At 54.3% G+C, this 228,871-nt stretch overlaps 3 protein-coding genes, 2 long non-coding RNA genes and 1 other non-coding gene across 7 annotated transcripts; all 6 read left to right on the forward strand.

The window, feature by feature from the left end:
• The first annotated feature begins 6,971 nt into the window (after nt 1-6,971).
• IER5 (immediate early response 5) lies at nt 6,972-7,923 on the forward strand. The gene is given in 4 exon segments (XM_039556529.1): nt 6,972-7,156; nt 7,159-7,296; nt 7,299-7,445; nt 7,448-7,923. Coding segments are annotated over 4 exon segments (705 nt in total). The 5' UTR covers nt 6,972-7,122; the 3' UTR covers nt 7,834-7,923.
• A 27,777-nt stretch (nt 7,924-35,700) lies between these two features.
• On the forward strand, nt 35,701-165,200 carry CACNA1E (calcium voltage-gated channel subunit alpha1 E). Its single transcript, XM_039555753.1, is given in 51 exon segments — nt 35,701-35,768; nt 59,189-59,627; nt 75,851-76,117; nt 84,559-84,664; nt 85,068-85,207; nt 95,491-95,594; nt 96,323-96,475; nt 96,583-96,764; nt 110,645-110,748; nt 121,969-122,084; nt 123,035-123,088; nt 123,434-123,559; nt 123,821-124,030; nt 125,352-125,464; nt 125,708-125,820; nt 125,954-126,085; nt 126,421-126,493; nt 126,887-127,004; nt 127,308-127,375; nt 128,570-128,667; nt 131,758-131,814; nt 132,730-133,320; nt 133,430-133,704; nt 134,303-134,462; nt 134,990-135,119; nt 135,630-135,689; nt 135,982-136,088; nt 139,922-139,933; nt 141,307-141,403; nt 142,519-142,679; nt 143,076-143,213; nt 143,729-143,930; nt 144,128-144,292; nt 144,789-144,899; nt 145,841-145,924; nt 146,007-146,132; nt 146,280-146,345; nt 148,059-148,150; nt 148,290-148,455; nt 148,607-148,734; nt 155,151-155,247; nt 156,938-157,043; nt 158,448-158,555; nt 159,049-159,149; nt 159,420-159,526; nt 160,131-160,239; nt 161,703-161,831; nt 163,288-163,468; nt 163,559-163,749; nt 164,662-164,875; nt 164,878-165,200. Coding segments are annotated over 50 exon segments (7,284 nt in total). The 5' UTR covers nt 35,701-35,768; nt 59,189-59,214.
• Nucleotides 165,201-201,390: 36,190 nt separating this feature from the next.
• LOC104693571 lies at nt 201,391-202,935 on the forward strand. Of its 2 annotated transcripts, none has more exons than XR_002047024.3 (3): nt 201,391-201,723; nt 202,574-202,681; nt 202,812-202,935. It is a non-coding gene; the product is annotated as an uncharacterized LOC104693571 (transcript). The 2 variants fall into 2 exon arrangements; XR_005602547.1 differs by lacking the exon at nt 201,391-201,723 and adding an exon at nt 202,343-202,400.
• Nucleotides 202,936-203,622: 687 nt separating this feature from the next.
• LOC109143179 (zinc finger protein 226-like) lies at nt 203,623-205,490 on the forward strand. The gene is made up of 2 exons (XM_019290001.3): nt 203,623-204,957; nt 205,174-205,490. The coding sequence occupies exon 1, from the start codon at nt 203,722-203,724 to the stop codon at nt 204,886-204,888; it is 1,167 nt and encodes a 388-aa protein (XP_019145546.1). The 5' UTR covers nt 203,623-203,721; the 3' UTR covers nt 204,889-204,957; nt 205,174-205,490.
• An 18,653-nt stretch (nt 205,491-224,143) lies between these two features.
• LOC120410379 lies at nt 224,144-225,586 on the forward strand. Its single transcript, XR_005602494.1, has 3 exons — nt 224,144-224,295; nt 224,768-224,845; nt 225,214-225,586. It is a non-coding gene; the product is annotated as an uncharacterized LOC120410379 (long non-coding RNA).
• Nucleotides 225,587-225,692: 106 nt separating this feature from the next.
• Nucleotides 225,693-227,468, forward strand: LOC109951024. Its single transcript, XR_002273552.2, has 2 exons — nt 225,693-225,731; nt 225,974-227,468. It is a non-coding gene; the product is annotated as an uncharacterized LOC109951024 (long non-coding RNA).
• Nucleotides 227,469-228,871: the final 1,403 nt, after the last annotated feature.

Here is a 228,871-nt window from a genome sequence, read left to right on the forward strand (position 1 = left end):
CAGCTGCAGAACTGGTCAGGAAAGATCTGATGAAACATTTCTGCACTGTGAAAAGTGCCAGCTCATCAGAATCCCAGCTGTCTGCAGGAAAGAGCTGGGCTCCCTGGAACTTTTATCGGGAAAATCTTCGTGGCGTGTGTGTACATGCACGGGGTGGGGGGGGTGTGATCCCGTACTAGCCTGCTGCAAAGAAGGTGCATTTGGTGTGGAAGAGGTGGCTTTTCCTCTCGGGCAAAAGCTGGATTGGTTTGACTTTGGGTTTGTAGAAGCAGAGGGGACTTCCCCCCTCCCCACCCCTGAAAAGGTTTTACAGCTAAAGGAAGAAGCCATAAAGGGTTTCGGATGCTTTGGTGGTTTTCCTCCTCATTTTCGTTTTTAGTGATAGTTGAAAATTTTCAGTCGTGGTTTTAACAGGATTAAGAGAGGGATGACGATACAAAACACTGGTCTGTAGTTAAATATTCAGTGTTCTGGTGGGCAGCAAGGATTTACATCAAATCCTGAAGTTTTCATCAAATCCTACCTACTCGCGGCCTCTCTGTGTTTCCTGAACCTCATTTTTACAAATCCGTGGGGACTTCCCTGAGAGGCACAGAGGGGACAGACCTGAGGCTCAGCCTGTGACACGGTGACCTACAGCCACCAAAGCTCCAGAGCGTTAAAAGAACAAAAGATGCTGGGAGGTGACTGCTCCTTGCTGAGAAGGCAGCTTGGGTCCTGGGTGCTGAAGCTGATGGAGCGGGTCCTGGATCAGCTGGAGCTGATGGAGTGGGTTTCCTTGGCCTTGCAGTTTTCTGGGGAGGGGTGAAGCCTGACCCAAGTTTTTCCTGTGGTGGAGGCTGTCCCTTGTGGGCTCTCATTGTCTAACAAGAGCTGGTTCCATGGCACTGCCCTACTCTCAGGTACAGACTCGTGGCACAGACTGCGATCCCTGACTGGGCATGCGGACAAACATGGAAAAAATGCCATCAAATATGGCATAAACGAGCAAATGCAAGGTGGTAATTCATAGGAAGATGCAGGGTGATTATTGAGAATGAGGGTTGTTCTGAAGAGAATTAGTTTTCCTCTTTGCAGTGCATGGGCAGTCATTTAATGAAGATGAAAACAGGAAATGAAATTGAGGAAAGGCAGCATTGCTTTCTGCAGGATGAATCCTTGGGATTGCCTGCCATGGGATGCCAGGGATGCTGAGAACTTACATGGATTCAAAAATAGGTTGTTAAATTGCAGAAGCAGTGAGGTGCTGGACTGCTGGAGTCCTTGTTATGGGTGAAATTAGAAGGAACTTTCCCCAGGCAGCCTTTCCCTATAAACTTCCTCGTTATCCCTGTGTTCATGGATAACCTCCAGGCTCCAGGCTGTCCACAAACCATGAGAAGGACAAGGTGGTCAAAGGAAGGCCCTTTCAAGAGGGAAGGGGCACAGATCAGCAGGAGCAGAGACAGTCAACGCCTGCTGGCGTGTTTTATTTCGCAGTTTTCCTTGGTGGGAGGAGGGATTTGACACGGAGAGGATCTGCTCTGCCCTTGCAGAGGATCTGCTCTGCCCTTGCTGCTCTCAGCGGTGGCTGCTGCTCGGTGCTGTGATTTTCTGGCAAGTCCCAAGGTCGCCGGTCCCCCCGGGGGACCTCGAAGGAAGCAGGGAGCGGAGCAGGCAGCTCCATGGCTCTGGAGCATCACTGTGCCACCTCCCCATCCCGCCCAAGCGGGCAGCAGCCGCTCTGAGGACACATCTGCACGCTGGGACGTGCACGGGGCTGCCGCTGTCATTTGCCCGATGGCTGCAAGGAAGGTGACATTGAGATACAGGGAGAGGGGGAAAAAATAATTAGGCTGAGACTCCTTTGGGCAGATGAAGTACCCTGCGGATTGCCGAGCGGTGGCTGCGGCTGGCTCCGTGCGGAATTGCTGTGCTTAATTGGAGGTGTTTAGCCCCAGTCGCCGAGGCTGCCGCCTTCTTCAGCTCAGAGTTCGCTGGGGAACAAATCTCTCCAGCGCAAAACATGGGCTTTGCTAGGCTGCATCCCAGGGCTGTCCTGCTTCTTTATCCCCTGGACACAAGGCAGGCTTTGGAAGTGGCACAGGATCCATTGCAGGCATATCAGAGAGGGAAAAAACCATACAGGAAGGTGGACTACAATAGAAGGGTTGTCTGATAGGAAACCCCAGACAAATAAATGCATTTTTTTCCCCAGGAAACCCAAACCAGGACCATAAACCTCTGAAAGATGTGAGGTCACGTTTTTCCAAGGGAAACAGCTGCCTGAAGAAGCTGATAGCTGGGAGTGGGAATTTTTCCCCCCTCTTTGTGTTTGGAGAGGCTGCTGGAGGAGTAGCAGGATATCTGATGGGCAGAGGGACAGGTCACAGTTCTCCAGGGAAAGAGAGGGAAGTCCCAAGCCAGAGTGAGGGAAGGGAATTTTTAAATCATTTGTGTAGGGGCAGAAGGGGGAATCCCAGACCACTGGTGAAAAAAAAAAAAGAAAAAAAGATGTGTAGGAGAGAGTCCTGCCTGCTTGGGACATCAGCACTATAATCTCTGCTGTGGGAAGGGGGTTTTAACCCTGGAAACCCCCTTTGCTTTCTAGTACATGGCAGTGCTGCAGGCTCACACCTCACTGTGGTTTTGGGGCGGGTGTCGCAGCGCTCTCAGAAGCCGAGGGAGCTGCTTCCTCACCTTCGGGTTTAGGTCTGTATTGATTTGTTTGTATTTGTTTCGCTTGTATTTGGCTTTCATTCATAAGCGATTAGTGTTTGGCTCTCTTGGCTGTGTTTTGGGACGTTTCTCAGCTCTTCTGACCTTATCTCCATCAAGGATAAACCAGAGCAGTTGGGAACCCTGGGGGATTAGTTACCAATATCCGATTGTGGCAGGTCCAGACTGCGTCCATGTGAACAGTTGATTTTTCTGGAAAAAAAACCCAACCCCAGACAACCTCCCTGCTCTTCCTCCTGAGCTCTGCCTGGGTGCCTCACAATTTAGATGTTTATTCCCATCCAGAAATTAACTCAAGCTGTGGACAGATTCCCATTTGGAAATGTTCCTCCCTGTCCTGTTGCGTCAGCAATCACTGGGGACGCGCCTGAATCTCCCTGGGGCTTTGGCTGTCCTGAAGCTCTGTTTTTGCTCCAGGCAGCTGTTGGTGCGAAGGCTTTTGCCTCAGCACCACTGGTGGTGAGGGACTTTGGATTGATTTGTTCTCATCCTCCTCCAAGGAAGGGTCTAACTCATGGACCCTGGTCCGAACTGAAGAGCGAGGGGTCCGTGCGCTGCAGTGGCACTAGGACAGCCAGCATGTGCTTTGAGGAGACCCTAATTTCACCGTCCATCCTAGCCGGAGGGTTTTCCACTCCTTACTGCATCTGGCTTCCTTCTCCCTGGGGCCTGGGCCGCACATTTGGTGACAGCGAGGGGCTGGCGGGTGGCTGGGGAGGGGGACAGGCGCCGCTGTCGGAACAGGATCTCGCTAACCACATCCTCATCCCGCGGCCGCAGGTCGGGGTGGCCGTGCTGGGCGCCAGATGGCCGTGCCGGGACGGGGCGCAGCCGGGCCCGGGGGCTGCAGGCAGCCGGCGCACAGCCCCAGCATCCCCCGGCCAAGATGGCCAACCGCACGAATCCCCAGCAAGCTTCCCGGCGCCGACCTCCTCTGCTCGGCGGCGAGGGCGAATTTAAACGCCTCCCAAAAAGCCGGTGGTGTGCGCAGCCCTCTCCAATTATTAGTTTGTACCACAAGCTGCTTCCTCCCTCGAGCTGCTTTCATGTCGCATTGTTTTCCTTTCCAGGTGGGGCCGTGGGCTCCCCGCTGCCCAGCCCCGGGCTGCCTCCTCGCCGCCGTGCCGGCCGCGCCGCCGCCTGCAGCTCTGCTGGCGGAGAGGCCACCTTTGTCTGTCTGTCTCCTGCTGCCTGCCTGCCAGCCTGACCGCCCTCCTCCTCCTCCTCCTGCCGGAGCTATTTCGGGAAACGGCAGCTGAGCCGGAGGATTGTTAATTGTTCGTCAAACCCCTTCCAACCCGGCTGGATCACATGAGGAGATTAGAGAGTCCGGTCACACCCTTTCCCTCCGCCTCCTTCTCCCGTATCCCCCGCTGACCCGCAGGGGTGCGGGGCAGTGTCCCCGCCGCGGGCAGATGGAAGGACGGGGGGTGCGTCCGCCTCTCCGGGATGCAGCTCCCAGCGAGGCTCCCACGCCAGCGCCCGGATGGGGAACCACGGGGATGCCGAGCCGCGGAGGGCGGGAGATGGCCCCGCTCCGAGGGCGGCCCCAGCGGGGTTCACCGCCAGCGGGCCCGCTCCGGGGGCAGGCAGGAGGAGCCCGGGCAGCAGGAGGCCCCGGGCGCAGGCACAAGGCAGGCAGACAAAGCCACCCCAGGCGCTGACGCTCAGAAAGCATGCCATGTGACTCGGCCTCAAGTTAATAAAGCGATGACACTGCAGCCCGGGAGGGAACGGCGAGGGTGCCGACCAAAAATACTGCCCTGGCCTTGCAACCGGCTGCATGCCCTCTGCCTGCGGCTGGCTAGCCCCGTCCTCCTCCGGCCGGGCCTCTCCCGGGGTCCCTCCGAGGGAAAGCGAACCATCACCCCATCTCCTTGCGAAGGGCACGCGGAGCAGGCAGGGGCAGGGCAGATGTCGAGGCAGGGCTTTGGTGCCCCGGGAATGACGCGCTGATGGTTGTGCCTGACACCAGGCATGGCGTTGGTGGGTGAAACCCGCGGCACTGGGTACAAGCCTGACGTTCTGCACCTCTGCTCCTCCCTGCCGGTGCTCTGTCTGAGCACTCAGAGGGATGCGGGACTGCTCAGTACCCATCCCCGTCCTGGCCAGGGCAGGGGGAGGCTGCTGGCCCACCTGTTCCTAGGCAGGGTAGCAGCCAAAACGCAGTGACTGGAGAGAAATGGTGCCTCGTGCCATCAGGGTGAGGTGGTGAGCGGCAGAACAGGTCAGTCCGCTCGGATCCAGGTATCTTCACCCAGCAGGGCTCCCACGCCGTGCCTCCTCCACCTGTGCTGGGCTTTTTCCAGCCGGTCTGATGACTTTGCACTGCTGCTTTTCGTCCCTGAGCTGGGATATGCCCAGCTGAGATGTATCCAATCTTTCTGTCCCAGGTTACCTCTGCTGAAGACACAGGTGCTCTGATCCTGCAAACAGCAGTCCCGGCGCTGGTGATGCATTTCCCAGGCCACGGCCGATGCTGTGCCGCCGAGGGGACACTGGTGGTGGGCAGATGTGCTGGCTGCGGGTGAGGAGCCGTGACTGCAGTCCCAGGCACGCGAGCCCAGACCTGCCCTGGCTGGTTAGACTGACCCGAGGGCTTAGGACAGGGTGTTGCTGGCCCTCCGAGGTGCGGGGAGCAGGTTTGGCGGGTCTGGAAACCCTCGGTTCCCACCGCTGGAGCTCGCGTCCCTCCGGCCTCCCACGCCGGGTGTGGAGGGGACAGCCCCGCTCCCTGCGGCCAGGAGAGGCTCTCCCTGGTCTGGGCTAAGCTGGGCTTTTGCCTGTGGGACTCCTTGCCTGTGGGGAAAGCTGGGCCGGGCTGTTTTGGCTGGTGTTTGGGCTGTGTGGCTGAGCGTGCTCTGGTCTGGTCACTTCAGATGGAGCATGGCAGGTTTGGCGGAGGACGGGTGGGCATTCTGAGATGCCAACACCCAGGCTGACATGCCATTGTGTCCAACACCCAGAGAGTGGCATTTGAGGTTTTCCATCTGTGTTTAACCAGGAGGAAAACATATATTTGTCCTGAGTGTGGTTGGTTTTTGTTTTGTTTGTTTTTTGAAGAAAGGCTCTTGCTATGTCAACTATATGTTGGTGTGGCTTCATCTTCACCTGTTTTTTGTTACCTCTGTGACCAGCCACCCCTTTGTCCTTCCAGAAAGCCAGGACATGGTGACAGGTCCTGCCAATAAAACATCATAGGCTGTGGCTTTCTTTTGGGGGAGTCCGTGGATTAATCCCTTGGGAAAAAAGGGATGGAAGCAAGTTATGTGTCAGCTGGGGGGTGGAAACTGATACTCTGGGGCAGCACGTTGAACTTCCTTAATTTTAGGCCCTTTCACTTCTTTTCTGCTTGCAGATGGTGGCTAGTCCTCAGTGGAAGGAGGAAGGATCGCACTCCAATCTCTGAAATGCCCTCCAAGCTCTCCTGGAGGCTTCCCCAGTGCCTGGAGCTGTGTCTGGGGGTAACTGCGCTGTCCCCTGTGGCCCCCAGCCACCTGACTGCTCCTGCTACCAGCCTTCACAGCTACAGCCAAGTGAGGTTTCGGTCCCCAAACAAAGTGCTCCAGTTTGCCATGGTCCCTGTCACCCTTGGAGATGCTGGTGGCCTGTCGCCCTCCCCTGTAGCCCTTCCCACCCCTATTTATCCTCCCTTGTATCCCTTCCCAACCCTGTTGTGGATTTTCCTCTCTGCCACGGGCTTTCTGTGAGCTTCACTGCCGGACCCGTGGAGCAGAATTCCGCCTGGCAGCTGGGTAGGCATGGCTTTCTGCTCCACGTCAGGGCAGATTTTCCTTGAAAGACTCAAAGGCACACGTCCCCCTCCAGCCAACACCAGCACCAGCTCCTTCTCCAGCACGGTAAGGTACCAGAGACGGGCTGAAACTGCAGGAAACATTCCTAGCCTGACAAAACGGGGGCTGCGCTTGGTTTGATTTGTTTCATTCGGGGATTTTTTCCCCCCCCCAGGAACGTTTCCATGTCTTTGGCCAAACCTCCCGGCGCTGTCCGCCGCTCCGCTCGGGCCCGCGGGGGAGCAGCGAGCCGGTGGTGCCTCCGCCCCGCGGTGGGCCCCACCCCGCGCGGCGCGCTGGCGTTGCCGCTTTAAGAGCCCTCTCCGCGGGGCGAGCTTTCGAACGCGCTGCCCTGCGCTGCCATTGGCCGGCGCGCGCGCGCGGGGGCCAGCCGGCGGTTGGAGCGGCCGGCGGGCGCCCTGATTGGCCGAGGCGGGGGCGGTATAAAAGGCGGGCGGGCGCGTGGGCTCGCTCAGTCTGCGGCGCGAAGGGGCGGCGTGCGGAGCGGGGCTGTGGTGCGGGTCCCCTCGGCCAGCGCGGATTTTTTTTTTTTTTTAATTTTTTTTTTTTTTTTTGCCTTTCTTCCCCCCTTCGCCCACCGGTTTTCCCCATGGAGTTCAAGCTGGAAGCGCATCGCATCGTCAGCATTCACTGGGCAAGATCTACAGCGCGCGGGGCCAGCGCGGCGGCCTGAAGCTGCACAAGAACCTCCTGGTGTCGCTGGTGCTGCGCAGCGCCCGGCAGGTCTACCTGAGCGAGCCGGGCTGCCCGCCCGAGCCGCCCCCGCGGCCGCCGGCCACCCCGAGGAGGAGCCGCCGCCCCGCACCGCCGCCTGGGCGGCCGAGGAGCCGCCGCCGCCGCCCCCGCAGGACGAGGCGGGCACGGACTGCCAGGGCCCCCGGCCGCGGCGCTGTTGCTGCGGCGAGGAGAACCGCGGGGCTGCGCCGGGGCCCCCCCGCCGCCGCACTGCCCCCGCAAGCGGAGCGCCGGAGAGCGCGGCCAGGCGGGCTCCCCGGTGAAGAAGCCCCGCCGCGAGGAAGAGGAGCCGCCGCCGCCACCACCGCCGCCACCGTCGCCGCCGGGCGAGCAGGAGGACATGGAGACGGGCAACGTGGCCAGCCTCATCAGCATCTTCGGCTCCAGCTTCTCGGGACTGCTCAGCAAGGAGCCCAAGAGCCGGCGGCGGCCGCCCATGGACGGCGGCGAGGCGGCGTCGGGCACAGCGCCCGCCGAGGCGGCGGCCGAGCCGGGACAGATCTGCTGCGACGAGCCGGTGCTGCGGACCCTCAACCCCTGGAGCACGGCCATCGTGGCCTTCTGATGGCCCGGCCGCAGAGACTGGCTCCCCGCCACGGGCCGGGGGGCCCGGAGGTGACACCCGCCCCGCGCCGCGGCACGGGAGGGACCGCGGGGCAGCAGCGGCAGCACTTCCCCGTTCCCCGCCGGGTCCCGGCTGCCGGCACCCGCCCTGGGAGCGCCCCCGGCCCTGCCCTCCCGGAATTCCCCTTCCCGGCAGAGCCGCCGCCCTCCCCGGCGCCCGGGGGAGGCTCCTCGGCTGCCGCCGACCCGAGGGGCGCTCCCGGCGGGTGATATTTTAAGCTTGGAAAGTATTAAGTTTATTAAATAAAGTCTCTATTTTGGAAAGGTTTAGGTCAGAACTATTACATGGTGCTTTTTAAAAGTGTTTATTGAGAGGAACGAAGTTTACAGACGCTCTGACGGAAAGTCCTTGAGCCTGTTTGTTAGGCTTGGTAACTCCCGGTCTTTGTTGTATAAAGGCTTGGGGCTCCCGTAGGGAATTTTGTACAGTGTTCTCCTTCAGTGATGTATCATGTTTTGTATAAAATGTAATTCTACGTGTACAACACGTATTAAATATTTTCAACTGTATGAGCCTAGTTCCTGTTTGTGCCCCGCTGGCTCGAGGGGGAGGAGGGCAGGCAGTAACCGGGGTGTGGTTCTGCATGTCTGTGGCTGGATCCACCCAGCCTCGCCAGAGGCTTGGGTGGTTGGAGTCCAGCTCTTCTGGGAGCTGGGGAAGAAAGGGAACTTATGTCAGGGTGCCTGGAGTCCTTCCCAGGATCTTCCAGGTGCTCCCACTGCTCTTCTGGCTACAGCCTGCCTCTTCCCGGGGCTGGAGCTGCCGTGGCATTTTGAGGTCTTGCTCTGAAAGTACCTAATGTGCAAAGTCACTGTCTGTGGGTGGAAAGCGGTTGCTAAATCCCCGAGGAGCAGCTGGGTGCAGTCTGACCGGGCCTGTGGCACAGCCGGCCCGAGCACTGGCCTCCAGTGTTGCCTGCTTGGAGCTCTGGGCTGGGGCTGTGTGAGTGGATTCTACCCAGTAGAACACAGCTACTGCTCTGCAAGAAGTGCTTTTCAGTGCCTCCTCTTTGCTGTTACTTGCAGAATAGTTCAAATGATAAATATCAGGAGGGTTTTTTTTTTTTTTTCTCTTCCATTATCAGTAAAACTATAACTGGGTTAAAGTTCCTGCTTTAGGGGTGGGGAGGAAAGTTTGGCCTCGGCTTCACAGTGACTGGAGTGCCCCAAGGCGTTGTAATTAGACTGAATTGTGGGGGAATTTTTTTTTTTTTCCCTTGCTTCTTGCTAGAAGATTCACTAGAGGCTTCTCTGCTCCTAATTAATGAACTTTTCAACTGAGAATTGCATCTCTGGCAAGTCGAAGGTGTTTGTGTGCTGTGAAATGCAGCCTGGAATATCTGGCTGAACCTTGGGAGCCTGTTTAGGGTAGGAGATGAGAAGTGACCAGCACTAGGGTCTCTGCTCCCTGCTTTCTCTATGCTGGAATAGGTGTGTGGGGAGCGGTGCTGCCCCAAACAGAGGGCAAATGGGGTTTTTACACCTTGTTTCTGTGAGAACTGGAGGTGTTGGGCTGGGTCATCCCAAAGGGATGGGGGGAAGGGGAGAGATTAGGAGAAGCTGCCTGGCCTGGGGTGGCTGTGAGGCAGCTCTACTACTTTGTGTACAATTTAACAGCTCCCTATGCTTAGGTAAAAGCAAAAGTCCTACCTTCTTAGTTTTCTAGGTAATTGCACCTAATGGTGACACACAGTTTCAGTCTGGTAGATGACACAAGGAAAAGGGGTGTGATGAGACGTTTCCTTTCACTTGCTGTCCTTTGGGAGGTGATGGGAAGGCACTGTCCCTGCTTCACTTGTACAGGTGCTCTCCAGGAGAACCCCCCACTCTCACTCCCCTCACAAGGGAGACGAGGTCACCTCAGGATCTCTCCAGTAAGAGGAGAACAGGAGAAGGAGGATGGCTACGGAGGACTATGCCCCCAGCTCTCCTGCTCCCTCAAGAAGCACTTTGCTCTGAGGGTCAGAAGCCAGGCTCGAGGATGGAAACAGCCTCCTCCTCCCACACCAGCACAGCTTCCCTCCCAGGGCCGGGGGGAGCAAGTTTGTCCTGCTCCTTGTCCACCAACAGTCTCCGTGGAAGTGGATGGTTTTGCCCAGCTTCCAAATCCTGAAATGGGATGGGGGCACTCCTGATCTTGGCATTCCCAAAGGTTTTCTGGGCATCCAACCCCTGGAAGATCACCTGGTCCTACTGGTTCGTGTGGCCCTGGTGTCCCTACACAGACAAGACCCAACCTCCCTCTGGCACAGAACACCCAGCAGCGCTCGTATCTTCTGTCTTCCAGAGGAGAGTTGTGCAACAGCTTAATTGCTGCTGGCCTCTGCAAACAGGACAGAGGCTGCCCACAGATGCCCGCACAGCTCCCTCGGGCTCGTGTGACCTCCCGTGGAGCTACCTGAGGTGAGCCAGTTCTCCCTTCCCGGCTCACGGCCACGGAGCCGTGTCCCCGAAAGACCCGGCCCAGCTCCATCTGCTGTGCCGACGCACACCTCGCCTGCTCCCGTGGCTGTGTTTTCGTGACGTGTGGGGTTTGCTCCCTGGGATGTGCGTGTCCCCGGGGAGCCTCTGGCTGCTGTGGCTGAGGGGGACGGAAAAAAATGACGGAGATGGGATGGCTGCTGGTGAGCTCTGGTTAAAGTTTCCTGCTCTGGTGAGGGGTCTGGACCAGACCAGCCTCAAATCTAAAAAGATCCTTAATAATGACACTGTGTTACTTTTGGAACCAATTTTTCTGCTCTGATTTAATTTTTACTCACCCAGTACCTTTTTTTTTTTTTTTTTCTCCATTCCTATAATCAATTTTACCTGAGCTGGGTCTATTTTCCTTAACTCATCTGTTCTGTTGTGTTGCTTCAACCCTTGGACTTTTTCTTCTACTTGCAGTGCTACAGAGATGAGGGTGAGAGATGGGACAGCTGAGCAAGGACAGGGAAAGAGCTCGAGCTGAGGCTAATGACCCAAACTCACCGCCCAGGCAAACGCCGAAGGAGGGAAGAGAAGTGCATAAATAAGCCAGATAAAAATAAAAACTTCCATCACTTGGGAGAGAGGGTGACTCCTATGGAAAGTGCCTCACCGGGTCGAGGAGGATATGACTTAATGGGAAGATGGCAGGATCCTACCCTTCCTAGAATAGTAACGAGCTGCTGGAAGCACTGTCCTCGGCTGCTGCCCTTCCCCCAGTTCGGGTCAGGTCCCGTGGGAGAGGAGAAGTGCTGGGAAAATCCTTTAGCACAGCCAGAGGGTGGGATAGATGCTGGCAGAGGGAGCGTGGCAGCTGGGCTGCCAGGGTGATGCTTGGAAAGGAGGGCGGGCAGCAGGCTTTCACTTTTCTCCTGCTGTAATCATCCAGGAGCAATCCCTGGTTGCAGCTCCGGGCGGGTGAGCTGCGGCTCTCCTCAGGGACACCTTCTGGGGAGAGGAAATGGCTTAAAACCGGCTCTCGCCAATAAGGGAGTGTCAACGGTGTGAATCGTCCCGGCCTTCAAAGGTGTCTGGCCCGGGCCAGGTGCCAGCAGGAGCTGGGGGAAGCCCTCGGGGCTGGGAGCCGACGGGCAGCCACGGGTTCGCAGGAGGCTCCGCGTTTCACTCCGGCCGCTCTCGTTCCCTCCTGGCCTGATGCAACCCAGCATCACCCGCCCATCCCCTCCTCTCCTGGGGCAGGGGAAGGGGAGGAAAGTTCTGCACACTCACTGCGGCAGCATCCTGTGTCAGCGCTCAGGAATCCGGCAAGCTGCTGGGAGGAAGGCGGGAGGCAGGCCAGCAGCGGGGGCTGTGCCTGCCGGGGCCTCTCCCTGCCTGGGGAGCCCAGGCACACGGGAGCATCCCTGGGGGCTGCTCCTCCTGGGGCCTCTCTCTGCCCAGGGAGCTCGGGGGCACCAGAGCAGCCCTGGCGGGAAGCTTCGCCAAAGGCTGAACCCCAGGACCCCCTTTTTTTGGGAAGGAGGGATGCGAGGGTACTTTGGCACAGCACTGCGCATTTAAATGACAGTTCCAAAGGCTGACGAGAGGCACGCCTGGATCCCCCGTGCCGCTGCGGGGCTTGCATCTGTCTCCAATGTACTGTGCTTGCCGGCGATGCTCTGCCAATATATATTTAGGGTGGGCGTGGGGACCCCCCCTCCACGATCCCCGGCGGGCTGGGGGGTTCTGGCAGGGGGGCAGGGAGAGGCTCCGTGTTTTCCTGGGCAGGGTGGTCCAGCCCAGGGGGAGGGGGAAGACGGTGGAGCTTGCTGGCAGGGCTAAGGCTCATGGAAATCTCCAGGGCTTCTTCCAAGGAGGATCCTTTGAGATGTTGGGAGTGGGGCAGAGAGAGGAGTTGGCACCACACGGGGATGGCTGGAGTGGGGAGAAGCTGGCTGGAAGGTGCCCAGGGCTGCCTTGGCAAGGAGGGGTCCCCAATGGAAGGGAGCTATTCCAGGCCAGCGCGGTTCCCGGAGGCAGGGTCAGGGCCAGGCAAGCACCGGGATGAGCGACAAACACAAACAACTCCCTTCTCCCGGTCTTCTGGTTGTGATTTCTGCTCCTGACATGCAAAGCCTGAGGGGCCCCCCTCCCCTCCCTCCTTCTCCCCAGCTGGGCGAGGGCTGGCCTGGCAGCCTAATGAAATGCAGAGCTGCTTGGGAGAAGCGGGGGGGCGGGGGGGGGGAAAGGCTCTGTTTGAGGTTTTGTGCCTCTGGTTTCCTCTGGCCCGCTCTCCCAGCGGGGTGATTTATTGGTGATGGAGCCTGGGGAGAGGGGGAGGGAAGGGCTTAGAGCTGCAGGCAAATAGTCATCGTTTATTTCCCAAGCACTCACGCGAGGCAAAGGGGGAAAGGGGGGGAGAGGGAGGTGAACTGCCTGGGAAGGGGCTGAGGAGCATCATTTACTGGAGCTGAGCTCTCCCGACTTTCTCCCAGTTGCTCTGAGGTGATGCTTGAGCGCTTTGCACACCGAAGGACTGTCTTTGAGGTGGATGCCCTCCCCCTCTATCCCAATTTTCCCACTTTCCCTCCTTCCTGGCTTCTGTGCCGGCCGGGCAGTGGGGTGCTGAGAGCTGCCTGCGGGCATCTGGGCTGGCTCTTGTGGCCCAGCGCCCACTCCTCCGTGCAGCCGAGGGGGACAGCTCATGCTTTTTCTCTTTGCTGCAGCCGCAGCCAAGGAGGCCAGCCAGACCTTTCTCCACCAGCAGCGGTACTGGTTGTCACTGACCTGGTTCTGGGCACCTGTGTGCCTACAAAGGCACTGACGTGCTGTGACCTGCCTGGCTGCCGATGGATTTGCTGCCTGCAGCTACCCCGGCTCAGACCAGCCTTACGCTTAAGCCAGACTTTAGGCTCTGCCGCGTTGCTGCAGCACTGCCAGCAGCGGGTGTCCCTGTGCTGCGGGATGCTCCGGTGTGCTGCTGTGCTGCACGGTGACCTCCTGCACGGGAGAAGCAGCCAGGGCTGTCTGTTTTCATGCTCGCTGCTCTGGTTGGGAACGAATGTGGTTTCCTAGGGGGAAGGTTTCCTCCTCCTCCTCCTCCTTCTCCTCTTCGCCTCTGCTGACAGCGTCTGACCTCAGCTGTCGTCCCTGGTGGTGCAGGGGATTAATCTGAGCCTCGGGACAGGTTGAGGCATGTCCAAGGCGGAGGAGAGCTTCATGCGTACAGACACAGAGGAAGGAACAAAAACAATTCCCAGGGAAATATTTTCCTGCTGCTTTTCCTGGCAGTGAGCAGAGCGGGAGGAAAAGACCTTGCTTTAAATTGCTTGCAGGAGAACTCCAGCCCGGGATCCGCTTTCCCTTGGCCTCCCGCACCCCGTGAAGCTCAGCCCCCACCCCAGACACGCAGGAGGGATGGCACAAGGGGTGCTCAGCCCCCCGAGGAGCCGCTCAGCATCCCGGGCTCTGCTCAGACAAGGATTCCCCCGATTCCCGCTGCCTGCCAAGCTCCGGCTGCACGGAGCCAACCCGGAGCATTTGGAAAGCGAGGGGAAGGAACCTCCCCACCCCGGAGTTGCGGCAGGGTCCGCTGGTGGACTCTGCCCTTTGCCTGCTCCGGTCTCGGCCGCCCTCCTCCTCCTCCTCCTCGTGTGCTGTTTGCTTTGGCAAGCCCCGGCCTCCACCCTGCCAGCGGAGCCCTGCGGTCCCGGCTCAGGCGGAGCGGGGGAAGCCAGAGGCGCGAGGAATGGAGAACGGGGAGGGAAATGGAGAAGCAGACGGCTGGCTGGGCGGATGGGACACGCCGGCCCTGCTGGGAAGGGCAGGAAGGACACGGCTCGCTCGGAAATCTGGAGGGTGGGCTGGGAGAGGCAGGAAAGGGCAGAGAGAGCAGGAAGCAGGGAGCATGGCCAGAGCGGGATGCAGAGGTGGGAGCCCCAGTGCTGCCCCAAGCTCGGTCTGTGGGAGTCCTGTGGGTGTCTGCTCCCCTCAGCCCCGGGCTGGGGGATCTGGCGGACGTGGTGCCCTGCTCCCTTCCTGGAGCAAGCAGGGGATGCTGGCAGTGTGGCACAGCAGCAGCCGGTCCCCCCAGACGCTGTCCCAAGTGGAGCCGGGGTCCCAGCTGGAGCGTGGCTGGAGCGCCGCTAGGAAAAACAGAGAGGAAGTGACTGTTGCAGCGGTGTCCCCCTCAGTTCCTCGGATTTCTTCCCGCTGACCTGGGCATCGAGCAGTGCAGGCAGGTGGGCTTTGCCAGCACACATGGCCCTCCATCCCCACTGCTTCCATCCACCACGGGTGGTGGCAGGGTGTGCTGGTGGAAGTGCCAAGCTGGGAGCCAGGGCAGGATGCGGGTTTGCCCCAAGGCACGGTGCTGAGGGTGCCGAGTATCCCTGCCTTGCCTCGACTGGGTGAAAGGAGGCTGTGGGAGCAGTGCAGTGCTCCATCTCCATGGCAAACAAATCAGGCAGGAGAAACTGATGTGATTTTTTGCCCAGAAGTGGGCCAGGGCAGCGTTTTACAGGAGTCAGAGTGCAACAGTGACAAGCATCTACAGTCCTGTGGGCACCTTGTGAGGGGCAGTGGGATACCCTCACCTCTCTGGGGTGAGAGAGGAACCCCTGCAGCCTAAACTTGCCCCCAACCCAGGGCTGAGTGGATGGAAAGCCCCCAGGGCAGGGGTGTGGGGAGAGCAGAGCTGGCCACTGCCCGTTTGCAGCCCTGTGTGCTCTAGTGGGAATATTTGACCCCGTGAGCCCTTGACACGGCGGGGAGGCTGGGAGGAGTCACATCCGGAGGAAGGCACCTCCCATGGGAAGGCAGGAGGGACAGAAGGACAGACAGGGGACAGAACCGGGACTTTTCTTCCTGTTCTTTGGAGCAGGTTGCCCAGAGAAGCTGTGACTGCCCCATCCCTGGAAGTGTCCAAGGCCAGGTTGGATGGGGCTTGGAGCAACCTGAGGTAGAGGAGGGTGTCTCTTCCCATGGCAGGAGGATTGGATCTTTTAAGGTCTCTTCCAGCCCAAACCATTCTATGATTCCCTCCTCTGTGATGTGGCATGGCTGGCCAGGGAGAGTTGCAAAACCCCCTCTGGTGTTTTCCAGCAGGGATTTACCCTGTGCCATGCTTGCCTTCCCAGCTCTGGCACCCAGCAAGGGCCGTGGCAGCACCCATCACCCCTCAGCCTGTGCCACTTCCTTCATTGCTGTGTCTCTGCCCTGTGGCCTTGCTGTTAATGGAAAGCAAATGTCAGCAGGGTGTAAACGCTGGATGGAGGGAGCTGGGTATAAACCCCACTGGATATTCATGACATTGTTCTCCCATCCCTCCTCGGAGCGTGGCTCTGTCCTTAGAGGATAGCACTGGTGTGACCATTGCAGTTTGTGTTTCTCCCAGCCTTGTCCTTGTTGTGCTTTTCCAGGGCGAATCGGTGCATTTTGTGATAAAGGGCCAATTTGCAGGGAGGTGGCTGGGGTGACACATGCCTCCCACATGACCTTGTCTCCCTTTGGCCCTGGCAGTGCTCCCTGCGCTGGGCTCACTGAAATTCCCTTCCTGGAAACAGCAAAGGAGCGAGCGTTTGCCTTCAGCTCAGGAGAGTGTGACGTGATGTCCCTGGTCAGTGGCCAGGTGGGGAGGGACCAGCCACGCTGGGCTCCGACCAGTGCCACAGGGCTGGCTGTTGCTGGGAGAGCACCAGGAGACACTTCCCGGGGTGGGTCATATCCAGGCAGGAGGGAGGGCTGTTAAAAATAAACCGGCTGACAAGTGGCAGGAGGAAGAAGCCACCTCTCGTGTCCCCACAGGCCTCCCTGGGGAAGGGAGAGCGGCTGTAGGGCAGCGTGTGCTGCGCGGTGAGCCGAGCGCGGCGCCGGGCTCTGAGCCCAACCCTGCCATGCTGGCAAGGTCAGTCCCCTCCCAGGCCACCCCGGCGCCTCGCTGCCCGGCCACAGCGTGCTCCTTCCCTCTCGGCTCTCAGCGGAAGCCCGGCAATCCCGGTTTTGTGGCCGTGGCAGTCTCTGGAGCCGCAGAGCTCTCGGGGCAGAGCTGGCAGAGTCTCCTCCGGGTGTGGAGAAGCTCCGGAGCGCCGGGGGCAGTGCGGGCTCGGCCGAGTGCTCAGCCGTGGCTCGCTCCGGCGCTCTTTGCCGAGCACAGCCCGGAGGGAAGCAGCCGCTTGGCAGAAGCAGCCGGCGCATCCCCCCGTGGCTCCTGCCCGCCCGGCCACGCGTCACTTCGCGTTAGATCAGCAGTGGAGGGGGCTGGAGTGACCTTGAGAGATGCCGTGTGGCTCCGGCCCTCCGGCCAGCCTGCAGATCGCCTGGCAAGGGATGAGCCAGGCTTTGCCCTCATGGAACTCCACCGCCATGAGATTAAGTGGCTGCCCTGCCCCAGACCTCACTGTTTCGGGGATTCGTTTGAGGTTCAGGTATCTGGGAGCTCTTCATCCGAGGCAGCGCTGCCCAAACCCAGCTGCATGTGTTCAGATGAGGGGTTGGTGTCTGTAAGGACACGCTCAGGGCTGGCCGGGCCAGGTGCAACGTGCCGCTGTCATTTCCCGGAGCCGGTGGCCTGCGACTTGTCCCTACAAGTACCTGCACCGTGATTCACGCCTCCTGCTCGGGACCAGCATGAGCGAGCACGGAAATCAGGGTGAATTCCTTTGGCCGTGCCAGGGGCAGAAGACTCATCATCCTCTCTCTTGCTCCTCCTCTGCCCTGTGCGTTCCCACGGTGGCAGCCAGTGGTGCTTATCTCCGTGGTAACCAGGGCACTGCCCATCCATCATCAGATGTGCTTCAAAACGCCCGGCTCTGGTGGGAGGGATTGCGGGTGACAGCCTGGTGCCTCTCCAAATCCAGCGGGCAGCTTGCTGTGCAAGTGAGTGCCGAAGGCTGTGTCCGTGCTTCGGGGCTGGGTTTAGTGCCAGTGTCCGCTGGGAAAGCTGGGCTCAGCTGTGGCCACGCTGGGATGCAGCTCACCCAGGAAAGAGAGGCTTCAGTAATGAAACAGTGTCAATACCGTCGCTATCATATGAATGTCACCTTTGGGTGTAATCCTTGGTGGCTGTGTCCTGCTGGTGCCTGCTAAGCCCTGGCTGAGATGTGGGGAAAGCTCAGGACCCGATTGGAAGCAGGTTGTAAAAGGAGCTCCTCTCATTTCCTTTCCTTGTGCAGCAAAGCCCTCTCGTGGAAGTCGGCAGTAGCTTGCCAGGGAAAATCTGGCTGCTGCAATGTGCTGCCTCCTCCCGGGAGACGCAGTCTGCTCCCTGGGACTCTGTGCCCTGGGGTCCCTGGGCCCCAGCCTCAGAGGAGGTGGGACAGACCTAAACATACCATCACAGCCCTGAAGTGCCCGTCTGCACGTCAGCGTTGTGTGACTGCTTCTCATCCCATGGGGATGCCCAGGTTTTCCCAGGGCACTGCTGAACCTGCTCTCCTGGCTGTGTTTGGACATGCTTGGCACCTTGCACTTGTAAGGACACCACAAGACACCCCCGGCCTGCAGCACCTGGCAGAGGACTCTGTGGTGCTGGGGTGGTACAGTGTGTGGTTGTTCCGGAGCTGGTGCTGCCTGGATCTGCTCCAGACCCCGCGCACATCCCCAGAGCCTTGGCAGGGAGAATTCCCTGGGTCCAACAGTGGAGGGTGTCAGCTTCTTGTGGGGTGGCCTGACATGAGAGAGGCTCAGAGATGAAGCCAAGCCAAGGTACAGCATGAACACCAGCACCCCCCAGCCCTGCTAGGGCAGATGTGCTGGCTGGGAGAGGGGAACACACCAGGGTTGGTCCCTGCTCCGCAGCAGCTTCCCTGCCTTCCTACAGGAGGCAATGGTGGTTCTTTCTGGAGGTGCAAGGCTCCTGAAGAGGGTAGACATGGACAGGGTGGTGGGTGGCTTTGTGTTACCCCTCAGGCCCTGGCAGGGTCCTTGTCCTGTCCCCTGAGTCTCCAAGGTGACACGTTATTTACTGCGGTGCATCTTGGCTCACCCGGGAGCATCGCAGGCATCAGCGGCTCCTGTCCCCTGGGCAGCCACAGCAGGTGGGAGCAGTGGCTCATCTCTGTTGGACTGAAGAGCCAAACAGGCTGCCTGCATTGGGGAACAAGGTTTCCTTGCTGTTGTAAAGTATTTGAACCTTGATAGTGTGCCCCAGCCGAACCATTTTTAGTTATTTTTACCAGAGCCCTCAGAGTGGGACCAGGCTGGAATTACCCTCACCGGCTTCACCTGGCCTTTCCACCTTCAGCTGCAGCACATCAGCCCCAAGAGGGTTCTTAAGCTCCAGTCTGAAGGCTCGAGGGGAGAGGTGGGACGGGTTTATGTTTGCTCTCTGTCCTCTGCTGGCCTGTTGTTTGGATTTTCTGGACTAACTTGGCTGCTGATTGCTGGATGGGTTTTGTTGCTGTCGTCATCTTTACACTGCTTGCCTGGATCAGGAGCCCCACCTGTTAGAGCCCTCAGGAATTCAGCAAGGACTGAAAGGTAAAATGTGCTAAATTAGAAAAGAATTGGGAAAGAAGAAGCTGAAAAACTAAATACCAAGACAGCAAGGAATAGATAAAAAAGGACTGTGCTGCACTAGATTAAAATCAATCATATTATCAGAAAAGTGTGTGTGGAGCTCATGGATGAAATAGAGAAACCAATCAAGCAATGTGAGTTCTCATGCACAGTAGTTGCAAAATGTATACGTACTGTATTATGTAAAAGTTGTAAAACGTGTGAGTAGAATGTATAAGTGGGTAGAATGTATAAGTTACTAAAGTGTATAAGTACTGTGTTATGTAGCAGTTGTAAAAAGTATAAGTAAGCAAGTGAAATGTGTAAGTAGGTAGAATGTACAAGTAAGGTGTTATGTCAAAGTTGTGAGATGTGTGAACACAGGGGGGTTTTAAACAATAAGATGCTTCTGTGTGATCAGATTGATTCGTTGATCAGAAGGCACGAGTTCCCACACCTTGCAAGCAGGGCACTCGAGCTTGTGAAGGATCAGCGATGCTGAGTGATGGGTCATTGCTCTCCTCACCTGCAGAGCCGGTCCCAGCTGGCCTCACCTGGGCATCCCACCCATGCCCTGTACCAAAGGCTGTGTTTAAGCTCAGCCAAGGGCTCTCAGCTCCCAGTTTGGCTCTTTGGGGGAGGTTGGACTGTTCTATCCTGCTTTTCTGAGGCTCCCCTTTGGCCCTGCCTAGTGCTTGAAGGCGGGGGGTGTGGATCAGACTGGAGCAGCATCTCCCCTCCTTGCTCTCCTGCAGCACCCAGGCAAGGGGGTATTTCCCCCCGGGAACCCTTTTGGTGCTGCTGACAGTAGCTGGGTATTTTCCCACCCCAGTCCTGGCTCTGCTGTGGTGGTGGGTGAGCGGTGCCCTTGAGTTTTGGGGGCACTGATACCTCACGACCACTAAACCAAATCAAGCCCCCAGGAGCTGCTCAAGCACTTGGTTCCCTTTGTCCTGGCTGAGTTTAATTCCCTCTGTTGGATATGTTTAAGTAATTTTCTTGCACTTTTAGTGGTACAAAAATTGTTATGCTGGCTGCACTTTTTAATTCTCAATTTAAATTGTAGAATTGCCACCTCCTTGCCTGGGGGCTGATGGCAGGCTGTGTAAATATTTAGTGTTTCTGCTCCCCTGACATCAGCCTCTTGGTTTTCCCAGCCCACCTTCTCTGCTGTTGCCAGCAGGGGCTTGTTCCTCGGGCTCTGGGGGCTGACTTACACCCTGCTGGAGGCGATGGGGACAGCATTGCTGCTGCATCCGGGCGGGTATTTCTGCGCTCGTGTGTGTGATGTGCAAGGCAATCCGCAGCCTTGTTGTCACTGAGTGAGAACAGGTGATTTTTGCAGACGGGTTGCTTGGTAAAGATCTCAGTGGCCTGGTGAAGCTGCTTTCCTGGCGGAACGTGGAGAGGGAAGCAGGGCTGGGTGTGGACCCGTTTCCCTCGGAGCATCCGGGGTGCCCGGCACAGGCGGCACGCCCAGAGCCGGGGGTGCCGTGTGCCTCGGAGCTTCCCCCTCGCCCTGCGGAGCTGGGATGTGTATCCTCCGTGGCCAAGCCGGCAGATGGGGCTCCTGCCCGCGGCGCGCTGCTCCGGAGGAGGCTGGAGAGCCGGGCATCCCCGGGCAGGCAGGGCTGGCGGTGACCCAGGGATGCTTGTTGACCCCAGTCCTTCCTGAAGGGTTTTTGCTCCATTGCACAGGCTTTTTTTTTTTTTTTTTCTTTTGCCTCCTCGTTGTCTCGCAAGAGCTGAACTCAGCATTTCCTCGAAGCTTTCCTTGCTGTGCTGGGCCTGGTCACATGCATGGTCACTTGGGGTGAAGGGATCCTCGACCTCGGCTCAACTTCACCCCCCATCACCTGGCCCAAACCCACCTCAGCTGATCCTGACCCTGCACTGGGGGGACCTGGGGTACCCTTTCCCCCTGGAGGGGTCCTTGTGGTGGAGTTGTACCAGAAGTGTAGGATTTTTGCTGCGAGCTGTCAGGTCTCGGTGTTGTTGGCCCTTTTTCCTGGGCTGGGGGCTGAGCTCAGGTCAGGACTGTGTTGGAGTAGAGGGCCTGCTCTGCTGGCACCAGAGCGTGGATTTGCTGTCCCTTTGGCACCTTCTCCTTTTTGAAAATAAGTGGTCTGCAGCCATGCCCTTGTGATGGGCCAGAGCAAGGTTTAGGTCAGGAGGACCCTGTGGATGAGTGCTCGTGTCCCATGGTGTCCCCTCTGCTCCTGCTGTGCCCGAGCACCCCACAGCCCTGTGGGATGTCCCACCTGCAGCAGCTGCCTGGCTTCTTCCCTGCTCTGAATGTCCCCAAAACCATCTCCTGGTGCTGTGCTCCCTTTGCCATCCAGGAGCTTGGGCGGTCCAGGGCCCCCCTGTTCCTCTCCCCCTTGGAACTCTGGCACTCTCCCACCCCTGGCCAGGTGTCCTGTGAGCATCTGGATGCAGCGTTCACTTTAATTGTTCAGCAGCATCTTTGATCAATAAATCACCCTCTGCCACCTCCGAAGTAATAAAATAAAAACCTCCTGGGTGCAGAATGAGTTGGTGGAAATGAATGATTTTCTCATTGCCTGGCTGGAGCTGTAAACCAGCCTCTCCCAGGCGCTGTCACTCCTGGCTGCTCGCTCTCACCCTGCTTTACATGTCCTTGGGGAGAGCTCTGCTCCAAGGGACTTGAGGAATGGCCCGGAGCGTTTGGCCCAGGAGGCAGCTGGGAGATGCCTGTCAGCATTGGTGGCTGCTGTGCTGCCTGGAAACTGCTGCTGCACTCCTGGCAGGGGATCAGAAGTGCTCCAGGCCCCATCCTGCCTCTTTCTGGCAGGCAGAGGAGGTTGGGGTCAGGTCTCCTTGACAGATCCTCTCCTCCCTGGGCCGTGATGCTGGAGATTCCTGCTGCCCTGTCCCTGCTGGGTGCTTTCTGAGGTGAGGGAGGAGGAGGTCTGAGGCTGTTCTCTGTAAAATCACCAGTGACTCAGAGAGGGGGGTGGAAGCGATGTGATTTTGGATTTTATGTGAAGTCTGAGGGGCTTCAGCTAGAAGCAGCAGGATCCAGATTCATGGAGCTGTGTGGAGCAGTGGTGATGCTTGCTGTGGGGAGCTGTGGATGCTTAAAAACCAAACTAATTCTGAGCTCAGGTGGTGAAAAAGTCTGGAAAGAGAAGACTACAGAGGGCTGTGAGATAAAAGTGAGCTTGTCTGTGCTCTGCCACCACGTTTGCAGGCTCTGAGAGCTGGGAGGGTCACGAGAGGTGATGGCATTGGCCCATGTGGGGCTGAGGAAGCTGGGGCCTGGTGGATTCTGCAAGGAGAAGCAACTCATTGTTCTCATTAGGTGGGTTAAAGGCCTCTGGTGATGGCATAGGATATTATTAGGCAAACTGGGGAAGTTTGTGCCTTTGTGGAGCACAGGGGAGGGGATGCAGAGGGCGATGGGCTTGGGAGGCAGTGGGTCACTGCCCCATCCCTTTTTCCCCTGAACAATTCTCCTCACTGGCAGCAATTGCAGTGGACTTGAGCAGTCACTTTTCTCGGCTGCTGGGTGGAGTGAACTTCCCTCCAGAAATATCTGTGAAGATCTGCTTTCCTCACCCCTGGCAGTGCTCAGGGTCTGAGCTGGGGAGGGCAGCTTGTGGAGCTGCTCAGGGATGCTGAGAGGGGCAGGTTTGGGGTTTGGCCAATGATCCCCTTGCATATAAAGGGGACTGAGAAGGGCTGAATGGATTCACTGACCCCCAGACGTGGGCCTTGAGGGAAGGGGACCTGTGCAATCCATCTCCCTGCCCTCATGCTCCTGTTTGCCCCTGGAGATGGCCAGTGCACTGCTGCATGGCTGGCTACGTGCCTTTATCCAGGAAAGGCAAACCCCTTCCTTACCCCAGCCCTCTCCAAAGTCAGCATAACCTTCCCTGGCTGGGAGGGTCGCATCTCCTTCATTTCTCTCTGATCTGACTAAAGAGCCAAGTCCTGGGCAAGGACACCTGAGTCCCCAGGCAGCAGCTGGCTGGAGGGACACCCCTGTGGGAAGCCAGCAGGGAACACCAGCCTGGGGGACATTTTATCCCATCCCCAGCCAGCACAGATGCTCTTTGCTGTGTGTGTTGCTTGCTCTGTGTGCAGCTCCCTCGAGTCCTGCTCTCAATTAGCCGTGTGGTGATGAATCCCGCAGGTTAATTGCATTTGTACCTGAAGGAAAAACCCAAACACCAAAGAGATGATCTGTCTGTTGCTCTAAACTCCTTGTGCTTTGGGATGAACTCAGGGCTATTTCTGCTGGCGTTTGCTGCAACGGAGACAGCAGAACCACTCTGAGCTCCCACCTCTTGTCCCAGCGCTGCTCTCTCCCAAATCCCTGCCCTTTTCAGTCTTGCCATGGCTGGGATCTCTGCAGACACCCCTTGGCCTCATGTCCTGGTCTGTTCCTCCCTGTCTCCCATGGAGCTGGAATTCTTGTTGTAAACTCCCTGCAGCTTGGGGAAGTGTTTCCAACACAGAAGCCTTGCTGTACGTCTTGTGGGGTCTCCCAGGGACTTGTTAAATCCTCCTTTTATGATTAAATCTGCTTTTGTTGCTGTGATGGAACTATTCTGCTGTTACTTGGACCTTTCTTAGAGGTGCAGGTGATGCCTGCTCTGACAGGATCCCCTGGAGCCATGGTGGGGCTCCCCTCTTTGTAGCTGAGAAGTTGGGAATTTTTTCCATAGCTGTTTATGGATCAGGGCAGGAACTGTTGTGCTTGGCAGCTGAGGTGCTGGAAGCCTTCAGACTGCCTTGTGGTGGAGACAGGAGGATCTGGGGAAGCACACGTTGAGGGGAGGTGGATGAAAATTCCGACCGCACCAATTTAGTCTTCCTTCAGCTGACAAAACAGTTTCCCCCACTAGAAAATTGCAGCACTTCAGCTGTCTCAGATGGCAAATGGAAGGTGATTATTCAGCATGGAAATTCAGAGCGGCGCTCTAGAGCGCTCCCAGGGTTGAATCCCTTGTGCTCCCAGGTGCACTGAGGTGACCTGAGAGAGCACTGCCCGGAGCTGCGTTTCTCCCGGCAGGACCATCGGTGTGAGCGAGGTTGGGCTGGAGCCTTGTGCCCGTTCTCTGCCTGAGTGTTGCTGAGACAGGGACTTGCAGCTCCATTTGCCATCACAGACGCTTGGTGCCCTCCTAGGCTTGCACCGAAGCCCCCCAGACATGTCACAAATGTGTCCCCAAGGCAGCCGCTGACGCTGACATGAGGAGGGGTCTGTCTCTCCTGGGCTCCTGCAGCTCCAGAGTGGCCTTGGTTCCCTGATAGCCCAACAGGCCTCTGCAACCCTGGTGCTCCACGGTCCCACCAGAGCCTGGCTTAGGGCTTTTGGAAGCTCTGCTTTGCTCTGCATCCTTTCCCTTGGCAGCAGAGCGAGCAGGGACAGCCCAGGAGTCCCAAAGTGGGAGGAAAAGCTGGTGCCAAAGCCTTCCCCTGCTGTGCTGCTTCCCCAGTCTGTGGGCAGAGGCTGTTAATGGGGACTCTGGGTGGTGACGGCTGCCTCCACCTGCCTGTCGGCTGCAGCAAGATGTCCTGTCGCTGTCTGTGCCTGCCAGGCATTCGGCTGTTTCGGGGTGTCCCTCTTGGCTCGTTTCTCAGGCAGCCTCTCCTTGCAGGGAGTAATTAGCTCGGAGCTGGAGCAGCCGATGCTGCAGCTGAGATAAAGGGGAGGGGACCGTGGTGCTGCCGTGCCCCATCGGGGTGGGGGGGAGCAGCCCCCCAGGGCTGCCTGAGCTCATCCTCTCTGCTGGTCCTAATTACAGGCTGGGCTGGCAGGAGACCCTTCCTGGCAGGATTGCTGCCAGGGTGGGGGAGATGGCAGGAGAGCCACAGCGTTCTCTGCAAACGAGCCTCCTCAGGGCTCTGGAGCTGTGCTTTGCTGTGCCAGCGACGCCCTGGTGCCAGGCTGGGGCTGAGCTGCTGGGGAGAAATGGCCTTTTCTTGGGGGAAATGGCCTTTTTTGGGGGCTTTTTCCCAAAGGAGTGGGCTGTCTGGTACCCTTGAAGGCTCGTGGCAGCTGTGCCCAGCCTCATCCAGGGAGAGCCGTAAGGTGCTGCGAGGTCTTGGGGTGCTTGTGCACCCATCCTTGAGGAAGGTGGGGCTGAAGGCTGCACAGAGAGCATGGGCTGTGTATGGGAGCTGGAGAGAGCCCCAGGCTGCACCAGGAGAGGCAGGGGAGGTTTGTGTGGGAGCTCTGGCTCCTGCTAAAGCCACCCAAGGGCTCTGCTTTGCCCTGTGATGGAGAAATGGCCTTGGGAGCACTGGCACAGCTCTGTGGTTGTCAGCTGAAAATGATGAGGCTCAAAGCACCCCCCTCAGTGTTCACTGCAGAGAGGGGGGGCAGGAAATGGATGTTCTCACTGGGCCTCAGCTGAGGGGACAACAGAAACAACAGGAGCAGGAAGAGCCATGAGAGGAAGTGATTCATATGTTTAATTCACCCTCCAGTTCCTATTATCCCATTTTATTAGTGCTCTATGCAGCATTTGGAGGCCTCAGCTGAGATCAGTGTCCCACATGTGCTTAGCCTGGAGTGGGAGGTGCAGTGAGGAGGGCCAGGAGCATCCTTCCCCTGCAGGAAAACCAAATTATGGGGTGGGGGAATAGCTCTGCTGCCTGAGCAGGGCTGCACTGAGCTCTCCTCCTGATTCCTCCCAAGAAATGGGCAGTGAGGAGGGGAGATGATTCCTTGGGGGACACACAAACTGCTTTGCACAAATCACTCTCCATCCCTGGATATTTCTACGGCGTATGGGGCCATCCTTGGCTCTTTCCATCACATCTGTTGGGCCTGTGACAAACCCCTGGGTCATCTGCAGCCTGAAACCTCCTGGGTCTGTGTTTCAGAGCTCCAGCAGTTGTAGCCAAGGTCCCCCTGGGCTGGCAGCAGGAGGGCAGCTGCACCCCAGCTGTGCAGTGGGAGGCTTCAGAGCAAGAGGAATGAGGGATCTGCTCTCCATGATCCCCGTGCTGGGCACTGGGGAAGGGGCTGGGACTCAAAAGAGCACCTGGAGGCAGTGCCTTGAGCAGCAAACACTTCTTTAGCCATCTGCTGCCTGTGCTGAACATGTTTGGCACTGAGCAGAGCTGGCCAGAGGTGAAAGAAATTTGTCTCCTGCAGGCAGCAAGGGATGTGCTTCTGTGGCAGCAGGCTGGAGGTGGGTTGTGCCGGGCTTAGGGCAGGCAGAAACCCCCCTCAGTGCAGCTGGAGCCCTCGGGTGGCCTCCATGGGGCAGCTCTAATGCTTTTGGGGGTCAGCAGGCAGCTTTACTGTAGGGGGGTGTGCTTATAATGAAATGGAAGAGATCCTTCTTGTGCAAAACTTGTATTGCATAGTCATAACATAGCCTGGCTTGGAAGGGACCCACAAGGATCATTGAGCCCAACTCCTGGCCCTGCACAGGACACTCCCCAGATTCACACCCTGTGCCTGAGAGTGTCACACAGTATAGTCTACTCGGCAAGACACCGCAAAAAGAGGCTTTTTTTAATGTAGGAAATAGCATTCTTGTCATGTAGGGAGCTGCCTCCTAGATCCCCTGGGTTGCTGTGTCCCTCTGTGAGGCTGCAACTGGCCAGCAACATTCCCAAAGGCTGCACTGTCAGAAGAGCAGAGCTCATTACAGGCTCTGACATGCTCCTGGGGGCAGGTAGGAGAAAGCTGGACATGACAGAGTGGTGGCTTTGTCTCCAGTCTGTGGAGTGACAAAGGATGATGTCCCTGGTGGCAGCGAGCCCTGCTGTCCCTGGGCAGAGGGATTTAGTGCTCTTGGATCCACCCTGGCAAAGAGCCAGAGAGGAGAAGCTGGTCCAGGCTCCTGGAGACCAAGGGGGAGCAAGTTCACGCTGGCCCTGGAGTGGTTTGAGGGGGAACCACCCCCACCAAACCTTAATGGGATCCAGCAGGCCATGACATCCTGTCCTGCTTGCTTAGCAGATGTGCTTGTCTGATTAGCACCAGCATCCTAAAGAAGGGCCTAATTTGCAGCTTTCTGGGCTGGGACTGAGTGGATGATGTGCCCGAATGCCTCGTGCCAGCCTGTGCTGCTGGTGCCCTGTGCTGTGGGTGCTCCTCTAGCCAGGGCTCCTGAGCAGTTTCCCAGCAACAATTCCCTCAGCTCCTGGCTGCCTTCAGCTGGAACTGCCCAAATGTGAGCTCCCAGGGAAGGCAAGGGGGGAGAGACAGGCAGTGGAGCCAGACAAGTGGAGCTGGACCTGCCAAAATCCTGGGCTGAAAAGCTGCATCTTCTCCCTGCCTTCCCCAGAGCGAAGTACCAGCTCTTCCTTTGGAGCACCGTCTCCACAGGAGGAGGTGCAGGCAGCCCCGGGCATCCCCCAGGTGCCATCCCGAGGGGAGCAGGGAGAAGCTCTCTGAAGCCCTGCCCGAGTGAGGTGGGTTGGGGTGAGCCCAACAGGTGCTGCAGCTCAGGAGGCTGCAGAAGGAAGGGAGGTGAGAGCAGAGAGACTCAGCTGCAGCTCATGAGAGCAATTTCTCTTATTCCATTGCTCAATCCAGGTCTGCATTTCCAGATTTTAAAAATAGTGCAGCAGCTTCTGTTCCCCATCAGCTGGGTAACAGGCTGTGCTCAAAGCTGGTACACGTAGGCCTTGTTTCTGTGTTTCCCCTGCCTTCCCCTGCCTTCTTCTCATCTCCATTTTTCTTTTTTTTGGGACCACAGGTTCTCCTTGGCGCAGTCAGCTTCATCACTCCAGGTTTGTCCTATAGGAATTCACAGCTGGGCTGCCTCAACAAGACAGCCCAGGATCCTGCTGGCCTCTGGGAAGAGCTTGGAGCCTGGACTGGTACGTGGCCTTAAGCCGAGGAAAGCTGTGGTGCCTTTCTGTGTGCTGCAGACTCGTGTTTTCCCTCTGTGGTTAGCAGCCTCCTCTGGGTTTTCCTGGATTACCTGGATCCAAATTTCCTCAAAGACCCCTTGAAACCTTGTTTTTCCTGGCAGACACACTGGGAGAGCTGTATAAAAGCTGAGAAGAGCTGGCTCAGAGCTCCCAGCTTTCATAAATACCGCTGCTGATAGCTGCTTCTGCCAGGCTTTAACACCCATTGTCAGTGGCTCCAGCGAGCAGAGGGATCAGAGCGGGGCAGGATGGCTTAGGGTGGGAGCTGGGTTAAGGTGAGCAGCTTGGGGGCTGCATGGAAGCTCTGGGAGCACAGCTATGGCTGCAGGCAGCCCTGGGAGTGGCTGCTGCAGATCCTCATCCTGCTCCAGCCCTTCTCCCTGAGCAGTGCTGCATGCCCAGGGGAGGGGAGGCATTCGGGATTTGTCTTTCTGGGGCCTGTGTCTGGTTGCCTAAAGCTGGGGTCTGTGGGGTTCAAATAGGAATTTCTCTCTGGGCCAGAGTGGGAATCACAGAACAGTTTGGGTTGGGAGGGACCTCAAAGACCATCTGGTTCCACCCCACTGTCGTGGGCAGGGACACCTTCCACTAGACCAGGTTGCTCCAAAGCCTCTCCAGCGTGGCCTGGAACCCTTCCAGGGATGGGATAAAGCATTCCATATAGTGGAGACTTTGCAGGACACCTGTCTGAAGAGGGAGTGCCTCACTCCAAGGATGTGACAAATGCTGACTGCCCTGCCAGGAGTGCCATGGGGAGAGGAAAAGGCCTGTTTGGTGTGGAGGATAGACTGCAATTGAGGGAAAAGCTGCACCAGGAGGAGAGAGGTGCCAGAAAGAAGCTCTTCAGCACTGGAAGTTTCCCTCGCACACATCTGAGTGCCTCCTGCAGTGAGACTCCCTCCCTGCCTGCTGGCAAGAGGCTCCTGTTTGGCTCTGTTTAGAAATTATTTCACTAATATTGTTGTTTATCATGAGCTGGAACTGTGCCTCGGAGCCTGAGCAGCCCTGGGGATGCTGGCTGCCTTGCTGGTGTGTGGCTCCCTGTTCCCTGGGCAGGACCATCCCCCATGGGAACAGTGCTGGGGCTCCCTGGGGACACTCATCACCGTCTCACAGCTCTGCTCAGGGGGTCTTTAGCTCTTTGCTGTGTCCATATAAAGCTGGGGTGGGCTGGCAGATGATGGCTGGACCTGCTGGTGGCCGTGCAGTGAGCCCCTCTGTGGTGTTAAGGTCATTTTGCAGCCCTCTGGCTTCAATTCCATGGGTCAGATCCCACCGGGGGAGCCACTGCCTCTTTGTAAATCCATCGGCTAAAGGCTTGGGGAATAAAATCCAGCTTGTTTCTGGAGAGCAAAGTGGATGGAAAGGATGGATTCCTTTGGACTCGATGATCTTGTGGGTATTTTCCAACCTAAATGATTCTATTCGGTGATGTTTTGTGCTAAATCCCTCTTGATCAAAGCAAGTGAATTAGGCTCGAGCTGCCAAGCCCCAGGACATCCCAAATGGGTGGGTTGGGCACAGCCCATGAGAATTCCTGGGGCTGCTGATCTTCAGGTGGGTGGATGTGTTTGGAGCAGGGATATCAGGTGGCTTTGAGCTTCGTGGGGTTCCCAGCTCTGGGAGCTGGGGTGAGGATAAGGCAGTGCCTGACTCCTGCTTCTGCCCAGGCCAGGGCTGGAAAAGACTGGGAGATGAAGGCGGGTTGGGCACCTGCAGCTCTTGCTGCCCTGCTCTTGGCTGGCAGGGGCCTCAGCAGGCCCTGTTCGTCCTCGGGCACCCTACAAACTTAGTGTGGAAAAGGCAAAACTGTTCGAAGTTGACTTTTTCTGAGTCTATAAGAGATCACGACAAACTGGCTGCCTGCTGCAGATGCTGAGCCCCCCTTCATCTGGTGAAGGTAAATGTTTTATGAGGGCAGGGCATACAACTGGTAACACCATAAATATAATGCATAAAAGCGATGATTCAGGAGCTGTGCTTGACTTGAGTAGGAATGAAATCAGGAGAACTTGTACTGAAAAATAAATGTTTTCTGGTCCATTTCAGGGTTACTGTAAGTGGAGGAACATTACAAGATGTTTGTTTCTGGAAGCATTTGGGACTCAGCCCTAAGCTGTGCTCGTTAAAAATATTTTTAATAATTCACTAATATTTTAATAATGTGATAAACAACAAAGCTGCTGCTGAGGTCTGCAGCTGGTGGAGGAGCTGAACAGGACAGGAGACCAAAATGCTGCTGTTGGGTGTGTGAGAACCTGGACCACTCTGTTGCTGTACTTAGGTGGGAAAGAGTGGCTGGAGAGGAGTAGGGGCTTTGGAAAATCCGTCTAATCCTGGCTTAAACCCACCTGGATGAGCCCTGGGGTTGGGGAGGAGCTGCCAGCAGGTGCCAAGGGACTTTCCAATGTACTTGTTAAGAATACACACATTTTAAAGCTCCTGTTTTTATTTGTTCTCTTGGGATGACACCGTGTCCTGCCCTGCAGTCAGGGGGATGCTGAGAAGTTGTCTTGGAGCAGATTCAAGGAATGTGATTGAAGGTTTGGTGGGAGAAGTGCCATGCAGCCGATGCACCTGGGATATTTGGGCTGTCACGGGGAGGAGCTGACTGGATCTGTGTCTCGGGTTGCCACCAGAGTTTTAAGGTGAGGTTTTGCCCATCCTGCCCAAGCATGAGGAGCTTTTTGGGGGAGCTGGAAAGATGACATCAGGATGATGGAGCTGGAGGCAGTGCTGCCCTCTCGGGGACTCTGCCCTGCTGTGCCTCTCTCCAAACCCTCCGGACCAGACCTGGATGAGGAGCAGGGTGGCCCTGGGGAGGTGCCTCGGCTGGGGTGTTGCTGTGGGAGCAGGGGAGGAGGAAACTGGGCAGTACAGCGGGAGCAGCTTTGCCCTGGCCCAGCGATGACACCCCGGGGCACTTGTTTGGGTTGGCTTTTCTGTGTGTGTGGATACCAGAGAGCTCTGCCAAAGAGGTTATTGCAGGGAGCTAATTGACTTTCCATCATCTCCTTGGGTCCTCTGGCGAGCAAAATGACTAAAACGCAGCCGCAGGCTTCCCAGTAAACAATGAGCAGTTGGTTTCACATGGCTCCCTGTCAAAAATCCCAAACTGGAAAGGCAGGAAAACAAACAATCAGATCAGAAAGAAATGGGTTTTTGGCACCGGTTCCCTCTGTGTTGACTGGGCTGTGAGACAGACCCTGAGAAATGGCTCAGATTTGAGTCAAACAGCTCAGGCACGGATGGGGAGGGTGGGGAAGGGGATAAAAATGTCTCTGCTGAAATCCAGGCACCTGCAGTCGCAGAGGAGCAGGGGAAGAGCGCAGGTCCCTGTGTGCTTTCCACATGGCAGAGACATTTTAAACACAGGAGGCCGGGTAGTGAAGCAGAACGAGTGCCAGGAAAATACATGCTCCAGCTGAAAGATGGGATCTGGGAAGTGGAGAGCAGCGCTTGTTTCATAACTGGAATGTAAACAAAGGGTCTGGGGTGGAGCAGCAGGCAGGGCAAAGGCATCTCCTCCCTGCTCAGGTTCCAGTGACAGGCTGGAGCTGCCTCCTGCTTGGTCATAACCCAGCTGACAACATTTGGCCAGAGCATCCAGAGGGAAGTTTGCTGATATTTTTTCCTGCAGTCTGCAATAGGTGACGGGTAGATGAGATTTTTAGGAGTTTTTTCAGACAAATTTAGTGCTTCTTGATCATCCCATTCAGGATTGAGCTGGGCAAAAGTGTGGTCCCGAAAGAGAAAGATCTATGTTTTTGCCTGCCTCCCACAGTACTCTGGGATTTTTCTTTTGCAACCTCATCTCATAAATTTATTACTGAAAATTTTGGTTGGGTTTGTTTTTTTTTTTTCCAGGGAGGATTATCTGGTTTTGGAAAAGTTCCTACTTCAGGAAAGTTTAGTCTCACTTTACATAAACATCCTGAGATTTAGGACGATTTTTTTCTCCTCTGGCCTCGTTGGTGTTGATATTATTGCGAGACAGTTAATATTATTAAAGATATTTTGAGTTCCATGCGTTCTCCTGCTGTTAAACAGAAGTGCATCGTTTGGCACAGGCAGGTGCTTGGGAACAAACCCCAGTGAGAGCACTTGGCATTTACTGGAAGGTGCTTTTTTCCACCCCAAGGCAGAATTCTGAGTATTTGCCAGCTGTGGAAGGCACACAGCACCGCTTGCCCAATTTCTCTCCCCTATGGCAACTGCAGCTTCCTCTCTCCAGGACAGCAGGATGTGTTCCCCATGGAAGTCCATGGCTTTCTGGTGGGTATCTCCAGCTCTCACCACCTGATGGGACCAGCAGACAATCTGGCAGTTGGGTTGAAGGTTTTGCTGAATACATGGGGCTTCTTTGTTTCTAAAGATGCTTTCAGCTGGCCCTGGGCTTCATCTCTCATCTCTTTAGCTCTGTTTAAAATACCCACAGGCTTATTTGGTAGAAAAACACACAGATCAGCTCAAAAGAGACACAAGGAGCTGAACTTTCTGACCCAGACTGGTCAATTTTACAGGTACTGATGGCCCCAGAGGGGGTAAGGAGCTGGACCCCACCTCTAGTTCCTCCTGGGAAGTGGAGGGTGGGTGATGCCATCCTGCTGCAGCTTCCCTGGGAGGGGAGGTGGTCCCTGAACACTGTTCCCTGATGTGCTGTGGGTCCTAAGCACAGGACAGAGAGATTTGGGTGCTCCCCTCCCCCAGGAGGGCAGGTTGAGATGCTGTGGTACCTGTAACATCATGGGCATTGCAGAATGGGGAGGCATCACCCCCAAAAAAGCTGTTGGTCCACTCACGCTTAGCAGAAAGCAGTGCAAGGTTAGCTTGAAGCAGGCACTAAGTGCTGAAATGCCCGGGAAAGAGCATGCCTTGCACGGGGGTCCCTTCCCAGTCTCAAGCAGGGAGCTGCTTCCTCCAGCCCACCTCACTGGTGTTTGTCTCGCCTGCTCTCAAGCCCCAGCCGCTTCCCTGCTGTCTGTCCCACAGCTTAAATAATCTTTGCCCCTGAGGTGTTTTTTCTCGAGTCTAATCTACAATTTACAGCCTTGTCCTGTTCCCTGTGGGGATGCAGAACAATTTATTCCCACACCCTTTGCAGCAACTCTTTTTGTAATTGGAGACTGCTACCAAGTCTCTTCTGCCTTCTGATTTCCAGGCTAGACAAATCCAGCTCTTCTAGGCAATTTTTTTCCTCAACAAGTTGTGTTTTGCTGGCCTCTGACTGCTCTCCTTGCTGCCCTCTAAACTGCTGCCCTTAATCTGCACCTGAAGTGTTTGTGGCTGTACGTGTAGGAAGGAGGAGGAGGAAAACTAGTTAGGGCTTTGTGCTGCGTGGAAGGAAAGCGGGATTAAAAGCTTGGAGGTCCTTGAGGTCACTCTCAGCAGTGCTGCTGTATGAGGATGAGAGGTCAGCCAGCAGGCAGAGAACACGGATCGGGTCCAAGGGCTTTGGACAGCAGGCTCAGGTGTCTGCAGGTGCTCCTGCACAGCTCGGGGCTGCGCAAAGCTGGATGCCCCTGGATGTAAAAACGCCCGTGTCTGCCTGCCTAGGCTTTGCAGCTCTGCATTATTTGCCTCTTTTCTGACCTGCACCTTGGGCTCTCACCCTGCAGGGCTGAGGGAAGCTCCTGCAGCTCACCGGGAATGCCGGCAGCCGCTCCCCCGAGACGACAGCGGCTCAGCACTGGGATGTCGGTGCTGCTCCTGATGCTGTCGCTCCGTATTTCATTCCTGTCTAGATCTGGGTGGTGGGAGGAGATGCTCAGCTTTGTCTCGGTGCCGATCAGGAATGTCTTTTCTTTCGGGATGAGGAAGCTGATCTGCGTTCGTGCCCAATCATCCAAGGAGCCGGCAAAATTATTAATGTAACAAGTTATTGGGGAGAACCTCGCTTCTCCTCCCCCTCATGCTGCACGGAGCCGGGAGCAGCCTTGCTGGGAAGGCAGAGGGGGCCGAGTGGGGTTCTAGGGATGGGGGACAGGGAGACGGATGCTGAACTCCCCAGAGTTCAGTTACCCCCCAGCTCCCACCGTGAGCAGGTAACCATGGAGACGTCTGAATCCAAGGCATCCCTGGTCCCCAAGGAGCAGCACATGTGTATTTAAATCGACCTACCCTGGGCTCGTCACGGGGGAAGTGGTCTTGGAGTGTTCCATCTGGCTCCCACCTGGATAAGTCCCAGTTGCAGAGAGGCCATGGAAAGCAGGACTTGGGAGCACCACACATGCAGGGCTGTGCGAGAGACGGTGTCAAAGCCGCTGCTCTGGGGAGCTGGAGGGATGCCCTCTAACAGGGAATGTTCTCATCCCTATCAGTGCCAGCTTGTGGGAAGGCGGGAGAGTGAGTGGGAGAATTACGGACAGGAGTGGACCCTGTGGCAGCGTTTGTACCCTTCTGTACATGCCTGAATGGCCTTGCCTGGGCTGGATTTTGGTGTCTGCAGTGTCCTGGGAGTTGTTTGAGGGATTTCTATCCATCCCAAAGAGAATGGGAATACGCAGGTTTTCTTCTGTGCCTCCTCCCCGAGGTGCTGGCAGGAGCACGAATGAATGAAGGGAGTGTTGGATGAGATATTTAAATGAAGTGCTCGTCTCCGGGACTTTCTTCATTCAGATTTAGGGATGAAGGTTTTAGAGAGACAGCACCCGGGCGGGTGGCACAGGTGGGCGTCCCTGTAACAGGGTGGCTGGGGGAGTAGCTCTGCTGCTTGCCCAGCCCCAGAGATGCCAGCAAGGCACGGCAGAGCCACGCAGGATCCTGGCAAAGCACACGGGACAGAAGCGGTGCCCCGGCCCTGGGGGATGTGCCAGGGCAGGGGCTGTGTGCCACGGAGCAGCACATTGTAAGGGTCAGGGGCAGCTTCGGCGCAGACTTTGTGTCCGGCCCCGGAAGCTTAAAAGTCCAGGGTGCTGCTGGATGCTGCCCAGCCTCACAGGTTTCCCGGGATACTCTGCAGGGCGGTGAAAGGAGAAAGCCCAGGGAAAGGGACATTGTGGCGTGGGCCACCCAAAGGAGCCCGCGGCCGAGGCTGCAGTGGGTGCTCCCCCAGAGAAGCCAGCAGTGACAAGATTTTGGGGGCTTCTGTGCCAACCAGCCGGGCTCGTGCTGAGCTGTGCCGTGCCAGGGCTCGTCCCTGCCCGTGCTGAGGGGGAATATAAGAAGTGTCTGTGTGCTGCCTTGGAGCAGCAGCCCTAGGCAGCATCAGCGGCGGTGCTGCGGGGCTCCTTGAGCGACATGCAGAGCGCCTGTGTCACCTGCAGCCCTTCCACCCTGCACCTCCGGGTCCAGCTGTCCGGGGCTGCTGCCTGGGAAAGCAAAACGGAGCCCTAGCAGGAGCAGTGGAGCTGCACCGCTGCAAACTGGGCTGCAAACGGGGTTGAAGAGGGAGACTGGAATGCACCCCCTTCCCACCGGCAGCTCTCGCATGCCGTGGGAGCACTGTCTGGCTGATCAGGAGCCGGGGGATGTGCATCCGTGTCCCTTGTCGCCACAGATGCCCTTGCTCTGGCTGGTTGTTACGGTCACCGTGCCCTGGTGTGCGCAGAGAGGAGGAGACCCGGGTCGGGAGCGAGGGACTGGGGAGCACCGGCACGGGCTGGGGGGGCACTGGGGCGGTCCTTGCCAGGTTTGTGGGGACTGGTGCTGGGCAGTGGCTGACCCCGGGGTGGCCTGGGTGGGCGGAGAGGAGGCCGCGTGCCCCGTCCTTGCCCCGGGGCTCAGCCAGGGGCTGTGTGCCCGGACAGTTGCCGCCGTGTTTTGTCTCGGTTCCTTCCCTCCTTTGTTATCGCCCGTCTGCCCCCTCTGGTTTATGTGCGAGTTCCCTTCCTCCGATTGTCAGAAATTTCTTTTTCACTGTGTGGGCAGGAGACAGATTTTAACTGTCTCTATTTTCTCCCCCCTCTCCCTCTTTTTTTAAAATTTCGTTTTATCCCCCCTCCCCCTTTCCTTCCTTCCCTGCTCCTCTCGTCTCTCCCTCCCCTCTTCCTCTCCCCTCCCTCCTTTTTTTCCCTCCCTTCCCCACGGCTCTTTTCCTCCCTTTTCCATTACAAATCATGTCTCTGGAATAACCGTCGGCCGGATCCATGCTTCTGTCTCCAGGTAAGCGATGCCCAGCGGGCTGGTGGCCCTGGGCCAGCTCCCGCTCGCTCTCCCAAAGTCCGCGGGGACATCGTGTGTCCCTTCCCCCCCCCCGCCCCGCTCGCTGCTACCTGTTGGGGACGGCCGGGAGACGCCAGTTGGGGCTGTCTCCATCCTCCTCCTCCTCCTCTCTCTGAGCGATTCCCGGTGGACACCTCCTCCCCTCCCTTCTGTCTCTGCCGCTCTCCGGGATGCGCGGGGCTCCGGGGATGGAGCGCGGGGGAAGGAGCCGGCGGCAGCCAGCGGCCACAGGTGGGTTGTGCCTGGGGAGCTCGGGGGGCTGCAGCAGCGCTTTGGGACGGCACCCCAAGTTTGAAGCCCCGCTCCCGGTTTTTCCGATTCCCGAGGTTTCTGGGGTGTGGGGATCGGCTCTCGCAAAGTTTGTATTAAGGGAGCCTCGGCTCTCTGCTGAAGGTGGTTTGGGGGGCTGGGGGTCCCGGGGGACCCGCCACCCTCGGAAGGATCGTGTGTAAGTGGGGCCATTCTGGGGGCTGCCCACCCTCACACCCCAGTGCGTGAGTGGGTGAAGCCGGATTGAGGTGTCACCCCCCTCTCTTTCCCTGCCTTGAGCGCCCTGGGGAACCCTGGCTGGATGCAGGGCGGCACTGGGCTCGTTCAGCCCCAGTCCACCTGCCCTGCCAGCCCAAGGCTTCCCAAATGTGCGGGATCTCTTTCCTCCTCTCCTCTTCCTGCCCTCGGCAGCCAGTGCTCTGTCTCGTGCTGTCTCCCTGCACCCCGTCCCCGCTTTCCGTGGGTCCAGGTCCTGCTCCCGAGTGCCTGGGTGTTGCTGGTGACAGTGGTGAATGAGTGGGGTCCTAAATCAGGGTTTGTTTGCCTCGTTGTTCCAGCTCTCCCAGCTGCTCTTGCGTTGCAGAGCGTGTGTTTTGGTGCTCGTGGCTCCTGCTGGCTCCTCGCGCGGCTGGAGCGGGGCCAGGGACAACTCTTCCCCCACGATCCTGGACTGACAAGCGCTACCTGGACCCTGCACCACGCTGTGTCCGCCACGGGCCGCATCCCCCCGCACCCCCGGGGTGGTCTCACCCTGCTCTCTGGGCTTGGTCCGCGCTGCAGATGGGGCGGTCTGGGCTCGGGATGCCGTGGGATGCGGTGACACTCTCGGCTGGTCCCGATCCACGGCTGGGCTGATTTGGCAGAGGAGGCAGAGCATCACGGAAGGCACTGTCAGCGGGATGAGCCATGCACTCGCAGCCTCGGCTGCTGCTGCCGGCAGCTTTGGCAAGGCTGGGGCACATCCAGCACCCGCTGAGTGACTGGAGAGACCGAGTGCCATCAAAACGAGAGGGGTTTGGAGGGCTTTCCTTCAGCTCTGCCTCCCCAAAGCATTTATGCAGCACGGCAGGTCTCTGCGCCGGTGGGCTGAGCTCCCCTGGATGTGGGGACTGCAGACAGGGACTACAGGACTGGGAGGTGGAGGAGGTGGTGGTGGCATCAGGCCCTGGCATTGCGCTCCCCTCTGGTCTCTGCTGCTGCCTGGCTCAGTTTCTTTGCTCCTCAGCGGTCCTGGAGTACCTGGAAAGTTTGTTCACTGTAGTTTGGGATGCATTTGCATCCCTTGAGCACCTGGGGGTTTCCTCCTCCTCTGCTGCCACACAGGGCAGTGCAAACCTTTTGCCGGTGGGAGGCTGAGTGAGAGCACGGCCCAGCCCCGGTGCACCTTGGCACCTCTTTTGGGCAGGTGACAGGTTGGTGGCGAGGCAGAGTCTCCCTCTGGCTCATCCACGCTGCTGAAGGCACTAGTGGGGACCTGAGCATGTGTGTGAGATCTCTGGCAGGCAGTTGTGCCTCTGACCCCATGCAGACAGCACTGTCCCGTTGGCCGTGTGAGGCTGCAGCCCCCCGTGCCCCATCCCCGGCGTGGCTGAGTCAATGCACCCACCCACTGCATCCAGTGTGTGACTCACAGGCTTTTCATGTACTGGTGTGAATCACTCACAGCCACATCGATGACTTTAGTGACAGCTGAAAAGAGAAATCAGTCCCCCCAGCACTCCTCCAGCACCTCTGTTGCTGCCAGATGGGTTCCTTGCTCCCAGTGACCCAAGAAAACTTCTGCGAGTGGAGCTCTGGTGATGGCAGCCGGAGTTTCTACTCCTTCCTGCATCCCGTGGTTGAATGGATCCATGGGTGCCACCGAGGATGCTCGTGGCTGGAATGGATGGGTGGACACTAGGGTGATGCAGGCAGGGGGGTGGATCTTCTGCCTCGGTGCTGAGGAGGCTCTGCTTGCTCTGTTGGGGTGAGTCTGGTGCTGTTCTGGGCCACTTCCCTCGGGGCAGGGTGTGTTCTGGGCCGGTTCTCCCAAGGCTGTTCCACTTCCCACCTCTGTCTCTCCGGGCACCACATGTGGCGATGAGGAGCCCAGTGCAGGGACCCCGCTCCTGCCTCTCCGCAGCCCCTGGGGTGCAGCAGGGCTGCCTGAGCCCCAGCGGGAGCAGCTGGTGATGAGCAAGAGCTGTCAGGAAAAGAGCCAGATCCCCCCCATGGCTTCGGCTGCTCCTCTCCGCGGTGCTGCTGGCTGGCAGATGGTGGCGGCCAGCAGCTCGGCTGGTGGCTGGGATGCTCTTTGCTGCCCTGCCAGAGCCCGGGGCTGTGTCTCCGCTGGCTCCCCTGGGGCCGGAGGTGCCGGTTTGCGCACAGGGAAGAGGGGCTCGGTAATTAACCTCCCCGGGGATCGCTGTCTGTCACCTTCCTGCCTCTGCCGGAGGCAGCCCAGAGAGGAGCCTGGGGACACTGCCTTCTCCTGCCTCCCCGGGCAGGGGTCCCAGGCCATCCTGCATCCCTCCCCAGCCTTGCTGGAGGTTAGCGGAGCATCCCTGTGTCCGCACTCAGGCAGTGTGTTCGGGAGGAGATGATAAATAAATCCTGTGCCTTGCAGCTCCACGGAGCTCCAGGGAAGGCACAACCAAGGAGCAGAGGGGATCAGACAGGCTTCCCAGGTGCCTTCCAGGTCCCAACCTGCCCCTCGTCCATCTCCCGCGTCTTTTCCATGCTGCTTTGCTTTATCCCTGCCTGTTGCTCTTGCAAAAGCTCTTCCTGCCCTTCCCTCCCCGGTGCCGGCTCCCCACCAGCATGTCCCCTCCTTCCTTCCTGCTCCCTGCGGCTGAAATGAAGTGCTGGAGTATTTCAGGGATGTCAAAACATACCATTAGTCACGGGCGTGAGGCCTCGTGCCCAGGGAGAGGCTGCTGAGCTCTCTGTCAGGCTGAGAAATGATCAGGGCAGGCGGGAGCCCAGGGGCTTGGGGGGCAAAGGCTTTGGGCTTTCTCCCTTTCTGATACCTCTGGCATCATCCTGACTTTGCTCTGAGCAGCAGGCTGGGTCAGATGTTCCCTGGCATCAGTTGCTCCACAATTCCCCTGTGGTGCTGGGATATGGCACCTGCAGAATGAGGGGCTAGGTCCCCCCCTGCTTTTCTGGGGAAGAGATTCTCCCCAAAAAATCCCATGTCAAGGCGACCCTCCAGTTGTGCCCAGCTGTGTTACTTATTGGCTCAGAAGGGTTGTTTTTCTTCTCTTCGGCAGAGATGTGTTGTCTTTAGGGTTTTTCATGCTGGGATACGTGCTCCCTGCTTCAGAGGCCGCCTTTTGTGGATTTAGATCCAATATTGGCTTTTCCAGGCACTTGTTTAAACAAAGCAGCACGGGCACCGAAACATCTGCTCCCTGTGGAGGCACCGAGCCCTGCTGCTGCCCAGTTTGCCGTCCACAGGCATCTGTGCTTCCCAGCCTGGTTCAGGATTATTGTTCTATTTCTTTAGTGCCAAAACACTCGATTTCCTTTCATTTCACATGCAGATAATGGGCGATCCTGCTAAAAACACCCCTAGCTCCTGGTGCGCAGCGCCTGCCCCCCGGCATCGGCGAGATGCTGGAGACGTCTGAGCCTGATCTCTGCCGGAAAGGCAGCAGAAAGCTCAAAGCTGTCAGGGGGAAGGGGCTGAGCTGCATCTGCTCCCGTGATTCTCCAAGGACTGCTGCCTATAAATAAGCACAAACCAGCTGGAAAGGTGCCTCAAAGCACAGAGGTGTGGGCAGAGCTGAGCCTCACCCCTGCCAGCACATCCCTGGAGAGAGCCCATTAAGCTGTGGCTAATATTTTTGTGAAGTTTTCTGCTTCAGCAAAGAGCATTTGCATTCTCCGTGCCTTGTTTTTCCAAGCTGCAGGCGGAAGGTGGGCTTTAACCCCTTGTTACCCTGGCTCCGTCTGCTTCGTGCCCTCCCACAGGAACCAGCGCAAGCACTTTCAGCAAATGGGTCTGTGCTGGGTGCCCTGCTTGGCGTTGAGGCACCGCGTGTGGTTTTTAGAGGTGAGTGCTGGCGGGTGGAGGGCTCTGTGTGAGCTGGCACTGCCAGCAAAGAGCCCTGGAGAGTGTAGGCAGCGATCCTGCTCCCAAAAATCCAGGCAGGGTGCCTGTGCTTCCCTGCCTGCTCTGGGTTTCCATGGGGCTCGTGAGGCGATGGGAGCACATGGTCAGTGCTCCAGAGAGAAATTCCATCTCTGGTCTGCACTCGGGGCATGGATCAAATCCTGGAACTGGGTGGGAAAGATGCAAACCTCCCCACTCCTGCCCTCCAGCATCTGTTCTCCAAAGCCGTGGTGTGCTCACTGAGGCTTCCCAAGCAGGGCTGGGAAATCATACCCAGTTTAAAATTAATTAAACCAGGTCCTTCAAGGAAAAGAGCACCTCCTGTGCATGTTCCCATGTTCTGGATGAGCCCCACCATGGGTCAGGGTGGTACCTCCATGTTGGTTTCGAGATGAGTTTTAACTGAAACCTCATGTGCTGACTGTGCCTGAGAAAATCAGGCTGTAACTAATGGGAGTCACTCAAGATGGTGGCTAATTACTGTGATTAACTGAGCAGCACTTTGGGCCACTCTTCCTCCTGCTCTGCCTCTCATCCTGGCCCCTGGGGAGTGGCTGCAGCAGCCAGGGAAGGATCACACTGCTTATCTGGGGGATTGGGAGGTGGTGCACAGCCCCCAGCTGTGGGGTCATCTGGCTATCTCTGAGCCTCTGCTTTCCCTAAAAATAGGAGTTTTTCTCTCTGGAAGCAGCTGCTGAGGGGAGTATTGTTGCTGTGGGCATGGCTGGAGCTGGGACCCTTCTTGCGGTGTGATACAGGGTGAGAAACTCCATCTTAAAATCTTACAAGTGAGAGCTGCGGCATATGGGACACGTTGGGAAACAGGGGCCAGCCCTTGGGTTTTCCCCACCCTGTTTTCCTCTGAGCGATTTTTCCCTGCGATGGGGTCCCTCCTTCAGTTCTGCCCCATTCAACGATGGCTTTGGATGCTTGATCATGGCTTACTAAGCAACCTTTAAAAAGCCTTGTTTACAAAACCTGTCCCTGATGCGAAGTGAGTCTGGTTCCGTGGGCTGCGCTCGCCGGCTCCACGCGAAATGTGTCACTTGCACCGAGCGTTATTTTTAGAGCTGAGGTTTGCAGAATGTAAAGGCTGGGCAGGTTTTTCCAGGGTGCCAGATTCCTGGGAGGAGGAAGAAGGGACCGGGTTGATCTCTTGCTCTGTGGCAGTGCGTGGTGGCGGCCGCTTCACCAGTGTCCTCTGGTGCAATGGTGCTCACGTGGCTTTTCCACATCTACGTGGGCATTTGTGGATCCTTTATGTGCCTCTCTACTTTTCCTCTTCTTTGGTCCTCCTTGCTCAGTGTTCAGTGGCATTCCTGCCTCCCCATCCCATCTTTGGTGGCTGGTGCTGCCCTGGAGGCTGCTCTAGGTCTGGGGTCTCTCCACCAGGGCTGGCTGCAGTGCAGCCCTGCCTGTCCTTCCAGCCCTTTTCCTTGCCTGGGAGCAGCTGGACTGTGTCCAGGGTGGGTTGGGATGGACGGGCAGCAGGAATGGGCTGGATGCCAGTTGGTTTGGAGCTGGATGGGCACAGTAACCCTGTGGGAAGCTGGTCCAGGCAGGAGAGCTTTGCTTTGTCAATGTCCACCTTCACACCTGCCTGTGCAGCTCCTCCCTCTCCTTCCAGCCTGCTTCTGGTCCAGGCTGGAAAGCCACCACTCTTGCACTCTGTGCACCAGGAGAGCTGTTGCCTGCTCTCCTGTAAATGCTCTCCTGCTCCCTCTCTCTGGGCGCTGAGCTCTGGGAGAGGCTGCTTCCCCTTCCAGCCTGACTTGTCCATCGCCTCTGTAGATCCTGGGGCACCAAAAGCGCTGCGGGGTCTTGGAGCACTTTGCAGTGTCACAGGGGGTGAGGAATGCCCTCAAATGCCTTTGGGTGATGCTGAGCAAGGAGAGGAGGAAATCAGCTCCTCAGGGTAAAGTGTGGTGATCCAGGGAATCCACAGACATCCCACGTGTTGGACCAGGGTGTGGTCTGGTGACCACAGACAGGGATGTCCCCAGCCTTGGAAGCAGCAGCTTGGTTGAAGTTGAAATGTTTCTGTAGGGTGACGCTGGTTTGCACCAGGCAAAATCATGAGAACCAGTAAAAAGGCTGAGAAGAGGGTAGAAGCTTTTAAAATGTCCAGATTTGATGGTGTGTGCCAGAACAGGAAGTTGAAGGTTTGGAGGCTTTAGGTTTGAAAGCCATCTTTTAAATCTGGTCCTGTTTTTCTTGTGGTGGATGTGATATAAAAAGCAAAATTGAAATGAAGTGTGTCTGCTGTGTTGGACTAGACGGTTTCCACCAGACAAAATGACTTTTTTTCTTTCTTCTCCTCCCTTCTTGGCACTTTTTACCCCCAGCAACTCCTGGAGCTGACATTCTTTGCTCAGCAGATCTCTCCTGCCCTGTGGCCGGCTACCACCCGCACCCTGGGCAGACAGCACCTGTGTGTGTTATTAAGATCATGCAGGGAGAATTTCTCACTCTGTTGCAGGATTTTACCCTTCTGCCACTGAGCTATGGGCCAGGCTCTTGAGCTGGACCTTTGGAGTGGCATTTCGCTTCTCCCAGCATTGTGTGGCCAGCTTACAGCTGGCCAGGCATGCTGCAGTGTGCCCTGCCTGCTTCCTGTGCCAGTGCCTGCTTCCAGCCAGCTGCCAAAACTCACTCGGTCGCTGCCATGTCTCACTCGACTCACTTGTGACTGTCGTGACTTTGTTTTAGTCACTTTGTCTGTTGTGCTCATGCAGGGAGCTGTTAGTGTTGCTCAGAGGGTTTATTAGCCTTGAAGCCGTCGCCTATTTCCTACTTGTTATTCCAGGTATTTAATTGTCTCTTTGCTCCCTGAGAGCTGGAGCTTGTTTTCCCTGAGTCCCTCAGAAGGAAGGTGGTTTTTCAGCTTCTGCCTCGGAGATGGAGAGGGCTTTGGTGTGCCTGGGGCTGTGGCTGTGGTGTGGACCAGGCTCTGACCTGGCGCTATCCCTTGCTGGGATTTTTGGATGACTGGAGCTCGCCCAGAGCAGAAGGTGTAATCTGAATTAATGTTTTAATTACGCTGGTCTCTTCCCCAAAGCCTGTTCTCTTTGTCTTGAATTCATGAAGCTCTTGCATGCGCTCTCGCGCTTTCCCTGCTCCCCTCACCATGCAGCTCGTCCTGAGATGCTCTCCCCGGCAGGACCAGGAATTGCTGCCGGGGCTGAGGAGCTGCTCGTGAAGAGCAGGAGGGGGGAACTCGGGCTCCATCCCACTGGCTCTCCTCCCGCAACCTCTCTGCCCCAAACAGGCAAGTTTCCAGGCCCAGACTTCCCGAAGAGGTGTTGGGTAACAAGGTGGGAGCTCCCATGCGTGGATCTCCAAGGCAGTTTCTCCCAGGGGTGCAGGGGATGGGGATGGGGTCCAGGGGAGGTCGTGATGCTTTCCCCTCAGCATCCTGAAGGCTCCTCCTACCACGGGGGGACAGGGACAGGAAGGGGGCTCTGGGATTCTGGTGTTTCTCCGTGCCTGGGAGAGGGGAAAGGAGGGGCGTGCACCTGTATGTGTGACACTCCAGCCCTGTCACCCTCAGGGGACCGTCCCACCCGCAGTGCCAGCGGAGGAGAGCTGCTGCGAGGTGATGAGAAGAGAAGCTGGAGCTGCTCTGATGGCTTAAATATGTATTTTACTAATAAAGGCTTACGCTGTGAATGGAGTGCCAGCAGCAGGGGCAGAGTCAAAGTGAGGATTTAAAATCAGGTTGGGTAGATAGGAAAGACAGCTTACGGTGTTTTCATCTCCCTCTCTTGTTCATCAGTTCCCTTAATAATTCAGGTGGGGGGGGTTTAATATTAAACAGACCAGACTTGGCAAATAAGGGGAATGTGGCTCCTGGAGCTACAGAGTACGTACTGAGGCTTGACAGTTCTTCTTTCCAGGTGATATTGGATTCTTGCTATTAAACACAAGTACCCTACACCAGGAATTGATCACCCTGTCTTGCAGCACATTATTATTATCGTCGCTTTATGGGATTGCACTGAGAAATGTCTCCATCTGCTCAGGTGATGCTGCTTTGCTGTGATGGGCTAACTCACACTGGCACGTTGGGGTGGGAATAACCTCCCCATCCCCTGCCTCGACTTTAGGGGCTTCTCTGGAGCTGGACTGGGTGGCTGTGGCTGCAGAAAGAGGTGCTGCCTGTGTGATTCTGGTGCCTTGGTGCAGGTCGTCAAATCGCCCGGGCTGCCGGTGGCTGTTGCTGTCCCTCACTGTGAGGAGAAGACAAATCACCTCCCTTGGGCTACGCGTGGTTCCCAGCACAATATATAAAAGCTGTCTTGGAGTGTTGAATGTGTTTCCAAAGGACTGGAGGGTGTGGGTGACTTGAAAAGGTCTCCTCGTGTCTTGGTTGCATTAAATGTCTTTGGGTTTTTATCCCTTTTCTCCCCTTGTTTTGGGGCGGATCTGTAGTTTGGTAGATTCAAAGGTTGAACGCTGAAGGCTTTGGGCTGCTCCTGCTGTTTCCTTCAGCAAAGGTATGTAAACATTGCACTGGGATATAGAAACGTGTGAGGTTTTTAGTCTGTCGTCTAAAGAAATGAGCTGAAAAACACTCGCTCTTGTATTAGCTCTTAGCTTCTTGTATTAACTTTTTCAGATCAGTTTTCTGAAACTGGGGACAAGGAGGGAGGACTGGGAGTGACTTCTGGTCCAGCCCTATTTTGGCTGTGCAATGTTTTACTCTGGTGGCCTCTCATGCTTGGTGGAGCTGAGGATGCTGTTGCCTCTATCTCATCTTCTGTTGCCTCTATCTCATCTTCTGAATGCCAAATAACTGCATTTTTCATCTCTTCTCCAAACTCACGTTTTTCCACACCATGCTTCTTTTCTGGACCCTTCAGTAAATCAGCAGCTTGCTTGGTGTGTGTTTTCCTGAAGCTTCAGTGGCTGGGGCTGCTTTGGGAATTGTCAGGCACTGCTGCTCCTCTGGTTCTGAGACAGGATTGCATCTCCATGGCACGGTGCCTTGGGTTGGGCCAGCCCTTCCCTGGAGCGAGCTGAATTTTCCCTGATTTTCTGCCTGCAGACCCCAGGGTTTTCATAAATAACCAAAGCATCATTAGGTTTGCAGGGTCCCTCGGCCACGCTGCGGTGGATTGGGATGGCACCGTGGCTTTAGCTCCGTGCTGGGACCTGGGGGCTGAGCTGGGGCCGGAGCATCCCCGTCCTGGGGCCGGGCTTGTTTGGGGGCTGCAGACGGGAAGGAGCAGGGGCGGCACCACCGCAGCCCTCCCCGGCCTGGGATGGAGTATGCTGGCAAAACGCAGGGAGAAATCCCGCAGGGAAGGGGAAGAAGAGCTTTGTCCAGCCAGAACTCCGCGGCTCTGCTGCCCACCCGCGCCTGCCTGTGCTGCGGGGGGCTGTGGCCCTCCCCGGTGCGGGATGGGCTATTGGTCACCCTGGGGCCAGGGGGACGGTGCCGGGGGAGCCGTAGGTTAGAGCCCGTTTTTAACAAGCCAGAGGGGATCCATCCATCCAGCCTGGCGTGCTGGGTGGCACAGGGTCCCAGGAAACCACGAGGGGCGGGTGGGCACACCAGCAGCTCCCCCTCCTGCTCCCTGGGAGTGTGGTGGGAGAGAAGGGCTCGCTGCCCGAGGCTTTCCTGGATGGGCCAGAGCTGGCCCTGGGGATGCTGAGCAGCTCCGTGCAGGTTTGCTGGGGGGCCGAGCCTCTTGTTCCCTGCTGTGCCCCGTGTGAGCAGGCACTCGGCACAGGAGATGTCCGAGAGCTGTGCGTCAGCCTGGTGGGATTCAGTGGTCCCTGGAGGAAGCCCAGCAACGAGGGTGAAATCAGGCCACTTCTGCTGGGTTTAAGGTGAACCCTCATCCCTGCCACTCCTCATTAAGTCCCATCAGGTGACAGCCTGGTGGCTGCACGCTTCCTGCTCTCCCGAGGCAGTGTGGGGCCAGCCTGTGTTTCCATGCCCTGCTTTGGACCTGGGGGTGAAAGAGCAGGTTTTACTTCTCAAATAATGAGCTGCTGCAGTGGATGCTGAATTGGATGGCAGCAGTGACAGACCGTGGTTACTGTTGTCCTTTTGTCCACAATATGTTGTTATGGAAGTGGGTTTTCCCCCTTCTCTTCCTTTCGACTTAATTTGGCATTTGCAGCACAGGGGAGTTTCTGGGAGGCTGCTTCTACTACAGGTTTTTTTTTCCCCTAGCTACAGTGGCTTTAGAAATTTATCACTGCTCTGATTTAGGGCTTTTTTTTCTTCTATTATTATTTTTTTTCCTCCTGGCATATGGAAGTAGCAAGCTTGGAAAAAATGCAATCCGTTAGCCATTTCAAGCAGGCTCTACGTACATGGGGCTCCACGTCTCGCAGCAGGCTGAGATTTTTAGAAACACTCAGTACTGGCCTCGTGTTACAGCTCCTGTGGGATGTGGAAAGCACCCAAACCTCTTTTAGAGATGCATTGCTTGGTGTGTAGCATCCTCAGTCAAGGCTGTGTGGTGGGGTCTGTGCTGTGGTGCTTTGGTTTGCAGGTGGGGTGGGAAAGCCTGGAGGCAAAGGGATCTTGACCCAGAGGTGTTGGCTCAGCTCCTGGCAGTTTGCTGGGACTCTGTGGGACACCCTTGACTCTTGGAAGTGAGGTCAATACCTGGGCTTGCTCTTGGATCCCCACCAGGCTATGGGGTGGTTCAGCACCCTGGTTGGAGATCCAACGTGGCTGGAAAGAGCCTTAAATCACCGTGGATTATTCTTGCTTCCAAACAGCTTCTCCAGAAGGGTACCTTGGGTGCCAAGGCTTTGTTGAGTCTTGTGCCTCCCGGCACTGCAGGGCTGCTGACAGCTTGGGAAGCTCTTTGCAGGCAGCTCGACACTTTCCTTCGGCACTCGCTGGTGCTAACAAGCTTTGCTGCTGAGCTTCTGGGGCCAGGTTTCTTCTGCAAAATAAACCTGAGCGTGGTAGAAATGAGCCAAGATGCAGCCTGTGTGTGCAAGGCTGGGGATCCATCCCGAGGGGCTGCGGGGCGTGCCTGGGAGCGGGCGATACGTGAGGGATCTGCTCTGGTCTGTATTGGGCTGGCCCATGCGTAGCAGCGGCTTTAGCTGGAAGGCATCAGTGCTCTGGCTCAGGGGTGTTTTTGGAGGACATGGGGCAGATTTATGTCTTAGGGTCCAACTGGTGCTTCCCCAACAAAGCATGGGAAGAGCAAAGTTCTGGACACAAGGCCTGCTTCCTCCCTGTTGGCATGTTAGAGCTGTTCACTCACAGGAAAAAGGACCAGGACAGACCTGCTTTCCTGAACCCACGGCTGCCCCATCCCTGGAAGTGTTCAAGGCCAGGCTGGACAGGGCTTAGAGCAACCTGGTGTCCCTGCCCATGGCACAGGGGCTGGAACAAGATCATCTTTAAGGTTCCTCCCTTCGTTCAGGCTGATGATTCCATGGGCCCCGGTGCAGTGATGAGCTGAGCATTGCCTGGGGAAGGTGACAGGGCTGTGTGGCTCTGGGGCAGAGCCTGTGAGCAGCTCTTGCAGCTGGGGAGGCAAAAAACTCGGCCCTGGCAGCCACTGCTTTAGGGGAAGCCTTGGTTTCACTGGAGGAGCCTGGTCCTGGCTGCAGGGCTGACCCTGTGGACCCTGTGCCCAGTGCTGAGATGTGGGATCCCATCTGGGGCATGCACAGGCTTTGAGCACCCCAGGTTTTCAGCATGGGACTGTTAACAAATTGCTGGCCCTGTTTTTAGGGACTGTCCAGCCCATTTCAGGCAGAGGGGAGGGTGTAGAACCCAGAACACAAGAGCGTAGTATTCCCAAACAGTGATTCTGTGCTGGAGTTCTAACACACCCCAGGCAGACCGACAGGCCCTGGAGGGAGACTGGAGCCCTCCCAAGGGGTTCAGCTGGCAGCCGACACACAAACAAGGTTTGAAGCAAGAAAATGACCTGGTTTAAACCTGAGATGTTGTATGGGAGTCATGTATCCGTGCCAGTCTGGGAAGGGTGGATGTGTCAGCGTGGTACCCTTCTGGAAGGGATGGGTTTTGGTTGCTGCCACTCTGAGCTGTGCAGGTGGGGGCTGGGGGCCGTGAAGGATGATTGCTTGGTTCTCCCCGTGCTGCTGGTGCTCCGAATCCTGCCGGCAGACGGTGGATGGCTGGCATGGGGAAATCAGTGGCGTGAAGCTATTTAGGAAGGAGTGAGTGGGCAAGAGGAGAGCGAGGGGGAGTGACGCTGCCAGAAATAGCACTGCCTGCTGCTGAGGGGCTGGGAGCCAATGGGCTCTGCTGGTGTCCAGTGTGGGGGTGGTGGTGAGCACAGGGCTGTGCTGGTCAAGTGGGCAGTGTGGGATGGCTGTGCCAGACAACTGGGCAGTGCCAGCTGGCCGAACCCTGCCGGAGGAGAACCCTCCTGGTGTGTGCAGGCTGGGTGACATACGCCATCAGTCTCACACTGCCAGGCCTCTGCCATCCCGGAGATGTCTCAAACTTCCAGATGGCAGTTCCCAGGTGTAAAAAGAGCTGAGTGTGTGTAGCCTGTGGAGGAGCCTCGGCTGGAGGAGCCTCTCCTTCCTGGAGACGGAGAGGGATGGTTGGGGGGGGCCACCAGCAAGCAGTCACCACAGTGTGAGGGCTGATGTTTGCAAATACGGTGAAGTCCAAGCTCCCAGGGCACGTGCTGCTGCAAAAGGACCAATTCTGTGATGGAGTTAGGAACTAATTGAGCTGTGGGGCATCACTTCAGCAGGGAGACGGAGCTGATGCGTGGAGCAGTCAGCTTGGGTCAGAGCAAAGCTCCTTCTAGCTCCCTGCCTGGGCTGGCTGCTCAGCCAGGACTGTGGAGAATGCTGCGCTGGGCTGATGCACGTCTTACATAAGGAGTGGTGTAAGAAAAGGGATGTACATTGCTTTTTTCCTGCAGGATCTTTCCAGGCTCCAGCCATCAGCAGCATGAGCTTGGAGGTTGGGGCTAGGCTGTTATTCTTGGCTGTGCCTGCCCTCCTCTGCTCCGTGAATTAGTCTCATCCTTAATTTGAGCTCATTTGCACCACGCTTAAGGGTCCCACAAAGCAGCTCTCTGTCAGGAAGGTTGCTGTGGCACAAATTATTCTGAGAAACGTGCTCCAGAGGGATGGAACAGCAGAGATGAAATAATGCCACGAAGAGGAGAAGGAGGGAAGGCAAGCACGGCTCAATGCCAGCGGTTGTAGTGAGTGAATAAAAGAAGGGAAAGCGGAGCTGGATGAGCTCCTGTTGAAAGAAGAAACACTGAGAGGAGGAGAGGGAGCCCGATGATAAGACAGTGGCTCTGGTCCAAAGGGAGGTGCTGGAACTGCTGGCTGGAAGGAAGCAAGGCAGATGGTGGGCGATCGGCACTGCTGTGCCTGTGGCACGGAGTGGGAATTGGCATCAGAGCTGGGGGCAAAGCTGTGTCACTGGAGGGAGAAGAGACCACTGATGGTGGCTGGGGTCCAGCTGGGTGTATCCAAAAGAGCAGTGCCTGCAATGCCAGGTGGCTTCCAGAAGCACAACCCCTTCACTTGGCACCTTGGCAAAGCATTGAGGCTCATGTCCAGGCTGCCTTAGCCCACGGCCCTCTGCAGGGTCCAGCCTTTGGCAGCCAGCCTTTCCTGAGGGATTTGGTGGTCTCCCTTGAGCAGGAGAGGGGCCCCTGGCACTTCCTGGGAGTGTGTGCATTGAGTAGGAGGTGAGAACTGGGTGCTTGCTGGGTCAGGTTATTAGTCCTCGTGGAAGAAGCAGGACTGCTGAAATGTTCTTTTTAGCTCCACAATAACATTTATTTGTTTTTCTCCCATCTCCCAAAGTGTGGGAGAAACTGGGCTCAGAGGATGAGCTCTGGGGGTGTGCAGCAGCTTGGAGCGGCTGAGGATGGCAGGAACAGGGAAGGATGGGGAATGGGAGGAAAGGAAGGGGCTGGTCCAGGCTGTTGTCCCTAAGCAGCAGTGTGTCCTGGGACATGCTTTCCTGAGCAGCAGGGAAGCTGGTTGCTTGCTGAAGGGTCCTCAGGGTCTCATTTGTGTATGTGTGATGTTGCCAGGCAAGAAATTGCTTTTTATTGTCCATTTGTCCCATCGCTAGAGCCAGGATAAGGCAAATCCACTCGGTTCTCTGTGGTGTGTGAGGTGAACAGGGCCTGGGTGAAGGAACAAATGAAAACCTGGTTTTCCTCCTCAAAGGTGGAATCAGGAGGGTTTTGCTCTGGTTACCAGGGATTTAGGGCTCTGCTCTGTCCTTATGCTTGTGGCTGTAGCTGCTGGTGAGGACCCTGCAGTGGAGGATGCATACATAGCACATGCTCTGCATGGAATTCTGGAATGGTTTGGGTTGGAAGGGACCTTAAAGATCATCTTGGTCCAGTCTCCCCTGCCAAAGGGAGACCCCTTCCATGAGGCCAGGCTGCTCAGAGTGGCTTCAAACACTTCCAGGGATGGGGCATTCACAACTTCTCTGGGCAACCTGCGCCTCACCACCGTCACAGGGAGGAATTTCTTCCCCCCCAGGATGGCAGGACAGACTTCTATCCCCTTCCCTTCTTCGCCGCGCAATTTGTGCGAGGGATTGTCTTCGTTTTTGCACAAACAATGAGACCTTTTCAGCGATTCTTTGTGCATAGTGGGAGCAGAAGTCAAAGACAAATAAAGCCTGCTGTTGCTCACCTTTGCAGCATCCCTTTGTTTTCCCCTCTCAGGGCTGCTGTGAGTCCTTTTGCCGGGAATCTGCTGTTTCCAGGATGGCATAATTACCTGTGCGGGTCTATTAGGCACTGACACACATTGAGGTGCGTGAGTCACCTCAGTCAAGGCACCGCTGGAAGTGAGAGCTTGCTCTCCCTGGCTTTGCCAGGTTAAACATCGGTTTCGTGGCCGCGGGATGCTGCCCCCTGTGATGCTGCAATCCGAGCTGGGTGTCCTTCCTGCCCCATCCCAGCTCCTGGCTAAGGCAGGTGTTTTTGGACAAGCCATAAGCTGGAGCATGAACCCAGAGCTGGGATGAGTGCTGGCGATGCCCAGGATGCGGCGAGTGCCACTCAGGGTGGGGATAGCCCTCTGGGGAGCCCAGAGTGAGCAGCTCCCAGGTCTCACAGTCACCTCTCCTGTGAGAAGTGCCTGAGAGCGCTGGGGTTGTTCAGCCTGGAGAAGGAAAGGCTCTGGGGAGACCTTAGAGCCCCTTCCAGTGCTAAAAGAGGCTTCAAGAGGTTTGGAGAGGGACTTTTAAGAAGAGCACAGAGTGGCAGGACAAGTGGGAATGGCTTCACATTGACAGAGGGCAGGGTTAGATGGGATATTTGGAAAAAATTCTTCCCATGGCAGGGTAGTTCGAACTAGAGGGGCTTTAAGGTCCGTTCCAAACCAAATCATTCTGTGATCCTGGGACCACGTGTGTTCAGCCTTGGCACGAGCGAACAAACGATTCCCAGGGCAGGGTACAGGAGAACTGAGGGCTTCATGCATGGTTCCCTATTTTTCCTTCTGTATCTACATCAAATCCTCTTTACATCTGTGGTTTCAAGCTGACCTGGGTTCCTGATGTCCCTCAGCAGCAGCAGTGCCCTGCTCTCAGCCCCTTCCTCCATGCTGCCTCCTTCCAGGTGCTCTGGAACAAGGAGCCAGGGTTCGCTGCCTTCTGCCAGCAGTTCTTCCCAGAGGCTGCTCTATTTATTTTTAAAGCATTTTCTTGCTCTGTTGCACAGCAACTTCCAACACACCCTGGCTCATGCAGGCAGCTCCTGCTCCTCTTCGTACTTTGGCACTTCTTCAGCTGCTTTAGGGCTCAGGGAGATGGGGACTGATGCTGAACTCGGATGTCACGTGGGTTCACTTGTCCCATTTGAAATGTGCCAGCTCAGGCTGACTTACCAGGCTTGGCAGCACTGCTTCCCATATTCCCATTCCTTGGGTGTGGGAGCAGCCGAGGTGTGATGTGCAGAGTCAGTGCTGCTGCTGTGCACTAAAAAAAATATAGATTCAGGCTGTCCTCAGGGTGGTGGGGCTCTGTCCATGGCTACCTGCATACACTGGCTCTCAGATGCAGGGAATGGTGGGCTGGGATGTGGAGAGACTGCTCTCCCTGTGCCTGTGGCTGCTCAAGGGGACAGTTTGAGGCCCATGAGCTCAGGGCTGTTTCCATGCCTCTGCTTTGCCTTGTCTGTGTGCCCTGTGCTGGGGGATGACCGGAAGCCCTGGACGGCCTTTCCAAGGAGAATCCCCTCATGATGGGAGTACAGGGAGAAGGGCAGTGTAGTTCTGGAGGGATGACAGCCTGTACTCTTAAGCAGGAGTGGAGATAATTCCTGGAGGGTAGCCTGGAAATTATCTTAAGGAGTCCTGGCTGTGCCCTTCTTTGGAAAGCAAACTCCTGAGGGCGCGCTCTCTGGCTGCGCTCAGCGCTGCCGGGCTCCGGGCGCTGCCGGCGCGCGGATCACGCTGGCTTTCCCATCCTAGGCTATTCCTATTGCCAAGCCTGGTCCCTGCTGTTTGCAGAGCTGCTCCCACTGGAGCAATACCTCTCCCCTGCTGGGTGGAAGAGCTCATATGAGGAAGGGGAACGCTGAGCTGTGCTAGGCATCGTCCCTTGTTCCCAGTTCCTGCCCGCGGTGGATGGTACACACCCCTTCAGGTCTGTGTCTGCCTTTGCTCTGCTCTCCTGGGGATTTGGGATGCTGATGTGGAGCTGGAATTGGGGTGGCAGGTCGTAGATGAGATGGATGTGTGATGAGGGCTGTCTTGCCTGGAGCTGCAGAGACCTGCCTGCCCTGCAGGCAGGGCTGCAGGGAGAGGGGGTGAGATGAGACTGTCTCAAAGGCGGTGCTGGGAGAAGTTTGGGCATTGGGTTGTTTGTCAGGACGGGTGTTCCCAGTGACTGTGCCTGGTTCTGCCCCTGTGTCAGGCCAGACAGCCCTGTCTCTCACTGCCACCCCAGCAGGGATGTGCCTGCCCATGCTCTGAAGGCATCCTTGGCGCTGGGGTTCGCTGCCAGCAGCAGCCCTGAGGTCCTGCTCCCCGGCAGTCTCCGGCTCTGTGTGCTGGAGAAGTGCTGAGCTCTTTGACGTACATTTATATAAATAGTAGTGGTGTTGTTTAACAGTTGCTCTTAAAGGAGAGATGAGATAATTCCATGTTTTGATATTCCTAAAGCTGATGCCCCTGGGAGTGGTGCTCTGTAGGAGGGCTCCTGTATCTGGGGCTGTGCTACCCGAGGTGAGCCCCTGTACCCTCAGGGGGCTCGCTGGCCTCGGAGACACCTCCTGCCTGGGATGGGGCCTGAGCAGCAGCCTAGCTCCATCCAGGCTCCACTCAGCTTTTCCTGGGAAGCAGAAGCGGTGCTGAGCCCTGAGGAGGGGCCTCTGCTGCCGGAGCGTCACTCCAGCTGTGACAACCCTGGTGTGGCAGAACAAAAGCTGTTTCCCAGACAAGAGGTTGTCTGATGTCTGCTGCTGAAGCTTCTCCCAGCCTGAAGCAGCTCCTGGGTGCTCCAAGCTTGGCTCTTTCCTCTGTCCAATCTTTGCAGGTGTTCCAGTGGTCTTTGTTGTGTTGTTTTGCTGCCGCAATGGCCCAGAAAACACTGTGTAATATACGAGTGGGTGATGAGAGAGGAATGTTTTCTGAGCCAAGTGGCCGGTCTTTGATTGCACCGTGTCTCTCTGTCCTCAGCACACTGGCACATGGGATGCTGCCTTCCCGACCCTCCCATTTTGGTACATTTGGCCTGACTCTTTCACCCACACCTTTTGCTGTGTGTGGGACTGTCTGTGCAAGGAGCCTTTGCCTGTAAACATCTTCCCTCCTTCCTTCCCTCCTTCCTTCCCTCCCTCCCTCCCTCCCACCCACCTTAAGTCCCTCTGTTACCGGTGTACAAAGCTCCCAAGCCTGGAATGCAGCCCTGGCTCTCGCTGGGTCCCAGGGATGCTGGGAGTGGCTCTTCCCAGCAGAGCCACTGCAAATCTGCCAGTGCTGGGGGCTATTGGAGGGGGGTTTAATCCAACAAACTTTTCCCCAGTATCAAATGACTCGACTAAAAATAACCCCCTGGCCAGCTGGCTCTCACAGCCACGACGCTGCACAGCCCCAGCACCCGGTGCAAGACGGGCTGGAGCACCCAGGGGGGCCCAGTGCTGACCCAGGCAGGGCTCACCCACCACAGCATCCATGTCACTGCGAGGGGAGGTGCACGTGGCAGGAGAGGAAAAGGCCACGAGGATGAATCAGTCGCTCTCGCAGCCCATCTGTCTCTGTTTGGAAGGGCCCCACGCTGAAATCCTTGTGAGCGCTCGGAGGTTCAGTGCTCTGCTTTTCCACGCAGCGTGAGCTCCCGGCTTGTCCTTGGAGCAGGGACTGGTAATTAGCAGCTCAGGGCAAGCGTGGCTCGGTGGAGAGAGGCTCTTGATTGTCCTGGAAACCAAGTGGCCCCCGTGGCCTGGGGAGAAGCAGGTCAGTGAGTCAGAGAGAAGGGGAGGCAGGGGCCAGATTCGGAGCATCCCTGTGCTTCGGGAGGGATGGAACTGGGCCAAGATACCTCAGCCTGTGAGCTCGCAGGGAGAGCAGCCAAGCCGGGGGGAGACATCTCCTGTGGGCTGGTGAAGTGGAGAATCCTTGCCTGACTTGGGGTGTCCCCAAGGTGCTTGGGAGCAGCATCCTAGATGCTCTCATATAGATTTATACTATATATATATATATAGTATCATACATGTTTTTCATATGTATGTATTTAACAGCTTCTTGGTCTGATGCTGCTGTCAAAATCGCCCCCCCAATCCCCAAGGAAGGCTGCTGGGGTGCTGAACCACGCTTGGAGGGCTCCAGCTGCTTTGTTGGCCATGGACTACACCACAGCCAGAGTTTGTCCATCCTGCCCTGTCCGGGAAGGGATCTCTGCCGCCCTGCTCTCCTGGGGCTTGCGGCAGTGCTGGAGCTCAGCATTGTGGTGCTGAGCCCTCGGGCTGCCTGGGGCTCAGCCCTGTGGAAGCACAGTATTAAACCTCTTGCTTTAACTCCAGGGGTTTTGGTAAAGGTTGTTCAGATAATGGAAGCAAAGAGCTCACCCAGCGCCTCAGGTGCTGAGCGTAGTTATTATGGTAATACATCGTGAGTTGGCTAAAGGCTTGATTGCTGCCATTGTAACACAAACACACTCACAGAAAACCCCTAAAAGGAATTTCCTCTTCGCAGGGCAGCGCTGCTGCTGGGAACCTGCTCCTCCCTGCAGCTCCTTATTAGTTAATCAGCTGCCAGAGGTGAAAAAATGAAGCATGGTGTGAGATCTCAGGGTCTCCTGCCTGCTGGGGCTGCGCTCCTCGGCTGTGGCACGTGGCTGGGGTTGAGACAACAGGGTTGGTTCCCTTGAGGATGCTGTAGAGAGGATCTGTGTGTATTTCTTCTTCCATCACTTGTGCTCCGGTGCCTGAAAAGCCACTTCTCGGTGGTTTGTGGGGTGGGTGTGCTGCCCTGGCTGTGTTCTCGGTGGTCTGTGGGGTGGGATGCTGCCTTTGGATGCTTGTGTCCCATTTCAGCCCACACTGATGCACAGACCAAGGGGGCAGAGCTGCTTGCTGTTCTGCTCCTGTCTGGCTGTGGCAATTCCATGTGGGAGGGGATGGATGGATGGAAGGAAGGAAGGAAGGATGCAGTCTCTCTGAGATCCCCATTAGATGATGTGTCCTCCAGTTGTGCCAACACAGCTTGGTGATCCGTGTCCTCAGCTGTGCCCTGGGCTGAGCAGGGACCATCGTGCTGCTCCCAGCCACTGTGCAGGTGAAAGCACAAGTGCCAGTGTTTTTGCAGCTGAATATCCCCTCTCTAATTCAGTTTGGCCACTCTCAGTGCCCAGTGGCCATGGTTTTATCCCAATGGTTTCTCCACAGCAGGAGCAAACAGTGAATTTCCTGACTTTTATTGCTTTTGGAATGGAGTTTGGCAGGTGAGAGCTGCTAGAGGCTTCATTTTAATGCATTGAAAGCCTGCTTTGTGTCACAGTGCAGTGGTTCCTTGGGTCTCCTGTATGAAATACAGACCAGTGTGCCATTGCTGGGTAGTGACATCCCTGTTCCTGTGGCAGGGACGGCAGGGGCTGTCCCACGTCCCTGCTGCATCCCAGTCACACCACCAGCGATATGGACAGTGAGTATCAGCCAGGATCACCTGTGGGAAGCCATGTGTGGGTCATACAGGTGGGCATGCTGCTTTCCTTTGCTGTTTTTAACTCCCAATTGTTATTAGTGGAGGTGTGAAGTCACCTTCTGCCCAGCTGCTAACAGGGAGCTGTGTGGCAACCTGGGTTTATTCCCAAGAAAAGGCTGATTTGCAGCTGGAAGGGCTCAGAGGCACTGAAACCTGAAGGGAGCCTGCAAGAAAGATCTAGAGAAACTATTTATGAGTGCCTGGAGTGACAGGACAAAGGGGAGCGGCTTCACGCTGACAGAGTAGGCTTTGGTTAGATATTAGGAAAGAATTCTGCCCTGTGAGGGTGGGGAGGTCCTGGCACAGCTTGCCCAGAGAAGCTGCCCTACCCCTGGAAGTGTCCGAGACCAGGTTGAACAGGGCTTGGAGCAACCTGGGACAGGGGAAGGTGTCCTTGCCATGGCAGGGGAGTTGGAACGAGATGAACTTCAAGGTTTTTCCAGCCCAGGCCATTTTGTGACACACACACACACAAGTTCTGTGTTATTGGGAAAATCCAGGCTGGAGGTAGGGCTGCTGGCTGGCTCCACGGTCCCAGCCCTGGCCATACCTCTTCCCAGCAGAGCCCAAGCTCTTGGTTCCCACCAACAGAGGCAGGGCTGGCATTTAAACAGCAGAAGCCAAATTACATGAGCCAATGTGGTGTTTTTCCCATTAATTCAGATTTTGGGTAAAAATAAAGCATTTGTTTTCAGTGTGAGGAGGGGTCCAAAGGCCAGAGGAGGGGCAGGTGGCCTGGTGCCAGATGCTTGGTACCTGGCATGTGGCATCCCTCGAGCACCCTCGTTAGTGTGAAACCTCGCCAGCTTTCCTTAACAAAATGTTCTGGCATCCTCCCTTCTCTCCTTGTCACTTCTCCAGAGGGAACGTGGCTTGTTCTGCTGGCAGCGTGAGCCCTGTTTGCTTGGGCGGAGGCAGAGCTAATTATTTCTATTTATTTCCTCAAACTTTCTCAGTGTTTCGTTTGAGGGCTCCGGCTGAGCTTTTCCACTTGCCTCCGAGCCTGGGGGCCACCAGCGTCCCTGGAGTGGGAGATGCTCTGGGAGGCACCAGCAGAGCCAGTGTCTGTGTGGATGCTGGACCTGCCCTTGGGGTTTATCCTCATTTGCTCTTGGCTAATTGTCCTCAGGCATGGCTGAAACCTGGAGTGTTCACGCTTGGTGTGCCTGAAATCCTCCTGTCCTTGCCAAGGAAATGACTAGGAAAGGGGCTAATGGGTGTTTAAAAAACATAAAGACCAAAACAAACGGAAGCCAAACAAGACCTAACCAAACGAAAAACCAAACCAAAACAAAAAGCTCACCAACCACAGGAAGGAAAAACCAAAACAAAAAAAGCCCCCCAAACCCAAGGAAACCTGGAGTTAAACTTGAAGAGGGGAGGGCTGAAAACCAGTAGAGCAATATGAAAAGGAAAAGCAGAAATTGGGGAAAATGAGGTATGATGAAGGTCTTCAGAACTGACTTGAAAAAGTAATTAATGCTCCTAAAAAAAGTCGCATGGGTAAGCAAAGTAGTGGAGTGAAGGATCTGTTTATAGCTTTCAGTGGGAGCAGCCACGCTCGTCTGATCAATGTGCTAATTAATTTGCTGAGGCTCTTGCTGTCAGTTGCCTTTTTCTTTCCGGAGATCTTGCCAAGGGCTGAGTATCCCTTGGGCTGGGCTGGTTTCAGTCTGAGGGTGACTTTGGGTGCCTTCTATTTACTGGGCAGCACCACGGGCCTGAAGGGGATGGGATGCTCCCCTGGGCCCTCCATCCGTTCCCCTTGTGAGGAATGTCAGGTTTATTTTGACTGGCATAGAGGCCATGCTCCATGTCATCCCCTCAGTTACTGTTAATTCTTTCCCCTATATTTAATTTATTTTTGCTCCTGGTGGGGTGTTCCCCAGCCTTTATCCCAACCTCCCTTGCCACCTCCCTGTGTGTTCAGGAGGTGTCTCCAAATGATGCCTTGGGAAGGGGTTAAGATGATGATGTGCTCAGTTTGCTGCATGACTGGGGCATTTAAACCTTCCTTTTCCTTGCTGGGTTGCTTTCTGCTGCATCAGGGAGGTAGTTAGGAAGGGGGTGGTTGCCTTAAGCTTTCTCTCACCCCCTTTTTCACCTTCATCATGGGCAAACACTGGAAGGGGAATTTCTGGGGCTGATAAAGCAAAGTCTTTCCTGCAGCAATAACAGGCTGAACAGAGCTTTTCCAACATGAAAACAAAGCACTTCACCATGGCAAGGCTTTGTAGCCTCGGACACGAGTTTCTCCTGTCTGTGGGGCATCACTGACTTTGCTTGGCTGAGGAGCAGTGCTTGGTGTGGTGTTCCTGGCAGTGTTCCCGTGCCTTTGGCTCCTGTGGGTAGCTCCCGACTCAGACCCACGCTGGTATTTCCCCATCCAGCCTCCTGAAGTGCTGCCTGTCTCTGGGGCTGCCTGGCTGTCACCCCGTGAGTATGGGGCTGGAGGGGGATCTGGATGCTCCAGCCAGGGCTGCCCCACAGAGAAAAACCAACCAAATGGAAAGAGCCTGGGGTGGTTTGGTCCAGGTGTCCCAAATCTCCTCTTTTCTGATCTCCTTGTGCTGTGCTGCTCCAGGGAGGGCTGGCTACGGGGTCAGGGAGCTGCAGGTTCAGCTTCCCAAACTGGGAAGGAGGAGGAAGGCAGGAGGTGCTACCCCTTGCCCTAACCTTGGGGATCCAGTGATGTGTGTCCCAGTGTGAGAGGGTCCAGCCCAACAAACTGAGGAGAAACAGGACTTTTGGTTGATGTGGGAGGAAGGGAGGGGATCACGGGGCAAACAGAGCAAACCCCTGAGCCTCCCTCTGTCTTGTTCCCCTCCAGAGTGATGAGCCACCCCAGCAGCAGCGATGCTGGGATTCGGGACGTGCTCCATGGGCGCCCCGGCACCAGGCAGGGGGGCTGAGCTGGACACTGCCTCGTCCCGCTGTGTCCTGGCCCTGCCCGAGGAGGAGACGTGGCACCAGCACCGGCTGGCCCTGATGCAGAACACCCAGTCCTGCAACCTGCTGGAGCCCGAGAGCCTGGCCCAGGCCCTGGTGTCCCGCGCCACCTCCTTCGACGCCCTCTACGATTCCCGCTCCCGGGATGCCGACGCGGACACCGGCAGCGCCGTGGACCTGGGGCTGGGCCAGCTGGTGCCCGTGAGCCCGGACGTGATCAAGCGCCGGCGGGGAGGGCTCATCGAGCAGAGGGACATTATCAAGGCACACGAGGCACACAAGATGCAGAGCACGCCCCAGGCGCGGAGGAAGGAGTGGGAGTAAGTACCGGAGAGCCCCCAGCCCAGGTGGGCAGCTGGGGGGAGCGGGAGCCTGCCCTGTCCTCTGCGGGGCTGGTGGGGGCACTGGGGGTGTCACAGTGGTGACATGACCCCTGTGGAGCAGCCAGCACCAGCTGTGCTCCGTCTCCTGGCACTGTGGGGTTGGGCTGCTTGGCTCTGAGCTGGAGCGGGGCATCCCACGGGAATGGTGTGTCCCCAGACTGTGGGTGGTAGAGGGAAGCGTCGTGGAGAGGAAAGTTGGAAGCTGTCTGTTTTGAAAGCCCTCAAGGCAACTTCCTTTGGCTGTATCTTGGTATTTAGATGCATCTGGGGCTGTTGCCTTTCTGCTTTTGCTGTGGCTTGACCCCACTGAGAGGGGATTATCTGTCAATGCAGTGGTTGAGGCCATTTTTTGCGGGACTTGGCAGTGCTAAGTTAACAGTTGGACTTGATGATTTTAGAGGTCTTTTCCAACCTCTAAATTCTATGATTTTTATTTAATTCTAAAAAGTATCCTCCTGAATCAGAGCAGGCTGGGACATTAACAAACCTGAGAAAACAGAAGTGCTTGGCAGAGCTAGAACCCACCAGTTTTATTTTTCGTCTCCCTTTAATTAACTTTTTCTAATCGTTTGCCTCGGTGCTGTGAGAAAAGCCCAGCTCCAGGTCCTGGGTTATTCTCTCATCCCACACTCACTGTGTGACAGGGCTGCAGCCGCGTGCTTCAGTCCCACATTTAAATGACAAGCTTCCCCTCCCCACGTCTGCTCAGCAGGATTGCCTGGGATAAGCTGCTGCGGCACATCCTACTCCAGTGTCACTGGTCTGGAGCAGTTCCCTGCCTCCAGAACTGGATTTGGGGAATAATGTTTAATAAAACACCCAAAGGAGATGGGAGCCCCCGTATTAATTAGATCTGGCACGTTGCTTTGGCAAGATCTAGGTCAGTGCTCCACTCACGTGAGGCTGGTAGGGTTTCTTTGGGATGGCTTCCATGATAAAACTGCTTGTGATAATGCTGAGGCTGCTCCTGCTTTTTTTGGAGAGCAGCCTGACACTGAGGGGGGCTCTCCCTGGTCCTCTTGGCTCTGTGCTCATCTCCTTGTGCCTGGGGAACCTCCTGGCCGGTGACTCAGGCAGCTTTGCAGGGAAAATAAATTGCCATATGGGCTCGGCAGGCGATCGGTGCCTTGTTATCTTTTGCAGCCCGCTGGGGACGCCAGATGAATAAGTCATGGCAGGGCAGGAAGCAGAGGGGTGGCCTCGTTAATTGTCGGCTGGCAGAGCGCAGCCCTCGAAGGCTGCCCGCTAATTAAGGGCCTGCACCTCCACGGCTCTGCTTGGTGGCAGGGACATGGAGCTGGAGCCCTTCCTGCTCCTGGGGGCGGGTTGTGCCCCTCTGGCTGCCCTCAGTTGCTCCATCCAGCAGTGACTCAAACACAAAACCCAATATTTCTGTCTTTAACACAGTGGGAATGCTCAGGCAGCAATGTCGGGTGCTGCCATCCCCATGTGGTTTAATAGGATGTTTCCCCAGGCTGGTAGGGTCCTGTCTTTGCACTTCCCATCTCCTGGGTGCTTGGGTTTGTCATTTCATCCTGCTTTATGATGGTTTTCTAGGAAGCCTCTGATGTTGGGGAAACAATGGGCTCTGGCCCTTGGGCTTTACAGACCTCATGTCTCACTGAGGACCAGAGAGCCCCACTCCCTGTCCCTGCCAGGCCCCTTCCTGGGAGGTTGGTGAGCACCCAGGGGTTTGATCTGTTCCTTTCCCAGACTTACGTGCCCTGATACCCCATCAGCCTGCAAAAACCACACACCAGAGGTTCCTGCTTTAACATCAGACTCAAACGTCAGGAGGAGAGGGACTTTTGACAAGGGCATGCAGTACCAGGCTGAGGGAGGCAGAATGGCTTTAAACTGAAAGTGAGTGGGGTTAAAGTTAAACATTCTTCCCTGTGAGGGTGGGCAGGCCCTGGCACAGGCTCACCAGAGAAGCTGTGGCTGCCCCATCCCTGGAAGTGTCCAAGGCCGGGCTGGATGGGGCTTGGAACAACTTGGGGTAGTGGAAGGTGTCCCTGCCCATGGCAGGGAAGCTGGAACAAGATGAGCTTTAAGGTCCCTTCCAATCCAAACCATTCTATCCTTCTGGGACAAACTATCAATGTTCTCCCCAAAAGCTTTGCTGAAGCCCAGGTAGATGTGCAAAGCCAGTAACCCCAGTACCATGGATATTCTCTGGGAATAGACAGATACCCTGCCAGGGAGAAAAAGCAAATTAATTTCCTTACATGTAATTTTGTTAGCAATAATGCAATTTTCCTGTGATTTAATTTTCAGAAGGGCCCATCTCACGTGCCTTGAATCACCCTGGGGGCTTTCACCTGGGCAGTCTAGCTCTGGTTAGCAGTGAGGGAGGGTATTTTCCCATAGCTCCAGCATGGTGGTGGATGGGATGTGGGAAATACGGAAAATGTCTGAGTAGCTGCAGGAGCTCCCCTCGTGCTCCTGTCTGCCAGCTGTGGCCAGGTGGTGGGCACAGGGAGAGATGCTGCTTGTGCCTCTCATCTGCTGCATGAGACCTCTGCTCCCCTGGACCAGCTCTTGCTTTGCAGATGTGGCATTCCTGGTGTGTAGCCTGACATTGTTTGGCTGCTCTCGATCTGGATTGCTCTGGGGGTAGTGAAGAAAGGCTTTTTGTTTGTGCTCACCAGTCTTGGCAGGTCTGACCCTCACTAAACCTCCCCCTCTGCTGCCTTTTGCCAGTGAAACAATCCCATAAGTAGAACGAGAATAGGAAGGGTAAAATGCTCTTTTCCCTGGTTTTTTGGTAGTTTTTTTTTTCCCAAGACGAAACTGAGGCAGAGAACAGAAAACATGAAGTGCCTGTGGGGCAGTGGCTCTATGGGAGGATTATCTTTATGGTGAGAAATGAATGTACCAGCCCACCTTGTTCTTGACTGAGGGGCTTTGGCCCAGGGCAGACACCAAACCCTGCTTTCCAGAGTCCCAGCCAGATTCCCTGCCCTCCATCCCCGTGTTCACACTCTGGGCTCAGGGATGGAGGGATATGGAGAGATCTGCTGTGCTTCAAGGCTGAATCACTGCTGTCTTTGCTCTGGATGCCTGGCAGCATCCTTTGGATAATGTCAAGCTTAGAGACAGCTCAAAAGAAAAGCTCCTCGTCAAAATAAGCAAACGGGGAACCTCCTGTGGCTTCTCCAGGATGAGCAGCTGCTTCCTTAGCTGATGGTAAGGACAGGCAGAGCCACACAGGGAGCACATCCCAGAAAAGCTTCAGGCTGAATTTGTAGCACACAGGACCCAACCCTGCTTTGCATGGCTGAAATCCACGTGTGCACGGGAATTTGTTAAGCTTAGCTTGTGCAATTTGGGGAATGCAAGCTGTACCCTCGTTCTGGAGCGATACTTACAGCCAGGATGCATGGAAAAGCCTGATTCCAGGCGGGTGTTGGGCAGGGAATGGAGGAGACAGGAGGGAAAGCAGCAGTCGTGGCACAGTGTGAAGGTGGGATGCTGCAATTCAGCCTCTGAGCATCTGAGTGACCGGCGGAGGGTCTCAGTGTCCCGTGGGAAGCGATGCACTCTGCCCACAGCACAGCGACCCCGAAGGATAAGGCAATTAAAAGTGACGTCCTGTCTTGGAGCATCCTGATTCCCGTCTCTGGTGCTGTGAATCTGAGAGGTGGCCCTTTGCCGGGAGCCCGCGGCCCCGGGGAGCTCTGGGGCCGGCTCGGGCCCTGCAGCGCAGCCCGCGGGAGCCTCTGGGGCTGGAGCGTTCCCGCAGCTCTGCCTCCGCAGTTCCATGGGAAGCGGGGAGAGAACAGAACAGGCTGCAAACGTGCGGGGTGCTGCTCACAGATCTCGGTGGCTTTTTACGACTTGGCAGCCTCTGGCTGGTTATGTGCACGCTCTGCATCCCAGATTACAAATGAAGCTGAATTTTTTTTCCTTAAATCCCTTTTTTTTTTTTTGCCTTTGCCAGTGCTGAATGAGACAAAGGGCCCCTTTGGTGTGTGCTGGGCTGCCAGCTCTGTCGCTGCCTCCAGCATAATCCCCAGCACCATCTGGGTCTGACTGGCTGCAGTGATGGAGAGGCCAGGAGCACACGTGGGGTGTGGCACTGCCTCTTGCCTGGGCTGAAGCTGCTCGGGCAGCTGGACCAGCGCCCACCACCCTGCCCCTCTTTGGCTCTGCGGGGAAGGGACCAGCCCCAGGGTGGCTCTGAATCACCGTCACTGGTGCTGGCAGCTCTGTGGCACGGTCTTGGGAGAGGTGCTGGATGCAGTGGGTGCAGCTGCTGTGCTCTGAGCAGCAGCCCTGCTCCCCCTGAGGGTGCTCCGTGGGGGCTGCTTGGTGCTGTCTGGCTGTGCTGAGAGGCTGGAGAACGGCTCTTGGCACCTCTGCAGTGCCACTTGCTGTCAGAGGCAGCTTAGCCCTCTCCTTCTCCACCGTGGGCTCCTCTTCAGACATCTGTTGCCATGAGTCCAAACGTCCCAGGGTTTTGGGAGGGCTGGGAAATAGGGTTGGGGCATCTCAGGCAGCTGGCTGGAGCCCTGAGGGCTCTGCAGGTGAAAGCCCTGAGATCTCGGTGGCAGGTGATGCTGGGAATTATGTACCTGGGAGGATCCTTCCTGTAGATCCACCCATGTTTCCAAGTCTTCTATAATGTCCTGCAAAGCGATTAACTTCTCTGAGCCTAATGAGTGTCTCTTTGTTAACGTGGCTCTCCCTGCTTATGTTTTACTCTGCATGAGGAGCAATGCAGGTGGTGAAAAGGACTGTGGATGTGCTAAATGTGGCCATGGGGACACTGAAATATGGCTTTTGCCCAGAGCAGCAGAGAAACACCTCTCCCTGAGGTATCTGCCCTGCACCTCCCTGTGCTCTCCCTGCTTCCCTTTAGTGCAGATCAAGGCTTGCATCCTGGGGAGGAGTTTGTTTTTTGACCTGGGATGAACTTGAGTGCCACTGGATACTCTGGCAATGGTGTGGAAATAGCAGCATCCTTCACTGAATTTCCTCAGAGTCTGGGATTCTGGCACACCCTGCAGGAATTCCCTGAGTTAATTGCGGTGAGTGTTAATTCCCGAGGGCTGCCAGAGGGGTGGGCACTCGGGGACAGTCGGAGCCTTCCTGCGTGGCTGAGCCGGTGCAGACTCAGAGGTGCTTCCAGTGCTCCCTGGGAGCTGAGCATGGGAGGACAAGGTGGGTGCCAGCAGATGCCTCCGCTTGGGAGCTGCTGCCTTGTGTTTTGCCACTGCATCCTTGCAGCTCCTGCTTCCCTCACCACAATCTCAGGTGCTGGGAAGCTTTGTTAGCATGTCTTGGAGCAATGTTCAAACCATGGTCCACACTTTCCAGAAGCCAGCCTTTGGAAGGAGCTTCCCCCTTAGCCTGAGGCTGGCCATGGCTCAGAAACACAGAATCACCGGGAGGGAGTGAAGTGGCCAAGAACCTCAAGCAGGGTCACCTAGAGCAGGCTCCAGAGTCCTCTGAGTTTCTCCCAGTAGCTTGTCCAGGTGGGTTTTGAGTGTCTCCAGATATGGAAAGCCCACAACCTTTCTGGGCACCTTGTCCCAAATGTTTAGCTCCCCTCACAGTGAAAAAGTTAATTCCTATGTACAGGCAGAGTTTGTTCTATTGCAGTTTGTGCCTGTTGCCTCTAGTCCAGCCTCTGGGTGCTACAGAGAGGAGCCTGGCTCTGCCTCTTCCCCCACTGTCAGGTACTCTGTGCATTGATCAGATCCTCACTGAGCCTCTTCCAGCCAGGCCGAGCAGCCCCAGCTCTTCCAGCTCCTGTCCTTTAGTCACCTTGGCTGGAGTTGCTCCAGCAAGCCCTTGTCTCCTGTCCTGTGGGGCACAGCACTTTGGATATGTCACCAGGGCTACATGAAGGGGACAGGCCACCTCCTGGACCCACTGGCTTTGCCTAACACACCCCAGGGGGCTGCTGACCCACTGTTTTTCAGAGCACAGTGCTGTCTCAGGGCCAGCTTGGTGGCCACCAGGTCCCTCGGGGCTCTCCCTGCCCAGCCCCTTCCCAGCCAGCATGGACAGGGTCATTCTTCCCCAGGTGCCGGGCTTGGTGTTTCCCGTGAAGCTGAGCTCCATGCTGCTCCTCTGCTGCTCCTTCAGGCTGCTGAAGTCCCTCTGGATGGCAGCACAGCCCTCTGCTTCAGCAGTCTCTGGCTTTTAGCATCTCCCTGCGCTGGCGAGCACGTGGTGCAGCCTGCAGGCACTGAAACTTCTGATACTCCCTGCTCATTTGCACCCCCGTCCTTTCCCTCCCCTGGAATAATTCAACCTCTTCCCCTCTCCCAGGCAGCCCCCAGCTGTCCCTGTGTGATTCAGATGGGGGGCTGCGTGCTGGCTGGGAGGTGTTTGTGGCAGAGGTGCTTTCCAGCCTCTCCAGTTTGCAGGGTTAATGTGATTTACCACAGTCAGTTTCTAAGGTGCAGTACCTGCCTTGCCCCTTGCACACTGTATTTCAGGGATGACAGCGTAGTAAGTCAATTCAGGGACCTCAGGAGGTATCTAGTTTGATCAGACAATCACTTATTTTTAATTTAACTCAACGTTTTGCATTTTAAAATATAGAGGACGTCTCCCTGCGCACTCCCAAAAGGGCATTTTCTCTGAGGGTGGTGAGGCCCTGGCACAGAGAAGCTGTGGATGTCCCATCCCTGAAGGTGTCCAAAGCCAGGCTGGATGGGGCATGGAGCAGCCTGGTCTGGTGGAAGGTATCCCTGCCCACGGCCGGGGGTTGGAACGAGATGATTTTTAAGGTTCCTTGCAACACAAACCATTCCATGATTCTGTAAAACTTCAGGGAAGTCCCTGAAGTTGTACTAAAGCAGCTTTCAAAATGGGACTCATGGTTTCCTAGAGAAGCCTTTGGAATATTGAGATCTTTCCTAGAAAAGCAGAGGGCAGAGGTGCTCTGCTTGTCTCCGCTTACCTTTCGTGTGCTCAGTGGGAAAGGTGGCTCCCATCCTTCAGCCCAGGGTTGTGGGTGCGTGGGTCACCCCAAACATATCTCTGTTCCTGTTGCTTGGCTGGTTTTGGGCTGGTGCTGCACACTCCAGCATGGCTCTTGCTTTTAACTGGGGAAAACGTTGTGGTGCTTATCCCAGCCGTCGGGAGGGAGATCAGCGGGACATTGTCCTTCTCAAAACACACCTGAAAAAGCTGGTGTTGTCTCATCTTTCCTGGATGATGCCAACCAGCTTGTTTGATGGGAAGCAGCTTTCCTGCAAGCTTGGAACATGCCACTGTGGTGGATGATGCTGTGATGAAACCTGCGTCATCTCCATGAGCTCTGCTGCAAATCCCAACTCCTTTATTTGTCATCAGAGGAGCTTCACAGGAGTCACTTCCCCCCAGCTTGTGAGGCAGCACCTGATATGCTGTAACTGCCTTTCCCGTGGATTTTCTCAGGCAGAATTAAGCCTAAAAATTCTTCAATGAACCTTTTCCCATTGAGGAATCTCGGAAGCCGTGCTCAGCCTTGGATGCTGAGGGTGTTTGCCTTCACGGAGGCTGCTGAGCTGATGCCTGCCTGTCGCTGCAGCAAGGAGGACGTTTTTTCACACCTCCCAGCACTGAGTAGCTCTCGGAGAGAGGTTTTGCTCTTTGGCCTTTTCTCTTTCACAGGTTTGGAAGAGGGAAGCAGCATCTCCTTCCTGGCTGCCTGCCAGGGATGGGGCTTCTCTGGCTGTCTTGAGCATCAGCTGCTCAGTGCAAGTTCAGACCTGCTGGAAAAATTTTTCAACAGCTCCGTCTTCTCCTGGCACTTGTCCTGACAATGTCGCTTTGTCAAAGCCACCCTGTTTGCTAGCAGGGTGGCTTTGGAGAAAGCTGAGCCTTTGAGTTTGGCTTCATTAGGTTGGAGATGGAGTTGGTGGATTTCTGGTCCAGGTTTCTTTTTGTTGGGGAGGGTATTTGCAGCCGGAAGGAAGGAAGGAAGGAAGGAGGTTCCTCTGTCATCCCACCCCCTGACAGTGGGTGTTTTGCTGTGTTTATCCAACTTGAGCCTTGCTGGGTGGGCAGAGGATCAGAGAAAGCACTGGATAGTCCTCAGGCATGGACCTGCCTCTTGGAGGGGTGAAGAGGAGATCTAAAGGAGGAGAAAATCTCCTGCTGGCTTTGGCAGGAGCTAACACTGCTGAGCCAGATGGGTCATGAGGATGCTGGGGGATTTCTTTTGCTTTGAGTAGTGCAGCGGTTGCAAAAATGCTTTTAGAAATTCCTCTCCAACCCTTTGACAGCCTAGAAATAAGTTTTTTCCTGTTGGCTGTCTATGGATGGCTCTGGGGATGTCTTTTCTGGGCTTGTTCCCACACACATGTGAAGTTTGGCAGCTTGGTGCCTGGCTCTTGCAGGGCTCTGGTGACAAGAAGGGGAATATCCCCCTGGGGCTCTGCTCCATCCCTTCCTCCTCTCCTTGGTCTCCCTTCATCCATGCTGCTCAGTCCCAATGTTTTGGGCAGGGTCATTCTCATATGTTTTTCCCCCATTGGATCTTCTCAAGCGGACCTCTCTGGAAGTGCCTTGCCCAAAGCTGTACCGGTCTGAGACGGAGGAGGATGGAGAGGTGTGATCTCGCCTCCTGCCAGCTCGCTTAGTGCGAGGCTGGGATGCTCCACAGCTTTTGGTTGATGGGAGAGGTTGTGTAGAGGGATTTGGGGGTTGGAAGCGGGGATGGAAACTCACTTTAATGTGATGGCAGAGTCGAGGAGGGTGGATAGCTGTTCCCTGAGAGGTGGGATTGCTGCACGCCTGCCCAGAGCAGCCAGGATGTGACTGCAAATGCTAATTGGAGACTGGCTCGAAAAGCTAAATAAGGCAGCAGAGCACTCCAGGCAATTTATTAATGGGTGATTATTCCAGGGCCCTTCAGTTGAGCCACAAAGCCTCCTGGCCTGAGGCAGAGTCAGCCCGAGGAGAGGAGCGCTGTGTTGCCAGGAACACTTGGAGTGGGTGTTTAGGTAGGAGAGGGGAGAGCAGGAAGTGTCAGGCTGGGGGAAGCGTCCCTGCAGCCAGCACCGGGGCAAAGCAATACCGTCCCTTTTCTCGGTGGTTTGGGAGTGATGGGGTCTCACCTGCCTCTGCTTGAGGTGTCAGCAACCCCCCCTGTGCTGGTTTGGGAGCTGTAATGCACCCACAAAGGTGGCTCCTGGTTTTGGTGGAGTATTTTTGGGCAGTACAAAGTCCTGAGCAGCCGGTGCAGGTGGGTCAGTGCCAGCTCTGAGCTTCACAGTGACAGAGTGGGACTGAGCACCGAAATCAACTCCTGTGAGTTTTGTGGGGCTGGATGCACATCCCTACTGTGTCCCCAGAAGTGCCCAGGACTGGAGGTTCCTTTGCTGTCCTTTAAGCTTCTCCCAGCCTGCCTTCATTCCAAGGCCAGGTTGGACTGGGCTCTGAGCGACCCGGTCTAGTTGAAGGTGCCCCTGCTCATGGCAGGGGAATTGGACTAGATGGCCTTAAAGTCCCTCCCAACCCAATCCATTCTGTGATTCCACAATTTGGTTGCTAAATCCACCTTTAATTCAAGATTCAACAACGTTCTGCTTCATCAGTAGCTCTGATGCATGAGCTATTCCAGTCCCACAGCAATGCAGTGTGGTCCCACACCCAACTTGAAGGGTCTGTGGTGTCTTTGGGTACTTTTGGTATTTTCAAGAGCCATGTGAGGAGTTTAGTTTCAGCCACCTGAGCAGGACCTGGTGCTAGGCTGCGCTCTGTGCTGGCAGAACACTTGGGCAATCATAAGAAGCAGATCGTACACAGCTCCTGATCCCTGTTCTCACATCCCACCCGACTTGTGGAGACACCATTAATGTGTCTTCCCTTTGCTTGCACAGAAAGATGTCACTGCAGATCACTGTGGAGCATCTGCATGTTGGGGAGGAGGGAAAGGGATGGATGCTCCCTAAACAGCTGTGGCTAATCAGCCCTGGCTTTCCACCCCTCGGGCAGCTGGAGGCTGGTGGGCCCTGATGGGTTGTGATGGGATGACATTGTGGGTTTGGGAACGTTGACTGGGACCTGCTACACTCATGTTTGTGTGGCATTTTGCTTCAGGTTTTTGTTGTGTTGTGTTTTGCTTGGCAGCTGAGAACTGCCAGGCATTTTAAGAAGTGGGACCAGAGATGCTCTGGGCTGGATTGTTTTAAGCAGACACTTGTAGAGAGGTTAGGAAAAAGAATCCCTAGGGTGGGAATGCACAGTGTGCTGCAGCTGGGGTCTTGGAAGGGGCTGCAGAGGGAAGGCTGGGGAAGAGCTGTTCTGGCACTGCTTCTTCTCTATCTCCATCACCTGCAAAAGCTTGTCTGGGTGGAGATGCAACCACCAAAGTCTCCTTTCCCAGAGGATTATTCCCTTATCCCAGCAAAAGAGAGCTTTACAATATTGTTTCCTATTGATTTTGAAGATGCCAAGGCTGGCTATTGGACTCATGGGCCTTGGCAATTAAAGCAGCAGTGGCTGTGAATGCGGGGATGTTTCATGGCACTGTGCAGCTAATTCCACTGCCAGCCTCACACATCCAAGTCCTCCTGCCCCAGCTGCTGTGTGGCACCTGGAGTGGCTGCTGCAGCCCGAGGGCCGGAGGAGGGTGGGGCAGTGACTTAAATCTGGAGGCAGAATTTACAGCCTGGTGTGAGATTTTCTGTCTCTCACTTCTCTTCCAGCCCTCTGATCCTTCAGTGGATAATCCCAGTGCTGACCTTGTGAATTCCACCTCTGGGTTGGTGTTTGGGAACATGTCCTGGCGGTTGTGAGGATGATGGTGCCCATCTCTGTCAGTGCTGGGGAAGGCACGTCCCGGAGAGGTTGTTGGGAAAAAGTGGGAGCAGACGGCACAGAGGAAACACTTGCCCTGCTCTGGGTGAGAGCTGCCTTGCTGTGAGGTGGTGCCGAGCCTCTGCAGGGCTTTGCTGGCACAAGAAATGCCATCAGGGCTGTCCTGGCCGCTGTCACAGCTGCCAACATCTGCACAGATGAGCATCAGGCAGAGGCTGGTGTGGTGCCCCTCTCCAGAGATGCCATCCTGGAGCTGCTCAGGCCTTGTCCACCCGCGTCCCCAGGTGAGCAGTTCCAGCCCAGGGATTCTGTCTCGCTGCTGCTGCAGACGTGCTCGGCTCAGCAGGACTTTTCCTTTGCAAGTGGGGAGAACATCCTCCTTCTAATCCAGCAGGTAATGAAACTGTTCCTGGAAGAAACCTTGCATTCCTGCATGGTTATAAACACACTTCTGACTCACAGCTACTCAGTCCCAATTTGAAATTTGGCCAGAGCACCACCGTAGATGATTTTCATTTGATGCTTTTATTTTATTATTTTTTTCATCTCAGCATAGCTTATTTAAGAAATAAATCAGGATGCCAAAAGCCACTTTCTAAGATGAGTGCAGTCCATCACAGCTCCTGGGAATATCAGTCATGGAGGGAGAGCCTGTCCTCCCTCTCCAAACCCTGGCTGTGCTGCATTAGAGTCATAGAATGGTTTGGGTTTGAAGGCACCTCAAAGATCTTCTGCTCCAAGCCCCCTTCCACAGGCAGGGACACCTTCCACTACACCACGTTGCTCCAAACCCCGTCCAACCCGGCCTTGAACATTTCCAGGGATGGGGCAGCCACAGCTTCTCTGGGCACCCTGTGCCGGTGTCTCCCACCCTCACAGTCAAGAATTTCTTCCTAATATCCCATTTCATCCTGCCCTCTGTCAGCTTGAAACCATTTCCCTTTGTCCTGTCACTCCATGCCCTCGCCCAAAGTCCCTCTCCAGCTCTTTTGAGCCCCTTTAGGCACTGGAAGGGGCTCTAAATTCTCCCTGCAACCTTCTCCTCTCCAGGCTGAACACCCCCAGCTCTCAGCCTCTCCTCAGGGACTTGTTCCCTGCCTGGCGCTCTCTCCAAGCTGAGGAGCAGCCTCTGGCTTTCTGAGCAGCCCGGGGCTTGGCAGAGGATGCTTTTAGCACTGTTTCCTGGCTGGTTTTGGTGCCCGTAGCCAGCAATGCACAGATAGGAGATTTCGGGGTGCCCGGGCTGAGCCGGAGGCTGCGCGAAGGGATGCGGGAACTGCGCGGGGGGGTTGCGCCTGATCCAAGCATCCCGCTGGAAGGGGCCAGCCGGGGGGAGCCCAGCCGAGGCCCGGGCTGCTGCCTGAGGCTGGGGGGCGCAGGGAGGGGACAGCTGCCGCTAGATGGCAATGCCGGAGCGGCGGCAGCGGCCCCGCGGCGGGGGGGAGGCTGGGGGGATGTGACACAGGGGCTCGGCATCACCCGGGAGGGGACAGCCCCGTGTCTCCCGTGATGTCCTGCCGTGCAGGGCTGGCGGCGTGGCGGGGAGACGTGGGGGAAAAGCAAGGAGGGGACTTGAATGGCAATACTGGTGTGAGAATCATGGAACTGTGGAATCGTTTAGGTTGGAAAAGGTCTCTAAGCTCATCGAGTCCATTAACCCAGCACTGCCAAGGCCACCACCCAGCCACGTCCCCACGTGCCACATCTACACATCTTTCTAATCCCTCCAGGGATGGTGACTCCACCACTTCCCTGGGCTGCCTGTGCCAGGGCTTGACAAGAGGCTTTTGGAGAAGGCACCTTTCCCAATATTCAGCCTGAACATCCCCTGGTGTGACTTGAAGCTGTTTCCTCTTGTCCTGTCACTTGATGCCTAACAGAAGAGACCAATCCTCACCTTGCTACAGCCTCCTTTCAGGAGCAATAATGTCTCCCCTGGGCCTCCTTTTCTCCAGGCTGAACCCCCCCCCCCCCCCCAGCTCCCTCAGCTGCTCCTCTTCAGAGTTGTGCTCGAGACCGGAGGAGTGTTAGCCTATCTCCGCAAAACCAAGTGCATCCTGAGCGCCTTCCTGTCCTGGCACCCGCTGTTCCCTGTCTTCTCGCGTTTCCTCCATTCACAAAAACCCAAACAGCCCCACAGAGCTGGCTCTGAATCCCTGTGCCATGTTGAATCATGTAGGCATCAGCCACACTTCTCCCTGACTCACAGATCCCAGAGTGCTGGGTGAGGGTCAAGATGAGAACGGCAATAAACATCCTGGGAAACAGAGCCTGCATCTCTTGGCATAGCCAGAGACTTTTTTTTTTTTTTGGCTCTCAATCTTCTCTTAAGGAGCTGCTTTCTCATAAATATCCCATCCTTTAGCACCGTCTGAGCAGGAGCAAGGCTCCCAGCGGGGTCATCCTGCACTCTGCTCTGCATCAATGAACACAGAGTACAGGCGAGAGCAAACTCCGGGTTCAGGGGACAGCCCAGTGCCCCAGCAGAAGTGTCCAGGTAAGGGGTGCATCCCTGCTTTGAGGGAACGGAGGAGGAAGGCTGCCTTCCTCCCCCTCAGCCGCTTGCTCTGAGCCAGGCAGGGGATGCAGGGGCAGTGCAGGGTCCATCCTTCCCCATCCTCCTTAGGCTCTGGGTACCACACCGAGCCTGAACATTTCGGCTGGGTGGGGCCTTGCTGTGCAGGCAAGGATGGGAGAGGGCTGGGGGGAGCAGAAGCAGGAGCTCTGCAAGGCTGAGGATCTGCTCCTGGCAATCGGCCCAGCCTCGGGCTTAATTAACAGTGGCTTAAAGGGCTGAAAGGTGGGAAGAGAGGCATCGTTGCTGCTGCTTCGTTGGCGGTGGGGAGGAGGAGGAGGTGGGGTGAGCCACAAATAATAATTGATTTGTTTAGGGCAGTGTCTTGCCTGGGCTGAATCGAAGGGACTGTAATTAGTCGGTAGCTGCTGTGGCCACCTCCTTGCCTGTTGTTAGTGGAATGAAAACCCGGGGTCACTCTGGCTGGCTGGCAGCCTGTCTTGGGAGGGATCTGTGCACCCCTGCTTGACTCTGTGCTGCAGGGTGGTAGCAAGGCAGCCCAGGACTTGTTGAAAACTCCCCAGGTAACCCACTCTGGTTATAAAGATAATTGGAAGGAGGGAGTTGAGAAGGGATGCAGCAGCTGGATGTCGTGGAGAGCTGGTGGGTTCTCAGTGCCTGGCTGAGGTTGGGGCAATGATCCCACAACCCTTTTTGCAAACACTCCTCTGTTATCTTGCTGAGGAGGACCTGGTCCTTCCTCTTCATCACCTAGCCAGCCCAAGGGCTCCTGGCAATGCACCCATGAGAGCCTGGGCCAAAAAATGAGCCCTGTGGCCCTTCAGCCACTGTAGTGCCTGTGGAGTGGGGAAGTCCCTGGTCAGGTGTTGCCAGGCTGGACCGAGGGAGAAGCCCTGGCCCAAGTAAGTTAATGATTTATGTTATTAAGAGCTTGTGGGGTTTTTTGTTTCTTTTTTTTTTTTTTTAAGTGCCTCAAGCATTCCTGGCTGCCCCACAGCCAGGTGTGAGGGACAGGGCAGCGGCCACTGTGTTTGCAGAGCAGGTTGTGGGTGGGGTGGACAAGGGAAGAGCACGACAGGGATACAGGGTGACTTGTGCTGCTGGCTGGAGCTGTGGGTGGTCTGCTTGTGGGAAAGGCAGGTAGCAAATGCCACAGGCCCTGGGGAGCTCCATGGCCTCGGGGTCCAGTGGGAGGAGTAGGGGACCCTGTGTGTGAACAGCTCACAGGGTGTGCTGTGTCCTGCCCTGCCGGGTGGCTACAGAGGGCTTGGGGACACCTTTGGGGGTCTGGGCGTACCCTGTGTGTGCCAGGAGGGCAGGGTGGGTTCCCCAAAGGTGGGTGGGTGGGCAGGAAGCCCCCTCACTGGGTGACCTTGGCACACGCATGGCTGTAGCATCAGCAGTGTCCCCAGTCCCCTGCCCTTAGTGGGGTGTCTGGGGGGGAGCAGGGTCAGAGACACCCCCACATGGAAGCTGCTGCAGAGGCACATCCAGCCCGGTTGTTTACACCTCTTGGATGAGCTGCTGTTTCTTCCGGACAACGCTGTGTGTCAAAAGGAAGATACTGAGGTGTGGAGGCTCATCTGTATGCGAGGGAGCAGGAGGGCTCTCCCGGGCACCCGCTGGCATCGGGCGGCTCCGGGGGGGAGCCGGGAGCCTCGAAGTGTCCCAGGGACGGGGGGAGGATGATGCACGTGGCCAGAGAGAGGTGCTCGGTGCGGACTGAGGTGGGGTGGGGGGGATGCAGGGAGGGGAGCCCCCCCCTTGCTCCCCAATTTAGCCACTCACCTAGGAGCACCCGTGTGCTGGAAAGCCCTCTGCAGCCAGGGCGGGGGGGGTGTGTGTGCTTCTGGCAGGGTGGGGGCTCCCCCATTGCCTTTGTTCCCTTCAGACCCACCCCTCGCCTCTGATTTTCCTTTGCGGCAGCTCCCGTGCTTGCCAAAAGAACGCACTGGATGGAGAGAGGGAGCGAGCCGGGCGTGTTGTGCGTGTGTGCGCGCTTGTGTGCGCCTGTGTTGCCACTGACTTCATTAAAGCGAGCTGTCCCCGAGCTGCAGAGGCGCGGCAGCCTTTAATTTTGTGGCCCGGCTCCTGCGGGAAGCCGACGTCGCCTTGCGTGCTCCTGCCCTGGAAGCGAAGGGCTGGGCATCCCTGCCGCCGCAGGTGCCTGCCCGGGGGCTCAGCCCTCCGCCCCCGCCCGCTGCCCCAGCGAGCCGGCAGATGGGCGGCCAGGCTCCCGCAGGATGCTGAAGATGGAGTCGGGAGGAAGGAGTTGGACACTTGGCTCCAACTAGGCTGGACCACGCTGCAACCTGTTCCCCTGGCCGCGGCGGCTGCGCTGGGTGCTGTTCCGAATCGTGTCTTCGTTTGCGAGGGGGTAGCTGGAAGGACCTGGATCCCTGCCCTTCCCGTGCCCGTTCCCTGCTCGCCCTGCGGCGGGGGGGTTAAAAGGGGCTGGTTTGGGCTTGCAGGCAGAGCGGTGGGGAGAATGTGGCTGGGTTTAACCCCTTGCTTCGTGCGGGAAGGTGCTTAGGGACCGAGCGGCTGCGGCCTCCGCGGAGCACGGAGGAGAGCTCGCTGCCCGCCCGGGTGGCCGTTCTGGGGGCTGGAGGCTCGGCTGCCCCCCATGCCGTGCCCGAGGCGCTGAGCCGGTGCCGCAGGTTGCCTCCTCTCCTCCACGCGGGTCCCTGCTCCCCCGGAGGGATGGAGGAGAGACGGAGCTGAGCATCACCCGGAGAGGAGGAGGGGGCTGTGGTTGGGACTGCGCCCCGCAACCCCCTCCCTCTTCTCTCCCACCCCCCGCCCCCCCCGCCGCCTCGGTGCTGCTGCTTTGGCTCACCTGTGTGTTTTCTTCCAGGATGGCTCGCTTTGGGGAGGCAGTGGCCGGCAGGCTGGGCTCCGGAGATGGGGGCTCCGACCAGAACCGGAGCCGGCAAGGAGCTCCTGCCCCTGCGGGAGGGAGCCCTGGAGCCTTCAAGCAAACCAAAGCGCAGAGAGCCCGGACTATGGCTCTGTACAACCCCATCCCTGTCCGGCAGAACTGCTTCACCGTCAACAGATCGCTCTTCCTCTTTGGGGAAGAGAACATAGTCAGGAAATATGCCAAGAAGCTCATCGACTGGCCATATCCTTTCTGCACCCCCTGCGAGCCCCCCCTTTTGCTGCCCGGATTTGCCTCGGTGGCCGCCCAGGACACGTGCGTGCGGCACTATCGGGCAGGTAAGGCGTGCGGAGAGGGGTGCCCCGGCCCCTGGGGATGCTCTCCTCGCCCTGTTGCTGCCTCTCCTTCTGTCCTCGGCTCCCTGCCTGCTCCTGACAGGAACCGAGCTCTTTCTCCCCCCGGGGATCCCCCTAGCCCCTCCTGAGGCTTGGATTTATTAGCCCCCCATGGTGGCGAGGAGGGAAGCTCTGATCCCAGATGAACCCTGCATGCTTTGGGATGCTCTGTGTGTGTGCCTGGGGAGGTGGGGGGGTAGTGGCCTTTTCTCCATGCCTCGATGTCTTGTGGAGTTTTGTCACCCCACCCCACCCGGAGCCACCTGGGAGCCCATGAATCTCCAGTCCCTGCTGGGTGGTGCCTCTGTCCCTCCTGTGTGTACCCTCTTTGCTGCAGATTGCTCCTGGCAGGGGCACAGCCATCCTCGCCCTGCAGCCCCCGGTCCCCCATGGTGGCTCTGGGAACTGGCTGCCCCCTCCCTGCGGCAGAGGGAAGGATGTTGGAAACCTCCGGTTGTGCCCCGTGGCCCTCTTTGGGGAGCTGTGATTTTATCCCAGGGACCCCTCTCCTAGGGCGGGGTGGAGGGTGTAGATCTCCCCTTCTCCTTCCCCTGTTCCTCCATCCTTTCATGCCTCCCCACACACCTCTCTCTGCTCCCACCCTCCCTGTGGGTGCCCCTGGGCGCCTTGGCTGCTGCCCAGCGCCACAGCTCTCAGCCCCACACCAACCTGGGCTCGATGCCTGCTGCCCCCCGAGACACCCCCTGGGCTTTGCCCCCATGGAGGATCTGAGCCTGAGAACTTCAGTGTGGCCACGCTTTGGCTGTAGGAGCCTCCCTGTGCCGTGTTCTGCAGCAGTGATTCCATGCAGCTCCCGCTGCTGCCGCTTTATCTCCCTGCAACTTGTTGGTTGAGTTCCCGGCCCCTCTGGCGGACACGGGAGAGCTTTCCCTGGTGCCAGGCAGCAATGCCGTGGTTTGGTGCAACAGGTACCTCGGGGAAAGCCTCTGATGAGGCCCGGGGATGCAGGACAGGTCACCCACCCTGCAGAGCATCGCAGGCGAATTGTCCCTTTGCGGCTCCAACGCGTCAGGTGAAGCCTCTGCCAAGCAGGAACTGGTCCTGCCTGGGGAGCTGCGACATCTCCAGGCCTGAGGAGGTGACCTGGGCACGAAGGGCCAGCTCGGAGGGGCTGAATTCCCCATGGCATCCCTGAATCTGCCGCTCCTGGCAGCACCCACCGGGCGGGTGGCTGCAGGAGCGCTGGTGCGGTGGCGAGCTCGGGGACGTGGCGGCTCAGCACGGAGCCCTGCAGGGCAGCAGCCAGGCCAGCCGCCTGCTTTTCCAGAATATGCCAAATTATTCATGTGCTTTTCCAGCGCGGTGTGGGAGGGCCCTTGCCCCTCCGGCTTTTGTTGGGAGCCAGAAGGATCTGGGGTGCTGCCGCTGGCCCGGCACTCCCGGCGTGGGCTGGGGTCCCGTGCCGGTGTGATGTCTCATCTCCAGGCAGCCGCCGTCTCCTAGAGACTGGAGCTCCACCACCACACGAGCAAAACTCCCCAGCATTATTCTCCCCTGGAATTTGCAATGCATGAGGGAGATGGGCTCATTTTGTATTTTTTTTCCAGAAGTAAGTGACATATTCCCATGTGAGTGCTGGGAACAGGCGTGCTCCAGGCGCGGGAGCTGAGTGTTCCTGCCTATCCCCCGCCTGGCTGCCATCTCTTTCCAAGAAAAACTCATCCACCCTGGATGTTCCTCTGCACCACTGGAGTTTTGAGGGCTTGGGAACGGGCAAGGCCTTTTGGGGATGTGTTTGGTTAGGTTGGCCGGGCGAGTTGTTTCCATCCTTGTAGCTGTAGCGTGGCACAGGCAGCCTTTTGGTAGGGCCAGGAAGAACATGTGAGTACCTCAGCTGCCTGGCCTGGAGCCCATGGCATTGTTCCTGGGCGAGGGTACTTTGGGGAGGAGAGCATTGGATCTTGGCCATGGTCAGTAGGAGCTGCTGGCCTTGGGAGAGCAATGGGCCAGTCCTGGTGCTGTGGGTCAGGGTGGGCACAGCACCAAGGAAAGCTAAGGGGTTTGGAGAGGAGCACAGGGAGGAGTGAAGGCTCTTCTTCATCCAGCTCTAGTTGACTAGGTAATAGGGCTAAAAATATCTGGTGATTCAGGCCTGGATATCTGCTGGGTAACTGTGTAATTATAACCAGCAGCCTCTGCAGTTTGGCTTCCCAGTGTAAATAGGGATGATGCATGGAGGAGAAGGAGGAGAAATACGAGCAACTGGGACTGGGATGCAGCTCCCTGGGAGGCAAGTCTTTGCCGAGTTCCTCACTGGAAAGCCCAGTGCGTTGCCTTCACTGGAGCTGCTCTTTTAAAGCTGGTCCTGCCTAAACTCTGGGGCAGCTGTTTTGGCTGTAGGAACATCTCCTTCTCTTCTCCTTGAGAAACGCAGCCTTGTCCTCCTGCCTGCTCTCCTTCTGCTGATGGCCAGGCCTTTCACCCTGATTTCATTTGTTTGGCTGCCTGGAAGGCTCCAATTCAGTTAGTACATGAGATGGGCTGCAGCTCATCTATATCTGCTCCGTTCCTCATTCGCTTAATCACATTTGACCTGGATAAGATCCCTCTCCCGCCCCAGGAAGGCCAGATGACATTGTGTGGCTCTGGCTGTGTCCCCAAGGACAGCATCTGGCTGCAGGCTGTCCATTGCACCTACCCCTAGTGCGGCAGGGAAAGGAGATGGCCATCAGGACCTTGCTGCTCCCTGCAGTGAGGGATTTCATCTATCTCGGCCCCTTTGAGGACCAAGTTTTGTGTTGGGCTGGCCTAGAGCAGCTGGAGTGCCCTCAGAGCCCCAGGGCACATCCCCATCCCAACAGTCAGGGGGATTTTGCTCCATGGGAAGCACACCTGTGAGTGCCTGAATTGTTTGTTTGATGACTCTCCCTGTGATCTGATGCTGCCCCTCGGGGACCCTGCTGATGTCACAGCCCACCTGGCCAAGCATCTCCTGCACCTTGGCTTTTCCCCAGCCACAATTCCGGCAGGTCTTGCCTTCCCAAGGGAAGAGCCTAAGCCATGTCATGCCATCCTTGGGCAGCTCCATCCTTGCACTCCCCAAGAAGATTTTTTCCCCCCCACCCCTCCCAGGCTGTTTTCTGTGCCCTCCATTCATCAGATTTTAGAAGGTTTTTTTTTTGGGAGGGGCGAGTAGGTGTAATGGCAGGTCCATCTTTTTGACAGCCGGGAAGAGCGAGGCTGCCTGTCAGATGGTGAATTTAAACAGAGGCAGCTGTTGTCATGGTGATGCCAAGTTGCATCCTGTTGCTGTGGCAACCAAAGTTAAAAAACTGATGTTAAGGCAGGAAAATCACATGATGTGGTCCTTTTTTGTTTAAAAAAAAGAAAAAAAAAAGGAGGAGGAGAGGAGAGAGATTTGATTTCCAGGGTGAGGTGGGGGAGAAGGAGACGCTTCTCCATGGAGCTGTTTGCACGTGGCAGGCAGGCATCCCACATCCTGCATCCCGCATCCCTACGGGAGCGGCAGCAGTGTGGGCAGCTCTGCCCCGTTGGACTCCTGGCTGTCACTGCCTTTGGTTTAACCCCTGATGGAAACCCAACCACTGCATTGTGGAGCGGAAGCAGCAACAGCTGTGACTGCAGAGAGTGAGCGTGGTCTCCTGTGTCCGTGCAGTGGGATTTGAGGCAGGCTGGGTGCTCCTTGACAGCTGTGCAGGGACACAAGCACAACCCAAGCCTGTGCTCACACTCCTGAGCCTCTCTGTGGCAGACACACGGCAGCTGGCTCATGTTCAAAGCCTAGTGGGAGGATCTGGGGTCTGGTCATCACTTTCTGTCCACCCCCCTCCCAGCATGGATGGGCTGGGAGTGCTGGGTGGCAGGACACAGGGACAGAGACAGCCAAGAGGGGCCACAGCTCTATGGATAGTCTTATCAGCGGGGGAAAATCCCTTGTGTCCTCAGGGACAAGCCAGGGAGGTACTGTGGGGACGGGGAATCCCAGAGTTGAATTAGGGCCATCACAGGCTTTGCTCTACTTGGCACTTTCGTTTTTTCTTGGAAACCAAAAACCTCACTTGCCCAGAGAGGTTGTGGACTCCCTGGAATTGTTCAAGGTCTGGTGGGATGGGGCTCTGAGCAACCTGGTCTAGTGGAAGGTGTCCCTGCCCATGGCGGGGGTATGGAACCGGATGACCTTTAATGTCCCTTCCAACCCAAACCATTCCATGATTCTGTGAAAACAGCCTTGGAGAGAAGGTGCTCTCTTTCCTGCTGCAGTGTGGAGCTGAGAGGAGGAAGATTGCAGCATTCTAAGTGGGTATGTTGAAGATGTGGATGTTTCTTCCTGTCATGCCATGTCTGTGCAGGACAGGCAGCAGTGCTGCGATGGGACCAGAAAGATGAAGTCCACAGGTGTAGGAACTGAGGCATTTTCTCATTGACACCTGAGGAGAGCAGGGAAAGCCCCTCAGAGTAACAGGTCCCCAGGGAAGTGTGGGGAGAGGTGGGAAATGGAGACATGACTTTCTAGGAGGTGTTGGAATTGGGCTGGATGATGCAGGCATGGACAGGGGTTAAGTTGTCCCTGCTCTTTTGGTGGCACTGGAAGGTAGGATTCCCCAAGGCCCACGTGGCCTCACTCCTGTGGCTCCTCTGCTCTTTCCCCCTCTGCCTGCCCAGGAGTGGGGAGAAGGTACCGGGAAGTGGTGGAATGGAGGGGAGCTCTCCATAGCTCCCGTCCTTGCCTGCATCCAGGGAGGGATTTATCTCGTGTCCAGCCTCCTGGGGAGATTGTGTCAATGTCCTATCAGCACCGTAAATCCATCTGCAGGGACTGGAGCTGGGAACACTCTCTGCCTTAGCAAGATGGGTGTTCTGGGTGGGCTGGTTTGGGCTTCTGGCTGGGGAGGAAGGTGAAGAGGAAGGTCACAGCTGGAAGCGGGGATCTGCCGGTGGCCAAACCCCTCCCTGACAGACCTGCCAAGGAGCTCCAGCTCCAGGCATGGGGTTAGCCCACAGTGCCTGCTCCAGGTGGTCTTGGGGGATGCCCCCATGGTCTGGGGTCGCTGTCCCCACCTCAAAGGCACCGTGAGGCAAGCGTGGAGCTGCAGGTGTGGCGTGCACGGGGATCGGCTGAGTTGCTAAGGAAACAAGTCAACAGTGCAGGGGAGAGAGCATTGGGTAAAGGAGATAAATCAATAAGAAAACCTATTTTTATCGGCTCCCTAATGATCCTCCAGGAGAAGCCAGACGGAGGAGGAGGAGAAGGCTGGAGGGAGATGGGCTCTTATTACTGGGCTTGGAGGGGGGCGAGGGCTACTCTGCGTTTTGGGTGGCTGAAAGGTTGTGTAATTATTCATCTGATGTGGGAGAAAACAAAGCACTGATAGAGGATTGTCCAGTGGACTCCAGCCCTGACTGGGAGGATGCTTGCTTGGCAGAAGAGTGGGGATAAAATTATCCCTGAGTTCAGCCAGGTGTTTCTGCTGTCCCTTGGGAGGTTCTTTTCCTCTTGGTCCCTCAAAACCTGGCACAGCTGGAGCTATGGGGGCTGGTTTCCACGGGATTGATGTCTCACACAGCTCTGGATGTGATAACCCGGGCTCAGCTCCGCGGGAAACCGGGCCAGTGGGGTTTGGAGAGTCACTTTTGGCAGTGACCTCATGCTTAGGTCAGTGCTTTGGGGAGCGATTGCCCTTTTAGACTCGGCCAGGCTGGACGGGGCTCTGAGCACCCCAGTCTAGTGGGAGGCATCCCTGTCCATGACAGGTTGGAATGAGATGGTCTTTAAGGTCCCTTCTAACTCAAACCACGCCTTGATTCCATGATATCTGTTCACCCCCACGCCTTGCACTTGCTGGAGGTGGAGCGGGAATGTGTCCTGTGCAGGGGTGTGGCAGATGTGCATTGTCCTTGTGCTTTGAACCAGAGGCTGGAGCCAGCAAGGAAAGAGAGAGGCAAGGTGTTCTGAGCTCCCCAGGCACTTCTGAGCAGGGCTCCCACGCTGCTGTGCTTGGAGCAGTTGGTTTTTCCCCACCTGGGTGTCTCTCCCACGGGAACAGTGGCTGTGGCAGGGAGCAGTGCGGGATGCTGGGCAGACAGACGGACTCTCCGCGCCGTTCCCACACTTCTCATCTAGGCAAATGTGCCTGGTGCCTGGGGAGCTGCTGCCCCGCCCCACTAACACGCTGTTTGTCTCCTAAGCCGGTGCTAATTGCTCGCAGACTTTCAGGAAAATGGTACCAAAAGGTCCCAAATAGGCTGGTGGCGCAGGGCCAAGCGCCGCGGTCGGCTGGAGCGTGCGGCCGCAGGTCGGTAGCAGGGAGGGGACGTGGCCTTTGCCGGAGCCATGCAGTGAAATACTCACTTGTGCTAAGCCTCAGAGGAGAACTTTTGGAGTCTGGCCCCCCTCCCCAAGCGCAGGGAGCTGCTCCTGCTCCGTGCCTGGCTGGCAGCGAGGTCCGAGCCGGCAGCAGGGAGCTCTGCAGCCTTTCCCTTTGGGTTTGCCTCTAATTTAGCGACCATTAATTTCGCTGAGTGGCCTTTTAAATGCCTTGGCCGAATCTTTCCTGGCTCTTCTTTCCACCAGGCTAAATACATCCCAGCTCCCTCAGGCTCTCCTTGGCTGCCTCTCCTGGCCATCTCTCTGGGGACCTGCTTCCATGCCCATCCCTGCTCCTACCTTGCCAGTCTGCCACAGCATCACTGCTGCCAGGGTCACTTCATGCTTTCCCATTTCCCATGCTCACAGCTGGCACTGGGGTGTCTTCTCTTGCCTATGGGCTCAGGGCCACTGGTTGAAAGCATTTCACTGCAGTTGGTGGCCAAAAGACAAAATCACCCCTGATGGGACGGGCGTTGGACACCTCCTTGCCTGAAACGTCAGCCTGAGGGTGTTGGGTCTGGAGAAGCCTGGTGTGGTGGGGAAAGGGCTTAGCCGACTTGGAATGGTGGGAGTGGGGATGATTCCTTTATGGGCAAATCCATCCCAGGTGGGATCACATCCCCCTTCCACAGACACTAGCTTTGGGAAAGTGGCAGTCCTCTCCCAGGGTGGCTGCTGGTGCCAGTGGTGGCACTAATAGAGCTGTTTTGGCACGGAGCAAGCGGAAGCAGGGGTGTGCTGCCTGCTGCTGTATCGCTCCACATTTTGTTATTGAGGACAACAGGGCTTTTATTGTGAAGAATTGGGAAAGATGGATGGGAAGTTGGAAAGATATGGCCATCCTGTCATTTGGAAGTGCTTTGTTTTCAGAGCTCGGCAGTGGGCCAGGCAGGAGAGAGCTCCGTGTCCCTGCCTCAATCCCATGAATCAAAAGGCAGGAGGGAGCTGAGTTTGGGGTGCTTTCCTGGGCGTCAACCTGCCCTTCCCTTTCTCAGGTCCTCAGACACCAGTATCTGCTGCCACTTGTCCTGGCTCAGGGTTGCTTCCAGGGAAGGGTGTGTAAGACCTAGACGTGGCTGTAGGATTTAGGATGCTCATAAGGGTGCGGCCAGATCCTGTTGATGAGGTGCTGCTGCCCCTTGGGGTCTTGCTGAGGTGTGGCTGAGCTGGGATATCTCCACGGGGAGCTTCCACCCTGCCTGAACTGAAGCTCAGACCCAGGTGCCATCAGTGTCTTGAGCTGCGAGTGCTCAGTCACGTGCTCTGCAGCTCCCAGTGCCACCTGGGCTCATCCTGCTGCCCATGGGGTGCTTGGCAAGGCCACAGGGCAGACTGACCCAGGTCAGACCCCTAGGACCTGCGAGGGATGACCCATCCTCCTCAGGCTGTGCAGATGCTCCCTCCCCTGGGGATGTTTTAGGACAGGGGCTGCTGTGATGTCTCCCCTTTGTGAGCCCCATCTCTTGCTGCTTTGTGATGGAAAGGAGAAGGAAAGCAGGAGCATGTAAGCCCTGCCCAGAAGTGTACCATGCCAGGGAGAAGCCTCCCTGATAGTGCCAAGGACCATGCCAAACCTTCTTCCAGGCAAAGCCCAGCCTGGTTGTCCCACCTTGGACCTTGTGTCCACCTTCTGGGCTCCCTGCGCAAGTAGCATCTCTCTCCCATGGGAGTTCTCATCCCAACAAAGACTGCAGGCTGATGTCCCATGAAGTCGGGAAGGAGGTGATGAGGCCCCAGATGGTCTCCAGAGAGGAAGGTCTTGGGGGCTGTCACCCCTCTCATTTCCAAACACCACCAAGGTGGGAGCAGCGGGAGGTGGAAGGCAGGCTGTGTGGGCAGGTTCCCGTGTGGGCAGCAGGGGCTGAGCAGGTGAAATGAAGGGTGGGATGGAGGGCTGGGGGTGCCACCCACCTCTTCTCTGCTCCTTAACTCGCCTCCACTCCCTTCGAGTACATGATCCTGGCAACCATCATTGCCAACTGCATCGTGCTGGCCCTGGAGCAGCACCTGCCCGAGGATGACAAGACGCCCATGTCACGGAGATTAGTGAGTACCCCGTGTCCATCCCTCTCTGCCCTGCACTGGTGGGCTGGGGGGTGAGCAGCCACCCAATCCTACCAGGCAATTTCTCCTGATTTTGGGGTGGCCAGATAGGAGGTTTCCTCTGGGACTAGCTTCTCCAGCCTTCCTGGGGCTGCTGTAACATTTCTTCTCTATGGAAAGGGTTCAGGAAGGTTTAGGCCCCTTAAAAAGGGGTAGGGAAGGACTGGGCAAACCTTCTTTTTATTCCCAAGGTTGCTGCTGGCTGAGAAAGGGCTGGGAAAGTCCCAAAAGAGATGATGGTTCTGGGGAAGGTGGGATGGGACGTGAGTTGGGTCGATGTGAAATGTTTGGTGCTGTGTTTGCTCAGTCTCCCCCTCTCACTGGGTCACTGATTTCACTCTGGCAGGAGAAGACGGAGCCCTACTTCATTGGGATTTTCTGCTTCGAGGCTGGGATTAAGATCGTGGCCCTAGGGTTCGTTTTCCACAAGGGCTCGTACCTGCGCAATGGCTGGAACGTCATGGACTTCATTGTGGTCCTCAGCGGGTGAGTCGGGTGCTGTGGGGCCGGTGGTGGAGTTGGTTGGGCTTGAGGACCTGTCCTGGCAAGGACACGAGCTCCAGGACACGGGAAAAGACCCTGGTTTGCTGTTGTCAGTGGTGTTTCTTCATCCTGATGAGGGAGGGGAGGATGGTTCCCTGTGCTGGAGATGCTGTGTTGGCTTTGCTGTGGTCACTGATGGTGGGACAAGGCTCCCTACAGGAGCAGTCGGGCTGGCTCTGAGGCCACCATGTCTAGCTTTTCTCACTTGGTGGCCTGTCAGCCACCTGAATACAAGGCAAAGTGAGGACAAGGTGGTGGCATGACCTGATAAGTGACTGGATGTGATCTGGGAGAGATTCTGGTCAAACCCTACATGGGGAGGGGGAAAATCTCTTCTCTTGCCTTCCCAAGCACTTTGCAGGCTTGCCTTGCTGCTGGGGGTTGGGAAATGAAGTCTGGCTGGGGTCACATTCCCAGGCGATGCTGCTCATCATCCCAGCATGCAGCAGTGATGCTGGGGGTGGTAGCACACAGAGCTTCACGGGTGCTGCTTGTGTCACTGGTGGTGTCACCTGCCAGGGACGTGGCCCAGATTTGAGTCCTGCTTGCTGGGCTGTCCTGGTGACACAGAAACAAGCAGGGACATTTAGGCTTGTGTTAGCCAACACTGGCAGTCAGCTCGAGCAGAAGCCCCCCGGGGCGACTCTCTGGGCCCCTCTGTGTGGAGGGCAGATGGGGCCTGGATTGTGGCTATTTCTTTTTGCCTGGTGATGGAAATGGGATGTTCAGAGGAGCTGGTTTGATGTGTACAAACAGAAGGTGCCTGTGGGTCTGAGTGCTCCATGAGAGCTTTGCTGGGTGCAGAGCAGCAGCAGGGCTGGCTGGGAAACTGAGGCAGGATGCCTGCGGTCTCTACAGAGCTTCCTGCTGCACAGGCCTGACTCTTGGCTTGCAGGGTGGTGGCACCACGTGGGATGTGACACCTGTTTGGGTATTTGGAGGAGGAAGGGGAACGTTGAGCCTGCTTCTGATGGGGTGTGGTGATGGGTGCTGCTTGGCCGTGGTGGAGAGGTGCAGGCTGGGACTGTGCCTGAGAGGAGGCTTGAGGAGAACGTGGTCTGGTACATTTTGACTCCCTTGGTCCAATGGGGACCCGGATGGCCTCACTGGGGAGTGGGACCATGTCAGCTGGGAATGGAGGGTGTGCTGGCGGTGGGTGATGCTTCTGGTGGGCAGCAAACAGGCGGCCTGTGGGAGGTGCAGCCCTCGCACGGCAGGCTGCTGCTCTCCCACATCTGCAAAGTGACTCATGGGGAGGTTTCTGTGGCTCCTGGGCGGGGCAAAGGTGCTCACATCCCTGGGGACAGGTGCTCACATTCCTGGGGACAGCATAGGACACACATTGGTAGCAACAAGAGGGGCTCTTGGCCTCACGGGGCAGCTGCAGTGCTGGGCCCAGTGTGCGGGAAGGGCTGGGAAATGCCCATCACCTGCATCCCAACCCAGGCATCCTCTGGGGCGTGGGTCAGGGGGAAGCACTGGGCTGTGAGGAGGGGCTTCACCAGGGACCTCTTGCTGCCCTCCCCACGGCGCCGGGCGAGCGGCTGTACCCGAGCCGGTGCTGAGTCAGCGCTCGGCAATTACTCACTCGCAGAAGCCTCGCCAGCTCCTCTCGGTGCCGGGCTGAGCCGGGCCCCGTGCCAGGGAATCAATTGTCCATGAAGGGCTGCGAGCACCGCGCTGGCCACCCTGGCAGGAGGTACCCACGCTCCCCCAGGACTGCCGGTCACGGGGCACAGCCCTCCAGCGTCTGCTTGCCCACCGTCGTCCCCCTGGTGTCCTGATGTTTGCTCCAGCAGAGTGGAACCCTCCCCAGGGAATGCCCCTTCACTGGCTGGCTTTGCCCCAGCAGTGCCTGCTGGCAAGGCCTCACCGACCTGTTGGGGCAAATTCTATTGTGTGGTGGGTGGAGGAGGCAACCCACGGATTTTCACCCTGGCCTGGTTTTGGGGTCAATGGACCAGGTCATGGGCTTCTCTGTGCTGTTCAGCTCTTGCTTTTGCCCTGGGGTGCTGCCAAATCTGCTGCTCCCTGGTGCCATGGTTGCGCTTCCCATGCAAGAAACTCTTGCCTGTTTAATCTGCTGAATTATTGGCAAATTCCTGCAGCAAATAATCCTTGGCTGGCAAATGACTTGCAAACAGCTTGTGGGAGAAGGTTTGCACTTGGCGGCTCGCTCTGTGTCGGTTGCATAAGGCGGGCGGTGGAGCCCGCACGGGGGATGTGTGCGGGCGACTGGCGGCTTTGGGATCGCCTCTGCGGACTCAAACTTTCTGCTTGATGAATATAGAAGTGTCTGGATGGAGATCTGTGAGATTTGATGGTCGTGGGGATCTCGTTGTGGCTTATAAAGAGGCTGTGGCTGTGTTGGAGGGGATGTTGTGGGCATCAGAAGAGTAGGGTAACACTTGCCTCAGGGTGTGCTCAGTGGGTTTGGGATGCTGATGCATCCCATGATGGGCCAGAGAAAACATCCATGTGAGCAGGACCCACCCCAGGATCCATCCCTGAGGGACTCAGCATCATATTTGCTGGCCCTTGTCCCTCCAGTTGTGACACAGGGTATTACTATTCCTTTCTGGACTTACTTTTGCCGTGTATCTGATGGGAGAGGTCCTTAGTGCGGGTGGCATCAAGGTCACAGACACCACACTGGGATTTCCATGAGCAGTGGGATTTTCTGCACCCTCTCCCTGCAGTAAATAACCCTAATGAGGGGCTTCTCCCATGAGCAGCCTCCTGGGACCCTGTGCAGGAGTGGATGGCACTGACTAGGGTTCAACTGGTGTTTGCTTCTTGTGTCAATAAATCAATTTTTTTTTTCATCTCAGTGGAAATCAACGCCCACCTAAAACTCCCTGATGCTAAAGCTTCCACTGGGGAACTAATAGTCACATTTGTAAACCTGCTCTTTTTGTAACCTGTGGTTTCCAAATCATCATTGCTGCCTGAAAAAACAGCCTGTTCTCCCCCAGCTAAAAATAATTTTATCTGAAAGTGTGCATAAAATACCTTTACTCGTTGTGAGGCAGAACCAGTGAGGAGAACATCTGCATTTCCCCTGGGGTTTGGGGACACTCCCCTTGTCTCAGAGCTAGCTGGGTGCTGAAGCTGGACTTGTGACCTGCTTAATGCAGTGTGACCTGGACCAAAAAAGGGGACAATGGGGTCAGAAATGGTCAGAAATGACAGTGGAAGGTTGGAGACCTTTTAATTGGTGGTCCTGAGAAAGTGAGGCTGAAAGAGTTTCAGCCACCAGCAACTGGAGCATGAGCTCCCTGCTCCCTGGGTGCCATTAGGAATAGAGAACAAGGACCCTACAGCTGCCTGCTTTGTCCTACACCATATTTGATGGAAGAAGAAGGGTTAAACTCCCTCTGCAAATATCCAGGTGGGTGTGTGCTTTACACACTCCGGTGCCTGAGCATCATCAAAGCACCGTTGGCTTTTTTTACAGCAGTAATACAATAACACGTGAGAGGTGAAGGGGTGGGGGAATACTGCTAACAATGGGGAAGAAATCCAAACGGGAATCAAAAGGCCCTTGTGAAGCTGTGCTGCTCAGGAGCTGGGGAAGCAGCCGCTGTAAAAGCTGGATAAATACGCCGGGGTCACTAAAAGGAAGCGCTGCCGTCAGGGTTTTTGGGAGGGTTTAATAAGAGCTGCTACACCTGGGTGTCTTTTGTGAAGCCCTTGGGCACGGTGGTTTTCATTAAAGGGTTTTGTGGGGTGGAGCGTGGCCAAGGGAAAGCAGGAATGAGGGATTGCTGGCGCTGCCTGCCATGCCCTTAGCAAACCCACAGCCAGTGCCGGAGCAGGACAGCCTGGCTCTCCAAGTCCTGCCCCAAAATCCAGCGTCCTCTCCCTACAAAGCCGAGCAGCAGCTGTGAGCCTGGTCTCTGTCTGACCTCCCAGGGAAATCCTGTGCAGACTTGTGCCCTGGTTTCCTGCTGTGGCTGGTGGGAAGCAGGATGGAATAGTTCCGAGGAAGATGTTTCCTGCTGTGCTGTGGGGTTGCAGGATGAGCCCAGGGATGAGGAGGGCAGGCTGGCTTTTTTGCGTGTCTTGGTGCTGCCTGGATTTTGGGATGACTGTCCAGGAAAGCTGCCTTTTCACGGTTCCCCCTGAGCTCCCCCATGGGAGAGGCAGGGATGTTTTGCCCTCAGGTATTTACTGCACCTTGTACAACCCCAGTTCTGTGTGTTCAGGTGCTCCTTTTAGTCTTGGAGTTCCAGAGATGGGAGGGGGATCCTTGAACAGGCACTGGCAGCAGCTCCATGTGGGAATATTGACATGCTGCATGCCCTGGTGGTTTGGGGTGCTGGCCCCACGGGTGCCTGGCACACCACACCAGTATGAGAGCACACCTGGGCTGGGAACAGGCTCTTCCCATGGCGCCCACACCTTCGTTTCCCTGACCCAGGAAGTACAGCGCACCTCCAAGCAGGGAAGCTTGGGGGAATGGGTAAGAGGCTTGGAGAACAAGTGCTAAATCAGAGCACAAGTGAAGCACCCTGACATGGTTATCCTGCTGGAGCCAGAGCCACTGCAAGGAGTGCTGTCCTGCAGGGATAAACCAGCAAAGAGACAACCCCAGGTCCAAAAGCCCAGCAGTACTTTGATCACACCAGACAAGACGTTTTCCCCGCTCTTTCCTTCTTTTCCTTTCATGAATCTTGGCAGTCTCCAACCTGATGCCTGCCCCCTCTCCCATCCCTTTCCCAGCTCTTTCCTTTCAGGACAATTAGTAAAATGTTTGGTCTTTCGTTTGGATGAATAATTAATTTCCCAGCTCGGTGAATGATTCATGTGCCATATGCCACAGCCCTGGGATGTGCCCGACACCGGCACCTCGTACAAAGGGCACCACCGCTTGCCTGGCTCGGCGAGGGGACGGGGTGGTGATGAGGGAAAAGGCTTCCTGCTGCTGGAGATGGGAGTGGGGATCCTGGGCATGCAGAACTCTGGCTGTGGCTTTGGGGGAGACAGGCATCCCGCCTCCTCCCAGCGCAGGATCCGGCCCGCGTGTCGCTCACGCGATTCCTGCTCCATCCTTCCCAGCTCCTCTTCCCTGCCGGTTGGTTTCCTGAAGCCGCAGAGTGAGTCAGTCCCTCCCACGTGGCTGCTGGTCCCGGGGGCACTGCCTCCCCTGCCAGGCACCCCTCGATCCCCTGTGGTCCCCAGGGGCTCCTGCTGCACCCCAACACTCCTGCAGAGCTCCTGCTCTGGGGTGAGGCACTCGCTGTCCTGTGGGGGTGAAGCCTTGGGCTTCTTTGCACTGTCACGTACCTTGCTCTGGGAGAGGGGTTGGGGGGTATAAGCCTGGCCTGAGGGAAGAGACAGTGGGTTATTTCCTCCTGATCCTCGTGTGAGAAGGTGGGATCACACAGGTGGGTGCTCTGGGATCTCACACCCCTCCTTTGGCATGAGTTCAGGCCGGCCCTGCTGTGGCGCGCCCTTGCCTGTGCTCCATGTCTCTTGTGGGGCCAGCTCTCCTGTCAGTGACTTTAGGTTCCCACCAGGTCCTGTGTGGGCAAATTCAGTTTTACCAGCATCATCTCCCCCTGCCAAACCCTGTATCTGCTGAGAGGCAGCGTGGGGACTGGGCAGGAGGGAGACGTGGAGTTTGGCCAACCCACAGGGTCTGGAAGAGGGGATACTCCCTCATGCACCAAACCCCAGGGTCTCCTCTGGGAAGAGGTGGCCTTGAGGGATTATGTCACCCTCCAGATCAAAGGCTGGTAAAGGCAGATGTTGTCCTTCAGCCTCATCACACCACGCGGGGAGTCACTTGTGCCCATCCAGGGCTCTCCAAGCTGCTGGGAAGGGTGGGAGCAGGAGCTTTGCAGCAGCTCAATCCACCTGGGTCACAGCCCCGAAACCTAGAAAGAGCAGGCGAAGGTGATGGAGGCTTTGACATTACTCTGAACTGTGCCAAGGGCAGGACTTGGCCCTGGTGTCCCTGTCCCCTGGGCTCCCTAAGGCTGTGCTCTGCTGTGGCATCAGAGTGGGTGACCTGATCCCACTGGCCCTGCCTTGAGCCAGGTTTGGACCCAAGAGCCTTTAATACATCCTGCTACACATGATGCTGTCTGCAGAGAGGGCAAGGATGGATTCACCCCACTGATTCACCCCCAGAACACAGCAGGAACGAGGTGAGTTCATCAGGTACCTCACTTTCTGTGAGCCATTTGACCAGTGTATTAATTATGAAGTAGTCTCCCTCGTAGAGTCAGGTGGCAGTGCAAGCCTCCAGGGGCCTTTCCACTTAATTATAAATATTAATTTGTGTGCCAGCCAGCACCCTGCCTGCCCCAGATTTTGGGCTGAGATTAGTCTGTCTCAGCCTATGCCTCTCTCCACCCAGCACACCCTTTGCTGGGACAGTTTGTCTGTGTGAGCTTCAGCAGTGCTCCCCGAGGGGAATGCTTGAGGGGGGCTCAGTTTGGGGTTGGGGGGTGAATCGAGGGTCGGTCTGATCCCTTGGGGTTCAGCCTTTTCTTGGGGTCTCTGGTGTGAAGCTGTTGGCAGTGTGGCCTGAGCTGTGTGTGCTGTCCCTTACGGCTGAGGGCTGCTGGCGGGATGTGACGCGATGGGATGATGAGGATGGGATGGGATGATGGGGATGGGAGCCCAGCAAAGCACAGTCCCTGGGACAGGCAGAGGAGGCACGATGGGTGCTGTAGAGTGGGATAGTGCCCGAATTCAGGGCTGACTTTGTGTGGGCAGGGTCATTGAGCATCACTCGTGCTTTGTTCTGCACGGTCCTAAAGAGCAGGGAATTCTTTAAAATGCGATTATTCTTGGGGCTTTTTTCCTTCTTTTGACCCCTGGGTGAAGAGATCTAAAGGTGCAGGTCTTCAGCTGGAGGCAAGGGCATGTGCTCTGCTCAGCTGCTGTGAGCCGGAGCGGTGCCGGGGGCTGAGCCTGGCTCTGCCGAGCCCCAAAGCCCACAGGTGTGGTGGCCCCAGGGGGAGCTCGCCCTCCTCCCCAGAGCCTCCAAATAAATAAAACAAAATAATCATCGTGGTTGCAAACACAAAACATTGGATCATTATTTTTTCCTGTCCTGAAAGAGTGTTTTTGTCTGCTGGTGATTGCTCACTATTCAATTATACTTCAGTGGATTAGCATATATTTCCCATCCTGCCTCCTCTCTCATTTGCATCCTTCCAAAAGCTCCTCTCTGCTCTTTTCTCCACCTGAAGTCTCTCTTCTCCCTTTCCTCTGAAGTAAAACTAACCCCTTTGCCTGGGTGACCTATAAAAACGCCTTCACTTTTTTTTTCCCTTCTTTTTTTCCTTTAGTACATATGATGAAAAGCATGAGATCATTGGGATTTTTATAGCCTAAATCTGGCAGCTTTTTTCAAATAACTTGGATGGTGAGATGTAATTTTAGTTTGGGTCCTTGCCTAAAAATAAAGAATAATTATTAGCACATCAGACGTGGATATTGTAAGTGATCGAAAAGGGTTTAAATTGTTCTACAGATACTGGAGCTGCTGCCCTGTGGCAGCACAAAGGTCTGCCACAGCCTGAGCCCCATCTCAGGAGCTGTGAGAAACCTTAATTCAGAAACTGGGAGTTATGGGTGATGTGATTTAAAAAAAAAAAAAAAATTAATAAAAGGCATAATTAGAGGGTTAATAAGCAATTTACAGGTGAGCTATGCTGAAGTCCGAAGCAGCAAGGTTTGCTTGGAGCATTGGATTTATAATTAGTAGTGATGTGACCGTGTTGTCTGTGCCTTCCAGCAAGCCTGGTTATCCAGGAGAGGGGATGTCTGTAACTTCCAGCCACAGAAGGGCTTGGGAGAAGCAGCCAGCAGCCGGGCTGGTGTGCCTGGAAGCTTGGTTAGCTTTTCCCAGCCACTTTATTAGGTCTAAGGGTGGTCCGGGGCTGCTCAGACCCTGCCCCAAGGCTCTGGGCTGGATGGGTTTGCCGGGAGCAGCTCCCGCAGTGTGTGGTCCCAGCGCCTCTGCCCTCGCCGGGAGCCACGGCTGTGCCTGCGGAAGGATGTGCAGGCACCCACAGCAGTGGGTCAGCTTTTGTCATCGCTCGGGTGACAGGTCTGAGTGCAACCGCCTCGGTCTGGTGATCTGTCCTCCTCCCCAAAGAGCTCGTGATGTCCCCTGTCCCCCAGCGAGGACAAGGAGCATGTCACCTTGCCACAGAGGACTCCCATTCTTAGCAGCTAATTTGGAGCGCGGGGACGGAGTGCCCTGAAATCGCCCGAGCCTTGCCTGGAGGCTCAGCGCGGCGGCTCCGGAGCCCTTCAAACAAATCTGGGTTAGCCGAGGACTTTGCAGCCGGGGCGCTCCCGGGCGCTGCTCCTGGCCCGGGGACGGGCGCTGTGGTGAGGCTGCGAGAGGCGGCGGCTCCGCCTCCGTCGCTCCATCCGTGCGGGACCGCGGCTCGCACTGGTCCGTGGTGACAGGAGAGAGCTGCCCATCCCGGTCCTGCTCGGCTGCCAGGAGCCTTCCAGCTGGGCTGGCTTTGGCAAGCCCTCGGGAGAAGGGCCGGAGCCTGCATCCTGCCTGGGAGCATCCCCGACCTCCCGGAGGTGCTCGGTCCTGGCTGGAGTGGCCCTCCAGGGGCTGGGACATGAGGAGCAAAAGCTAAAGGAGGGTCTCGGGGTTTCCAGCATGACGCTGGCACAGTGTGTCCCCATGGTGGCATTTTGTGGAGCGCTGGGGTACCCTGCTCTCGCTGGCAGGGTGTGTGAAAGGGCTGGAAGTGACGAGGCTCTTCTCCCTCCCTCGTGCCGCCGAGTGGATGTGCTTTATCACACTTATTGATTTTGATCTTACAACCAATTTAACAGCACAGCTCTCCCCAGCCTCTGGGTGCTCCTGACTTAATTAAGACCCTTTTCCACTCTCCTGTCTGCCCAGTGGGCAGCAGGGGCTGGGCACAGGCTGGGGCATGGAGACTGTGTGGAAAGGGCTCAGGGGAAAGGGAAAGTGCCAGCAAGGGTGAAAGATCCCTGTAAATATCAGGGATAAGCTGTGTGATACATAGGGAGTGGTGGGCGATGCATCCCCACTGCTGCTGGGGCCAGGCTCTGGGGCATCAGGCTCATTCCCTGCTCTGGGGCAGGGAGGAAGAGGAGACTGGGAAAAGGAGTTGAAACAACCCGGTTTGCAGATGTGAGAGCGTTTCTGCTGCCAGGGTATCCTAGGAAACCCAGCCGCCTTTCTGGAGGGACAGGTTGGTACCTGCTGTACCTCAGGGAGAGGGTGAGAGAAAGAGTGCTAATTGCTCAGCGCACCAGAGAGCTGCTCTGGCCTGTAATTAGATGAATTAGTGGAACAATGACCCAATTTCCCTCGGTTTTTGGATTGCTGCAAACAACCCTGAGGTTGCTGCCTCCCTCTGTCCCGTTCTCCTCCCCATCCCCTCCTCTCCCACCCCCTGCTGCTCTACTGCAACGTCCCTGCTCCTCACCCAGCACCTGGGGACCAAGCCTGGATGGGAGAGGGTTCTGCCATCCCTGAGGTGCAGCATCCCTGTTCCCAGAGCAGGTGCAGGGGCCCCGAGTGTTTGCACTGCTGGACTCGGTGTGCACCAGCTCCCTTCTGCCCCAATTTGTTTTCCAGAGACGGGCTTGAAAAAAATCTTTGTGTTTTAAAAGAAAACCTCTGGAGTCCTTCCTGTGCCTGCCGGTTGTCTTCCAAGGTCATCAAACTTTCATTACTATAGATTTTGGAATGTGTGTGAGGTTCTCGGCTCCTTCTCAGCAATCCCAGAGGTGGGACTCTGAGGAAGTTCCATGTATGGAAAAAACCAGGGCAGCTGATGTCTGGAGGTGCTGCCACAGGAGCATGGAGGGGAGTGACTCCCATCTCTGAGGCGCTGCTTCTGGTCCATGTGCCACCTTCCTGGAAGGGAAGTATATCCTGTGCAGCCGGAGGTGTTGAGACCCCAGGTGGAATCCATGGGTGATGTGGGGCTGTCCCCAGCCATCCTGGTGTGTGGGGGGTACTGATGGGGGGCTGCTGAGGCTGGGGGCCCCTGGGTGGCTTTGTGTGATCATGGTGGCCCATGAACTTGGGTGCCAGCATCAAACGAGGCTCACTGACCTTTAGGAGGAGCTGAATCTCTGTACCTGCCCAGGGACACGGTTTTCCTCGTGGCTTCCCCCAGCCTGGCGTGAGAACATGGCACTGAGGAGGCCAAGGGCTTTCCCCGGGATAACTCTGCTCTGTCCCTGTGTGCCCGCAGCATCCTCGCCACGGCCGGGACACACTTCAACACCCACGTGGACCTGCGGACACTGCGGGCCGTGCGCGTGCTCAGGCCTCTGAAGCTCGTCTCGGGCATTCCCAGTAAGTTGGATGCCCCTGATTTTCCTCCCAGGGTGTCCACATTCATCCTTGATGTCCTTGGAATGACAGGGGTCCTTGTGTCACCTTATCCCACCTCTCTGTGTAGTGGGAACTCCAGGGTGGCAGCACTTGGTGTCCCCGGGTGGCACTGCCCCCTGCCCAGCCTGCTCTGTGCTTGGCAGAGCCCGCTGGCAGCTCCCCTTCCCTGGCCAGAAGGAGGTGGGTGGATCCTTTCAGGACTGGGGTTTATTCAGGGGAGATTTCTTGCTTTTTTTTTTCTCTTTTTGTTGCAAGATTTCATCTGTTGGCACGGGGATAAATAAGGAAACTAAGCTGTGGTGGCACCGGTCCTCCTGTCCCTCCTGCCCTGGGCACCGGCAGTGCTGGATCCATGCCCTGGGGGCAACGAGGGGGATAGAGCTGCACAAGCCATGTCCCACCGAGTCCAGGTGGGGCAAGCATAGGCAGGACATTAGAGTGGGCACCAGAAACAACCTCTTCTGGAGCCTTGCTCTGTAGCTTGGCTTTCCCTCCCCTGGGATGGTGCTTTTCTCCAGGATCCTCCTGCCCAAAGAGACCCTCCCAGCTGTGCTGGCCTCTTTTATCTCTCTGATGACTGTCCATCCCCTCTGCTCCCTGTCTTCCTCTTGCCAGAGGTGGGATGGGTGTGTCCCTGGTGGGGGGTTTGCATTGCTGTTCTGAGCTGTGCCCTTTCTTTCCCCTCCCAGGCTTGCAGATTGTCCTGAAATCCATCATGAAGGCCATGGTGCCTCTCCTCCAGATCGGTCTGCTGCTCTTTTTTGCCATCCTCATGTTTGCCATCATCGGCCTGGAGTTCTACAGCGGGAAGCTGCACCGAGCCTGCTACACAAACAATTCAGGTGGGGATAAGGGCTCGGCACCCTCTTCACATCCCAAGAGTGGAAAAAAGCTGGGATGAGCTGTGCCTTACCTCTGCCTCCTTTGGCTCTCTGCTGTGTGCTCGTAGGTGAACTAGAGGAGCTGGACCCTCCCCATCCCTGCGGGGTGCAGGGTTGCCCCCCGGGCTATGAGTGCCGGGAGTGGATCGGTCCCAACGACGGGATCACGCAGTTCGACAACATCCTCTTTGCTGTGCTGACCGTCTTCCAGTGCATCACCATGGAAGGGTGGACCACAGTCCTGTACAATGTGAGTGGTGCTGCTCTGGGGGCTCTCTGGGCAGCGGGGGGTGGGCAGCTGGAGACTGTTTCTGTGTGCTGGAAGCTCAGAAGATCCGGAGTTTCCTTCATGATGGGAATGGGGCTAGTCTTTCCCATTTGAGCAGAAGATGGGGGACAGAGGGGTGTGTTCTGTGCCTCCAGGCAAAGGGAGCTCTGAAGGCCCGGTCCCCATCTCTGACTGGGTTGTGCAGCTTGTTGCAGAGAGCAAAACCTCGTGGGCCTGTCCTGCAGTGATCCTCCTGTTTCAAGGCTGTCCCTGGGGAGGCATCCTTCCTTGCCTGCTGCTCCTGCGCTCCCCAGGGCAGCTCTGTGAGAGTGGACATGTTTTTTGGGCTTTGCAGACCAGGCAGAGGATGTCTGGTGGCCTGGGAAAGCCTCAGAGCTGGGCTCAGACCCCTTCTCTGGGGCAGGGACAGCATCTTGGTGTCTGACGCAGAGCTGGGACCTTTGTGCTGAGGAAGCAGGGAGTGGCTGGGCTGAGTTCCTGTGGTTGGCAGCTGCTGATGGCCAAGCTCTTGGTGTGCCCAGAGAGCAACTTGGGGGCAAATGTGGAAGCATGGAAAAAAGCTCCAGGCAGTCTCAGAGTGCAATCTCGCTGTGGGCGACTGGCCGTATAAGCATGTTTGAGTTTGTGGGCTAGAAGCAACCGTGCCTGTTCTGTTCCCAGCCTAATTTCAGCATCAATTTTGGCGTCATTGCACCGGGAATGTTTTTATACCCTGGTTCCCATAACGCCCAGAGATTTGCAGAGTGGCACTGCTCTGCGGGAGGCAAACTGGGGGCATATGGTGGGGAAACTGCTTTGGGAGGGACTCTGCCATCGGGGGAAAGGCTGCTTTTAAACCCCAGGCCAGCGTCAGGCTATCAGCATTGGGGCCCCCTTTCTTGCTCAGTCTGTCACACTCCGGGTGTGCAGGGTGGTCCCTCCGGGGCTGCAGGGTGGCGTGGGGGGCACAGAGGGAAACCTAGTCTGGAGTGGAAAGTGGACAGTTCATTGCAAAGGCTTGACCTTTCCATGAGGATTTGGTTTTCCTCTTCCTGAAGGAGATGGCAGTGTCAGGATCCTGCTGCATCAGTGAGGGAATTAGGCAGGATTGAACCACCTGAGTGTTCAGATCGAAAAGCTTCAATGTTGTGTCTGTTCTGGTGTGTCAATGTGATTAGGGACTTGACCACAGCACCTATTGCCCAGGTACAATTGAGTATATCAGGAAGGCAATTTTCCAGTGCCCTGGGCAGCTGCTCCCACTGTCGTATGCAGCCTGTGCATGCCTGTGGCTGGTGCCAGCCCCCTGCCCTGAGCCTTGTTCTTGTGTTAATGACTGTCCCCTGCAAAACCTGCTTCCATCGGCACTCCCGGTGTCTGCCCCTTCCCAGCCTTTGGTGCCTGCAGCAATTAGCAGCAGCACGCCCTGTGCTGGAGCCCCGCTGGTGGGGTGTGAGGGGATGGGGAACAGACAGACAATTTATGGTCTGATGGACCTCAGGGGTTTGTTTGAGTAGGTCTGGTCTCCTGCTGCTTGGGGTGTCCTTGCTGGGAAGGCTGGAGATGATCCCTTCTGGGTCTGGGATTTGCTGATTCATCACCTGGGTCCTACTGGATAGGAGGTGCTGCTGGGAGCTCTGAAAACTGTGCCTACTCTACAGGAACCCTTATTTGCTACCCTAGCTGCTAAACTGGGGCCTCTCTGGGACCCCTGTGGGGGTTTGGGATCCAAATCATCATCTCAGCACCATTAGCAAAGCTGGGCAGATGTGCTCTGTCACCAATGTCACTGTCATGCTCTGTCACCATGTTCCCCAATGGCCAGGACCACAAATAAGATGCTTCCCTTCCCCGCTCCTCTGCAAAGAACCAGCTGTTACTGACCAGTTATGGAAAGGAGCAGGGACCTTCCTTGGCTTTTAATTGAATTAGGATCTGGGGCCTTGGTATCATGAAGCGCTGCTGATTCACCTCAGGGGGTGGCAAGAGCTGGTGATCCTGGCACTGCTGGGCTGCACGTCCCGTCCTCCCCAGGGACACAGGCTGCCTCTCAGGGGGCCTCATGGTGCAAAGGTTGTGGGTGCTCGGTCCTTTTGCTACTTGGAGAAAGAAAAACTGATTTCTGCCCTTTTTTTAATAAAAATGTGACGGATGCAGTCCCTGGGGGATGCAGGAGGAGGGCTGGAAAACCACAGGGATGCTCTGCCATCACCTTCATCACTTGGAGCAGCAAGCCAGAGCAGGCTCCTGCTGCTAACCAGCGTGGACCTTGCCCAGCCCATGCTCCAGGTTTGGGGGGCTCAGCAGGGGACTCTGCTTTCCCACTGGGATAAAGCAATGGGAGGCTGCGTCCTTGCGGATTAACGCTGCAGGGAAGAGGGAGATGGCAGGAAAACCACTTTAGCAATCTCTCAAAGAAATTGCTTACTACAGAATTCCCCTGTGTGACTGTATCATGATTTTAAGATCTGTTTTTCCACCGTTCTACCAGGTCTAGGAGTGTGGCTCCTGGAATTTGCAGGCAGTACTGCAACAAGCTAATTTCCACATGGATTATTTCATCTATGTGCTTGCTTTTTGCTTTCTTTGTATCAGCTTTGCCTTCATGAAGTAGAAATCACAGTATGGGCTGAAATAAAAGAATTGTGGGGTGTTATGGCTTTTCCAGCTCCTGTCCCTGGGAGCCTGGGGGACTTTGATTTCTTTTGAAGGGGAGTTTGACTTTGAGACTGCCTCTGTGGTCCGAAACAGGGGCTAAGAAGTATTTTGGTTTTCTTCTTATCCTGGAGCAGGCACCCCTTCCCTGGGCTGGCTCCAGACCAAGCCTGATTTCTGTAGGAACCAGAGGGAAGTACAGTGCAGGCAAAGAGACTCACTGTCCTACTTCTCCGCCTCTGCAGCCCCTGCTGGCATGGGGCAGGGGCTGGGATGCAGTTTGTCATTAAACAGCGATGCTGGGGCTTGGGGGGATGGCAGGGCTGGGGAGGGGCTGCCCGGGAACAGCACAGGCACTCGGTGATGCTGGCGGCTTCAGATGCTCAGCCCGGCTCCCAAGTTGCCAGGAAGCAAACAGGCAAGGAGTTTGAAATCGATATTTCCTCCAGAACGCCAGCTCGGGAGGCTCTATTTATTCACCGCAGTTGTTTATTTGTGTTCCCGTTTGGAACTGCTCAGCTGCTGTGCTTGCAGGTAGCGAGGAGGAGGCTGGCTTGCCAGGATCTGGCACTCCCCTCTTCCCCCCATGCCGCCGGGAGCTGAGGTGGGAAGAAAGACACCCGTGGCAAGGATGTGCTGGGGGCAAGTGGGCTCTGTAAGGAGGTGCAGGCAGGGCATCCAGGGCCGTCTGCTCCTCCTAGAGCAGGTCTGGAGCACAGCTCGGAGGAGGAGCAGCTGAGGGAGCTGGGAGGGCTCAGCCTGGAGTAGAGGAAGCGCAGGGGGGACCTTCTCACTCTCTACAACTCCCTGACAGGAGGGGACAGCCAGGTGGGGATTGGTCTCTTCTCCCAGGCAACAGGGTGAGAAGAATCGTCCTCAAGTTGCACCAGGGGAGGTTCAGATTGGATATTAGGAAAAACTTCTTCTCCAGAAGGGTTGTCAAGCCCTGGCACAGGCTGCCCAGGGAGGTGGTGGAGTCACCATTGCTGGAGGGGTTTAAAAGGTGTGCAGATGTAGCACGTGGGGACATGGCTGGGTGGTGGCCTTGGCAGTGCTGGGTTAATGGATGGGCTCAATGACTTTAGAGGGCTTTCCCAACCTGGACAATGTTCTGATTCCTGCTGGCATTGCTCACAGGGTCTGAGCCTGCTGCCTGTTCCCCTGCATGGGTCTGGCTGTCAGGTTGGACTCCTCATCCTCTCCTGGCACAAGGCATTGTGACCATTGGGAAGCAGGAAGGCAAAACAGTACAGGGAGCCTTAGGAGATGCCAGGGCTGAGTGCTGAGAGCCCTCAGCAGCAGGAGGGGAGCATCTGCTGGGGGGAAGAACATCAAGCTCTTGGCGGCTTCCAAAATCCCCTCCCAAAATGCGGTGGTTGTGGGCAGAGCTGTGTCCATGGCCTTGGGGGAGGTGGGTCTGGGTCTTTCAGCCCCAGGCAAAGCTGAGCAGCTGCAGCAGAGAGCCAGGAGGCTGCAGGGGCGCGGGTTGGGTGCCAAGTGCAAGCTGTGTGTGCGGGGACGCTGCAGGAGTGGCTGGAAAACAGGAGCTGCTGCAAGGATGGGGGTTTGCAGCATGTGTGACTCAACCCCCACGTGCTTCCAGCATGCTGGGGGTGCTGGGACCAGGAGGGGAGGACGTCTCCTCAGTGTTTAGGATCTCCTCTACACATGGGGTGCAAAAGTGTTCTGATGAATCTCACTACGTGCAGAAGTCATTTCATGCTGCTGGGTGCAGGGCTAGGATTGCACAAGTTGGCTTGGACTGGTTCTGTCTGTGAAGCACCAAACTTGAGATCACAGGATCACAGAATGGTTGGACTGGAAGGGGCCTTTTAAAGACCATCCAGTCCAACCCCTCTGCCATGGGTGGGGACACTTTCCACTAGTCCAGGTTTCTCAGAACCCCATCCAACCTGGCCTGGAACACTTTCAGAGATGGGGCATCCAGCACCTCTCTGGGAAACCTGTGCCTGTGTGTGACCACCCTCCTTGTAAAAAAATTCTTCCTTATATCTAATTTAAATCAACCCTCTTTCAGATTAAAACCAATACCCTTTGTCCTGTGACAACAGGCCCTGCTAAAATGTTTGTCCTCATCTTCCTTATGAGCCCTGTTAAAGTACTGAAGATGTTCTGCTGGAGCCTGGCTTTGAAATGCGGTGACATATCCATCCTTTTTGGAACGGGGACTGCTCAGGCAGGCCTGATTTGGGGTGCTGGGAAAGGCAGGTGTGTTATATCACTGGTCATGCTGGAGGACATGGATCAGAGATGTGAGCAGGGCTGGGCTGTTCTGCTTCCTGCCCCATCCCCATTTGCCCCAGTCGACCTTGGAGGGGGTCAGAGGAGGAATCTGTTGCAAAACAGTTGTTTTTCCATGTGTGTGTATGCAAAATTGCTCATTGCATGTTGGCATCAGTTCCTGGGGTTTCACAGCCATCTCCTGGGATGCTCAGCACTCAGCTGCCCTCCCCAAAGCACCTCTGTGTGAACAGTGTGAGTGAGACCTGAGCATCGTGCAGCTCTGCGTGGATTCCTCCTCAACCTTTTGGAGAGTGAGGACAGTGCCTGGCTTTCCGTAGAGCAGCCAGGAGGCAGCAAAATTAATGACTTGAGCAGAGAGGGTTTTCCTCTTTTTGGGGGTTTGCTCAGACCTGAGATGAGCTGGGAAACCTCCCTGAGCCCCAGTACCTCCAGGAGCTGCTGCAGCTCCTCTGGACACTGGTGCCTGTCTCCTGGGGTCCCAGGGCAAGAGCTGCAGCAGTGCCAGCCAGGCACCAAGGGTGGTGGGACCTCTGCAGTGAGGCTCGTGGTGCAAAGATCCCCAAACCAGCCCTGACGCCGCAGTGATGGGCAGAGCACCGGAGGAGCTCAGTACAGCAGGAAGCTGGGAGTGTGATGGACAATGGTGGCTCCCAGCAAGGAGCTGGGAAGAGGAGAAAGAGGAGGAGGAGGGAGAGAGGCTGGAGAGTGGGGGAGGTGGGAGGGATGGCAAAAGAGGGAAACCACCTGGCTTTTTAGCCCTCTGTGCTCTGGGATGGCGCCAGGCTCTCCAGCCAGAACGCTTGCAAAGGGAACAGGAGTCCCTTCTTATGTGTTTTAAATTAAAACACAGCACACACAAAATATCCTGGCGGGGAGGTATGAAAATTTAATCAGCACCCAGAGCTCTGAGCAGCTCGGCAGCGAGCACAGACCGTAATGCCTCTGCAGCTATTCCTGGCGGCTCCCGGCCGTGCGGGCACAGCGGGATGGGCTCAGGCTGGGGAATGGGGGCTGCCAAAGAGTCCCCAGCACTTGTGACGCCGCAGGACAGGGCCCTTTCCTACTGCTTCCTCCAAAACGCTGCATGTTTTAAACATGGTTAAGAGCATGTTAGAGCATGTTCAGAAAGACTTCAGATTCCACCTCGAAGGTTCAAACCTTTCTGAACTCAAAAAATGAGCTGTTTTTCCCCAAATGGCTCCAGTTGGTGCCTGTGCTGCCAGGCATGGGTGCTGGAGCCTGGCCCCACCAGGCACGTGTGTGGCAGCCAGCCTGCTCTCCCCTCTCCTCCCTTTGGAAAAACGGCTCTTTCTCCGCACTCAGCAAAGCCAGACCCTCACCAGCTTGCCAAATGTTCCTGCCTTTTTTTTTTCCTTCCCCTTTTTCCCTCTGTGTGTGTGTGTGTGTGTATGTGATGAAATGACACAGCAGGAAACAAACTGTGTCTGCTGGATCCCAGCTTTCAGGCATGTTCTATCAAAAGCTCCCTGCCCACACCCTCCTCCCTGCCCGCGCGGGAAAGTCTCACTCCAAGACGGTCTGCTGGAAGCACTGGAGGAGCTGGGGGGCTGCTGGAGGTACCAGTGCGCCAGCATTGATGCTCTGGCATTGCCCAACAGCTCCAGGCTCAAGGGTGGGAGGTGGCAGGGGGTCTCAGTGCTGCCTTGCTCATCTTTGTTAAGCCCAGGACCCATTAGTGGATTTGGTGCTGGAAATCGCGTTGATGAGGTGTTGGAAAGCTGTTTCCATGCCTCTTGGTGAATGTGCTCCTGTGCTCCAGGGTTGGGCTGGGGAGCTGTTGGGGTCCATGAGTGAGCTTGTGCAGGGGTCTGTTGCCCCAGAGCAGCACAGCTGAAGCCAGGGATATTCCTTTCCTCTAAGAACGTCATACAACGATGAAAATCATATTTAGGAACAACATATCATGGGGTCGGAGCTGCCTCTCTGAGCTTGCAGCATGCCCAAAACAAGGCTGGAAATAACCAAGCCCCACGAGAAAACAGCCCCAAGGCTGATCCTGTGGAAGCCATGCCCTGCTGCTGCACCCAGGGTCTGGGTCCTGCTGGAGAGGCAGCGGCGCTGGCACGTGGGTCTGCACTGGAAAGAGCTGTGAAGCTTTGCAAATGCTCCATCAAGAAAAGTTCATCTTGCTGCAGAGTGGTTAGGGGGGTGCTGGGGAAGGCATAGGAGGGGTCGGGCAGGGGGAAGGTGAAGGTTTGGGAGCAAAAGTGGAGGGATCACAGTGAGGGATGACTGTGGGGAGAGGCAGAGCAGGAGGCACACATGGGGACTGGGTTTGTTCATCAATGCTGGGGCATCTGGGTGCAATTTCTTGGTGGGTTGGAGGAGAAGAGAACCAAATTTGGTCTCAGTGCCTATTTCAAATATTTTGAAAACGCTTGATTTTTAGTAATGCTTCTAGCAACACATTTTTTGCATTCCATTCAGGAAACAGGAAAATGAAATGCTTTGTGTCCTTTTCCTGTTTCGCCACTCCCTCCCTGCACACACTCAGATGGAAGCGTGTGCTGAGCTTTGTGTCCCCCTCTGGCATTATTCCTGCCTGTCCCTGGCACCCCAGAGCATGCCAGGGCCAGTGAAGGGCAGTGCTGAAGGAAGGGAATGGGGCAGGAGGTGCCCACCCTGCCTGGAGACCCTGACACTTGGCCATGGCAGGATATGTCCCACCCCGGGCCAGTCCTGGCCTTGCAGAGGAAATGTACCAATTTCCTCATTAACCTGATTTGGGAAAGCAAAGCATTTCCATTCAGATCTTGTCCAGTGCCGGGGTCTCTGATGGATCCCAGGCAGGGAGTGAAGCATGGCCCTGCATGCAGGAGATTCAATTACTGCCATTAAAGGGAACAAGGAGATCTGTTACTGCACTGGGGAGAGCAGCAGCGGGTGTCAGGGTCTGGAGGGAACTGCTTAGGCCAGGGAATCTGCTGTAAGGCATTTTTAAAATTAATTTTCTCCCCCTTTTTTGGGGGGTGTGAAACTGTGACTGCTGACCTGTGCATGATTCTCAGCTGGTTGCAGCTGTGGTTTGCAGGGAGGAGCAGGTCAGGGGCTGTGGAGGTCTTGCTGGGGGGACACCATCAGCCATGGCAGAGGCACAGTGGGTGTCACCACCAGGCAAAGACCATCGGAACTTGCTGAGCCAAGGATTTGGAGCACAAATCATGGATGCTGTGGTGGTTTTGCACCCACTGTCCTGCTCTGCAAGCACCTGAGAAGTGCTGGGGAAGGCAAGCACCGCTCCCAGGGCAAAGGCCCTTGAGATCCTGGCTTCTCCCATCATCTGCAAACCTTGTCAGTAGGACTGCAGCCAGTGGGGGCTGACAGATCCCTCCTGGCCAGCCACAGGGTTTGGGACAGCTGGGTCATCCCATCCCTGCCCTGCAATGCAGGCAGAACTGTGGATTCCCACGGAAGCTCCCCGTGGGGCAGGAGATCCTGGCAGAGGACAGTGATGAGAACAGGATGGTGCCATCCATGCTGCTGGAAGTCCCATGGATTTTCCCCACCCTCCCCACAGCAGCTGTATCCCCTGAGCACCCCACCAGTCCATGCAGGAATGAACGTGTGTTAGCCCAGTGTAATTATGAGCCGTTTCAGTCCATATTCAAACAGAAACCACAGAAGCTCTTTCCTGGTGCAGGTGGAATTTGAGAGGGGACCTGACTGTGTGCAGGGCATCAGTGTGTGCTGCTGATGTTGGCCAAGCTGGATGTGGAGGTATCCAGGACACATCTGCTGGGAAGGGGCAGAAAGCTCCCCTGCTTTACAGGGAAAACCCCAAGCGGGAGCCCAGCCCTGTTATGAGACCCTGGAGAATCAGTGAGGGTGGGTCTTGATAGGACAAGGGAGAATGGCTTTAAACTGAAAGAGAGTAGGTTTAGACCAGATATTAGGAAAAAATTCTTCCCTGTGAGGGTGGGGAGGCCCTGGCACAGGCTCACCAGAGAAGCTGTGGCTGCCCCATCCCTGGAAGTGTTCAAGGCCAGCCTGGATGGGGCTTGGAACAACTTGGGGTAGTGGAAGGTGTCCCTGAACATGGCAGGGGGCTGGAACCAGATGACCTTTAATGTCCCTTCCAATCCAAACCATTCTAGGAATCTCTGTGTGAATGAAATCCGGTGGCCCCCACATCCTGCTGCTCCATGAAGTCCCCAGTTCTCCACCCCAAGCTGGTGAGCAACGAGTGGCCATTAAGGCCCCCTGCACAGACTGAACCTGCTTTCTGTTTATTTTTAGCTAGGAGAGACTGAGTTTAAGGGGTTTATTGAGGTTTTCCCCCCTCCCTTCCCCTCTAGCAAAGAAATCCTGAAGGTTCCCATGCGCCGCAGCCTGAGGGAGGGGACGTGTGGGCTGCACACTTGAGCTGTGCATTCAACTTGAGGATATATTTAGATTTCTTTAGATTTCTGGCCCCCCAAATGAGACCTCCTTTTGCAGCTTCCTGCGCCTTTTCCTGCCCTTTGGGGGGAAAAATAAACCAAGAAAAAACCAAACAAACACCGCAAGAGCTGCCTAAAGAATAACCTTGTGCTTGGGGGTTGAGAAGCAGGAGCTGGTGGGGGCTCTTTCTCTGGGTGAGGGCCTGTCATGCCGGCCCCATTCCCTCAGGAGGGCCCTGCTCCCACGCCCTGGTGGTGTCATTTATAGGCTCAGAGGGCTTTCCTGGCAGCAGGATGGGTTGTGCCAAGATGTCGGTCTGGTGGTTCTTGGTCTGGTGGCCACGGAAGAGTCTGGGGAGTTGTGATGGAGGCTGGTGGGGTGCATAATGAGAAGGAAGTCTCTCAAAGGGAAGGGAAGGGAAGAAGCAGCAAAGATTGGGCATCAAGAAGCTCCTCCATTTCCCAAAGGAATATAAAAAGCCCTTCCTAGAGGGCTGGGGTGAGTGATGGGGCCTGGTCAGCTGTGCAGGGAGCAAGGCAGGAACCAGGAATGTCTTCATTAAAGGAGTTAGTGTTGGTGTAATTCAGGGATTAAAATTCTTGTGTCCACTCTGAATTCTGCAAACAACAATCTCCTGGTACCTTCCACAAAGGGGAAAAAACCTGTGCGAAGGCACAGTGGACCAAGATGATGAACTATTGTCTGCAGAGGGATATCAAGAACAAATGATGCCCCTAAGGAATGGGAAAAGAGGCTGCTCAGTTAAGACAACTACATCTTGGTGCCAAAAGAGTTGGAAAGTGCTATGAGGGCCATAGCAAAGTTCTGTTGACTCAGCCCTCCCGGAGGAGCAGTGAGCAGTTCCTCATCTCTGCAGATGGAAGCAAGGCCCAGTGAGATGACATCTGGAGAGATTTGGGCATGGATGGATATTTCAGCCCTGCTTTTGGCCGACACAAAGCAACAAAAGCCTTGATACCAGGAACGAGGACATGGCCAACGTGGAAGCCCAATGCTGAGACCACGGCACCCACCAGCCCGGGTGCTTGGGATGGCTTCCCCCCGTGCTCGGAGGGAGCTGGCACATGAAATGGCAGGTCTGGTAACAAGTATTTTTAACAGCTCCATCGAGTTGGGGGAGGCACCATCTGACTGGAGAATAGCGAATGCGATGCCTATATTTAAAAGCGGGGGGAGGAGGGGAGGAAAAGTAAGGCAGGCAGGAATAGGACTGTGAGGCTGACCTCGATCGCCTGCCATTTCGGAACAGATTTGGGAGGCAAGAGAGGAAAATGAATCATGGGTTTGCCAAAGGTAGGTCACGCCGGGCTAACCTGGCATCGCAGGCCTGGAAACGTCGTAGAGCTGCTCCTTGTAGTAAAGGCTTTGCTGTGGGAAAGTGGCAATGGAGAGGGGAAGAGGGGAAGGCAATGAGGAGTTCTGTGAGGCTGGCAGGGAAGCGAGCAGTCCTGGGATGGTGCTGGGGGGACACAGGGATGTCATCGACTCGTGGAGTCCTTTAGGGATGAGTCAGGGGCTTTCCTGCTTCCAGCATCCACTGGGTTCCTGGAGCTGGAGGGACAGAGGCTGCCATCCCGGGCTGGGAGGCATTTGAGGGACGGAGGAAGAGATGTGGGATGCAGTGAGAAATGGAAAGCCAAGCGCTCCTGAGGAGCAGCAAAGATCTGTCCTTGGAGCTCAGGTCTTGTTGACTGGGAAGCAGAGGTGTGGAAGAGGAGACGGTGAACGAGGTGACTGCAGGGCAGGGGTGTCACGAAGGAGGAGGGAGGATGCTGGGATGCCGGTGATGTGGTAAAGTCTCTGTGGCATCATGCAGGGATGGAATGTGACCCATCAAATTGCTCATTCAGGTCTCCTGTGTCCAGGGAGACTGAACTGAGCCTGGATGGGAGCAGGGAAGGGGCTACTGGATAAAATAGGGCAGGAGAGCCAGTCGGGCAAGAGAGAATTGGAAGAACCCTGTTTTGGCCAGCAAAGCAGAGGCTGGGGATGGCTGTGATTGCTGTCTAGAAATACATCAGGATGGGAAACAGGAAGGAAAAGAGCTATTTCAGCCAGAGGCCAACGCTGGCGAAAGAATGGAGTGGTATAGAAAATGACCGCAAATAAATTTAGGCTGGAAGTTACAGCAGCCATTGGAGCACCTGCTTGAGGAGGCTTCCAGTGGGGATAGTGAGTTTTTGGCAGTCTGAGTAGCTGAGGAGGTACCAGATGATGGTCTGGAGCCACTACATCCTGACTGGGCATCACCAGTTCCTGGGTTTGTAGGGAGCATTGGGATGTCCCCTGAGAAATTTCATGTTGGGGCTGGGGGCTGCCAGCAAAGCTGGCACCAGCCAGGAGGACCCGTGTGGCTGCTGGTGGCCATGCTGTTCCTGGGGCTGCTGCTGTCAGCCTGGGTGCTTGGGACCCTCCCTGAGTCCTTGAGTATGTGGGTCCATGGCCACAGCTCCCCATCTCCTCCTCTCCCCCAGAAGTGCCCCTCCTGCAGCTGCTGGGTGCTAGTGGTGCTGGATATGTGACCTCCCAAACCCCCTTAAAGATCTCTCTAATGCCCTTTGCCTCCACCTCCAGGGGAGCTGGGCACTCAAATGCACGTAGAGGTTGGGATCAGTCAGCCTATGCCATCGGAGCCCTGCTGAGCCCCTGCGTCATCTTTCCCTGCTGCAGGTCCCCAGTGACACCAATTTCACCGTGCCTGCAAAATGGAGAGGGAAGAGGTGGTCTGGGCACAGATAACCCTGGGGAAACTGCCCTCTGCTCCATCATCTCGTGCCCATTTCCCCTCCCTCTCCTGCTGAGGTGGCTAAAGAAGGGGTGGTGATGGACCAGTTCTGGGGGAAGATGTCCTTTTCTCCTGTAGGAAAGCAGCTCGTCTGTTTGGCATTCCCTGTGACAGGGACCTCGGGGAAAGCCTGTGTTTTTTTGGGCAGGAGCCAGTTCCAAAGGCAAACAATCCTGACATGGGTGGCAGGTACCCAGTAGCATCTTGGCAGGGAGCTGAAGCCCAGCCAAGTTCGGGCTGAGGGTTGCACGATGCTTTGAAGACTGATGCCATGGGAAATGGTGCTGGCAGAGCAGAGCAGTGGCCTGGGTGTCTCTGGAGGGTTGTGGTGAACATTGGCTCTCTGGGATTCCCATGCATCCTCCCTTCCTCCCTGCACTTCCTTCTCCCGTGGCCCTAAAAAAAGGGGCTGGAGGTGAATTGGGGCTCTTGAAAGAGCAGGATCTTGAGAAGAGGTGTGTGGTTTCCCCAGTGCCAAAGGAGGAGGGCAGTGAGTCCTTCCAGATGCTTTCCCAACCTCAGCGCCCTTATGGCTGCTGTGCGCCAGCTGCTCCTTGTCTCTGAGATCTCTGCCCACATCCCCTGTCCCAGTGCTGTGGTCAATGCCTGTGCTGGGGTGTGCTGATGTCACCCTTCCTGCCTCGGGCTCCGTGTCAGGGTGATGGGGACACCCAGCTGAAGTTCCCACAGGAGGAGGACTCCAGCAGGGGACTTTCTTTCCTCCTCGGAATTGCACTTCTCCCGTTGCAGAGCCTCATCTCAGCTCCTGCACTGGCCGACCAGGAGACGTGGTGCCAATGACTCAGATGAAGATGAGGGCTTAATTAGCACAGAGAGAGGGGGGAAGAGAGAGAAAAGAGAAAGAGTCTTTCATTGCAAGAAGATTGATACCACCTCCCCCAGACAGTCACGTTCTGCCGCATCACCCTCAGCCCGGCGTCATGCGCACTGTGCCTGACACCAGAGGACAAATGGGGCCTGGGAGACGGCTGAAAGGGACAGAGGGGCACTGCTTTATTAAAACCCCTAGTGAATTAATGTCTGGAGGTATTAAGCAGGGCTCATCATGAGCCTTTGCAGCTGTCGGGCTGTGCCCTGCACTCAGAGCTCCCGTCTGATCTCAGCTCCTTGGCTTTGGGGGATGTACCTGGGGTGGGAGGGTGTCTGCAAGGTATTAGTGATGGTGCCAGCAGCAAAATGCCTGCTCGGAGGTTTCGCAGCATGCATGGAGGGAAAAACATTGGCTGCCTCTTCTTCAGATGCCTCTTTCCCTGGTCTTAAGGCACCTTGTAAATCTGTGCTCAGTGGGCCCTGCTGCCGTGGGGCTGCTTTGCTCCATCCCAGTGGATGTGCAGGGAAGCACTGAATCAAACGGCTGGGGAAAACATGCTCAGGGTGGCCCCTCGCCCTCAGCACCTCCGTTTCGGGCTGCAGGACCCTGCACCTCCAGCTATACCCGTGCTTTACAGTCTCTGCGGGGGTGGTTGGAGGAGATGGAGGCGAGCAGTCCTGCCTGAGGAGAGCTGCAGACTGGTGCAGGGTGCTGAGGGGTGCCAGGGCTCTTCTGGTGGGGAGCTCCCCTGCAGGGTGTCCACTATGACTTGGCAGGCATGGCCACGTCACCCTGAGGAGCCTGGTGTGGTCAGCCTGGAGCACTGAAGTTAACACACCCTTCCTCTGCCCCATTGCTGGTGTTGAAGGTAATGTCACACATGGTTTTTTCTTTCCCCTGCAGACCAATGATGCCTTAGGAGCCACCTGGAACTGGCTGTACTTCATCCCCCTCATCATCATTGGATCCTTCTTTGTCCTCAACCTTGTCCTGGGAGTGCTGTCAGGGTAAGCAATGTGGTCGCTCCCTCCGAGCCGTGCCGGTCACACATTTCTGAGACCCAAGGCTGGCCCCAGCATTGCTGTGTCCCTCCATCTCCTCCATGCCTGCCCCACAGCAAGGGATTGCTCCCTGCCTATGCTTGGCTCTTTCTCTCCCTGGGGAGCTGGGAAAGGGACAGCCTTGAAGATATTTATTATTCCTGTTATTTCACCTAGCTGAAGATCTTGTGGTTTTGGTCACCTGGGAGAAATGGTCATTGGGGATCTTCTGGCTGCTTGGGGAAGAGGGGAGAGACATGGGGGAATCTATGAAAATGTGTTTGAGTGCAGGCTGGTTTTGGTGGGCTGTGCGTGGTTTGGGATGGGTTTGTGGAGTGATACAGAGCACCTCTGTGCTGTGACCAGGAGGATGTGCCCAGCCCTGGGGGGGTGCAAACTGGTGAGGATAGGGATGCTTGGGGTGCACGTGGATAAGCCCAGAACATAAGGAGGTAGGGACAATGCAACTGTCCCTGTTCTGCAGTTCCCAAGGGAAAGGCAGTTTTAATCCAAGCCATTGAGCTGGGTTTGGAGACAAAAAGTCTTCTTGTCTCCATGACAATGAACTGTGGTTGCATAGCACATCCTCAACTGCTGGCAGGGGCTGAAGAATGGGGAGAGCATGCCCTCTCCTGCACTGGGGGAAGATGTGGGCTCCTCTGCTCTGCCTGGAGCAGGTTATTTTTTAGCTAATTACCCATCATGACAAAATGCAAAAGTCATTGTAACACCAGTTTGGCCAGATGGAAAGCCCTTAGATGCAAGGGTTAGGGTGGAGAATGGCCCTGGTCATCTCTGTCCCTGTCCTGGGTGTCCCTGGGAATTCAAGTGTGATGGTGGTGGTTTCAGGCGTTTCTAGAGTGGCAGGTTGGGCTTCTTCAGGGTCTGTTGTTGGGCTGAATTTTCCCAGCTCTCATTCTGGGGTCTGACTGAGTCCAGGGGCTCTGGGGACAGGCTGCAGGAAGGGCCTCACATTGCCCTGCAGAGAGGGAATTCTTATGGGGGATGAAGATGTCCAAGCAGTGTTGGGTGGAATTTGTATTTCTTATGCCACATCCAGCTTGGGTATTTGGGCAAAGTCCAGCTGGGTCTTGGTGCCAAGCAGGAGCTTTCCTACAAAAGCCTAAGGAAGGAAAGTTAGGAGACTAAAGCTTGGGACTCAGCAGCTGGGAAAGCCCCTTATTGCAACGTTAAATCGTGCCAGTGTGGTGTGCTGTGTGGATACCAAGGCTTTTGGTGCCGGGGCGATGCTGAAAGCAGCTCGGAGACACAAGCCAGACACTGGCCAGAGGACCACAGCAGGGCTGGTGGAATAGCTGGCCATGCCCCAGTCCAGCTTGGTGCTTCTCTGCACCAGGACTGCCCGAGACAGCTGTTTCCATGCCCGCTGAATTGGATGCAGTTGTCTAGGACTCTTCCCAGGCACCGGCTGGCATTTCAACTGTTTGTTTATTGCTAATGGGGTTTGTATTGGGGAAGGATGCAAGTGGGTGGGTGGCCTAATTGGCAATGGAGATGATCTCGTGGTGTGCCAGATATCCAGGGTAAAGCAGGACTGCTCAGCTCCCCAGAGGGCTGGGCGAGGTGAGCGCAGGTGGCGAGCTGGGCTCTGCCACTCTGTGACAAGGCCACTGTGCATGTCCTCCTGCCTGGACACAGCCACATCCTCTGTGGCTCAGCACCTTGGTGGGATGAATCATCCAAAGCTGCTGCTGGAGCCGTGGAGGGGTAGGACCTAAGGCAGGAGAAGGTTCTTCTGCACACAAATGATGTGTGGCCTTGAGTGCAGCAAGAAGGGCCTCGTTCCTTGCTCTGTTTGCTGAGCTCTTCTTGTTTTTAGCTCTTGCTGCTATCCTCTTGTGCTGGAAGAGAATACTTGGCTCTGCTGGGGGATGGGAGGTGTGACCTTTCCATTGTCCAGCTCTGAGCTGGATGAACAGGCAGGGCCCAGCTGGATACCCCAACATGTCCCACGGCTGTGCTGAACTGAGAAGAGATGGTCACTTTGGGAATGAGCTCCATGGAAACACCTCCACTGGAATGAATTCTTTCCCTGGCAGTTACACCACTGCTTTGGGGGAAGACAGGCCATGCTCAGCTGAAATCACAGCCACTGCGTTAACATGGGGTGCAGCAGGGAGCCCTGGGAGCCTCCTTGCAGAAACCTGGCCCCACGTTGCTTGCAAACTGCACCATCTGCACTGGCAGATAACAAGGTCCACTTGGGATTTCCAGCATTCTCCTCAAGGTTCACTCTCAGGAGCTGCTGCTGAGCTGCCTCTGCCCTCGCCTCCCTTTGGGGAAGCAGCCGAACACCCGGGGTGGGTCCCGAATGTGAAGAGGCTGCAGGAGGACATTTGTGTGTTTCATTTGCCACCAGCAGAAGTTTGCCGGAGCCCAGATTTAGCAATCTTCTGGTTGCGATGAGCATCTCTCCCAACAGTCAGTTCCCCAACTGTTAAGCTGAGGCATGACCTCTGTGATGTAAACAGCCTGGATCCATCTGCTCCTTGAGCACAAAGTATGTGGGAGAGGAAAAGAAATTGTTTTCATCATAACGAGGCTCCTCAGTTTTTCTCCCTAAATACGAACAGGCACACATGCACTGGAATCGCATGCGACTCTATTAAGAGGAGATGGAGCTGCTCCAGGCAGGGGCTTGGAGAGCCAGTTCTGCTGTGGCTTTGGCATTTATTACTGTGTCTATTAACTTTCCCCCTCTATGGGTGCAATTATGGATCAATTAATTCTGACTGAAAGCAGGAAAAGATAAAAAAAATTGGCCCTGTTCCTCTTTGGGAGCAGGTACAGAGCCCAAGGAGATGTGACTGCTCAGCTTGTAAAGCTACACGAGCTGCTGAGATAATCCTGGCAGAAGAGAGTCAGTGGGAGCGAGTGAGGATGGAGCATCCACTGAAACACTGTTTTCTACCTAAGGCTGCCTCGTGGCCCGAGAAATTGCATGTGCTGGAGATTTGCAAAGATCTGCTCTCCCTTTTTCTGTGAAACTGTTGAGTTTTGGGGATTTTTCCTCAGCTGTTTCTCACACAAAACAATTTGAATATGTGTGTTTGGGGCTTGTCTCCAGAGCAGCAGAGGCCCAACGAGATCTGCGCTGCCCCATCCCTGCTTCCGGCGTCATGTGCCAGTGGCAGTAGTGCCACCCCAGGAGTGACCACAGCCACTAGGACTGGTCCTGTCCCAGTGACTGCAGAGGCCCTGCCTGCTTTGCCCCTCCTGCTGAGAAGATGGCTTGTGTCTTGTTTGTCACTGGGAGCAAGAAGATGAAAGAGTGAAGATTAAAAAATAAGCTGTGCTTGGAGGTGTAGCACTAAGGACTCATGCAGAGCTTCCTGAGGACTCATACAGAGCTTCCAGTACCAAACAGGCTGCATTTTGACTCTTTCCCACCTCCCTTTCCACAGCCTCTGCAGAAAAAAATTTGGTTTGCAATCACCCTCCTCCATTCATTGCAGCATCATCCTCCTGTTGAGGGCTGGGAGACTCCATTCCCATATTCAGCCTTGTGCATCCAGCCCCTTTCCAGGCTGGCAGAGCTGTTATAATCACTGGTATTTCTGGTCTGCAGCAATAGCTGAGTGGGTGCAGAGTGGCAGGGGATGCTGCCTGACCTGGGAAGACTGGGCCCTCGGGCCAGCCAAGGAGAAGACCTCTAGAAGCTAATGGCAGAGCAAGAAGTCAAACACAATGGCAAGAAAAATGAAATCCATCTGCCTTGTACCAAACAAGAGAGCCATTTAAATCCTCCTAATTGCTTCCACTCATCCTGGTGATGTTAAGTCTTTTCTCCCTTTAAGTCTTTTCTGCCCCCCACCCCCAGCTCTTACACTAAGCCTTTGAAAGAAACGACTAATGTTATAATTAAAGGATCAATTTGGCAAGATCTCTTTGTCTTAAGATCTTTCTTTCAGGTTGGGTTAGCACTGCGTTCCCAGTCTCCGGAGTGTTTTCTTCAGTTCCTTCAGGAGCCTTCTGTACCATCTTCTGAAATCTTTTCACTTCAGTTAATTTGAATTTTTTTCCCCATCCAATTTGGATGCATAACAAACGATGAATAAAATTAAGTTTTATAGCAATTAATAATAAGGGTGTTAAGGGAACAAGTGTACATTTTCAATGGAGAGAGGGTTTTTTTTGCTAGCGCCACACAAAAACCTGGACCCCACGCGGCTGAGTGGGATCTGGTGCTTTGAAGCCAAAAACACTGGGAAGAGGATTAATGTCTCAAAGATTCATGGGAGGGGAAGTGGGGGACACATCGCAATGCAGGAGGGTTTGTGGGGAGACCATGAGTTCACAGCAAGATATCAACAAACAAAATTCTTTGCGGTAAGAATGGCCAGTCGTTGGACCAGGCTGCCCTGGGAAGTAGTGGAATCACCATCCCTGGAAGTGTTCAAAAAACAGGTGGATATGGTTTTTAGGGACACTGTTTAGTGGTGAACATGGTGCTGTTGTGTTAATAGTTGGATTTGAGGATCTTAGAGGGCTTTTCCAACCTGAATGAGTCTGTGATTCTACGCCCAAAAAATACGGAGTTGGAAGCATGAAAGCTTGGAAGCATCACGTTGGCTTTTTCCTGGAATGGTTGTAGGATCTCAAGGCGTGGCTCGGATGAGATGTGAAATGTCTGCACTTGTGTTGTGCTTGGGAACTCAGTAGTTGAAATCGCTCTTGAATGGAGGTGTGGGTGTCACAAGGAGGGGGCCGTGACGCCCCTCCCTCCCAGGTCCCCCAGCACCACCACGGGACGCATGAGAAACGTCCACGCTCTCTGTCACTGCCGTGGTGTTTGAACACAGGCCAGGCAAAGGAGCCTTGGGGACCTTCATCTCTATTCAGCAGGCAGGTGGGCATCCATATTCAACGAGTGCCTCTCTGCCATGCTCTGCTGGGCCACCTTTCTGCCGAAGGCTCCAAGCCCTGTGCAAACAGGCTGCCTGACAAGAGGCGTGCGTGGCTGCTGTGCTGGATCCTCTGCTGTTACAGGGAATAATGACTCCTCTTACAGATAGCTGGGTGAGAAGACAAAAAAAACCACAACAAAAAGATGACTCGCTGACTTTCCCCTTTGATTTCTCCTGGAAAATTATTTGCCAGCGTGTCTCCGCTGCTTCAAAATTCCTCTTATTCCTGCCTCTTTGCAAACCTGCTCCATGGACTGCCTGTGGTCTGCGGGTTGTGGGTGAAATCCTCTCGACAAAGCACTCAGCAGATAGCGCTTGCTTACGGATTGCTTTTGGAGTTGTTTGTTCCAGATTGTTGTAATTTCTGTCCTCCTGGCTGATGGCAGCAGTCGTGTGGCCGTGCCTGCAGTGATTTGAGCCGGTGGATGGCTTTGGAGATGCCCAGTTCCTCCTGGTGCAGGGCACTGCTGTTGGGTGATGCTGCAGGACTCCTGTGGTGTTACCAGCTCTCTGAGCACCATAGGTTGCTGTTTGTTTGTGTGGCAGTGGCACATTGAGCAGTTGCATTGCGGGTTTCACATTTGATGGGCTGGTTCTGAGTTCGTTGTATCCATGTGTAGAAGGCGTCAGTTGGAGTGCTGGAAGCTCCTGGGAAGTTAATGTGATGAAAGGTTGAAAATTGGTGTGGGGTTTTTTTTCCATACTACATCTCACCTGCAGTACTGACCACACACCTTTCATCTGCAGATTGCTGTCATCACATGCAAAAGGAGACTATAAAGATGTTCTCTGCTTACAGAGGGTAGAAACTGGAGCATAGGAGGGAAGGGGAGGAGTGACATTTTCCCAGCACTGCATGAGCCAGTGGGAGTGATTGTGAACAAAGCCCGGGGCTCTTGAAGCAGTGAAGCTGCGCTGCTCATGCCAGCCCTGCCTGATAAGATTGAAACACAGTCTCGAGCTCCCATCTCTGCTCCTCGCTGGGGCTGCCAGACCCTCTGCCACCCTTCTGCAGCTTCCTTGCAGCGTGGGCTGAGTGTGCTGTTGCTGCCTTTGGTGCAGCATTGCAGACAAACAGAGTTCTCTGGGCAGTGGGAACAGCAATGCAAACCTTGGTGGTGTCATCCTTGGGAAAATGATGAATTTGAGAGTCTACAGCTGGAATGTTTGTGGCTCCCTTCTCTGCTGGTGATGCCCTTGTTGATGCGGCCCAGCACCCTGTTGGCTTTCTTTGCTGCAGCAGCACACTGCTCGCTCATACTGAACTTGTCCCTGGGACCTGCAGGTTCCTTTCCACACAGCTGCTCTCCAGCTGGGTAGATCCCAGCCTGTGCTGCCCTCCTGGATTTTGTTTTCCCATGTCCAAGACCTTGCAGCTGAATCAGAGAATGGCCTGGGTTGGAAGGGACCTTGTAAAGATCGTCTCATTCCAACCCTCCTGCTGTGGACAGGGACACTTTCCACTAGACCAGGTTGTTCCAAGCCCCATCCAGCCTGGAACACTTCCAGGGATGGGGCAGCCACAGCTTCTCTTCATAAGGTTCTCTTAGTCCACTCTTCCAGACTGTCCAGGTCTTCCTGCAGGATTGTTCTCCCTTCTGAAGTGTCCACTTCCTCACCCAGTTTGGTATCATCAGCACACTTGGCCTTGGAGAAATCCAGGTGGACAACCACAGGTTTTCTGCAAGGTAGAAGGTACCTGTCAGCATCTGCGCCTCCTTAACTGGGACAGTGATGTAATGGGTAATCTCAGGGCTGGTATCTCCCAGCTCCTTCCCGTTTTACCGTTCCATGTCACCAACAGCTTGTCAGCTTTTCCTTCCCCAGCTCGTGTGACTGCCAGCACTCTATAAATGTGCTCTCTTTAGCAGCGTCAGCTGTGCGCTCCCACTGCAGGTTTGTCACACCGCGGTGACACAGAACTCCCGCCCAAGTACACAGGGATGATCAAAGATAATGGAGAGGGAATACAAGAAACAGGGTGTTTCTGTCTGCCTTTCTTTTTGTATCCTTTCTTTTCACCACCTAGTGCTTCAGAGAAGACTTTCTTGAGACAAAACAGCTTTGTTAAGGAATCATAGAATGGTTTGGGTTGGAAGGAATATCAAAAGGCCATCTGCTATAACCTCCTGCAATGAGCAGGGACATCTTCAACTAGACCAGGTTGCTCAGAGCCCCATCCAGCCTGGCCTTGAATCTTCTCTGACTTTGGCAGTTCAAGTGAACTCAAATCAAGCAATTAGCCTTGCTGAAAAACTTGTTGTCTCCTTCAAAGCAGGCCTGTGAAGGACACCTTCTCCCTGCAGAGGTTTTTGTACCTTTTGGACACTCTCGTCCTGCCTCTGCCATGAGTTCAGTGCAATAATCCCAGTCTGCAGTGCCAGTTCTGCCTGTCACCGTCTGTTTAAGTTGAAGCTCCAGGTTACAGACTGCGCAGTCAGTTCAACACTCTCACTTCAGTTCCTTTACACCTCTTGGGTAAATACCATCTGATCCCCCTGGTTTGCAACTGTCTCAGCTGTGTTTGCCACACCGTCTGTTGTCAGTTCTGCCCCATAACCTTCTCTGACACCATCCTGGAGTCTCTGAGGCAGTTTTTCCTCAGATTGTGGTGCTCAAACCTGACGTGGAGCCATGAGCCAAGACCTGAGGAGAGCAGTAGTGTTACCTGATGCCTTACAGATGGTCTCTCTTGTTATGCATTCCATTATATTTGGGTTTTTTCCTAGCAGAGTGGTGCTGCTGCCTCATCCTCAGTGTGTAATCCAGTATTTCTCTGATTTCCATCCTATCCTTTCTGCTCCCTCAAGTTGTTTTAAGACCAATTTGATAACTGGTTTGCTGGAAGCATCTTTAATAGGGGCAAAAGGTGATGAATTGATGGGTTTGAGGACAGATGGTTTGTTGTTTCACAGCATGGAGGCCACAACATTGATGTGACCAGCAGTATATACCTGCTTTGAACTCAAAAAGTAGAAAAATGGATTGCAGTATCTGTGATACTCTTTTTTCTTAACTTGTTTTTGGTTCTTGGTTTTCTTGTAGTTGGTTGGTTAGGGATTTTTCCTGTTTTCTTGTGTCTTGGTTGTTTTTTTTAAAGGGGACCCATTTTCAAGCTGGGTGCTTGCACGAGTGGTTCTCCCATTGAAACCAGACCTGGGCTTTCCAGTCCTTAGGGCAGATAACGTTGGAACAAAACCATTGCTTCCCTGGTGTGAGGGTGGCTGTGGGAGCCTGGAGAGGAATGTGGCTGAGCATTGTGGTATCCCCAAGGGTCTCCTGCCAGGAGCAGAGATGCTCTCAGGCCACATGAGGGAAATGCCAAGGCTCCAAGGAGGAGAATTTGCAGGCAGAGGAGGAGTGAAGCATCTGTGCTCCCATTGCCCCAGCAGGCAAGGCAGGGGGTGTGGAGGAATGGTGCCCTTGGGAGCAGGAGGACAGATTGGTCCCCAAACCCCACCAGGGCCTTCAGCAATTGCCTCTAGAGCTCTCTGAGTGTCTTTGGCTTCATGAGGCTGGGCAGAGAGGGGCTGCAATGACACAAGGAGCATCGTGGAGCTCAGCTGTGGGGGACGGATATTTTTGAGCTGGAGCCATCAGGATTTGGGGCCAGAAGACCCAGGTGGACAAGCAGAGGTGTTGCTGGTGGAGACTGTGCAATCTGTTGGGGTTCTCTGAGCCCCCTCACAGGGACCCCATGGGACAGCACTGCCCCAGGCTCTTTGCAGGGCAGAATTGGGCCATCCCTGGCGATGCGACCCCGAGAGAGCAGGAGCAGAGCCCTTCAGTGGCAGGCAGGCACCCTCTCTCTGGGCGATGCGGGGCTGCCCTGCCTGTGACTTGGAGCCTTCCCAAGTGCCTGTCAGTCACCATGGCTGGCCCTGTTCTCACTCACACACAGTATTATCTCTACCCGCTGCTGCAAATTGGCTCTGAGCAATCCTTGATCTGTCAGCATCGCCTACCCACTCTCAGATGTCACCAGCCCCCGCTGCTGCCCTGCTCGGGAACGTGTCTCTCTGAAATGTAATAATTCATTAAGTTGAAATTAACTTTTTTTTTCCCCTCCCCTTTCTGCCACCCCTTCCTCCTTCTAATGGACAAAAGCAATTAAGCTCCATTAGGGATCAAGTGAGTGGGAAGTGACTCCGTTGGAGATGCTGCCGCAGCTGCACAGACCCTGTCCCTGAGTGCGTGTGGCACCAGCCTCCTGTAAATTAGTGCTCCATGAGCAAAAGGGCTGGTTAGGGGAAAAGCGTTTCTTGACAAGCTCCTTTTCCAATGCCCCCATTCCCTTCTGCAGGAAAAGGAGGCTTGGGGCTCAGCTGGTCCTTCTAGATGGCTTCCACTGTGGGCACATGATGATGGTTTCTCTTGCCATGCAGCAAAAGGAGACACCAGCACAGGAGCTGCAGGACAGAGGAATGGGCAAGCAGGAAGCAGCAGAGAGTGGCCAGGTTCCCAGCTGATATAAATCAGGGGGAGCTTCCCAAGTGCTCCCAGTTGCACTCAAGCTGAGAGAGTTGGGGTTGTTCAGCCTGGAGTGGAGAATGCTCTGGAGAGACCTTAAAGCCCCTTCCAGGGCTTAAAGGGGCTTCAAGAAAGCTGGTAGAGGGGCTTTGGACATGGCCATGTAGTGATAAGACAAGGGGGAGTGGCTTCCCACTGACAGAGAGCAGCGTTAGATTAGATACTAGGGAGAAATTCTTCCCTGTGAGGGTGGGGAGGCCCTGGCAGAGGTTGCCCAGAGCAGCTGTGGCTGCCCCATGTCTGGAAGTGTCCAAGGCCAGGTTGGACAGGACTCTCGGCAGCCTCGTCTTGTGGAAGGTTTCCCTGCCCATGGCAAGGTACGAGGTGGTCTTTAAAGTTCCTTCCAACCCAAATTGTTCTAGGATTTGGTATCTGTGGGGTCTGGGAAAAGTGCTGCCGAGGCTGCCATGGAGTTATGGCCCGTGGGGCAGAACTGGGAGGACCAGAGGGCCAAACCAGAGGAGGACAGGCAACTTCCCTTCCAACTCTAACTCCAAACAGCATCTCCTCATTCCTCGACATCCCAAATTTGCAAATGAAGTGCAGTGAGGGTACAGCCAAAATGCTCCTGCCTTTCCTCCAGCTAGAGCAAGGAGGGATATCGGCATAGCATGCCCAAAACTGAGAGTGCATTTCACTGTTGGCTGGGGAGGTCCCTCCTTCTCCCCCACCTCCTCCCACCCTCCTTCCCTTCACTTAGGCTGCTTTTCTCTTCCTTGCCTTTTGTTTTCCCCCCCTTCCCTGCCCCGGGAAGAAAGTCTCATTTCAGTCTGAAAGCCACTGCTGGAGGGGGAGTCATTTGATGCTTAATGCCAGAGCGACAGGAAACTTCACCTTCCTGGGGTGGAATTAAAAACGCTTGAATTGTCTGGGGATCTTAAACAAGAGATGCAGGGAACATTCCGGGCTTTCCACACAAACACACGCACACGCACACACACACACACACACACACATGCAAAAGCCCACACAGCATCAGGGTGTAATAGCTCAGCTGGGGTAATGCACTTGAATGCTCTCTGCAGCAGACAGACCAGCTTTTTCAGGTCTTTGGAATAGTTTTTATTTTTTGAGGCCTGAGATTGCTGCTGGTCTCTGGGGAGAGAGATGCTCCTCTCACAGAGAGAACAGTGCCATTTGCTATTTGTAATCACACTTCCCTTGGAGCATCCTGGGACCGGGATGGGGCTGAGGGCATGGGCTGAGACTCAGGGGTGGGACAGGGAGTGGTCATCATGCCTGGACAGCTCTTATGAGACACTGAGATCCAGAGGAGGACAGGGATGTCTCAAGTCCTGGGAAAATACTCCAAGGAGAGGCTGGAAAGGAGAAGGATCAACAGGAGAAAAGGAAGGCAAGGGACAGGACCTTCTGTCCTCCATCCCCTCACTGCCTCTTCACAGTGCCTGGTTCTTATTCCCTGAAGGGACACACAGAAGCTAAGCTGGCTCTGGATTTGGGAATCACTGAGAGCATCCTCCCTGAGTGGTAGCAGCTCCCAGCTGGAGCATGCAGGACTGAGCAATCAAGCAGGGGGTTTGCTTACATCCATCCATTCCCCCTTTTCTCCTCCCTGATCATTCACCCATCCCCAGGCCATGCTTTGGCTGGGGATGGCCGTGCATGTCCCCAACAACCACTTTGGTCCCTGCTTTCTGTGCCATGGTTCCCCAGCCCCCTGGGCACCCTGCTGCCCCTCAGCCCTGCTCTCACCTCTCCCCTTCCCCAGGGAGTTTGCCAAAGAGCGAGAGCGCGTGGAGAACCGCCGAGCCTTCATGAAGCTGCGGCGCCAGCAGCAGATCGAGCGGGAGCTCAACGGCTACCGGGCATGGATAGACAAAGCGGGTAAAGGATGGTGGCCAGGGGGACATCCGGGGGGACAGTGGGCACCACAGACCGCTGGTCGTGCGGGGTGGTGGGGATAGAAAGGAATCCCTGAGCCCCAAAGTGTCCCCAGGGTGCTCACGTGGTGATGTTGAGCGCACGGGTGAGCTTGGTGTGATGGTCCCACCAGGCTGCCAGCAGGACATCACCAACCTCTGGTGAATCCTCATGTTCTGTGGCATGAAATTGTCACATTCTGTGCACGAGACACATTACATCTCCCGGGAGGCTGTGAGCAACATGGCTGGCAGCTGTGCTCTGCCATGCTTTCCTTTCTCCTGGTGTTTGCTGGAGTCCCCTGCAGTGGTGGGCAGTGGGAAAGAAGAGCAGTGAACAGGGGTTTTCCAGTCAAATCTCCTCCTGGAGCCATCTGGAGGGGATGCACTTACTGGTTCCTACGTCGAGACTCCTGGACCAGGGCTGGGGGTGGTGGAGGTTCCTCCTGACACGAGGCATGACAGCCCGTGGGTGTTGGTTCCCAAACTGCCACAGCCCATGTCCTTGCTTGCTCCTCATAGGAATCAGGTCAGTGCAGTCAGCTCTGGGAAGGGAAGATTTACACTTTCATCCAGTGCTCAGACTTGTAAAAGATGGATGTCTTGAAATGAGTCCTGAGCACCAGACCTCAGCTTCAGCCCTGGGCTGGGTTGTTTGAGCCCCAGACCTGCCTGCAATTTTCAACTTCTTTAATGAGCTTAGTGATGGCAGGGGGAGAAGGGCTGATTACAAGTAGTTTTTCTTTCTGATGCAATGTTTGGTAGCTGCCACTTGTCACCCTCCAGAATTTGCTTTTGAGCCCTTAACCAGTACTTGGTAAGAGTTTGCAATCTAGAGCCAGCCTCTGGGCTGGGGAAAGTTCTTAGGTACAAGGCAGTGACATCTCCTGATGCTGAACTGTGTGTTTTGCGTAGAGGAAGTCATGCTGGCTGAAGAGAACAAAAACTCGGGGACCTCAGCCTTAGACGGTAAGACCAGCAATGCCCTTAAAATCTACCTGCCCTTCCTTCTGCCTGCCTGGAGCTGGAGGCTCACACCCTCCAGCTGTGATGGGAGGTTTGGGGAGGCCCCAGTGGGGTCTGCAGCCCAAGAGAGGGGTGAGGGGAGGTGGATTGGCACCATAGCCCCTGAGAGAGCGTGGAGGCTGGGAGGTGTCAGATCCCATGAGAGGGATAGCTCTGGACTAGGATCACCGAGGTCTCTCTGTCCTGCTAATAGACATGAGTACTGATCACCAGGTCCTGACCAACGAGCTGGCTACTGGCAAAGTTGGGCCACTGAGACTCCAACGCCTATTCCTCTTGCTTTCCCAGTCCTCAGGCGAGCCACCATCAAGCGGAACCGGACGGATGCCATGTCGAGTGACGAGCACTGCGTCGACATCTCCTCCGTGGGCGAGCGGAGGCTGGCGCAGAGAAGACGTCTTAATCCAACCTTGGGTCAGTGCAGTCTGCAGCTTGCTTCCCCCAAACCTCTGCCAGCTGATTGGGTTCCCAGAGTCACACCCATCACATGGAGAGTGTCACAGACCAGCCATCTCTGCTAGTTAACAGCAAACCTCCTGCTGCCCCCTGTGCCACATAAAAACTCTCTGGACAAGTTGTGCCCCATAAGAGCAATGTCCATGAGCCAACTGTCCTGTCTCATGTTGCAGGAGAGGCTGGAGCATCCAACTCCTTGTTCCCCTTCTTCTCCTTCAGGTAACCCCTCGAGTCACTCTGGCCTCAAAGGCGCCAGGGTGGACGGTGCCTCCTACTTACGGCACAAGGAGCGGCTCCTGCGCATCTCCGTTCGCCACATGGTGAAATCCCAGGTCTTCTACTGGATCGTACTGAGCCTGGTGGCTCTCAACACTGCCTGTGTGGCCATCGTCCATCACAACCAGCCAGCCTGGCTCACCCACTTCCTCTGTGAGTCCCTGGGCTTGGTGTAGGTGGGAGAGCTCTGCCTGGGCAGGAAAATCTTTTTATCTCCAGTGGCTGGAGGTTGCAGCACACCCTCACTTCTTGCCTCAAGGCACATAGGGATGAGACCTACCACAGTCATGCTGGTGTGGAGCTGAGTGGGGAATAACCTCAGCTCCATTCACTGTTGATAACAAACGACCATGCACAGATATTTAATTCAGCTTTGCCCTTGGCCCCATGGCCACTGAGGGCTGTCTCAGCCTTGTGAGCAAACATGGAGGAGTTGTGCTGGCTTCATGTCCTTCAGGTCTGATGTGTTTGACAGGAGAGAGAAACAAACTGCCAGTCTCAGCAGAGTTTATCCCAAAATTGTGAACAGTGGTGATGGAAAGCTTGCTGGAGAACCACTTTTGAATGCGCACAAGCCATTGCTGGAAAGGTGTGAATCTGCAGAGATGGGACTGGTCATGGCCGAACACCCTGGTTAATATCTTTGTGCAGAGCATGGTGAGGGAATCCCAGGTTTGAAACCAGTTACTGGAGCCTCCCTGAGCCCACCATGGGCCAGGGCACAAGGTCAGGTCTCAGAAGCACTGCAGCCATGTCCTCTGCAGCGTGGGCTACTGCAGAGTAGCGTGGTCAGCCCCATGTGTCACTCCTGAGCTGCTGCAGTGGGGGCAGTGCTGCTTTCTCAGACTTGTTATTCTTCCTCACCTGGAAAATGTCCCTGTCAAGCCCTGGCTCTACCCAAATCTGCAATAGTAGGCTCAGGCCTGCCAGGCTCCCAGCACGCTGCAGTGTGGCACGGCAGCTGGTTGTGGTGAGAAGCGTCTTCTGGGAAAGGTGAAGAGCCAGGCTCTTGCCTGCTAAATGTTCATGACATAGCTGGAAAAGCTTTTTACCGGCTCTTGGCTGTTCAGCTCTGTTTCCCTGGCTGGGTTCCAGCCATGCAATGATTTTAATCCAGGTTGATAATATTCCTCTACAGTGTCATGTGGCTGATGCCTTTGCAGGCTCCTCAGCCACTGTGGTTTAATGCTGAAGAGCTGTTCTGCTCCGTGCTGGCCGTGCCTGGACCTCTCAATCCCTTGGGACTCTGGTGCATCTACCCTGAATGATTGACTCATGGGCTTGATGCTCTGTTACATACAGTTTAGCTCCTCACAGATAAAATTGCCTCATCCCAAACCCTGAGAGCTTGGGGATGCAGCACGGTCCTTGACTTGTCCCATCTCTGTGGTGTTCTGTATGGTCAAGTGGTGGATGCATGCAGGATGCTCCACACAGCTCGGTGTCCCAAGCCTGCTTGGGTTTTGTCTTTCAGACTATGCAGAGTTCCTGTTTCTTGGGCTCTTCCTTCTGGAGATGTCCTTAAAGATGTACGGGATGGGGCCACGCCTTTACTTCCATTCTTCCTTCAACTGCTTCGACTGTGGGGTGAGCGGCCCCAGGGATGCTCTGGGTGTGGAGGGAGGTGTTTGGCAGGGGTCTGTAATGCAAGGCACTGAGAGGGAGAAGAAGATGGCCCTCACAGTGGGCAGGGAGCACTTTCTGCCGGGACAGCCTGAGACACCAGGTCCTGGACTGGGTGGTGGGTGCCTAATCCTCAGGGAGGTTAAGATTTCCTGCAACAGTCCATCCTGAGCCTGTCTTTGACTTGTGGCTGTGTCTGCTTCTCAGGTCACAGTGGGAAGCATCTTCGAAGTGGTTTGGGCTATATTCAGACCAGGAACCTCTTTTGGAATCAGTGTCCTACGAGCTCTTCGTCTCCTGCGCATATTTAAAATAACCAAGTGCGTACCCACTGTCAGTGCTTGTCATCCTCTGTCTCGGGCTGTGGCTGCAGCCCAGATCCAGTTGCTCCTGCTCTCCTGATGATGGTGTCAGCATCACTGCCAGTACTCAAGCAATATCTCTGTTTTCTAGGTACTGGGCATCCCTGAGGAACTTGGTGGTCTCGCTGATGAGCTCCATGAAATCTATTATCAGTCTGCTCTTCCTCCTTTTCCTCTTCATTGTAGTCTTTGCCCTGCTGGGAATGCAGCTGTTTGGAGGCAGGTAGGTCATTTCAAGGCTGAGGAACAGGAATTTCTTGGTGTTAAAGCCAAGTGATGACACTCTCTTTAGGGGCCCAGCAAGACTGTAGCCTTCCCCCTCAGTCTCCTCCCAGTGGTACTTCTCCCAGACAAAAATCCTGGCTTGAAGGCTGCCTTTGGGCTGTGTGGGTCCTTCTAGCCAGGAGACCTTCTTGTTTCTGGCACCAAATGCTCGGGAGACCTTTTTTGGAGTGGGGAAAGGTCCTCCTAAACACAAGAGAACCGATAGCACAGCAGTCAGGGGTTTGGTGACCTTGGTATTTCATCCCATTTATGTTCACCCGGTTCCCCTTCCAGGTTTAACTTCATGGATGGGACTCCATCGGCCAACTTTGACACCTTCCCTGCAGCCATCATGACAGTGTTTCAGGTAGGACCTGGGCTGCCGGGAGACACAAACAAAGGGACTTGAGACCCCCTGCTTACTCCCCCATGGCTGGGAGGGGTTCTTTGCACCAAACAATTTCCTCTCTGTCAGCTGTAAGGTATAACTTGCTTCCTCCCTCTCTTGCACAACAAAGTGGATGGAAAGAGATGGAAACTCTTCCACCTCTGTTACAGAAGATGAAGAGTTTCAAAACTCTTCTGAGGAGGCTTTAAACCCTCATCAGTGTCCAGTGGGATCTCCCTCAGGTGCTGCAGCTGCAGAGTTGGGTTATCCACTGCACAGGGTCTCCATACTTGGTTCCTGTGTGTTGGTGGTGCAGATGTCCAGGGGATGGGAAGGTGCAGGTGACAGAGCTGCTGCCTTGTCTTCCTGCAGATCCTGACAGGCGAGGACTGGAACGAGGTGATGTACAACGGCATCCGCTCCCAGGGAGGCGTGCGCTCAGGGATGTGGTCCTCCATCTACTTCATCGTCCTCACCTTGTTTGGAAACTGTATCCACTGGGCTGCTGTGCTTTTAGTGGTGACAACCCCATCTCCTCACCTTGTCTGGGGGCATCCCCCTCCCCATTTGCTGCTCCTTCTTCCCCTCCCAACTGAGGGAGACCCACCACACACGTGTGGCAGCGCTGGGTATCCCAAAGGCAGAGAAGGAGCTGAGGGCTGTTTCTGTGGGATGGGAGAGGAGTTTGTGCCTTTGCCTGAGCTGGCGAGGAGCTGTCAAGGCCACCCTCCCCTGGGAGCTGCAGATACACATGTCCTTAACACACGGCTTGTGCATCCTTAGCTGCTCTCAGATACTCTGCTGAACGTCTTCTTGGCCATTGCTGTGGACAACCTGGCCAATGCTCAAGAGCTCACCAAGGTATGTTCCTGCTGCTCCTTTTCCTTCTCTCATGGAGAGAGCGGGGAAAAAGCCATTTAGGCTTTGATTTAGGAAAATACTTAAACCTGCTGGTCTTTCCAGGAACGCCCACGCTTCAAGCATGACTTTAACTATTTCTCCATTTAAACTCCCCGGTCCTGTTTGCCACCAGTCAGATCGAGATAACCCTCATCTGTTGGATGGGATCTCATGTGGGGACTGTTATCTGCCCGAGCACGCTGGAGATGTGGAGTGGGAAGCATTTCCCAGTGGTGTCAATATTTATTCCCCATCTGCCTACAGGGCAGAGGATGTGATTTAGGATGCAATCTAGGCTGGTGCTTAGCCGCTTTTAAGACCATGCTGGGAAATATTCGGGGAATGCTAAATTGTTGGGGCACCATCTGGATAATGGTGAGTAGGAGAGAGCTGCAAGGGTTGTTGCCACTCTTTGGAGCAGAGCAGTGATCCTGTGGTGCCCAGATTTTTGTAGAGCCCATGCTATTACTCGTGTCGCTGGGGCTCATTGGGAGGCTTCCACGCTGGTGTAAATGGGACCCAAAATGGGGCATGGTGCTGGTTTGCCTGAGGGGTGTGTGCAGGGGTCCCTGTCCTCCCTCGGTGGGTGCAGATGGCCCTTCCAGGGGCTGCCGGCTGCCGCTGGGTGTGAGGGATGGGAGAGCCCCACGGGTACCAGCAGCATCAATTAAGAGAGCGCTGAGTTTTTGAAAAGGCTGAATGCTCACTAATGACTCCTAATGACATTCTTTGCTCTGGAGACACAACTGTACTCATTAAAGCAATCCGGTCTCCGCCGGGGTCATTCATGGATGCCTTACCTCCCACTCCGTTGGGGGGATGCCTGTCTAGCCCCTGTGGTTGTGAGGAAGGGAGGGCTGAGCTGGTCTGCACTGCCTGGGGTTGTTCCACCATGCTCAGCCCAGCTCTCACCTGGAGTGGGCTGGGTTCATTTATTTAAGCAGCACTGACGCCTTTGGGAAGATCTGGTGTAGTGGGGAACTTGCATCCCCGTGGCACAAGGGAAACAAAGTGTCTCTGGAAGTACAGGTCCTCCTCTATCCCTCAAGTCTCGGCATCAAGGGTGGCCCTGTACATCCCTCACTGCTCCCGACGGCTGCGCTTTCCCTTGGAACCCCGGCATCCCACTGAGCAATGCCCATCTTTTCTCCGCAGGATGAGCAGGAGGAAGAGGAGGCCTTTAACCAGAAGCACGCCCTTCAGAAAGCCAAAGAAGTCAGCCCCATGTCTGCCCCAAACATGCCTGCTATCGAGTGAGTGACTCCCCAACACCACCCCGGTGACCCCCCGAGCCCAGCCAGGCTTAGAAGGGCACAGAGCTGCAGCAGAGCCTGGCATGGCTGGCTGGGAGGGCTGCCACAAGAAAAAGGGGTCCCCACATGGGATGACTCCCTCTCTGGGCATCTTCCTGAAGGTGCATGGAGGTCTAGGAGTGTGCTTCCCACGAGCAGCAGTGCTTTTAGGGAGGTGACAGCTTGGGGAACAGGTCACCAGGGAAGTCCTGAAATTGCCAACCTTTAGACCAAGCTGCAGTCTCAGTGCTTGGGCATGGCAAAAATATGATAAAAGAGGCTTTCTGCCCCAAATATAGAGCTCAAGCACTCAGGGCTGATGGTAGGAGGCTGGGGGGAGGAAGGTATTTCAAGTTATTCTTGAGGAGGGGTGATATTTGTTCCTGGGGAGTGTTTCTTCATGGCAGAGCTGCAGGAGAGCAGCCAGGGCTGGGTGAGAAGGGAGCAGCGGTGTCACAAATCCCCCTCAGGCTCCTTCCTTGGGAACGAATGCAGTTAGGAAAGATGGAGCAGTTTTGTGAAACCATGTTTGCTTGTACAAAAATTTGATTTGGGCGAGAAAAAAAAGCCCCAAACCACATAAAGCTCCAGCATGGTGTTAAGAAGCCTCATCTCTGCATTTCAGCAGGAGAAAATTCTGTTTTTCCCTTCCTATATGCCTTTTTTCTCTTTATTTTGAGGTGTCATATGGTCTAAATCACATAAAACTTTCAAAGTCAACATTGGAACGAGGCGTTTTGATTTGTTTCCCAAAACAGTACATTTCAGTACAGCTGAAGGGATTTTTTTTTTCCCTCTTCTTTTTTTTTTTTTTTTTTTTTTTAATAGAATCCCTTCCCAGGGAATTTTAGGTTTTGTTATGCTTTGAAACCCAGCCAAGCTCGTATACGGCAGAACCTCTTGCAGATTTGCTGAGAGAAACTGCTGTCTTCAGGCGAGTGTTTATCTGGGGGGGTCAGAGGCAGCGTTGGGAACAGCCCCCTCCCTGGTTTGGCAGTGGTGGGATGCTGTGGTCCCGCATCCTGCATGGTTTTAGGGGCAGCAGGAATGGGGGGGTGCTTGTAAGCCCTGCCTGATGCCCCAGCAGCCGCAGATTTCGCCCTGGTTTGGGGGTGATGGGATGTTCATAATAAATCCGTGTGTGGCCAAGTATTAGGGGAGTTTAGGGGAGAGGTGGTGGAGTCTGTATGTTGGCTCTGTTTCTGGATACCAGTGGGAATGTGTTGGATAAAGCGAGGGAATAGAGAGCTTTAGGCTGCAGAAGAGGCTGAGGAATGGGCAGATAGGAGAGAGGAAGGGGGGAGATGGAATATATTAGGGCAGTAAAGGATTTGCCCACACTGCACATCCCTGATAGAGCTTTGCAGTCATTGTCAGACAGAGCTGGGTGGGAAAACAGATCTTTTTAACCTCTCCTTGTTGTTCTGGTGGCATTGAAAGGGGAGGTATTGATATTCACAGGGCTTTTTTCCAGCTCCTCCCACTCACATCCCCCAGGATGGATTGGGGTCAGGGCCAGGCAGTGCGATGCCATGGGTTAGGCTTGATGGTTTTGTCAGCCTCAGGTGTGCTTTTGGTGGTGCTGTGCTTGTGCCAGCAGCTGGGGAGGGACAGTGGGGACAACACAGTGGTGGACAAGGCAGAGCAGAGCTGGCACAGAAGGGCTGCTGGGAGCTCAGAGCCGGGCTCTGCCTTTGGATGTGCACGGACGCAGATGGCTCCATTTCCGTGCGGGTACCTGGTGCAGGCATCTTCGGGCAGGCGTTCCTGCCTGCGGAGAGGCCCGGCGGTGTGGGGATGGATGGGTGCTCCCACGTGGCCAGGCTGGCAGGGGTGGCCACGGTGCCCGTCGGAGCACTGTGCTCGGAGCTGGGCGCAGATGGTCGGGGCTGCTCGGCGTGGGGGCGGCCGGATGGGCGCGTGCGGGCGCTGTCGCGCGTTGGTGCTGAATGCGCTGCGTGGATGCATCTGGAGGCTCCGCCACTTGTTGTGGGAATGTTGTGGGTGCCTGCAGCTCCATCCCTGCCTCGAGCATGGCACTGGGCCCACCCCATGCATGGGGCTCCATGGAGACCATAATCACCGGCGTGACTGGAGCACCTCTCCTGTGAGCTCAGGCTGGGAGGATTGAGGTTGTTCAGCCTGGAGACCTTAGAGCACCTTCCAGTACCTCAAGGGCTACGAGAGAGCTGAAGAGAGACTTCTAAAAAGGTGGTTTTCTGACAAGTGATAGGACAAGGGGGAATGTCTTCAAACTGTTAGGAAGTGGTCACAACGCCAAGCCTGCGAGAGCTTGAGAAGCATTTGGACAATGCTCTCAGGCACATGGTGGGATTCTTGGGGTAGTCCTGTGCAGGGCCAGGAGCTGGATTCAATGATCCTTGTGGGTCCCTTCAAACTCAGAATGTTCTTTGTTTCTGTGATTGCATAGTCTCAGGGCAGCTTTCTTGCAGCTGTGTGTATCTGAATCTTTTCTATGCGGATACAGAGGATAAAGCCTGGAATCTCCCCCACTGCTAATATGTGCGAAGGAGTGTGCCAGCCCTGTTAACTTGCTCTGTGTGGGGGCTGCTCAGGTGACAGGAGCTCTGTGGCATCGCAACCTGGGCTTGTGCCTCGTGTTTGCTGGGGAACTTCACGTTCCCCTCTGTGCTCCCAGGGCAGCATCAATCCACGGTGATGGCTCTGAGCAGCTCGAGGCTGGCCTGATGCATGGCTTCCTCTTTCCAATTGCTGCGTTTTTCTTGGGAGAAGTGAATTTGGAGCAGTTTGAGACAGCTGTTAAATATCCAAGGATGTCTCGGAGCTTCTGAAGGACTGGAGCCTGCACTGCTCTCCTGGTGCACAGTGTGGGGAAGGCTCCCAGGGAACGGAGTGTCAGCGTGAGTGTGGGCAGCCTGTGACCAGTGTGCCGGGGGGGGCTCACTGGGAATGTGCAGGGCCAGGATGAGGCTGCTGCCCTGACCGGCTGCCCAGGGAGGGGGAACAGCTCTCTGCGCTGCCCACAGGAGTGGAAGGAGGGGATTGAACCCGTTTGTTTTTCCTTCCCAGAAGAGACAGGCGGAGGAGACACCACATGTCGATGTGGGAGCCACGCAGCAGCCACCTGTATGTGGGCGGCGGGGGCGCGTGTCCGTCTGTGGCTCCTGTGCTGTCTGTGCGTCCGCGGGGCCGGGGCACACCCCGCTCCCCTCCGGCCTCCCCGGCAGGGGATGGGAGTGGGAACTGTGTGTGTGTGTGTGTGTGCTGTATCCGTGTGCCCCCGTGCTCCCCGTCCGTGTGTGCGCGGCTCGGTGTGTGCCGATCCCCCGCGCGTGGTGCCGTGCTGCCGGCGCCTGTCGCTCCCCATGGGTGTGCGGTGGGGGTGTGAGCAGTGCCCGTGCCCGTGTGTGCTCCTGGGTGTTTCCCTGTGCCGCGGGGGTGTCGGGAAGGGCACGTCTGTCTTCTCCTGGGTGTTGTTTTACGACACTGCAAAGGTTTCGTGGCATAGCCCAGCTCTCCACATAGAGAAGCCCAGTGCAGCTCCTTCCCCCCAGACAGTCAAAACTGCTGCTCCTAAAGCCTCAGGGCAGGCTTTCTACCCGGGATGTGCTGGGAGAGAGGCAAGGAGAGGTCTCTGGATGCAGCAAGAGGGCTTGGCCCATATTTAAGGTGTCCCCAGGCAATCACACAAAAGGAAGGTGGTCCCTGCCTGTCTGGGATAGGGCAAGCCAGGATGCTTGGCTTGTCTTCTTCTCCCAGAAGCTGGACATGCTGCCTGAAAGCTTCAGGGCAGCAGTGAGGCTACCGGGGCTGGTCATCCATCAGCCTGATGACTTCTGAAAGGGCACAAGCACAGCCTCAGCCCCGTTTCCAGCCCCTGCCAGCACCAGAGGGAGACCGATGGAGTCTCAGCACAGCCTGTAACCCTGGCGGTGGCACTTCCTTCTCCCTGGGATTCCCAAATTAAATCCAGGGTGGGTGCTCCACCGGGGGATGGTGTGGACAGCCAGGATGGTGACCCCTCGCTGTCCCCCGTTGCAGGCGGGAGCGGCGCCGGCGGCACCACATGTCAGTGTGGGAGCAGCGCACAAGCCAGCTGCGCCGGCACATGCAGATGTCCAGCCAGGAGGGCATCAACAAGGATGAGCCGCCCCTCATCAATCCCCACGCCAGCATCTTCCGCAGGAAGAAACCTGGGGATGGCGTCACCCTGGAGAAATGCACCGAGGAGCAGGGGAAGGGTGAGCGGCCGCTGGCCGAGGGACCTGAGCAGCCAGTCCCAGGGGCCAACCCCAGCGGTGGTGAGGACAGGACATCGCCCCGGGCCAAGCGGGACAAGGACATGTGGCAGCAGAAATCTTGCCACGGGAACTGTGAGCCAGGAGAACAGGATGGGGCAGGAGGCAGCATCGAGGACAGGGCCAGGATGAGGCAGAGCCAGCGGCGCAGCCGGCACCGCAGAGCCCGCATGGAGGGCAAGGACATCTTGGGGAGCCGCTCGGCCAGCCAGGAGATGGGGCTGGAGGAGGCCAGCACCGTGGAGGGGGCACAGGACGGGGACCGGCGTGGGGACGTGGCTGCAGCAGAGGCGCTGATTCCGGGGGAGCCAGAGGCGAGCGGGGAGTCCATCAGGTTGGTACCTGCAGAGAGCATCTTGCCCTTCCCACAGCTCCTCATATTCTCTTCTTCTCATATCCCTGTATCTTCTCACACCTCTTTTTCTCCCCCGTCTCTCCTGCAGGACAAACGGGGTCCCTGCTGGCGATGCCGATCTGATTGGGAGCGCCAAGAAGGGGAGCCCCCCACACGCCGGAACTGAGCTCTCCCAGGGGAAGACGGGCAACCTGATGGAGCAGGACTGCAGCAGCCCAGACACCAGTGAGCAGGCGCTGCTGGAGCCCAGCCGCACCGTGAGCCTCAGCGAGCCCGACCTCTCCTCCATCACCCCCAACACCGAGAAGGCCACTGAGAGCACGGCCATCATGATCGATGTCCACGACTCCGCTGTGGTACAGAGTGAGGACCTGTCTCTCTTTCCTGAGCCCCTCTCCCAGCCCTTGGGGACTCTGCAGGGATGGAAAGCTGCTTGCACGGCTTTTCCTATCCACATCCATCAGCTGGGGGGGATCTCCTTGCTGCTCCTTGCAGCACCTCCCTCCAGCAACCCAGTTTTGCAGGGGAGCCCAAATGCTGATGTGCCAGCATCCCCTGGGGCCCATGTCCCTTTCTCACCTCTTTCCATCCACCCCTTCATCTGATGCCTCATTTCCCCTTCCTCTCTGCCTGGGCAAAACTCTTGTATTTCCTGTTCTTCCTGGCACATCTGTAGCCTCCGGCAGCTCGCTGTCACTCAAACCCCTTAGCAGCATCCTCGCTGTCAAGGTGAGCTGCTTTAAACAGTGTTAGTAATTAACCAGCAAGGTGAAAACTGGCCTTGTTAAACCCATTTCACCTGCTCCATCCCAGCAGCTCGTGTGTTTTCTTCCTGCCTAGTCCCTCTCCCTGTAACAGCACAGGGATTCAGAGCAGGAAGGAGAGGGTTGCCCGGGTGGCAGGGACACCCCAGGGTGTTGTCTGGGTGCAAGGCCAGGCAAAGGCTCTCGCTTTCCTGCAGTTAGCAACAAGACAGATGGTGAAGCCAGCCCCTTAAAGGAGGCTGAGACCAAAGAGGATGAGGAGGAAATGGAGAAGAAGAAGCAGAAGAAGGAAAAGAGCAAAACGGGCAAAGCGATGGTGCCGCACAGCTCCATGTTCATCTTCAGCACCACCAACCCGTGAGATGTTTTTTCAGACTGGGGCTGGGGAGGGCTGCAAGGGGAAGGACCCCAGATGTCACCAAAGACAGGGAATTCCTGTGGGAAGGGAGCTGAATACCTCCCAAACAGTCTTGATAAGCAGCCACAGTGTTCCCCAAGCCCCACATTGCTCTCTCTCTGTGGCAGCCATGCTCATGGCTCTCTCTCCCAGCTGCTGATTGCTAAGCTGGGATTTTTATTCATTGATTGTTATATTTACCTGCAGTTTTCTGCACCACTGTAGCTCTTCCCCAGCTCCAGCAGCCTGGAAGAGTAAGCACCCCAGTTTCTCAAGGACTCTCTCCCTGCCTGGCTGTGGGGCTGAGATGGCTGAGAAGAGGGATCAACAAGTCCAAATACCCCTTGGGCTCCCTTCTTTTGCTCCTCAGACTTTGCTGCCCATCTTCTTACCCTGGAAGGCAGCAATATGGGGTGGGCTTTGCATGTGGGCTGTGGCTGGGGCCTGCCAAGGGCTCACAGGTGGGATGTGGGCTTTGTCCCTGCAGGGTGAGGAGGGCCTGCCACTACATCGTGAACCTGCGCTACTTCGAGATGTGCATCCTCCTGGTGATCGCCGCCAGCAGCATCGCCCTCGCCGCCGAGGATCCCGTCCTCACCAACTCCGACCGCAACAAAGTGATTGCAACCCCCTCCTGCTCCCCCCACCAGTGCAGGCAGAGCTCCTGTAGGATTTTAGCTCCCCGTGCTGGGGTGCTGGTCAGGGCAGCCAGTGGCGGCACTTGCACCACACCATGGAATCTGACTTTTTCCCCATCACCTTCCTTTATAAACGATGGGAATCACTCTCAGCTTCCCACATGTGAGGTTTAGAGCCTGGGGAGGGACCAGGATGCCTGGTCAGCTGTAAAGTGGCTTGAACTTTATGCTGGTATGGACATTGGTATGGGGTACATGCTCCTGGCTAGCATCATCATTTCCAAGCCATTTGCATGGGGAATGATTCCCTCCTGCCTGCACAGGCTGGGTTTAGGGCTGTCATGAACTCTTAGGGACCAGGCTGAGTTTGGGACAAGCAAACCAACCCCGTGTCTGCCCCTGAGCCAGGCAAGCTGCAGCATCTGGGTGTCTGGGTGGGTAGGGTTTGCTCAGCAGCAGCTGCAGAGCACCTGTGCCCTTTCTTTGCAGGTCCTGAGGTATTTTGATTACGTCTTCACTGGCGTCTTCACCTTTGAGATGGTGATCAAGGTAAGAGCCCTGACAGGCTGCAGCATCCCTGCAGCCAGTGGGAAATAGCTCGGTTTTGCAGTTCTGGTCCTAAATTTAGGTGGTGGAGACCTTAAAGTCTGGTTCTCAGCAGTGGTGGTCTGGAGTGCTCAGCGCCTCCTTTATCAGCCTCAAGGCTTCCACAAAATATGAAGTCCTACACCCAGGACACCGGGAAGAGTCTGCAGTGTCCCTGTCCCCCAGCTTGTCCCTTCCACTTGATGTCTGAGCTACTCATTCCCTGCCTGTTTTTCTCTCTGTCACTCCCCTCCAGATGATTGATCAGGGCTTGATCCTGCAGGATGGCTCCTACTTCCGGGACCTCTGGAACATCCTGGATTTCATTGTGGTGGTGGGAGCACTGGTGGCTTTTGCCTTGGCGTAAGTGGCCATTGTCCTTGTCAGCTCCCTGCCTTCCCTTGGCTGGGGTGGGAGAAGGATGCAGCCATGTGTCATGGCTACTAGACTCTGATTTCATTTTGTATTTTATTTCTCTGCACCCTTCTGCTCTGCTTCTGGGATGGCTCCTGGCAGTGGTGTGTGCCTGCTCTACAGATGTATTTCTCCTTGTTTGTCAGAAGCTGGTGAGCAAGCAGGCAGGGAGCAAGGCAAGGCAAGCTGGAGATGCTAGGAGGAAGTTGGTGGTGAAAGTGGATTTGAAACAGAGCAGAAGGGGCTGTTAGAGAGAGGGAAAATGGCCTAAGGGTGTCAGAGCTGGAGTTATACACCTGCTATGAATCTTGGGGTGCACAGAGACAGCAAAAGCAGCAGCCTGCCAGGTGGAGCTGCTCTCTGAACATGTTTGTGCTGGAAATGGTACCCCTGGCTGGTAACTTTTCCTCTGGTCTGAGGGGGACATTGCTCTGGAGCCCTGCAGGAATGGCGGTGAGGCCAGTGGGGTTTGTGCCAGCGTCTTCTGTGGCATCACGGAGAGGGCTGTGTGCTTGCCCTGTAGTGTCCCCACTGAGCATTGCTTTGAGATTGGGCTCTGGTACAGAGCTTGTGGCACCTGTGGGTACTGGGATGTCCATGGTGCCCATGCCACGGAGGGCAGGAGCACCCAGGAATGAGTTTCCTGCTGCTCTGTTGTCCCCTGTGCTGCTGGCTGGGGCAGGTGGTGCAGTGAGCACAGGGAGGGATGTGTGGTGCCAAGGTGATGCTTGCAGGAAAGGGGCATCCCCTGGTCCCCAGGTCCCTGTACCTCATTGGTGCCCAAGGAAGGAGATGAGGAGAGAGGAGAGGCTCAGGCTTCTTTGTCACGCTGTTGTTCTCTCTTTGTGCCTCTGACACTGGCAGCAGTGGCTGGTGAAAGGGGAGGGCCTGGCAGCCACGCAGACAGGAGCCTTGGCCTTGTCCACAGCTCAGGTACCATGCGGGGCTCTCGGGGTGGCTGGGTCCGAGCCCCGAGGTCGCTCAATGGATTACAGCCCGTTATCCATCCCTCCCATCTCACCCTGGACTGGGCAGCAGCTCCTTCTCCTGGTTCTCACCCACTTGTACGCCCCCTGGCTCATTGCTTGTTCCTTCCTCACCCTCCTACCCCATTCCTCACCCGGTGCTTTCAGCCCCTGCTCGCTCCTCAGGAAGAGCATGGGAGAATTCAGTTCACTCAGCACAGGGATGAAGCAGCCCCTGGGCAGGGCAGGGGGCTGACCGCAGACCCTGGCATGGGGAAGGGGCATGGGGCAGATTTGCTGGCTGGGGACAATGCTCTGAGCCTCTGGAAGGCCACACAGGCCACCATGAGGGTGGATCGAGCATCTCCAGGGCCTGGCTGATCCCTCCTCTGCCAGGGCAGCCCCTCAGAGTGTGTCTGCAGGGCGCAAGGGCATCAGCAGCCTGAAGATGCACTGAGTGGTTTGAAGAGGAGGACAAGGGAGCCTTTTCCTTCCAAGGCAACTTCCATCAAGAATTTTGATGGCTGAAGGAGCACAGGTTGTTGGCTCAGCCTGCTCCTGGGTGAACGGATGTCCTCACCAATGTACAGTAATCGTTTACTGTCCCCTTGCCCTCACCCCACGAGGGTGGCAAAATTCCTGTGGTGGCCCCTGGAGATGGCAGGGCCCAGCATCGAGCATGTGGGGAAGCTGCCTGGCACCTTCCAGCCCTGCTTGCCACCTGCCTGCCTTCACCCATCCTCCCGAGGGAAGGACGTTCCCTCTGGGCATGGGACAGCTGAATTCTCGAAAGTGAGCACCCCCATCAGCCGTGGCACCGAAGCCCTTCCCGTGGAGAAGGCCTTGGCGTCTCCACACACGTTTACAGCAAGCATTGGTGTCTCCTCCTCTGTCTTGTAGCCATAGCTGGGTAGATACTGAGCTGCTTGTGCCATGGACGGGGAGCTCTTTATAATGTAAACCTGCAGGATTGTCCGTCTGCCCCACCTCCAGCGTGGCTCCTGCTGGAGGAGATGATCTCATGCCTTCAGGAGTGAAAGGAACAAAGGCACCACGGCGATTTCCGATGGGTTCATACATTATAAAGCATTTATCAGAACACCTGCCTCTCCCCTCAGCAGCGCAGCACCGCCACAGCCGCGGGAGCTGCAGGATGTTTGCCAGCTCTCCATGTCCCAGCCTGCCACTCTCCCTCCCACCCTCCCTCCTGGTCTCCAGGGGAAAACTCTGGTGGTGATGTTTCAATCTGTCTCCTTTTCTTCTCCCTCTGTGAGCTCTTTGACGTGGGGCAAGGGCAGGGGGAGTGTCCTCCTTCTCCTTCTCCTCTCCTCCATGGTGCTGGGTGGGAAGAGCAACGCCCATGGAGCAGTGGCAGTGATTACCTGGATGAGAGCAGCTGGTGATTGAGTCCAGAACATCCCAGCAGGAGTGTTGGGATGTGCCATGCAGGTTTCCCGTCCCTTTTGCCTCCCCTCTGCGCGCTGGTTTTCCCACAGGGGTCCTGGGTGGCTCTGGGCACAGCAGGAGGTCTTCGAGCTGGTTCAGTAGTGCCACCATCACCCCCTGGCTGTCTGTGCCATGTCCAAATCACTGATAATGAAGTGTCCACCCACAAAGGCATCTCTCTGTGTGCCATTGTGGCTTGTCCACTGCTCCCTCAGAGCCCACACATCCTGAGAGAGAGGCTATCTCCATTAACCATAGCTCTCCACATGGAAAGCTAATACATCAATCTGTACACAGCCTAAATAAAAAGCTGTAAATCTCCAAAGAGTTCAAATTAAATTAGCTGAAACAACCAGAACCACAACTAAAGACCCTGCTCTCCTTTGCATCCCTCCAAGGAGGCATTTCACAGCAGTTTTGCAGCGCTGCCCAGAGGCGGTGAAAAGGTTGCTGGAGAGGTTGAGGGGTCAGTGTGGAGCCCTTGCCCTTGATGTGCAAGGGCAGATTACCCAGCAGAGGTGTCTCTTTCCTTGCAGCATCTCCTTGTGCCCATTGGCACCAGGATCTGGAAGCAAGAAGGACACATATGTACTGCAAAATAACCTGGTGTGAGGCAGGTCAGGACAGAGGTCCCACCACAGAAGTGCTGCAAAGTTAAATTGTCACCTTTTCAGCACACCTCCCACATGTTGGACCTACACACAGCCAGGGGCTGGGATTAGTTTCATGTGTTCTAGGAAATGTTTTACTTGTAGGCTTTGCCCCCAGTGCTGAGCACTCTGTGTGCGCGTGGCAGGGGCTTGGCTGAAACAGGGACAGGGGCTTGGTTACAACCAGGGACCTTGGAACCCACCTTGGCTTGTCCAAGTGAGTGTCCTGCTGGCTTGCAGGAGATCCTGCACTGCAGCTCAGGCTGTTAATCAGCAGAGTTCTCAATAGAGGTGATTTAGCAGAATTTGGATGGGAACTATTGTGGCTTTGCAGGTAGATTCCCCTGGAGGCTCCTGCCTTTGGCTCATGGTCCCCCCACCACTTCTGGCCGAGGAGGACCATGTGCCTTCCTGCTGCTGCCCACTGTCCTACCCCATGCAGGTTCCTCTTGCAGCAGAGCTTTCACTGTGTGCCCCCCCCCACCCAAAACCTCCAGCAGGGAGGGCAGGAGGGGCTTCTGGATGAGTACCTCCCTGGAGATGTGCCCCATCCTGAAGGGCACAACGTGGTCTACTCATCGTGCCTTTCACCCAAGGTCTGGGGTGGTGGACAGCTGCTGCAGGGTCCCCATGCAGCTCCCATGACGCCTTTCTTACCTTCCTCCTCTCTTTCTTTTTCTGCTGGTGCTGCTTGGTGGCTGCTGGGCTGGATCGCCGACAGGAATGCTTTGGGGTAACTATGGCACTCGAGATATTGCGGGATGCTGTTCCTTGGGAATGCAGGGGGATGGGTGCAGGTGGATGTCAGTCTGTCCGACACCTGAGCTGACCCTTAGCTGCATTTTCAGGGACTGCAGCACGCTGCTCTGCAGGCACTCCTGAGTGAGATCCTGAAGAGATCCCCCCTCAGCAGATGTCAGCCACTGCAGTTGGGGTGTGCTTGGTAACAACTTGCACCAGCTGAGTGCTGCCCTCAAACCCTCACTCCCATCCCTCAGTCAGATGTCCCAGCCCCTTATCCAGGCCCTGATGCTCAGCAAAGGAGGAGCAAAGTGAGTCCTAGGTCTGTTTGAACAGTTGCTTCCCATGCATGTGAGGGCTGTGCTCCCAGGGAGGACTATTAATGAGTGGTCTTGTTTACATCTCATAATGATTAAGCCCATTATTGTACTCCCTGTTGCATTAACCCTCGCCAAGGAGCTGTGTAATTGGGAGCATCTTTTGTTGCAAGTAATTTCCTTGACATTTTTCAAGGGTGCCTGGTGGATCCAAGCTGTGCCACCTTCACCAGGACCTCGCTGCTCCACCCTGAGATCCAGTCTTTAGCTAAAAGACAAGAAAAATCACCCCTGGTATTGTGGTTGGGGAATAATCATCATTTTTGAGAAATGAGGGTCACGAGGGGGCTTTTCTAAAGAATTCTACTGGTAAGCTCTGCCTCCCTCAGCTGACTTGGGGTGAAGGCAAGAGTAGGCCTTGAGACTGTAGCGACTCTTCCAAGGGTCCAATCCGTCTGCCTTGGGCAGGGACCAAGACTCCCACTAGACCCAATTGTTCAGGGCCCCACCCAACTTTCCCTGGAACACTTCCAGGGGTGGGACACACATAATTTCCCTGGCAAGGTAGACCCCATTGAGTGCACCTCCCTCATTTTATTATGAACTTCTTGCAACTGATAGGAAAAAATTTGCAGTGGTGGCGACCCTGTACAAGCCCCATTTGCAAAGAGCATGTGCCTGAAGGAGGGAAGCAAACCTCCTTGTGCTGCCTTTGCCCTGCAAACCTCCTGGCACTGCCTGCCCCAGGCCTGGCATTGCTTCCCACAGCCAGGGGTTTGTTAAGGTCACTGGAAGGTTGCTGATCCCGGGAAAGAGAGGATTGCCTTGTTTTCCATCTCTGCCGGCTGTCAGCGCACGTGTTGGAGGAGCCGCGTTTAGGTGGGCTGAGTGCTCAGCGATCGCACGTTTGTGCCCCTCCTGTTCCCGTCTTCACACGTGCTGGAGGGGTGTTGTCAGCAGTTTAATGCCTCAGGGCACCCCCAGGTCTACAGGGTTATTGTCTCTCTGTTCCATTTTTGGGTGCGTGTGCCTCCCTCCAACGTGGCAGGACCAACAAGGGCCGGGATATCAAGACCATCAAGTCTCTCCGTGTGCTGCGGGTATTGAGGCCCCTGAAAACCATCAAGAGACTGCCCAAGCTGAAGGTAATGAGCTCCATCTCCTGCCTTACATCCTCTTCTCCTGCATGGACTGCTGGGAGCAGGGGTCACACACAGTGATTTATTTGTGAGCGATCAACAAGTTGTTTTCAAAGCTTTTTGTATGTTTTAGGAGCCCAGTCTGCAACCACAACACCTTTCAGGCTGCTTCGTGTCTGGAGGTGCGATGAGTTATTAAAAGCAAGCCTGGACCACTGCAAGGTGTCCAGAAGTAGTTCCTCTGCAGGGAAAGTGGGGCTTGAGTGGACAAAATGGAGCAAAGCCCAGATGTGCTCCTGAAAAATAGGGCTGCCCTAGTTTTGGATAGCTCAAGTCTCTTTCCAAAGTCTGCGATCTTTCCCACTAGAGCAGCTTGCCAACAACTCAGGGTGTCGTGTGCTGTGCTGTCATGGTGTTGCACTGGAGAGGGATTTCCCATCTCAATAATGGGATTATTTCTGCATCACAGGTAGGATTATCAATTTCCCTACCTTAGCTGATAGGGTACAGAGCCAAAAAAAGAGTATGAGACACATTAAGTCCTTTTTTCTTACTTGTAAGTGGTTTGGCTGATTGATGAGAGCCAGGGTGGCAGCCCAGAAATGGGGTTTGACCCCAGCTTTTCTTCCTGATCAGTGGATGGAGTCAGTCCATGTCAGTTCATTTCTGGAAGTGCCTGTCTTCACCATGAAACAGGGATAAGGACAATCCCCACTCAAAGTGCTGTGAGAACCAGGTCTGAGAGCACTAAGGGACGTGCTGCTGTGGCAGGCAGAGGTATTTGCTCTGCCTTGTTATTTGGGGTGATGCAAAATGATGAAGTGTTTACTAATTAGTCTTGAGTGTTGCTAATTGCATCATTAGGATGGTCCCCTGTCTGCTTCCCTGGTTGCAGAGAACACTGAGGCTACAAATATCCATCCCTGGTGCTGTCTCCGGGGCTGCATGGTGCCTACATGTGTGCTGTGGGTACTCTGGGCATTAACCTCATTCACAAAACAGCTTTTGGCGTGGGAGAAGGCCCAGCTCTTTCCCTCTTTTCCCACCAAGTATCCTGGTCGTGGTCCTGCCCTTTGCCAGGGCTGTGGGTTCCCCGGGGTGAGCTCTGCCGTCAATTTCAGGCCGTTTTTGACTGCGTTGTGACATCTCTCAAGAACGTCTTCAACATCCTCATTGTCTACAAGCTCTTCATGTTCATCTTTGCTGTCATCGCCGTGCAGCTCTTCAAGGGGAAGTTCTTCTACTGCACTGACAGCTCGAAGGACACGCAGAAGGACTGCATGTAGGTGCCCCATGCAGTGGGTCTGGTGCTGCTGACCCCTCTGGCAGGGGCAGGGTGCTGGGTCATGTCTGCTGTGGCTCCCCATTAAGTCCTTGGCCATGACTTACTCATGGGGTGGATGGCATGGGCTGAGCCCAGTCCCCAGTGCTGTGTCCCATCCTTCTATGGGGTGCAGAGGCCCTCAATTCGCTCCTGTTCTTTCCTCTTTCTCTCTTCTGTTTTACTTTCCCCTTCTCTCTCCCCTTCCTCATGGCTGTTACCCAATTTCTCCCCATTTCTCCCTGCGGGAGGAAGGGTGACCCCTGCACAAATCCACACTACCCCCAGGGTTCAAACCCACCATCCCATACTCTGGCAACCCAAAACCCAAGGTCGCTCTCCCTCCCAACCTTGCAGAGGGAACTACGTGGACCACGAGAAGAACAAGATGGAGGTGAAATGCCGGGAGTGGAAGCGGCACGAGTTTCACTATGACAATATCATCTGGGCTCTGCTCACCCTGTTCACAGTGTCCACTGGCGAGGGGTGGCCCCAGTGAGTATTCTGCTCAGTCTGTCCCCTTGAATAGGGATGGTCACATTCCTGTTGGGGTGGTCAGGTTACACCCAGTGGGACTGAGAGAGGAGCTGCTGAGCAGGGGGTGGAGAAGAATAACAAATTATACCAGCACAACAGAGCCTTTAGCCCCACTATGAGGCTGGGGCTGTGGCTGGGGTTAGCTTCTTCCTTAAGGAGCGAATGATGGATAATCCCTTTTCTGCGTGGCCCAGCGATATATTTTAGGTCAATATTAGGGATAACAGTAGGACTAGACCTCTAAATTAGGCAATATTTTTCTCTGTGTGCAGAGCACAGGAAAATCCATTTTTCATCAGGGACACAGCAAAGCACCGTAAAACAAGCTGTAGCCATTTAAAAGGGTCATCCTTGAAAACAGATTAGGACAGAGCTTTACCTTGTCATTACACAAGCATGGACAGACAGAGCTGGGTCCCATTGGAAGTGATGGACATATCCCTGGTTGCTTTTCTTCACCTCTCTGCCCACAGGGTGCTGCAGCACTCGGTGGATGTGACAGAGGAGGACCGTGGGCCCAGCCGCAGCAACCGCATGGAGATGTCCATTTTCTATGTCGTCTACTTTGTGGTCTTCCCTTTCTTCTTCGTCAACATTTTTGTGGCTCTCATCATCATCACATTCCAAGAGCAAGGAGACAAAATGATGGAGGAGTGCAGTCTGGAGAAGAACGAGGTATGGTCTGGGGAGGGGGAATGAGGACATTTCCATGGGGTTTTTAGCAATTTGGGAGCTTGGAACTCCCTTGATATTGAAAAGGTGAGAAACCCATGAGCCAGCTCCCTTCCCAGATCATGGAGGAAAGAAGCACAGCAGCCAGCACCTCCCAGGTGTCCATGGGCCGGGGTCTGATGGGCGTTGTTTCGTTGCAGAGGGCCTGTATTGACTTTGCCATCAGCGCCAAGCCCCTGACGCGGTACATGCCCCAGAACAGACACACCTTCCAGTACCGCGTGTGGCACTTCGTGGTGTCCCCGTCCTTCGAGTACACCATCATGGCCATGATAGCGCTCAACACCGTGGTGCTCATGATGAAGGTGAGCTGGTGGTCAGAGTGAGTCTGTCCCCTTTGTTTAGAGCAGTGGGATCAATCAGGATGGGAGCAGAGGGTATTTTGGTTGTGGAGATGCTTTGAGACAGCGTCTGTGTGTGTATTCCCTTGGCACAGCCACTTGAAACAACACAGGACCCTGGAACTGGAGGTAGCATCTTTTCTAAAAGAAATGACCCGAATTATTTAGACCTCTTAACTACTGCAGGCAGATCTGGATTTGCTCTGTGCTCCCTTCTTAGATGAAATGGTATCTGTCCTGGGAGAGGGGTGGAGAGAGTAAGGAGGAGATGTTCTTGATGCCCCCAGGGCAAGGAACATGGACCGCCACAGGTCTGTCCTGAGGGAGGGGTGAAGAAAGGAAGGAATTCTTGAGGCAGCCAGGGCAGCAAACAGGGCGCTGTCGGGTCTGTGCTGGGACAGTCATCAGCCAAGAGGCTGGCAGGCCCCCTCCTGGCTAGCGCTGTCTCTGTTTCCATCAGTACTATTCTGCTCCATACACCTATGAGCTGGCCCTGAAGTACCTGAACATTGCCTTCACCATGGTGTTCTCCTTGGAGTGCGTCCTCAAGATCATTGCTTTCGGCTTCCTGGTGAGTGCCTGCTCCTGTTCTTTATGAGGGTGTTGATTTGCACTTTGGTAGTGCACAGATCACAGAGAGAAGGTGTTAATAATGTGAGGTTGCTGCTATGTATTTTGGATCCTGGCCTGAGAGCTCCTTTTAGGCTGGAATCCTTTGGTTCTCATTGCACTTCCCACTGCTGGATGCTGCTGGGGAAGCCACACTGGTGCTTTACTTCTTGCCTTGTGCTCTGTGCCTGGACCCTGCATGATCTGTGCTGCTGCTCTGTTAGAGCCTACTGCTGCTCCACTGCTGGTGGCTGTGCTCCCTTGTCCCCACAAGTCAGGAGGTGCTGGTGCACTTCTGTCCTTGGCCTGTACCAGTTGGACCACACCTGAGCAGCAGTGAGACCTCCCTGACTGATTCACAGTCCTCAAGTTCCCAGCTGCTCATTTGGGATTTGAAACCACAAATTGCTTTTTCTTCAGCTATTCTTTGCTGCTTATGGAAGATAAAGCCCACTCTCAGGAGGGTTTCTAGCCACCCTCCTTGCTCCCAGTAGCACCAGGCATGGTCACGTTCAGTCTTGCACCAGCTGCTGCACCAGTAGCAGGGGCTGAGAGGTGTTCAGGTGTCTGTGAAGAGGAGGGCAAAGCAGCCTGCTGGCTGCGAAGGTCAACATGACGAGGTGTTGCAGCCTGACCTGGGCTGTGGCTACTTTTCCTGCTCCCATTTGCCAGGGTGGTCTGTTGGATGCATGAATCATCTCCCAGGAGAAGCTGCTTGCTGCAGACATGCTCGGGTCTGCCACTGTCTCGGACACAGGACGATGTTCCGGACCACGGCTGCATACAAATGGACTGCGAGGTCTCCACCGTTGCCCATGAGCAGCTTTGGCCCATGGCTCAGCACCCTTCAGACCTGCCATCCCTGAGCTCAAATCCACATTCCCTCTCTCCTTTCTTTCACAGAATTATTTCCGGGACACCTGGAACATATTTGACTTCATCACGGTCATCGGCAGCATTACAGAGATCATCCTGACGGACACCAAGGTGAAGCAGGGGCTGGGAGCAGCAGGGTGTAGGGTGGTGGGGCAGGCTCCCATCTCCGTCTGACCCTCTAATCTCCTCCCAGCTGGTGAACACCAGCAGCTTCAACATGAGCTTCCTGAAGCTTTTCCGGGCTGCTCGGCTCATCAAGCTGCTCCGCCAGGGTTACACCATCCGCATCCTGCTCTGGACGTTTGTGCAGTCCTTCAAGGTCAGTCTCATTGGCAGCTGCTCCCAAAAAAAGGCTGTTCTCAAGGTCTTGTAGGAGACATGGATCAGCACAACTTACCTGTGTGTTTTGTACTCCTCTGGGGCTGGACCTGTGATTGATGAGATGACTCATCTGCTTCTCTTGCAGGCACTCCCCTATGTCTGCCTCCTGATTGCCATGCTTTTCTTCATCTATGCCATCATTGGGATGCAGGTGAGACAGACATGTCCGTGTGTATCCCTCTGGCACAGACAGTGACACCAACATGTCCCCAGCATTACACACAGGAGCAACCCTTGTGCCTGCCTGTCATTGCTGTGCCCACAGTGCCCAGGGAGGTGCCGAGGATGGAACAGCTTCTTTGGGAGCTGCAGGGCCACATGCCCTGGCGAAACTGCCATGGTCTTATTCAATCAAGTTCCACAACTGCCTTCCCAACTGGCACATTTGGAGATACGGCCTTGGGGACTCAGCTGGGCATCTGCCATCCATCTTGTCCCTGTAGCTGCACCACTGATGGCATGTTTGGGTGCTCACATTTAGGGCCCTGCCACGACCTCCCAGCTGGTCAGGGGTCTGCAGAGCACAGGGAGACGTCAGCTTCGCAGCCTCCAGATAGTGAATAAGAGGCACGTGAGCTGAAGCCCTCAGCTCCACACGTGCTGCGGGGCTGGCTCGCCTCTGCTCTGACTAAATCCCATGCTGGAGATGTGATAAAGCATCCTCGACGACGAGCACTGGGGATGTGGAGCTGCTCGATGAGCTGCTGCAGTATCAAAATCAGGAGCTGATTTTGAGGTGACAGTGGCCTCTGGCTTGTGCTGCTTGGCAGCGCTGCTGTTTAGGATATTCCAGTGCCGTGACTGGTTTTTGCCACCCTGTCCTACACACCTCAGCACCAGCTCCAGGTGTTCCCCTAAACAGCCACCATGTGACTCAGCCCCCCTCCCTGCCGGGTGGTAGTATTAGATTTATTTTTTAATTTTTTTTTTAACACCATTGTGAACAAATCCCCAAGCAGTAAAGTCTGTGGGTGTTATTTGAGCAAAATAGCTGGAGGCAGAAAATATTCTACAATTACACATTCCAAAAAACCTGTACAGGGAAAAAATACTCTGCAGTTGGTGTATTTTTAGGTTCAGGGAAAGGGGAATAAATATTTAACTGTAATAACAGCACATTTTTCCAATTGCAGGAACTTTACGAATGTTCGTTATGTCTTACCACGGCCTTGGCTGAGGCTTGTTGTTAGAATATTGTCCATATTTTGATCTTTTTTGCATCTCTTGGCCCTGGGGATGATAGGGTCTGTCCCTCCCTCCCTGAGCCCTTCCCCACCCTGTTTGCACTGCTGTGCCCGACCCCAGCATCACGGACCAAGGGAAAAGCTCCTGTGAGTGTCCAGGGCTGTGACCCAGCACCCACCCAGGGGGGTGGGACTTTGTCCCTGCACCTCCAGTATACTTGGGGCCACTGGGTGCCACATGGTGCTCAGATGGCACGGAGGGATGGATGTGGAATGGTTGGACTCAGCTGATCCAAGGCCCTCCCATGCTCCTGTTTCCATGTTAGCTCAGCCTCTCGCAGCCTTTGCCACCCACAGCAAATCCCTGCCAAGGAGAGGAGAGTCTCCTTCCCCAATGGCTGCCTGGCACCAGCTCCTTGGCACGCTGGCTGTGCACCAGCCTGTGTTTGCTGGGGTACTTTTCATGGAATCACAGTCAGAGAATGGTTTGGGTTAGAAGGGACTTTAAAGGCCATCTTTTCCAAACCTATGGCAGGGACATCTTCAACTAGATTGGGTTGCTCAGAGCCCTGTCCAGCCTGAGCTGGAATGTTTTCAAGGATCCAATGTGAACATGCAGCTGCTTCCCTGGCCGACAAGCTCTTGGCTGAAGAGCTGAGCCCTTTTTCTCCCTTCTGTAGGTTTTTGGCAATATCAAACTAGATGAGGAAAGCCACATTAACCGGCACAACAACTTCCGCAGCTTCTTGGGCTCCCTCATGCTCCTCTTCAGGTGAGCAGCCATGGAAAATGTTCCTCCACATGCCAGAGAGGTGTTTAATTTGGGCATGGGGTGGTGAGGTTTCTCCTGGGAGCATCATGACTCCATCCTGTGCCACCATGAGCTGCTGACAGGGTTGTGTTGGGAACAGGAGTGCCACCGGAGAGGCGTGGCAGGAGATCATGCTGTCCTGCCTGGAGGGCAAAGGCTGCGAGCCGGACACGACGGCGACATCCGGGCAGAATGAGAACGAGCGCTGCGGCACCGACCTGGCCTACGTTTACTTTGTGTCCTTCATCTTCTTCTGCTCCTTCCTGGTGAGTTACTTCGTCTGAGAGCTCTGGGGATCCCCCTCGTCAGCACCCCAGTCATCAGGTCATCTTCCATCACCTTCCCACAATCACTCTTTCTTCTCTGCTCCCTCTCCCCCCACTTTCCTTTCTCTCTGCCTTTTTCCCTTTCATTTAGATGCTCAACCTGTTTGTGGCAGTCATCATGGACAACTTTGAATACCTGACACGGGATTCCTCCATCCTGGGCCCTCACCATCTGGATGAGTTTGTCCGGATCTGGGCAGAGTATGACCGAGCAGCGTGGTATGTAGCCAGCTCCTTCTCTCCCGAGCAACCTCTCAGAGCTGGTTTTAAACGAGGGTCTCTGCGTTCTCCTACTGGACCCATAGTTCTCAGTGATGTCTGGCATAGTCAGGGATGTGCTGCTGTCACCTGTGGTCATTACAAGGGCAGCAGCTGGTTCCTATAGTGGTTGGTGGCACAGGCGTCTTGGGTGATGTTCAGTTTGCCATGGTGCTCATCCTGAGTGCTGGATGTTCCTGCTCTTCCTCTCCTCCCTGCCCAGCAGGCCAGATCCCTCTCAGCCTCCTTTCCTGTTCCCATGCACCAGCTAAGAGCTTTTGCCCTGAGGCGGGCTCCACCCCTTGGTCCCCAGAACCCCCAGCTCCTGATAAGAGCAGGGCTGAGCGGGGCTTGTTCCCACCGATGGGGATGGGCTGGGCTCCTGCCAAGCTGCCTGCAGAGAGCATCGTGTGGGGTGTGTTTGGGGAGCTGTGTTCCTGTGCTGGCCAGCCCACTCACCCCTCTGGAGATGGGAGGGCTTTGGCTCCTGCACTCCTGCCCTTGCTGATGAGGACCTTGAAGAACAGGGCTCCCATTTGGAGGCAGCAGCCTGTTTCCAGCAGCAGGTTGGGCTCACAAGGGCCATATGTACCCTGCGTGGCCAGACCTTGGCTCTGCTCCTGATGCTGCAGAGGCCTTGTTCTCCACTGCTCCTCCTCCTTGGATGGTCCCAAGCATCCCTACAGCAATGGGGGACCCTTGGCAGCTCTGGGAGTATGTTTGCCCTTCACTCAGCCCCAGCACCACCAGGGTGCCTTGTGCGGCCCCTTCCAGAGCCCAGGGCCTCTTTGGAGCCATGATCCACCACTGCCAGGGAGCCTGTGCCATCTTATCTCCAGAGCCCTTGGCAACCACACACGCTCCTTTTGGAGACTCTTTGCCTCCACTCTTCATGTCCTGCTGCAGGAGACCAGCCCCAGACAAGGTATTTTTTTATGCTCAGTATCAGCTCCAACCAGAGAAAGGAGAGGAGGTGGAGCAGTGAAACACCCAGCTGTTTGCTGTGGGGTGGCTCTTGGGAAGGATTTCTTCACACCAGGCACTTGATTCACTCTCATCCCCCATATTGGTGGCCTCGGTGTTCAGGAGTCACTGTAAAACAAGCCTGAGCTGTCCTATCCATGCCCTGTGCCCCTCTGATTCCTGAGCAAGCCATGCTTGTAGCCAGTGGTTAGGGGACACAGGAGACAGTGGTGGCAGCCCCGGCCCCGGTACTGGGCGAGGAACGGGTGAGTACATCCCAACAGCTCCCACCGCCTGTGTGGGGCAGAGTGCTGCATCCTGACAGCGTCACCATCACACGGAGCTCTCACGGGAAGAACGTCCAGCACCAGGGGGGAGCCGGGATGGGTTTTGTCCAGATGGTTGGGTTCTTGTTGGTTCTTCATCTCTGGCCAGCGATGGAGAGGGGATGGGAGAAGAGCAAGGAGAAACCAGAGGCAAAGGCGCTGGGTAGGACGGTGATGCTGCTCTTTGCCTCCCTGTGTGGTTTCCCTCCAAGCTTGTCCAAGGATGCCCGGGAGGCTGCAGCAGCTGCACCTCAGCACTTCCACCCCACGCGGTCCCACTTCCCAAAGGGCTCTGGGCTGGAGCAGAGTGGGGAGCTCAGCATCCTGCACCCCCTCCTGCCAGCTCTCTGCCTCGGCTGCTTCCTTGTTTCCGTGGTGCGGGAGGATACGGCCATATCCTGGGATGGCTGCACCGGCTCTGGGCAGATGTGCTTCCATGGGAGAAAAGGGGTGTGTGTTTGGGAAGGTTTGCTTCTAATAATGTGCACCCTCGGCAGAGCGTGGGCTGGTGGTTGGAGCACAGGACTGGACTTGAGAGCCCCAGGTGCCACAGCCACCAGCTGGTCACATTATCCCTCCCTGTCTCAGGTTCCCCAGATCTTGGAGACACAAGTGGCTCAGCTGCCAGCTTCACTGGGACCTTGTGGGTCTCGATGAGCTGGCTGTGTGAGGACAGGGGCTCTGGTGATGTGATGGGGCACAACTCCATGGGTCAGAAGCCAACCAAGCTGCAGGCTCACCCTGTCTAAAATCCCAGCCCTCTCCACCAGGCGCAGGGGTCAGGGGCACAATGAGGAAGGGTGATGGGATGGCATCCACCACCAAAACTGTCCTTCTCCAGGGTGAAGATGGGACAGTGTGAGGAGATATGAGCCAGCTCTCATGGTGGAAAAGGCAGTAGCTGATGCTCACAGCTTTCTCCTCTCTGGGTCTGATATAGCCAGAAGGAGAAGAGCTGTGCTCTGCTGGGGCTCTTGCCCCACAGATGGCCCCAGCATCCCCCCGTTAAGCTCTCCATCCCCCCCTCCACCCTCTCAGTGTCCTATTAACCCACCTGTGCTTCCTTTGCAGCGGCAGGATCTCGTATAAGGATATGTACAAATTAGTACGGGTGATCTCGCCTCCTCTGGGCCTAGGAGAGAACTGCCCCTACAGGGTGGCGTGCAAGGTTTGCCTCCCAGTCCTCCGCCACAACCTGGCCACGGGACACACCATCCACCCCTCCTTCCCCCCGCTCCACTGCCACCGCGCCTCCCCAGGGAACCCTGACGTTGCTTTCCTTCGAGTTTAAAGAGGTCCACTGCCTCCCAGAGCCAGCAGCTGTTCCCCTCCAGGGGAGGCATCAGTGGGGCCAGGGGGGGCTCAGAGCCTTCTGGGGTGGGTTTTGACAAATTGTGCCCCCAACCAGTCTCCCGCCCCAGTTCCACCGTGCAGAGAGCCCCGAGGGGCACCAGGCCAAATGCCACTGTCCCTACTCAGCTTCTCAAAGCACCTCACATGGGACAACAAGGCTTTTGGGAGGGCCTAGATGGGGTTTGCTTCTCAGGAGGGAAGGGGGGAGCAAAGGCTGGAGGATGTCAGGGACTTTGCTGTTGTTTTGGACAGTGAGGGCTGGGAGAGGATGAGGAGGCCAGGGTGACCCCTGTCCCTGGGGGATGCTGTGCTGTACCCAACAACCCTCTCCTCAAATGTGGCACTTTGGAGGACAAACAACCATGTCTCTGGGGAGCAGGACTCTTGCAAGTCTTGCACATAGCTTGCTGCATCTGCCTGGGAGATGGTGACACCAGGGCACACTTCTGGAGCTTGACAGCTCCTCTCCCTTGAGCTCAGTTCCTGGCTGCTGACCATGAGTCCAGGGCAGCAATTTGGTCTCCTTGTGTCTCTCTGACTTGCAGGTTTTTTTTTTAAATTTTATTTTGGGGTGACAGTTGAGCAAAATCCTGCACCTGCCACGTTCCCTGAGGTGCCATGACACATCTGTCTGTGCCTATGGCATGAAAGGATGAATCACAGAGCTTGCTCTTCCTTCTGCATCCCTCACGGCATCTGAGGTGTACCAGGGAAGCTCAGACAACCCCAGCCCTTGCTCTTGCCTCTGCAGAGGAGGAGGGTTCCTTGGTGCAGTGTGGTGTAGTCACTACTTCCTTCTGGGAACATCAGAAAGGCTTTTCTTCCAGCTGACATCCCTGGCACAGCTCGGTCACCCTCCACAGCTGGACATGGGGATGGTTTTGCCAGAGGCAAAGCAGCACAAAGAAGACAAGGCCTGGATGATGGGTCATCTCATTTAGAAAGATGTATTTAGGAACAGGAGACTTCTTGCAAGAATCTCAGATGGCTCATCTGTTCCAGGAAGGGCTCCTTGGAGTCTTTCCACTCTTCGCTGCGGCTGCATCCCTGGCAAAAGATGGCAGCTTGGCTGAGGACACTTGCCAGGCCCCTGCAGGCAGAAGACACCTTTGGGAGGAGTGGTGGGTCCTTCTCAACAGGGCTCTACTGGCAGATGCTGCTCTCCCAGGCTGGATCACCTGGGGCTCAAATGAGTACCTGTAATGCTTCCGAGGAAGAGGGAGCTCTGGAGCGATCTGGGCTTTCTGCTGACTGTGGATGGGCAGAGCAGTGAAGGTGGATAAACTCAAGGGGAGGCAGAGGCAAGAAGTACTGAGAACAGCTTCTGTTGTCCCGTGGGGGAGACCATCCCCATCTCTACCTTGTGTTACCTTGGTCCCCTCCTTCCTGTGCAGAAGATATTTCAAGACCGTGAGATTTTTAGGGGTTCCTATTCCCCCAGAACAGTTCCCAGAAGATGAAAAAAAATCCATATGGTTGTTGCATCTTGCCAGATCCCAAGGTGCCAAGCCATCTTGCCCACCTTTCAGTTCAGTGAGCCTGCCCTGCCTGTCAGGTGAATGCTCCACAGATGATATCCCTGTGGACATCACCTCTTCCTGAAGCTACTCTCACAGCACTCACTGTTCTGGTGCTCCCTTCCTAACAGCCTGTGTGGCACAGTACTTATTTCCTAACCACAGGAGGGCAGATGTCCTGTCTCCCACATTTCCTCCTCTGCCACTCACCGGGTTCTCTCAGGGCCAAGCCATTAATCCCTGGTGGTTTTATGGGCCACCTTGTGCTGTAGCTATGGGTCGCATCTCTGTCCAGACATGGAGAGATGTGTCAGATCCCCCATCCCGGATGTGCCTGTGCTTGGACCAGCTCTTGGGAGCCATCCTGCTCAGATGGATGTCATTCCACATGCCTGCCTGTGCTTCAGGGGAAGTGGTGTCTGGGCACAGCTGTGCTGCTCAGAAAGCTCCAAGATCTCTGCTCTGAGGAGCAGCAAAGTGTGCAGTTCTCACATGATCCATCTTGGTCACTGACGCAAACTCTTCCTTTCATGGAATCCATTCCTCCCTCATTGAGTATCTCAGTATGAAAGGTAGTGGCTGTTGTGTGCTGGGTTCTCCAAAATTACCCCTGCCAGGAAGGATGGGTGGAAGATCACTGTCTTGCTTCCTTTTGTGCATTGAATTCATACATGAAAATTTTAGTCATCTCACCCTGAGTTGTTGCACATCCAGCTCTGACAAGGTGCTGCTTATGGACTCCTGGATATTTCCTCGTGATCATCCTGCTTATCATTCTCCAGTGTTCTTATCAATCATCTTTTGGGTGTGACTGGCCCAGCGTGTTCTGTGCCTGCACCCCAAACAGCTCCTGTCACCAGGTCTGTTCACATCTGAAGTGTCAGGACTTATCTCGGTAGGGGCCTTTTTGACTAGGGGGCTGCTTCCAAACCCTGAGAAGAGGAGATCTCATCTCCCCTTTCCATGCTGCTCTGAGCACATTCTAGGGGAGAAGCCAAGATCCTGTGGGCATGCTTAAGTTTTCAGCAGTGCCCTCTCTCCCAGGGCACCCCAGCTGAGATGGGCTCCTCTCCAGCTGTGAGGATCGATGTCTTTTGTCACGAGGTTGCCCTGTCCCTGACCATCCTGAACCTTGCAGTGCAGACTGGGAGCCTGGAAGGAGCGGAAGAAGAGGTGGCCAAGCCCAGCATCCCTGGGAGATGTGGATGTGCAGAGAGAGGCAGACACAGCCCAGCTATCCCAGCCTGGTAGAGGGCAGCACCGGGTGGCCCGTTTTTGGTAGCATTCTTTGCTCAGCAAACCTAGGCAGGTCCTTACGGAGCAGAGGAGTGCGAGGGGGGGGGTGGGTCCCACCCTGCCTGCTCCCGTGGGAAACCCAAACGAACCCCAATGTTGGAAGGCCCAAACAGCTGCCTCTGCTGAGACTCTTTAAACTCCAACCTGGTGGAACTTGCAGCCGCATGTGGGAGAGAGCCAGGGCGGGAGCATGGCATGCCCAACTTTTCCTCCCGGTTTTTTTTTCCAGCCGATTCAGCATGCCTTTTGCACTGGTGCATGGTGGGAAAGTGGTCCATCCGCAGAGCCAGACGGAAGCAACTGGGCATCTTCCTTTGACAAGTGACCCTGGCCCACTGCCTTCTATGCAAGATGCTGCCTCCCAATTGCATAGACCCCACGAGCTGGGGATACACAGCCTTTGGCTATGGGTTAGGTGGCCATGCCAAGCGATACCAGGCACCCCCGGGAGGGAAGACACTCCGGAGGCCACAGAGCACCGTGGTGCGAACCACCCTTATCTCAAATAACCCATGGCTCGAGTGCCGTGTATCTGATTTATACCACTCGCACACAGCCCTGGAACCTGTGGGACAAGGTGGGGGCTGCTGGAGGGCTTTAGGAGAGGGGTTGAGACCAGAGGTGTTGTCCCAGGCTGGTAGCGAGACAGGCACTTGAGGCCAGCAGCAGAGAGGAGAGGGGTGAGTTGCTTTCTGCCAGCATTCCTGGGTCTGTGTGAGCAGTGCTATAAATCCACATCAGGACAGTCTCTCATGTATGATTTGCCTTGATTAACGGGTTTCCTGTTCTTTTCCTGTTTGTCCGTTTGTTTTTTTTCTCTCCTGTTTTTCCTGTACTATTTTTCGTTTGTACGTTTTTCTGCTCTCTGGGAATGCCTCCTCTCTCTGCATCTCCCTCCCTCCCCTTCCCCCTCCATGAGCAGTGGCCGAATCCATTACACTGAGATGTATGAAATGCTGACTCTTATGTCACCACCGCTAGGCCTCGGCAAGAGATGTCCTTCCAAAGTGGCCTATAAGGTAGATCAACCCTTCCTTCTCTGGGGGTTAGAGCCTAGCAGGAGCCGGGGCACCTGCGGGAGGTGGGACCGGGGAGCCGGGGAGTTGTTGGGGTGTCCAACATGTGTTTGGCTCACTCCTGGGGAGCCCGGTGTGCCCACAAGAGCCCTGGCCACGCTGGCTAGTCTCCACTGCCCACACACGTGATGCTGCCGTGGTCATTTGCAGCTCCCAGGGGAAAAGGAGGGTCAGGATCAGCAATAGTGTGGAAGTGGGAGGGCTGGAGGAGGTAAGGTGAGGGGCAACCCTGTAGCACAGTTAGGAGAGTGAGGTGTCCTTAGGAGTTCATCCCCAGCGGCTTGGAACCACCCTCATCGCAGATGGTGCAGAAGCCCATGGAGATAGGAAACAGCTGGGCAGTGAGGACAAATCCCAAATCCCATAGGAGCAGGCCTGCTGTGTGTGAGGAGCCAGGAACATCAGCACGGGCTATCCCAGGGATGGCTTGTGCAAGGCAAAGCCAGGTGCCTTCCAAAGGCATCTCTGAGTTGTCCCACCTGGAGTGGTGGCTGTCAGTCAGCTCCCCGCTCCTGGCTGTGTTGGCATGGATCAGGAGCATGGGAAGCCATGGAGGACATGCCATGGGAGCTGCAGGACTTTCTGGGGGCCAGCAGCTGCCAGGATAAGACCCAGAGCTACAGGAGAATCTGTTGTCCAGGAGGAAATCAGAGTTTTTCTTGGCCATGGGCTGCTGCAGCCCTTTTAGCAGGGTTAGCACAAGGGGATTCCTGCACACTTCTGAACATGCTTCCACCCTCTCCGGCTCTCACGTGTTTGTTCACACAAGCATACATCCACCATCACTCTTTTCCAGGGGAAAAAGGGAGGCTTGAAAGCAGGAAAAGGGACATGAGGAGCTGGGTGAAAAGGAATGGGCAGGGAAGGGCTGACCCAAGGTATTCACAAAGCAAAATATACTCTCTGGAAAGTGGATCTGGTCACTTCAGTTTGCACCCCGCCTGCCCAGGGTGGGGAAGGAGCATGGCGTATCTAACCTGCCTTGGTTGCCCTTTTCTCTTTCCTCCTGCACTTTTTCCACCCTCCCCTTCCCTTCCTTTCCCTTCCCCACCCATGGATAATTTGGACCCCCTGCATGTGCTGGCAAACTTCATCTCTGAAAGACGCAAAAAGGGAGCGCCAGGATGTAGCATGCTAGAGGAATCCAGCCAATCTGAAGTCCCTGAAGGTTAGGGACCCTCCTCTCCCCTGCCCCAGGTGGGAAGGGTTGAGAGCTGGAAAGCCAAACCACCCGGGAATGGAAACCTGAGCCCCTTCCCACACATCCCACATGCCCGCATCCCTGATGGATCAGGTGTGTCTTCCCAAAAGTGCCAGGGGGTGCTGTGGCAGCCCCGGTGCTGTGGGGAGCGGGGCTCAGGGGCCGTTCCTGGGGTGCAGGAGGAGTCCTGGAAGGCAGTGAGCCGGTGTCCTGGGGTGGAAGGAGCCAGGGAGGAGGGGGGGCGGTGGGGTGATCCTTGCCCTTCTTTTTTGGCTGTGCTGTTTTGACACTCTTTGTTGCTTTTTATTTTTTTTTTTAATTTTTATTTTTTTTTTCCCTTTTGTTTAATGTTTAATTTCTTTTCCTCCAGCCTGGTCGATGTGTTTTTCGATATTGTTTTCCGTCCGCTGTTTTCTTCTCTCTCTTGCGCAGAGACTGGTGCTGATGAACATGCCCGTGGCCGAGGACATGACAGTCCACTTCACCTCTACCCTCATGGCGCTGATCCGCACGGCCTTGGACATCAAAATTGCCAAAGGTAAAGGCTGCCACAGAGAGGGGACAGAGCCAGCAGGGTTGCAAGAGTGACCATCATCCTTTCGTAGAATCCCAGAATGGTTTGTGTTGGAAAAAGCCTTAAAGATCATCTTGTTCCCCCCCCCCCTGCCATGGGCAGGAACACCTTCCACCACCCATCCAAGCTGGCCTTGAACACTTCCAGGGACGGGGCATCCACAGCTTCTCTGGGCAGCCTGTGCCAGGGCCTCACCACCTTCTGAATTTCCTCCTAACATCCAATCTCAATCTACCCTCACTCAGCTTAAAATCCTTCTTCCTTGCCCTATCACCTTGCAAAAAGCCTCCTTCTCTTTGGCCAGGCTGAGGACCTCACAGCCAATTTGGGATTGGCTGCCCAGAGCCTGGATGCACGTGGAGGGGAGGAATTACCTTGAACAGGCAAATTTCTGCCACTTTCTGTTAAAAAAAAATCTATTTCTTTAGGGAAGAGGTAGAAACAGCTTCTTCACTAGAAGCTGTTTCTAGAGAAAAGAAACAGCTTGATGTCCACTGTGTAAAGGAGGAGAGAGAGAATTCCCCTTCCTCCCCATGTACAAAGCCAAACCAAGGATGGAAAATGTGTGCTTGGCTTCCTTAGGCTGTGGGGAAAAGAAACCTCTCTCTCAGGGAAGATAAAATGTTCAGATCAGGAAAACCTGCTTTGTTGTTGTTGCTGGAAGGGCTGTGATTCATCAGACCAAAAACTTCCTGCAGAAACATGGCATTTTCAATAAAACATCCCCTGGGAACAGCTCCGCTATTGGAAGAAAACCCAGCCCAGGGCAAGACATCAGCCATAGGCCAGTGCTCAGACAATGATGGGTTCAGGCTCCTCTAGACAAAGCAGAGATTTGAACCTGGGTCTCCCACAGCTCACCCAAATTTCCCTGGGCTTGGGGTGACTCTGTTGGGGCATGTTGACAGCTTCTGACGAACCTGGGGCTTCCTAAGCTCAGCAAACCCCTGGCCAGAGAGCTCTGCTCTCCATGCACAGCCTCTCCAAGTGTCTCAGGATTTACCAAGTGGAGCTGCTCTTCCACCAGCACATGATCTGCTCACCAGCAAAAAGAAAGTGGGGCAGCAGCAGGTGTGTGTGGGCTGGAGTAGGATTGGAGCTGCAGAGACGGACCCAAGGCAAGCTTGAAGGTGGCAGCTTTGAGTGGGAGGGCAGGGGATGGGGAGATGGAGGCACATATGGAAGGGATGGTAGGAAAGTTTCCCTGTGGGAGCAGAAGACCAGGCTCGCTGATGCAAGATGGCCCTCCCAGCCCAGAGAGATGAATGCTGCTTGTGAACCTCACTTCAGGATGGGAAAGAGGGATTGGTTGGGTCCTGGTGCCAGGGCTTGATATGTGTGGGCCATTTTTGCCCCCTGCTGTTGAAGGTGGTGCAGATTGGCAGCAGTTGGACTCCGAGCTTCAAAAGGAGATCCTGACCATTTGGCCTCACCTGTCCCAGAAGATGCTTGACCTGTTGGTACCCATGCCAAAAAGTGAGTCTCTGGGGGGGCTGTCATTGCTTTCAAATTCTCCTCATCCCCACAGCAACTTCTTCCGAAAGGGAGGTGGGGACTGGCCAGACCCATCCCCAGCTCAGGGAGAAGTGGGGAAAGGGTTTTTCTGCCTTGTTCTGCTTGGCTGCTTGGGAACTCGCTGGAAAATCACCCAGTTTTCAGGAATCTACTCCTGCCAAAGCCACAGTCTCCTGTAAATCCTCTCTGGAGCATAGCGGGGAGGGAGGCTGAGCACAGCTGATAATGTGATGAGGACATGTGCCTTGGTGGCTTAGGATGATGATTTCAAGCCATCTTCACCTATTTTATCTCCATGGGGAGTGTCTGGGTGCTCAGCACTCTCTCTTTTGGAATGGTGGGAAGAGTCTGAGGGTCACCAGGGTATCCCACAGCAGGGCTCTTCCCAAGCTTCATGTTGGTGTCTTCTCTTATAACACAAGTGACCCCACTTTGTTCCCTCTCACGCTCCCAGACTCTGACCTGACTGTTGGGAAAATATATGCAGCCATGATGATCATGGATTACTACAAGCAGAGCAAGGCAAAGAAGCAGCGGCAGCAGCTGGAGGAGCAGGTGAGGCTCAGCAAAGGCAGGACAGGGATGTTCAGATCATCCTCACTGCTTCCCATCACCTCCCAACCCAAATGTGCAGCCACCTGGGATGAAAATGATGGTGCAGGCTGGCCTTTGGGGGCTACAAGGCATGTCTGTGTTCGTCCTCAGTCCCTGACAGGGAACATGAGCACGGTGTCCTCTTTCTGAGTGGTGGGAGCTTGGTTGGTGAAGCACTGGATGTTCATCCACATTTCCTGCAGGCTCAGTTTCTTCCTTTCTCCAATGCAGAAAAACGCTCCCATGTTCCAGCGCATGGAGCCGTCCTCTCTGCCACAGGAAATCATCTCCAATGCCAAGGCTCTGCCGTACCTCCAGCAGGACACCCTCTCGGGCCTGTGAGTACTGCCTGGAGAAGAGGGGCGGTCCTGTCACTTTTCTTGTGATAGCCCTTGTTTCTTTCTTGGAGCTGGCACTGGGCTGCAGCAAGGGTTAAATTGCTGCTGGGAGCGGGGAAAATTCTCCCGGAACGAAGTTTTTGCAGGATTCCAGGTATCTGGTGTGTGTCAGCATCACCAGCAGGAGCAGAGGTGGCAAAGGGGGATGACTGGGGGTCTGTGGATGCTCCTCCCGCAGGATCATCCTGGCACTCTTACCTAGGAGGGTCTGGGGTGAAGCTGAAGCCCAGGAGCTGTTGGGCAGTGGGTGGTGCAGGGTCAGTGGGGGATTCCAGCACCCTGGCTGGTGGGATTGAGGTGATAGGGGTTTCTGTCACTACTCTTGGGATGTCCCAATGCTGCTGCGAGACTCGGGGCACTGGTGTCCTCTCGTGCCTGGGCACCACTTCAGCTCTGCAGGGACCATGATGTTTGTCTCAAACGTGGGGTCTCAACAACCTGGGGGGCAGGCATGGGGCTCCCCAGCTCTGAGCTGCTGGAGGGGTGATCCCAGCAATGGCAGCACCCAACCTGTGGCCTCCCTAAAGCTGGGCTGTGTTTGCAGGAGCAGCCGAGGTGGGTTCCCCTCGCTGAGCCCACTGTCACCACAGGAGATCTTCCAGCTGGCGTGCATGGATCCGGCTCACGAGCAGTTCCAGGAGCACCAGTCTCTGGTAAAGTCATGCACTGCTCCTCTGCAGTCCCAGCACTGGTGGGCACGGGGAGGTGTGAGAAGTGAGCACAGCACAGGGATGGCAGCTGCTGGGTCATGCACACATCCAAAACAGGGGACAGGTGTCCCTGATGTCCTCCAGCTGGGGCTCTGCCCCTCGCCTCTGGCACTGGGGACAAAGCCCTCCCTGGACCTGCCCTGGTCCGTGGGGCCAGGCAGCACAAGTGCTTTTGGGGCGAGAACCATGACCAATGTCCTGCAGTAAAATATCCTTCTCTCCACAGGCTTTTTTTTCCACTGAGCACTCATTTCAGTGGGTTACCCCGTGCTGAGTGATGGTATCTGATGTTTTTGGATTCGTGTCCATTTTGTTGTCAGTGGTGGTGTCCCCAGTCCCCAGCCAAGCTGTTAAACTGTCTCCAGCAGGAGCAGCCCTCTCTGGCCTTACACACATGCTGGCGTGTCTGTCTGTGTGTGTATATATATATATATTACATATTTATATATATCACATATCTATATATATCACACATCTCTCTATATATCTCCATGTCTGTGTGTGCGTTCCTGCACCACCCGACGCAGTGTTGTACCACTGTGCGTCTCCAGCCCAGTCCGTGTCCCCAGGGTCTGTAGCTCTGTGTCACCTGTGTATGACACAGGCACGCATCTCCTGCCTCGGCCACCCCAGCCACATGGGCAGGTGGCAGATCAGACTCCCCCCTCCCCCATAAAGTCACCTTCTAGTGACCTCCAGGGTCACTCCGTGCCCATCTCCTCAACACCATGAGTGAACATGAACATCCACAGAGTCCCCGAAACTGGGAATTAACCAAAGCACATAAGCCGTGTTGGCAGCATGTGCTCTTTTAACAGGGATGTGGCCAGGAAGCTTTTGAAGCAGGGTCAGAGACAAAATCCCATCCGTTTGTCCCCTCCTGGCAAAAGAAGGAGCTAAACCCTGGGTCAAGCAGGGTGTCCCCCAGACCCAGGCAGGGTTTCCACTGTCGCTGTTAGAGGTGCAAGGGCAGCTGCCCATCAGGCAAGCCTGAAGCACCACATCAGGGCTCCCCTGGGGACTGTGAACTGAAGAGTATTTTTCAATGGCAATGTGATGAATTCTAATGGCTTAGACTCTGTTTTTTATAGAATCATTGAATAGTTTGGGTTGGATGGGACCTTTTAAAGCTCATCTAGTTCCAACCCTCCTGCCATGAGCAGGAACATCTTCAACTAGCTCAGGTTGCTCAGAGCCCCATCCCACCTGGCCTTGAACACTTCCAGGGAGGGAGCATCCACCACCTCTCTGGGCAACCTGTGCCAGTGTTTTACCACCTGTTTTTGGCCAACTTAAACTCTGCCCCTGGCTGAGCAAGCAGGGCTGTCCCCTGCCAAGAGGGCCGAAGCAGCCTGCTGCCCTGTTCCAAGCCCATCCCAAGAGCTTGGCTGTGTGTTTATTTCCAGGAGCCAGAGGTTAGGGAGTTTCAAAGAGTGCAGCCCTCTAACCATGGCAGCTACCTTCCCGTGGACACTCAGGACCATGCTGTCTCTGGGAGGGCCTCCTCCATGCCTCGTCTCACTGTGGATCCCCAGGTAAAACCAAGCAAAGCCCCCACAGGTGCTGGGTCTGATCAAAGCCTGCCAGGTAACAATGGGGATTCTCCCTTTGCTGAGCCCTGTGGCATCCCCAGCATCCCGATATTGGAGCTTCTCCCCTTCTTTGGGGTGCTGCACAAGTAGGAGAGCTGCTGTTCCCCTAAAAGGGGAACACTGGCAACAGGGAGCAGCCTGGGGGATCCATCTCCTGGCTCACAGGGGAGGTCCATGGTGTGGAGCAGGACCATGGAGGCAGCAGGTTCCCCCCATGGTGGGATGCCCCCTCCTTTCCTCCAGCCCTGGGCACTGGCTGAGGTTTGAGGAGCCCCAGCTCAGCTGTCAGATGACCACAGGTGATTAAACGCCTCTGTCCTTTCCCATTGTCCCAACACATGCACTTCTCTGTCTGTCCAGGGGAACCCAGGCCGCATCTCACCTCCTCATCTGTCTACCTAGTTTTTCTGTTGTTCTGTCCCATGCTCAGCCTCCACCAAGACACAGATGTTTTTTGGGGTTTGGTGTTGCTGTGAAGTCTCTGGGTCTGCTTTCTCACAGAGGTGCTGGTGCAGGCACCAAGTCTTAGTGTGGCACTTTGCAGGGGTGTGAAGAAAAAGGGAGCCTTTGTCTCATGGGCTTTCTTGGCCATTCAGCAGCAAAGGAGATGACCAGAAGGAAGGGATGGGAGCAGGAAAGGTCAGAGGAGATGGAGAACAGCCTGAGGCTGCAGCAGCAAAGAGCTGCTAGAATAAAGCAAAGGAAGTATGGGAGGAGGTGATGTTTTCCCCGTAATATGTGAAAACACAGGCTGGAATGAGGGGAGAGAGTAGGAAGGAGAAGCATGTGAGGGAGAAGGAAAAGGAAAGGGAAGATAAAGCAACGGCGTGAGCGGGGAGATAGGGAATGAGTGCAAGGGAAAGGGATGGGGATGTGGGAATAAAGGAAGAGTAGGGAGGCGTGTGGAAAAGTGGTGGCAGCTGGAAAAATGAACACAGAGTGAGGGGCACTGGAGGATCCCTCTCTGTCAATAATCTTTACAATGATTGCTCCTCTTGACCCTGTTTTCCAGGCGGGGAGGGATGCTGGGGAAGCAACCTTGGGGGCAATGGTCTGGTACCCTCCATGGCCCCACACACAGGGGGAGGTGCTGCTGCCCTCCCCCCAGCGCCTGGGCTTGGATCTGGGCCCTGGCTTTGCTTGCGCAGCACAGCTCCAGCCGGCCGGGGAAGGGGAGCCCACGAGCACCAAGGCTAAACCCCGCTTTCCTCCCACCCCTGATTTGTGCAGAGATTATCTGGGGGGGCTGTTCTTGGGCTGGCTGCCCCCCACCCCATATCTCCCCATCCCACAGGGTGGTGATCCCCGTGGTGGGGGTGAACTGGTCATTCTTGACTGCTGAGGCCTCCAGCCCTGCCTGGTGCTAATGCTGTCCCCGGCTGGCCGGGGTTGCTTGCAGGTGGTGACAGACACCAGCTCCATGCGGAGATCGTTCTCCACCATCCGGGACAAGCGGCCCAACAGCTCCTGGCTGGATGAGTTCTCCATGGAGCGCAGCAGCGAGAACACCTACAAGTCCCGCCGGCGCAGCTACCACTCCTCGCTCCAGCTGTCCGCCCGGCGCCTCAATGCTGACTCAGGTGAGCCCAAAAATCCCCCAAAAACCCTCCAGCTGAACATTCCCTGATGCTGCAGAGGGTTTGGTGGGGACTGACGTGGGCGTCTTTCAGGCCACCGGTCCGAGGGGCACCGCTCAGGCAGGGAGCGGGGCCGATCCAAAGAGCGCAAGCACCTGCTGTCCCCTGACATCTCCCGCTGCAACTCTGAGGAGAGGAGTCCCCAGGCACATGAGGAGTCACCGGAGCGGCGGCGCGAGTCCCGGTCACCCAGCGAGGGCAGGTCACAGACACCCAGCAGGCAGGTAGGTGACAGAGACCCCTTCCTAAGCACAAAGGGAAACACAGAAAAAGCTCCTTGCCAAAACCAGGAAGATAAGCCCCAATTCTGGGAGCTCTGAACCGTCTCATCTCTTGCTTGTGGCATGTCTGTGTCCCCCTGTGAGCTGCCCAGGTTGGGGCTGCTCGGGCACCCTGCAGAGCATTTGGGGACAGGGGTGGATCTAATGCTGATCCTCTTGCCACTACGGCATCCACTCCCTGCCAAGGTCAAGGTGTCCCAGCAACACCTGGAAGTGCCACTCAAACCTTGAGTGGGCTTGAAGCCACCCATGGAGATGTCACCCACGGAGAGCAGCAGCTGGTGAGCTATCAGCTCTTCCTTCAGCAGGTTTGGGGGTGCTTTTTGCTTTTGACCACCAAAAGCATGGAATCATAGAATATCCTGAGTTGGAACAGAGCACAGGGATCATCGAAGTCCAACTCTTGGCCCTGAACAGGACACCCCCAAGAATCCCACCGTATGCCTGAGAGCATTGTCTGAATGCTTCTTGAGCTCTGTCAGGCTGGTGCTGTGACCACTTCCCTGGGGAGCCTTTTCCAATGCCTGACCACCATCTGAGTGAAGAGCCTTTTCCTAATATCCAACCTAAAGCTCCCCTGACACAGCTTCACGCTGTTCCCTTGGGTCCTGTCACTGGTCACCGCAGAGATCAGTGCCTGCCCCTCAGCTTCCCTTTGTGAGGAAGCTGCAGACCACGATGAGCTCTGCCCTCAGCAGGCATCGTCCTGTTCCCTGGGGCAGACCCCGAGGCAGGGATGGGGCAGAATCCTCCATTCAGGAGGGAGGATTCTACGGGGAGCCCAGGGTGGGGAGGGCGGGTGTGTGGTGTGGTGCTGCCTGTTGCCCCTGCACAGCGTGTCCCGATGCGTTGCAGGGCATGGGCTCCCTGAGCGAAAGCTCCATCCCCTCCATCTCGGACACCAGCACGCCCCGGCGAGGCCGCCGCCAGCTGCCGCCGGTGCCCCCCAAGCCGCGCCCCCTCTTGTCCTACGCCTCCATGCTGCGGCACGCCGGGGACACCTCTCCGCCCGCCGACGAGAGCGAGGGGGGCTCGCCGCTCCTCTCCTCCACCCTGGATCCCAACACGGCCGGCCGGCCGAGTCTTCCAGCTCCCCGGCGGGGAAGCAGAGCCGGCAGTCCACCCCGCAGCGCTACATCTCGGAGCCCTACCTGGCGCTGCACGACGACTCGCACGCCTCAGACTGCGGTGAGGAGGAGACGCTCACCTTCGAGGCGGCCGTGGCCACCAGCCTCGGCCGCTCCAACACCATCGGCTCGGCGCCGCCGCTGCGGCACAGCTGGCAGATGCCCAATGGGCACTACCGGCGGCGGCGGCGAGGGGCAGCGCAGGGCGTCATGTGCGGGGCCAGCATCGACGTGCTCAGCGACACCGAGGAAGACGACAAGTGCTAGAAGCTGCCCCCCCGACCCGACCCCACCTCGGCTGCCCCCCGCCCTGCCCCTCTCCAATGCATGCTCTTCGCCACGCCTGGGAATGAAACTCAACCAAAAGCAAACGCAGGGGAAAAGGAGAAAAAAGAAAAAAATCCAAACCGACCGGAATGGAGGGGAAAGGAAAAGAAAAAAAAAAAAAACAGAAAAAAGAAAAGAAACGAAAAAAAGGTCTTTGTGCAAAAAAAAAATTAAAATCTGTCGACTTTCATTTATTACTATCACTTTTTTTTTCTGCACAGAGAAGCATTTGATGGGCGGCAGAGCAGCCCGGCCGAGCTTGTGTGCTGGGGGACAAGGGAGAGCACCCCCCCCCCCGGCCGCAGCACCTCTCCCTGCCCCAAGACGGACCCCCGGGAAAGCTCATCCCGATGGTTTTTTGCTTCCTATGGCCGGAGAGTCCCAGCAAAGGGATGCAAGGGGCCCCCTTTGCTCTGTTGCTTGGACTTGTGGCTGCTGTGGCTTTGAATTACCCTCCCTCAGGGTCTCATCCTGCCTGGAAAAGGGGCAAGATGTGACGGCGGGGTGCAGGGGATGAGGGGTTGGGATGCACCCAGACAGACCAGAGCAGCTCTGCCTGCCAGAGGAGGGAAAACTGGTTTGTACTGGGGTTGGGGGGCTCAGTGCTGCCGAATGTATCCTGTCTCCCACCGACATATATTTATTTATATACGGAGAACTTTAGGTGTGCCTGTGTGTGTATATACGGGGTGTGTGTGTATATATATTTATATGCTGTATATATAAAGATATACACATACATAGATTTGTTCTAATCATCTGACAATGCTGGGGAGCCCCCTGGGGCTCCTGCTGCCTGCACCCACTTTGGTGGGGGCAGGATCAAGCCTCCCCGGGGGGCTGCTGTGCACCCGTTGCTGTAGCAGAGCATTAGGAATGTCACCTTGCTCCCTCTCCCAGGTGTTTCCAGCAGTGGGAATTGCATTTTCTCTGTTAGAGATGGCTGTGGCGAGGACTCCTTGGGAGCTCAGCTGCTGGCAGTGCCTGTGGGAGTGGGATGCCCAAGGGATGAGGACAGGGCTGTCCCCGGGAGTACGGCTCACTTGGCACTAGCAGTGCCAAGGGGGTGATGGCAAACCTCTCAGAGGCCTCTTTGCTGTGTGTTCCCAGGAAAAGAAGATATCCATGTCCGCAAGGGAGCAAAGATGTTGTGCGTGCATGAGGTACCTTAAGATCTGTCCTCCTGGCAGAGGAGTCTGGCTTTGGCACCACCCCTGCCTCAGTTTTCCCTGCAGCCATGGCCTGTGCCCTCTCCCAGGGCCTGGGACCCCTTTGGAGAAGGACTGCCATGGGGGCAAACCCCATGGCACCGGTGTGGGAGCAGGTGGGTGTCTGAGAGCTGGGGGGACCTTGGGGAAGGAGCATTGTCCGGGGGATGAGCAGGGAGGCTCAGCCCTCCTGCAAACACTGAAAATGCAGAACAGGGCCCCCTTCCAGCACTGGTCATTAATTAATCTGGTAATTATGTGCTGTCAGCTCTTAATGATACATGCTGTGGGTGCAGTGCTGTGCCTGCCAGCCTGGGAAATGCTGCTGGTGGCCTGTGGTGCCAGGTGGCTCACCCTCGTGATTAGTGGTGTGTTTCTGCTATGAGTTGTGTCTGTCGTCAGCCTGAGCATGGTCCTGGGGAGCTGGAGGGTGCAGTGCTGTTGGAGCTTCAGGGAACGGCTTGCTCTGTGGGCTGGGGTATGGTCGGTGCGTTTGGATCAGCCGTGGTCATGTGTGGAGATGGGACATTGGGATGGGCAGGGAAAGGCAGCACAGCCCTCATCCTGCCCTTCCTCCTGCCCATGGCTTTGCTTTCCTCCAGGTTGTTGTGGTCTGGGTCCTTGGGGCTGTTGTCCAGCTGAGCAGCAGCTCTGGCCAGGCTTTGCTTTGGTCCTGGATAGCTCATGTCTTCTTTGACCGAAAGATGCTATGGGCACAAACTGCCCGGCTCCTGCATGTGCAGATCAGCCCCTGCCCTGATCGCTTTGTGAGCTCCTCTGAAGGAGCTCTGCTTTGTGAGAAGCAAATCCCACTGGCTCCGAAGGCTTCCTGCTCCAGGGCTCGTGCATGGACCAAACCCCCTCATTCTGATGGGCAAAGTGCCCTCCGTGTACCCACTTACAGGGCCCAAAGCTCCTCCTGCTTCCAATGGTCCCTGCTGGTGGGTGGCACCTCTTCTGTCCCTGCTAACCCTGTGCTTCCCAAACAGACACTCCACCTGCCCAGGGATCCAAAAATTCCACAGGCAGCCCTCTCCATGGCTTTGGCTCAGATCCTCCATCCGCCCTCTCAGCTCTTGGGGACAAACTATGTCCCGTGCAGCTGTGGGGAAGGTCTCTGGTGCTGGCTGGGGACACGGGCATCACCTGTTCCCTTCCAGCTATCTGTGAGCAGTTTGTGGCTTCACCCTGTAGCTGCTGGATCGTTGCTCCCTGTGGCGGAATTTGGGAGAGCCGGGTCTGACGGGCAGCGTGGGATCACATGGGATCGGGGACCAGGGACGTGGTGGTGCTGGGGGCCGGGGAAGGTGATGCCGTACCTGCTCTAAATATAGGTGTCGGTATCGTCTCCTTCTAAATGCGGAAGGGTGTCTGACAATGCGCCGGGCTCTGAGTAAGAGCCCGCAGGGAGGGGCGGAGGCGGCTTTTTGTGTCTGTGCCTGGCGTGTGGGAGGGAGGCAGCGATGCTCTCGAAGCGGGGGCATGTTTCATGCGGATTTCGAGCTTTTTGGGCGCTTTTCTTCCCTCAGCCCCGGCATGGGGCCGGTGAGCGGTGTTGGCGATGCTTCACAGCGGTGGCACAGGCTGGGGCACAGCCCCCGGGGCGTACCCGCGCTGGCACCGGGCTGCAGTGTCCGAACCTGAGCTTTTTGGCATGTCAGCCCTGTGCTTAACTAACGTACAGAAACTGTGTGAAACAAAACAGACCCCCTTTTTACCCGGGAAGGGTCCAAAACTGCCCCGCTTCTGTCTCCCCTGAAGCAGCCACAGTGCTGCTCCCGCGGTGGGGGGACAGGCAGGGACCTGCGGGGAGGAGGCGGCACCTCCACAGCGCGCATCTGAAACCAAAAACAACCCCCAGGAGTACCACGGGAAGGACTGTGCCCAGGGGGGAAGCAAACCAGCCCCAAGGCCCCATTGCAGCCTGTGCCTTGCTTTTCAAGGCGCTGGACTCGGCTTTGCTGCTGCACAATCTCTCCTCTGTGGATTTTTGGACATTTCCTCAACCTCCCGTACACCAAGACTGCCACTGCGCTCGCCGTCGGCGGTTGCTGGCCACGGGGGGCAGGATGGGAAGGGGGGGGATGTATTTCAACCTCTGCCTGCTTAGGACATGCCCTGCTCAGGCAGGAGTTCACCAGTAGCATGCAACTGGTTCCCAGTTCGGTGCTGGGACTGGACTCAAAGCCCTGCAAAGCTCCTGGGGGGGCCGTAGTGGGTGTGCGAGGAGGTGTGGCAGCCCTGGCACACAGACCCCCACTGTCCCCTCCAGGCTGGCTGTTCCAGCACCATCCTCCTGTCCCCCCAGGAGGCCTTGGATGGCAGAGCCCCCAGGTGCGGGGCTGGTGTCTCCTGGGACTGTGGGAGGGTGGGTGGGAGATGCTCTGTCTTCATCCCCCAGGCTCTGGGTGGGATGTTGTAACATAACCTGCTCGTTTGGACCCAAACGGGGAACCGAGCTGACCACCAACAATGTACAACTCCTCAATGTTTTTTGTCAAAAAGGAAAGAAAAATAAAACCTTGTTGTAAAGAACCGCTGCAGACCTGGTCTCATTGGCACCCCTCCGTGCTGGTGGGGCTGCGAGGACTCTGGGCATAGTGATGGACCCCTGCAAAAGGTCCCCATGGCAGGGAGGGGGAGGCACACAGCCTGTGCTGGCAGTGCCATCACGTGGGATGGGGTGTTCCACACCCCCAGGCAGGGTGGGGGGCTGTGGAGGAGAGGGGCAGGGAGGGTATTTCAGATATCCTGGGGTTGTTGTGGCTCACACCTGGCTGCTTCGAGATACAGGGGCTGAGGGGTACTGGGGTCTGGGGGAGCTGGGGGAGCCAGGGCCAGAAGCCTGAGGAGCTGTTAATGGTGGCATTGCAGCCAACTGGCCAGGGGAAGCCAAGAGCACCACGGTTCACTGAAGGAATGCAAGGGAGCACCAGCCTGCACACTGAGCTTGGAAACCCTGCTGGCATCCGTGGCTGTGGGGGATCCAAACAGCTTGGCCACCCCTTCACACCTGCACCCAAGAGATGTCAAGTGGATGCAGATGCTGTTGCCTGGCCCAAAGCTTGTGGGTGAGTTGTCAAGCAAAGATGCTGAAGTCACATCTTACATTCCTTTTTCGGTGGAAGTGTTTAAAGCATGACAAGTTCTCCAGCAGCCAGAGGTGAGGCAGCAGCGTGTGGTAGCCTCCAGGCTGAGCACGGGTGACAGGAATGGTTTATGGCTTTTCAAGAGCACTCTCCCTTCTCCCAGTGCTGTGCCAAGAAAGGCTCAGGGAAGGATGAAGGCAGTCACCTTGTCTGGACCACCTTGAGCTGAGCTTTACTCTGTGTGTCCCACGTGCTGCTGCTCCTCTCTGTGTGGTGCCACCAAGGACTAAGCCCAAATGTTATGACCTGTGGGAACTGGTTTTATCCTGCCCTTCACTTTGTGCAAATTTCCTTTTATTTCCCAAATGCTGACAGATTTGGTTTTCACTTCTTTGGCTCATGAAGTGATAAAAAGTTTTCAGTGGGAAGTGTAGAGTTCCAGGAGATGGCCCAGCTTTGAGAGCACTTCCTGAAGCGATGAATGCAGTGACAGCCCAGCATTTTTTCAGGCTGGGAAGTAAGTTTCCATTTTATAGCCAAAAAAGTGATCTGCAGCCCTGACTGTGGGGAAGGCTCTGCAGGGTGGTGATGCCACCTTCATTGCTGAGGGCTTTGCAGTAGTGTTGGAAGCTGTTTGAGGAGAGGATGTCCTCCTGTGTAGGACAGAAGTGCTGCATCAACATTCTTTGAAGTGACTTAAGTATGAGCTGCTCCAAGGCTCTGACCGCCTTTGGAGCATACAGGTCTCTGATGGACATCCCATGGAACCCCACCTGGGATGCTCGTACCAGGATGAGTGGTGAATGTAGCCACTTGAGTGCTTGACCACCTCTACCACATTTCCCCAAATCCCCTAAAATATCTGGGACCATGAAGAAGACACCCAGAGAAATGCAGAGGCAGAGCTTCACCCTTGCAAGGGAAACTGGTGCTGCAAAATGGGGAGCCTTCACTGTTGGAGAGCCAGAGCTCTGCCTGGCAGGCACAGAGGCTAAAAAAAGCCCCTTGACAAATGGAACAGAAAGGTTAAAATTATCTGTACATCATCTGAATAACAATGGCAATGCAGATTGTACCTGCTTATAATAGCTCCAGGAGACAGGGGATAAATTGGGAACAAAAGTACCCCAGAAACAGATGCTGCTGGCGCGCAGCTGCCAGAAGTGCCAGGGCTGCTCCTCCTTGAGGAGCCGCTGGGGACAGGACCACCAGAGCCCAAAAACCTGGTCTGTGTGTGCTCCCTTCACCTTGCCCTGTGTGCTCCAGAACCCTTCCAGCCCCCAGTCCCAGCAGAGCTGCCCAGAGCCATCTCAGCCCCCGGTACCAGCATTGCAGCAAGCGCTGTGCATGGCCTGTCTTACATCCAGGTGCCTTGGGGACATGAACAGTCCTTTTCTCGGACAGCTGCAGATCATCACCCCGTAACCTGGCTTTTCCTCCTGGGAAACGACCCTTCCTGGGAAGAAGCCTCATCATACTGGATTTCTTTCTCTCTGTCTCTGCCCCGCTTTCCTCCTGCAAAGCCAAATGAAGGCCTATGGCACCGGGTGCATCGGTAGCTCTGCAGGCACTGGCTCTTTCCTAAAGGCTTCCTGGGTTATTTTATAGGCAGGATGTCAGCAATTTTGCATTCCTGCTAGGGAAGCCTGGCTCTGGTCCTTTGGTCAAACACCTGGTGGTGACCATGCTCAGTCCTCCAGCAAAACAAGGGAAACTTGGCTGTAAGGCTGCTGGAGCCAAACCCAAGTCCCTTGGAGGTGGAAAGGACAGAGGAGGGGACAGGAACTTGAAAGAATGAAACCTTCTCTCTTCCTTTTTGCAGTCCTAGCAAGGTGTTTAAAATCCATCCGTTCAAGGATGAGGGGGCAGGGTTTGCTCCCACTGGGGGCACAGCTGATGGCTCAGATTGGAGACGCCGGGGTGGCTCTCGTCCGCTTCCTTCCCTTTCCTTCCTCTGGTGGCACTTACGAGCACACCAAGGATGTGTGTGGGCTCTGAAGTGGGGCTGGTGCTTACTCACACCAGGAGCCACGTGGAGCTGCCGGCTGGTGGGCTGGCAGCACCGACAGTTCCTTGGGACAGCATTCCCCCATGGATGAGCATCCCCCTGACAAACAGCCCCTGCTCCTTTCCAGAACCACCGTGTTCCCCAGGGAAGTGGTAAGTGCTCACAAGGATTGTCCTGAAGGGCTGGAACAGCCTGGCCTGGCTCAGCACCTCTATTTTTTGTTCTTCTCATTTATTTCTGTCTCTTGACGCTGATCTGCCTGGCTCAGTGATGTAGTGCTGCACATCTGCACTGGCCGTACTTGCCAGGCCCCGCAGGGAGCAGGGGGTCTGGCAAGCAGGTGAAATCCCATGGAATTCCCTGGAAATTGGCCCCTACCAGTGCACAGAAGAGCCAGATGGTACATGCTGTCTCCCAGAAGGTTTTTGGAAGCTCTTTTGTGTCACCTTTGGCTTTACAGGCAGCAGGGAGCAAGGGGATGGGCAGGGCTGGTCTCCCCCCTGCCTCTTCCATGGCTCGTCTTGTCTCAGTACCCACAACCTCATCTCCTGCTGAAACTCCACTGAGCTGCAAAGAGCCCACTGTTCATTTGACTTTGCTATTTCTGTGTAGATAATTAAAAATAACCCCAAACCAACACAAGTCTGGCTTCTAAATGAATGCCAAAAGCATGAATTGCTCTCCTTTCCCAGCCTTTTCTCATTTCCTTTCCCTCTCCCCAAAACAGGGCTCTCCAGGTGTCCCTGGCATTGGGCAGTTGGGTCCTGGGAGAGCTGGGCAAGTGGGTGGAAACCAAGCAGCGGTGATTTGCAGCCAAAATCACCCCAAATCTCCCTCTGTGCTCAGCTTGAAGACATTGCAGGGCTGAGCTGGGTGTCCCTGCAGTGTCCTGGTGCATGGATGAGCTGCCCTAGGGACCCTGGCACGGGTGTGACACAGCCGGTGGGCAGCTCCAGACTTCAGCAGAGGTACCAGCAATGCTTGGGGTGCAAGGGGAGGGATCAGGGATAAGGATGGGTTATTTTTCAAAGCCAGGCCTAAGCCAGACTCTCTCTCCCTCCCACACACACTCCTCTGGGACTCAGTCAATTTATGGAGCACTCTGCCATAGATGATGTGGTCTTCAGATTGGTTTTCGCAGATCTACATCATGGCCATCATGAATGATGAGAGGAGCTTTGGGTTTTTTTCTTTCCAAAAGGGGAAGAGCAGAGAAGAAAATAAATCCCAGGTTATCTTTCTCAGCATTTTTTATTTCCCTATGGTATCTGGGCAAATAAGGGGGCTCTGTGCATCTCTGGGTCCTTTGGGTGAGGGATGCAATGTGCACGACCATCAGCCAGAGCCACAAGTCCCAGCTGCCCCTTCCCTTGGCCTCTGAAGTGTTGACAGGGGCCTGCAAATATCCTTATTTCATTGATAATTTACTTCGGGGGAAAAAAAGTGCAATTAAGCTTCGTTTTTGTAGATTTTCCTCACTGATCAAAGGGTGGCCCCCATTTACACAGACATAATTTATTCAGGACTTGTCCCAGCTTGAGCCCCTCTTCCTCCAGCATGTGATATTGTGCTGGATCAGCAAGTCTCACCTCCTTAACAGCCAGGAGCGCATTAGGAAACCAGCGTGAGCTGTGCGAAGGAGCTGTGAATTAGCAGAGCCTCCCCTGCCCCTTGGCAAAGGCTCGTCTTACACCTCCCAGCAGGAATAGCTGCAGCTGCCTACTGCAGCAGGAGCGAGAGAGCAGCGGGTGCGATGGGGGGAGGCGACGGGACAAGCAGGGATCCTGCACCTTCTCAAGGACGCGGCCCCGGGGCACGGCCACTCTGCCACCCCCAGCCGGGCTGTCCCACCGGCCCCGGGAGCGGCGGCTCTGCTGTGGCCCCGTGTCCCCGCGGGTGGACGGATCATCCCCCTGCGAGGACAAACATCCTCGCCCCCAGGATCACTCAGAGGTGGAAGACGCTCCACTAGATCAGAGAGCAGGGAAGGAGAGCAAGGAAAGGGGCAAAATGAAAAAGGCAGAAAAAGCCCACACGCTCCTCTTTGCTGCTTGGGGACATTTTTGTGATGAATGTTGGCAAATCCCTGCTTTGTCCGGTGCTGGTTTGGGAAGAGGGACATCTTCCCACTTCCAACTCAGCAGCGCCGGAGGGCAGGAAGACCTACGGCAGATGAGATTAGCCGCTCTCTCCTTGCCTCAGCCTCTTTTTTCCCTGCCCTGACTCCTCGAGCAGGTCTTCAGCCTGTGCTAACGACAGTGATTTGGTGCTTGACACAATTGGCTCCTTCTCGCGTCTGTGGGAGGCTGGTGGGTGTTCAAACACACCCGCCCAGAGGGTTCTGAGCAAGGCTGGATTTCCTCTGCTTTGTGCCCAGGAGTATGCCACCAGGAAAGCCTCTCTGGGTGCTGGAGAGCCCAGCAGCTCTCAGGGGAAAGGCCTTTTGCATTGTCACCTCTGGCCGTGAAGCTGCTGCTGCCGCCCTCAGAACCTCTGCCTCTATCACCCCCTTCGGAATGTTGTCAAAGCAAGCAGGCTGCAGGAAATGGTTGAAGAAGGAGATTTTGTGGATAAAATCTGAAGCCTCTGCTGGAATTAGCTGTTCCCAGACCCTGATGCTTTGGAGGCAGAGCTGCTAGCACCGAGTGTGACTCTCAGCTGAGGGCTTGGTGCCAGCTCCAAGCTGTGATGCCCATTCCTATGTCAGCAGGGTGGGGATGCTGCAGTGCCCAGGTGTAGCCTGTAAATCACCTCTGAAATAGCAATGGTGGGGCTGAGCAGTTCTTCCTGCCCCTCTCCTGAGGGATTTGCAGCCCCTCCCTGCAGAGATGGGTCTGTCCTTTGGCCAGGACAGGCTTCCACCATCCCCCAGGTCCAGCTCACAGGTGGGAAACGAAGGCATGAGATTAAAGGGCTGAGAAAAACAGTTCTCGGGGGGCTGGGCATTACTCCTCTGGTCTTGACAGGAGCTGGTTTTGCTGCCTGAATGTTTTAATTTTGTTTTATAGAGTTCCCTCCTGTAGAAACCCTTTTTTGCCCTGCTTGTAGGAGTTTAGGAGGCTTTCAGTCAGGGCTGTTCTTGGTGGGGTTGAGATGCTGCCCCATTTTCCCCGGGGCTCTCCCTGTCCCCCGGACCAGGCTCTGCACCAAGGGAAAGAGTTTCAGCCCTGTTTTGGCACACAAGTGACTACAGCTCCAGTGAATTAACTCAGAGATGTTATTACAGACTATGAGGACAGGTCAGGTTTCAGTCTGGGAAGGAAAAGCGGGTAAGCGATGCCCTACAATCATCTCTTGGATGCAAATGGGCCAAGGAATAGGCTTTTTTTTTTCAATATTCTGCCCCTTTTCTGGGCTCACAGTGAAGGGGGATGGTTCTGCCACTCCTGTGCAGCACTGCAGGCACGAGGGAGATGCGAGGACGCTGTCCCACAGGCTGGGGAACGGGAGAGGCTCCAGCAGCACCAGGAAGGAGTCTGGCTCTTCTCCCAACAACAAAAACTTATTTTAGCTGGGAAATTGGAGGTCAGGAGGGCTAGACAGACCTCCCAGGCTGAATTTCACAGCCCTGAGTAGAAGTGGTTGATTTTGCCAGTGCTGCCATACGGAGACGCGCTGTAGACGGAGAACACTGTATCCTCTGTTCCTGACAAACGCCTGTCAGGACAGCTTGAATATAAAGCAGGGGCTTAGGCAGCAGGGAGCTTATTTACTGTTTGCAATTCCTGGTTCTTTGTAGGCCATCAGGACCTCCAGAAGGCCAAAGCAAAGCTCTTGTGTGCACAGCAGGAATGCAGAGCCCCAGGCTGGGTCCTGCAGGGGAGGAAGCCGAGCCATAGTGTGTTGGCATCCATGTCATGAGGAGGCAGGCAGGCACAGAGGATGGCAGAGGTATTCCTGTGAGGGACCTGGACTGGACGGACCTGGTGTTGCCTGGTCCTGATGCCAAGAAGTCATGTAATAATGCTGGTGGCCAAGCCACCAACCTCCCCACCCTGGTGTCAATGCCAAGATATGCTGCAGAGAGGAGAGAGAGCTTCTTTTTGCCAGTGTCATCAAGAGGGGAACCTCCTGGGCATGCTCCTCCTGTTCAGCTCCCCCTGGTCCCCACTATTTTCTCCTGTGCCCTCAGAGAAAGGTTTTCCTCTGAGCAGGGTCACACCCTGGCAGTGTCCATCAGCCCCCCTTGGCCTTGGCAGAGGGAGAAGTGAGACAGGCAGGACCGAGGGGACAGCTGAGAGGCGAGCAGTAAAACTGCACTCAGATTTATTTCGAGATGCAGCTGGAATTTTATCTCATGTCTATTCCTGTGCTCTGTGCCTGATGCTGCGGCGTGTGAGGACAGATGTGAAATGTGGCTCCAGAAAATACATTTCTGCTTAGGGCATGGGAGTAGCAAAACCTCCCTTGAACAGCCATGTTTTAATTTGCACTTCCAGGGCTCTGGCGGAATGCTGAGTCCTATGGTGTACTCAGCAGTGGAGGCACTACATGGCCATGAGTTGCTATATCTCTGTTTTATGGGGGCAATTTGGGCAGCTGCCAGACTCAATAACTCTCCCAGTGTTATCCCAGCAGTGATGGTGGCTTGGGAACTGGGGAGTGAACCAGCTGGGGGGATTTCTTTAGTGGGTTTTTGGCTATGAATCCAAACCTCAACTTGGCTTGGCTGGTGGAATTGGCTACGACACAGGATTAAATGTCACTGTGCCACCAAACGAGTGATGGGTGTAAGAAGGGAGGGAGGGCATAATCAAAAGGGAGGGGAGAAAGAAGCAGGGCTGGTGGTGACCCATGAAAACCCATCCTAAGAAAAAAAGTCCCTGGGAGCATGAGGATGAAAGGAGGGAGCTGCAACCTGACAGCTTTTCATTAATAGAGCTGTGGTGCTCATGTGGTCACGGTGACAGATCACAGAACCACAGAATGCTCTGGGTTGGAAGGGACCTTCCAAGCCCCCTGCCAGGGGAAGGAACACCTTCCACTAGACCAGGTTGCTCAGAGCCCTGTCCGGCCTGGCCTGGAACACTTGCAGGAATGGGATGCAAGATGCCTGCAAGGTGCTGTCACTTTTGCACCAAAAGCTCTCTCGGTGCTGCTCTGAGGCTGTCAGGAAGGCCCGGGCTGCCTGGTGCTGTGTGCTGCAGTGACAGCCTGCCTCTCAGTGGGGACAGGGATCCTGGGGGCGAGGCCATCTGGATGCACAGGAGGAGACAGCCTTTGCTCCCTGAAACGTGTCAGCTCAGGGTGGAAGAAGCAAATCCTGTTTTATGGAGGCACAAACAGCTCCATCAATGGAAGAAGGAGACTGTCCTAGAGGTGATACCGAGCCCTGAGCATCCTGGCCCTGGCTCTGAGCACAAGTTCCCTAATGATGTGAGGTCTCAGCGGTGCAGGGAGCAGAACGTGCCTTTGGTGGGAGCAGACGTTTGCAGGCAGCTCTCTCGCAGTGCAGGCAGTGGTTCCTGCCTTGCCTGCCCAGCGCAGATTGAGCTCTCCTGGCACGGGGCTCCTTCCCTGCAGACAGGCTCTTTGCATGCCTGCCTGGCTGCTGGGGCCTCGTGTTGGCTGGGGAGACGCTTCCTATCCCAGACGCTTCCTATCCCAGACGCTTCTGGCTGCAGAGATTGTCATGGAATCTAAAAATCTCTCCACAGATGATCGAGGTGCACCCAGCAATCAGCCTGTGCTCTGTGACCTGGTCAAATCTGGGGTGTCACAGTGGTCTGGGCGTTGGAAGATGAATGGAAGTGTGGGCACTTGTGTGGAAGTTTGTCAGCAAAAGAGGCTGCTTGGCAATGGCTCTGAGGCTGAAAAAGGTGGCTTGGTGTGCTCCACACGGCTCCAGCAGCTGCATGAGCTTCCCAGAGCAAGGATCCTCTGTACAAAGGTATTCTGGCATTTTGGAATGCAGCCACAAACACAAGTGTCTCCTAAGAGCCTCTCACACAGGGCCCCTGATGGATCTTTCAGCGCTGAGTCAGTAAGAGGAGCTCCATGGGGTGAGTCACAGTGGTTGCTGACAGCCTGCTCATCCAGCTGTGGGTCCTGCTGGGCTTTGGTCACTTCAGCTGAAGCGTTCAAGTGAACACAATGTCCATGTTTTTTAAATGAAACCTGCTCCTTCTTCCCTTCGCTCTGCTGTGCTTCCAGCTGTCCCTGTGTGTCTGCTGCGTGCCAGGACTGTCACGGAGAGATGACCCAGACTCCCAGCTCTCATTCCCTGGGAGCACCAGCTGCTCTCTGGAGGATCAAGTGCCCGAGTTGCCTGAGTTGCTGGTCTCTTCTTGTGATGCCACCGCTGACTTGTGTGTGCATTGTCACCCTGTGGGGAAGTGTGGCATGGCTTGTCCTTGTTCCGCAGTGATGCTCCAGCACTTTGCAGGTATCTGGTGCTTTGTGCCTGCTTGAGCATCGATCCCGCAGACACAGCCAAGGGTGGAGGGATTTTTCCTTTTCTAAGCAGAGGCAGTGGGGAGACCCTGCCAGTGGAGAGCATCTCTTGTTCTGCAGGAATGTAAAAGCCGGATGATTTCCCCATGTGCCCAGCTAAGAAAGTACCAAATGAGCTTGTTTGCATTTTAACTTCCCAGCCCTGTTGGTAATGGCCGACACACCACTGTCCTCCCTTTCTGTGGGCAGTGCGTGCCTGTGAACACGGAGGGTAGCACCAGCAGCTGGGCTTACCCTGGCTGCCACTCTGTCTGCCAGCAGAGGTGGCATCAAAGTGACACCAAGGGCTCTGGGGTGGCCAGGAGAGCACAGCAGGACACTTGGCTTCTCTTCCTCACGTGCCTCACAGCGGGTGGATATGAGCAGGGGGTGTCTCCTGCCCTCTCCCCAGAGAGGTTTTCCTGTGCTAAGAAAATGCCCAGCTCTGTCTGGTTGTTTTCCCAGCTGGTGGGGCTGACACATTGCTGTTCTTCAAGGAGAGAGTTTGTTTGCCCCTGTGCAGCAAAGCCTCTGTCCCTCATGAGTCTGTCGTAATATTCTTCTTGTGAATCCATGGGTTTCTTTAACTGAGAGAAGTGTTTGCCATTCATATATATCTCTGTTCTGTAAAAATGGCCACTTGTCTCTAATGGGAAGCAGTTGCACCTCTGTTCTTGTATCAGCTCTGTGCATGTGTGAGAGATTCCATGCAGCCAAGTGTGCCAATAAAATCCACCTTTGGAGATCCACAAAGGTGCTCAGAGGGCTGGATCACCTCTCCTATGAAGCCAGGCTGAGAAAGTTGGGGTTGTTCAGGCTGGAGAAGAGAAGGCTCCCAGGAGAGCTTAGAGCCCCTTCCAGTGCCTAAAGGGGCTCCAAGAGAGCTGGAGAGGGAATTTTGATGAGGGCATGGAGTGACAGGACAAGAGGAAAGGGCTTTGCATTGAGAGAGGGCAGGGTTAAATTGGATATTAGGAAGAAATTCTTCCATGTGAGGGTGGGCAGGCCCTGGCACAGATTGCCCAGAGAAACTGTGGTTGCCTCACCCCTGGAAGTATTCAAGGCCAGGTCAGACAGAGCTTGGAGCAACCTGGGATAGTGGAAAGTGTCCCTGCCACAGTGATCTTTGATTTGAGGAGCAGGAGTGCAGGTTCCTACCCATCCTGGTAGGAACACACCTCTCCCGTGGCACAGGAATGTGCTTTGGCTCTCCAACCTCACCAGCCGAGTGCCAGCATGCCCAACCCCACTGCCTGGTATTGCTCTTGGAGTTTGCTTGCCTTTCCTGAAGAAAACATCATGGTCTAAAAGTGTCTTGTCCACTTAATTCCTTGCTTGCATTCCCTGGTGTGCTTTACCAAATGCGTGGGACCAGTACATCTCAACTCTTCTACCCAGGGAAGGGAAGAGCTACTGCTCACCATCTTGAGCCACTATCACCTACTGGTGTAGGGTCCTGCAAGCCTGTCCCTTCCCACTTCTTTTTTTCTTCACCCTGCCTGTGTGTCTTGCAACTCTTTCCTTTTTCTGGAAAGCTGAGGAAAGAATCAAGCGTTTGCAACAATTTCTTACGGAGTCCATTTCCTCAGAGAGCTGATTAGAGGCGAATAGGAGAGAATCTAACTGCATCCATGTTTTTATCTCCTCCTGAGGTAACACAGTTTGCCAGGAGAGTGAGAAAAGCCTGGATTCTGTGGCATCAAGCAAACTTCTGTTGCCTCCCTTGTTAAACAGAAGCATCAGCTCTTGGGGTGTTGGTGTTACCAGAGTTGTACCAGAGGTGATTTTGGCCTCGCTTGTGTCAAGAATGCAAGAAGAGATGAGCAAGACTCTCATCAGATAAGACTCTCATCAGGCACCCTGCAAAGGGACAGCTGGGCAGAGGCAGCCACCAAACTGGGCTGCGCTGGCCTGTCCCACACGGATCAGCAAATGTGGCTGGTGCATCATTCAGCACTGAGAAGGATGCAGGAGTGTTTCTTCCAGCAGCTGCAGTGGTGGGGTGGGATGCCGAGCCTGCCAGACAGGCAGGCCCCGCACTGCCTGCACCCCTCACAATTTTCCAGCTCGTCCTTCCATCCTCTCCCTTAAGGAGATGTTGTTCCTGCCTTTTTCATTGCCATTTTACAGTCAGGCTCTTGTTTACCACTGAGCTCTGGAGGGGGCTGGCTGGGAACGTCTCCATAGGGGTGCCAGGAGCTGCCAAGAGATCTGCTGTGGTAGGGGACACCAGCTCCTGTGTCCAGTGGGGATGGGCTGGGGGTCTTGTCACACACCCACACTCATCCCCCTCCAGGAGAGTGAGGGCTGCCGAGCTCTGCCGGCGGGTGAGACATCACTTTGATGCACAAGGACGAGCCCTTGTGTTTTCCTCGCTAACTTCCATCTTTGTCTGGTGTAATTTTCTAAGCAAATCTCTATGGAAACAGGTACTGTTTGTAATAAAGCCTCTGTTTTTCACTTTGCTTTGTTGCTGTCGAGGAAGGAGGGGGCAGAGACCTATAAAGGGCAGATGAGGTTTAGGTAGGGAGAGATGATTCAGCTGCCTCAGCCCTTGGCACAGATGGGAGCAGCCTTAGCATCCCTTCATCCTGCCCTCACTGATGGGAGATGGAGGCTGAGATCTTCCAGACCCCTTCCTGGCTCCCTTGATTTTGTGGGGACTCTCTGATCTTTAAAGTCCCTTCCAACCCAAACCATCTCAGGATTCCTGTCCCAGTTGGACGTAGGGGAGCACTGTGGTGTGGAATGGGAGTAAATGGTTCTTGTCCAGAGCTGATAGCACAGATCTGATGTGTCCCCAGCGAACCACCAGCCCTACAGCCTTACCCTGGCCCTCTTGAAGGTCACCCAGTGCCAGCCATGTCTCGGTGTCCTGACAGGACCCGCTGTGACATTGCCCTGGGATCCACATGAGCCACCCCCACGGAGCTGAGGTGTGGGGGGAGCCAGGAGCTGTGGGGGTGACACAGAGGGGCCGGAAACCACCAGGAGCCAGAAGGATGCACAAGCCCCCGCCATCGTGGGACGCTGGAGCTCCGTCATCTCACAGCGCTTCCTGCCCGCAGCCTGTTCCCAGGCTCGTGAGCTTTCTAACTTGTTTGTTTATTTTGGGGAGGGAGGGGGATGTTTCAAGAGCTGAGAGAGGAATATTTTAAAGGAGGAATTCAATGCCAGATTGGCATCCTCTGCATCAGAGTTGTGCACCAAAGTGTGCTCAGAGCTGCAGGAGGGAGCTGTGTGTGTCAGCTCCTTCTGCTGAGAGTCACCCTTGGTATTCAGCCATCCTGGGCCTTTCCAGGGGCTGCGGGGGCTACTGAGTACAGAGAAACCTCCAGCACACTCATACTCAGGTCCCAGCATATGTTTTAGGGTGTTCTAGGTTTTTTCTGCTTTCCACTAAGTCAGAGTGAGCCAGGCCTCGAGGCAGAGGTAATTGGCCTCTGACACAAAGAAGAATCCATGGTGGCACCTGGGCCTCGGTGTTCAGAGTGAAGATCTTCCACCCTGACTGGGAACTGGTGTCCTCTTCCCACTGAGATCTGGTCCTTTTAGGTTGGAAAAGACCTCTAAGGTCACTGAGTCCAGCCTCTAATCCAGCACTGCCAAATCCACCATCACACAGGCCAGGGGCTCCCCAGCCCACAGAAGATGGAAGGATGTGCTTTAAGATGTCCCTCTACCACCCACGCTTTTCTGTAAGTGATTCTTTGTGTTCAGCCCAAACCAGCCACACGTGGCCACCCTGCAGCTGAGGCTTGCTCCAGGTGAAATCCATCTCACCCATTCCCAGATCTGCTCTGCCCAAGGGAGCTGCTCAGCTGGAGCTGTCAGGAATGATGCTTGAGGATTGTCAGCTCTGGGTGCTCCAAGGGCACTGAGCTGGAAAATACCCCCTTCCCACTGCTGTTTCTGTGAGAATTACATTTGCTTTAAGAACAGGGATCCAGACCATAATGTTAATTTTGCTTCCTTCCAAGGGGAGTCAATATTACAGAGTCTTTGTGATTCTGCTGGAATTACAATACGTGATTACTGGGGTTGAGACCCTGGTTAATTACCTGCTCATTTGCTGTAATGCTCCTGAATAGCTTGTGAAATCGTGGCAAATGCATGGCTTCTGCTTTTAACGACAGGGTTATTCACAGATAGTAAAAGATAAACAGTGTTCCCTGTCACAATAGGGTGGTACAGCACTTTCCTGCTTCCCTGGGGGTCCTTCCTTTGCCTGGGGAGGACAGGAATTCATAGTTGAGATTAGGTAAGCACCTTGATGTCATTGATTTCACATCCAAGCTGATCACATCACCTTGGATGTGGAGCCTGTCAAGCCCCATGGCCATGCCAGCAAGGTGGGGTGGTCCAGCCTGCTGGGGAAACTGGTTGGAAGGAGCTCCTGCAGGACTGCCAACTTTCCTGAGCCTTTTTGAGCCTGGTTGTCATGGCCTGTTGGTGTCAGGGAGCAGGGGAAGGGCTTTTGTGGCCCAGGAGGGGGGTCAGCCTCCCCCCAGCCCCACTCCTGCTCCCTCCCAAGCGCAGTGCCTGATTCCGTGCCCACGAGAGCGCACACGTCAAGGCAATGTTTGCTCATACGAGTGCCTGTTTGCCCACACAGCTCATTTGGACATCTGGCTTGGCAGATTGGTGCTCATGATAAAATGGGCAAGGAAACACTGAGCCCTGGATGGCAAATTTGGTCTGGTTTTCCCCTTCTTTTTTTTTTGGGGGGGGGTGGGGTTTGTGAAGGTGCTGCTTGCAGTTTCCTGGTTAGAGCTGCATTGAAATGTGCTCTTCACAAGAGCTTTGCCTTCCAGATATTGCACTCCAACCATCTAAATTTTATCTCCGTCTGGTGCAGCAGGACACCTAAAATATTTGCCAGCTTTTTAACCATGATGCTTTCTCATGACCCTGTCATGGACTTTGCCTCTCAAGACATGTCCTTCCTGCAAGGCCTTTGGTGCCTTCCCCACACCACCCCAAAACCAAAGTGGTCTGTCAGCACCAGCCTGGGGAAGGACACAAACTCAGGTCCTAGACCACGCCTGGCATCTTCATGGGATGATGCCTTAAGGGATAGAGATTTAAACAAGCTGCTCTGCTCAGGGACACCAGGAGGTTGCTTTAAGATGCCGGTTGCTTACTTGGCTGTGTGTCTGGGCTCAAGGAGAGGAAACAAGGAACCGGAGCATCTTCTCCAGCCTCACCGAGTGCCAGCATCAGAGACCTGGCAGGGCCAGCACTGCCTTGAAGGTGAGTGTTTCTGGACGTGGCTTACTCCATCCTACTCCATTATGGTTGAGGGAATTGGGATTGTTCAGCCTGGAAAAGAGAAGGCCTTGGGGTGACCTAATTGCAGCCTTGCAGTACCTGAGGAGAACTTACAGGAAAGACGGGGCAGCACTTTTTACAAGAGCATTTAGTGACAGGACAAGGGGGAGTGGGTTCAAATTGAAAAGGAGTAGGTTTAGACTGGATTTTAGGAAAAATTCATTACTGTGAGGGTGGTGAGGCCCTGGCACCAGAGAAGCTGTGGCTGCCCCATCCCTGGAGGTGCTCGAGGCCAGGTTGGATGGAGCTTGGAGCAACCTGGCCTAGTGGAAGGTGTCCCTGCCCACGGCGGGGGGTTGGAATGAGATGATCTTCATGGTCCCCTTCCAACCCAAAATGTTTTATGATCTTACATTTCATCCTCTTTTAAGCAGAGATCTGAGGGTGCACAGATCTGTGGGTGGCAATGCCTGAGACAACACATGGATATCTAGGTGCAGCTCCCCATCCAATTTCCCTGCTCAGCAAAGACAGACTTGAGGGATTATCCCAGCCTGGGTGAAGGGTTTTAACCACAACGGCCGTGAAAGTCTCCATTATTTATCTCCAAGCTGCTTAGTGATATAGTGGGTGGATAAGGAAGCCACATTTCCTGCTCGAAGAGTGTGTGGGATTACCTTTTCAAATGTTAATGCCTCATGTTTTTCAAAAAGCTACCCAAAGGCACCGGTCAGAGCAAACGCTAGGAAAGCCTGTGCATATGGAAACCAACCCGGTTTTAAAAAGTCTGTGAAGATATTTGGGGCGAGGAGGGAGCAGGGAGAATAAGAAGAAGCTCCAGGAAAAATCCCACCACCATTTCCCCCACTTCAAAGTTAAAATTAGATATGTGCATTTCCCTCTCCTCTGATGTGCCTCCCTCCAGGGAAATAGGTGACGAATGCAAAAGGCCAGAGGGAGCAGGATCAGCCGAGGGATTCCCCTCCAGCAATGCTAATGAAAGTCCAAATCCCAAATCCTTCCTGCCCATCATCAAACCGCAAACAGTGGCAACCAGGAAAAGCACCAGGCTGATCTGGGCTGGCTTGGGACAAGTGCCAAAGGGATACAGCAAGCCACACATCCTCACTTCTGTTTTGCATCCAAGGCAATCTGGTTCCTCACTATTAAATCATCCCACTGTAAAATTCATCAGCTTCCATGGCTTTATGATTGATAAAAACCGTTTCTGCAAGAGCCACCTGGGCAGTGTGTGGCTAATGGGCTGTTGTTAACACACAGCCCCGGGTTTTCTGTTGTAGCTTTTGCTTTAAAAACAAAACAACAACCAAAAAAAATACATTATTTTAATGCAGATTTGAAAGAAAAGGGGAAAAAAAAAATCTCCTGGGTCTGTACCCACCACAAGTTTTAAAGTGCAGAATCTGTGTCTGCTGTTGAATAAGAAATGTGTGCCGACTGCCAAATTTCAGCTTGAAAGCAGCCAGAAGCTATCTGGGAAAAAACAAATGTTTTGCAAATACCTTTTGTAATTGTAAAAATAACATAATAATTAAAATTAAAACACCAAACAAACCAGCAAGAATTCACCAGTTATTAAACCCTGAAAAATGTGGGATTTTGTATGACTTGGAGCCTACAAGTGACATCTAAGCTTGAAAAAAACCCCTGAAAACAGGGATTTATAGTTTGTCTCTTATTCCTCATAGCCAAGCGGTTTTATAACCAATGTCTCTTTATTCCAAGTGTTCCAGAAAGAACAGAAAATGCCTCAAGCCTGGCAGTAAATGTGGGGAAAGGATAAAGATCCTGCTGTCCCTGAGTCCAAATTCCCTCATTTCTAAGGGTTCGCTTAGCTCTCATTTCAGCCAGCCCTGGAACAGTATCTTTTCTTTGGTCAGGAATTTGTCACCATTGGCCGTGAGGATTTCAAGAGGATCAGCTGATGGTCTTTGCTTTTCCTTTGGCCACATTGTCCTGGGAAGAGATGGGGATGTTCCACAAAACACCTCCCTGCTTGCTGCTCCTTTCAGAGTGGACAAAAGAAAGGGGTTTGGGGTCCAGCAGACACCTTTTCCCCATTGCAGTACCCTGGGTGCACAGCTGGTGGTGACTTTCGGGTTGGATTTCCATCCCCAGCCTACTATCGAGCCACTTAGTGCATTTAAAAAAAAAAAAACCAAAGAACAAAGGCCTTCGCGATGCACAAAGCAAAGGAAATCATGGGGAAAAGCACTTCAAAACTGACTTTTTTTTACAGATCAAGAATTTCACGGCTTGGTGGAAAGCACAAACAATACTCGGACAGAAATTCATAATATTTGGTGGCTGGTTTGTATAGCTACTGCAGCTAGTATCTCAAATAAATACTTCCGTGACTAATCCCTTGGAAAGAAAAAAACACAAAGAAAGAGGCTGTCACATGAAACAGGATGATTTTGATGTTTGTTTTTTATTTCTAAACACAAATTCTGCCTCTTGAGCTGTGTAACATCCTTCATCTAAAACCCTGTTATTCTCTGGCTGGGTAAATATGTGTTTGTTTTCTTTCCTCATCCCATCACTCTCTCCTTCCCCAAAATCTAAGCAAGGAGTCCTTATCCTCCTCTCTAAACTCCAGCAAAACTCTGCATATTTTGATGAGGATCTAGAAACACCAAGTCTTAAATTCTAGAAATAATTGCGATTTTATTTTGTGTGATTAAACTATGGAAATTTTCTCCTTGCGATTTTTTTGCATAACAGCAGAAATAAAACCCCATAAAGACAAAAAAAAAAACAACAAACAAACCAAAAAAAAACCCCAACAAAACCTGTTGGCGTCATCAGAACCTAAAAATAACAGGAAGATGACTGCTGGTGCCAGAGTGATACCAAACAAAATCTATTATTGAATTAGATTCTTTCCAATTGGTGTTCTTAGGAATATATTTCCCTTTGCCCCTCAGGGTTCATTTGGAGCCAAGGTATTCTGCCTGCCAGTGCCATTCCAGCACTCAAATTAACAAGAAGTGATGTCTTTTACAGTAAAAAAACAGTACCTATTAAAACATTGATGAAGACGAATAAGCCGAGGAGTTTGTGGTGTCTGGTTTCTTGCTGGCAGTCAGGGATAACTGTGAAGGGAGGGGAGAGCTGGACATCATCACCCTGCTGCCACATCTAGGATGATCCTCCTGTTCCAGAGGATAGAGCTGGTATCCCAGGAGTGAGCAGCCTGCTCCAGGGACTGATAGAGTGCTTGGAACACCCATCCCTCTTTCCTCCCTGCTTTTTTCCCACCACCAGCTCAGCAGTGCCTGTTTTCTCTCTGAAGTGCAGTTTTACAGGCTTTGCTTGCTGGACTTTGCTGTCCATTCATTTAAAGGGTTTCAGCTTTTATTTATTTCCCTGATCTTTTATTCTAATTAAGCACCTCTCAATCTTGGCAGCTGCAGGGTTTCGTGCTGTGCTGGAGAAGAGGCTCGGGCCACCAGGTCAGCTTTTACAGCTTCATCCACCCCTGTCCCCTGCTCTAGTACCTCAGTGTTATTTTAAGGGCTCCTGGAGTCATCTGTCACCATTCCCCAGAGCATTTCTTGCTTGCTGGCACTGCTGGCCCAGCATTCCCGTTCTCCTGGGCAGCAGGAATGAGCTGGTTGCTGATGCTGCAGTGTGCCCTCCTGACACGCAGGCTGTGCTTTCATCAGCTTAGAGGCATGCACTTCATCTGCAGTCCCAACCCAAATCCATCTGACCGTGTCATCTCCATCTGTGACGATTCCCTGGATGTTACTTTAATTCTGCTGGCACCCTGCTCTGGCTCCCAGTTTTCTTATGGCGCTCAAGAGACCCGGAGCATCTCCTTGACCACGAGCAAGCACAGTCCTGCAGATATGGTGATGCTGAACAGGCCCGTAGCAAAGGCTGGAGGAGGCCTGGCTTCCACCCAGGACCACAAAAAGGCATCCACATTAAGCAGCATCCTCCCTGGAGCTTTCTGCACTGATGGGAGGAGTATGAGATGACCCAAAGCTGGTGCAGCCCCGCAGTGCAGCCAGGGTAATCCCCCTGCAGCATTCACACCACCGACCGGCTTCACCCCGAGTGGGCTTTTTTTCTAATAACCAGCGAGCATGTTGGATGTGATGCCTTCATCACCATGATCCAGGCAAGCACTAAATCACACAATCCAGGCTGGAAGGAGCCATGTGTTTTCCCCTGCATGCAGTTCCCACTGTGCTTCCAAACACGTCTCCCTTCTCTCCTTTTTCTGTACAGTAACTTTGCACACACAAACGTCAAACAGCAGCTGTTTGGCCAGCATTTTAAAAAAGCAACTAGTGATTGTAGCTGCCTTCACTCTGAAGCTAGGATTTCCACTCTACATGGCAAAAAGGGCTTCTTTTTCCTTCTCAAGTAGTTATTTTTACCTGTTTCTTTTGTAAATGTGGAAATGTGGAAACAGTCAGACCTTATCAGGCAGAAGCATCTTTGAGGTTTCCCCTTTCAGAAAGAAAATGTCACGGTGCCTGTCAGAGCCAGGTTACCCAGGGCTTCTCCTGCTTCAATTAAGCAGGAGTAAACCTGCGATGTGTCAGAGCCTGCACTAGGTAAGCAATATGCTGGATAATTTTGGAGGTCACTTCAATGCAGGGGTGGAAAACTTGAGCAGGAAGCTGTCCTGAGAAGGGCTTCTTCAAAAATCTTTCTCTTCTGGCTGAGCCATCCCATGTCCAGAACCTTTGCTGGTGTTTTGGCCCTTCTTGTCTCAGGGTGGAGCTGGAATTAAAAAGGGCTCAAGCCATGAGTCAGATCAAAGCTTTGAATCCTTCAAAATGTCCCAGGGAAGCCTGAAAATTGCACTGAAGGAATTGATTTTTAGGGTACTGATTTCATCTGCTGCAGTTGAAAGGTCACTTGTTAATAGTTTGGATTTTCACCAAAAAATTGTTCTGGGCCCAGAACAGACCTCTGAGCTTGGAGTGCAGGGCTGCAGCTTTTCCAGTGAGTGGTTAAGGGAAGGAGGGAATCAAATTCAACAGGTGTCCCCTAGGATGAACTGCTGTTTACTGTGGAAAACAATACAGGATACTGTTGTAAAGTATTTGAACCTTGATAGTGTGCCCCAGCCAAACAATTTTTAGTTATTTTTACCAGAGCCCTCAGAGTAGGACCAGGCTGGAATTACCCTCACCGGCTTCACCTGGCCTTTCCACCTTCAGCTGCAGCACATCAGCCCCAAGAGGGTTCTTAAGCTCCAGTCTGAAGGCTCGAGGGGAGAGGTGGGACAGGTTTATGTTTGCTCTTTGTCCTCTGCTGGCCTGTTGTTTGGATTTTCTGGACTAACTTGGCTGCTGATTGCTGGATGGGTTTTGTTGCTGTCATCATCTTTACACTGCTTGCCTGGATCAGGAGCCCCACCTGTCAGAGCCCTCAGGAATTCATCAAGGACTGAAAGGTAAAATGTGCTGAATTAGAAAAGAATTGGGAAAGAAGAAGCTGAAAAACTAAATACCAAGATAGCAAGGAATAGATGAAAAAGGACTGTGCTGCGCTAGATTAAAATCAATCATATTATCAGAAAAGTGTGTGTGGAGCTCATGGATGAAAGAGAGAAACCAATCAAGCAATGTGAGTTCTCATGCACAGCAGTTGCAAAATGTATACGTACTGTATTATGTATAAGTAGGTAGAATGTATAAGTAAGTAAAATGTATAAGTACTGTGTTTTGTAGTAGTTGTAAAAAGTATAAGTAGGTAAGAAAATGTACAAGTAGAGTGATGTGTATACGTATAAGTAGTGTAAGATAAGCAAGTGAAATGTGTAAGTAGGTAGAATGTACAAGTAAGGTGTTATGTCAAAGTTGTGAGATGTGTGAACACAGGGGGGTTTTAAACAATAAGCTGCTTCTGCATAATCAGATTGATTCATTGATCAGAAGGCACGAGTTCCTGCAGGATACTTGCTTTTTTTTTTGTGTATGTCCTTATTTGATGACACAAAAGCAAAAAATAATACCTTTTACCAGAATTCCTGATTTAATTGCATGCAGAGATAGAACTGCAGCCCCAAGTTAGCTGAGGACAGCTCTGCTGGTGTGCTCCCACAGTGTCTGGAAGAAGGGACAAGCCTTTGTGCTTGCCAAGGTCAGGATAAAGCCACAGATCCCAGCCCAGAGCACCTTCAAAGGATTTTGTTGATACCCCAAAGCACAGAGGAGAGGCTGGCCAGGTCCTCCACATTTTGACTGGAACCATCACCAGGACCACAGCGAAGAGCTCAGCTCCATCTGTGGCCCCCTCCCATGGACAGAGGCAGCAACAGTGCAGTGTGAGGGTTTGCCTGTAAATCCCATTCATCACACCCCAAGCCTTCTCCTGCCTAATCCTCTCTTCTCCCACGCCTGGCTCAGTGATTTCCCTGCAGCAAGGCAGTTGTCCCTGATAACATGATGGCAGGGGATGGCTTATGTCAAACCCCAGCAGAATAAATGTTAAAGAGGTGTCGCTGTTAATTTATCCACTCCTCAGAAATCTCATCTGGCTCATCCTTGCCTCTCAAACACCCCCTTTTGGTGGGATGGACATCAGCAGCTCAGGGGTTGCCTTGCCTGCCCTCAAAGTCCCATCCAGCCAGGCCTTGAACATTTCCAGGGACGTGGCATCCACAGCTTCTCCTGGAGATCTGATAACAAGATGCACATTTGTAAAAATCCTGCTGACCACATGTGGGGTGAGTAGGAGAAGGAATAGGTTTCAACAACAGCAAAGCAGATGCAGTTTGAACACAATAGAGGAGCAAGAGGAAACCTGGTCCTGATGGGTGTAAGGTAAATGCTGGAGCAGATTGTGGGAGAGATTGCAAGGCTGCAGCTGAAAAGGTTCTGTGTGGAGCTGTCAAAGTTCCCTCTTTGAAGTGGATTTAGGTGTAGATGACCATACCCTCGTGTTAGAGGTGAACTGTCATATTTCTGACCTTCACTTCAGCCCTATTTTTCATTATTTTTGTGGTACTGCTGCTGCAGATCAGGAGGAATAAAAGGGAAAGTCTGTCTTCTTTTACATAACTAGAAGTAAATGCATAATGCAGCTTAATTGAAACTACTGACTTCCCCAGATAAGCTGGATGTAACTGGATCAACAGTGATCTGGTTAATATATAAAAAATGACTTTGTGACACCCACTGCACATAAATTAGAGCACTGAGGATGGAGTAGGGAGACACCAAAACCAAATCTACCTGGTAGAAGACCATGAAGATTTGCTGCTGTCTCACTTAGGATAATTTGAGCAAAAGCAAAATCCAGTAGTTCAACCCTAGAGCAGGAAAAAGAGGGGATGAGGAACTGGATGAATGGCACCACCTCTGGGGTTTTGGCTCTTTGTTGAGTTTCTTGAGCACTTTCCTACTGTTCTGGACCTCAGTTGAAGGTGTAGGATCAATCTGATCTCTGAAGTTGTAGAAAAAATGTAGTCATTTAAGAATATAACTTGAAAACACAACAAATCTATTGAGCTGAGTGCTTTGTCCTTGAGTTCAGCTGGAAACCTGTAACATTTGAGGGACACTCTGGAGGAAAAGAAGATTATTTAAGGACCATCTGGAGACATGGGCTTCAGCTGCCCTTTTCCCTATTTATGCTTATTAGAGATGAAATTGAAGTGCAGCATGATTAAATTATGCATATAAAGAAAAGCTTCCACAAACAAGAAAACATAAGCAATGTGGGAAGGAACAGAACTGCAAAGAGAACGAGAGGAGCAAAACCAAACAGGATGCCAAACTGCAAAAGACATTTCAACAGCACCTAATTAAAACTGTTCACATTTGCAATAGACAGAAGGTAAAGACATTCACTAGGAAACAGAAGAAAAGGGGAAAAAAAAACCCACTAAGAGGAGTGATTTAGTCAATCACGGGAGATTCTGGAAAAATAGAAAGCTTGAGCAAAGGCCAGCTGCAGAACGTGCAGCGCATTGGGAGTTGGGGGGTTCTTTCCAACTGTCTCCCGGCAGGGGTGACTCCAGCTGGCAATAATGAGGAATGTGCTGTGCAGCAGCCCCTGCCCAGAGTGCCGGCAGCCTATGGGGAGCTGGCACTGCCACCTTCCGTGCTCGTCTCTATGCAGGGATCTGAATAATATCACATAGCAACCAGCCCAGGACTGAGAAATCAACCCAGGTCCCACTTCAATAACTTAATCACAAGATTATCTTCCAGCTTCTTTTGTTAATTAATGAGCCTTTGCCTTTTGGCTTCAGAAACCATAGATACAGCAGTAACGGAGAGGCTGAAAATCCAGTGTGGCACCTTTGTTAGCACGATGGACTAATAACACTTCTCCTCCTGTGACACCTTTCAAAGCTTGACACATTCACCGCTGGGTTCATCTAGTTCCCAATGTGTAAGAGAGCAGCACAAGCTCCAAAGTGGAATAATCAGAACAAATGAGTCCTTAGCCATCTTTCAAGGAGGCCAAATCGAATCTTCTCTGGTGACAAAAACAAGAGTGAGCTACACTGTGTTTTCCTCATCTCTGTCTAAGCAAAATTATTTTCATTATTGGTGAACATGGGATGAAATAACATTTCAGTTAGGGAAAAGACTGTCTTACACCACATCTGAGAATGAATAGGGGAAGGTATTTTTCCTTCTGGTGGTAGAGTCTTTGCTTTCAGAAAGGGCTGGCTAGGAGAAAGAGGCTTTCCAGCTAGAGAGAGGCTGATTGATGTGTGTACAAGAAATCTCCCTGTTCAGAGATAAGACAGCTAAGTGCTTTGTTAATGATGAAGTGGCAGGCAGAGCTGGAGGAAGAAGCTCTTCCTTAGGTAAGGCTGGAGCCATGGGAGGCCTTTGGTAACCCCCCCAGTCTGGATGCTGCCTAAATCCAGCCATCCTCTCTTCATCCACATGGAGACACCACAAATCATTCATACACTCCATGAAGAGCTGCCATCAGTCCAAAGGTGCTTGTTAAACAATCCCATATCTGGGATGCTTGTGTGCATGGATATGTCCCAAATAATTAGCTCTGTGGCTGACAGCCAGCAGGAGTGTCTTCTCCTAACCCCAGAGAAGGAAGGAGCCCACGGGGCTGGAAGTCCTGCTCGGGCCAGCCCAGGTTACCCTCTCACCTTTGGTGTGGCTGTGATGTGGCCATGAGAGCCAGGACAAGGCAGCAGTGTTGTCCCCAGCCTTGAACACAGAGAAATGAGCATCATCACAGAGGGACAAGTGGCACAGGCACAAGGCTGTCCTTGTTGACTCCTCAATAACATCATTTTTGCAGGGGCAACAGGAGGGGGAAGAGCAGAATCCCCCCCAGACCATCTCCTTCACAGGGAAGTGACTGATGAGCCTGGCAGCCTCTGAACAAATAATTTCTGATGCAGAGAATTCACTTGTCAGTGTGGAGGAGCCCTGAGAAGAAATTTCCAAAGCAGATCTGTCAGAGATAATGACACTGCACAAGGAAGCCCTCCTTAGGAGGGATGTCTCCTGAAGACGTGGAGTGTTTGAAAACATGATGCTTCTGTGTGTTCCTGTTGATGAGTTAAAATCCAAGCAGCCGTGGCTGAATTTTTAATCTGGGAGCTCTAACAGGTGAAGCACAAGGAGGCAGTGAGTCAGTTTTTAACCTTCCCTGATGCTGCCTTGGTCAGTCAGACCTTGTTTTCTTTCCAAATCAGAAGCCTCTCTTTAGGCCCAAGATAACACTGTGTTCTGCCTCGTCCAGATTACAAACCAGGGAATTTCTGTGCATCTGCATGTTTGTGTAATTGCCTAACACTGTGAAACCTCATCTCAGCTGAAGCCTCTAAGCTCCACTGTTAGATAAAAAGCAATTAACAGTAACCATAACCAGAAACACTTTCAGTGCGAGGACAGGCAGCAAACGGCAAATAGATACATCAACAAATCTGGGTTTGCCTTGTACTTTGCCGTTTGCAGACAACGGCTCATTAATTTTTATATGAGTATCACGGATTTATCAGCAATTTGGGAATCTTGAAGTTATTACCTACAACAGTGGCTTTGATTGTGCTGGCTGTTCTGTGTTCCCCCTGCGCCTTCAGTTTAAAAGTCACCCAAAAGGATGTAGTAGCCAGAATCCCACCCCAAGGCAATCCTGGGCACCCAAAGGCACTGGTTATTCCCTGCACTTGTTGAATCTCTTGAATTTGTTTCCTCAGGGCTGGGTTTGTAGAGCCCTTTACCCCCTGAGAGCTCATCAGCATTCACACATCATAAGTGTTGTTCTTCCAGCTCTCCTAAGTAGCTGTATTTTATCCTGTCAAATATGAAACTGGCTCAGGTCAGGAATTTTGTGCTGAGCTAGTCAATCTTTAGGGTTTTCACTAATTAAATCTAGGCCAGATGACCAATAGATTCTTTAGCTGAACAAGGATAACTGTTTTAACCTCTCCTTTCCAGGTGTTTTCAGATCATTTTGCATGTTCTGATTCATTAGTTTGAGTTACAGTTCTGTGGGGGGAAAAAAAGAGCAGGAAAACCTGTATTTTACTTGGCAAGCCAGTTGTTTCATATAAAGGAAGGTTCATTTTCTGTGCGGTCACAGAGGTACTTGCAGGTTATCTGTGTGTAAAGTGATGTGAGAAACCTTAGCTGGATTCATGCAAGTGGTGTTTTTAAATCTGAATAAATGCTTTTCTGAAAAAAAAAAAAAAAAAAGCAGATACAAAGGTGTCAAGGATGAGATTACCTATTACCTTACTCTGCTGTGGAGCTCTGCTTTGGCTATCAGGTATTTTTAAGCTCTCTCTCCTGGTTGGTTTGGTGTTAGCCTGTGTCTCCAGATAATCCATCAGTAATTACCTGTTTAGTTTTATTGCGCTCTTGTTGCTTTGTGCAGTCGCTCAGGAATTCATTTGCTCCCACCTTGCAGACAGATTTAAATGCTGAGCTTGTTTTCCTCCCAGACGGAGAAGAGATGCCTCTATTTCAGGTAAGTGTTCTGTGAGCTGTCCCCGGTGTGAGGAGATGATCCTGTGCCTGCTGCAGTTCAGGTCAGGAAGGCCGTGAAATGCAAATCAAACCAGACCTGTTGTGCCTCTCGGGTTAGAGGGGCTTTGCTGAGCTCTTTGTGTGTTTAACACAATTGGGGTGTCCTCCTTGTGCAGTCAGTGGCTACAGGCAGCACAAAGGGATTTTGCTGGAGCTGTTCAGCCTGGAAAACCCCACCCCTGGAAGTGTTCAAGGCCAGGCTGGATAGGGTTTGAACAACCTGCAGCAAAATTGGACCAGATGATTTTTAAGGTCTCTTCCAACCCAAACCATTCTATGATCTTTATGCCTTGACTCTTGCTGAAGATTCTGACAAAGAAAACTAAAAACAAGGCAGAAGAAAAGGCATTCATGTAAATGCATGCCTTGGTCATCCCAGCAACGACCAAAATACTCAAGGAAGAGGGATTCTACCCCTTTGTGAACATAATTCCCAGCACAGTTCTGCAAGCTTTTTTCCCCCCTTACTTTTCTTGAAAAGGGTAAATCTCTGCTGTACAAGTTTCTCAAGCTGAATGCAAGCAGTTTGCTTGTCTTATCTCCATTTGCCCCCTTCTGTGCAAACATTTCAGTCACTTCCTGAAAACTTAATGTTTTTTCAACTCCTGACCTGCTCCTCATCTCCACTCTGCAATTACAAACCAATGTGCTGATGTTTTAAGTGTTTTGTGTTAAAATGTGTAACATCCAAATTTACAAAAAAACCAACAAACCCAAACAAAAAAGGACAGATCCCTCCCCAAATTCTCTCTAATGCTAATTATAGAAATCTCAGCTCTCCAGCAGAAGCATCAGCCAGCAGAGGATTTGGTTCTTATCAGAGGCTGAAGCTTTGGAAAAATATACTGAGGAAGGAGCATAAAACTGGGGGATGTGGCAGGTACTGTGTGCCAGAGGTGAATGCTGAGAGTTTGGAAATGTAAACTTCAGGTTTTTCCAGTCCTCTTCCTCCCCCAACACCCAGAACATTGCATTGTTGGTTGGTCTTCATTTTTAAATCATCTGCTGTCAAGATACGTGTGTTGTTTTCATAGAGTTGGCAGCAGAAGTTATTTTTTTCCAGCTCAATTTAGAGAATGGTAACAAATATTCTGGGTTTGCTCTGAAGTCATTCTGGGAGGAGCTCCTGGATTATACGTCATGGTTGCTTCAGCAATGAAAGTGCAGCTCTTCTGTCAGAGTTTCAGCTTGATGATGAGTCTTTGGCTCTCAGGATGCAGCCTCACACTCTGTCCCCAGCACAATAGAGGGTGGGAATTAGCTTGAAAACTCATTCCAGTGACGATTTTTATTAGGGAATATTATTTACATACTGCATTCTCCTCTTGCACAAGAAAGCTGGAGGATTTTTTTTTTCCCCTTCTAATGCATTTTAGAGGCGATCTGACATTTTCTAATGGCTCTCAGGTATGTATAATTTATCCTGCTCAATGTCTGCATTTTCCAAAATAACACTGGAGAACTATCTGGGCTCCTGCTTTTTTTGGCCAACTATTACTCTCCCTTTTTTCCAGGTTGACCTATAAATGTCCATATGCTGCAGGATAATTGCAGTAGGTGTAGGTTCCTTTGGAGACGCTCTTGTGTGGGAGACAATATGACAGCTCATCTGCACAGCACAGGCATCATTCCCCTGCCTTGATTTAGCAGAGAGTCCTGGATCCCGAGGCTTCTCCCATCTCTCCTGTATATTTAGGGATTGCTCACACACACACACCATGCACTCATGCTCTCCCGTGCAGTCATTTCACCATTTTCTGTGGGCAGCTCAGCTGCTTGGAGAAGAACTCAGAGTGCCACAAGCGTGGCAGAGCCCGGCGTAGGGACATAGCCCCTGCTCTTAGATTCCCACGCTGTATCCAGGCATCCTGAGCTGTTAAAAACCTGTGTTAACCTACAGCCGGAATATTTTGTGTGGAAAGCTGTGTTAACCATGGTAAGGTGGAAGTGATGTCCCAGGAGAGGGTCCAGTCTCCCAAATGCCATGACTTTTGACTGGGAACTACAGGCAAGTTTGTCCCCAGACTTGCTGAACCTGTGTGACACTTTTGGGAGGGATAAAAATCACAGTCCTGAGAAGCTGGGATGCAGGTTATCAGCAAGGAAGTAGGATGAGGGGCAGGAAAAGGAGCTGTGTCACCCCACACCTCAGCATTCCTTACTCTGCTGTAGTTGGATGTCCATGATTTTCCCCTGGAATCTGAAGAGCCTGTGGGCATTTAAGTGTTTAATTTAAAGACTTGCAGGTGTGTTTGAGAGGGATTGAGCAGGTGGGCTTGAACACACAGTGGACGTGGGGCACTTTTATTCTTTTTGGGGTTTTTCATGCCCTGACAAGGTGTGTTCCATGGCTGAGGACCCTATGGTGGCTGTATCAGCCTCAAGGAGTGTGACAGGGGCCGGGGATGGTGCCAGCATGTCGCTTACGTCGGGGGCTGGAGCAGGAGGTGGTCCCTGCCTGTGCCAGTCACACAGGTGTGTGTGACAGCGGCACAGCTTCGGCCTCAGTCACACTGCGAGAGTGACGGAGCGGGTCCCTGCCTGTGCCAGCCACGCTGGCCGTGGGACGGAGGGCACGCCTGGCGGTGTCAGTCACACTGCGGGTGTCAGGGGCTGGTCCCTGGCGGTGTCAGTCACACTGCGGGTGTCAGGGGCTGGTCCCTGGCGGTGTCAGTCACATCCGGGCGGTGTCAGGGGCTGGTCCCTGGCGGTGTCAGTCACACTGCGGGTGTCAGGGGCTGGTCCCTGGCGGTGTCAGTCACATCCGGGCGGTGTCAGGGGCTGGTCCCTGGCGGTGTCAGTCACATCCGGGCGGTGTCAGGGGCTGGTCCCTGGCGGTGTCAGTCACACTGCGGGTGTCAGGGGCTGGTCCCTGGCGGTGTCAGTCACATCCGGGCGGTGACAGGGGCAGTCCGTACTGGTGTCAGTCACACTGGGGGTGTGGTGTGGGCAGTGCTACTCACACTGGGGGTGTGACAGAGGCCGTCCCTGCTGGGGTCAGTCACGTTTGGGGTGTGACAGGGGCGGTCCCCAGCTGTGTCGGTCACACTGGGAGCGTGAAAGGGGAGGTTCCTGCCTGTCTCAGTCGCACTGGAGGTGTGACAAATGATGTCTCTGGCAGTGTCAGTCACACTGGAGGTGTTACAGGGGAGGTTTCTGTCCCTGTCAGTCACACCGGGGGTGTGACAAAGGACGTCCCTGGCAGTGTCAGCCACTTTGGAGGTGTGGCAGGGGCCGGTCCCCAGCTGCGTCAGCGCTGCCGGGGGTGTGCCGGGGGCTGGTCTCCGGCAGTGCCAGAACCAGGAGGCTGTGCCAGGGGCTGTGCCTGCTACAGGGGGCTGATCCCAGCGCTGGGTGACGCCGATACTGAGCGCCAGCTCTGGGAGGAGCGAAGGGCGAGGGTGGGAGAGGCTGGGAAAATGCCCCCGCAGGGTTTTAGGGTGGCCCCGGTGCAGCCAGAGCTGCTCGTTCAGTTCCCGTTTAATTCCAGAATGGTTCAGGTTGGAAGGAACCATACTCGATCATCTTGTCCCGCCTCTGCTCGAGTAGGGTTATGAAAAAGGAGAAGAAAAAGAACTCGCCGAGAGTTTGTGATTTCCTGGGACACCACTAAAAGCTTCTAATTTACCTTTCCTGAAGTGCTGCAGTAAAAATCCTCTGTACTAAATGGTTATTGAATAGATTATTAAATGCTTTCCTGGACCGACCTGGGAATTTTGTTAGAAAAGAAACCAATAAGTGCAGAGCCCAGGTATTAAAAGAACTGATCGGCAGGTAGAGATTTCCCCTTTAACTCTTTAGCTCATGGATGCATCTTTGGGGGTTCCAGACTAAGTGTGTAAAAGGTGCAGGAGCAGATCAGAGATGCAGCTCCTCTAAACCCACAGCCAGGAATGGAAGGAGCCCACAGATGTGGCTGTTCTTGCACAGGCACCTTTTGTCCAGCACTAGATGGGTCAGGTTATTGCCTGGCAGGCTCCTTTACAGTCCTGGATCTCCAGTCACACATATTTGCAGAATCAGCAGTTTTCGCCCAGAAGTTTGCTGAGAGTCTACATCAGTATGTGCAGAGGAAAATGCAAGCTTGGGAAGCTAAAGCTCACCACAAAGATATTCCTCAACCAGCCTGCTTCTTACAGTCCTTGCTTGGTTTGTTCCTGTTAATTTTTCTGTGTCTTTTACAGCCTGATTCTGGATTCTGTAACTGTGTCTTGCTTTTGGTCTAGTTAGAACTTGGGTTGTTTCAGTGTTTCTTCTGCCTCATTCATGAGATGCCAGTTCACTGGACCCAAAGATGTAGAAGATCCTGGCAAACTTCAGGAAAACGTATGTTAGGATAATAGGATGGAGCTGGATGGAGACAGTGAAACAATTCCCAGCATCAGAGATCCTGAAGCTTCTTTTAATTGCACTCTTAGGCTCCTGTGTGGGTGTACTTCCAAAATTCAGTGTCTCTAACAGGCATTGCAGGTCTGTCACTGGAGTTCAGCAGGCTAAAGGGGGCCCAGCTTCCCCCTGCGGAGTAAAAAGCTCAAACTTCAGCCAAATATCAGTGAAATCTCTCTGGATTCAGCTCCTTCTTAGAAGAACCATTGCTTAGGATTTTTTTTTTTTCCCTGTTTTACATAGGACAGTCTGATGTTTAAAGTGTTTATGGCAGTCCTAAAACAGAGTAGCCAGATGTCAGAAACCTCTGTGGCACATAAAAAATTCAAATGTGATGTTTAAATCCCTCACAAAATACATTAAGCTCCCATTGTGACAGCAATGTGAACCATGAGTTCACATTTTTAGTGAATTTAACAGAAAATTTAAGTTAAGAAATTACTCCAGAGTAGATCTAACTGGCAAATACATTACAGATCCTCATCTGCCCTGACAGACTTGTCACATTTAAGACACGTAAAAGTGAGGTGGCATAAATAAAAAGGATTTGGCATCCATATATGTGTATGTTGGGAATATGAATGTAGGACAGGCACAAAACACCAATAATGTAATTTTAATAGGAATCATATATTGCAAGGAAATGGGTGATTCAGTTAGTTTTCTGCCTTGTCCCTGAGGATTACAGCTGATTTTCTGTGTGTGTGTGTGCTGGAATAACTCATCAAGACTGTTGGGAAAGGCTTAGAAAGCAGAGTTTAATGAAATCATGGGCTTGTAAATGCAACATGTGAAAGAGAAAGCAGAGAACATTTAAATACCTCAGTATTAGGAGGAAAAAAATCAAAGTATGTGGAAGTTGATAGAGCTAAGTGTGTTTGTCTGAGGACCAATAGAACAAGATCTCTGAATTTTGTTGTTATTTTATGCTAAAAGGGAAACACTGGCATAGTGTTCTGTGTCATCAAAGCCAGAGGGGGGGTTTGGGGCTGTGCTGATGAATGTGATGAGTGTGTGGACACTTTTGTTGGTCTGGGTGTGGGGTGTGTACGTGCTGGTTTTGTTACCTTGCACAGAACCCCTTCTCTGTCTTATCTCAGCCCAACAACAGCAGACACGAGGCCCTGGCTGGGGCTGCCCCAGGTCTTTGATCTCACCCATGAGGCATCATTTGCAGAGCTCTGCATTATTTATCACTACTGAAGTATTTTCAATTAAACGGACGGATTAAATACTAACTGTGCCTGGCAGCTAATGAAATTCCTGTTTCTTTTCCAAGGAAGCTGACATGAAAGAAGCCAGACACGACTGGGCACAGGAGTTTGCGCTGCCGGCTTCTACATTTCCTAACAAGTGAGCGCTGTGTGATACCACAGGTGGGAGGCAGGCTTGATTCCTGGTGCTGACAGTTGTCACAAAGGTGAGGAACACTCAGGTGATCCCACAGAAGCCTCACAAAGGGTGGGAAGATGGAGGTGATAGAAGATTCCTCACCACCTTCCAGCCTTAGGTGCATCCTGCGAGACCTTCAGTCCAATAAGAAATCCATATGGAACTGCAGTGCCAGGAAGAGGAGACCTGAAGATTTCCTACCAAAAGTGTGATTGAATCAACCCACCAACTCTGACCTGCAGTGTGGGGATGAATGCTGAGAATTCTTTTCCTCTGAACACTCTGAGGAACCTCCAAGAAGGACAAGTGGGGATGAGAAAAACATCATTTTTATTGATGCTTTTGAGGAGGAGCACATGGAGATGCTTTGGCCTTTTCCCCCATGATCCCTCTGAGGAAGGACACTGTTTGCTGGCACTACACCATTCCTTTGTGGTTGTGATAAACAACGATTTGGATTTTTTTAAAATGGTCATTCATCATCTTTTCCCCAAACAAACATGCTTGGCTGTGGGGATATTGGTGCATGTTCTTAGATATTCCTAAAGTTTTCCTTATGAACAAGGGGAGGGGTGTGTGTTTGTCTTCCATGAGGGAATATGGAAGGGGTATGTGATTCCATGCATCCTGGGTCTAGGTGGGAGAAAGCCTTTACCCTGCCCAGCTAAGTAAGAAACATCTAAGCATTTAAATTCTGAAAAAATACGGTAAAATAATGGAAATCTTCTGAGTTGCTTTGGTTTTTTCCTAGTTTGGGAAAGTTGGAATGACAGTTCTTCCCCTGCAAGGTTTGCCATTCCAAGCAGAGTGTGGGTTCCTCATGGATTCAAGGACTGTCATTAAAGGACTGTTGCAAACCTATTTTTGAAGTGCCTCATCTGAAGAAACTGAACTGCCACTTACTCTGCTCTCAGAAGGGACTTGCTTTTCCATGTGGAAGGAGTAGATACATTTCTTTTCCTCACCCTCAACTCCCAGCAGAGCAGTTTCTGGTTTCATGTCTATTTTTGGCAAGATCTGTGAAATCACAAAAATAATACAGAGCTTGGAGCATTCTTCTATACTATATTTGCATGCTGGCAATGTACACTCTTGTTCATTTGTCATTTCAGTTCTGTATTTGCTGCTAATTGTGGAGCCCATTTCCCAAAGCTGGAGGAGTTTTGCTAGGAAAAGGCAGTGCAAAGCTTCCCAGTGCTGGGTTTAAAGCAGGAGCAATCTCTGTGAGATTACACAGATGATGGAGAGTGGTTTCAACTGTGGACCATGATCCTACTGTGGCTTTGGCAAAGGCAGGTGGGATCCTTGGATGTGTTGGGCAAAGGACTTCTCTAGGAACTGGTGCCACTGTGAAAGGCCCTGGTGAGGCATCACTTAAGATGCTGAATGCCCTATTGGGTGTGAAGACTCATTGAAGTAGGAAGTGGGACACAGAATTCTGGGAGGTGGATTGATCCCTCCTTACAGGGGCAGAGCTTGTTTCTTCCAACAAGACAGAGCCTGAAAATGAATCAATCCCTGCCACACTCCTGCAGGAAGATGGATGCACAGTTATTGCCCCCCACAGTTGTGGGGGGCACAGGGATACTCCATGAATTGCTGTGAGCTGGAGCTGAGGGACAGAAAGGGCACTGACCTGTTGGGGCAAGTCCAGAGGAGGGCACCAAGGTAATCAGAGGGATGGACCACCTCTGCTGTAAGGCAAGGCCAAGAGAACTGGGATTGTTCAATTTGGAGAAGGCAAGGCTCTGGGGTGACCTAGTTGTGGCCTTCCAGTACCTGAAGGCAGCCTACAAGAAAGATGGGACAAGACTATTTACAAGGGTGTGAAGTGGCAGGACAAAGGAGAATGAGTTCAAATTGAAGGAGAGTAGGTTTAGATTAGATAGTGGGAGAATTTTTTTCCTTGTGAGGGTGGTGAGGCCCTGGCAGAGGGTGTCCAGAGAAGCTGTGGCTGCCCCATCCGTGGAGGTGTCCAAGGCCAGGCTGGATGGGGCTCGGAGCAACCTGGTCTAGAGGAAGGTGTCCTTGCCCACGGCAGGGGGCTGGAACGAGACGACTTTCGAGGTTCCTTTCGACCCACACCATTCCGTGACTCCATGAACAGGCTCCTGGAGCACCGGGGTTCGCCGAGCCGGGGCGGTGGGAAGGGCCGGGCTGCGGGATCGGAACGGGGCGCGGACTCGGGCGGGGAGCGGTGGCCGGGGAGGGGACGCGGTGTCCGGTCCCGCCCCGCTGCCGGCAGCCCCAGCTCGGCCGAGCCGCCACTGCGCCGGTGCCGCTGCCGCGGGCTCCGCGCCGGCGCGGGGGATGCGCGGGGCCGCGCCGGGACCCGCAGCGCCCAGGTAGGGCGGGGAACGGGGAACGGGCGCCGGAGCGGGGAAAAGTTGGGGGCTCATGCTGCCTGGAACAAATAAGTATCTCCTCTTTTAAAAATATATATACGTGTATATGTATGTATTTATTGTTATTATTATTTTTCATCCCACTCGGTAATTTCAACATCCCCCTGCTGCAGGAAATGGGCAGCCGTGGTCATGGAGTTCTCTTAAGCCAAGCGGCGCCAGCATCCCTTGGAAAGTTTTCCCGCCCCAAAGGCATCGGCAGCTCAGTTAGAGGGCTGGAGGTGAGGAATATGCCTGTTACCAGCTCCTTACTAAATTGTTGGGAATGGCTGGAGTTGAGGGTGTGTTGAGCCACGCTGTTCCAGGCAGTGACTAATGAGGACTAATCCAAATTGTTTTCCATGTCTCCAGCAGAAGAAAGCGTGGCTTGTGTGGCTGATGGAGCTGGCCTTTCTGGGATGTGAATAAGAGCTTTCACTTAATGCACATCGCTGTACTGCCTTGATAACTGCACTTTGTAAGCCTCCTGAAACTAAATAGGCAAGTTTTACATTTATGTACATGTGGAAATACAGAAATGTTTGTTTTTACATATATGTGTTCGTTTGTATGTATGCTTATATTCAGAGATGTCTTATCCCACCTTCCGGTAATTGAAGGGATTTTACAGAAAAGGAGAGCAATATTTTACAGAGATAGTGATAGGACAAGGGGGAATATTTTTAAACTAAAAGAGGAGAGATTTAGATTAGTTATTAGGAAGAAATTCTTTACTGTGAAGGTGAGAAGGCCCTGGCACAGATTGACCAGAGAAGCTGTCGCTGCTCCATCCCTAGAAGTTGGATGCGGCTTGGAGCAACTTGGTCTAGTGGAAGGTGTCCTGCCCATGGCAAGGGGTTGGAACAAGATGGTCTTTAAGATCCCTTCCACCCCAAACCATTCCGGGATTCTCATCTTCGGGTGAATTTAAAACGGAAATTATCACTTTATATTTGGTAGTGAAGGCTGGCTGATCACAGAGGATTAAACTTCATTAAATGTAGTCTGTCTAGGTTTTGTGTGCTGAATGTATATTTTCTACATATCTAATAGCAGATGATTCTGTTTCTCCTACTGCTTAACTAATGTTCCATTCTTTGAATCAGAAAAGTACCTTCACTGTTCTGAATTTATGATATCAGAAGAATCACTGATGAAACAGGTGTTTTATTTTCCCAGGGAGGACTATCAGGAGAGCTGAGAATGAGATGGACTTACTGTGAAGGACACAAAGCTCTGGGTGATGATGAGCTGCAGATGAACACAGTGTTTGCCTCAGAGGATGGACGTGAGCGTGGACTGGAACTCTGAGAATAACATTTGCGACACAGGTGGGAAGCATTCAAATTATCCCAGAAAGGCCACGAAGCAGGTGGGCCACACCTGTAGCCTGCAGAAGGAGGTGGACATGAATTACTTGTGCAGTCCTACTGGAAGCTCTGCTGGACCTGCAGGAAAGCAGGAGCTTACTGCAGAGCTGCAGTGTGGAGACAAAGAAACCTGTGACACTTACAGCCAGAAACAAGGTGAGAGTCCAGCTGGGGAGTTTGCCCCCTCCAGCACCAACTTCCACCTGCAGAGTGAAGATAAGGATTTAGATCACTGTTCCTCTGAACGCCCCAGGAAACCATGGATGATAGCGAAACTTTGTGAGGACAACAAAAGCACTGCTCTTGGGGATGTGTTTGGTGAGGACCTGGAGCCTGTCCCCGAGGAAGCTCTGCCCTATCGATGCAAGAAGTGTGGCTCCTCTTTCCACAGTGTGAGCGAGCTGCAGGAGCACAGGCAAGCTCACCTGCTGGAAAACTCCTACCACTGTCCCATTTGTGCCAAAGCATTCTCCCGCGCAGCCAACCTGCGCATGCACAAGCTCATCCATTCCAGCGAGAGGCCGCACAAGTGCCCGGAGTGTGACAAGGGCTTCATCCGCACAGCTGACGTCTGGAGGCACCTGCGCAATGTGCACAAGATCGAGCGCTCCATGGTGATCCTGGGGAATGGCGTGGCCAGGAACCCCTGGTCTGTGGTGCATCGTAGCCAGCACAACGCTGAGTACCCAGATCAGCCTTGTCCTGAAAACCCAAAGTCTCAGGAAGACAACTTCAAACCTTACACCTGCCCGACATGCGGCAAAGGTTTTGATAAGCCCAACCTGCTGTCCAAGCACAAGGTGATCCACCGGGAGGACAAGCCCTACAAGTGTCAGGAGTGTGGCATGGCATTTGTGCAGCTGCTCAGGCTCAAGAGACACCAGCAGACTCACTCTGGGGCACGGCCCTTCTATTGTGAGGAGTGTGGGGGAACCTTCACCCGGCTGGCATCGCTCCAGCGCCATCACCGCATCCACACCGGAGAGAAGCCCTACTCCTGTAATTTCTGTGGGCATTCCTTCACTGAGTCAGGGACCCTACGGAGGCATGAGCGCACACACAAGTTGGACAAACCTTAATTTGTGGTCTCTGTGGTTGCTTTGTACCTGAACAAGGTCTGCTCAGTTGAGCTGGAAAAGCACCCCATGGTATGTGCTCTGCCCAGTCCAGACCCACTGCCCAGCAGTGGCTGACAGGGAATGCTGCATCACAGAGAGCTCTGGAACTTGTGCTGGGAGGGATTGCGCTGCCTGGCTTTAAACTGCTTTGTATGAAAAAATAACCTAATTACCCCTGAGTAATGAAATGGGAGGCTTGAGGAGACTGAAATCACTCACATGTGCTTGCGCTGTCTCTGTTTGCAGGATTGGCGATGCATCAGCTCAAGCTTTGTGCAGGGATGTGCAATCACAGGCCATGAGAATTCACTGGATGAATTGGCCCTGCCCTCTTGCGTGTGATGGCTCTTTGACACTGAGTTTGGAGATCTGTTAATTTGCTAAGTTAGAACAGTCCAGAGTTGTCCCTCTATCCCTTCTTTCCTTGTATTTTGCTGAGTTCTTCTTTCTGTTACATTTCTTTTTATTTGAAAGGGGGAGTATCATGTTGGTTTTTTAAAAAAACCAAACCAAATCCCACTTACAAACCAGTTCCTTAATAAACACAACAGTTACCAGCTGTATTTCAGAATGTTTCTATCTGAGGGAGTACCAATATTTTATGCACCTTTGTGTGATGGGTTGAATGTCTGTTAATAATGGGGAAAGCTTTATTTTGGCTATGGTGGTGCAAACTCTTGGGGTGATGGGGTTCAAATATGTTTGTGTCTCTGATGGAACCATGCACACTAAATCTATCCAGCTGAGTATTGTGGAAGGAAATGCTTGAGGACACAAAATTCAAAGAGCAGAAGACCAAATTTAAGCCACCTTTGCTACTCATTGCATAGGAATCTTATGGATTTAAATGTTTTCACACACAGGGAAGCTTCCCATAACAAAACCATGTTCTGTGGTGTGCCCGAAGTGTCTGTTAGACTCTTCACTTTGATTTAGATTCAAATGGTTAGTGAAGAAAAACTTCCTTAGAAATTAGCCTGGCAGACTTGGGCAGGTGCTGACAAATCCTCCAAGGCTGTAACTTCCAAAAGGTGTGTAAAGCCTCAGGGGGGCTTTAACTTTGAAACTTAATAATGGCTTTAAATCTGCTGTTAACCACTGTGGTAGAAGCATCCAGTTTGTCCTGAAGTTGCAGCCTGAATTTCTTTTCCGTGTCAGAAGGCTTTGCTTCCTTTTTCCCTACCAGCTGCCATAATTTCATTAATTTCTTTCTAGGTCTTTCTGCCTTTTCAGTGGAAAGTTGTGCAACAGAGCGAAGGTAAAGCTCCAGGGTAATGTACCTTTGCATTTATCACCAGGTTATTTAATATAAAGTACAGATTGTGCCATTTGTTTCCATATTTCATAGAGTAAAACCTAATGTTGGCAGCTCAGCATCTTCCACCTGTGCAGCAGCTGAGCAGGTGTCAGACAGTGGGTCCTGTCATGTTTGGTGTCAGGTCCTTGAACTCAGATCAAGGTGAGCCACTGTCCACAAGGTGAGCCACTGTCCACAGCAAAACTTTAACTTGATTATAAGTGGGAGACTAATTGGTGTCACTAATGGATCACTTCTATTTCATTCTTCAAGGAAATCTCTAGATGGGGGAACTGATCTGCATCATGCTTCTGAGGGAGGTGTTCTGTGGTCTGTGTGTGTTTGTAATGCTGGCATGGCTGGGCCCTGAGTGACACTTCTCCAAACTCCCCTCTGGAGGAAGCTCCAGTTTGGTTTTAGGTTGGCAAAGGGCCTTTGATGGGGCCCTTTAGCAACAGCTCAGTCTTATCTGAAGGCTGCGCAGACTCTCAGAGAGGAAAGATCTTTACATGAAAAGAATCCTGGCTGCCTGTGGGTGAGTGATCTGCAGAGGGAGGTCGCCAGTGATGTTCTGTGGGGACCGTGGTGTTCAGCACCATCTGAGGTGACCTGGAGAGAGGGCAGACAGTGAGGTGACAAAGCTGTTCCAGAGGCTATCACACATTAAGTTTCCACACTCATTTCCTAATCCCATTTTGAAGTTATCAGTTGCAGTCTCCCCTGTTCATCATCCTGCTTTTCCTTTGGGTATGGGATGCTCCTGCTGTAGGGAGGTTTAATATCCAATTAAACCACCACTATGCCCACCTTTATGTGGTGTGACAGTTCTGCTTAGGTAGTTAAGGTAATTGGGAACATCCAGTTATTCTGCTTTTTGGTGCTAGCAGTCAGTGGAATTTGTACCGCTGGCATAATGGTGGAAGTATTTTGAACAAAGGTCTGTTACATGGGAAGAGTAAATGGTTGGTGAAATGAAAAGTACCAGCTTAAAGAAAAGGTTATAATAAAGACACTTGCCTGGAAGGTTGACTTGCATATAAAGTGCTTGGATGTGTGAAAGGAGTAATTAAAATGTGTGATGGTTTCTGGGAAAAGGGTGTAGAACTCTCCTCAAAGAAACTTCCACTAACTCCTGTGCAAGGTACAGGAAACCTTGTGGAGCATAATTTAACCCAGAGATCCACTGGGTTAAAGTGGATCTTGTGCACTTTACATTTTTCACATAAAGGTTTGGAAGTCTCTCTCAGATCCTGACCCTCTCGCAGTGTCCATGTGAGTGGGTGATAGCCTAAAGCAGACATAGTCAGTCATGACACGTAGCTGACATGGGGCAAAAAGACATGCTCTGCAGCATTATGGAGGGTTTGAAGGGTCTGCTTTCAGCAGAAGTAACTTTACTTTGTCCAAAGTGGCCAGAGTATCTGTTAGCTCATTTGGATCTGTGGACACCATGGAAGAAACAATTCCTTTGGCACTGTGTTCACAGAGCCCTCATTACAGGAAGCCCTTAGACATGAGCAGAGGGCTGGAACCCTGAGCTAGGCTGAGCATCCTGATTTGATCACTGGATAGTATTTGTGAACAGTGGAATGTTGCCGTTGTACCAGGGACGGCAAGAAAAAATGACATAGAGTTTGGGTCCAGGAGAAATGGAATCATTTATTAATTTACAGACTTGTTTGTATAACTTGGTTTGCTAGAATGGCATAAGGTTATTGGTCCTCTGACCATCCACCTCCTAGAATGATTGGCTAAACCCTGCAACACCCATTGCAAAATATTTCCTTCAGTCAGTACCATAACAAGACTGCAGGTGCGAGAGAAAGAATTGGTTTACAAAAACCTCTTCACTGTTTTCAGCTAGCCTGCATGAGGAAAGCAAGACTTTCACAGGATGCTGGCAGAAAGCTGGAAAATTTCTCTGCTTCAGGCTTTTCAGCATCCAGAGTGGAACACAGAAATACCCTTTGCTTTTTGCTAATTGTCCTGTTGCCTCCCTACATTGCTTCTGCCCAACTCATTTCCGTCACAGGAAAGTTGTCTCAAGACTAGGAAGGTAGAATAGCTTCAGCTCTGCAGATTCCAGGCCCTCCCTGAGCTGTCCTCACCAGACTCACCACCCAGTCCCAGGCAGCTACGGTACTGTTCTCTTACTTTGTTAACAAAGGTATTGATGGTAAATTTGCTAACTTTTGCTACCAAAGGTGTTGATGGTAAATATGTCCATGCTTGAGGAGTGTGGATACAGCACCTTGAACAAAGGAAAAGCTGCTGCTGTACAATCTGTGTCCCCCTGCATGCCATCCTCCTCCTCTTACACTGTTCGCCTTCTCCTAGCATGGAGAAGTCTGAAGCAGGAATTGCCCATGTAAACAGGGAGCACCAAGCAATCCATTATTTGCCAATTAACCCCAGCTAAGGGCATTGAAATCTCTGGAGGAGGCAGATTTTATTTAAAGTGAGGCTTCATCTGCCTCTGATCTTGTAAAGTTTCTGTTGGCACAAGGAGCTCCCAGTGCACTTTCCTGCTTCCAGGCTGAAACTGAGCAGGGGCTGAGCTCTCACCAACAGATACCTCACCAACAGAACAGCAGGTGAATAGCATTTTACTAGGATAACCTTCTAGAAATAGGAGAACAATGTCTTTATCTGGGTGTTTTCAGCTGTGTCTGATGCTTTGAGGAGTAAAATTGTGGGGCCTGTGCAAGATTAAAGCCATCTTCAAAGAGCAGGCCCTGAATGTGAGCAAGCCTGTGAACCAGCTAATACAGGTCTCTGCACCAGAGTGCAGCCCACTTGTAAATTCCTTGTAGGATGTGCTGCTGAACCACTCCTGTTCTGTGGGAATGTTGTTTTCCAGAGGAGGGTGTGCTCAAAGTAATGTGCTCAAAAACTTCATGTAATGGCTTTCTTGTTTAACTGCTTGAAGAAATCATCAGAGCCATCAATTCCTTTTCTCATTAAGGGATCCATCTGAATAGTTGCTCGAGTGCTTTACACCTGAAAGCAGGAGTAGTGACTTGTTCTGTTTCTCTTCAAGCTTCCAGCACACGTCCCATTGGCTGCAAGGGCTTCTTAGGGAATGGCTCAGTGACTTCTGTGTGTTCTGGCCTTGGATGTTTCCAGGAATGAAGCATCCTCTCTGGGCAACCTGTGCCAGTGTTTCACCACCCTCATTGTAAAAAACTTCTTCCTTACAGCTAATCTAAACCAACCCTCCTTGAGTTTAAAACCATTACCCCTTGTGCTATTTCAACAGGCCCTGGTAAAAAGTTTGTCCCCATCATTCTCAGGTACAGAAAGGCCACAATGAGGTCTCCGCAGAGCCTTCTCCAGGTTGAACAAGCCCAGCTCTCAGCCTTTCCTCATAGAAGAGCTGCTCCATCCCTCTGATCATCCTTATTCCTTGTTTAAAAAGAAGACAAATATGCCTGTAGAAGTTTGTCTGCTGACTATTTCCCCAGGAGCCTGAGAAGAGCAGACCTTGACTTTAGAATTGAGGAGAGTCTGTGCTCTGCAACATGGTTCAGTGCATGCCTGTGGAAGTATTTCTGTTGGCATGGACATACATCTGCTGGATGGAAGCTGACCTTGCCAGGAAGCACAGCTGTGTTGGAGAACTGTGGGAAAATCAGAGCACTGACACCACACTGCCTCGGCTGGCACCAAATCCAGAGGACTGGAGGTGGTTTTCAGTCTTTTACACTGCTCATGGCATATATAGGTAGTTAGAGAGAGTATTTATTTCCAATTTATTCAATTGAGATGTAACAGCAGCTTTAAAATAGCTCCAGGACGAGGAGTTCATGTAAACGCAAATAATATCCCTGAGTTTACCTACGTTATTTCCTTCTCTGTTTGCAGACTGTGACACAGCATCCAGCTTGTAATGATCACACAGTAATCACTGCAAGAGTGAAAAGTACAGCTGGGTTTCCCCATCCTTGGCAGTTACAGTACTATAACAATACAAGGACATTTATTAGAAGCACATTTCTCTATTATCAGCTGTAGATATATTCACATGCCTTCAATAGCACTGCATGGCCAGGTGGTCTGAGACCAGGGCTCAGCTCTTCAGCAGGTTTTTACCACTGTGAAGGGCAGAGTAAGAAATGCAGAAGCAACATCCAAGCAATGTGGGACATCCTCCCAAAGTGCAGGGGGTAGTGCTGGCAGCAGTGTCCTTGTAAAGGTCTGAGCCACCAAAGCCCTCCCTCTGCTCCTTCCCAAACTGGAAGCAGGTGCCTGGAAAGACCTTTCAAGCAAGTGCTATTAACCAGAAAAATCTGGGCCCTTCATGAGAATCACGTGAGCAGGGAAATCTTGCTGGAAAAATGTTGTTTGTCAGCAAGTGAGGCTGGATAAACCAGGTACCAAGCACTAAATCTCTCTCTTCTCATTTGGAAAACCCCTGGGTTCTGGCATTTGGGGATGCAGCAATAACTAGCAACTAATTACCAAGAAAGAAAGAAGGGGGGGGGGGGGGGAAGCTAAAAATGCTTCTTGCCCTTTTATTCTTTGCAGCAGACAGGTGAAAACTGTATTTTTCCAGCACTAGCTCTTAATTATTTCACCACTGCACATCCCTCTTGCACTGCAACTTAGAAATGTCAGTTTAATTCTCTTTTAATTGCCTCAGCTTTCAGGTACCTGAAAGAAGCCGTTTTTGCCAACAGTTCCTGGGCTCAGAAAGCAGCTGATTGCTGGAGAAGCACTCAGTGCACCTCTGCTTTGGAAAAGGGCTCTCTGGAGAGGGGAGTGAGGAGTGCAAATATTTTTTTAAATTACTCTGTAATTCCCTCCTCCCGTGTGCTCTGTGTTTGTGTGGATTTTGTGTTTTGCAGTGCTCATCTGGCTGGCAGAACAGGAGGCTCTGGGCTTTCATTTGTGTGCATTTGAGACTCTTCAGGCACAAGGCAAGGAGGCCTCTGAGGCACCTCCACTCCCAGGGCCATTGCTGCAGGGACCTGGATTTTAGAGCAGGAGGGGATGTCAGGCATGAGGAGCAGGGCACCTGGGTAGCTGTTTCTTAATGGAGCTAGGTTTGTCTTTGCTCACATTGATTCATGCTTAGATCTGATCTCCTTTCTCCTTCTTCTAATGGCTACAATGTTTATTTGAAAGCATGGATTTTTTTTTCCTGCACTCTGTTAACTCTTCTCCTGATCTTACAGAACAATCAGGAAACACAGTGCAGATGTTACGAATTACAGAAGTGCTGGGGCTCTGCCAGCTCTCAGATCTCGTGGCTGTTTCTGCTGATGGCTGAGGCGCTCCCATTTGCAATGGCAGGCAAGCACTCCTTCCTCCAGAGATCCTACAGAATGATGTCTGCACCAGGGCAGCTCTCTAGGAGGGGAACTGGACGCAAAACAATGAGGTCTTGCATCAAACAAACCACCTTGTGCCACAAGTCACGAGGACTTGGTGTCCCCGCATCCCTTCCCCCCTCCAGGCAGCGCCTTTCTTCTCTGCCCACACACTGCAACACCCCAGGAACCAAAAGGCTTCGGACTTAAGGATTTCCCCCCCACAGCAATGACTACAGTGCACTGAAAAGAACAAGCACTTCTGATTTATTAATTCAGTCCTTTTATTTCAACAAAAGCATATATCAAACCTGTTCTAACTTAGCAACAGCTACAACTCAACTGACTAAGGAACATATTTCAGAGGAACATATTCCAGACCTAGTGTTGAATAATATTATCTATCAGAAACAAAAAGAGCTTCCTACCACACTATCCTGTTTCCCTAAATTCTAGTAGGGAGCACTGCTGCTATCTACCCCTACTTTCATCTACAGGATTTAACTCTATTAATACTCCTATTTTTACTCCTCACATTCTATAATAGCATCAGCAGTTGTAATGGCACCTCAGTCATGAGCCTTCTGGCTCTCCAGCAGATCGACACAGCCACCCAACTGGGTGTCGTCTGCAAAATGACTGAGGGTGCCCTTGATCACCTTGTCCAGGTCATTGACATCCACGAAGGTATCAATGCCATAATCAGGGTTTTGGTTACTCAGACCAGAACCCTGACTTGCTTTGGGACTTGCTTTTCCTCATCTGGTTTCCCAGTATGGTCCATGTGATGGAAAAGAGAACGATGGTCTTTGACTGGGGCCTTGCCAGACTGCTGTATAGGCCTTTAAACTCGATGGGATGGGCAAGTACACATGTGGGAGAGACCCAGAGGTGCTCTCTTCTTCCTCAGTGCTCCAGCTCAGGTGTCTTCTGCCCATGCTGTGGACAGCCCTGGCACGCTTCAGACAGCCCTGGGTTCCTTGGAGCCAGGAGCCCTCCTCAGTTGGTGGCAGTGACAGGCGTGGCCCTGCCCCTGCCCACTGAGAGCTTCCAGCTGGCTTGGCAAGGGGCTGGGGCGGCAGTGGTCCAGAATCAAGCCTGGAGTCGAGGCCTTTGCCCTGCTCCAAGGGGCTCTGCTGGGCAGAGCTGGGGCTTGGCCTGTGGCTGTTCACGGTGGGAGGTTGCCATGCTCTGCCCAGGCCTCGCGAGGCCTCACAAGGGGCCTCTCTTCTCCACTTCTCCAGCTCTGGTCTCTGTCTTGTTCACCTTGGGACAGCTCCTCAGGGCTGTCCACTTCCCAGTCTTGCTCCAGGCTGAAGCAGGCCTTCGTCTCACTCTCTGGTATTGGCAGGACTTCCCCATTGCTGCCCCTGCGCCCTGGCAACCGAGAGCTTCCAGCGGGCTGGGTGAGGGGCTGGGGGGGCAGCAGGGGCTGGGGGGGCAGCAGGGGCTGTGCAGGGCAGCTGCCCAGCTCCCTACCCCTGCTGCGGGGGCCATCACTGCCGTCCCTGCCTCCATGTCCTGATGCAGGTCCCGCTGTGTTGCCGGCCGGTGGCCTCGTCGCCGGATCACAGCCGCGATTCTGCTCAGGGTGGCACGGGCACCATGCCGCAGCGAGTGCAGCAGAGCCCAGCCATGGCCCCTGGGGCTGTGCGGGGCCACTGCCCAGCTCTCTGCTGCTGCCACCTGCGCACCAGAGGCAGCAGAGGCTGCTGTCTTTGCCACTTCTCGGGCCTCAGCAGTGGGACACGCAGGCTGCTCTTTGTCTTCAGGAGCTCCAACCAGGGCAGCAGCTGCTGGCTGGGTGTCTATGGGAGCTGCCAGGGCACGAGATGTGCTGGGCAGGTTGTCATCTCCCTCTTCCTCCAGCGGCGAGCCAGGCTCCACCTGGAGCTGCGGATAGCGGGGGTTGACCCAGATGGTGTGGATCGTGATGACATCCCACTTCTCTGATAACTCTTCAATGTTCCCCTCTTCCCCTTTGTCAGCTGATTGATCTTCATTTTGGGGACAAAGCCCTAAGAGTCCTGTGCCATTGCAAGGCTCCAGGGGTTTTGGTTCATAAATAGAGGACATACAGATCCTCTCTTCCCCACTGCTGCTGCCTTGGGCCTCTGTGGACCAGTCCCCCTCCTCCCTCTGCAGCTCTGCCAGGAGTATCCTCGCTGCTGCCGTTGCCCACTGCCTGCGAGCTTCCACCTGGCCTGGCGAGGGGCTGGGGGGTAAGTCACCCAGAGTCATTTCTGAAATTGAGGCCTCTGCCCCACTCTGAGGGGCTCTGCTGGGCAGAGCTGGGGCTGGGCCTGTGCCTGGGCACGGGGGAAGGTTGCCGTGCTCTGCCCAGGCCTCGCGAGGCCTCACAGGGGGCCCCTCTTCTCCACTTCTCCGGCTCTGGTCTAGGTCATGTTCCTCCTGGGACAGCTCCTCGGGGCTGTCCAATTCCCCATCTGGCTCCAGGCTGAAGCACCCCTTCTCCTCACCCTCTGGTGTTGCCACGGCTGCCCCTGCGGCCTGCCCACCGAGAACTTCCAGCGGGCCGAGCGAGGGGCTGGGAGGGCAGCAGGGGCTGTGCGGGGCAGCTGCCGGGCTCTGTGCCTCTGCTGCGGGGGCCGTCGCTGCCGTGCCTGCAGCCGTGCCCTGACGCAGGTCCTGCTGTGTCGCCGGCTGGTGGCTGCCTAGCCGGATCACAGCCGCAATCCAGCTCAGGATGGCCCGGGAGCCGCGCCGCAGCGAGCGCAGCAGAGCCCGGCCATGGCCCCTGGGGCTGTGCGGGGCCGCTGCCCGGCTCTCTGCTGCTGCCGCCTGCGCGCCAGGGGCAGCACAGGAGTCACGGTGCTCCTCAGCTTCCTGCGGGGCTGCCCGTGACTCACGGTTGGACATCTTTACAGAGGACGAGAAGGATGAGGACGGGGTGGCCCTCTGGACTGGAAATGGCCCCCCTGGCACAGCAGCTCCCTCCACATCAGCAAGCCCGGCCCCGGCCTCGGCCCCGAGGCAGCTGCGTGCCGCCCCATCCCTCACCTTCTGCCTCCTCCGAAACATCAGCCACGTCTTCTTGGGCTGCACGTCGGTGCTCGTCTCGTCGTCCGTGGACATCTTGGAGTCGCTCCGACGCTGCCGTCCTCCGGGGAGATGCTGTCTCCTGCCGGAGCTGCTCTCCTGGGAGTGGGCACCCCCGGGCTCTTTGCGCCCTTTTATACCCTCCTGGTCAGGGCACGGCCCCAAGCATCACAAAGAGCTCTGGGCACACGCAGCCCCACAGCGCAAAGGGGAACGGTTGGGGTGAGGTCCCAAGTGTCCCAAAGGGCTCTGGGCACAGTTAAGGTGTCCATCATTTCCTCCTTTATAATACAGAGTAAAACACAGTTCAGGAGGCAAAGGAAAAACATCCGGAAATGAGCTGTTGGAATACAATTTCCAAAACAGCTGAAATGTTCACATCGATCCAATCGAAACTGGGAAATGACAAGAGAAAAGAACGGTGAACATTCCAGTGGTTGAGGGTAGGCTTAGATGGCCTGTTGAGAAGGAATTGTTCCCTGTGAGGGTGGTGAGGCCCTGGCATAGGTTGCTGTGAGAGAAGCTGCAGCTGCCCCCGGATTACTGGAAGTATCCAAAGCCAAAGCCAGGCTGGACAGGGCTTGGAGCAACCTGGGGTAGAGGAAGGTGTCCCTACCCATTGTAGGGGGTGTCACTGGATGGACTTTAAGGTCCCTCCCAACCCAAAGCATTCCATGATTCCCTGATTCTCTGCTTCTACAAACTCCTGTGAAACCTTTAACCTCAGTGTGGAGAAGTCAAGTCCATCCTCCTTAGCGATCCAAAGGATAACATTTAATATATTTATGGAGGTTAGAATTTTGTCATAGCCATGGAACAGAAGGCGATTCCTCCAAGATGAAATACTGGGGTCTTATAGGGCTGGATTGAAAACAGAAAGGCGTGTGAGAGGGAAAATGTTGATGTTTGAAATGAGTGAGGACTGTAATACTTGAGAGAATTAAATTTGCACAGAAAAGATCACTAAAATCATTTTGGAGCCATCAATCTATTCTTTCCAGGTAACTTTGAGGCCTATAACATGCAGCTAGAGCAAGAAGACAGAGAGCATTTCCTAGGAGAGAAAAAATGATAAAGTAAATTGATATTTGGCTCTTAGTGCATCTACTTTATCTTAATAGACAGATTAACAGAAGTACTTGAAAGCAAACTGACCAAAGCAACTTTGTAGTTTATAAAGAAACACATTTAAGAGGGAACAACAGTATTTGCTTCTCTGAAGGTTAAACAGGTTACAGACTAACACATGGGGGTTTTTTCCCCTCTGGGGTTTAATAGTCAAAGCCCACCTCTCTGCAGTCATTGGCTGCAGTCAATGATAGCAGAGAGTTTTATTTGGAAATATAATACCAGTGTGAGTTTTATTTGGAAATATTTAGAAAGCTCCAGGTGTGCTCAGCAGCTTTTCATCAGACACCTCCTGCAGACACTTTGAGGGCATACTTTAGGAGAAATCCTCCTCCTGTGTATGCCCATATGGCATTGCTGGTGATTTCCAGGTGTTCTAAACAGGAAAAGTCCTGTTCCAAGGCATCCCTCAGCACAGGCTTCCCAACACAAGCCCCAGGGAAGGGATCATGTGAAGAAAGGACAGTTCTCTAGTCCCACTGCCTTCCCCCATCTGCCTGTGCCTGAGTTAGCCTATATGGAAACCACCAGCTGGTGATGAGGTCCACTCAAGGTCCGTAACAGATGCATTTCAGGCCATTTTATCTTGGACCAAACTTCCTCCCATCTTGGAGACCAAATACCCATGAAGGGCTGGAGTATTTCAGTGTCTCTTTGGCTTTAGTTGAATTCAAAAGGTTTCCTTTCTGAGGTGATTAGAAGTAAAAGACTGAAAACCCTTGAAAGTGTGCCTTCTCCTTGTGGGATCTTTTGTCTAAGAATACCAGAACTGATTCATCTTATAAAAGGTACGAACTGCTGAAATGCTGTGAATTGCTGTGAAGTCTGGGCTGAAGCTGGGTTTAGATGTGACTGTGGTCAGGATGCCCTTAGGGCCAGCTCTGAAGTTATAGGAACTGGTACTGGAAGCTTGACTTAACAGTGGCACTGGCTAAGGGAGTCAGTCTTTACATGCTTAGGAATATTTCACCTGACTGCCTGCTGCTTTTATGGGCACAGGTGTAGTTACAGGTGCTTGAGGCAAAGCACGCTGGGCAAATTCCTGTTGCCATTCCCACCTTCCCGCAGGACACTGGTAGAACGTGGTTGTTTCTGTCACAAAGTGGTTTTCACGCCCTGGACTCCCTGGCCTTAGAGTATAAGGAAAAATGAGGAGATTCACAGCCCCTGAATGTGAAGAAACAAAGACAAATGAAACCAACCCCTCCGCCGCCCGCACTCTCCTCAGGCTCCTCCGTTCCCGCCTCCTGCCCTGAGGGCCGCGGGGGCGGGACAGCGTCCTGTGGGCAGCGCCTGGATCGTCTTGTGGGCAGCACCTGGATCCTCCGGGCAGCGCCTGGATCGTCCCGTGGGCAGCGCCTGGATCGTCCCGTGGGCAGTGCCTGGATCATCCGGGCAGCGCCTGGATCGTCCCGTGGGCAGCGGCTGGATCCTCCGGGCAGGTCTTGGACCCTCCGAGCAGCTCCTGTATCCTCCGGGCAGCTCCTCGATCCTCCGGGCAGGTCTTGGACCCTCCGAGCAGCTCCTGGATCCTCCGGGCAGCACCTGGATCGTCCCGGCGCCTTGTGCATCTCCCGGGCAGTCCTTGGATCCTCCGGGCAGTTCTGGATCCTGTGGGCAGCCCCCGTCTCCCTCCCAAACAGCCACTATCCACTCTTTGAACATAGTGATTTCTCAAATCTATACAACTGGTGAGAAACCTCATAAAGGTGTGTGATTGTGAAAAGTTAAGATTCCTGCAGGAGGAGATGAATGGCAAAAGCATCATCCACCTTCCCTCAGCCCAGGCTGGTGCTGACAGCATCCATAGCATGGGGGTAGCTCGTGTCCCCTTCCTGAGGGAATGTTTCCCTTCAATTCCTCATACTTAAAGTCAGAATAAAGGGTGGAGAGAAATAGGACATAAGGGCTACATGTTTACCTCCCTTGGATAAGCTCACTGCTCCCTGCACATGGGGGAGATATCCCCAAGCACAGGACTTCATGCATGTTTTTAAAAGCTGAGGCTTTGTGACCCTGCTTGAGATGAAACTGTTTCCTGGATCCACCAGTAATGCCACCAAACATGAGAATATCAATCAGGGAGCACAGGTACAAACGCAAATCTGCCCTGTATTTTCCAGGTCTAGTTGGCTGTGCCCAGTCCTTGAAAATCAAGATAGGGAGTTGCCGAAAGCTCAAGAAGTGGATGGATTTTTGCCTGCACTAATAAAGTGGCTGCTCTACTCAGATGTTCTTAAAGGACTGTGACTTTAAAATAGAGTATAGAAATATTTTCACTTGTTTAGTGGCTTGGGCTGCCTTCCATTTCTTGGGAAGTTTAATGTAGATTCCCTCAAAGAACAAGGGGTTTTTTTAGGGAAAATACCTGGGTTTTACAAAAACAGAAGAGTCTCAGAGCCTCTGGAATCTCTTAGGTGATCCAAAATTCAAGTTGTTCATCCCTTTTGGCCCAGTGAAAGGACTGTCATGAAATTTAATCTCTGACATGCAAAGCCACTGCTACCAGCAAGGAAGTCCTAGAAAACTTTCTATTAGGGGCCAATGTCCTCATTTGAGATACTTCAGAACACAAAGATAGATGATTCCAAAGCTCCACATTATCCAATTCTATGCTCCTGAAATGAAGGTGTTAAAAAAGAGAAAAAGGTTCATTTTGTAATTGTGTCAGGGCCTGAAGTCGTGCCTAAGGCCATGCCATCTTTGGTCCCCTGTTGTGCATGCGACCAGATAATGAAGAAAACTCAATGAAGAAAATCTTCTTGTCTAACTGGTGGGAATTTGACCCTTGAGAGGAACAATGATGTTGACCTTGAGAGGTCAATCGATGGGAACTTAACCTGTGAAAGAGGAACAACACACACTGGAGCTGTTGTCGGCATGGAGGGGGTATCATGAGCTGTTGTGGCCCCATCTCACACTCTGGCCAAGCGTGAGATGCTGTCATAACTGGAAAAATTCCAGTGCAGAGGAGAAGATCTAAGGTGTGATTCTGGGGGGGGAGGGGGATAGAAGGACAAGATGCCCAGCATTTCCATGCAGGGGACAGCCTGAACGTGCCCTGCCTGCCTGCCCCTCCCGCCTGAGCATCATGCTCCATCTCCATCTCCTGCTCAGCCCTTCAGGCGTGGGGCGGGGCTTCGCCCGGCCATGGGAGGGGCCATTGACAAGGGGGCTGAGCAGGTGGCTCCCTCCCCTCCATTTGCTTTCCCCTCACTGCTCTGGCCTTGTCTACCTCTCTCTTGACTTGCCTAGAAATGCCTACACTTGGTTTGCAGTGCCTTGCCTGCATGGAAGGCAAGCTAAAGAGTGGTGGGCAGGGCAAAGCAAAGCCAGCAAGTTGTAGGTAGGGCAAGGAAACCAGACGTAGGCAAAGGAAGCAAAGCAAGGGTAGGCTAGGAGAAACTAGGCAAGGTACTGAAGGCAAGGCAAGGCCAAGTGACTTGGAGTGCCTTTCCTTGGGAAGGCAAGGACATAGTGCCAGTGTTGCTGGAGCAGATGTTAAGGTACCATGGGGAGGTGTAGTCTAGCAAGAAATTTCTCTCCTGGCCCCTTCTGTGTAGAAGTAATTGTTGGATGTATGCAATACTGGAGGTGGTATGAAACTTTCACCTGGTAAGTTCCTGAACGAGAATGGCAATGCTTTTTCATGGGAAGGAAATCACATAGCCCCAGTGTTGGAGGTGCAGGTAAGAAGCTGCCTCGTGGAGGTGTGGGGCAGCAGCAACTTTCTGTCCTGTCATATTTGATGTGCAAGCACTGCCTCAATTCATACAATTTGGAGTCGGTATCCATTTTTGGAAGGTGGTCTCTGGAAGGATTCGATTTGGCATGTGGTTTCCACTTCTCAGAGGTGACTTTCTGAAATTTTGGCAGGACACTCAGCTATGCTGAGTCTTGGTGTGCAGCTGATCTAGTGTTCCAGGCAGGTAATGCCCAGTAACAGTGTTCTGGCACCTTTGTATGGGATCAGTCCCTGGATGTTTTGTGTTTTGGAGGAGAGGATGCCATTTCTTTTGAGATGTGCTTATAGATCCTCTCTTTGGCAAAGAAAGCAAGTTTGGATCTGCACATTGAGTGCTCTTAGTGAATTTTAAAGCTTTTGCCAACAGGCACTTCTCTGGGTTAGAGCTGTTGAACCACCAGTGGGAATGCAAATGCCAAGCTTGTTATCCCAGTACCTTTAGTGTGTGAGCAGTCCCTGGTGCCATTGTCTTTGGATCCTGACTCTGGGAGAGGGAAGGCTTAGGATGGTACCTAGAGCTGAGAAGGAAAGTGCTGAGAGCTGCGTGTGTGCTGCTGGTTTGAGGGGTGCAGCTGAAGCTGTAGGCAGCAAGAGCTTCCTCAGCTGGCACTGTTTTGAGCTCTGTTTTTGCCAGATGGTTTCAAGTTGGTGGCCGGACTCCACGAGAGGGAAAAGATTTGTTAGGGCAAAGGAGTTCGTGTTGCTCTTTGAATGTGGTGCAAAGAAGAGTCTGCTCTTGGAAGGGGAAGATGAGGGAAATCTTTTTGTCCTGATGTGCTGTTGATTGGAGTGCAGGGGACGTTTGCAACTTGCCTCTGCCCTTGGGGTGGTTTCGAGCAGCGCCAGGTGCTTGGCCTTCTTCTGCAAGTCGTCAGCGCCATCGTGCGGTTGTTTCGATGAGCGCTGACAGTGCCGGGGAAAAAGCCAAGCGCTTCGCTGGCGCGGCCGCAGTCGTGTGCGAGCAGTTGGTGGAAGAGCTCCGCTGTGCATCCTGCCTCTTGGAGACTGACGGAATGTGATCCTGCATCTAGCGGCGAAAGAAGAAGGCATCTTTTCATTGTTGGCTGTGCAGTTTATAGGCTGCAAAAGAAAAGACAATTCCAGCACGGCCTCTTTCTTTTAGAACCTTTTCAGTGCAATCAGCTGCTCAACATGTAACTCGCACCCACTGAACTGCATCAAACTCCCTGGAGATATGCACTTTCTCTCAAGCTCTATGTACCATCCTACCCTCTCACTCACACAGATCCCAAACCCCCTTCAAAACATCCAGCAGCTGCTCCCAAAGAAAAAGTCCTAGAACAAAAAGACAGAGCTGGCCTTCATCTTCCCTTTGCAGTCTCTAAACTAGACGAAACAAAATAGTGATCTGCACATTCTCTCAAAGTGGTGGAGTCCACAGCTAAAGAGAAGCATTTCCGCCTGCAGTTCGGACTGAGAGATGTGCCAGGAGAGAAAGCATTTGTTGACCTTCCCTCTTGCCTGTGAAGCGTGATCTGCTATATGCCACTGCAAGTGTCACTTTAGTATGAGGTATAACTGTCTTGGAGGCTCAGTTCCTCAGCCACTGGCTACAGATGTACACCGTGGACGAGAAGTGATCGGCATGGAAGGAGGAACAAAACAGCAGAGCCTTGCACAAGCACTAGGAGGAACAATTGGCATCGTGGCCTGAGGCGCTCCCGTTCTCTCCTTCACATGCATTTTATCCACTTTTGGTTTTTTCCTGATGCACTTGTGTTCCGCTGCTCAAACTTCCCAGCCCACGAGTTGTTTCTTTGGCTCCCCTACCAACACAGCCTGTCAACATGTGAACTGCCTCCCTCCCAGCCAGGTGAGCTGTAAGACCGAATTGCAGCCCATGTGTAACTTAAATCAATCAGGAGAGACCACCTTGACCTATAGGTACCCCTTGGGCAGGCAAATCCCACAGGGAGCCCGAGGTTCTATCCCCAGCAGGGAGCTGAATGCAGTGGATGGACTCTGGCATCTGGGGGCCAAGCGAGCCAGCCCAGATTCATATTCCCTGCTGCTGGCTCGGGCCAGCTACAATGGCTAATGGCAAGAGTGGAGGGCAAACAGATGTTCCAGCTGAGGGGTCTCTGCAGGGCCCTTCAACAAAGCAATTTTATTGTAGAGTGCATGAGTCCATTGCAATGTGGGTGCAGTAACGTGGTCTGCCATATCTTTATCTTGCAGGCCATGAAGCCATCCAACCATGCCACCATCCAGAGCATTGTGAGAGCTGTCGGAGTCGTCCCCGGCATTCCTGAGCCTTGCTGCGTTCCTGACAAAATATCTTCTCTTAGTATCTTATTCTTTGATGAAAACAAAAATGTGGTTCTGAAGGTGTAGCCCAACATGACAGTGGAGTCCTGTGTGTGCAAATAACACCTTGTGAGGCCTTTTGGCAATGCCAGGGTGATCACTTGCTGTTTGGGGAAGGGGGGTGGACAGGGGTCTAATCATACCTACTTGATGTTTGCACTGCCAATGCATTTCCTTTGGACAAAAAAGAGAAAATGTAAAGAAATCCAAACAATGAGAATGAAATGGAATGGACTCCAAATAGCAATTCCAAGGAAAGTGAATACGATCTTCATTCATCTGTGATTTTGACTGTGTCACAAGCCGTGGGAATGGGACCTGACCGTACCTGTTGAAATCGAGAGGTGAAAGAAGAATTTGCAGATTTTTGAGACTGCCTGAAGGACATAGTGATCTATTTTTGTACAAGATTTTGGAAGCAGCACAATTTGTTAATTCTTATCTCTGTTCTTATGGTGACTAATGGCGGGGAGAGGTTAGAAATGTAATAGTCTTCATTTTAAAGCTAAGTTTCTTGCCTTAGGTTATAGAGTAGTACAGCAAGGAGGCAAAACAAATCTGACATCCTAAAAGCGTAGATAACCCTACCTGAACATGCATCTCCTTGGTACGTTACCCACCTTGTGAGCGAGTTCCTTTTCATCGACATGTTCTTTGTAAGTCAGGATTTTGGAGCTCGGCATCCCTGGGCAGAAGAGCTCAAAACAGGACTGCTGAGTACATAACTCTGATTTCTTAAAGGCTCAGTCTTTTCTTTCATGGAAAACTTTTCCTGTTATGGAAGATCAGCAGGCCAGGGGTGTGAAAATACCACACTCAGTGAAGTGTCTGAGTGACTTATTCACAACATATTCTAGAACACGCTTGCAAATGATCTGTGGGTTGTCTGCCTGCAAGGATGTCGTAGCCAGGTTGTGGAGTGGCCTCTTCTCCCAGGTAACAAGCGAGAGGACCAGAGGTGGTTCAGGCTGGACATTAGGAAGAATTTCTTCATGGAAAGGATGGTCAGGCAGTGGAAGGGACCGGGGAGGTGGTGGAGCTGTTCAGAAAAGGACTGGACAGGGCACTCAGTGCTCTGATTTAGTTGGCAAGGTGGTGATTGGTTCTTCCATACTCTGGGGGCCCTGAACTCATCAGCAGCAGAGTGTCACTCCCGGGACAGGGCTGGTCCCAAAGATTGGCACCCATGACTGAGGAGGACAGGCTTGTGAGTTTGCAGGAGACTGATGGGTTGTTTAGTGGCTTCTTTTTCCTTGTAGAACCAGCATTTTAAAATGATTTCTGGTGAAAGATTTATCTGTGTACAGACTGTCAATTAAAAAAAAATTAAAATCACCCCCAGAGAAGTTATTCTGTATATGAAAAGAAACTTTTACAGATTATTCTAACTTATTTTATATCTGTGGCCCTCCTAATGTATCTTTCTTTATCTCAGCACTGTTTAAACCGTGCAGTTTTCTCTGTCAGTGCAAAGACGAAGCACCAGGACTGTGGTGGAGCTCCAAAGGACAGGTGCAACCACAGTGTGAAAGGCATGTTTCACTACTGATGGATAAGCTTGTCTGATCTGTATGGTTTTCCTTCAGTAATATGGACATTCTGCTAGGAACTCTGGAGAAATATAAAATAAAATCACTTTTTAAAATGAAAATCCATGTTTTCTTGTGTGGCATTCAGATGTTTTCAAGAACATTAAAGTTTTCCCCATGTTCATCACTCTGGAACCAGTCCAGTACTCATTCCTGAGGCCACTTTGCAATGGTTGTTGGAAAGGATGAAGGTGCGTGGGTGGTCCTGGGGCCCGGGTGCTGTGGATTCGGTTCGAGGTGGGCAGGTACGGCAGGAGGAAGGTACCGCGGTTACAGGACGGGTCCAAGGCCCGAGGGGGTCAGTGGACAGGGACACATCCTCTGGGGATAGCGTTATGTGCCACAGCAGGAACCCTCCTGCTTCAAGGTGTCTCCAGGGGAGCAGCAGCTGCGGGAGTGGAGGGGCGCAATGGGGACTGGGGCTGGGGGGTACAGGCAGCTGCTGCGGTGGTCTGTGTGTCTCACCGCGGTGGCAGCCGTGCCCGCAGCCCCCGGGCCCGTCTCCCCGCCGCCCCCCGGGCCCGTCTCCCCGCCGCGGGGTCCCGGGGAGGGGAGGAGCCCCGGCCCAGCCGCTGCGCTGTGTCACGCGGCGGCGGCACCGGTGAGCATGCGCAGTGTTGTGCAAAGGGCAGCGCATGCGCAGTGACGCGCTGACGCGTCCTGGGGGGGTGTAAGGGCGGGGCGGAGCCGGGCAGCGCTGCGCATGCGCACTGGCTTTACGCGCGCAGTGCGGTGCTCGGCGGGCTCCGTTCCGCGGGGCCGGCCCGGCCGTGCGGGGCCGCCGCGGTGCCCGGGAGCGGCTTGGAAGCGCCAGGCGCGGGTCCCGGCCCCGGCCGCGGCAGCGGCGGGCGAGGGTTGTGGTGACAATGGAGGAGGGCGGCTGTTGCTGTGGCTGCAGCGAGGTTGAAGGTGAGCGGAGAACGGCGACGCGGCGTGTGCCGGGAAAAGACCCGAGCGGGGGCGGCCCCGGAGCAGAGCCGGGCGGGAGCGGGCGGCGGGGGCTGCGCGGGCTGAAGGCGGTGCGGGCGCGGAGCCGGGGAGGAGCTGCGGGGCTGGGGCCGGGGCTTGCGGGCGGCACGGCGGACCTCCCTGCAGAGCCTTTCCTGGGAAACAAAACCTGGAGTTTGTCCCACCTCGGCCCCGTGGCAAGGGGCAGCGCAACCGAGGGGAGCAGCGCCTGAGCAGGGGCGGCGGTGTGCGGGCGCAGGGAAGACGCGGCTGGTGCTGGAGCGAGAACGTGAAGGTTTCTTACATTTAAATGAACGTGGAAAGCAGGGAGAGAGGTGGTATAAGAGCAGTGTGGGTGCTCGGGCAGGTGAGATAGGACTCAGGGGAGGGAGTCGCTTTCCTGAGCTCCTGAAGTTCCGCTTGACTCTCTCAGGAGCACTCGTGAGAAGTTTCCCATTTGGAATTGGGCTCCTGAAGAAAGGAACCTGAAACTGCTGTTTCCGATAAATCCGTAAGTATGGGAGGCTATTTGAAGCTTGCTGCTGTAAGCAGCCAGTAACTCCCACAGATAGTCTAACTATTAAAAATTGCAACTTTTGTTTTCTCTGCACACAAACGACTTGGCTGTCTCGTACAGGGCTCACTGAGGCTGTGAATTGCAATCCAGAGCATCTTCAGGCTCCTGGTGCTCAGAGCTGTGGCGTTTGGTGTGCAGAAAACATCCCAGGCTGCCTGACTTGGATTTGGATGTGCATTTCTGCAGATCCTCAGAGTGGGAAGAGGCCAAGAGGGTGGTGGGAAGGGTTTTCTCCCAGGCCTGGGCATCCTCAAGACACCTCAAGGCTGGTTTTTAAATGTTGGTTTTCTTTTGTTTCCCAGCCCAGGGAAAAGCTGGAGAAAAGGTGGAGAGAGTGGCAAGCGGGAGTCCCATGTTTAGATCTGCCTTTGGATTCCAGTTCCTCCTGGGGGGTCTGTGCTGCTCAAAGTACAAAGGAAGGAGATGTTGGAGTACCTGTTTGTTCCCCTGTGGAGCTTGGAAGAGATGCTGAGGGTGAAATTCCAGGGAAGCTGCGCTTGCAGAGCGACTGGAGTGCGAAGCAGTGGCAGCTGTTTGCCGTGGGCCGGTTTCCCCCCTTCACTTGGGTTCCCTGGTATAACAGCTGGGGATGGGGTCAGCGGCTCTGACCCAGGAAGAGGTGACCGGTCCGGGGAGATGGTCCCGAAAGGAATCGCCTTCCCGAGGCCCGGTGTCTTCCCTCAGCCGGTGGCAGGAGGGCCCTTGCAGAGACTGTCAGCTCTTTAGTGATGATCAGCTCGTGATTCCAGCTCAGCTCTGCAGGGCAGCCTCCAGGCCAAGCCAGACCAGAGAGAGAGACGATGGCTGGTTCCGCACAGAGGTAGCTTTATTGTGGGTCCCCTCCGGCAAAGGGGAAAGCCAGGGACGGGAACCCTCTCTGAGCCACAGGGGCCAGAGGGCTTGCTTTTATAGGGGTACAGGGGATGGGTAAAGGACCAATGGGTTACAGAGGATTTGGGATGGGCACAGGCCAGTGGGTTACGAAGGATCTGCATAGTGTCTCCTAAAGGACTGTGGGTCTGTCTTTTCTCGCCGTGACCAAAGAAGTGGTTGCCTTTCCAGGGAGTTCTGCTGGGCGATTGCGAAATCTATTATTTCAGCAGAGATCGCTCCAGGGGAGTGGCTGGGCATACCCCACACCCTGGCACTCCAGGTAATCCCACACTACCTTTGCTTTTGCAAATGCTTTGCTGAAGGGTTTCTGAATGTGGCAGTGAGCTTCTCTGTTCCTGTTTCTATGGAGGATCTGTTTCAGGAAATGTCTCCTTATCTGGATGGATTCAGAAGTCCCTGTTACAGGTTAATTGCAGTGAAGAAAAGGAAAAGAAGCCAATAGCCTGGACTGGGATGCCCCAGGCCCCTGCCGAGCACAGGGGTTGTTGCTGGGTGTTTATTCTCCAGTCCTGTGTGCTCAGGCCTTGTTCTGAACTGCTCAGCCATAAATGCCACTGCAGGAAGAACAGGAAATCCCACATTTCCTGTGGAGCATTTGTCTGCACTGACTTTGTGCTGCAGCCTGAACTGTGTCCTAAATGTTAGCTTTGAATTAATGCAGATGGTCCAGGATTGTGTGTTCGGGGTTGCTGGTTTAGGGATGGCCAGGTCTGGATTTGCATTTGTGGGCACCGAGTGTTCCTTGTGTCAGCTTTAGGTCTGGATTGGTGGGAATTGTTGGAGAAAAGAGAAGGGAATTGAAATGCACAGCTCCATTCTTGGAGAAATGGTGAGGATGGGAGAAAAGAGGGTGTGGAACTGCTGGGAACTCCTGGAGTGAGGGAAAGGATCCGAGGATTGGAAGCAAAAGCTGTGGAACAAAGCCTGAAAAGGGGGCAGGGCAGGGGGGACACCATGGGGAAAGAGGGAAAGAATCCCTGCTCCAGGGATCCAGCAGGGGCTGGGAGAGGATCATTTTCCAAACACTGGCTCTTGGTGGAATCCTAATAATGAAGGTCAAAGGAAATCATTCCTTTGTTATTAGGTTTGGAACAAAACCAGGTGGGTGAGAGCTGCACCTACCCTGCTGCTGGCAGAGGAGGCAGAGCTGGGCCAGGGCAGCTGCTCCGTTGCATGGGTGCAAAACTCGTGTGTTCCTCTTCCCAGGGAGTTCCAGGCTGCTGCAACTGTTTGGCTCAAGCCCCTGAGAGACGCTGGACTATTGCTGAGTGATGGCTCTGAGAGTTGCCCACTTGTGGAGGGCCAGGGTGCTGGGCTGGGTCCAGGGAAGGTTTTGGGTGTGGAATGGCCCGTGCGCATGAGACGGGGTGGGGGGGGGAACTCTCGCTGCCTGGAGGCTGCAAATGGGGCTTTGAAGGGGGTAAGAGGCAAATGCTGCAAGGAGAGATGGTGCCTCTTCTCCTGCTAATGGCCCTCCCTGACACAACTTGCACAAGTTGTAAAACTTTCTCTTCCCTTCTATGTTTCTTTAAGTGATCATTTCATACTTTGTTGTTGCTGTATTGCGATAGGGACCAAAGGGCTGCATGGCTGCCTTCCGTCGCAGCCCCACGGTTCTGAAATAAACCCTGCGTACGCACGTAGGGGTGCACGTGTTTGCAAACAGGGTTCGTGCCGTCTTTCACTGCAGTCCACCCTGATGGGATCCGGGAAGTGGTCTGGGAAGGTCCCTGGATAACTTGGGCCTTCCTGGGGGTGGAATGCCCACCTGTAAAATAAGGAGCTTCTGCTTCTATTTTCTTGTTCCTCCAGGTCCCCTGGAGTGCATGCTGTGACCCCCCCCCAAGCTTGCAGAGGCTGTTTGGATGAGGGGAGGGGACTTGGAAAATCCAAGTTACGAGGACAGAAGGAGTTTAAATTGAGGGCAGAAGCTCCTCTTCCCTTATTGTCTGTGTTTGAACTGGTTGAGATCCCCCTTCACTTATGATTTTAAGGGTATTGATTGAAGGAAAACCTGCCTTTTCTGCGGTGCTAGGGGTATCAATTGACCGGGAATCCCCGTGTTCCATTTGAAATGGAAGGGGAGGGCACGGGTGTTTCCATTTTATGGGTTTGAATTGAGGGTAACACCCCCCCTCCAACCCCCTCCCCCTCCGTTTTCATCGTCCTGAGGTTTACGTTGAGGGGGAAGCTCCGTTGTCCCTGTTTTTTAAGGGTTTTCTTTGAGGTAAAAATCGCCCTTTTCCCATCATTTGAGAGATTTGAGGAAAGCCCCTGTCCTTCTGATATGTCAGAGGATTAAATTGAAGGGGAGAACCCCTTTATTTGCCATTGTATTGGCTTAAATGGAGGTAAACGGCCCCCGTTGCCTCAGTTGCAGGGGTTAAATTGAAGGAAACTCCAGCTTTTCCAGCATTTGAAGGGTTTAGGTGGGGCCGTGCCGCTGCATTTGAGGGCGCTTCTGGCCGTGCCCCGGCACCGAATGTCTTGCGCGGGAGCACTCCCGGCCCCCGGGGAATTTCTGAGGAGGAACGGCAGTTTGGGGGCTGGGCTGCCGACAGGGCCCGACGGAGCCGCGCCGGTCCGAGCCGTGCGGAGCCGAGCCGGCCCCGGCCGTGCCGCCCGCTGCGTGCGCTCCGTGCGCGGGGCTCGGGCGCCGCCGGGTCCCCCTCGGCCCGGTGCCTGGCTTTTGTCCGGTGAGGGTGTGCTTGGGCATTCAAGGTGACTGGAGAAATCACAGCTGTGGAACTTGAGCAACAGCGGGCGCGTTTCCCCCAGAGAGCTGCGGCAGCGGTTCCATCTCTGCCCTCTGGCTGCAGACTCAGCGCTGCGCTCGCTGCTGTCAGGCGGGGGCAGTGGAGGAGCGCTTTGTGAGGCTTCAGTGAGAAATTTGCTTTGTTTCAGTGCAAAGCTGAGCTCGCCCAGAGGCAAGGGTGTCGCTTTGTACAGTTTAGGACAGGGGGGCTGGAAAAGCAGTGGCTAAGTCTTGAAATATCAGGATCTGTATCAGCATGCCTGCGTCTCCTGGTAATCACTTGTAACTGGTAGATGGTTCAGAGGTTCAAA

This window comes from Corvus cornix, chromosome 8, assembly GCF_000738735.6.
Source record: "Corvus cornix cornix isolate S_Up_H32 chromosome 8, ASM73873v5, whole genome shotgun sequence".
Taxonomy (NCBI): Eukaryota; Metazoa; Chordata; class Aves; order Passeriformes; family Corvidae; genus Corvus; species Corvus cornix.

Excerpts from the sequence above, each read along its gene's own strand:
- LOC109143179 (XM_019290001.3), top strand. The coding sequence starts at position 203,722 with ATGGACGTGAGCGTGGACTGGAACTCTGAGAATAACATTTGCGACACA.